We start from the raw sequence: 274,894 nt of genomic DNA on the forward strand, positions 1-274,894 counted from the left end.
TCATTAAGTATTAACTGTTCATATTTCGAATATTGTTATTGGTAAATTAATTTTGTTCACATTTATAAGCTTAAAACAAAAGAGTAATACCTTAAAACGCGTTAAGTATTGTCATTTTATTTGAATACGAAAAAGGATGTTCAAAAATAAGAAAACATTCAACTTAGTCTTTTCAAGTTACACAGATAAATTTCAATACAAAAAGAAAAACAATGTAAGAAACATAATATAAAATTTGGTGAGGCAAAAAATATTTTCAAAAACTTCGAAAGGGTTTGAATATTAAGTTAGTTTAATATTTTTAACAATACATTTCGTATACACAAATATAATTCATATATGGAGATTATAATTTGTGAGTCTATTCACAGTATATGTTCATACTACTTTCATACTATTTATTTGAAGATATAATATATTTATTGACTAAACTTCACTATTGTCTTAGTTGTTATTACTGAGAAATTTATAATTTCTGACTGATAACACAAAAACACTGACTAAAAATGTTTTTCATATATTTTCCTTATTCTAGGACAATAATTTCTGAATGATTTTAAACTTTCGTTTTATTTATTTCTTATACAAATTAATAATTTCTGAACATAATGTATTTATTATATATATTTATTATTTGTGTTCATACCGTTTCATATAGTATAACATATAATATTTAGTGTTAAGAATTCATGATTTTCATAATTTTTATTATTATAAAATTAATAATTTCTGACTGCTATGAAACTTTTGCTTTATATATTTCGTTTGCTAAGCTAATAATTTGTGAATGACTAACCTTTGGCTTATTTATTCTTTCAGAAATTTCTGAATGCTATACACTTTTTCGTCTGTTTTTATAATTTTTTTTATTTTGGCTATTACTTAAATTTTAGTATTCACACAAGTCGTCTATTTTTAACTTTTTGTATTTATAGCATAACTGGCTTTTTATAATCCAAATAAGTCGGAAGTTATTCGAGTCGTGAAGTGTCCTATAAAACAATAACAAATACATTTTCTTTGATTTCAATTTCAAAAGTTTTAAGACTACTCGTTTACAAGTTCTGCTTGCTTTTAATTGTCTTCCTGGCATGAAAGAAAATGCACCGAGTGTGTAAACTGAAGTTGGCAATTAAAAAGCGCCTGGGATAAAAGCTGAAGTGGAAAAGCGCTTAATGTGATATGCGAATCAACAAAACAAACACAGACACACGCTGCAAAAGAAATCGCTTCGATTCGGCTATGCAATGAAAACAAACAAACAAAAAAACCAAACACGAACCAGTTTCCAATGCGAAATTTACATAATGTGCTTCAAATGGGCAGCAGGTAAATATAAATCTCCCGACAGGTCAACAGCATAAACAACAACAATAAAAGCCAAAAGCAATGACAATGACAATTGTATGCGAAACTTGCGGAAAAAGGCTCAAAACTAGCCACAGTTCCCCCTTCAGTTTGCACTCCTTTAGTTGGCAGCCCAAACATGCAAAACCGAAATTGAAGTTCATGGAAAATCAATTGCATGAAAGTTGTTGCCCCGGACCAAATGAAGGGGAACTATAGTAGATCGTTGTGTTATGTCCGAATGCTATTTATGCTATTGAACTTTGCTTTATGCAAATTGAGATTTACAGTTGTTTGCAGTTGCAGTTCAGTTGATATTTTTTTTTGTTGGTAAGTAATTGCTGCAAATTTTTTAATACATATCTAAGCTGCATACAAAAATTAAAAAAAGGAAAGGCAACTCAAGCGATTTTTGTGTTGCTTCCTTTACACTCACTTTGTGGCTTGTTTGATGTTAGTACTTGTTGTGCCTTTTGCCTTTTTGCCTTTGCCTTTGCCTCTGCCTGTATCAATGGCAAACACTTTGCAACTGCCACGCTCTGCTCTGTGTAGTGTTTGAAGTGCACTTCCACAGAGATGTCTCGAAAGTTGCCTGTCAGTTTTGTGCTGCAGAGATTCTGAGATTTAGTTGACAGCGCAAACCAAAAGCGACCTTAATTGTGTGTGTGTATAACATATGCATAGTATGTATAATTTGTTACTAAATTTGGCAAATTAGTTCAGCTGTAATGCGATGAAGCAATCCTGCCAACTCCAACATCAAACTCCTTCTTTGTACGCCTCCTCCAAGCCAGACTTTGTTGCTGTTGTTGTTGGTCGACTTTTGGCGCTTTTGTTCAACAATAATTGCAAATTGTGCCGCACTCTTATGAGCACCCCGCCACCCCTCCTTGCGCATGGTCGTGCTCTCCTACTAAGCTCCTATGCTCCCCATTCAATAAGCCACCACCTCACACAGTTAGTTAACAACAAAAGGGCATGATGCCGCAGTTTGTGTTTTGAGCCACGAAAAAAAAACAAAAATACAGGCCGGCAGTCGCTTGTAACCACAAATTAGTTTGAACACCATAAAAAGCTGGCAACAAAACTGCAACAATGCAGCAACACCAACAACACATAAAACAAGTAAGAAAGCTTAAGTCGAGTGTGCTCGACTGTGAGATACCCGCTACCCATTTTGAATATGAGCAAAACAATATACCACAAAATTACAAGAATATAGCAATTACTATATTTGGTATATTGATATACTATAGTACTACATGCAAAATATACCATAAGATACGAAAGTGTTTCTTAAATAACTTCTACAATTTTTATCTGATCTTAACCGTCGAATTCTTGTACATATAGTAATAATAATGTCTTTATAATTCCTGAAAATATAAAGACATTATTATTACTGTATGTACAAAAATTCGGCTCTTAATTTAAAATTACTCTTTTTATTGACCTGCGTTTAAACACAACAAATGCTGCTGAAAAAGAATTATACCTTTATCTATTATAGTCTCTGAGATCCAATATTTCTTACGGACAGACGCACATGGCCATATCAACTCGGCTGTTGACACTGATTAAGAAATATTATACTTTATAGGGTCTTAGAAGTCTCCCTCTGTCTGTTACATACATTTCCTGCCGGCACAAAGTTATAATACCCTTCTACTCTATGTGTAGCGGGTATGAATACGAAAAAAAACCAAAACCAGCAGCAACATTAAAGCCTTGCAAAATTTCGCAAAAAAAAAAAAAGGAAAATGAAAATGAAAATCCATGGCAATAATCAGTAAAACCCGTCTAACGACGCGTCGGCTGGAAAATCAGTTTTACTTGTTGATTTTTTCAATGTTGATAGCAAAAGTGACGCATCATCATCGTCATATGGGAAGCTCATTGTTGTTGTTCTTAATGCTCATGAGTCAATAGCACACACACAATCTCATAGTATCTACAAGTGATTTTGCAATATTGAAAACGTGCCGAGACAATCTCTTTAAAAGGGTCTTGATCGTGTGTACTGCGATGTATCTAATGGATACGTGTATCTTAAGAATCGCCAAAGATGTTTGCATAATACAACACGAACAACAACAGCAACAACAACAGCGGCAGCAGCTACGAATAATCAAATAAATAAACAACAATAATACAAATAGAGCCATCAAGCAAATGGATTTCAAAGGCGCTTTAACCGCTTTTTGCCATCATTTAGGCGCTTGGCTCTCTGCTCGACAAAGTTTCATTAAACGAAATCTGTTTTTTTGTGGATTCATTTTGTTTACATTTTCATATTTGTTGTTACAAAAAAACCAAAACCGCAAATGGAGTTCAAGAGAGTTTGCGTTAAGTATAAAATGCGATTTATTTGTGGTTTATTTCTCACATTTTTGAGTTTTTTGTTTTCCGATTTCACACAAAAGTCGAGAGCCAGAGCTCTGCCTCGATTAGCGTTTCATTTCGGGATCAGCACGTGGCTAATTCATTTTCTGGCAAACGGAAATGCTAGCCGTAATTGTTAACAAATTACTTTAAATGGCCCATAATGAAATGCAATTAGCTATACGATATTCCAGCTAAAATATTTGTTAATTAGTATTAAAGTGATGGAACTATGCAAACTATTAGCGGAACTATAATTCCAAAGAACTTGTTTTAATCGCACGATGCTATGAAATCAATGTATAATGACTTTAGCTAAGATTCAGATGGTTTATGCAAGTTTATTGTTGCTTTTCAAATTGCTAATAATACAATGATAATAATAGCTATTGTCCAAACTATTTGTTGTAATTGTAGATACATTTGTATTAATATTAAGTGCTAGTCATTACAGAAGACCTTTGAGTGTTTAGTGTAATTTCAATTTTATTTCGCTGCTCATAATAAATTTTGTTATAGCTTCATAAAATTGTTGGTAAATTGAACTGTTACTAAATTTATTGTAAAAATGTACAGCACAAGTTATTAAAGTAATACTAAAATAATATGTTTATTTTATTGTCATATCGATGACTTCATAAACCACCAGATAATCGGTAATTAAAAGTTAATCTGGCTCAGCACTTCTAAGCACAAGCAATTAACCTGTTTGAAACAATTAAAACTCTAAAAATAGATAAAAATCAAATAATAATTTTATATGACAAGAAACTGCTGCAGCTGTCTGATATTAATTTGCTTGGATGACATTTGGTGTATATTGTATTCTGTGGTATATTTTAAATATATTAGTATTTTTGCTATATTAATTTGTTATATTTTAATAATGCTTTGAAACTTATAAGTAATTTTAATATACTAATTTCATATATTACCGCTTTAATATTTGTTGGTAGATTAATTGGATATATTTTAACGCCGCTTTGATACTTATAAGTATTTTTAGTATATTCATTTCATATATTTTAATACTACTTTCACAGCTTTTAAGGCTTTCTACCTTTTTTCTTTTATACTTTTCTTCATCATTTCGCTTCACTCTCGATTTTTCCATTACATAACCTGTTCATGGCCCTTCTCAATTTCTCATAGCCAATGGCAAACATAACTTTGATTGTGCTCTACTTATTAATCCGTGAATATATTTTTTTTTTGGTTTTTTGATTTTGGTAATTTCGTGAGGCACAGATGTGAGCCCAATAGTTCACATACCACCCATCAAACATTTCTTAGCCAAGAAAAATGAGGCTTAAATTATTGGCCTGGCATTTAACATGACAGCCACATTAAATTGTCCACTTTGGCAACCTGTGCCGGCTCCATATACGAATGTATCTGTGTTTCTGTGCGCACAAACACACATTGGTTTATAGAGAAGTTGGCTGCCGGCGTTGCTATAATTGAGGTTTGGCGGCGCTGACACAGCCCCGTCCCCACCTTGGACCGTCTTGGCCCGGCATAGCCGGAGGCTTTAAGCATCTGGGCGAGCGCTCTCTTAAGGAAATGCTGCCACAGACGGCTAGTCAAGATTTAAAAGATTTTAATTGTCACTTTCGTTGGCTTTTTTCAGTCACCAGGCGAAATTTCAAAAATGTTAATACAAAATTAATGCGCTCAAAAAATAAATGAGCATTGTGCAAGCGACTCTCGTATATTTATTTATAGGTGTTGATGTTGGCGTTTGGCATTGCAAATGCAGCTCGTAATTCAATTGACATAGTGCATCCACTTATCATGCGATTTAATGTAAGTTTTATGCAAAACCTAAGAGACGTCTTAGAATCCGAGTCTCAATTAGGAATCACTGGGACCAGTTACAGCTTAGCCTTGAGCCAGTTTAATCCGGCACTAAGAAGATGACGTCGGAGCTGGCTAAGTAAACCAGCTAATCCATTGCATTGAGCAATGATTTTGAATGGATTAGCTGAATGCCCGCAACTGGAATTCGCTGTTGAATCACAATCCGGACCGGTTGCATTTATGCACAACTGTTACTAAAGTTATTAACGTCGAATTCAAATCGAATTCATTTACTAATTAGTCAAGTGTTAAATGAAACGATTTGCTCGATTTATGCTGTATCCAGTTGCGCCACAATGGATCTATTACTACATTAAGCTGGCGTTAATCAAGCAAAACATGTGTATAATGAGTCGTATACGTGATAAAAACCAAACGCGATCATAAAATGGGGGTGTGTGACATTAATGACATTCTTTACTCTGAAAGTGCTGAAAGTAAAAAAAGTTCAATAAACTGTTTATACAGTTATCGGCCCAGAAGTCGACTTTAAGATTTTCATAAAGTAAACAGCCTCAAGGTATGTTAATATATTTTTTATTCAAATAAAACTTTAAACTTTAGTTTGTTTACAATCCCCTTAAAAGCTTTTGAGTAACCCGTAATAAGCTCTTCATATAATATATGCAAGCTTATTCGAAAAGCTTAACGCTTTCGATCTTGATCATAAAGCTTTTTGATCTTGGTTCAATTGGTCAGCGGAAACAGCCGGAAGAAAGCTTTCAATGGCCAATTAAGATACACAAATGGGCCAGTCAAACAGTTCATCAGCAACAAAAAAACGAGACTCACTTATATAAGAAAACAGTTGCAAATTTGTTGACCATAAAAAAGTTGTTGCTGGCTGCAGCACAGAGCGAGAAGAGCGGAAATCTTCAACCACGCTAACTTTTTAACTATTGTCATTTATTTCAATACACAAATTCAATGTTCGGCTTAAATGTAACCGCGCTCAATTGGCCATGAATTATTGCAGCAATAACGAAATAAAAAATGCTTAAGAAATATTCAAATAAATTACATTTCAATCGTTTAAATAATAGCAATATACTTGATCAAGTGCAAATTACGCCGCCAACGTTGAAGTCAAGTCTGTAAGGTGGGAACTGTTGCATCTGCTGCCATTTGAGCGAAGAGCCCACATCACTTTGTAAAATTATGGAACGGTTTTATGCATAATTACGTATCGCTCGTAAATGCTATTTGCCGGCAAGATCATTAAAAACTGCGTTAAAAATTAGTTCCCAGACTGCAGCAAATAAAAGTATAAAGTATAAACAGTAAATCTTTATGGGGTTGATAAAAAGCGAAAGGTTACCCTTATGCAAGACATCTTCCATTTGATTCCTATGCCATTTTTTATTTCCATAATGAACTAAATTTTATTAGAAAAGCATTATAATTTTTTTCTCTTATAAAAGTAATCTTTCATCTGTTTCCTACACCATTTTCATCTCAACAAATACAAAAATTATACTAGAAAAACATCATTATCTTCTATTACTCATAAAAGTCATTTTCCATATGTTTCCTACATGTTTATTAAAAAACATCATTATTTTTTTTGTCACTTATTAAAGTTTTTTTTCATCTGTTAATATAGGACATTTTACTTTCCATAAATAACCAAATTTTCTTAGAAAATCGTCATTACTCTTTGTTACTTATAAGAGTCATATTTCATCAGATTTCCATATCACATATCATTTTTGAAAAGTCTTCTTTCATCTGTTTCTTATACCATTTTCATTTCCATAAATGCCAAAATTGTACCAGAAAAACATCATTATATTTTTGTCACTTATAAAATGTTGTTGAAACTTTATTTTACAGAAAAATTCACAACTTAAATTAGCATCCATATCATTATTATCTTACTCAGCTTCAGTGTGTCATTTGTCATATGTGTGTCTGTGTGTTTGTGTGTGTGTGTGTGGGTCAGCATGTTGACAGTATGTGTGGATCTCAAAACGAAAATGTTTAGCAACCATACAACTGCTTAAAGGGTCGACATAAATACTCCAAGCTAGAGTTGTATTTTGTTTTTGTCATTTCTTCTATACAAACTAAATTGCGCTTAGCTTAGCCGAGATGCTTAATAGTGAGATGTCGCATAGGGACTCGCATAGTGGCCATAGTGTCCGGCATCGTATTGTGGCACATATTCGTACTGAGCCTGGTTGTAGTAGCCATCATCGTAATCGTAGTGAATGGGCGCGGCAGCGGGGGCATAATGCTTGTTGACTTAAAGTACAAAATGACCAGTAAATATTATCAGAGATTTGTTTTCAATTGTTGTAAATGAAATGATTCAGCAGCTGGTAACGGTTTGTTTTGTAAATTGGCTCAAGAGATTTTTCTCTTTCGGATTGTCACGAATTTGTAACGAGCAAAGTCAATTGGTCACAGGTGTTGTTGTTTTTGCGCTAGTTTGTTGTGGAACTTCCTTTTCATCTCAATGCTTTTTTTTTTTGTGCATGCAAATTTAAGCAAGCCGAAGTTCGTTGCCTAAGTCTTTTGTTTGGGCATTCGGCAAAAGTTTTGTGTGGGTGCGTTTGCTGTGCGATTCTTAATTATGAAAATGGTAGACAACGATTAAAATGATTTTCACATGCAGTCACAACAACAATCACAACAACAATTCCCAGCAACAGTTGCGACATTGAGAAAAGATGTTGGCTTGAGGTTAAAAACTGAAAATGGGCAACACAATTTTCCGCACAGCATTTTTTTTTTTGCGTTTTGTTGCTGGAAAAGCGGCAACTCAATGCGCTGCTGCCGCTGCTGCTGCAATATGGCATAATTAGTGTGGGAAAAAAGGTTTGGAAAATGATGTTATATGAGTGAGAGGCAAATGCACAACAAAAACCAAAAAAAAAAGAAGTGTTAAACAAAAAACTTGAACTAATCTCGACTGCATCAGCGAACTCATGACATAATTAACAGTTGCGTGGGCGTGTGGTGCATTGCGATTAGTCAACAAAATGCAGTCTTAAGAAATGTTACACATTTCACGATGCGATGATTCAGTTTAGTCGCCTCACTGCGCTCACTGCACACACACACTCACAGCTAATTGCCATGCAAAACGGGGAAGGAAAGGAATTACACAACACTCAAAGCAGGGCAGGGCAATAGCTAAATGATAATTATGTATTATAATAGAAATATGGTAAACATGTGCATAACTAGACGACAGAGAATTCAATGCTGATTCAGTAGGCTGCATAATAATCATCTGCCTCCGCTGCAATTGTTGTCTGCTGTTGCTGCTGCACAGTAGCCAGCACAAAGATGTCATCGTATTCGTCGTCTGGCCGCAATTTGCGATATTGATTGTTAAAATAGTTGGCGTGACGCCTGAACAGCTTGAGCATGCGATACGTGTTCATGCCTAGAAAAATGCAATAACAAGAACAACAACGGCAAATGCACCAAAAAATATGTCAGACAAAGTGTCTACAATTAACTAACTGTTACCAACAACAAACAACCACAAACTATCTGGAGGTGCATGAGGGCTGCTAAATAGTAAATCAGGGAGTGCGAATCCATTTCAGCTAAATCACAATAAGATATTTGAACTTCTCACTCACCATAAGGCGCTGGGGAAGCGACCACCACAGGAGCAGCCACAGGAGCCACATGCGGTTCATAGTGGGTCAGAATGGGCTTGTGGGCCACAATTGGTTTGGTGACCAGCGATTGGGCGTGCACAGTGGGGCCAGACTTGGTGACAACCGCATTGAAGCCATGAATGGGATCAGCCGTGTAGTCCACAGTGCGAATGGAGCCATCGGGTTCGACCAGCGAATATTGACCTGCGAAGAAAGCAAATTGTTGGGGGAAAAAGAGTAAGTTAGTAAGAAATATATAAAAGTTTTTGAGTTCGTATTTACCCTTGACAACATCACCATCGCGAGTTTCATGCTGGGATTTCACATCGCCAGTCGTATGATCTGCCACACCGTAGTTGAAGGCATATTTGGGATGATCCTTTTTTGACAAAACCAAAAACGAGAGCGTAAAAAATATTAAAAATAATAAACACACAAGTTTCACTTTCAGTTTTCTTTGAATTCACTTTTTGTTTAGTGTTCGTTGGCACACTCAAAATTGTAACAGCCACTCACATAGTAATCCACAGCGTATCCTGGCCGCGCCACAGCAACACTGGCGAACAGAGCCATCGAAAGGATAACAAAGCACATGAAATTTGCCATTTCGTGTAAGATTTTTATACTCGTTTTACGATATATATATTTTTGTATGGAATTTGATAATTCGCTAAAATTGAAAAACAAAACACACAAAAATTCAAAATTCAGTTAGAGCACTTTTATGAAGACACAGTTTTTGAATTGTATTTACTTTTAGTACTGCAACGGCAAGAGATACAAACAACGCCAAGTTCACCGGAATACTGTGGCTATTCTAGTTTCGAGTTTCCATTTAAATAAGCGCGAAATGTGCGAAAACAGCCGAAGCAGCGGCAGTGGCAGCGGCAGCAAGACACAGTCACTCAACTGAGTCGATGCCGACGATGACGACGTCGCCGTCGACGTCGTGGTGAGCACAGCGAGAGAGAGAGAGAGACGCCGATTTTGCTGTGCGGTGCGAAATGAGGGGGGAGGCCATGTGAATGAAGTTGCAGCATGGATTGGATTGGGATGTTGCTACACTAACCCCGTTGAATGGGGTCTGGGTATGGAAGCAGTGCAGCAAATTGGCGACAGATTTCCAGAGCTGTCTATGCATTGTGTTTTCGATCCCCACATAATGAAGTCATCCAACACGATGGCAATCACTTTTGTTTTTGTTAGAATTGTGGCTGGTATTAATCATAGCTTAATCATTAATTTCCTTTTCATAACGAAAGACTTAGGCAACGAACTGCAGCGTCATAATTATTTTTGCCCTGGACTATAACAAATAGTATGCAATAAAATGTAATTTATTTTAACAACTTAATTCTAACGCAAATCGCTGACAATAAAATATAGTATCTCTTGTACCTTAAACGAAAATCGGGTCAAGTTGTAACCAACAAAAAAAAAAACAACAAAAACAATTGCCGCAATTGTTGTAGCCTTAACAAAAAGCCCTAGTTATTTGGCACATGCGAAATTCTCAGTGATCTGATCTGAATGAAAACCAACAACAGAACCGAAACAGACTTCTTGAAGTTCGTATTAAGCCCCTCAATCTCCCCCCTTCTTGCTAGTTAATTCTTGTCGTGCTCTGAAGGTCAAGCGCGGCAGCAAAGTTCAAACGCAGTTCCATTCTAGGCAGCGAATAAAAGCAAAAGCGGCGCAAAAAAAAGAATATGACACCAGCAATTTAAACTAATTTATATTTTTCTTATAACTATAACTATAACTTGTTATGGTCAAGTTTTTTAGTTGCTCAATAATCAATAATGAATTAGCATCGCGTCACTTTTTAATAAGACTCAATTGACCAGAGTTGAAGACTTAAAAAAAAAAGATTATTACCACAGAAAAGGACTTTGTAATAGAAAGGTTTATCATAAAAGTTTTGTTGTCTGTATTTTGTTGATGTATTTATTATAATTACTAACATTTCATGCTGCATTTTTCATTGTCATCTCTGGCTGTTAAACGGCTGTATTCCCACGCATATTGTGCGCTAAATATATTGAACTAATTAATCCAAAGGTGAATGTTAGTTAACTCCCAAAGAACATTTTATACTCTTGTTGAAAAGATAAACATCTGCACAATAATTATTTAAAAAGCACCTTTGACTCACTTTTGATTTAACTAGCTTGTAAATTAATTTAACTCAAAATTTGCAATATCAAATTAGAAATGTTTGTAAAAATTTTTAAATATTATTTTTTAATTTTCAAAGATAGCTTAGACTATCATTTTAATTAATAGATTGTAAATTATTTAAATGTAAAAATTGTAGCACCTAAATGTTTATTCACTTTTATTAATCTTAACATTAACAAAGCTAGCTATCATTTTAATTAATAGATTGTAAATTAATTGAACGTAAAAATTGCAGTATCTAAATGTTTACTTCGCTTTTATTAATCATAACCAAAGCTAGAGAACTCTAAGTTAGAGTATCTCTCTTTTAATTTGCTATTAACTAAGTGGTTAATTGGACTAGGTACAAAGATAGCAGCTGTTTGTGGTAAGAAACAAATGATATGCATGTGAATTTAGCACAAATTGTTGAACTACTCATGAGTAATTTGTCGTTATGAAGTACAATCGAGTGAGAAAGAAAGAGCAACGTTATTAAAATCAAAGAAACCGATCAAGAATATATATGCTATTTAGCGAGTGATTTATGGTTTCACAGATCAACAAAAAAACAGTGGAAAAAAGCTATTCAAAGAGTAATAAGATCGCTGAGACAATTTCAGTTGGAGTCTAAAGTTTTGCTCATCCTTGAACCACGACGAGAACGTGCCAATTGAGGTTGGCAGCTAACAAACTTATTAGAAATATTGACAAACCGCAAGAGTCACAGCAATAACAACAAAAACAATTTGCGCTCAAGTTAATAATATGCGCTAATTTATGCCCAGGTCAACATTCGAGCCAGCTGCCCATTTTCACATAATTAAAAAAGCGAGGGGCGTACTAAAGACTCTAATTAGAGTGAATTTCATACGCGGAGAAGTGCGCGAATAGCCAACGAAATAATATTTCGTTAATTTTCTTTTGGCAAACAACCTTCAGCACTTGCATACAATTGTCTCCCATCGCTGTCGCTGCCTCCGTCTAAGGTTTTAGTTTTTTGCGGTTTGGCGGCAGTCGAAAGACAAAAAAGTACAACTAAATACTAGATTAAGTCAATTTGCATGTTTGTGCTCGCCGCCAAAGCGATTGGCCACGCAGACATGCTAACTTCAAGTCCAATTCTCGAGTCTCTCTCTCTCTATCTCGCTCTTATTTTTGGTTGGGAAAAATCCGTAAAACGATTGTCGGCATTTTCCGAAGGTTTTCCATATGCAGCAGCAGCAGCTTGACAGAATTTTTGTAGGTAAGCTAAACTTGTGCGTGCCTTGCAGCAAAATGTTTTTGCCCCTTCGTTTCTTCCTCTATGCTGACTATTAAAGTACAATAAACATAACTAAGCATCTGTATAAAATGTGACGTACACGCTAATGTCTAGAATAAATTTTGAAATTCACATATTCATATATTTTTTTTATGTTAAATGTGGCGTGGCAGTTGAATTTTGTGACTTTACGATGGAGCGTGTGGCATGTGGGAGTGGAATTTCCATTATGTTTTGCCAAAAATAATGTGAAACATTAATTTGAAAGAGCTCTAAAATAAAATTAAGTAGATCGTTAAAATATGAAATATATTTGATAGCCGCTGATGGGAATACAAATAAAAACTAATTTTAACAAATTCACAAAAAATGAATTGATAAATCTGTTTGTTTAAATTTTGAATAACAATGAAAAATGATAGTAAAAAAATCGCAGCATAGTTTTATTTGAATATGTTGAAAATAAATTCAAAACGAATGAATATAAAAATCTTTTGATAAACAACAAAAATAATAAAGGAATAACTCTTATTATTACACAAATAAATTTAAGCAAAATCAAAATAAAATTTGTTAAATCTAATTTGTAAAGGAATAACTTATATTTTTAACCTATTCATTAGAATCAAATTTTAACAAATTAAAAAAAAAATAATATGGAAAAATCTATTCATCAATTTATAAGAAAAAATAAATGCACTGTCGGAGTTTCTTAAAAATAGTTTTAAGGAAGATTTTTATTTTTAGATTTGCTACAAATAAGTAGTAAATTTCATTTAAATAAATTGTAGACAAAATGATTATATATATTGATGTGCTTATTTTAAATTATAATAAGAAAAAAAGGAAATGATTTACCATATTTTTACAATATTTCAATAAAATCAGAAAATAAAAATAAGAAAAATAAATGAAAATGATTGAGATAAAAATACTGAAATAAAAATCATAGAAATGTTAAACCTGAGTGCATAAATATAAATTTCTTAAACTATAAATTAATCATATTATTTAGTTGATCTGATAATTGCATCACTTCAGAAATGTTTTCACATTAAAATCAACAAGTCGCGCCCTCTTCGCTGTCCTCCATTCGCTGCTCGATTCTGACAATGCAATTGAAAATGTGCCAACGCCCCGTGAAGACGCAAATTTGAGTCAAATGAAGATTGAACCCGGCCAAGGCAGCACGAATTGAAGCGAGCTCTATTTTTTGGGCAATGATGACGACTTTGACTTGGTTTACTTTTAGACGCTGTCATAGCTGGGCCAGGTTGGTCACCTAATTTGAGCTTATTTACACAAAAACACAAACTAATTTGACAATGGACAGTGGGCAATGGGCAATAAGCATTTGCTTGAGGTAAATTGTCGCTTGCAACATGCGGCGAAGGTGACTTCAAGGTGCGAATGTTGCAAGTGGAGTGTAGCGTAGAGAGTTGTGGCAGTGGAAAGTGAGTGTCTGTGTCTTTGTGGTGTGGGTGGGCATCATTGTTGTCGCTTAGTTGGACATGGCTGAGTGCCTCAGCCACTGCCGCATCTTCAGTGTTCGGGCCAATTGACTGACCATTGTTAACAAGAGTTTGTAACGCGCCATGAAAATGACCCGTGGCAAATGTGGTCGCTGTAATAAAATGCAAATTAATGGCTTCCAGTTCCAAAGAGAAGCTGCTATAAATTTTCAGTTTGTTTGCTGCAGCTTCAACCGAGCGAAGAAGCGAGCGAGAGAGAGAGAGAGAGAGAGATGGAAGTGAATTCTCGCACCTTTTGGGCCAATTTGTTGCAGGCAGCTGAGCTGAGCTGATGTTGCTACCACCATGACTTGCCGCCATGCATCAAATTAACCCCCAAATAATCCAGTTAGCTTTGTTATATAATTGACGCTGACAGGCAGCATGCATAACTACTCAACTACGTTGAGATGATTATGCCAAAGTCATGATATCTTGCAGCCCCTTCATCAACTGCTCCTCTGTTGAAATGTTTATTTATGCGCAGCAAAATGCAAATCGCTTATAACTCTAATTATGTCTGCCCAGTTGATCACTTGGTCGGTTGGGCAGTTAGCCAGTTGTTCGCTTTACTTGTTGTCCAGCATTAGTTAATTATTAATGACATTTTTCAATTACGCAGACAGGCAGCGACATTTACATGGCACATTGGTGTGATTTCGCTTTACGACTGAAAAGGTTTTATTAAAAGTAAATTGAAATTATCATTTAGTATTTTTTGAAGACGAGCAAAAATTGCAATTAAAGTAAATAAGAAAAGAATATACATTAGCTGCTAAGGAGTGTACTCAACTGAGTGATACTCTCTTCCCAAATTCAATTAAAATATACTAGATTGTCAACCAAAGCTACCTAGACTAAATGACCCATATAGAATGCCTTTTTAATTAACTTTTATATCACATTTTTAAATAAGATAAATAAAAGTTTTGACTCTTAAAGCAAGTTTCATGATTTATAATGCTTTCATAACCAAACGTCGTACTTTCCATTTATTAATTTTCTTCATAGATTTGTATTTGAATTTTAAAAATATATAATGTTATATATTTGTTTACTGTTATTATTATTTAATTATAAATATCATAATGTATATGTAGTTTTTATTGAAAATGCTTCCCTACAACAATGCTCCAATAATTCATTAAATTCAATTAAAGTTCTAACCACTGTGCAGCTGACAATTGCGACGCATCACCGTAATCCAGTAAGAAGTCACGGCGTTTCAGTAGCGCCATGCATTTGATTATCTATAAATTGTATTAGCGGCTCGAGCTGGCGATGCATATCTACGGAATGTATGTATCTTAATGTTGTTCTACAGCAAACGAAAATGAAACCGAAGCAGAGCAAGTGTTGAACAGGGGGGAGGGAGATCGATCGATACGAAGTTATTCGTACTTGAATGTCAACATGTTGATTCAATTCACCAAGTGCAAGCAAAAACAAAAAGTCGTTAGTAACTGTCATTTATTGATGAAGAAGATTGCCAGTCGACTACGACAAAGTTTCATATACATACATATAATACATATTGCTGATATTTTGCTATCATTGAAATGTGGATGTGGAAAAGGTTATTGGAGCAATGAGTAAATGAGTATCTTTAGCTACTCGGTTTCTTGCCAGTCACCGGGGCAGACATTGAGCTGATTTGAACGTGAGTATTTCGGCCAACACGTATACGTAGAGTGTGTTTGGGGCATTTGAAGATTTTCGCCAGCCAGCGGAACTTCCTTCCGGCATTTCCTAGCTTAGAGTGAGACGTGCATAATGGAAACCTCAACCCAAGTAAACAGATGACCTTAACTGTTAAAGAACCCGGCCACAGGGCAGCTGTGCTTAGTCTAACCAAGAAATGTCCAACTTAAGTCTCTGACTAGGCGCTGTCTAATTAATGGAGTGCACGTAAAATGTTTAAAGTATTTTTCTTCTTTTCGTATTTTGCTTTACTTCTTTGTATTGTTTCATATTTTTCTTCTTTTTTTTTTGGCGCACATTTAAACGCTTCGCTGATTTTTTTCGATTTTCTGGCTATGATAAATTTGTCTGTGCGCCACATTTGAGGCGTCTTCTACGTTTTTGTCTTCTCTAAGTTGTATCTTCACGTTGCGACCATTAAGAGATCAATATGCATATGTATATATCGCTTTCTTGTTGTTTGTTTTTCTTTTTGTTTTGTTTTGTTGTTGCTTCTTTTGGCAGTTCACACATTAAAGTGACGGAAGTAACAAGATTTGTTGCACGACGGAAGCGACTTCACTCCATAATGTTTATGTTTATAACTGATTATTTTACATGAGCCCCATACGCCCACAACAACTTGTGACCACATTGGCTACCAATCGGCAGGAGAGATAATTGGAGCAGGCTTCCGTCAATTTGTGGTCGCCAGGGATTGTTATCGACACAGTCTGGAAGTGGCAATGAAAGATGAGAGCTTTTACCGCATTAAGCAGATGATTGAATGCAGATGCATCGGAAGTGGCTGAGACCCGAGACTGTCTTTGACCTTGGGACTGAGTTGGCCACAAAGTCTGTCTACAAAAATTTTTCATTTTTATTTGATTTAGTTAAACGTCTTGACAAACTTAGAGATATTATTCTAATTCAATTGAAACATTATAATCAATAAAATAAACTTATTCAAGCCAAGCAAAAATGTTTCTTTTTACTAAAGTCCAAACAAAATTTTCCTCTCACAGCTCAAAAAAACTGTTCAGCATTTAACATATTTATCTACTTATAACTCCAGCTCTTATATTCTCACTAAACATATTAGCAGTGCTAACAAAATTGTATAACTCGTTTCAGTTTAAGCCGCTTTTTGCAGCTCAAAAGTATATTTCGTTAAAGCCATTAGTTTGTCAGCCCAAAAGTATACAAACAGCTAATGAGAAATCTAACGCCATCTAACAATCATTTTAATAAATTTGCTTTACTTATAGTTGCAATGTTTTAAACCAAAACTATTGAAGAATTGGAAAATATTATTTAAAATAATTTAAAAAGCATTTAACTACTTTTGACATAATCATAAATTACTAATAAGAGCTATGGCAAATTACTTAATATTTTGCAAGCCATTTTAATTGAGCTCAAACTAAATTGGGCTTACAATTAAGACATTTCGAAGTGCGTTATGAGCATGAGTTAATATTTAATTGACTTAACTGAGCTTGAAATAAATATATATGCTTTAAATATAATTAATTTTCAACTACACTTCAAATTATATTACAAATTTTGCAAGCACATTAAAAATTAATGGAATGTTTGCGCTTCGCATTATTTAATATTCCACATTGCGAAAGATTTACTTATTATTATCTGGGATTATCTGAATATGAAGCTGGATTCGTATAGAAAACTTTCGATCTGGTTTATACATTGTGATTATTTCCGTTGACCCTCATTAGCAATTTACTACTCAATATCACTCATACGCACCTGTGTCCACACATTCACTTTTCTGTCTAAGAAATTAACGCCAATATCTTGAACAATCTATTCCTGAATTAAATCTATTTTAAAAGTAATTGCGTCACAAGCTGAATCATGACAATTCCTACTTTCAAAAATGGAAAATTAGTTAATTACTATTCTATTATTATATGCTAATACTGTCTGCAATGCCCTGGAAACATTTTCTAAAGACTAAAGGTTATAATAGAATAAAATATTAATTCTTAACAATGCTCAATGACAACAAGTAGTCTTCAACGGATCTTGGACAGCCTTGATTGCGCAACTGGCACTATAGATAATAATACTTCTGCTTCTTTTTAATGTCTACACCTGCTTGATTCTACCTTCACCTTTCAGCTGCCCACCCACAAATTAGCTAACCCATAATTGTCAATCAATATGCGCGGTCATGAGCATTGCATTGGCTAACTAACAATTTACATAACTTAACTTAGTGTTAGCCATGTTAGTTTGTTTCTGATTCTGATCACAAAATGTAAACCATAATTAAAGTAAATGATTGCCAATTAAAGTCGATTGAAAGCGCTTAAAGTAAGCGTAAATAGAAAATCGCTGTCATCGTTGACAGTCGAATCAAGTGGCGAGATGTGAGAGTATGGCATAAAAATATATAAACAATAGTATAAAACTAGTTTATGCGATGATTTAATAGAAATCCCAGATTTCATTAAGAGTCATAGATTGTAAACGAAATAGTCGAGAGTTGAAAAATTAATCAGTTGAGGTTTTGTAGAACTAGAGAAGACTTTAAATGGTGTATAGAAAAGTAAGATTATTTTAAAGATTGTTGATATTAATAAATTATTTTCAAAAGTTTATAGATATTAATATACTATGAAAGGAAATAAGAAATAGTTGGAATAGTTGGTATACAAATAAAAGTATTAGTAAAAGTTAATAGATCAACTGATTAGTAAATCCTGTTAACTTCAAGAGTTTGCAAAAAGTAAAAGATGCGTATTTTGATTTTTGTAATTCACTACATTTTATATTTATAGCATTTTGTCGCAGTTTCAATTAACTTAAAAATTAAACAGAAATTATGAGACATGTTACAAATTATAAATTCCCAATTTATATTTGTGTAATGTATATTCCATTCTGTAATCCTTTATAGCTTCTTCATCGTCATCTTGATCTTCAGTTATGATCCTCAGCAGATTCATCTTTCATTTCGTGGGTGTGGCATTGTGTTGATGGGCGTTCATAGTAGTATATACAAAAATTAGATGATTCGATGTATAAATTACAAAAGAGAGTGAGAGAGTTGCATGAAAGCTGCATGTGTGTGAGAGTGATTGAGTGATTGATTGGTTGATTGGTTGATTGAGTGGGTGAGACAGAGACAAGGCGAATGAGCAAGAGTGATGACAAATGCTGAAGAGGTGTTTCATGTTGTGGCACTGCTCCCGATCTGACGCTGTTCTGTTCTTGATTATTTACAAAGTGTGAGTGACTTGAGTATTTTGCAGGCTTCAGCTTCAAACTTCATCAGGAGTCAATGGGTTTCGTAAAAAAACGTTGTCGTCGCGTGCTTAATAAATATGAAAAGGTTCGGGTGATTGTGGTTTGAGGATTGGGCGTTTGTCCGGGTTAGATCCTTCGGTGTTGTTGTTGTTGTTCCTTAGTAGTGGGCAACATGCGCGTGAGCGTTGTGGGTGGCATAACCGTAGGCAGGCACGGCGGCGGCATGATGCGCCAGAGAGCCAGCATAGGGGACAGCTGGAGCAGCGGACACATGGTGGGCAATAGCGGGAGCTGAGTGAGCAATGGCCAGAGGAGCAGCATGGGCAACGGCCAGAGGAGCGGCGTGGGCGACAATTGCGGGTGCGGGAGCGTGGTGGACGGTGGGGGCGCTCTTGTGGACGACGGCATTGAAACCGTTGTGATCATCGGCGGTGTACTCAACGGTGCGCACCGAACCATCGGGCTCAACCAGAGAGTAGGAGCCCTTGACAACATCGCCATCGCGCACCTCATGCTGTGACTTCACATCACCAGTGTGGGAGTCAGCGACACCGTAGTTGTAGTGGTACTTGGGATACGCCTGTCGAACAAAGAAGCATAGAACAACAACAGTCAGATTGCGATTGCGATTGCATGTTGCACGCCACACAAAAGTGGCCGCAATATGCTAATGGACTCGATGCGGCCGACAGTTGTGAGAAAAATCTCATCAAAATGTCACGAGGGTCACACACTTACATGGTAGTCCAGACCCTCATCGTGGTGGCCATGGCCGGCATAGGCGAGAGCGGGGCCAGAGGCGTATAGAGCGGGACCGCCATGCAGGACACCGGCGGAGGCAGCGCTCAGGACAGCCAAGCAGATCAAAGACTGTGTTGCAAAAAAGTGTAGAATTAGGCACAAAACAATTTATGAAATTAGACACAGTTTTATGTTGCACTAGATCAGGGATCACTGTACTGTATGTGGCACTCACTTTGAAGAAAGCCATTGCTATGGTTTATTTAGAGTTTTTTGGGGGTTTGTTGGTTGTAAGACGCGTGTGTGCGATACGTTGAGCTGAATTCAACTGATAACTAGAACCAAGAAGGAAGCCGCTTTTATATACAAAGACAACGCCCGAGTTGATGGCGCTGCGAAGCCGAAGCCGAAGCCAAAAGACACGATTAGCGAGCCGAACGCAAGGTAAGCTAACGAGCGAACGGTCAACGGCAATGGCAACAACAACGGCAGACGACAACACCAACAATCACAATTGCCATTTGCAAGTGAAGCCCAAGAAGTTGACGCACCAACAACAACTGCTGCTGTAACAACAACAAACACAACCATGTTGCGATGCTGTTGACGCGATGCCGACGCCGACGTTGACGTTGACGCCAACGCCAACTGTACGGCAATTATTTTATGCCTTTTAGAAAACGAGAGTGAAGTTCAGTTAGTTTAAAGTAAATGGACTGCGCATTGTTGTTGCTCTCGCTGTCGCCGCTGCTGCTGCTGCTGTTGTTACAGTTGTTGCTGCTGCGGTTTATGTCTCCGCTTTGCTTTTCAAATGGAAATTAACTCAAATTACTCATTTTCGTGGGCTAAGTGCAGGCGAATGTTATGAATATTCATACATACAGCCATAATATTTGATTAAATTAAATATACAAAAACGTTTAAGTATTTTTGTAAGTATTACAATTTTTAATTTACTAAATTATATTTTATTATAATTGAAATAACTAACTTGTAATAGAATTTCATAAATAATAAACGAGTTTTTAAATATGAATATGCATAATTATGTAATATATTCTAGAAAATATAAAAAGTATTAAATGTACATAACAAAAATAAAAATATTACCAATATCAATTTATACTACAGATACATTTTTGCTACTAAGTTACTAAGTATCTAACATTTGTCTATTTTGGCAATGATATTAATCAATAACAAACAATTATTATGCTATGTACATTTATATCAAACGTCATTGCAATTCTACTTTGGTTTCCTAGAAATAACAGACAATTAATATTCATTTATGAAAAATAGATATAAAAAAATCATGATCAAGCTGAATCTATGAAAAATCGCAAATTTACTGATTTTCCATCAGCTATCACGATTTAATTGGTATGACCTCTCCAAAGCTGCTCCCTCGCACAATACAAATAAGAATAAGAGTAAAAATGGTTAAATCTTCCGACTTTTAAATACACTATGGAAATGTTGTTCAACAAAAAATAGTAAAAGTCGATGAAATAAAATATTCTTATATTAGCTATAATATAATTTCATAAAATCTGTAAATTTGCACATCTAATTGGGTGGCCAAATAAATAAATCTCACTTAAATTGAGCTATATACATATATCATAGCTAGGAAGAGATCAGTTTATTTGTCTTCTAAATAATTTGAACAAACATTGTTTTTAACTTATAGAACATATAATATTTAAAAAAGAATCTATAAAAATCAGTTTGAGATTTACCAATGGAATTTCCAAATATATGCATATATATATATTTTTTAATGTTTGGATCGTAAACAGTCGGAATCTTTATCAACCTTTACTTTCTCGAGACATTTTTTAGTCAGTAATTATAAAAATTAACAATCTTTTACCCACAATATTTCTAAACATTTAAAATATTGTAAAACTCTACTTCCTCATAAAATTTTCTATTCTATCTTCTTATGTAGTGCATATACCTTTTGTAAATAAATGAAAACCATTTCGCAGCACGAACAAAATTAGCAATAAATATTGTTTATACATATTTCTACTAAAACAATGGCTTCTATAAGTACATTTTGGTGGGCGGAGGTGTTTCCTCTCATAATGTAACTCAGATTGCATGCGCTTAATGCAATTGTTGTTGCTGGGATTGCGAACTTTTGTCTGTGTTCTTGTGGCGACTCCACCTTTTGCTCCTCCTGCCACGCACAGCACAGACTCACATGATTCATTTCATTTTGTGGCACACTCGAACATTTTTAATTGCCTTGTAGGCCGTTTTGCCTATTAACGAAAGAGCTCTTGCGCAAATGAGCCATAAAGATGCAGGTTGTACATGGCTCTGCAGCATGCAACAGCGGAACTGGGCGCCACAAATGCCCAATTTTTTCTTGGTTTTGGTTTAATCTTTTCGAGGAGGGCAGACATGAACAAGTACTGGTTGGACTACTCGAATTTGTAGGCGCCCTGGCTCCATAATCATTACCATAACCATTACCAGGCGTCATTTTGCCATTTGTCTTTGTTTTATGGCATATTTTTGGCTGTCGGTGTAACTATATGTGTTTTTTTTATTTTGTTATTTTGTACTTGCCCCGATTTGGCTCATTTAATAAATTGTCTCGAATTAGTGGCCAAGACGGGGGGCTGCTCTGCTTGGCTGGCCAGCGTGTACTTACAAAATTGAAGTAATCATCTCAAGGTTAGCACGACAACAACGAGACAACTCCAACGACAATACAAAAACGTAAAAAAAAGCGAAAAACCAAAAACAACAACAACAGCAACATGTAACGGATCACTAACAGCCAAAGCAAAACATCTAAAGGCAACAACTATTTGCTGTTAACTCTAGTTGCAACAGCTGCGCACTGCGCATTGAGTATTCGGAGTCACAGCAAGGTAATAAGAACAGCAACAACAGCAACAACAACAACGATTTGGATATCTGCAGGCTGCCTGAATTAGAGCACGATCTGATTACGTCTTTTGTTTACCAAATGACGCAGACACACTGTGCACACTGTGGCCAATTAATTGAATTTTAGTCAGCCATAGAAAATGCACATTGATAATCGCAGTTTTTCCCATTTTGATTGATGACTGCGCCTCCCCCATATATGGAATGTATTTGCTTTGATTATGGGTTGGTCGCGTGAATGTGTAAAAAAGTGCATGACGAATCATTAATAAATAAATAAATAAATATGCTTGACTTGCATGCGATTACTGATATTATTTAGACATTTCAATCTTTTATATTTCAGAGCAGTTTTTTTTATTAATTTTATTGCGAAACTATAACGAATTCCAAATTTGGTCTTATAAAGGGCAAAAATTATAAACTGACATTTAGCCGACATCGATTTTAATGCCCTTCAAAATTCTGTTAACTTAAAGAAGGAATATACTATAAATTTAAAAGTTGCATGTTCAGAACTCATACGGCAAAGGCAAATACATTTAGATACAACAAACATTATTTTTAATATTAATTAATGTTGTCAAAAGTACTTCAAAGTATTTTTTATAAAATAAGAATTTATTTCATTGTTTAAATCACCCCTATAATCTTTCAGCTAGGATTAGGAACTTCTACATTTCTATATTTTTTGTTATTTCAAGTCTATAAGTGATTTTTCTGATCACTATTGATTTTCTTCTATATATATAATTTAAACTTGATATCCTGTGTACTTAGATTATTTCCAATATTAGCTAACATAGTTAAAAATACTTCTAAATAATTTTTATATAATTACAATTTAATTTAAATCATCTTCTTTCATCTGCGATTAAAAACAAATTATATATTTACTTTATTTATAGTCACTATTAATTGTTTAATGCTTTAATACTATTTTAAATATACATAAAATTCATATTAGATGACTTTTCATTATTTACTAACAAAGTATTTCTAAGTATATATAATTCAACCTGTTTCATTTATTTAAATCAGCTTATAAAGTATTTCAGGTATGATAAGCCCTTATAAATTTTATATTTTTGTTTCTTAAAGTCAACAAATGCTTTCTCTAATCACTGTTGATTTTCTTAGACCAAAAAACTTTGTTAAATATATATAAAAGTGACATGATGACGCATTAGTTCACGCCAAGAAAAGTTCTGTACACAATCTAATATAACATGGAAACAGAATCTTCTCTTGCTGAAAGGCCTTGTCGACTCATATTAGAATTGTGTTTTGTGTGAGTGTGCTTACTCTCTAGGATCTAAGTACAACTTAAGGTTGTTTACATTTACACACACACACACAACCACTGTGGCTGGCGATTTGGTAGTTTTTGGCCAGACAGACAGACAGACAGCGATGACAATTACAAATTTTGTGCAAACTTTTGCCGTTTACGACAACATTGTTGTTGTTGTTGTTGATGTTGATGTTGTCCGTCCGTCCGAGTGTTTTGTTATTATAGTTTTGCCATATTGCTCGTTTCCTTTGCATTTAATTATGCAGCAATTGCTGTTGAGTATTGCAACGTAGCGTCATAGTCGAAGTTGCAGTCGAAGTCGCACTCATTTTGCATTAGATCCGGCCAACATTTATGACCAGGGCTAGAAGTCCAGTTGAGAATGAACAGCAGCAGCAACCAACCGGATTCGAAGAAACGCCCAAACTGTAGTAATCCATTCGCCTGACTGCCTCTAACCATAGCATAAACTTTAATCGTCTCTACAACGCAAACGCAGTTCGAGTTGTTGTCTAAGTTGCAGTGTCTGAGTCGAAGTTAGAGATGGAGTTGGAGTTGGACACTTGAAGCTTGGGCATATTTCTAGTTGCGGGTGCTTGAGCTTAACAATTGTTGACGTATTTCGCGCGATTGCATGGCAAGGTAAGTCGCCACAGCTTCAGCTTCAGCTTCAGCTCCAGCTTCAGCTTGTGGCGAGTCTCAGCGTCAGCAATCTCCATAAGCTTGCCCACATGCGAGAGGTCCAAAAGAGACTCAACTTGATACCGAGTACTCGCAAAAATTTGTTGCAATTAAAGCAATTTGTGTGCGTTGCTGTTGTTGTTGTTGCCGTTGCTGTTGCTGTTGCTGTTGTCGCTGCTGTTGTTGATTGAGTGGCAAACTTTTTGTTTTGTAATGTATGCAATAGGCTGAGCAGAAACAAGTTCGTTGCCAGAGTCTTTCGTTCTGCATTTGCCAGAAAAATGCATTTGCGCAATACCAACGAAACGGATCTGTTTCCCAATTCAAAATCAATTCAACCGCCGGACATTAAGCTATAATTTCAATTAATTATTCATAATAATAATTAGCATAGTATTGCAGCCAAGCCGAAATTCAAAAGAAATCCGCAACAAAAAAAAATGCCACAACAAATTTCAAAAGCTTTCAATTGAACTCAAGTAAGACATAAAAATTACTACTCACATTATGACTGAGTACAAAAAAAGTGTTAATAAATAAAATCCAAATGCAGCGGTAGCATTTAAATTAAATTAATTTAACTGCGCGCTGACCTTGAATTGTGGTTAAAAAAGTAATCACAGATATGAGGAAAAGATAACAAAGAAAACAAGTAAGAAAGCTACACTTGAGTGTGCTCGACTGCGAGATACCCGCTGTCCATTGTGAATAAAACATTGCGGTATTTATTTTGAAATATATCAATATTAATTTGAAATTCAAAAATACAAAAAATATACTAAAGTCTATATTTGGTATATTGATATGGTACTACATTCAAAATATACTGCACAGTATTCCAGATTGTCAGCCAAATCAACTAAGAGACGGATAGACAGACAGACAGATCATAGTATATCGTCTCGGATGTTGACGCTGATCGAGAATATAATTTATTAGATCGTTAGATGCTTTCTCATTTCCTAGAGACGCAAAGTTAAAATACCCTTCTACTTTATGGATAGCGGGTATAAAAAGAAATCTAAGATATGAAAAAAAAAACCAAAAAAATGCTTTTAATTGATTTTCAATTTATGGTAGTAAAGTGCATGTCATAGTTATCCCAGAATTTGGTTATCTTGGCAACGATTTCCCGCCACCTTGAGCTGCTCCATTAGCTTCATCCGATCGATCCGACCCACTTTCTGGCGCAAAGTGCATTCAGCCACAAGGTCGAATGCCACTGATTGAATGTTATTGTTGTGGGCAAGCTTTTCTTTGCATTTGGGTTGATTTGAATTTGGTTTTTTTTTTTATTTTTGGTTGTTTGCCTTTTCTGACAGCTTAATGTCAAAGTCGTTGCTTTTTCAGTGGGCGTTTTGGGCTTATCAAAAGAGAGCTAAGGCGCGGGGCAGTAAACTAAACATAATCTGGGCAATTATGTCGCAGTAGATCACGAAGCGAAGTCCATTGTTTTCGGGTTTTGGATCGGGAGATCGTCAAGTGGCCTTGGCTGCTGACGTGCTTAGAATGGGGCGACAGACGCCAAAGCAAAAAGCAAATACAACTTGGAAACGGGGCAGAGCGAGAGTCAAAGCCGCCCCATTGGATCGCCTCACAATGACGACTTACAATTTGTGTTGTTACGGTCTCGATCTTTTCGCAATGCATTCACTAGCCCAAGTGGGCGTGGCTGTTGCAGCTTTACAAAATTTCCGCTTTGGATCGAATTCGTTTCATTATTGTTTTTTTTTTTCTTTTTCTTTTTTGATATGCTTTTGTAATTGTTGGCATTGCTATTGTTGTTGCTGTTGTTGTTGTGCATTGTTCTGGTTTTGAAAATTGTGGCTTAGTCTGCTGATTTATTGGCTCTCGATAATGTCTATGTCTGGTCGGGGTCTGCTCTGGTCTGTGCAATGCTTTGACCATTGTTAGACCTGCTGCCACACAATGGCATGTCGATAGATCTCTCTCTCTCTCTCTATCTCTCTCCCTTTTTATGATTGTCTATCGCATTGCCATATCCGGCTTAGAATCATTGTGACTACAAGTTAATCCTGCACCGTGTTATGAATGCAAAACTCGTGTTGCAAGCAAACCGCACAAACAGCATGAGATATGTGTAAGTGGCATTTGCCGCTTCTTATGATCTGTGACACCCTCAGCCCACGTCCTCGTTTGGTTTGGTGTCGTTAACCGCACCGCAATTGTTGCCAATCGCTCGACAAAAAAAAAACAACAACAAATTACACAACTGACATGTGGCTATGCAGCAGCCGTAATCAAAGATTGAGGGCTCTGGCTCAACTCTTGGGTTTACTTTGTTGCTGCTGCTGCTGCTGCTGCTGCTCAGTGGTGTGGGTGTCAACGCCTTGGCTTGCCTTGCCGCCGGAGAGCGCGTGTTTCTATCGCCATCATCAACAGCAGGGCCGCACTCAACTAAATTTAATTTGCAGCAACAGCAACAGCAACAACATGTTAGTTCATAAATCGCCTCTTGGCTTATCAGCCAGCTACACGTTTGAGGTGGTCCCGCAGGCGATGGCGACGTCATCAACATGACGCTGTCTGGCCTGAGTCAAGAGTAGCTCGTTGGAGAACTACACTTAAAGACACTTAGACAATGGATATATAATTGCTTTAAGCTATAAGAAGACAATAATGTCAATCTAAATTAAATACTCAGTACAATTTTTAGAACAAAATATGATGGTACTAAATAAATACCATTTCGATCTAGAATTTTTTTTTTCATCCATCAATTTTCTTACTTTGAAGACGAATTCGTCTTAATAACTTTAACGCTGCAATAAATTTCGAAATGCGAGCAAAATTCTTAACCAAGAATTACGCATCTTAAATGAAGTCTAATCTACTCTTCTATAATTGATTCTTAAATAAGGTAATGTGTAGTGCTTTATAACCTATAACAATAAAAATGAAAATATGGTATTCGAGAAATTTGTTAATCTAGGAAAAATGAAATTCTAAGAAATGATTAATTCCTGATATTTTCTGTAATTGAAGCTTCCAATTAAGGAAGAGATCGTTCTTAAAAGAATTCAAATCAAGAATCAAAATTTAATTGAAAATTCTTTAATGTAGAATTTTGAGTTACGTTGAACTTTCGACTGCGCAAATTCTTAATATAAGAACGAAAGTACTATATGTTTCTCTCAGTGTATACAATAACACTCATTTGAGGACCTACTGTAAAAATTCTTTTAAGCTCTTTTTTAAGGCAAATATAAATGCACTTGTTGAATTTAGTTTTTAACATTTTAAACTAAAAGTAAGTTAATAAAATGGATTTTTTTTAAATTTTAGTATTTGATTAAATTTAATATTTTCAAATTTATGAAAAATAATAGTTGTATAAATATATTTTTCAAATAGAACCTTTAGTTTGCTTTGTTAAGATCAATGCTGCTTGTGTCAACAGAAATGAAAAGCAGCAGGCAAACTGAGGCAGTAGACGTCTTCATCTACATATTTTAAACCTCAAAAGCAGTATAAGCTTAATAAAGTCTGAGCTACCAAAATTAGTGACAATGTGGTTCAAAAGTTGTTAGATCAAAATATTTCACAATCTTACTTCATTTTAAATAAATTATTTGTTTTTCTTATCCGTTGTTTTGTTTATTATTATTGTGCTTTAATTGATTTTTTCCCTTCATTAAGAAATAAACCAAATCGTTCAATTTTATCGCTTTGACGATGACAACTGCAGAGCACTTTCCACACAATTTCTATCCAATCCAGCTGTTAATGTGAGCAATTACAAGCTCGGACTCGACGGACAGCACGTTTATCAAGTTGAATTACCATCCACTTGAGACTCACACACAAAATGTCAATTTGAATTTGTGTTGGCATTACCAAAGTTTTAATTACCATATCTGTAACAGTGTGAGTATGTGTGTCTTTTGGTCACAACTTGTTGCCGGCAACAAAATGATGGTTAATTGTTATTTTTTTGCATACTCTGGACAAGAAAAAAATTGGAGCTAAAGTCGACAGCCGCATGCAGGCATTGCATTGGAAATGCCTTTCGAGTCGGGGCTGCCTTTTGATTAGACGGCCGAGAGAAGCCTTACATAATAATCTAGTTAACAAATTGTGTCATGCAGAGCAACCAAATGGCCAAAACTGACGGTTGCCGCTTAGCTGGATGCCGATGTCGATGCCAAAAGCCTGTGTGGCGGAGTCAGAGCAGCAGCTGCCTTAGCAACTGGGGCGGGCACTTTCGAAAGTGCTGTGGCTGGCAGCCAGATCAAGACACAGAATACGAGCATATATATATATATATATATAAATATATTTATATTTGAATAGAAATGACTTGCATAACAGAAACAGAGTCGATATGAACTGCTTGTGTCGCACACAACTGCGAGGGTGTTGCCCCGCGCACACTATAAAAAAGTCATTAAATATTTAAAAATAAATAATCCAAATGGGCAATCTACAATTTATGCACATTTTCCTGGGCGCTCACGAGTTTTTGCCACATTTGCGCCGCTGGCTGCACCGCAGCAAATGTCCAAGCCCCAATCTCCGCTGCAGTAATAAAGCCAAACATTTTGGCCAAAATGCTTTAATATGACAGAGCATGCAAGCGTCAAGCCAAAGAATTGAAGAGTCTAAACTAAAACAATAAAAAACATAATGAACAGTCTGAGGCGCAAGTTGAATACCCTTTACAAAGCTTTAAAGATTTTACAAATATTTCAATATCAGTAAAAAGTATAGTATAAAATGTTTGATAAATATTTTTATATTTTATAGTATGTAAAGCATAAAGTATTTAAGCTTATCAATTCAAGTATTTAATAAGAAGTATTTGCAGGTATCAAAATTTACAAAAATATATTTGGTAACTAACTAAAAATTAGAATTATGAAATTTATATAAAAGTGATAGGAATGTTTATTTCCATTTTACTTTTAAAAAGTTCACTTTTCACACGCACATCTTACATACACGTAGTTTCACCTCTTGCCACAGCGAACTTAAGCATGCCACTTCACAAAGTGTAAGAAAAACAATCATGAAACATTTTAGTTGTTTTTAAGTTTGATCATTCCCTGCATTGCCCGTAGTAACTAGTTCAATTTGGGTGTGGTTAGGGTAGGAAAAACTGAAAACTAAAAAAGAAAACGCTAAAGAGAAAAAAACCTGCGCGGCAAATGAGTGAATGAAAATGAAAATGAAAACTGGGCGAGCAAGTTGAGGACTGTTGTTGAGACTGAGACGTCGGCTCCGAAGTGGAGCGCGTTGGTATTATCCAATGCAATTGTGGGTTAGTGGGTGAATGTGCATTTGAGCTAAGTGTGCACATTACAATAGATACGAGTACTCGTAAGTTGTGGTCGGAGGTGGTTTGTTGCTATGGCCGATGCAACATAGCAATTGCATTGTCTGCCTGATGGCTGAGCAAACAAAAGACTGAGTAAACAAACCCGACTCAAGACGTAAGTATGCAAGCATATACATAACATATACTATGCAAAGATAATCTCTTCAAATTTAAATCTTTTATATTTGAAAGCTGCTTTTCGCTTTTTTTTTCTCTTCTTCTAGGAATTTGATTATTGGCTGCCCGAAGGGTCGATGTGTTGTGTTAATGGCTTTTTAAACGGAATGAGGAAGTTGATTTCATTGATTTGAAGACTAATTTAAATTGGCTTTTTTTGTAGTTTGTGCTTAACTAATTCTAGCGCCTAATATATCATTAATTACAGCAAACAATGAACTCATTCATACACACGAACACACACCTCAATCGACAATTCAATTTTAATATTCGATTCATGCACGTTTTCAAGGCGTTGGCCCAAAATTGCCCCTAAAGCTAACAAACAAAAAAAAAATATGATTCCGACATTGCGCTGCAGTTCTAACTTATAATTTGGGTTCCACTTTCAGTTTTAATATTAAAATTAAATTAATTTTGAGCAAACGTTTGGCAGTGTGAGAAACTTGGGAACTTAAAAGAAACCATTTGCCGCACTTCATAGACAGCTGCATGATTAATGAGCGCGATGAATGTGTGTGGTTAAGTGTCGGCAGAGCAGTGTAACTAATGACTCAATTCGAGCTGGAGTAATGGCAAGAAAGAAGCGCATTAATTGGCGCAAAATGTTGTCATAATAAGTTCACTCGCTTTTGCAATTGCAACGCACGTAATTAGTTCATTTGCCCATAACGAGCGACAGCAAAAACAACGAGATGACAACAGCAACGACAACAACAACAACAACAACACTGTGTCCCGCTGTGAAAAATCATAGTGTGGAAAAGATAGTCACAAATTGTGTCAAGGTCAACGCAGCTGTGGCATAAAGTTGGCATTTTGCATACCATATATTTTGTTGTTTAGTTGTTGTTGCCTTCAAAATCTCATCACATACAAAAGACTTAGGCAACGAACTTGTTTTGCTCGACCATTAGAATTGACATGCGGTAAGATACGAATGCGAATGTGAGTTCAAATATTATGTATGACTATGTTCAGCTACACAATGAGTACATTAGCTTGGACTTTCAGATGTCTACATTTCTTATCATTGTTTCATGACTAAGTTTGAAATTTCAATATTAAAATTTAAGCGCAAAAATAAAATAAATATATAACAAATAAATAACAACAGAATGTAAGTTAGAGTAACACTTAGTCGACATCATAACCACACAAATCTATGACCAGTTGCAATAAACATTTGTCCAGCATTGCTGACATTTTCAACACAAATTGCCCACAACAAATCAAAACCAAACCAAACCAAACGAAACGAGTTACGCACGCTTACGCATGATTCCGTTATGAATGGATTGCAATGGCTTGAGTTGTGGAGCCTGCGTGGCAACGTCGCATTTTGTCATTCACTAAATTGGCTGTCAAGGCAATTGCAAACTCGACACGCGTTTGGACAAAACGCAAACTGCGTGCAGCTAGCAACTGGCAACCTGCAACGAGTTTCAGTTATGTGTGGCAATGTCACATGTGCGTAGTTCAAGTTGAAGTTGAAATCAACTTGTGCGTCAAGTGTAATTTATGTGCTAATTAGCGTAAGGTGTGCCTTTTTTTGTCTCCGACTTTTATAATCCCGGAAAATTGAGTAATTGCTGTTATTATTTCCGTGTTGAATAAAAACTTAAAGAACAATTTTATCATTTTATATTGCAGCAAACTAATGCAAATGAGTTTGTTGGATATAAGTAACTTAACATAAGCACGGAACATTTTCTATGCTTGCTGATTGAGATATTTCCTATAGTCACTTTTTTTGTTACAATCAATAATAACTATAGTTTTTATGATCCCTGGTAATTCTGGTATATTTGGTTTTTATGGTATATTTTGAATGTAGTAGTCTATTAATATACCAAATTTAGAGATTTAAGTATTTTTATGTGTCGTAATTTGATATAATTTCGTATATTTTTGCTTGTGATATATTTTGAAGGTATGTAATTGTATATATTTATACCAAATGAATCGATTTTAGTTTTTTTTTTTAGTATATTCATTTTATATATTTTATGAATTTAGCTTTTATTGAAACTGGGTATACACACTACCCATACTACACACTACCCTATAATAAGGTACTAATAACGAGATCAGATCTTTTCTCGTATATTAATTTCGATCAACTAACGTAGAAGAAAAAATAACTGCTAACTTTCTACATTGCAACAATCTTCCCTCTTGAAACTCCCAATATATTTAAAACTATGTATCTAGAAACCTAAGGCGCAGAATATAAAACACTTCAGTTCTTAACAACATACATTGCATTTTTCCAAGTCTTTTATTTTGCCAGCAATAAATCTTGCAGTTTCAATATATCCATCAGATAACAAATAAACGAAGCTAAATTATTCCGCCCAGTGGCTAATCACATATGTACATACATATACCTTTATGTCAATTAGGTATAATTGCATATGAATTAAGTTCATTACGGGTTACAGGGTATTTACATCATTTTAGTGCACTAAATTGCCAACTGCAGAGAAAGAAAGACATCAAATGGCAATTGTACGCTACAAGCAACCACACTCCAAATAGCCTATTCCATATGCCATAAGCTCGCAAGCACATGCACTAATGGCCTTGTCAATGCCGTTCCATGCCTTGAGAATTTACATTCACAACAACAACAACAGCAACAACAACAACAACGAGAAGCAAACACCTTTGCAAGACAATACAAAAAAATCGGGCATATTTGGTGCAGTAGCAACCACACCAAAAAAAGAGCGAAACAATTGCAATTGTTTGTCGTGGTTGCCGCAGTTGCTTGTGCATTTTCATTGTGTGTTGCATGTGAATCAAGCAAGGGATTGGAGCTGCAATGCGACGTTGCATATGAGAAATGGCCTCTGCAATTTGTGCTAAGATTTCAATTTATTTATAACAATTTCAAAGTATTAATTAATGCTCAGCCAATTTGTTAACGTAACGCGGCAAAGTGTGAGGTTCGCTTTATTTTTCTTTGCTAAGTGTATATCTTAATTGGTCTTTTTGAAAGTTCCATTAGGTGGCGAGTTTAACAACTGAATTAACTCAATTAACTGCTCATTTATCTGACTCGCAAATATTTATTATTTGTTTCATTGTTTACTTTTACTTTCGTCGAGCTCAACGCCTCAATATAATTTGTTTCCAATGTGCTAAGCTGACCTTGACTTTAAAGCCAATCATTTGAGATCCGACAGCTACTTTAAAGTATTTTCGCTTAATTAACTTAGCTTCAAATTAAATTACACGGTCTCTGGCAATGGCATGTAAAGTATTTCATTTTTCCGAAATTATAAATCTTTTTGTAAATCGGTTAGGGTCGTCGTCTCAAGAGCGCTTAGTAGCGCGTGAAAAATTCCAAATTTGACAGGTGAATAAGTAAAAAGATTAATTGCTTACGAAAATGTATTTAAAAGCGCTGTATGAGACGGCATTGCTGGTGGTATTTCAACCAAGAAAATTAATTATTAAATTTTCATAAGGTGCAAAATTTATTTAAATAAATAAGTTGTCAGAATGTGGCTATTAGCCAGATTTTATTTAAATTATTTTTATTTTATTTTTAATGCAATGAAGTATTACAATGACAAATATCAAATTGCTATGTAAGTTTTATTATTTTATGTACGCTTTAAAATAAATACAAATTAAATTATTGTGAAAGTCTTGTTATCATTTTCCTCATTTCGAATTTTTTCCTTTCAGTATTTAATAATAAGAAGAATACAAATGTTTAACACAGCTATTTTAAAATCCATTTCTTTTTTAATCGAAAAATTGACTACAATTCGCAAATATTACTTTATTTTAATTCAAATATAATCAACGAGTCATGCTCGATGCATTGCCGACAGTTCAAGTTACACAATTGCTTTTGCTCGAATGCCGCAGCTGCCATAAAATTTCGCTATATCAATCAATTGTTACAGAGATTCGTGGGAAACTTGGCAAAACGAGAGTGAGTACAATTACCGATCGACTTATTAAGATCATAATTCTAGAGATCGCAAACAATTTGTCGCAATATGTTAAGCAAAGGCAGCGAACGATCAGCTCTAATTACGATTCGATTTGCATTCAATTCAAGAATTACAAACTGAGCGACAACACGAGACGACTTTACGACTCGTACTTGCATGAATCACTTGGACAGACATCAGACGAAGCTGGCCAAGTGGCTGTTAGCTGTTAGCTTTTAGCTGTTAGCTGTTCTAAGCTTTGCTCGTAAATGGTAATTGCAAAGCCGTTTGACGAAGCCACCAAATTGGTTACCGTATACGAAACGCGTTAACGGAGCATAAATGTGAAGCACTGCCGAAGGTCACGACGAGTGGCAATCGTTCGGTCAACTCAACGTCAGCAGCCAAGAGGCGTGGCCGGTCAACAGATCCGACTTAGAGCATGGCAAAGCATTTTCGATTTTCCCACAAACTTGCATTGGAGGCGCGTTTGGGCGTTATGACTGTTGGCCAACTGTCTTGAGCTCTGGTGTTGAGTTGAGTTGAGTTCAGCGCTTGCTTTGCACTTTTTTATGACTAACGGCGCCGCCGTGACATTATACGAGCTGTACGATCGATTTCAATATACATATAAAGTATTTCATATCCTGTAGTGTTGGTTCCGCAAACAGTGGCTATTAATGCAGCACTCAACTGCAACAAATTGCAGTGGCACTTGGCCTTTTAGCTCTTTCATGTTCAGCTTAGATTGTGTCTTAGAACTTTGATATGGAGGCGTTAACTAAACTAATTTAAACACGCTGACTTTTTAGCCAAAATAACAGACAATGAATTAGAAAACCAAGGACACACAAAATCCATTTTTAACTTACATTTTAAAAAGTCAAAGATCACTGAAGATTGACAATAAAAGATATAACAAAAATAAATAACTAAAATAAACATGCAAATGCCAACGCTTTCAATGAAGCCTAAAAGTAAGCTTTGCTTTTCAATTTTTCAGTTGGCTTATTTAACTGTGAATACTTTTTGGCAGCTCGCAACAATGTTGCAGTTGTATACACTGAAATACATTTTTGTTAAAGTTGTCTAAAACAGAGTGGAATACTTAACTTTAAAGGGAAGTCATTATAGGAACTACTCGCTTAACTCACTCAAAATGGCCACCATTTTTATGAATCGATACGCTTATTCAGTTGACTGCATAAAAACTTTCATGACATATCGATAATCGATAAGTAAAAGTTATCGCAACAGAGGTGAAGCACTCTTTCGAAGTTAGAAAGAAAATTGATTCAAAGCTATTTCGTGTGAGTGACATGTAAAACTTTATCTGGACTTCGTGCATTCAAAATCTTTCAAATTCAAATTCGGAATTTAATCGTTGTCATTTTGATCTAGTCTGTAAAAATATGACATCCAGTTAATCTATTTTTCAGATACATAAAGATTTCCTGAATGTTAGCAAAAATTACATCTACAATTTGTACATTTTTTTTTGTAAAATTTCAATAATTATTGTTTTTTTAAACTGTACAATTTATTTAGCTACGAAAGCAGTTGAAACAAAAGACAGCTATAAATAGTACGACAATTTTTTGTTCCCGCAATATTATCGTATAAATAAATAAAACACATGTATTTTAAGTTGAAGTTATGATTTTTTTAATGCATAAATTTATTTCCCAAATCAAATAAGTAAAATATTCATTTAGAAAATTAAAAAAATTACACATTCTTGCTGTTTTGTTATTAAATGAATGAATTGTCAAACTCCTCAATAGAAAACCACAAATTCCCAATTGAAATGAAATAAAATTTGCATTTTGTTCACGAAACATAAACATCTATATTTTATTTTGTAGTTTTTCAATAAATATGCCGTAATAATGTTAAGCACTTAATAAATAGCAACATTTTTTGTTGTTGTTTGTCAAACGTCATTTAAAACTAAATACTAGTGGAATAATGCGTATAATATGTAGTTTCTAATAATTGTACAGCTATAAGTAAAAGTAACAGAGGGAAATACTTGTTCATATGCTTTGTGTATGTGAGTGTGTGCGTGTGAGAGGGAGAGTGTGTGCAATTGTATATATGTGCGTGTGTGTGTGAATTGCTGTACATGCAGTTTGCATAAGGAGGGAAAGAACAAACGCGCGAGAGAGAGGGAGATAGCTAGATACATATGTCATAGGGGATATTAATAGATAAATACATTATTATATAGTTATAGCATTATGCGAGTTCTTCAAGTGCGAACTCTTTTGGTATCTTTCTAAACAATAAACAATACTTGGCTTGCGTATAATTAACAATTCTGGAATTTCAGCATTTCTGTTCCTTGTAAATATTTATGCATTTATTTTACTTTTGGCCTTTGTTTTTTCTCTTATTTTTTTGTGTGTTTTTCTTCTTCTTTTTTTGGCTATATATTTTCTGTTATGTTTTTAGTAGGGCACAAAGGAGCCGGCATTGCGTTTGCGTCCCATGTTGCAGATCTTAAAGTGGCACGGCGACATATCTGCAATGGATTCAAAATATGCAATGAATAAAATTGTGCAATTGCATTAAAGTTTAAGTCACATGCTCGACTTACATTGTCTACGAACTAGAGATTTGCGAAATCAAAACAAATTGCCACATGCAAAATTAAAAATGAAATTCAATCAGTATTGCAAATTATTAATATTTTTCATATTCCACTCACATTGAACATTCTTCTTGATGTTGTGCTGCTTGGCTTGAATGCCCAGCTTGACATTCTCGCTCTGCTTCTTGGCGGGCATGGCAGCCATGTCATCGATCACATTGTAACGCAACTGATCATCGCCATCGCCCGATTCGCTCAATCTGTGCAGACGCGCCACCAGCCTCGAACCCAGCTGAGCACGTTCATTGCTCTCCTCCAGATTGTTGTTGTTGTTGTTATTGGTGGGCAGCAGAACGTCATCCTCGTAGTCCGCAGTTAGCAGCAAATCGCGCAACGATGGCCACTTGTTGACAAAACTATTGAATGACGGCAATTGTTTGTGCTGTTGTCGCTGCTGTTGCTGCTGCTGTTGCTGCTGTTGTTGTTGTTGTTGTTGTTGAGGTGTAGGAGCAACAGTTAGCAAAGTGCATGAGTAAGAGAGGTAAACAGTCAGACTTACCAATTGCTCGCCATAGAACAAGTTGTCCTCGTTAGCTGGCCCAGAGTTGAGCAGCTCGTTGTAGAACAACTGCGTTGGCACTGCGCCCACTGTGGGGCGTGGCAGTGCATGTCCGGGCGACAAAAGCGCAATTGACAGCAGCACAATGGAAATGGTCAGCTGATGGCCGATAGAGCTGCCTCCGCATGTTGTTGAGCGTGACGCTAAATTCTTCATCATCATCAACATCAAGTTGCCAACTGCGAAATACAGCGAAAAAAAACAAAAATTGTTTCAATACGGTTGCCTAGGTGTGGGAATGTGTGCGTGTGTGTGTGAGAGAGTTTGTTGTCAACTTTGGCAAAGACAATTAACCAGAAGCCAGAACCAAACCCACATTCCCCCCTCAACAAAAAATGAACACACACACACAACTTGAAGCGGGAGTCGAAAGTCAACGCTTACGCAAAAAGGGTTTCCTATTACACTTTCATACGAATCAAACAAAGTTGCCAAGTTAAAATATGCGTCAAATGTTTTTTTTTTTTGTTTGTTGTCCCGCCAAAGTTGCGAGTACTTTTTTCTACCCTTAACGGGTTTCATCTCAAGGTGTTTGGTATTTCAATAAAGTCACGTTGCATTCGCTATGATCTTCGCGTTCCACTTTCTCGCTTTGACTAAGAATATCATAAACTGCTTTGAAGCCCGCCCCCTGAAAAGTGAAGAAGCCACACTCACACTCACATGCCAGGCACTCAATCTCTCAGTCAGTCATTCACTCAGTTAGCTAATCTACGCTGGGTCAACTTTTTATTTAAAGGGGAATGAGGCGTTCAACGTGATATCAAACTCAATGCGGAGTGTGCGCGCGTCCGTGACGCGGTCTCCGAATGGCTTAATTGCCATTTATGAAATATTAATGCCTAATTATGCTCTCAACTCTGACGCCAGCTCGAACTGTCCTCAACTGTGGGTAAGGCCAGGACAAGCAGGCACTAAAAAAATGTCGTGTCATTTGTTGACTGCACAAAATTCATAAAGTTGCCACAATTTTATCAACATAAAGTGCTCAATCTAATGAAAAGTAATTTCAAAGCTGACAAGCAACAGTTGAAGCTCTTTAGCCAATTTCTTAAAATTATCATCATTCATTTAGTAATGAAAATAGTGCACAGAAAAGAGAAAAGTCATATATGATTTATATTGCCTTTGGCATATTTCAGTATTGGTTTTGTACAATAATTTGGTATATTTTATGAATAATACCAAATAATATTGAGCACACTCGACTGTAGCTTCCTTTCTTTCTTGATTTGTGATGTTATCTTCTTGATTAAATTTTCAGATTTTACCATTCTTAAAACAAGAAAATAATCTTGAATATCAAGAATGTTTAATATTATATTTTGATCTTGCTTTTAGAATTTACCTTCATGGTTCAATTTTGCAAACTTAATTCAAGATTTCATTCTTGATTTTAGCACGTTTTTTTTCTGTGCACTTATCAACTTTTTACTTTTAACTGGGAGATTCCTTAAAAGCTTCATAGTATTTATCGACGCCTTATCAAGTGACACTTGATATATTATGTGTGCATTATTAATGAAACCCAATCAAGCTGATTAACATTTCTATTTATTGCCCGATTCTCAGCTGGCAACATGCAATAAAATCATTAAATAATTCACATAATCATTTTTTTGTTTCAATTTCTTTTCATTTTCATTGCTTTCAAGTTTTAACGGCCTGTTCAAGTGCAGGCAGCGATAAACTTTTTGGTGACATTTGCATTGACTTACACGCTCTACGTTTTGTTTTCTATAATTAATGTTTAATGTGCGATCGCCGCAATCGTGGCAAACGCATTTTTATGCCTCTCTCAACTGATAATGCGTCGATTGTCGTGGCTAATTTTTTTACCACCCAAACACACGCGAAGTATTCTATATATATATAGATTGTCAGTCATTTTGAGATTCATTTCAGTTTTATTTGAAAATCCAAGTCAAGGCCTAACGCGTACAAGTTTCATTGAACTCTCACACTCTTCCCTGGGTTTGCTAAATGTACAAACGTTTCGCCCATTAAAACTATATAACTATCAACTAAATTAAAGGGTGGGCGTAACACCTGTCAAATTTATTTGACAGCCGCCAACTATTATCCGAAATTCACCAGAGGAGATTATTATTGCTTTACTGACTTCTAATTAAACTATGGCATTTGTAAAAAGTCAAACTTTATTCTCATTCAATGAGTCAATAATCCAAGTTCGAAGCTTTTAGCAGAAATCGCCGAGAATTTTCCCAACATCTTATTGACGTCACCAAGAATTCAAATATATTCCCAAATTCCTCTGCTCAAAAAAAAAAAACACTAAAAAAATTCCATGAAGAAAACAACAAATAAAAATTAAAAAAAAACATAAAGAACGCTCCCCTCGCAGGGGGGATTCTTTTGACGCATTATAAATTTATGCTCAAATATTATCGCAAAATAAATAAATTTCAAATAACAATTTAGTTCTATGGGGTATATAATATAATCTAATTAAATTTATTTTTATTAGTAAACAAGCTACAAATTGAATTATGTATTTTAAGTGTGCTATTAATATTTGTTTTGAAAATGGTAAATGTGAAATTATTTTTATTTAGAATAATATTCATATTTATGAATTGAATTCCCCCCCCTTAAAATCGAGGTATTATCAAGTCGAATCTTCTCATTGGCACTTCGATTGTAAAACTTGTTGTTTTTATTTGCTATATAATAATAAAGTGCGTCATCAACGTTAGAAAAAAAATCACGCAATCAAAGAAATTGAATTCTTATCATGGCAAAAGTAGCATCTTATGACACGCCCTCTTTTTTTTTGTGTGTGTTTTAAATGGCTATCATATAAATTTGAAATTACTCGATTAGATTCGTATATTTTGTGTGCTGGGGGCATCGAGCGGAACTAACCCCAAGCTAAAAGCTATCTCTAAAGACGACGCAATAAATACTTTTGCCTGACCTCAATACGTTAATTTCACGTATCACGAGACTTGTGAATCGGTTCTGTTCATTGATCAATCGCCAGTGAATACTCGTTAATACGAGTATAACATAAATACTAGTCCAACAAAGTGCAATTTCGCGTTCAATGCGACGCTGATAAGACGACTATGTTAATTTCAACGAAATATAATTCGAATTTTCAGCGCCAATAACGTATCAAGAAATTGTGTGTGTATTAAAATTGAGAATTTATTACTATAAAAATCGCACAGCCGCTTCTTTTTTTTTTGTGTGTACTGCTGATGATAAGGCAACAATGTTATAAAAATAAAATAAATAAACATTATCAAAGAACATTATAATTGAGCTTGGCGCCATTCGCATGACCCACGATTGAGTGAATTATTGTGTGAGTTAAAGAGCGAATAAATGCGAATCGAATGACTCGATAGAAATTTAATAACTACACTAAACATGCAAATTATTTGCCTAATTCGATGAAAATGTTTTATGCGAATATTAAGTATACGCAGTACTTAAAACACTTGCACTTAAGCAAGCATCAAGTATACGCATTACGTATACGCCAAGTAAAATAACACTTACCTTTCAGAAAGATTATGTAGGTGACACAAAACACGAATTTAGTGTTATTTATTTGCAATTTTGAAACTATGCAATTGACTTGTCTTTATTCATGCACAATAATTTGAATTGTTTTCAGAGTTTTCACAAAGTAATGTTCATTAATTGGGTCTATGAGCTATTCGCTTGACTAATTCTTAACCGTTAGGTGTGACACTGCAGAATAAACGCAAATCCGTTGTGAACATTTGTTTATATAGGCGTTGACAGCGTTTTGGGGCAACAACACGAGTAACAACAACAACAAAAAGGGTAAATCAACAGGTACAGTTAGCACAACTAACAACCGAGAGCAGAGACGATAGCGACGATGTTGACGATGACGACCACGACGACAACGACAACGACGACACTTGTGACTTCGGCATGTCAAGTGGGCGGGCGTCAGTTTCTAATGGGTGGGCGTGGGCGTGTGGGCGTCTAGAATGGCCGTGCTCAGTTGCAGTTGAAAGTTCTGTCACTTAATCTTTTACTTTTCACTTTTTTACGACTAATATGCGCGCGTAATCGAAATATGAGCAACTCTGCGTTATAAGTGTTCAGTATGAGTTTTTTTGAGAGGGGGGCTACAAACAAATTTCAAAAATTTGAGGAGACTTTTGAGTGGACTGGACGCGTTCTCGTGCGATTGCAAACTAAACGCGACTTTCGCTTTAAGAAACTGACACGAAAAATACTAAAACAACACCGATCGTGGTATTCTCGATGAAACTGAAAATAATGAAAAGTCGGTCTCGGTCTCGGTCTCGGTCCCGATCCCGGTCTCAGACCTTCGGAATGAATCTTTGTCGTGCCACACTTTTTGACAAATCGTCCGATAAAGCTGAGATTTATGGCTTAGCAGGCGAGGAATACCGCAATGTTTTAGAATACGCTACACAGCTGAAGGCATATTAGATGCAAGCATAAGTTTGCTTATAACAAAATATTCAAAGACAAAAGTTTTGTAAAATTCAAAAATTTAAACTAAAGTATTTTGGTGTCTTTAATTTCTGTTTCCAAGAGCCTTCTTAATCTGATGATGAATTTGCCACCAGCATAAAGTTCATTAACATTGACCAAGGTACTTTTGGACAATCTATGCTCAGGTCTATATTTGAGCTATACCCCAATTTATAGTTCAATAAACCCGCTTTGAGCTCACTACAAATTTGCGAAAGTTAATTGGGTCAATGTCGAACGGATGTGGAAATTTAATGAGACTTTTGCATTACCAATACTCGAAACAATTATGAACTTGAATGTCAAGAAGGGTGCTCACACAAAAAAAAAAAAAAAAAAAAAACCAAACTTTATGACATGCTCTTATCTATAACATAACATAATAACTATTGTTTAAGATTCAGTAGCTAAATTAAGATGTGCAAACAAGTGTGTTGCCAAAATTAGAATGGAAATTTACATATTTGCATTATCATTCACATTCGTTTACATTCTCATGGCGATAAGAAGTGATCATTATCTTTGAGAAGAACAAAATTAATTTGCGGCGCAACTTTTGAAAATTACTAATTAAAAGATGTGATGAAATGTCATTCATAAATAACATCACTTATGATGGAACATTCTTTTTGCAAATGTTAGACGATTTATAATTAAATTCGTTCGTCTTGCAATAATCTCATCTAGATCGTCTGCCTTTCATTGGATCTAATTAATACCAATTAAACTGACACAGCATTTTAATCATTGACCAAAGAGCTTTTGGGAATTTTTAATCTGACACGCTCAGTACGTGGCTTTTTGGATTTTTCCTTTTTTTTTGCGACTCCGAAAATATCGGATGATAATCCCACCTACGCTTTATTTTGAGTACATTGCCGGTAAATGAATTTTGATAGTTACATCAGCCCGAACGCTGGGGAGATAAGCAAACTCGAGGGTATCTCGTCAGTTATGCGATAAGACATTTTGGACACACGAACCCTTATGACATGCAAATAAAATATTAAATACCAAACATATCAGCACTAATTGACACTTATTAAAAAGAATAGCAGCGACGAGACGTAGACATTGACATTTCATGCCGGAACAATTGCTCACACGTGCTGCTTGTACCGGCCAATTATCAGAAGCAATCACAAAATCACGAGACTTTCTGCTGTCATTTAAACAAATTGAGCATTTCGAAATGCAGGCAAAGCGTGACTCACATGGCTGTAACTTTTTGTTACTCGATAGCAAACAATTAATATGTAATAAATGGATATAATTTGTTGATGGGGGAAACAATAATAAATATTAATTTGAATCTAAGCGCTCATTGGTTACAAAACAGAAATGATTTTCCAACACTACCCTGATGCATCAATATAAACATACTCGATTTGGCACTGTTAATAACAGTGGGGCTAAGTAACAGTTGCTGAATTATTGTGGAAATCTTTGGTAATTATGATTCTCATTTATTTTTTTTCCCAAAAAATTCCCAAAAAAATTGAATTTGTATATCTATTAGGCTGACAACAGTGTCTGCTGTTAATATTTACGTTACATATCTTTTTGGGGGCCTGCTGTTAATAACAGTGCAGTGTATTGTTATGCTAACATCTGTCTGTTAAACGATAGTCTTCTTCTTTTTCGGCTGTTCAGCTGGGGATATTACAAAAAAAAAGAACGAAAAGGGGGGAAGAAAATTGAAAATACGAAAATCATCATGGCTACATCGACGCTGCAGCTGGAATTTTCGCAAGCAATGGCCGATTTCAAGAAGATGTTCCCCGACATTGACCGCGAAGTGATTGAGGCTGTGCTGCGCGCTAATTTGGGCGCCGTGGATCAAACAATCGACCAACTGCTTGCGATGTCAACTGACAACCAGGTATGTATGTGTGTGTGTGCGTGAGTGTACGTTTGTTTGTGTATACTAACAGCCCAACTAACACTAACACTATAATAACTAACTAACCAATGTGAATAGAACGAAAAACTGCGCAATGAACTGGATGCTAATGTCTCACCACAACAGAGTCTCATCAATCTAAACGATCCGGACAAGGAGCTGCGACGCAATCAGCAGCAACAGCAGCAGCTCATTGACACCACAGATGGCGTCGCCAGCAATACGACAGAGAGTAGCGCTGCAGCAGCCACAGCCGGTCACACATTGCTCAGCACTGCAAACACAGCGTCGCCGCATCACAATACGGGCGCCTCGCCCAAGCAACGTCCGCTGGGCGCCTCGAATAAATTGAATGCCAGCGGCAGCTTGAACAACACGCCCACCAAGCGCAGTAACAACAGCAGCACCAACAACACAAATCGACGCTGGAATCCACCGATCTTGGGTGTGTTACCAGCTGGATTTTTGCGAATTACTCCAGCAGCTGGACAACAGGATTTTGAGCTGCCAGATGAGCAGTTTGCTCTAATGCTGCAGAATGAAGAGTTTATGAATCAGTTGCGATGGAATCAGGACTTTATGAATGCGCTGGAAAAGGAGCAAAGTGGCAAATCGAAAGGCGAGGATGATGCACCGTTCCAGGAGAGGCTGAAGAATATGGGCAAAATGTCGCGCAAGAAATTCCTACAAATGGCGCGTGTCTTCACCTGGCAGCGGAATAAAAAGGTGACCACTGCCAAGCAAATTGATTCATTGCCATTGCGTGAAGAGCCCAGCGACGATGAAGATCATCACCATCATCATCATCAGCAGCAGCATCAACAACAGCAGCAGCAGCAACAGAGCCAAGAACAGCATTCACAACAACAGAGCCAAGTCCAACAGCAGCAACAGGGTCAATTGCAGTTGCGAAAGTAAAGACCAGGAGCCTTGTGTCGAGGGTTCCTTTTGTTTGTTATCTTATAAACATACTTATACTTATCCTTATCTTATTATCTCATTGGGCCATAAAAAGCACATACGTCAAGGTCGCTCTGATTACTCAGATGTATGCGTAAACTCGCAGCTAACAAACGTAATCTCCTCCTCCCCCTCTCACAAAACAAAAAGAACCGTAGTAATCTCAATGCAACAAGAAATAATAATTACTATATGTGTTATATATGATTCTAGTTCAAAAAATGTCACCTAATAACCTAAAGTGCAATTTCCCCCCACACTCCCAGTGCAATATTATAATGTGAATATTTTATATACATATATATATTTTTATTGTTTTATTTTTTTTTTGTCCATATTTTACTTATTTTTACCTTCAATTTTCGTTGTTGCCAAATTAGCATATAATTAAGTTTTATTGATATACTACTATTATATTTTTAAATGGCAGCTTTTTTGTCAAAAAGAAGACGTAATGTTGGACTGATATGAAATGCGTTAATTAATACAATTAAAAGCATCACAGCAAATGAAAATGATAATGATCTAATGATCTGGCATGAAACGATATGACATACACAATATAAAAAATGTATATCTAGAGCACTTGCTAAACTCAAAAATGAAAACTAGTCATTAAATAAACGTCAAAACAATTTATGTACAGTAATCAAGGTAAATATTTGTGCTACTATCTCCCCATTTGATTCAATATCATGCCTCATACTGACCGATTCTTAGCAGTTTTTAAAGTCCATATATAGTATATACATAGATAATTCGTATAATATCCGCCTACGCTTTGTTGGCTTCAACTCTCAACACGTCGTCGTAAATCTGCAGATATAAACTTGATAATGTCCATATCAACTGTTGATATTACCAGATACCAGATATATAGTATGGACATATATATACCATCCATATCTTTGGTGGCTAAGCATTAAAACAAAACAAAAACATGCAACTATTTGATTGTAATTGTACTTGTACTTGTATTATAAACCATATTTGAAAAACTATTATATTATATTCATATTCCAAGTATAAAATACAGATAAATATTAAAAAAAAAAAAAAACAGAATGCCACGTCGTATTCATTATCTCTGCTAATCTTGAGCTACGTCTGCGAATGTCACGCTTGTTTTTCGTTTTTTCCCGTGTCGGGAAGTAACGAGAGAAGAGCACGTAAAAAGATTAAAGATATCCAAGAATTGAAAAAATTTTTGATTCTTACATGAATTTATTTAATTTTTATTTTGTTTTTGCTTTTAAATTTTTTTTGTTTTTTTATTTTTTATAAACATAATACATTTATTATGGATACACGTTGGTTTTTATGTGTGTGTGTGTGTTGCTTTTTGACTTTGATTTAAGGGCATATTGGTTACTTGTTACCTGTTACAGTACTATTATGAATTGTATATTCCTTCTTTTTTTTAGATTTTATTTATTTTTTTCTTTTTTGTAAATTTACTTCGTTTTGGATTGACACTTGACGACGAATCTTGTGTTTCATACTATAATTTATTTGTTGGGATTTGTGGTTTCGTTTTTTATTTTTATTTATTTTTTGTATTTTTTTAATAACAGGATTTAAATCGTTTTACATGCAACAATTGCAATTGCAATCAAAATTCAACTTTGCTTTGTTATCTCTACTGAATGATTTCCTTGCCTTTCTCTTCTCCATCGCTCTCGCGATTCTCTCTCTCTTGGCTGTGTTGTCCTCTCAATCTTCCTCTCTTTGTGTATTGGTTATTGTTTAATTATAAATGTTGCATGCTCTCAGAGCATGCCGGAGTGTCTGTGTATTTATGTTTGTTGTGTGTTTTGTGTTTGAATGTACGTTGTATGTGTGTGTTTTGGGTGTATGATTTGATGCAATGTGCAATTTTTGTTTTCTCCTTATTTTTTGTTTGTTTTGTTTGTTTGTTACTTTACTTACACAGAAATTGATCATTTTTAAACAATTATTTGTAAATTTGTTTTAAACTAATTACTAAAAATGGATTTTCTGGTTTGTTTGCAACATTTTGACATCTCATTTGCATACAATATTTTTATAAAATATGTGATTTTTTTTTCTTTTTTATGTTTTTTTTTTTGCATTTTTCTTTTTGTTTCTTTCAAGTTTTCTTTAAGTGATTTTAGGCATACAATTGAATTTAGATTTACGTTTAGCTTAATTTGATTCTTGTTTTATTTGTATTTTGTATTGTTTTTAACTTTCTCTTGCATTTGTTTTTGTTGGTTTATTTTTTGTTTGAAGAGCAACGACAATTGTTTTTATTATTATTTGTTTTAATGTATTTATGGTTTTTCTATGAAGATAAATTGTATAATTATTGTGTGTATAATATGTATTTGTTGTGTGTAATGTGTGTGTGTGTGTGTTTGTATATGTTGTATATAATCGAAAAGAATTTGAAAGAAAAAAATAAATACGAATGTTTTGTTGTTTAGTTTACGAATGTTTCCATCATTTTTTGTTTGTTGCGTGTATTGCAAAGATTTTGTTTTTTTAAAAAACGGCTCAAAAACGAACGACAAATATAATTGTATAATAATTAATTGTTAATCAGCAAAAAATAGCATAGTAATAATAATAATAATAGTAGTAGTAGTAGTAATCGTATGTAGTAATAATTACAAAAACTTTGCACAGTTAAAAACATTGTCATTGTTAATTAAATATTTTTCATCCATTCTTTGCTATTTATAATCGTTTGTAAAATTTGTTAATCATTTTCCTGGTTATTGCAAATTTTCCGACAATCTTTCAATCTTATTTCCTGGAAAGGGAGGGAGGCTGTCTGTGTATGCTTTGTTACCATTTTTTACTCATTACATGTTATTTGTTTTTCTTTTTTTACTCATCTTTTGTTTTCTATTCTTTTCTTTTTTATTAATGTTTTTTTTTTTGTATTATTTGGAAGTCTTATAGCAGAACACATAGGGACTTTTTCGGTTTCTTTTGTTTCTTTTCGGGTGACTTCTTATTGATCTGCCGGACCAAATCGTAGAAAATATCATTAACATTCACTTTGGCTTTGGCTGAGGTCTCCATGAAGGCGCAATTGAATTGATTGGCCAAACTCTTGCCCAAATCCTTGCCAACGACGCGCTCCTCCTCGAGATCGCATTTGTTGCCGACCAGCACCATGGGCACATCATCCGTATCCTTAACGCGCAATATTTGCTCTCGCAGATCCTGCAGATCATTGAATGTTGATTGCGCCGTTATTGAATAAACGAGAACAAATCCCTGTCCATTCTTCATATAGAGATCTCGCATCGCTGTAAACTGTTCCGTGCCGGCGGTATCCAAAATTTCAAGCATACACTGCTGACCGTCCACTTCCACCTGTTTGCGATAGCTGTCCTCGATGGTTGGATCGTATTTCTCCACGAAAATGCATTGCACAAATTGCACAGTTAGCGCCGATTTGCCGACGCCGCCGCTGCCCAATACAACGATTTTGTATTCACGCATTTTGTGGGCGACGCTTTATATATGTACGTGTATGTGTGCGTGTGAGTGCGTTTGGGTCTGTGAGAGACAGTGTATGCGTGTGTGAGTGTGTGTGTGTTGCGGGAATATTTTAAAAACAGGCGCAGGTAGTTAGAATCGTAGGCGGGCGACGAGGTGGTTCAGTTGTTGTTATTGTTGCTGCTGTTGTTGTGCAAATGTTTATTTAAAACGCGACAACGTTCTCTCTCTTCTCTCTGTCGCTCTCACAAAAAAAGTCACTAGTTTTAGGCGTTGTTCGACGATTGCTTTTGGGTTGCAGTTGCAGTTCTTGCAGAAAGCTTTTGTTGCTGGTGTTATTTGTTGTACGTCGTGTACTGTTCTTTGTTATTGATGATAACCTTTGTGCCAACAAACAACTACTGTAGCTGTATGTGTGCGTCTCTCTGGCCTGAGCTCTCTCTGTTTCTCTCTGAATTTCTCCGCTCAGGTAGCAAAAAAGGTGCAAGCGTGCGTTCCTCTTTTTCGTATTTTACTTTTTTTAGGTTGTCGTCAAAAATTGTTGCTTTCGTTCTTTCGGTGTGTGGCGATAAATAAAAATGTACTGCCCTGCCGCCTCTTCCGCGACACTCACTCTCTCTCACTCGCTCGCTCTCTCTGCTGACTACGACAACAACTTCCGTTTTACATACAATTGATATCTGTTGTTGTTGCTGCTGTGTTGCCGTGCAACAATGATTGCAGAGTCTGCTGAGTACTCAGAGTACGCACTGTGGAATGTAAAGAAAGCAATAGATGTATTTTTAAATTAGATTTCTTGCTTCACTATAATTCGTTTTTTGGTTTGTATTTTATTATTTTTTTTGGTATGCTGTGTGCTTGTGCTGATGCGTGTGCTTTTAGGAATTTACTGCACTCAATTTGTAGTTCTTTCTAGTTTTTTTTTGTAATAATGAACTCGAAAGTGTTCTTGCTCGCTCACACGCTCGCTCGCTCAGCACAAATTCGCTCTACCCTCAACATTTTATGATTCATTTTTAGAGTTGTCATGTAGACTGACTGGACTGATTGAACTGTTGAGCCACCACACAACAAAAACAATGAGCACACTTGTAGCATGCACATACTATAGGCAATTTTTCATACATTTGTTAAATGAAAAAAACACAAATTTATTGTCAGCGAATGAATGCACACAAGTTCTACGGAATAAAGTATTTTTGGAAATAAACTCTTCAGTACGTAGGGGCAGGGGAGGCACAGCACCCGCATGTCACGCGCACACGGCAACTCTATTCGGAGTTTTACCTTGTTTGATGCGCACAAAAAACTGTTGTTGTCTGTGCAGATTTTCACACGATTTGCGCGTTCGTTTGTATGGATGTTTGTATGCGTGTGCAAGATAAAATGCCACAACTCGCGAAATGTGCAATATTTTATTGATAACAATATTTAATTCTAAGGGGGAAGCAGATAACTTTTTTTCGGCTTAGGCGCTTCTCTTGCTAGCTCGCTCTCACGCTCTACAATGCAGTGTGACCTCACTTAAATATTAAAATATACTAATATGCGTCCAGACTATGTACGAAAAATGTCAATCCTTAACCACTACATGGTTACACCTTTATGTTAAGATATGTGAACATTTACGATAGGATTCCCTTCAAATATGAGCGAGTCTTGTACATTTGTTAATATTAAAAAACCAATATCATAGAAAAATTTTTACTAATCGTGTGACACCTTGCACCATAATAAGCTGCCACACAGCTCGAGTGATTTATTTCCAGTGTTGCCACACCGAGTGCAGTGCCATTCGATAAATACCCTAGATAAAAGAAACGTTTTTTTGAATTGTGGCTCGTGACGGAATCTCAACTGTTTTTATTAACAACAAAAACAAAACTAAGGCTAACTAAAATTTCGTACAAGTAAAAAAGAAAAGAAGCAAGCTTAACGAATCTTCGTGACCATGCCAGCAGCAATCGTGACACCAGCCACCCGTAACATTACACGCCCAAGTTCCTTAAAGTCCGAATAGCGTTCAATGCAAATCGGTCGAGACGTCTCTACCTCGACGAGAGCGCACGAATTGTTGCCCAGGCAACGTGGCTTCTTCTTGACCACCTCGCCGGTGCTCTTGTGTATGGATGCCGTCAATTTACACACCACAGCCGGCTCGATGAGCGATTGATGATGCAATAGCACCGGATAACCCATCGTGATCGGCACCTTCACATTGAAAACGATGATACGACACTGGAAGCGCGTTGTCACCGGTATTGGCAACTGTGGATCACAAATGATGCAACCGACCGTAATGTTATTGATGTCCACCCCAGCGAGTGTTACAGAGATCTGATCGCCGGCAAAAACGCTTGTTTGCGTCAATTCATCCATGGTGAGCGCTTTCACTTGCGCCTGCTCCCGACTCGCTCCTACCAGCACCTTGTCATTCAGGCACAGCACGCCTGTCTCAATGCGTCCAGAGATGCAGAAACCCGATCCGGTGCCCTTATAAATGTCCGACACAGACATGCGCAAGGGTCGATCAATGGCACGCTCTGGCACCTTGAAGTGTTCAATAACATCCAGAAGGTGGGAACCGCTGTACCACGACTTCAATGCCGGCTCCTGGGCGCGTTTGGTGAGATTCTCGCCCGTCAATCCCGAACATGGAGTGAAGCTAACGTCCGACTCCTTGAAACCGGCTTGCTTGAGGAACGCTTTTAGCTTGTGTACAATCTCCTGAAAGCGTTCTTCCGACCAGCCGACAGTGTCAAGTTTGTTAATGACCACGCCCAGCTGATTAACGCCCAGCGAACGCACCAATATTGCATGCTCTCGCGTCTGACCGCCCAACTCAAATCCCGACTCGAACTCGCCACGTGTGGCATCCACAACAAGCAGCGCGACATCCGCTTGTGTTGCTCCCGATATCATGTTGGGTATAAAGTCCTTGTGCCCCGGAGCATCCAGCAACGTGACAATTTTAGTCGCTGTCTCAATACGCGACTGTCCCACGTCCATGGTGATGCCACGTGCCCGCTCCTCACCTGTCTCGTCCAGGACCCAGGCGTACATGAAACTCTGCTTGCCCAGCTTCTTCGATTCTTGCTCGTGCTTATGCATCACACGCTGCGATACGTTACCAGTATCGTATAGCAGATGCCCCATCAACGTGCTCTTCCCCGCATCCACATGGCCAATGACAATCATATGAATGTGACTCTTTTGTGTGGATCGCTCCAGCGAATACAATTGTTGGGCATTGCGCTGTGCCTGATCCTTGGAGATCTTAAAGCTGGCGTTGATGGCTGAGCTGCGAGTTGCCTCATCGCCGCCATCGACAGGAGTATTCCGACCGGAAACAACAGGCGAGGCGGGCGCTTTGGGCGATGCAATGTCAAAGCCACGACGCGCGTCCTTTTGGGCAGCCAGCGTAATCTTGGTGGGCGTCGGCTTGGGCGTGGTTGTAATCAGTGCAGTTTTTGGTGCCGTTATTTTGAGTTTTTGTGGTCGTTTCTCTAGCTCTTTCTCCTTCTCCTTTTTATTCGTCTCGTCGTTGAGAATCTCATCGAGTATTTGTTGTATGTTGTAGTCAAAACGCATCGAGGTTTCTACAATGCGACGCTCGGACACCGCATCGCCGACCACGCTGCGCACCTCGTCCACACAGGAGCTGAGCTTCGCCTGCTCCATTTCATCGAGTTCGGGCATTTGGAAACTTTCGGAATCGCGTCGTGCCTTCTGATACGCCTCATCATCGTCATCCTCGGCCTCTGCCTCCTCCTCGATGTTTTTGTTTTTGCTGATGAAAGCCGACATACTTTGTTGGCCACGAGCTCGATCATAGAGCCATTGTTGATCTGTCGGCGAAACGCAATCGTCGTCAACGGAATGGCCGTAGACATCGTCATAGCCGTCGTACTCATCGTTGTAGTCCATGCCGCGTACTATTCTGTGACGCGACATTTTGATGCGTTTCCTTTATATTTTACCGGTTTTTAAATATATTTCACAATTCGTAAAAAAACGAAATGCACAATGTGTTGTTGTTGAATTTCACAAACGAACGCAGCACTTGCCTGTAAGCTAGAGGTGAACAAACACCGATAACAAAATTGACGTAAAGTATTTTTAGTATTATACCAAACATAATACATAAACCCTAAGAATTGTCATCTAGTTTCACTTCAATTGAATAAAATTACCAAAAAAAGGCGTATTATTTCAAATATATACGACTAGAACATTTTTTCGATCCATTTCAAACCACCCATGAAATTTTTATACAAATTTTTGTTAATTTGTATTAACCATTTTTTTTTTGATTAGTGCTTTATGTCTCTCGATATGTAACATATCTTACTACTTTTCTGTATTGTTATATAAAAATTATTGCTTAGTTTATGCTGTGACGGTTTTCAAAATTTTTATTATTATTTTAAAACCATCGATGTAACATCGATAATGTTGTAAATTATCGGTGCTCTTAGATTTTCAATACTTTTGTTTCCATCCCTTCTGAATTTATTGAGCGTATTATGTTATCTGTCTGTTAATTAGAGGTCGTGATTGTGCCCATATCGACAGCTGTTGGAGTCTCATGTTTCGTTTTTAGGGCGAACTAATCGCGCAATAAACCAAAATAGTTCCATCACAATATAAACAAATTGAACGAGAAATGTGATTTAGATAAAAATGAAAAACACGTATGCTGTGTGTAAATGCTTGCAGGAAAGTTGTGTCCACCGCTGTTAAGTAGCAGTACAAGCAAATGTTAAATGCTTTGGTTACGCTGTTAGCACTGCTGTTAAAACGGAAATAAATGCGTGGTGTGTGTTGTTGTCTTTGTGTCGCGTTTAATTTTATTAAGAAGCAAAACCAACCACTAAAAATTGCTACGAAGTAATCAAGAAAAAAATAAAAGGTTAACAACACTCGGCGATAAATGCATGCGTCGTAATCACTGAGCGCTCGATTTTCTTCGAGTATTTTTGTCAACTCAAAACGTAGACACAACCTACATACAGTTTAAATAACAGCAACAACAACTACAACGAAAGAAAACAGAACAGCAACAACACAACACAACAGTATGTACAACAACAGCGCAAGGGGCTTCTCCATACACGACGCATTCGAGGAGGAGGAAGAGGAGGCGATACGCGTCTATGGCTCCACAGTGATATCAACGCCAATGCGCGGTGGCGTTAGCGGCAGTGCAAAACAAGGTCGCTCCACCGAAGATGTTTCCATACGCATACAGGATCCAAAGTAAGTGCAAAACAAAATGAAAAACTAGTTCGCTCGCCAATCTCCTTGCGATTTCCTCCCAACTGGTTCTCTGGGTTTTTGCGCGTGGGCAGCAGCTGGTTGACAGTTCTTGTTATGGTTGTTGACACCATTACAGTATGTCTTTGTGATCTATCAGTAACAAGGAAATGTGAAACTGCGTTCTAAATTCTGTTTTTGTTATCTGTCCCTCTCGCTCTTTTAAAACAAGAGTTCATTTAAATAAGTGAACTAAATTGGCACTTGCAATGCACAAACTATGTGTGGAACCTGTTTTAAAACGAGCTGCAAATGAGTCACTCTCATCAAGCAGCCGGTATTAAGTATTTTTAGTTGTCTTACTCAAAAGACAATAATGGCCAATAAAAACTTCCTTACATGTTTATTATTGTGCTCATATATATGTATGCTAAAATGTGAATGATACAGATGGCCACACTGTCAATGGCATGCTAAATATACATACATATGTATATGATGCACCAACTCTTGCAGCTGGCTGGCCACACTGTCAATGGCCCTTTTACCTTTCGTGTGTGTGTGTGACTTCCCCATTTCCTTCTTTCTTTTGGCTGCGTTGCCGGAAGCGTTTGTCGGACATTTGCATAAATTGGCTGGCACTCTCTTCGTCTCAGTTTAGGTTGGCTGCTAACTGGACGCCAAAAGGCGCGTGCGTGCTGCTTTTTCATTCATTCATTCATACATAAATAAATTTACAATTACTCTTTTGCTCTTCTATTCGCGTTTCCATTGGTTGCCAGCCATCATCATTATGCATGCATGGCGTGCCACAAGGCAAACAAAATAACAACTACATATGTACATACATATAACTCTTGCAGCCAGCATACGACGTAATTATGGAGATTAAGGCAGACGGCGTCGTCTATCTGTCCAGCGTCCGACATGCATCCATCCTAATTTGGCATTCAATTGTAAAATCGTTGCGCATACGTTTCGTCATTCCTTGAAGAATTTGCACGACACCCAACACCTAGCATTAGTGTGAGTGTGTGTGTATGTGGCCTTCGGTTGCGGTCGCAGCACAGTTGCACTTGTGCGGCTTCGCTGAAATCGAGTAATCGCGATTACTCACACACACTCATTCACAAAATATACTGTGTGTGTGTGTAAATGCGGCTGAAGCGTCTCTTTTCAATAGCCACAACACAACTGATAAGCAGATTGAAATTAATAATTTCATTGTGATTTTTTACCCTAAGTTCACAAGGTTATTATTGTGCACATAAGAAAAAGATTAAAGGAGACTTAAAGTATATAACATTATAAAGTCGTTAAATGTTAATGTCGTTAAATGTATTTTACCCAAATATTTGACTTTGTTTTAATTTATATACAATCACAATGAGCGTACAATATTAGGACTGCGCCGATAAATTGAAAAATTTATCAGTTGTTGGGGGTTCAACTGAAAATTTTTATTATTTATATTTTTGTTAAGTCGATAAGCGACCAATATTTTTTGCGATTAACTGAACATATACCAAAAGAAAAAAAAAATCGGATGCTTCACAAATAATGTAATAATGCCAGATATGTAATATGGTTCGTGTCTTCGATAAGCACCGGTTGAAATACACACTGTGGTGTGTATCTTAATTTACCTTAACCGAAGATTCAAGCAGTAATAGCTTAATTCTCGGACCAATTTGATTTTATTATTTATTTTGTATATTTATTTTTATAGATACACATTTATATTTTAATGTGTCTCGGTTATAGTCATGACCATTACGAACTGGTAGAACTCTGAGACTATAGAGCCTAGATCCCAAATTTCGTAAATGTACTTTCGATCCTCGCTTACTCTTCCTGATTACCAACAAAAATGTAGAATTAGTTGTCCTGGAAATTATTTTGGAAATATTCTTTTTCTAAAAATATATTAAGTATATTCCTCAATTTGATCGCACTCAACTATAAAATAAATTCCTCATTTGAATGATTATTCACTTTATTTGTTTGCCACATTTGTTTTTAAGGGCTACAACAAGTATGCGGAAGACACAACGTCAAGGGACAGTGACTCGCTAATACAGGAATATGGCAATCTGCCAACGGAGGAGACAAACACATACTGCTGGCGGCATCCGAAGGTGCGGGAGAATTGGCGCACTGTCCTTGCCGCCTTTACGCTGCTGGTGGTGGGCACCGGTCTGTTTGTGATGGGAACGTTTGCCATCGCCGATCCACACAATACATCACAGGGTGTTGTATTTTTTGTTGCTGGACTAATTTGCTTTATACCGGGCGCCTATCATGTCGTCTACATTTGGCTGGCGGCTAAAGGATATCGAGGGTTTGACTTTTATCACCTGCCACTGTTTACATAAGCAGTCGGGAAGATGCAAATCGCATTGTCGCATTGGTAGATCCAATTCAAACCTGTCGTGTCGTGTCTGTGTCTGTCTATATACATAATTATATATTTATATATATTTACCAACTGATTTTCAATCTCGAAAAGTGTCCCTCTTTATTATTTTGTTGATTTCAATACGCAATTCGAATACTAGCAATAATGTATGTATGTTTGTAATTTTTTATACAATTATTTTTGTTGTAATTACTATATATACTCGATAGAAAGCGTTTGGTATACCCTCAAAAGTGCAAAAGATACGTATGATAAACAAAAAAACCAAAACAAAACATTCGAAATTTATTTAAAATATAATAACAAAAACATAACGAAAGACTTTGTATATGATGCTAAATGTTGGGCGCGCGTTAGTGTTAATAAATAAACCACTTAAATTGTAATTTATTGAAATTTAATTGCACCAAAAAAAGGCAACAAAACAAAAAAAAACTTCAACAAAATCGAAGAAAGCTAACGAAATGTTTTACGATTTTCGAACACGAATCTATATAAATAAAAGTGTAAAACTAAAAAGGATTATTCATAAATCTATGTATATGATTAGGAAGCGTTCGTTCGATAAGGACGCGCCTTAAATACTTAGTATATAGAGATACAGATAATCTTATTTAACAAATTGTAATGAGAATTCTTTAAAGGAACTACTTATTGAAAACAAAAAAATAAAACCAAAAGAGAAATCTATTAGTAATGTAAGTGAAAAGCGCTGCTATTGCAATATATACGTTTTTTTATAGCTCTAAAAGCAATGCGCTATCTTTTTTCTAACCCTAAATAACCCTACCCGTCCTGTAATGAAATTATACACTCAATTCGCACAGTCATCCACATCAAACCACATCAATACAAGAACACATCTCATCACCTAGATGATGAAACCAAACTGATGATTAAATTATATTTTTTATTCCGCCGTTTAGTTTTTAACTCGCTATTTTTTTAAGTACACTGAATATGGTTGTATGTAAAAACAAAAAAAAAACTCAAAAAAATAAACTCATTTTAATGATACACCAAATGTTGATAAATTCAAAATTGCCTATACTCGAAATTTATGTGCTAAGGAGCTTTTTGCTTTGACTTTTGTAAGTAAATTCCTTTATTGTTGGTTTTTGTTTTTAATACAAATTAAACTTTTTTGAACTTTTTCGTTGATTGTTTTTATTTCACAAATATTGATATTGTATTGAAATTAACAAGCAGTTGAAATTTTTTTTCGGAAACCCATTAATTTTATTTGTTGTGATTATTTTAAGGCGGTTCTAAAGCCTGCCGGACCTTGCCTAACAAACCATCTATCTAGCTTATATAAAGGTAATTTAGTTTTTAAAGAATCCACAAGGGGTGATTCTTCACTTTTGCTTGTTTCGTTTAATTTATAGTTTGCAGCTTATTCATTATCATGGACCGGTAACTTCTACATGTGATAATACCTTGGGGGGCTTTGCTATTCACACTTTAGTTCGCACACGCCAACAACGATAAGTAAATGAAAGATATTTTATCTATGGTCATGGTTTATTGAACGTTATTTTTCATTTTGTCAGCACATATCTTGAAAGTTATTTAATTATATTTATGTATGTATTTGTTTATACCATATTTATATATCTTGAACTTATCGCATTACCATTCTCACTTTCATTCATCATGAAATCGCATTGGCACTCGATGAATAATAGATTGATCGATTTCGAGACTTAGTTTTACTTAGTGATTGATTGGCAGAGAACAGAAATTAAATGACAAATCAAATATTGCTCAAAAATATGAAAAGACATTTAAGGTATGAAATACACATATAATTTATACTGTATGATTATATAGATATTGTGCGTATATATATAATATATTTCAATATTTTTATTTCGAATTAAACGTTGCTCGTCGATGGAATGATTGATGAATGATGATTGATCGTTAAGCTTTAAATGTGGTGGTTAGTCAAGTAAGCTGAGTGAAATAAAATGCATACAATTAACTAACAAACTAGTCGCCTTTTATATTTAGAGTACATAAATACCCGGGTTTCCGGGTGTATAAATGGGTATGACAACGGAAAAGGAATATCACAATAATTTTTTATTTTTTATACTATTCCTCTATCTAGTTATTTATACTGCTTATCTTCTTCACAATGTGGCAAAGATACTTTTGTATATTCTACGAAAACTGCTAAAAAGGAAAAGTATATTTCTTCACCTAATTATACCGGGTATCGCAGCGTCAAACACTCGAAACTATTAGACAACTTCCAGTCAGTTCTTGTTGCTGGGAAGACAAATTGTCACCAGGCATCGACCAAACATCGACAGCTCCCGAACCATGTCTGTGGGGCGGTCGAGCCTGGCAACAACAACAACAACAACGACGAGAACGGCAACGGCACAGTGTGGCGCCAATGGAACTGACAGCACTCTGGGATAAGCATAACCATAACCGCAACAGGAGGTGGTAAGGGACTTGGCTACATACTGCTCGCTGCATATATCCCCAAGTTCATTAGACTTTGATGGCCGCCTCATTGCGTCTGCAATGAGGAGTTGAGGGCATAAAGCGTTCAACGGCACGAAATGGAAAGTTTCCGATTTCTTGTTGTTGTGTTTGCGAGTGTGTGTGTGTGTGTGCGTTTTGCACATCAATCCGTTTTAGCCCCCTTGCCTGTAGTGAAGAAGCCAAATCCAAAGCCATAGCCAAAGTCTAAAAATAAGCAACGCAATCGAAGCCAGCAGAGATGTATGAACCCGAGGCGGAATCGGACGAGGATTGCGAAGTCTACTGTAAGTATGCTTAGCACTCGAGTCGCACTCGAGTTTTATTAGTGGCCGACTGACATGTCGCTTATGTTGGATTACGCAGTCCTCAAGCCCGTCAACGAGTACAACATTGTGGACAAGATCAAGGAGGCCAACAAGGAGCTCTTCGCTCTGGATGCGGACGATGACGGCGATGCAAATGATGCTAAGGATGCAACGACTGCGGCCAGCAGCCGCAAGGTAACTTTTGCTCTCAATCTGGAGAACTATGAGCCGACATCGCAGCAAGAAACCCAGCTGCCCAGTCCACCAGATGAGCTATTGCAGCAGCTGGCGCAGCTGAAGCTCAAGCCAAATCACGAACGTTTTGCGCCAATTGCCGAGGAGCCAGCCAAAGAGCAGGAGAAGACCGCTGAGCTACAGCTACAAGAGTCGCAGTTGCATGAACAGCAGATAGAAGTGGAGCCAGAGGAGGAGGACGATGAAATATGCGAAGAAATTTTGGAATTAACCGAAGTGGAAGTCAGCAGCAGCAGCGCTACCAAAGGCGAACAGATGCCGGCAACTGTGTCCACTGCCAACATGGACTACGAGGATGATGTGGCCGACGAAAACGATGACGACGATTTTTCGGGCGTGGATGAGGATGATTTGACGGCAGCACCCGAAACGCTGGCCAACGAGACACAGAAGCGTCGCATAAGTCGCCAGAATACATTTGATTGCAATTACGAGCCGACCGAAGGCGAGTCGGATCAACGCAGTCTGACCAATTTGCTGACCGAATCCGATTGCGAGGAGGATGAACGTGCCGTGAACGAGGCGCGCTTGAAATTGCGTGAAGCCTACAAGAGTCTATACAAAACGCTGGATACTAATGGCCAGGCACAACTCAATCGATTGACATCGAGTGGCAATGAAGCCGCCGATGTGGACGATGATGATGATCTGTCCATTATTGCCGCCAACTATATACCCGATGACTTTGAATTGAACGAACGTAGCATTTATTACAAGAAGGACGATGAAACGCACCAGAACCAACAGCCACAGCAGCAGCAACTGCGAACAACATCGCCGATTAGTAGCAACACCATTAGCAGCACCAGCACTAAAACATTCTTCAATTCCCGCCGCTTTAGCTTTCGGCGACGTGCTCGCGCCACGCCCAGTGTCTCGTCCAGCAGCACAACAGCAGCGCCAGAGATCAAGATGAACTATAAGATCTGCTGTGAGCATCGACATGCGTTGCAGGACAAGCTGCCCAAGTACACGGGCTACATGTCCGAGTACGGTTTGAGTGCCAAGCAGTTGCAGCAACGCGATCAACAGCTGCGACGTAAGCAACGCTTCAGCATGGAACAAACGTTGAATCGCAACGAGCATGAGCTGAAGAAGATGCAGGACAATGAGCGTGCCTTTACCACCTGGCTGAAGAACAAGATGCGCTATCCCATCAACAAGACACGCAACATGTTCGATACGACACGAAGGAGAGCAAGTGTGGCTGCCGTCAACAGTCCCAATCCGCACCAGAAACATCAGAGACAGCATTCGCAGCAAGAGCAAGCGGTGAATCGACGTCGCGACAGCATTGAGGTGCATCCATATAGGCATCTGTTGGGCAGTTGGAATAAGTAGATATATATAAATATATATATGTAACATATATATGCATTGCGCACTTACAAGGCTAGTTTATTACATACAAAATAGAAATCGTATTAGAATTATTTGCAATTTGTAATACAACTTTTTCAAAATGAATGCTGGAGAAGAGAAGCCATTTTAAAAGGAATTGGGTGAAATACAGTTTCTCAACGGTGAATCAACATCAAAGTATATCCAGACATTTGCAGTGTGTATATTGGGTACGAATTTGTGTGTTTGTGTTGGTGTGTGTATGTGTGTGTTTGGTTCGAGGATTACAATGTCAGAATTTACAAAATGGAGATATCGTAGACACGAATTAACCTAAGGTTAAGGTATACTGTATTTCTTCTCTGTTCTGTATTTATTATATGGTGCAGATGTATGTGTGTATATATATGTGTGTGTGTGGGTTGCTGTGCTATTGTGTGTCCTACAACTAATGGTGTGTGTGTCCTTCTTAGTGTCGCGACTTCTTCGATTTGTTGTGTCCATTGTCTCGACTGTCGTCGCGCGAACGCTTGCGATCCTTATCCTTGCTGTTGCTCTTGTGACCCGATGACGAGGAGGAATGATGCTTGTCGCGATTATGATACTTATCCTTGGACGATTTCGATGGGCTACAACAAAAGAAAAACCAAACACAATTCAGAGTTAATCAATTTAAATCAATTCAATTCGGTGCGAATTTCGATTGAGAATGCAAAATTATTTGCAACACGCAAGCGAGAGGGAAATGTGCAAGAAACAAAACAACAAATTTTGAGCAGAATTTCGAGCAAAATTTATGAAGTATTCTTCATGGCAAAAAAAAAAAAAAAAATAAGATATTAATTGATTAGTAAACGTTTCAGCAGAGCATTGAAAACAAACGAAGTCTTTTCGTTTTATCACAAAAAGTGTGAAGGAAAGATGGGAAACTCTGGGAAAATTTAGAAACTTGAAACTATATTTATATATACACAACCTTAGTAAAAATTAAAGGAAGAAAGTTTAGAAAACGAAAGATTGATTTCAAAAGTGCTTTGAAACCGTAGATTAATTAATAGAGGGAAATCTTTTTGAAAAAGTCAGAAAACAGTTAAAAAAATGTTCATTTATAGGAACCGCATTAAATATCGTTTTCCGATATTCAGAATGTCGTAAAAGTTAAAGCTAAGCTCTGTTAATTTTTGTTAAATAATTGAAAACGGAAAAATAACTTCATAAATATCAAATCAATATTTTCAATATATCATTTGCCAATTTTTTTAGTTCAAATAATTGTGATTGTATGTGAGTGTATGGATATTTTAAGGTTGTGAGTGAGTGTGTGTAAATTCATGGTGTGAGCAGTGTGTGTGAATACGTTAACAAACCTAGATGAGCTGCCATGTTTGGAGCTGGAGGATTTTAAATGTGAAGAAGAGGAGGAATTCGACTTATGCTTTTTACTGTGCGACGATCGCTGCTCCTCACGCTCGCGACGACTGTTTGTGTGTGTTGTGCGTGATTCGGAATAGTTTTATATTGAATAAATAAATAGAAGAGAGGATTTGATTTGTTTACAAATTTGATAAATACACTCTGTAGACATTAAACTTTTACTAGGCTCTTAACAATCAATTGCAATTTGCGCATACCTGTGCTTGGAGCTCTTGCCATGTTTCTTTGACTCGAATTTGCCGTTGCGCTTGTCATCGGTGTTATAATCATTGTTGCGATCCTCTTCAGCGGCCTCGCGCTCCAGATCGGACCAATCCTTGCCCGACTCCTCATCGGATCCCAGTTCTGTTATAAAAAGTATAAAATCAAATTAAGAATTCAACAAACAGTTGTCGCAACATACCGTCGCTGTCATCGCTTTCGTCCTCGGAAGCCTCCGAGTATTCGGAATCATCTTCGTCGGTCTCATCATCCGTTTCGGCATCTGTAGGATTGTAGGCTTCATCCTCTTCTGATTCGGCCGATTCATTGTCGGCTTCACTGCCCGATTCGGGATCCAAAAATGTCCAGCCGCCTTGATCAAAGAAGCCCTCTGGATCATCAACAATGGTCTTCATGATCTTCTGCCAATTGAGCGATTGAACGCCCTCCGAGTAGCGAATGTCGCAGGAACTGCAAGCGGGGAGAAAACACAAAACATTAAAAATAAAAGTTCCAATTGAGTTATTTAATTTATCTTACTTGAGCCACTCCTTAACGTGATCCAGCATGTTCATGGGAATGGCATTGACCATGGCAACCTTTTTGTTGTACTCCTTGAACACAAAGATCATGTCAAAGTTACGCAAATGGAACTGCACACGCTCAAAATGCACCAGCTCCACATCGTCCAGCGTAATCACAAATGGTGGCCACTCCGTCAGATTGACCAGCGAACCTGATGTTGGCTGCAAAGTGACTGTGCTGCGGAAAGGTGCGCCCGGAAAGCCCAGCTCACGGAACGGAGTATCAAACTCGACCAGTGCCTTGGTCATGCCTTCAACCTTCTCGCAGAAACTCTTGAACGCCGTCTTAAGCTTGTGGCGCAACTCACGTTCCGCCTGCTCGGCGGCCAAATCATCACGATCGTGCATATGCTGATGCTTGCCCAGATCCGTGGTGATCTCGCCCACCTCCGTGTAGAACTGCACATCCACATGCTTCTTTTTGCCAAACATGATCGCGTACTTCAGATGGAAATGCAGCAGTATAATCATTTCACCATCGCATGGTTGAAAGAATGCGCTCTTGATGTTGTTGTACAGTATGTCGACTTTGTCGCCACGCACCGAGATGTAACGGAAGCCATTGGTGTGTGCCTCCAAGCTGCCCGTCATCCGCTTGGTGACAATGTTGGGACGTATGTACAGATCCTTCAGCTTGGGATTGCCCTTGTTTTGCGAAAGTATCAGCGTATCCTGTTTGACCAAATCCTCCTTTTCACGCTCTTCTGCCTCGCGGGTCTTGAAGCGCTTTTGCACCTCTTTGATCAGCCGAAAAGCATTGTTCAGATTTGAAGAAGCAGCCGCAATCTCGCCGTGCTCCTTTACATTGGAGCTACGATACGTGCTGTAATTGTAAACGAAATTTTTTTAATATTCATGTTCATAATACTAGCTTAAATCATAATTCGAAAAGAATTTTAACTAGTTTAAACTGAAGAATGTTCCAAATACCAAAAAGATATATGTCGATAATTGCAAACTAAACTTTTACGTTAAAAAATCAATTAATTGCAATTGAAATTATTTTTGGGTATGATTTCGTTTTAGTTTAACATAATTGCAATTATCGTATAGCGATGCAAATGCTATCTTGGATCTTTAAAACTTACACTTCCTTGACAAAGGTCGCCTCCGGCTGTGGATAGAGACCGCCCTCGTTGCGTCCCATTGTGGCGCCGGGATGAAAGAAATTGATGCGCAGATACGTGTATTCGCCTTCAACAGATTGCGAAATGTTCTTGATGGTGGATATGTGGAATGGCACCTGAATGCCAAACACTGGCATAATGACCGTCTCATACTTTTTGTCCACATACAATTTGAGCTCCTTAACTTCGGGTTCGCGTGGAATTTGGCTCATCGATTTGTAGGAGACGGTGTTCTTGCGTACCTTTTCCACCTCCTTGGAATTACCCTGTTTAGCCAGACGTTCCTTGGCACGTTCGTTGAGCGCTTGCGCCAGCTCACGTTGATGTTCCTTGCGCTTCTCTTCGGTGTTGATCTCATTGCGCAATTTTGATTCGAGCACAGCATTTCGTTTGCTGCGACCCAAGATCTCGGTGCTTTGATCTGGTTTGGTTGCCTTTTTATCATCCACATCCTCCTCCTCGTCGTCGTCATCCTTGATGAAGATGCCAACGTTCTTGATCTTCTTCTTGGATGGCGTCATCACGCTAGCCGGTCCCTGGTCACCAACGAGCACTGTATCGCCAATAAAGAGCGCATAGGTTTTGCCCTCTTTGTCGGCTGCATCGGCATTGGTTAAATTCGAGATGCCAACATGCAGATTGAAGACCATATTCTTTTTGATCAGCGCCTGGCATTTGGGGCCGATGACAATGGAATTCTCGCGAAACTCCAGACCCATGGCAAAGCCAAAGCTCTTGGTCAAATTGTCCACCATGCTGGGTTTCTCCTTTTTCACATAGGCGAGCGTTGTGTCATAGACTTCGCATAGTTTTGCATTCGGCACAAGTAACTTGAGTATTTCTTCCTGTACGTTTACCAGAAACGTGTAGTTCTCCTGCATGGTCTCGGTGGGATTCACCAGAAATGTGCGCGAAATGTTCGAACAGTAGGATTTGTAACGAGCGCCCAGTGAGCAGACGATAACACCAAAATGCAAATGATTTTTATCGGCTGCCGCCGAGAATTTTAAGCTATATGCGCCGCCCGACTGAATGATTGGTGGGTAGGCCATATCAAGTAGACGTGGATCCAGACCGCTAGTGTATTTCTTTTCGGTTATAGCTGTTTCGCAGCCATCCGCTAATTTTGTGTGCTTCACTTTCTATTAACAGTTGGGATTAATAATAATTGATGCTTTGTATACAATTGTTTTACTTACCCGATCAGAGTCGATAATGTCCATGATTTCATCTTTCAAATACTTGTTGAATATGTCCATGGACACCAATGAGGCTTTGCGTATATTATTAATCTCGGACTCATCCTTGGGGCACATCAAGTACGCAATTATGGTGCTAATGTCCACGTGCTCAAACTTGGCGCCTGTCAGCATCTTCTTCCAAGCTTCGCTAAATTCTCCCGGGAATGCGTCCTTCGTAAAGACGCCTAACCTTTTGCCCTTCTTCGAGTTCTGTATGGTCTTGATGAGCTTATCAAAGTTAGCATTATCCTTGTCGGTCTACAAAATGAATTTAAAATTAGCTTGTTTTGCAGTGGTTGAATGTTTGATTGTCGTTATACTTACGCGATCGCGTACAAGCAACTTTATTTCCGGCACGCCCTCTTCGCTAATATTTTGCGCCTGTTTGAGGAACTCAATCTTCTTTTTGCTGGTGAGGAAATAGATGGCATCCGAGGCAAAGATCGAGATGGTATCCGTCAACTCGTAGCCCAGCAGCCAAAGCTGTAAAGCCATTGATTTGGAGTAGACAACATCCTCATCTACGCCCACCACGCTCATGATGCAGTCCAGATTACTAAGCGCATCATCGTGACCAGTGCTCGGCGCCTGACAAGGAAAAGTAGATGTAAATAAAATATAAAAAAAATGCCGCATCTCACGCTTTCTAACCTAATTCGCAACCGATTTGTTTTTATTTGTATTTTTTTTTTTCTGTTCGGTGTAATTTCACAACATTTGCTAATTAAAGTTTATCTAAAGTACGGTGGCCCATCGAAACACAACGTGGAAGCGAGCTTGTTGGCCCATTGTATTTGGTGTCCCCGGCAAGAGAATTTGCGGCAAAGTTAACAAAGTTCGACTTACCTTCCATTCAGTATATAGGCGTTTTATTCGACGCACAAATGATTCTTTATCTAGAACGAAGCTCGACATTGTGCCGCTCTTTGAAACTTAATGCGTATTAGAATCGAAAAACAAATGTCTGTCTTACTGCAATAATTTAACACATTTATTATAGCGCAAATTCCGCCAGACACTATGTCGAGCGTTTTGCAAAAAAATGCGCGGCGACAGACGCGTGGACATTCACACGTCAACGTTCGACTAGTGATACCAAAACATCGTGTTGTTATCGATACTTACGAGCACTTGGTACTGATGATCGATATATAAACATCGACTGCTTAAATGACAGAAGAAATTTTGATTTTTTCGATTATAATCAAAATATTTTTTAAATATAGACACTTTTTGTAAAGTTAATAGACAATCGAAGCTTTGCATTTGTATGCTATATTTACTATGAATATACATTTTCATAATAAAAATCTAACATATTTTTACATAGGTAAAAAAATAGAGGTCAACATTTTTCGGTATATACATATTTTTTTAGTTCGAGGTGCTTATCTGGATACCAAAACTGAGTTCACCATACCATAACAAACAAGCCCGCCAAGATATGAAAACTATTCTGCTGCTTTGATCATTATCGAGCTTACAAGAGGCGGACCGTATCCCTTTAAATCTTTCGTAATCTATAGGGTTACTCACAGTCAAGCGCATACCACTTGTATGTTTTGTTTCTGCAGAATTATTGAAAATGTGATTTGTATACCTTTTTGACCTTAAACAAGGCGATTGCAAAATGCAATACAAATCTAATACACTAATAATTCCGATTGCCTTTTGCGGGAATTCCCCTATAAATAAAGATATGGGTCGGCTCAGCTGCTGAGCTTAGCAAATTATCAAACCCATACAAACGACTGATAAGGGCTATATAAGGCGATCGCTGATGAATATATTTAGTAAAAGCAATAATGTCTTCGAAAGTGATTGTTCTGTTACTTTTTGTACTGTCTATTAGAGGAGGAGACACTTTGATCAGCGGAGTAGAGAACAGAAAACACATTTCACGGCTAAATGATCAGGACCCGTTGGTTGGTGAATGTATCTCATTGACAACAGATGATAATCATAGTCTACAGAAGATAATACGAGCGATAGTCAATGGAGAGTGGCATCGTGTCCAATTGGTGCTGCATCTGGCAAGTGAGTCATGTACCTTGGAAATGAAACGCGGTGTATATGAGGCTTTGTGGCTAGAGTGGCAGCAGGATAAACACATATACGATCCCCTTAAAATACTTGATTTTTATAAGCAACTCGAGAATGAGTCGAATGTGCCGAAAACCTTAATGGAAAAAATCTATCAGGCTTTCATCGCTCGCTTCGCTCAATTGCTATCAGCGCCCTTCCACACCGACAGTCACGCTAGCGATTTCCCTCAGGTCACCAAACTCCTTTCAAAACTAAAAGAAAGTCCACAAAAATACACTCGCGACATATTTGAAACTCTGTTTGACGATGTGCTTTCTTTGGAATCCTCACTGAGTGTGGCACAACGACTGGGCAATTTCAACGCCAGCTTAGAGCAATTGGCCATGGCCAACTTGCAATTTGTTTATCGTTCCGAGGTCTTGGTTAATTCGAGTGCTCATGCTGTGTTGCTGGACAATCTACGCCAGTTAATGAAGCAACCGGCTTTTTATCTACAAGTGGGGAGCTCTCTAATTTCTAAAGTGATAAAATTGCTGCCTTCGGAAATTAATTTGTTATTCATCGCTGAGAGGTTGTGCTTGCGAAAAGCGGACAACATGGAATATCTTTGTGAGTGCTTTGGTCCCTCCGATATATGCACCAATCAACTATACAATGAAAAGTCATCTCTCGGGGTACAACGCAAAATCAATGGCGCCAACAATAGTACACTGTTTGCCTTCCACAATCCACACTGGAATAACCGTTATTTAGGAATGCACTCGGTCAAAGGGCAGAAAAGAGTTAATAAGAACCTGTGCAGTCAGCGCGACATCTACTGGTGGTATGTGGAGCCGGTGCAAGACGGCGTGGCAATCTACGACGCTGCCACATCCAGCTTCGTGATCTGCGGCGGCGATCCAGCGCAATGGAATGACTATTACAAATATGCATACACTCGCCGTGCAGAGGATTTTGATGAGCATCGCAAGGATTGCACCTGGATTATCGAGGATTGCAGGAAATAATTAAATATTCAAATAATAGTAATATTATGACATACATATATTATATACACACATATAGTTCAAGGTACTCACTTTCGGAGTTGCTCTTCCCGAAAGTGTTTAGTTCAGCATTTCAATTGTATAACATTTTTAAAATAAATTGTTGATCAACGAACATTTGATTAAGATCGGTTACTAAACTTGGCATATCAGATGGCTTTTTTGTGGGTTGTGTTTTGAATTCACCTCGGTTCAGCAGCGTGACAACTGGTTTGGCGGTAATAGGAACCAATAATAAGACAAGAAATATAACAATAAGAGTAAACATGTTAAACTACATCATATCTGCCGATAATACAAAAATATAATTATAAAAATAAAAAAAATCTATTCTCACAAGGGGCAAATGTAACATATATTGAAAAAATACTAGAAAAACAGTTTTAGTGTGTGCAGGGCATAAGCTGCAGTATTTTAAGCACGATTCACGAACTCATCTCTAATGTTTTGGGCGTAAATAACAAACAGCTGATGCGGCACATCTGATATTTTTGTTTGTTTTATGTGCTTTGGAAAATGAGCGAATTTCTGTCGGAAAATAATGCCTGCGGTCAAAATTTGCTTAATATCGTTTCAGTGGGCAACTCAATAGTTGCTGAAATACTGCGACTAAAGGAGTACGTGCCCAGCATATACAGGTAATAAGAAGTGCGCCGATAAAAACGAACTGCTTGCAAATTGTCTTAAAATTGCAGATTGGAAAACGCAGGCGATAGGCAAAAATATGGCGATATAATATTGGATTTTAGCTACTTCAAAGTGGCCGAGGCGCATGAAAAGAAAATAGAGCAGAGTGCCGTGAGTATAATGTGCAACAATTGTTAAGACATTTAATTAATTTCAACTTCTTTAAAGGATCTAAGCGATTTGGACTTGGAGACCCGCACAAATCACTTGCAGCTTATCACTCGCTTCTATTTAGCTTTCCAGAGTGTGCATCATTATGCCACCGATTTGCAGCAGTTCATCGAAGAGTTAAACAGTGGCTACTACATACAACAGACGCTAGAGACTGTGCTCCAAGATGAGGAGGGAAAGCAATTGCTAGTGAGTACCATGTGAAAAAAGTCATACTTTTTATAACTGGTTGCTATAGGGTGAAAGGGGTATATTAATAGGGTATAAATAATCTTTAACCTCCTATATTGATCCCAAAATATTGTATGTTATACTAATAACATTTTATAGGTGTATTTTTTTTTCGTTTTAATACACATGACTATGCCTACAAGTTTCATATAAACAATATTGAACTAACATATTTTTATTAATTTGATTTTAGCAGATTTATATTAAATATTGTACTTAATTATAAAACTGGCATAAAGAGTAATGGCTGCTGGGGCACTTGTTAAATTATAAACTAAAAGCAATATTGTGAAATTTTAAACTTTACACTTTCTAATAATCGAATTCTAATAATTATGTCATAATTCTGCAAAATTGTCATAAACAACGAAGAATGGATTTCCACCTTCTCATTTATCCTTTTTTCTTGCAGTGCGAATCGCTCTATTTGTACGGCGTTATTTTGCTTGTGCTGGACTTTCATATACCCGGCGATGTACGTGAACGTCTCCTGATTGCCTACTATCGCTATAGTGGAGGCGATGCCACGCCCAGTGGCGATGAGAGCAACATACATGACGTTTGCCTGCTTCTACGCTCCACGGGCTATGTGCAAATTGCAGTCGGAGCTGCTCGAGTTGCCACTAATCAAGGTGCTGCAGGGACTGAGCTCAAATATCCAGAGACATATTTTGCACGCTTCAAGTTTGATGGGAACTTTATAGACTTGGTGTTGGCTCGCCTGCGTTGCGATGATATCTACAATCAATTGGCCATCTATCCGCATCCAATGCATCGTACCACAGCGCTCTCCACACAGGCGGCCATGCTTTATGTTTGTCTCTATTTCTCGCCCCAAGTGCTGCACACGCAAGGCGCCCAAATGCGTGAGATTGTGGACAAGTTCTTCAGTGACAATTGGACGTTGTCCATTTATATGGGGATCACGGTCAATTTGATTGATGCCTGGTCGCATTTCAAAGCCGCCAGCAGTGCGATTGCCAATGTGGTGACCTCGGTGGCCATTAAAACGTTGTGTCAACAGCAGCGCGAACAAATGCAAAAAACACTGCAAAAGACGCAGGAAATTGTGCGCGATGGCGTCTTGGATGAAGCCTTTGTGCTGGAGCATGCCAACCAGATCATTGTGCTGATGCGACAAGCGAATGTGCTGTTGCGTTGGCATTGTCTTCACACCAGTCCAGCGGTGTTTGTGATCTCGCCCAGTGGACAACAGGCAGCTGGGCAAGTGCATCAATTGCTGTTGCAGCAACTGCAGTTCGAGCAAAGCAAACTCTACAATCTGCTGCTCAATTGCGGACAACTCGAGTTGACTGTCCGTGAGTTGCTGGCGGAGTTGCAGTGCGATCGAGAGGCACGTTGGAGCCGCAATCGCGAGGAGGCAATGCAGTATCTGCGTGAGCTAAGCGAAGCATTTGCGGGCACACGTCCGTTGACCAAGATTGAGGCGAATCCACAGCTGCAACAATGGTTTGCCCAGGTGGCACAGCGTCTGCACAAACTGGACATTGGCAAGCCACAGAAGGCAGGTCGCCTTATCATTCAGGTGATGCAGGCGCTGGATGAGGTGCAGGAGTATCACAATCTGCATGCCAATATGCTTGTAAAGCAGCAGCTGCAGGAGACGCGGGATCTATTGAATCGCATGGCACAGGTGAGCTTCAAACTCTGAAATGTATTTTATAGGTCTTCACACTCAAATGTTGCTTTCTCCTACTGGTTTTTTGTGCAGCTTATCAACCTGAAGGAAGACATTGAGATTCACATACAGATGATCAGCGATTTTAGCTATGCTTGGCAAATTCTGCAACGCGATTTCACTGCCATCATGCAGGATAACATCAAGCGACAGCCTCGCGCTGTTATTGGCATCCGAGCGGTATTCCTTAAACTGGCCAGCACACTGGAGGTGCCACTCATGCGCATCAATCAGGCCAAAAGCGAGGATCTGGTGTCGGTATCGAACTATTATAGCACAGAGTTGGCAAACTTTTTGCGGCGCGTTCTCCAAATTGTACCCGAAACAATGTTCAGCATTTTGTCCAGAATCATACAGCTGTTGACCAATGTGATCAAAGAGTTTCCCACTCGCCTGGAGAAGGAAAAGTTGCGCGAATATGCGCAATTCGAGGAACGATCCAAGGTCGCCCAATGGACCAACTCCATAGCGGTTTTTACCAAGGGCATACTCATGATGAAGACCACTTTGGTCGGCGTCATCGAGCTGGATCCCAAGCAGCTGCTGGAGGATGGCATACGCAAAGAGCTGGTCAATCATCTGGCTAATGCCTACAATTTAGGCTTGATATTCATACCGGAAAAGGGCAAGACATGTGGACAATTGCTGCAGGCAAAACTGCAGGCGCTGGCCAAGACCATCGAGGGATATCGACGATCTTTCGAGTATATCGAGGACTATTTGCGTGTGCAGGGATTGCGCATATTGCTGGAGGAATCACAGCGCATCATCAACTACAATGTGGAGAAGGAATGCAATTGCTTTCTGCGCAACAAAGTCCAGGAGTGGCAATCGCACTTTCAATCCCAGACCATACCCATTCCCAACTTTCTGCCACTCCAAGGTGATCCCAGCAAGTCAAACAATTTCATTGGACGTCTCGCCCATGAGCTGCTGCGATGCACGGAACCGCGTCAAACCATCTATTTGGATCTGAAGTGCAGCTGGTACGATAAGCGACCACCACATGCTGAACTCCTCGCCGGCTCCAGTTTCTTTAGTGTGCTGCGCGAGGCAATGGCACCAGCTGGCCTGGTTGGACTGGAACGTCTTTATGCTCACATGTTGGCCGATGAGCTGAAGCGTAATTTGGACAAGTTGCAAAAGAATCTAACTGCAGATCGCATGTGGTGCGATGCATTGGCTCAAATGACCAAAGAGCTAGAATCCCGAGACTTTCCCGGCGAGCTGGCCAAACAGCCCATCAAGTATTATCAGAGCTATACGCAGCGTTGGTTAAAGGTGTGGCCCACTCTGTTGGATTGGATGCTGTCGTTGGGCCAGAAGCAGCTACTGCGCCAGCATATTGCCAGCGAGCTGAGCTTCAGCAGCAAATGCGATGCCAAACTGCTGGAGAACACCACAGACACATTAAATCGGTGAGTTACGAGACTAATTTTAGATCAGTTCGATTTCGTGAAACGTTTTAAAGTGGTTTGGATTCCAATTTTGGATACTCTTCCATTATGCAGTTTTTTCTTAATTGATACTAAATATGATTCGACTGTTTTCAATATTTTGAAAACTCATATTTCCCATGATCATTTTTTAAAATTATTATTTCTTTTTTGTATTTTTAATTGATTTCTGAAAACGAGACAATGTTTCCTTAAAACAGAATCATTTTCTTCATTAGTACTTTGCCTTTCGTATCTTATGATTAAATACTCTTTAATTTAATGCATCTTCTACTGTAAATGATGCATGTATATTGTTTAAGATGTTTGGCACACGCACTTTGCCTACGGATATCGAAAAAACACAAATAGCAAGCGAATTGTTAAATCAAAAGCCTCGATTATTAACTATAAATTCAATATTTTGAATGCGATAAAAAAAAAATAAAAACTTTGAAAAAAAAACTTCTTCTTGATTCATGGACGAGCAATTAAATTCCGTCCAACTTTGATAACCTCTTCTTGGCTTTAACTTTAATGTACTTCGATAATTCAAATCTTTTATATAAGCTTTTATGAAAGATAAGAGTTTACCCAATGAGCTCGACTGCGAAAGACCCACTTCCCATTTTCAATGAATGCGAAATATTCCGGTACGAAATTAATGTACTGAAAAATACAAAAATATACTGAAGCTTATTGTATTTGGAATATCAACTTACTATTACATCCTAGAATACAAGACATATAAGATTGTAGATATAGAAAAATCGTGACTGTAATTTTAAAAATTCGCTTGCTCGATTTTCTTTTTTATACCCCATCTTCGACCTTGTACAGTATATATATATTTGCCATGTCAGTCTTACTTTCCATATGAACTCTGGGTAGCGAGTATCTCACAGTCGAGCACACTCGAAAGTAGCTTTCTTACTTGTTTTCGATTTGCAGGGACCAAAGTGTAACAATAACAAGTGCTGTCTATCTCTTATAATGCGATACAGTGTTTCATTCAGCTATAAAAGGCGAAGGCTTTTCGAAATCAAGAGCAAAAACCACAATGTCGTTGGAAGTCGTTATTCTGTTGATTCTCGGACTGTCATCAGGAGTAAGAGCTACTGCTATTACTGGCGCGGTGCTAGCAAGGCAACAAGACGATGCTGCCACGCAGGTTGAGTGTCCCTCATTCACCTCAGCGAACAGTCCTCTCAGCCTCGAGTCCATTGTACGTGCCATAGTCGATGGCGACTGGCAGCGTCATCGTTTGGTGCTGCAATTGGTGAAAGAAGCACGCACTTTGGAGCTGAGACGTTCCATTTACGAGACATTGTGGCTGGAGTGGAAGCAGACCAAAAAAAACAACGATCCGATCAAATTACTGGACTTATATGAGCAACTCAAGCTGCAGTCTGATATTCCGGCAGATTTTCAACAAATGGTCTATCAAACTTTCATATCCCGCAGCGCTCATCTGCTTTCCGCACCTCTTCACGCTAAAAGTCGCTGCACTGATTTCCCTTTGGTCACCACTCTGCTGCAGCTCTTAACGCAAAGTCCACAGAATTTCACGAGTGCTATATTCGAAGCCGTGTTTGAGAAGGTGCTCACATTCGAAACCCCATTGAGTGTGGCCCAACGTCTTGGCAATTTCAACGCTAGTTTGACACAATTAGCCACGCTCAACCTTCAGCTGATGAATCGCACTGAAGTCCAGTTGAATTCGAGTGCCCATGCTGCGTTGTTGGACAATCTTCGCCAGTTGGTGAAGCAATGGACCTTTAGCGAGGAAGTGGAGCACTCTCTGTATATCCAAGTGTACCAACAGTTGAGCTCTAGAATTTTATCCATCGCCCAAAAAGTAGGCTTGCACTTGGTGAACAATACCGAAGATTTCCTATGTGAGTGCGAAGACGGTTTCAAAATGTGCATCCGAAATATTGATCACCCAACGGCGGCTTTCAATATGCAGCACACACACAGTGAAGCCAACAACAGAACACACTTCTCCTTCCTAAATCCGTATCGAAATCGTAATTTAGTTATAGGCAACGGACAAGCGGAAGTGACCCAGAACGTGTACAGTCGGGAAAATGTCTACTGGTGGCATGTGGTCCATGTGGTGAAAAATGGCATAGCAATCTACGATAGTCAAACTTCCAGCCGGGTGATTTGTGGTGGAGATCGAAGGCAATCGGAGGGCAATCAACATTATGCATATCGCGACGAATGCACATGGATTATCGCAGATTGCAATGATTTGTAATTAACAATAAAGCAAATGTTAACATTTTATTGAGCACATAATATATATCAATTTACTTAAGGAAGCAAATACTAATGGATTTTAGTACCGTATTCTCATTCTACATTTTAGTAGTTATAGGATATTATATACTACTACAATTGTTATCTTATGTTATCTACTGTTTCATCCATAAGGCACAAAGAAACAATGAGAAAGCGAGTGGGTCTGAAAGATCGAGAATTAACCTGATTAAAATAAAGCACTTTATTAGCAGACTCTTTTAATAACCTGCTTTAACTCTTGGGCTGTCGCCTTTATCATTAGGCTTTATCTCAATGTAAATTTTTAAGTAGATATGGAGAAGCTCTAAATGTAAAATTGAAAAAGTACGTCTATTGAAGAAATCAATTTCTTTTGCTTGCAGCGCTTTAATGCTCGAATTGTCGAGCAACACCAAGCTGTGCGATGAGCAGGGCGTGATGATGCTCACCGAACTGCAGGAGATACTCCAATACACGGGCAATTATGAGCCACTGGAGCAGATCTTTTTGACCACCAAAAATACGCACAACATGTCCTTGTTTCTGTTCCTCTTCAGCATTGCGCACGTTGGTCGCTTGCAGCATTCAAAGAACACCGGCAGTCTGCTGCCCAAATCCTCCAAGGATGCCATCGATTGTGTACCGCTTATAATGGGATTGTTGACCATACTCCAGCAGTTCCACAAGAATGTCAAAATGCTCTACATCTCTTACATGTGCCAGTATGTGGTGACCGTGGCCGAGGCGCAGTTCACGTAAGTAATTTTCTCTTGTGAAATTTGATATAAACTGACAAACATCTTCTTTGGCATAGCGATAAGGAAATGCTGGGATCGGAGGTGGTCACCATGCTGCACTTTCTGCAGGCATTTGTGCGTCTGGCGCATTTGCCACTGAGTGTCCTGGAGCAGCGTATTCCCAATATGATACTAAGCGAGTTCGATTATCTCTCCACGCCTGTCAAGTGAAACTTGTAAAAAAATAAATAAAATAAATTGCTTTTTAAATAGGAAAATACAAATTTGTATTATTTTAAGTTAAATAAATAAATTGTTATAAGCGAAGTAGATTTCCGTCTTTACAGTGATAAAAATGATATCTATTATAATAAAAATATTAGTAAATAAAATAGTACTCATTATAATTCGATCATAATGCGCTCTAACGTTTACTTTACAACTACTGAGCACACAATTTACGAAAATAATTGTATTTAAGAAATTCTGTAATTTAAGTTGAAGTAAAAAGAAATTTTAGAAAACTTTTTAAAGTGCTTTGCAAATGTTACGATTTTTGGTTACCAAAATATTGTGACAAATAATTATTATTATTAGAGCTTTCTTTTTTAAACACTACTAGAATTCCTTCCTTACACAAGAGATAGTTTTTTAAATGTTTTCATCGGCTGCTTTAAATCATTTTGCCCACTCTTTAGAAAAAACGAAAAGATCAATTGATTATTAAATATTTAAATAATATACAGACAAGCTTTAATTTGTGTAAAATAAATTTGGATACATTATTAATGAATAGACATAAATTATATGGCCAATTGCTTGAAGATTCATGAACTTATTTTATTGCTTCAATTGTTGCCAAACTTTGGTTTAAGCCAATAAAGAGAAATTGCGTTAGTGCCAAATGAATTGCACATTCGAATAACAGTTGGCAGTTGGATTAGATAATCTTTGCGGCTGCCGTGCTTATGTGATAACGGTGGGTGCATTGCGTCCAGTGAACTTGGGTAGCTCTGAAATTTCCAGAGCAATATCGATGAGGGGCTTCAACATGACGCTGGCCTGTCCCAGAACATTCTCCTTCTCATAGGAGTCGATGTACAAACTGAAATAGAAAGTGTACATTACTAACTAACTATCCAAATCGTATACGCAAATAATGTGTATTTACCGCACGGTAGCGCCAGAGCTTCCAGTGCCACTGAGACGCATCACAATGCGACTGCCATCATCGAAGACAATGCGCAATCCCTGCTTTGTGGCCACGGACTTGTCCACGGGATCCGTGTAGCTAAAGTTATCCGCCTGCTTCACCTTATAGCTTTTGCCGCTGCTCGAGTAGTTCTTGCCCACAAACTCGGCTGCCGTAATGTTCTTCTCCATGGTGGCCATCATCTCGTTGCAGGGTTCCAGATCGCACTCTTCGTAGTCGTAATGTGTGAAATAGTTACGGCCATAGACGGACCAATGCTGCTTCAGAATATCCTCAATGCTTTTGCCCGTGTGCTGCATCACTGAGATCCATGCCAGCACCGCCCAAATGCCATCCTTTTCACGTATGTGATTGGAGCCGGTGCCAAAGCTTTCCTCGCCGCACAAACAAAGACGGCCGGCGTCCATGAGATTGCCAAAGTATTTCCAGCCGGTGGGCATACCGGAAAAGGGCAAGACATGTGGACAATTGCTGCAGGCAAAACTGCAGGCGCTGGCCAAGACCATCGAGGGATATCGACGGTCTTTCGAGTATATCGAAGACTATTTGCGTGTGCAGGGATTGCACATATTACTGGAGGAATCACAGCGCATCATCAACTACAATGTGGAGAAAGAATGCAATTCCTTTCTGCGCAACAAAGTCCAGGAGTGGCAATCGCACTTTCAATCCCAGACCATACCCATTCCCAACTTTCTGCCACTGCAAGGTGATCCCAGCAAGTCAAACAATTTCATTGGACGTCTCGCCCATGAGCTGCTGCGCTGCACTGAACCGCGCCAAACCATCTATTTGGATCTGAAGTGCAGCTGGTACGATAAGCGACCACCACATGCTGAACTCCTTGCTGGCTCAAGTTTCTTCAGTGTGCTGCGCGAGGCAATGGCACCAGCTGGCCTGGTTGGACTGGAACGTCTTTATGCTCACATGTTGGCCGATGGCTGAAACGTAATTTGGACAAGTTGCAAAAGAATCTAACTGCAGATCGCATGTGGTGCGATGCATTGGCTCAAATGACCAAAGAGCTAGAATCCCGAGACTTTCCCGGCGAGCTGGCCAAACAGCCCATCAAGTATTATCAGAGCTATACGCAGCGTTGGTTAAAGGTGTGGCCCACTCTGTTGGATTGGATGCTGTCGTTGGGCCAGAAGCAGCTACTGCGTCAGCATATTGCCAGTGAGCTTCAGTAGCAAATGCGATGCCAAGCTGTTGGAGAACACCACAGACACATTAAATCGGTGAGTTATAGTTTTAGATCCGTCCGATTTCGTGAAACGTTTTAAGTACCACTGCAACCAAGGTTTGGATTCCAGATACTCTTCAATTATGCAGTTTTTTTCTTAATTGATACTAAATATGATTCGACTGTTTTCAATATTTTGAAAACTCATATTTCCCATGATCATTTTTTAAAATTATTATTTTTTTTTTTTGTATTTTTAATTGATTTCTGAAAACGAGATAATGTTTCCTTAAAACAGAATCATTTTCTTCATTAGTACTTTGCCTTTCGTATTTTATGATTAAATACTCTTTAATTTAATGCATCTTCTACTGTAAATGATGCCTGTATGTTGTTTTAGATGTTTGGCACACGCACTTTGCCTACGGATGTCGAAAAAAACACAAATAGCAAGCGAATTGTTAAAACTAAAGCCTCGATTAGTAATGGAAAATAAAAACATTGAATTTATTCAAAAAATAATTTCAACGATTAATGTGATTCATGGGCTAGCAACTAAAGCTGCCAAATGTAGAATTGGAATGAAGCTTTAATGATAACCTCTTCTTGGCTTTAACTTTAATATACTTTGATAATTCAAATGGTTTATATAATCTGTTATGCGACTGGGAAATACCCGCTTCCCATTTTCAACGAATGCGAAATATTCCGGTACCAAATTAATGTATCGAAAAAAACAAAAATATGCCGAAGGTTATTGTATTTGGTATATCAACTTACTATTCCATCCTAGAGTACAAGACATCTAAGGTTGTAGATATAGCAAAATCGTGACTGTTGTTCTAAAAATTCGCTTGCTCCATTTTCTTTTTTTTATACCCAATACCCATAAAATGAAGTATATATGTAATAACTTTGTCCCTGCAGAAAATGTATGTAGCAGGCATACCTTATAAAGTATATGTATATTAGCCATGTCCGTCTCTCTTTCCAAATGAACACCTAGATCTCAGAGAATATAAAAGATAGAGATTTCATTTTTTCAACAGCACTTATTATTCTTAACCACTTACGGAAAAAGATTGAATCATAATTTAAATATAATAATACCTAAAGTATTTATGACTTATAATGCTTCGAAATTCTAATGCGATCAGATATTGTATATGGTATATTTTGCATATAGTACTATATCGATATACCAAATATATCCTTCGGTATATTGCACTATTTCTCAGTATATTATTTCGGTATATTTTAAAACATTGCAAAACATTGTTTTATTGAAAATGGGTAGCGAGTATTTCACAGTCGAGCACACTCGAAAGTAGCTTTCTTGTTTTCGATTTGCAGAGGCGGAACAAGTGCTGTCTATCTTTTATAATGTGATACAGCGATTCATTCAGCTATAAAAGGCGAAGGCTTTGCGAAATCAAAAGCAAAAAACCACAATGGCATTGGAAGTCGTTATTCTGTTGATTCTCGGACTATCATCAGGAGTAAGAGCTACTGCTATTACTGGCGCGGTGCTGGCAAGGCAACAAGACGATGCTGCCACGCAGGTTGAGTGTCCCTCATTCACCTCAGCGAACAGTCCTCTCAGCCTCGAGTCCATTGTACGTGCCATAGTTGATGGCGACTGGCAGCGTCATCGTTTGGTGCTGCAATTGGTGAAAGAAGCACGCACTTTGGAGCTGAAACGTTCCATTTACGAGACATTGTGGCTGGAGTGGAAGCAGACCAAAAAAAACAACGATCCGATCAAATTACTGGACTTATATGAGCAACTCAAGCTGCAGTCTGATATTCCGGCAGATTTTCAACAAATGGTCTATCAAACTTTCATATCCCGCAGCGCTCATCTGCTTTCCGCACCTCTTCACGCTAAAAGCTGCACTGATTTCCCTTTGGTCACCACTCTGCTGCAGCTCTTAACGCAAAGTCCACAGAATCTCACGAGTGCTATATTCGAAGCCGTGTTTGAGAAGGTGCTCACATTCGAAACCCCATTGAGTGTGGCCCAACGTCTTGGCAATTTCAACGCTAGTTTGACACAATTAGCCACGCTCAACCTTCAGGTGATGAATCGCACTGAAGTCCAGTTGAATTCGAGTGCCCATGCTGTGTTGTTGGACAATCTTCGCCAGTTGGTGAAGCAACGGACCTTTAGCGAGGAGGTAGAGCACTCTCTGTATCTCCAAGTGTACCAACAGTTGAGCTCTAGTATTTTATCCACCGCCCAAAAAGTATGCTTGCACTTGGTGAACAATACCGAAGATTTTCTATGTGAGTGCCAAGACGGTTTAAAAATGTGCATCCAAAATATTGATCACCCAACTGCGGCTTTCAAGGTGCAGCGCACACACAGTGAAGCCAACAACAGAACACACTTCTCCTTCGTAAGTCCGTATCGAAATCGTAATTTAGTTATAAAAGGCAACGAACAAGCGGAAGTGACCCAGAACGTGTACAGTCAGGACAATGACTACTGGTGGCATGTGGTCCAGGTGAAAGATGGCATAGCAATCTACGATGCTCAAACTTCCAGCCGGGTGATTTGTGGTGGAGATCGAAGGCAATGGACGGATCAACATTATGCATATACTCGACGTGCCGAGGATTTTGACGCCCATCGCGATGAATGCACATGGATTATCGTAGATTGCAGTGATTTGTAATTAACAATAAAGCAAATGTTAACATTTTATTGAGCACATAATATATATCAATTTACTTAAGGAAGCAAATACTAATGGATTTTAGTACCGTATTCTCATTCTACATTTTAGTAGTTATAGGATATTATATACTACTACAATTGTTATCTTATGTTATCTATTGTTTCATCCATAAGGCACAAAGAAACAATGAGAAAACGAGTGGGTCTGAAAGATCGAGAATTAACCAGATTAAAATTAAGCACTTTATTAGCAGACTCTTTTAATAACTCTTGGGCTGTCGCCTTCATCACTAAGCTTTATCACAATGTAAATTTTTAAGTTGATCTGGAGAAGTTCTAAATGTAAAATTGAAAACAATACTTAGTACGCCTATTGAAGAAATCAATTTCTTTTGCTTGCAGCGCTTTAATGCTCGAATTGTCGAGCAACACCAAGCTGTGCGTTGAGCAGGGCGTGATGATGCTCACCGAACTGCAGGAGATACTCCAATACACGGGCAACTATGAGCCACTGGAGCAGATATTTTTGACCACCAAAAATACGCACAACATGTCGTTGTTTCTGTTCCTCTTCAGCATTGCGCACGTTGGTCGCCTGCAGCATTCAAAGAACACGGGCAGTCTGCTGCCCAAATCCTCCAAGGATGCCATCGATTGTGTACCGCTTATAATGGGATTGTTGACCATACTCCAGCAGTTCCACAAGAATGTCAAAATGCTCTACATCTCTTACATGTGCCAGTATGTAGTGACCGTGGCCGAGGCGCAGTTAACGTAAGTAATTTTCTCTTGTGAAATTTGATATAAACTGACAAATGTATTGTGCATCTTCTTTGGCTTAGCGACAAGGAAATGCTGGGATCGGAGGTGGTCACCATGCTGCACTTTCTCCAGGCATTTGTGCGTCTGGCGCATTTGCCACTGAGTGTCCTGGAGCAGCGTATTCCCAATATGATACTAAGCGAGTTCGATTATCTCTCCACGCCTGTCAAGTGAAACTTGTAAAAAAAATAAATAAAATAAATTGCTTTTTAAATAGGAAAATACAAATTTGTATTATTTTAAGTTAAATAAATAAATTGTTATAAGCGAAGTAGATTTCCGTCTTTACAGTGATAAAAATGATATCTATTATAATAAAAATATTAGTAAATAAAATAGTACTCATTATAATTCGATCATAATGCGCTCTAACGTTTACTTTACAACTACTGAGCACACAATTTACGAAAATAATTGTATTTAAGAAATTCTGTAATTTAAATCTCATAAGTTGAAGTAAAAAGAAATTTTAGAAAACTTTTTAAAGTGCTTTGCAAATGTTACGATTTTTGGTTACCAAAATATTGTGACAAATAATTATTATTATTAGAGCTTTCTTTTTTAAACACTACTAGAATTCCTTCCTTACACAAGAGATAGTTTTTTAAATGTTTTCATCGGCTGCTTTAAATCATTTTGCCCACTCTTTAGAAAAAAACGAAAAGATCAATTGATTATTAAATATTTAAATAATATACAGACAAGCTTTAATTTGTGTAAAATAAATTTGGATACATTATTAATGAATAGACATAAATTAAATGGCCAATTGCTTGAAGATTCATGAACCTATTTTATTGCTTCAATTGTTGCCAAACTTTGGTTTAAGCCAATAAAGAGAAATTGCGTTAGTGCCAAATGAATTGCACATTCGAATAACAGTTGGCAGTTGGATTAGATAATCTTTGCGGCTGCCGTGCTTATGTGATAACGGTGGGTGCATTGCGTCCAGTGAACTTGGGCAGCTCTGGAATTTCCAGAGCAATATCGATGAGGGGCTTCAACATGACGCTGGCCTGTCCCAACACATTCTCCTTCTCATAGGAGTCGATGTCGATGTAGTTCTTGCCCACAAATTCGGCTGCGGTAATGTTCTTCTCCATGGTGGCCATCATCTCGTTGCAGGGTTCCAGATCGCACTCTTCGTAGTCGTAACGTGTGAAATAGTTACGGCCATAGACGGACCAATGCTGCTTCAGAATATCCTCAATGCTTTTGCCCGTGTGCTGCATCACTGAGATCCATGCCAACACCGCCCAAATGCCGTCCTTTTCACGTATGTGATTTGAGCCGGTGCCAAAGCTTTCCTCGCCGCACAGACAGAGACGACCGGCGTCCATGAGATTGCCAAAGTATTTCCAGGCGGTGGGCACCTCGAAGACCTCTTTGCCCAGCTTCTTGCCAACCAGATCCACAGCAGAGGCGGTGGGCATGCTGCGAGCGAATCCCTGCACGCCATTCTTTTGGAAATACGGTATGGCCTCCAAGTAGTGGGCAATGACAGCCAACGAATCGCTGGGGGTGACAAAGAACGCCTTGCTGCCAATGATCATGTTGCGATCACCGTCACCATCGAAGGCAGCACCAATATCATAATCTCCCTCTCATGCGAATCAATCAGGCCAGAGTTGGCAAACTTTTTGCGGCGCGTTCTTCAAATTGTGCCCGAAACAATGTTCAGCATTTTGGCCAGAATCATACAGCTGTTGACCAATGTGATCAAAGAGTTTCCCACACGCCTGGAGAAGGAAAAGTTGCGCGAATATGCGCAATTCGAGGAACGATCCAAGGTCGCTCAATGGACCAACTCCATAGCGGTCTTTACCAAGGGCATACTCATGATGAAGACCACTTTGGTCGGCGTCATCGAGCTGGATCCCAAGCAGCTGCTGGAGGATGGCATACGCAAAGAGCTGGTCAATCATCTGGCTAATGCCTACAATTTGGGCTTGATATTCATACCGGAAAAGGGCAAGACATGTGGACAATTCCTGCAGGCAAAACTGCAGACGCTGGCCAAGACCATCGAGGGATATCGACGATCTTTCGAGTATATCGAGGACTATTTGCGTGTGCAGGGATTGCGCATATTGCTGGAGGAATCACAGCGCATCATCAACTACAATGTGGAGAAAGAATGCAATTCCTTTCTGCGCAACAAAGTCCAGGAGTGGCAATCGCACTTTCAATCCCAGACCATACCCATTCCCAACTTTCTGCCACTGCAAGGTGATCCCAGCAAGTCAAACAATTTCATTGGACGTCTCGCCCATGAGCTGCTGCGCTGCACTGAACCGCGCCAAACCATCTATTTGGATCTGAAATGCAGCTGGTACGATAAGCGACCACCACATGCTGAACTCCTTGCTGGCTCAAGTTTCTTCAGTGTGCTGCGCGAGGCAATGGCACCAGCTGGCCTGGTTGGACTGGAAAGTCTTTATGCTCACATGTTGGCCGATGGCTGAAACGTAATTTGGACAAGTTGCAAAAGAATCTAACTGCAGATCGCATGTGGTGCGATGCATTGGCTCAAATGACCAAAGAGCTAGAATCCCGAGACTTTCCCGGCGAGCTGGCCAAACAGCCCATCAAGTATTATCAGAGCTATACGCAGCGTTGGTTAAAGGTGTGGCCCACTCTGTTGGATTGGATGCTGTCGTTGGGCCAGAAGCAGCTACTGCGTCAGCATATTGCCAGTGAGCTTCAGCAGCAAATGCGATGCCAAGCTGCTGGAGAACACCACAGACACATTAAATCGGTGAGTTACGAGACTAATTTTAGATCAGTTCGATTTCGTGAAACGTTTTAAAGTGGTTTGGATTCCAATTTTGGATACTCTTCCATTATGCAGTTTTTTCTTAATTGATACTAAATATGATTCGACTGTTTTCAATATTTTGAAAACTCATATTTCCCATGATCATTTTTTAAAATTATTATTTCTTTTTTGTATTTTTAATTGATTTCTGAAAACGAGATAATGTTTCCTTAAAACAGAATAATTTTATTCATTAGTAATTTGCCTTTCGTATCATAAATATGATTAAATAATGTTTTATTTAATGCATCTTCTTCTGTAAATGATGCCTGTATGTTGTTTTAGATGTTTGGCACACGCACTTTGCCTACGGATGTCGAAAAAACACAAATATGTAGCAAGCGAATTATTAAAACTAAAGCCTCGATTATTAACTATAAATTCAATTTTTTGAATGCGATAAAAAAAAATAAAAACTTTGAAAATTCAAATTTCTTGAATAAATATTCAAGAAATAATTTTGCACGATCAATTTGATTCATGGGCGAGCAACTAAAGCTGCCAAATGTAAAATTGGAATGAAATGCATTTCCGTCCAACTTTGATAACCTCTTCTCGGCTTTAACTTTAATGTACTTCGATAATTCAAATCTTTTATATAAGCTTTTATGAAAGATAAAAGTTTACCCAATGAGCTCGACTGCGAAGTACCCGCTTCCTATTTTCAATAAATGCGAAATATTCCGGTACCAAATTAATGTACCGAAAAATACAAAAATGTGCTGAAGCTTATTGTATTTGAAATATCAACTTACTATTACATCCTAGAGTACAAGATATATAAGGTTGTAGATATAGAAAAATCGTGACTGTAATTTTAAAAATTCGCTTGCTAGATTTTATTTTTTATACCCCATCTTCGACCTTGTACAGTATATATATATTAGCCATGTCAGTCTTACTTTCCATATGAACTCTGGGTAGCGAGTATCTCACAGTCGAGCACACTCGAAAGTAGCTTTCTTACTTGTTTTCGATTTGCAGGGACGGAAGTGTAACAATAACAAGTGCTGTCTATCTCTTATAATGCGATACAGTGTTTCATTCAGCTATAAAAGGCGAAGGCTTTGCGAAATCAAGAGCAAAAACCACAATGACGTTGGAAGTCGTTATTCTGTTGATTCTCGGACTGTCATCAGGAGTAAGAGCTACTGCTATTACTGGCGCGGTGCTGGCAAGGCAACAAGACGATGCTGCCACGCAGGTTGAGTGTCCCTCATTCACCTCAGCGAACAGTCCTCTCAGCCTCGAGTCCATTGTACGTGCCATAGTCGATGGCGACTGGCAGCGTCATCGTTTGGTGCTGCAATTGGTGAAAGAAGCACGCACTTTGGAGCTGAAACGTTCCATTTACGAGACATTGTGGCTGGAGTGGAAGCAGACCAAAAAAAACAACGATCCGATCAAATTACTGGACTTATATGAGCAACTCAAGCTGCAGTCTGATATTCCGGCAGATTTTCAACAAATGGTCTATCAAACTTTCATATCCCGCAGCGCTCATCTGCTTTCCGCACCTCTTCACGCTAAAAGTCGCTGCACTGATTTCCCTTTGGTCACCACTCTGCTGCAGCTCTTAAAGCAAAGTCCACAGAATCTCACGAGTGCTATATTCGACGCCGTGTTTGACAAAGTGCTCACATTCGAAACCCCATTAAGTGTGGCCCAACGTCTTGGCAATTTCAACGCTAGTTTGACACAATTAGCCACGCTCAATTTTAAGATGATGAGTCGCATTGAAGTACAGTTGAATTCGAGTGCCCATGCTGTGTTGTTGGACAATCTTCGCCAGTTGGTGAAGCAATGGACCTTTAGCGAGTAAGTGGAGCACTCTCTGTATATCCAAGTGTACCAACAGTTGAGCTCTAGAATTTTATCCACCGCCCAAAAAGTAGGCTTGCACTTGGTGAACAATACCGAAGATTTCCTATGTGAGTGCGAAGACGGTTTCAAAATGTGCATCCGAAATATTGATCACCCAACGGCGGCTTTCAATGTGCAGACACAGACGCACACACAGTGAAGCCAACAACAGAACACACTTCTCCTTCGTAAGTCCGTATCGAAATCGTAATTTAGTTATAAAAGGCAACGAACAAGCGGAAGTGACCCAGAACGTGTACAGTCAGGACAATGACTACTGGTGGCATGTGGTCCAGGTGAAAGATGGCATAGCAATCTACGATGCTCAAACTTCCAGCCGGGTGATTTGTGGTGGAGATCGAAGGCAATGGACGGATCAACATTATGCATATACTCGACGTGCCGAGGATTTTGACGCCCATCGCGATGAATGCACATGGATTATCGTAGATTGCAGTGATTTGTAATTAACAATAAAGCAAATGTTAACATTTTATTGAGCACATAATATATATCAATTTACTTAAGGAAGCAAATACTAATGGATTTTAGTACCGTATTCTCATTCTACATTTTAGTAGTTATAGGATATTATATACTACTACAATTGTTATCTTATGTTATCTATTGTTTCATCCATAAGGCACAAAGAAACAATGAGAAAGCGAGTGGGTCTGAAAGATCGAGAATTAACCAGATTAAAATTAAGCACTTTATTAGCAGACTCTTTTAATAACCTGCTTTAACTCTTGGGCTGTCGCCTTTATCATTAAGCTTTATCTCAATGTAAATTTTTAAGTAGATCTGGAGAAGTTCTAAATGTAAAATTGAAAACAATACTTAGTACGCCTACTGAAGAAATCAATCTCTTTTGCTTGCAGCGCTTTAATGCTTGAGTTGTCGAGCAACACCAAGCTGTGCGATGAGCAGGGCGTGATGATGCTCACCGAACTGCAGGAGATACATGGGCAACTATGAGCCACTGGGGCAGATCTTTTTGACCACCAAAAATACGCACTACATGTCCTTGTTTCTGTTCCTCTTCAGCATTGCGCACGTTGGTCGCTTGCAGCATTCAAAGAACACGGGCAGTCTGCTGCCCAAATCCTCCAAGGATGCCATCGATTGTGTACCGCTTATAATGGGATTGTTGACCATACTCCAGCAGTTCCACAAGAATGTCAAAATGCTCTACATCTCTTACATGTGCCAGTATGTAGTGACCGTGGCCGAGGCGCAGTTAACGTAAGTAATTTACTCTGAATAAATTTGATATAAACTGAAAATTGTATTGTGCATCTTCTTTGGCATAGCGATAAGGAAATGCTGGGATCGGAGGTGGTCACCATGCTGCACTTTCTCCAGGCATTTGTGCGTCTGGCGCATTTGCCACTGAGTGTCCTGGAGCAGCGTATTCCCAATATGATACTAAGCGAGTTCGATTATCTCTCCACGCCTGTCAAGTGAAACTTGTAAAAAAATAAATAAAATAAATTGCTTTTTAAATAGGAAAATACAAATTTGTATTATTTTAAGTTAAATAAATAAATTGTTATAAGCGAAGTAGATTTCCGTCTTTACAGTGATAAAAATGATATCTATTATAATAAAAATATTAGTAAATAAAATAGTACTCATTATAATTCGATCATAATGCGCTCTAACGTTTACTTTACAACTACTGAGCACACAATTTACGAAAATAATTATATTTAAGAAATTCTGTAATTTAAATCTCATAAGTTGAAGTAAAAAGAAATTTTAGAAAACTTTTAAAGTGCTTTGCAAATGTTACGATTTTTGGTTACCAAAATATTGTGACAAATAATTATTATTATTAGAGCTTTCTTTTTTAAACACTACTAGAATTCCTTCCTTACACAAGAGATAGTTTTTTAAATGTTTTCATCGGCTGCTTTAAATCATTTTGCCCACTCTTTAGAAAAAACGAAAAGATCAATTGATTATTAAATATTTAAATAATATACAGACAAGCTTTAATATGTGTAAAATAAATTTGGATACATTATTAATGAATAGACATAAATTAAATGGCCAATTGCTTGAAGATTCATGAACCTATTTTATTGCTTCAATTGTTGCCAAACTTTGGTTTAAGCCAATAAAGAGAAATTGCGTTAGTGCCAAATGAATTGCACATTCGAATAACAGTTGGCAGTTGGATTAGATAATCTTTGCGGCTGCCGTGCTTATGTGATAACGGTGGGTGCATTGCGTCCAGTGAACTTGGGTAGCTCTGAAATTTCCAGAGCAATATCGATGAGGGGCTTCAACATGACGCTGGCCTGTCCCAGAACATTCTCCTTCTCATAGGAGTCGATGTACAAACTGAAATAGAAAGTGTACATTACTAACTAACTATCCAAATCGTATACGCAAATAATGTGTATTTACCGCACGGTAGCGCCAGAGCTTCCAGTGCCACTGAGACGCATCACAATGCGACTGCCATCATCGAAGACAATGCGCAATCCCTGCTTTGTGGCCACGGACTTGTCCACGGGATCCGTGTAGCTAAAGTTATCCGCCTGCTTCACCTTATAGCTTTTGCCGCTGCTCGAGTAGTTCTTGCCCACAAACTCGGCTGCGGTAATGTTCTTCTCCATGGTGGCCATCATCTCGTTGCAGGGTTCCAGATCGCACTCTTCGTAGTCGTAACGTGTGAAATAGTTACGGCCATAGACGGACCAATGCTGCTTCAGAATATCCTCAATGCTTTTGCCCGTGTGCTGCATCACTGAGATCCATGCCAACACCGCCCAAATGCCGTCCTTTTCACGTATGTGATTGGAGCCGGTGCCAAAGCTTTCCTCGCCGCACAAACAAAGACGGCCGGCGTCCATGAGATTGCCAAAGTATTTCCAGCCGGTGGGCACCTCGAAGACCTCTTTGCCCAGCTTCTTGCCAACCAGATCCACAGCAGAGGCGGTAGGCATGCTGCGAGCGAATCCCTGCACGCCATTCTTTTGGAAATACGGTATGGCCTCCAAGTAGTGGGCAATGACAGCCAACGAATCGCTGGGGGTGACAAAGAACGCCTTGCTGCCAATGATCATGTTGCGATCACCGTCACCATCGAAGGCAGCACCAATATCATAATCTCCCTGGGCCACCGTATCGACCAGATCCTTGGCATACGTCAGATTTGGATCGGGATGCAGTCCACCGAAATCGGGCAGTGGTGTTGTGTGCACCACAGATGCCTCCGATGCTCCCAAACGATTCAAAAAGATCTCACGCACATAAGCGCCAGTGACGCCATTCATGGCATCAATGCGCATCTTCAATGGCTTGCCCGTCGACTTGCCGCTAACAAAGTCGCGCAGCTTGGCGAAATCAAAAATCTCCTCCATGTGACGCACATAGTTCGCCACCGAATCAATGACTTCGACCACAAATGGTTTGCCAGCCACATCGTAGGTGCTTACGCCCACCTTGGAGATGTCAATCTGCAGGCCACGCACCAGTTTGTAATCCTTGATGGCCGTTGACAGCTGATAAATGTTGTTGGTGAAGGCATCGGGAGCTGGACCGCCATTTTCGCAGTTGAACTTGATGCCGAAATCATTTTCGGGACCACCAGGATTATGCGATGCTGTCAACACAATGCCACCTAAGTGGAGAAATACAAATATTTCAATTAATTATTAAAAATTCTCTTCAATTAAAATCAATTGTAAGAAATGTTAGTGGTTAGTGGTTTCTGCTCAAGGGTCAAATATTTGTTGTTCAATAACTTTTGATCGTAATCATTTGGACCGAGAATTTTTTTTTAAATATCGTAATAAATATTTGAAATTTTAATGCTTTTCGCTCATGTTAATGCTTTCTTAAGTTTAAAATAAAAGTTCATAATGATTCAAAATAATGATCCTTTGTTCATATAAAAAACTCAAATGTAAATTATAAGTGCAAGAGAGAATAAACATTCTTAAGTTTGACTTGATTTTACTGATTACGTTCTGCGTCTATCAGCTTTAAAGGGTAAATAATCTTTCTCACTTTTTGATTTTTAGTATGGTATTCCGAAGTATTAGGTCGGTCATTGGAAAATTCGCTTTTCGATTTTTAAATTTATTCAGCTGCGCACAGCAAAATTGGGCACTTTAAGGCACATATTATAGTATACTCTACGTTACTATAACTCCCAGATTGTGAAATTTAAACGATGACCTTGACAGCTGACCAAAGACTTGTAACGTATTATTAAATATGTATGTACATACATGTATGTATGTAGTACATGTTTTCTAGATGGTTATCAGTTATTGCCCTGCCACGGGGATTACATGAGGGACAGTGTTGTATAACGACACCAAAGCTTACCCAGCGCACTGTTGTGACGTATGAGGCTGGAGACAGCTGGCGTCGATAGAATTCCATTTTGTCCGACCAGCAGCTTGGCAACACCATTTGCAGCCGCAATGCGAACGATGAGTTCGGCTGCCTCCTTGCAATAGTAGCGTCCATCACCACCCACAACCAAAGTGGAGCCAGCCAGAGCAGCACCATTGGCATCCAGAATGCATTGCACAAAGTTTTCCGTGTAGTTGGGTTGAGTAAACACTTTTACCTGAAATTGCAAAGTGTAGGATCAGTGAGACTCTACGGAGATCAAACAAATGTTGTAAGCTCGCACTTTTTTGCGTAATCCGCTTGTGCCAGGCTTTTGGCCCTCGTAAGGTTTGGTTGCCACGATTTCCACGCTCAAAGACATGTTTTCCAGCTGCTGCTTTAATTTCGACTGCGTGCGAAGTATTTGTGTATGCGTGTGATGAATAGCAAAACTCAACTGCTGTCTGGTCTTGCTGGTGATAAGCATATAGATTCGGCTGTAACGATTCCGATTAGCGCTATCATGTCGGGTGCGTGCAAAACGAGTTGTCCCAATTATCAATTTTTAATCCAACTGTTGAAATTGCCTTATCATTATTATTTGCAGGGGTTCAATATAATAACAGTTTATTTATTTATCTACAGTTTCGCAATTTCATTGTTGTGTTGCATGTCCGAACGCAAAGATGGCATGCGCTTTGTGTAGGGTGACAATGTCATTCAAGGGCATTCACTGCTACCGGCAAAACGATTCCCACCCACACTGCATTAGACAGTATCATTGACTACCATCCTGCAGTAATGCATACGTAAATATGATAAAGATTAAATGCGATATACTTTATCAAAGCTGCAAATAAACATTTACAAATTGAGCGCGCAAAACATAAAATACACTTTTGTTATTGTTTTGGTGTATGCCAGCTGTGCAAATAGAGTTGCCGCTGCTATCACCAATTATCGATAACAAAGGTATTCAAACTGTGCGAATGTTCATAATTTACAAAGTAATATTTTGTTACTAATATGCTCAAAGCATAAATTTGTTGATGTTTTTTTTTGCTGGCTGACAGCTACTGTTTCTCTATAATCGGTAACAATGACAATTAAACTGTGCCCATAAGATGGCAAAACAAAATTACACAAAGTGTAATTTTTAATACTTCAAAGTTAATTGGAGCCATTTTCTTTTTATAGATAATTTTAAAGTTGGCGCTCAACTTTCTTGCGCATGGAATTTTTCTAAGGTTTTATCCAGCACTGTTGTATATTTTAAAGAAATTAGTGCATTTCGAAATGAAAACTGCGGTCACCCTGCGCACGAAGTTTGACAGCCGACAGTTTACACGTCACGAAGTAGCCACGAGAAAGCGACCGCCGCAGTCAGTTGTGTTTAGTTAGTTTTGTTTAAATTGCTCGCAAATTAAGTAACGAAAAATCATGTAAGTTAATAAATAAATAAAATGCAAAGTTATAGCAGTGCTTACAAAGTATTTTCAGACTAGTTTTATGTTAAGATTCATCATAAAAGAGGCAAAGAAAATGGACCGCTTTCATTTTTAAACTGCTTCTTCTAACCTTCCACGTCAACAAAAAAAGTGAAACGTTTTATTTTTCTGAATTTCTTATAGCATGTTGAGGAAAACGTTAGCGTTGTGCGCTCTCTTCGCTGTGCTCAGCGTCTGCTTGTCCGAGGACGAGACGCGCGCCCGTCTCCTCGTCTCCAAGCAGATCCTCAACAAATATCTAGTCGAGAAGAGCGATCTTCTTGTGCGGTACACAATCTTCAATGTGGGCAACGGGGCGGCGACTCAAGTGCAGCTGGTCGACAACGGTTTCCATCCTGATGCCTTTGAGGTTGTTGGTGGCCAACCGGCGGCAACTGTTGAACGCATTGCACCACAAACCAATTTCACACACGTGCTTGTCGTGCGTCCGAAGGCATTTGGTTACTTCAACTTCACTGCTGCCGAAGTGTCTTACAAACCAGTCGAGGAAGCCGAAACAGTAAGCTATCTAGTATATCACTCTGTACGATTTGTCTTTAATCTATTCTCTCTTTTGTGGCAGCTACAATTGGCCATCAGCTCGGAGCCGGGAGAGGGTGGCATTGTCAATCTGAATGAGTACAACAAACGTTTCTCGTCGCATTTCTTTGATTGGGTGGCATTTGCCATAATGACGCTGCCATCGCTGGCCATTCCCCTCATCCTGTGGCACTCATCAAAGAGCAAATATGAACGTCATGGCAAGAACAAGAAGCATTAGAAGTCTTTTTCTCTTGGGACATAACACCATATTCAACAGAGATTCAACAAAATTCCGTGCAACATCAGATTGCTCTTTCATATTCATACACATTTGACATTGTAGAAGCAAAGTATGGCGTTAAATCGTTTTAGATTTGATACGAAGACGCATCCCATGTCTTTAGACTGCTTTTCTAAATAAATAAAATTCAAATCACATTCTAATATTTCTACTAATCATTTATTATTACGACAACAAATACTTGCGGCCAAAGATATCCGACTTCTTTTCAAACATTGCCGACTTTATGGGCGTATTTATCTTATAGAACGCATTCATCGAATGCTTTATATATGTGTCGTACATTTCATTAAAGAAGTTCTTGATTCCCTCATCGTTCTTATTGTCGTGCACTATAATAAAGCGTATCTGGGATGCGGTGATAAAGGCGGACACAAACCATTGATTGAATCGATCTATTGACTTGAGCTGCATGTTTGCTGTCTTCCATTTGTGCTCATCGACAAGATCTAAAGCTGCGTGAGCTATAAATTGACTGAGATGTCTCTGATCCTCTTTCTGTAAATACAAATAGTGAGCTGTCTATTGCCTTTGTTGTCACTGTGTTTACTCACGCGCTGTTCTTTGTTTGCCGTGCTGAATTCTCTCTCGTATATGGGATTATCATTGTGGCCCACTATTACAAAATAATAAGTGGACATTTTGCCTAGATTGTCGTCTGTAAGGAAATAAACAATATGAGGATGATTTATCCACAGCTGATTCAACGCTCTTAGAGGTGGATACACCACGATAATATTATCGATATATCGATGTTGTTTGCGTTAGGCAAAAGTTGTTAGCTTTACATTTTCCAACGTTTGCTTTCAAAAGTAATTCAAATAAATTGTACTTTTTGTTTTAGTGAGTCTGACTTTGGATTGCCCATACCAACTATTGAATGGAATCCTGGCCATTTGTGGGAACAGCGTATTTGCCCTTCACAATACGGAAGTATTCTCATTTGTGCTCTTTTCAACACTGTTCAATGTTTGTGTACAAGCTGAACAGCTGAGTAGCCGAGGCGTAATAAACATATGTGCATATACATATGTATGTGTGTTTGTATTTTTCGCTTTTGTTGGCTGCCAGTAAATCAAATTTTGAGTAAATAGCTGCTGCTGTTATTCGCATTCCAAGTTCGAATGTGTGTGTGACAGGAGATCAGACGAGCAGCGTGCTGCTGCTGCTCTATAGGTGGTTACATAATGGCAGCAGCGGCATTGCGCCTGGGCGGCGAATTTGCAACGATCACGTTTGGTAAATTACCTAAATTTGGTATTTGGCAGCTTCGCAATTTGAGCAGCGACCTAACGACTGCGTTGCGTCCCTTTTACTTTGCTGTCCATCCGGATCTCTTCGGTCAGCATCCCGAGCAGCGACAGACGAACGAGAACTCATTGAAGCTGCTGAGTGCCCATCTGGAAGCGCTCTATCATCACACATATCCCAATGAGGATACTAAGGTGCTCAAGTTCTATGTGCGCGAGAGCACAAACGCCCACAAACGAGACTCGTTCAAGCTGGTGCAGATACGTATGGATAGAAGCACACGAGATCCCCAGAGATTCATACAGAATCTGCTGGAGTCGTGCAATCTATCGACGGATTACATCAAGACCGTCAAGCCAAGGTCAAAGCCAAAGATGAATTCAACGCCAGTTAGCGACAGTGTGGCCAATCAACCCAGTCACGACTATCACTACAACACAGAGTTTGCCGAATTCGAGCAGCGAGTGAAGAACGTAGGTCGTCTCCATAAAAGCACTACACTTGTATTTACAACTGAATCTCTTTTAGGAAGCTGTTGGGCGTCGTCCAGAACTGTCCGTCTGGCTGGCCGAGAACGCAGAGAAGGCACGTCAACGTGCCAAGGAGACCGCCCAGCTTGAAGCCGAGATTGATAAGCTGAAAGATGTGCTTGTGAAGGATCTAGAGTTGAGTGATGCCCGCTACGAGTGCGGCTGGAATATTGAGCATTATCGTGGCTGCCTAAAGTCACTCCAACGTCTCGCACAGACTCATCGCGGCGAGCTGAGCTCACTGCGGAATCGCGTTGTGGTCTTTGCTCCCTTCACGGGCATCAGCCTAGAGGGGCATGTGATGCTCTTCACCGGCGACGTGCAGAGTAATTGGCTGGACTTTATCAAAAACATTCCACAGCACGACAGCTACCTCAACGTGGTGCCATTGTATGAATTGGCACTCTCCCAAGTGCTGCGTGGCATTCAGATCGGGCGACGCAAGTTTATGCCCAAGACTCAAGCACGCGGTTATGCCAACTATCTGATGAAGGTGACGACATCGCTCAATGATTTTCTCAGCAAACAGGCCTATCCCACGGCTTGGCCTCTAAGACTCGATGGGTTCACAATCGTTGTTGAATCAGAGGCGGGGCCATTGATGGTCAGTCCTACGGGACAATTCATCACACCCGCCACCTGTCCCGGTGCCATTCTCGTTGATTTCATCACGCAAAACATGAAACTGGCCGAAGACCGAATGGGCAAATATGCGACGGACAAGTATCTGGAACAAAATCTTATCGAGCAGTGCACTCGAGAGCTTAAGCTGCAGGCATTGACCAAAGATGATGCGGTCACGCCGGACAAAATGATATCCGCACTGAGGGATCTGCGTCGCTGTCGGCCACAACATTTCGAGCAGCTCAAGCTGCACATCTCCCATTACTACTCGGTACTCACAGATGGCATCGTTTGTATACCCTGGGATTTTATGCAAAAGTAGCTTCAATTCTCCGCTCATCTTTTTGCCTTGTGCCTTGTGAATAATCATCGACAATAAGCCAAAAACACTTAACACGTTAGCTAAGATTGCAATTGGGACAGTCGTTAGTATATACATACATATGTGTGCCAGAAACAAATGCCCCCAAATCCTTCATTAAATAAATTGTTCATGTGTATGTTCACATTCAAATATTATTTTTACGTTCAGTAATAATTATTTATTGCTGCAATCCTCGATGATCCAGGTGCATTCGCTGAGATGCGCATCTAAATCTTTTGCATGGCGTGTGTATGCATGATAGTCCCACTGCGCTGGATTGCCGGAACACAACACCGAACTGGATGTGGCAGCATCAAAGATTGCCATTCCACCTCTCACCGGAACCACACGCCACCAGTAGATGTTGCTTTTACTGTACACGTTCTTGGTGTCTTTTGATTGAATGCTAATGGACGAATCTATTACTAAATAGCGATTATCCCAGTACGGGCTTTGGAAGGCAAACTGAGTTTCATCGCTGGCATTACGCAGCACCCTGAAACTCGCTATTTCATAGTTTCGTTCAAGAGTGCACATTATGTTGGAGGAATCGCATTCATAAATGTAATCGTTGTTCGTATTGTGCAAGCACACCTTTTGGGTGGTCTCAAGAGTAAAGTAATTGGAAACCGAAATACGCAGAGTTTGCTCCACTTCTCGGGAAATTTTCTCTTGCTTCGACAGCTGACGAAGATTCTCCAACAAGATCGGGAACGCACTCGAATTGAAATCGCCTTTGATGCGGTTCAGCAACTGCAAGTTGGCCATAGTCAATTGGGTGATGCTAGCCTTGAAATTGCCTAGACGTTGAGCCACATTAAGTAAGGACTCCATAGAGAGCACATCGTCAAACAGAATCTCGAGTATGTCCTCCGTATAATTGCTTGGACTTCGCGCTAAACCCTGAAGCAGCGAGTTGGCCAGCGGGAAACTGGCATTTTGACTGTCGGTGTGGAGAGGCATCGAAAGTATCTGAGTGCTGCGGATGACGAAGGTCACATAGATGTTTTTAAGTAAGGCTGGCGAAACATTTGGTTGACGATTGAGTTGGTCATAGAAATCGAGTATTTTAAGGGGATCGTAGATGTGTTTCTCCTTCTGCCACTCTAGCCACAAAGCCTCGTAGATGTCGTGCTTCATTTGCAAAGTGCAAGCTTCGTCTGCCATTTGGTACACTAATTCGACACGATCCCAGTTCCCATTGAGTATGGCACGTATAATGTTCTCCAGACTAACAGGACTGCCAGCTGTGGTGAATGATGTACATGACGGACCAGAGGCAGTCAGGCGCGCAAGGTAGTTTCGGTTGTTTCCGTCGAGCGACAAAGAGTCTGCTTCTCTTGAATACAGTCCGAGAAGCAGCAGAAGAATGACTATTAATGACATTATTGCTTTTACTGCCGATGCAACTCAGAGCTCTCTTTATATAGCTCATTCTTATGTACATCATGACAATATATATGAATATATGTATATATTTTCCTGATAGTCGGTTATCAACGCTGAGCTGAATTCAAGCTGAATTTGCAAAGTCTTTATAATACTCGTACATACATTTATTATCTGCAATAATTAAAATAAAATGGAAAAATATTCTCTACAAATGTTGGGCAATACAATCATTAGCATCTATTTGGTAAGACTTGAACGTTCGTTGTATTATACAAAAACATATTTATACCCGCTAGCCAAGGGGTAACTTTGTGTGTGGAAATGTATGTAATAGGCAGAAGGAGGTATCTCGGACCCCATAAAGTATATAAAGTATTCTTGATCAGCGTCTATACGTCTGTATGAACATGTAGATCTCAGAGATTATAAGAGATAAAGATACATTTTTTTCCAACAACACTTATTAAGTTTGCAAGCAGATGAATTTTGTTTCAAATATTTGCCCCACCGACATCTGAACCAAATAAGAAGCGTAGTTTTGGAGTTTGTTGTAAATACAATAATAATTATGATTTGCGATCAAATAATAATTTTAGAAGTTATTTAAGGAAAACGTTTGTATGTGCGAAGGGTCTTAATTGCTTTGGCTGACAATCGGGTATATTTTGCACTCTATGGTATATTTTGAATGAAGTACTTTTAAACTATATTTTGGAATTTGTGGTATATTGATTTGGTATATTTTAAAATAAATACTGCACAGTAGCTTTCTTGTTAGTTTGTTTTGAAAATGAAATGGAGTTTAAGTATTATTCTTAACAGTTTCTTCAGTGTTGTTGTTGCTCCCAATTTATTTATCTTTTTTTTTTAATATTTTAGCAATATTTTATTATACCGTTACTAACTTTTCATCTTTATGGCTATTATTAAGGAATATGAAAATAATAGCTTAAAATGAAATTAGTGGTGTGAAACTTGATCAGAAAATCACAACAAAGTGCAATTAAGTTAGAAGCCTGTTGCAGTAATTTATTTACATCTGCACCATATACACATGAGAGCGGGCTGATAAGTACTTCTTCTCTCTGTGTATACTGATAGGGTTGCTTAAAGCATATAAGGAAATATGTATATGTACATTTGTGTACTTATACATATACTTTACTGATTATATGGGTTTGCTAAACTGCGCCTTCAACGTGAGATGCATCTGGAATTGCATCATGTTCGAAAGCTATAGTAGAGTGCAATTCTCGTACACCCATTTGTAATGCTTTCTACACACTTATTGACAATTATATCTCTATCTATTAAAGTCTCAGAGATTTTGTGTTTCGTACGGACAGAAAGATAATCAAACGGTCAGACAAACGGACATGGCTTTATCGTCTAGTTTGTTGAAACTGATCAAGAATATGTATACTTAATGGGGTAGGAGACTCTTAATTCTACCTGTCACATACATTTCATACAAGCACATAGTTATAATACCCTTTTAGGCTATACGTATCATATATGTATGTAAGTAGCGGGTGTAATTAAAATGTAGTAATGCCGTTTGCAAAAATTTGATTTCAGAATACTACTCTTACCGTTTCGATTCCAAGAACTAAGTTGCGATGATATAACAAGATTATTTAATCATATACATATAATATATACAACATTGTTGCGATCAAGAGCATGCATTCGTAACAATCTATAATCAGGTATTCCCCCAAATCGTCCCATTAATAAATCTTTACTGGCGAATTTCCATTCATATATTTTTACATGTATTCAATACTAATTATTTATCGCTACAGTCCTCAATGATCCAAGTGCATTCCTTGCGATAGGCATCAAAGTTTCCTGCATGGCGCGTGTATGCATAATGTTCATTGCCCTCCCACTGCGCTGGATCGCCGCCACAGATCACCGAGCCGTCTGTGGCAGCATCGTAGATTGCCACGCCGTCTTGCACCGACATCACATGCCACCAGTAAATGCCATCTAAACTGTACACGTTCTTGACGACACTATTGTCGGTTGCTTGGATATGGGATGCCATTATTAGATATTGATTGCTCGACTTCGGGTTTTGAAATGCAATGGTAGAACTGTTTTTGACGTCACGTTGAACCTTGAAGAGCATCTTCTGAGAGTCTCGTTCCATGGTGCACATCGAGGATGAATTTGGGCAATTGTAGAGGTAAATGTTGCTGCTGTTCGCACTGCGCAGACAAACCTTCTCGGCGGTGTTGAGCACACGATCACTAGAAGGCAATTGGACGTATGCCTGTTCACGCAGCGACTGCTCCACTTCCATTTCAAATGTCGGATGTTTCATCAGCTTACGAAGATTCTCCTGCACAGTTTTGTGCGCATTCGAATTGAACTGGACTTCGGTACGATTAAGAAATTGCAAATTGGCCATGGTCAATTGGGTTAGGCTCGCGTTGAAACTGCCCAAATTCTGCGCAACACTCAGCGGGGATTGCAAAGCGAGCACAGCTTCAAATAGCTCATCAAATATGTCGTGCACATAATTCGATGGCCTCTTGCTCAGTTCATGCATTAGCGTAGTGATAAGCGGGAAATTTGCACTGTGGTTGTCGGTGTGGAAGGGCGCCGAGAGAAGTTGAACCATGCGTGAGAGGAACGATTGATAGACCCTGAGCAGCAAAACTGACGGCACATTCGGCTGATGCTCAAGCTGCTCATAGAAAGCCAGTATCTTGAAGGGATCATAGATCTGTTTCGTATACTGCAGTTCCTGCCACAACGACTCGTAGATAGCGTGTTGCGTGTCCAATTCGTATGTCTTATTCGCCAACTGCAGCACAAATTCGACACTCTTCCATTCACCATTGAATATGGCACGTATAATCGAAGTCATGCGCAAGGAACTGTTAGTTGGGGAGTCTGGGGGGAATTTCGATCTGCGGTGGACCGGAGTCTCCTAGTCGGGCAAGCAGAGTGCTACTCCCTCCTCCGATGGACAAAGCGTCTCCCCCTCTTGACGACAATCCAATAAGCAACAGTAGAGTGACTATTAAAGACATTCTTGGTTTTACTGCCGTTGCAACTTAGAGCTCTCCTTATATAGCTCATTCTTATGTACATCATAAAAAAAAAATGTATATATGTATGTATATATATTTTCCTGATAATCGGACTCTACTATCAACGCTCAGCAGAACGAAGCTGAGCTTGCAAAATATTTGTAATACATACATTTCTTATCTGCAACAAAGTATACAGTAAATAAAGAAAGGAATACATGCGAAAATATAAAAATTAAATGGAATAATATTCACTACAAAATTGTGGGTAATACAATGTTTTCCATGCATTTAGTGGGATTTTGCTTTTCAGTTATAGTTGTTCGGTATTGTGATTGTGATTTGTTTGTTCAACCAATTTAATAGTTGTTAAAATTGCATAAACATTTAATTTTGACATCAGGATGAGAGGATTTTTTTGAATTATATTACATATGGAACCTATTTTTTGGCAGGAATTCACAGGAACATGATTGAAAATAAATAATTTTCCTAAGACGATTTATAAATATTCATTTTTGTTATAAACCATTTTTTATGTCGTTCAGTTTAAATAGATATAAATTAAGTACATATAACATATATTTTATTCAACTCTCGCGTAACACGCGATTTTTCAGAAACTGAAAATATATACAGCCCATATACATATAGCTTTATTATATTTGCCAAAATAATATTGTGACAAGAATTTGTGATTTTTTTGTTTATTCCTATACCTCTATAACTTGTTTGCATACAGGAAATGTTAGTAACAGGCAAAAGGAGACATCTCTGATCCCATAAAGTTTCTGTATGTATATATTTATTATATAAAAATACCAAATATACCATTTGGTATATTTTTGTGTGTTTTAGGTATATTTAAAGAATAATAACAGATTGTTTGGATCTTACTCAGAACGGGTAGCGAGCACACTCGACTGTATTTTTATACCCGCTACCCATAGGGTAGAAGGGTATTATAACTTTGTGCCGGCAGGAAATGTATGTAACAGGTAGAAGGAGGCATCTCCGACCCTATAAAGTATATATATTCTTGATCAGCGTCAACAGCCGAGACGATATAGCCATGTCCGTCTGTCCGTCTGTCCGTCCGTCCGTATGAACACCTAGATCTCAGAGACTATAAGAGATAGAGCTATAATTTTTTTTTCGACAGCATTTGTTATGTTTGCACGCAGATCAAGTTTGTTTCAAATTTTTGCCACGCCCACTTCCGCCCCCGCAAATCAAAAAAAAAAATCGAATAACAAACCCAATTTAAAAGCTAGAGTTGCGAATTTTGGTATATACAATAATTACTATAGTAGTTATGAAAAATTTTGTTGCGATCAGATAAAAATTGTGGAAGTTATTAAAGAAATACTTTTGTATGGGCAAAAACGCCTACTTACTATGGGTCTTAGTTGCTTTGGCCGACAATCTGGCACATTGTGCCGTATATGGTATATTTTGAATGGTGTACTATATCGATATACCAAAAATACCATTTGGTATATTTTAGTATTTTTTTTAGTATTTTCGGTATATTTTGAAAATGATACCACAATATTTTGCCTTTATTAAAAATGGGTAGCGGGTATCTCACAGTCGAGCACACTCGACTGTAACTTTCTTACTTGTTTTTACTTGTTTTGGCATAGGTTTGAGATTAATATCGGATTTTAAACAAAATTGCAATGATTTAGTTTAATTTAAATAGTGATCTCCTAGAAGAAAATCACAACAAAATTAAATATTGTGAGCTGCCTTATGAAGTCAATTATTCATGTAACATTTATGTTCCTATTTAAATATGTGTTCAGTAAATTGATTATTGAGTTGTTCATATCATAATCTTCACTATCGAGATATTTTATTGAGAAATGTATAGAATTTACTTTAAAAACGAACTTGTTATCCAAACGATGTGGATCCGAAGCATACTATACATTGAAAATATTATTTAAAATAAAGGGGCTTGGACAAACTTTTAATATAACTTTAGTTATTAAAACTTTGTGAAACTTGCTAAATTGAGTTTATGCTGTTATTCTTCATTTTTACTTTAGAACTCTTCGAATTCTCTAAAATCATTGCCTAGAATTTATAAAGAATAAATAATATAAATAAAACAGAAGAAAATTTTGAATTTGCTTGTGTGATTATGATTTTATGCGTGACGAAAGTCAGAGTCGTGAACATCCACTCAATTTTGGTCGCCACTATAAATGTATATTTAGGCTACATCGCTGCAATCCTCTAGACTCCAGGTGCACTCCCTGCGATTAGCTTCAAATTCGAGAGCGTGACGCGTATAAACATGACGCTCCACGCCATCCCAATGCGCAGAATTGCCGCCACAAAGCACAGAACCCGATGTGGCAGCATCGTAGAGTGCCACCCCGCCTTGGACCTGTAACACATGCCACCAGTAGATTGTTTCATTGCTGTAAACGTTCTTCTTGATGGCATTGGCATTCGCATTGACGGTGGTTTGGTCGTTGGACTGCATCAGTATATATCGATTGCGCCAATAAGCGCTGTAGAAGGCAAACTGCAAGCTATTATTGGCGCCACCATGGCCACGCTGCACATAGTATGCTGCCTTCTTGGGATCTCGTGGATTAGTGCAGATCAAATAGGTCTGCGGACACTCGTAGACATATGCATTCTCGTTGGTCACATTGCGCAGACACACCTTCTGGGCAGTGTAGAGGACACGCTCATTCGGTGGCAGCTGGGCATAGACTTCGATTCGCAGCGAGCGTTCCACTTCTTGGCCAAAGTTGGGCTGCTCCAGCAACTGGCGTAGATTTAGCTGCAAAGCTGTTTGTGCAGTCGAATCCAACTGCAATTCGTTGCGCTTCAGCAGCTGCAAGTTGGCCACAGTCAATTGGGTTAAGCTGGCAGTGTAGTTGCCCAGCCGCTGCACCACACTCAGACTGGATTCCAAAGCGAGGACAGCATCGAATAACGCTTCGAGTATGTCACGTATGTAGTCCAATGTGCTCAGTGTGAGACGCTGCAGCAGTGTGGTGACCAACGGGAAATTTGCACTGCGACTGTTGGTGTGAAAGGGTGCCGACAGCAACTGAGCGCTGCGGGAGACGAAGCTCACATAGACCTTTTGAAGCAATGCGGGCGGTACGTTCGTCTGATGTTCGAGTTGTTCGTAGAAATCGAGTATCTTGAGGGGATCGTAGATTTGTTTCGTCTGCTGCAATTCCAGCCACAATGCCTCGTAGATGGCATGCTTTAGCTCCAAGGTGCGTGCCTCATTGGCCAGCTGGAGCACTAGGCGACCACGCTCCCAGTCGCCATTGACCTCGGCACGTATGATGGACTCCAGGCTAAGTGGACTGACTGCGGTTGTCAATGGCGCCGAATCTCCGGAGAGCACATCGATGTGCAGCAGCACATCCAATGCCGGAGCCGTGGCATTTAGGATGGCGAGGAGTTTGCTGTTGCTTGTGCCGACAGCAACGGAGTCGCCACCTCGCAGACTCATTCCAAGTAGCGGCAGCAGTAGCAGAAGTTTTAAATGCGTTGCCATCGTTGCATTAACTGTGGATTCAGTTCATCGTTCGCTTTATAAAGCCCATTTTTTTTATTATTCGTAGTTTAATCGGATATTTGCATTGGCAATATCAATGCACAGCAAATAAAAACAATTTAATTGTTTGTAATGTAATCATTTTGATTACGATGTGCAGTGCACTATAAAAATTGAACCCAATTTCAAAAGCAAACAATGTGGCGTCCTCTGGTGTATGCGTGACAAACACTTTTTGCTTAAGAACCAGAAACTTGCAGGTACTCTCAATAGATGGCGCTTGCAAATTATTTTTTTAATGGATAATCGAAAATACAAAACTTTCAATTTGATCGTTAAAGAATTGTTTCAAAACCAAGAAACGAATTAGAATTTTTATCGTAATATTTTATAAGCTCTATAGGATCCATGAATATCATAAATAGGTACTTCTCCAATAAAGTAAAGTTGACTTTCATGATAAAATACAAGTCTATCGACTCTTATTTTGAGATGTGTTCCAGGTGCTGCTTAAGGAATTCTTATAATTCAAGTAAACAATTTCATTGGTATTTTCAGCCTATCACAGGTACAATATTCGACTCCGGATTAGAATTTCTTGAATATTTGGCTAAAATGGTTAGTTAACTAGCCAACTTTATTTGATTTGCTTTATGTGATTGTTGTATTGAAGATACATATTCGTTAGCAGAATGTAGTTCTCGGGGAGTCACTGAATCAATAACACAGAAATTGTGGTTATATATAGATTATTAATAGCTGCAATCTTCGATGATCCAAGTGCATTCGTCTCGATGGGCATCAAAATCCTCTGCGAGCACAACGTATGCATAATGTAGATTTCCCGACCAATGCGCTGGGTCGCCGCCACAGATCATCGAAGTCGATGTGGCAGCATCGTAGATTGCCACGCCGTCTTGCACCGGCATCACATGCAACCAGTAGATATTGCTCGAGCTGTACACGTTTCCGTCGGTCCAGAGTTCTAAATACCGATCATCCCAATATGGATTCTGGAAGGCAAACTGTGTTCTATTGTTGGCATCATTATGTTGGCGTTTAACCACGAAAGACGCATATTCTTGGTTTCGCGTTTTGGTGCACATATTCGAGGGACCTGAGCACTCATAAAGGTATTCGTTGTCGTTGTTTGCCTTACGCAAGCACACTTTCTGGGCGATGAAGAGCAAACCAATTTCAGACGGAAGCAGTCGGTACACCTTAAGCAATAATGAGTAATCCTCTTCAAATGTGAAATCCAATCGATTGATCAACTGACGGAGATTGTCCATTAAGATTGTGCTAGCACTCGAATTGATGCGAACCTCACTGCGATTCAGCAATTGCAAGTTTGCCATTGTCAATTGTGTGATGCTAGCGTTGAAGATGTCCAGACGTTGAGCCACACTCAGTGGGGATTCCAACGTCAGTACAGCATCAAACAGAGTCTCCAATATGTCACGTGTGTAACTTTGTGGGCTTTGACTCAGTTGTAAGAGTAGCTTTGTAACCAATGGAAATTCGGTATTTGGGCTGTCGATGTGAAAGGGCATCGAGAGCAGTTGGGCGATGCGAGAGACGAAAGTCTGATAAACCTTTTGCAGTAATGTTGTCGGCACATTCGACTGATTATTGAGTTGGTTATAAAAATCGAGTATCTTGAAGGGATCGTAGACATGTTTATCCTGCTGCCACTCTAGCCACAAAGTCTCGTAGATATCGTGCTTCAATTCCAAAGTACATGCTTCATTCGCCATTCGATGCACCAATTCAACACGCTCCCATTCGCCATTGACTATGGCACGTATAACTGACTCTAGCTTAAGCTGATTGCCAACTCTTGGCATTGAGGTACATTCATCAATCAGTGGATCCTGGTCACTTAAGCGTGCAATATATTTGCGATTCTCTTCGCCGCTGTATAAAGAGTTTGTTTCTCTGAGAAACAGTCCGAGAAGCAATAGAAGAGACACTTTCGATGACATGGTTGCTTTTACTGTTGCCTCAGCTTAGGGTTCACCACTTTTATATAACACATTCAGTTCATTGCAAGGGAGCCTTATCAGTCTGATACTACAATATATATATCTTGAATTTTGTGTGAAATATGATAAATAGTTTTGCATTCTGGTAAATGTCTGTTGGTGGTCAGCGGTCACTGAATATTACAAGAATAATAAGCAAATTGATAAGACCCTCTCCAATTAAGCTGGCATTACACTCAGAAAAAAATTAAGTACTTTCGTTCTTAGATCAAAAAGCTATTCTTAATCAAGTATGAAATTCTACAAAGGAGAACTTTTTTAAATTTGTTAATTTAAAAGCTTTCGGATCTATTTCAGCCGGGTATTACAATTCTTTTAAGAACAATAAATTTTGGTTTGCTATAGAATTTTTCTTATTTATATTATAGTTTTTTTTTTATTTTTATATTTTTACCTGTTATTTTTTAAGCTTATTATTCATAAGCTTTTATTCTTGCAGCCTGCAGAATTTGTATTATCTATACTTACTATGCTATCAATGAGAGTTCTAGACTTTAGGTAAGTTTTTTTCATTTTTATTTTTAAGAACTGAATCATACTGATTTTGATCAGAATTTAAATTTTATGCATACAAGATCGTAATAGTCATAATTTAAAATACATAAACCTTGATTTAAAAAATTGCGTTTTAATTTAAAAATTTTTATTCACTGCTATAATTTTATAAATGCGAGAAAATTTAATAATGCATCGTACCAGTAAAATTTTAGATCCAAACGGGAGAAGAATTATGTTTTGTAGAACTATTGTACTGCAAGTATTATGATTCAATTCAATTCATTTCAAATACAATGCAGCCCAATATCTTAGTTTTGATCGTGTATGTGTTCTCAATTATTTATTGCTGCAATCCTCGATGTTCCAGGTGCATTCTTCGCGATGTGCATCAAAATCTACTGCACGGCGTGTGTATGCATAACGATTTGTTCCAGCCCATTGCGATGGATCGCCGGCACACAACACCGAACTGGATGTGGCAGCATCGTAGATTGCCACGCCACCCTTTACCAGAGCCGCATGCCACCAGTAGGAGGAGCCCCGACCGTCGACATTCCTAGTCGCTTCTGTCTGTACTTTGATGGTCGAGTCTATGGCTAAATAGCGATTACTCCAAAACGGGCTTTGGAAGGCAAATTGTGTTTCATTGTTGGCGTCACCAAGTTTCAGTTGCACCGTGAAGACCGCTCTTGCATAGTCTTGATCGTGGATGCACATAAAGTACCCGGAGAGGCACTCAAATAAGTATACGTTCTCGTTGTTTGCTTTACTGAAGCACACTTTCTTACTTCTGTACAGCAAACTGATGCTTGTATTGAACAGGTTGTAAACTTCGATGCGCATAGAGTTGTCCACTTCATAGTTAAATATCGGTTGGATCATCAACTGGCTAAGATTCTCCAGAACGGTTATATATGCACTTGAATTGAATTCGACTTCGATGCGATTCAGTAGCTGCAAGTTTGCCATAGTCAATTGGGTGATACTTGCGTTGAAATTGCCCAGACGTTGAGCCACACTCAGTGGGGATTCCAAAGTCAGCACAGAGTCAAACAGAGTCTCGAGTATGTCACGAACGTAACTCTGTGGGCTTTGTCTCAAATGTGAAAGCAGCCTGGTCACCTGTGGAAATTCGGCACTTTGACTATCGGTGTGGAAGGGTGCCGATATTAACTGAGCACTACGTGCGACGAAGGTTTGATATACATTTTCGAGTAAGGCTGTCGACACATTCGACTCGTTGTTAAGTTGCTCATAGAAATCGAGTATCTTGAAGGGATCGTAGATTTGTTTATCCTGTTGCCACTCTAGCCACAAAGTTTTGTAGATGGCGTGGCTCAGTTCCAAGGTGCATGCTTCGTTCGCCATTTGCAGCACAAACTGGATCCGTTCCCAATCATCGTTAACAACGGCATGTATAACTGACTTCAGGTTGAGTTGATTGCCACCTGTTGGCATTAAGGTACATTCATCAATTAGAGGATCCGCCACATTGGAGTCATTTAACTTTGCGATGAATTTCCTGTTATCTGCTCCGCCCGGCAAACTTTCTCCGCCTCTAAGAAGCAGTCCAAGAAGCAGCAGAAGAACGACTTCCGTTGACATTTTTACCTTTACTGTTGATTTTGCTTAGCGATCGTTTCGCCTTATATAGTCTTTATCTGATTTGTTCTTAGCATTCTTGGGTCCAGCAGGTGTTGTTTCATATGATGATGTTATGTTATAAACTTAAGCTCGTACGGATTCTTTGCTTAATAAACTAATCTCATGATTCGAAATTATATATGAATATGTTTGCATCTAGTTGAGAACTTTTGATACCCTATGCTATATCTGAGTAGAGAGCAAAATATTTTAAGAAATATGTCCCTAGTTCTTACCAACTTTATTTCAAAGAGTTTTTTAAATAGTTTTTGTGACTTTCCACATTCCCCTGTTTATAATACTCTTTGAGAATTTCAATGGGTACAGCGTGCAAATCTTATATGCAAATCCTATGCATAACATAAGTCTATTGTACAATTATTATCTACACAGAGCGAAAAAATTAAAGACAAGTCAAACTCCGTTAATTATAGTTGCAATGAGATAATCCCTTATCTTCAATATATGTTTAATTAAGACTTAGGTTGACTGATATAATGACGTGTTAGCAAACATCACAGTAATTAGAGCTGAATAGGATTTATTAAAATTTCTAAGAAAAGTATAAAGTATAGCAGAAATATAACATATATATATATCAGCAAAGATTAGATTCTATAGATATGAACATCTGACATATTGTTAATACAATAGATGCAGATGAATTTGAATCTAGAAAGTGGAACAAACTTAATAATCCTAATGATCTTTCGAAATGCGATTCCGATCGGATAAATTTTCTTATAGATAGTTGTATACTTATATATTTGTGTATTTATACTATATACCATTTATTCTACATATCGAAGGAAAACAATTCGTTTACTGTTTTCTGTTGAACAAACAAAAGTTTTGTACTGTGCATAAAAGGTTAACTACAATCAAATGCTCGACTATGTAGCACAGTCACATTTTATAAGGTTGATAAATATAATTAAACAATATAAGAAAATACCATATTGCAAAATGAACATCAGCTGCTGCAACCAACTATATACCGGTGAAATATGTACGTCACCACTGTCAGAAATTAAATTAGTGAATTGTTTATATATTTTTCCATTTATTTGCGCCACAATAAAATACATGCCGTAGGTCAAATTCCAGTAAGAGTGAGATTAGCATACATATGTACATGAAACAGAAACAACTTTTTCTTTGCAACAAGACGATGGTTATTATGAGATAAAAATGTTTAATAAGTAAGAAAGAAATGTGAATAATATAGCTTTGAAACAAAGATGTGAATGCAAGGGTAATCATTTCGTATTTGTAATACCCGCTATTTATAGAAGTATATGGATATTAGCGGTAAATGGGTATTGCAACTCAAGGTATTAAAAACTTAAGGTATAGATTTTAAGTACATTCTATCTTATAATATGAATGAGAGCATATGTTGTCTATAGATATATAAAATAAAGCGTTTGGTATATTTCACTAGATTTTCAGTATATTAATTTTGTATATTTAAGTGCTTTTCCCATATATTTATATAGTATCTCTTAACGGTAATATCGCTTTGTATTTTTTTGCTTTTATTAAAATTGAGTAGCGGGTATCTCACGACTGTGCTTACTTTTATGTGTTGATCTGTTTTCTGCACTCAGCATTCACATTATAAAGTACATTTTTATGAATCACAATTTGTTATTATCAGTTATTATCATTGTTTACATGACCCGGTTGGGTGACCCTCTAGTTGATTATGAACATTCTGAGTAAAAATAGAATTAGCAAGGCTTTGCTTTCATTGTTTTCATTATTCAGCTTTACATTTATTATAAAAACAAAAAAATTATATTTCTCTGGTGCTTTAACATTTATTTGCCATCATCGAAAGACATCTCAAATTAAATAAAGAACAGATTAATTTCGTGATCACATAAAGTAATAACAAACTTGACACATTCATTCACAATGCTGATTTAAATAGCTTTTGTATTGACTCTACTTGAACAGAAATGAATATACATATTAATATTTTGTTTTTATTAATATTATTGTTTATTGCTGCAATCCTCTACGATCCAAGTGCACTCCTCACGATGGGCATCGAAGTCTTTTGCCTCGAGCGTGTATGCAAAATGGTTTTCTTTATTCCACAGTGTTGAATTGCCGCCACAGATCAAGGAGTCGGATGTGGCAGCATCGTGGAGTGCCACGCCCTCCTGCACCTGTTTCACGTGCCACAAGTCGATTTGGTCTCGACCGTACAAGTTCCTGGTGACTTCCGTTTGTTCTATTGCCAGCGAGTGATTAAGAAAATGGGTACTCAGAAAAGCAAACTGTGTCCTGTTCTTAGCATCAATTTGCTTGCGCTGCACTTCGAAGGATGCTCGTTCGTAGTTTCGTTCACGGGTGCACATATTGGTCGGACCTTGACACTCATAAAGGTAATCGTTGTTGTTGTTCGCCTTGTGCAAACACACCTTCTGCGCTGTGTACAGCAAACCAATACCGGACGGCAGAAATCCGTATAATTTAAGACGCAGGGAGTACTCCACCTCCTCAACAAAATCTGGATGGATCGCCAAATGTTGAAGATTTTCTAGCACCGCTGCTTGCGCACTCGAATTTGACTGGATCTCGGTGCGATTAAGCAGCTGAATGTTGATCGTGGCTAATTGCGACAAACTGGCATTGTACTTGCCCAATTCCTTCAGACGTTCAGCCAAACTCAGAGGGGATGTCTTAGCAAGCTCCTTGTTGAACACCGCCTCGAATACATCATTCATATAATTCGGTGAAATTTGCGACAAAAATAGTAGCTCTTCGGCGACCTTCGAGCAATCGGTTGAGTCACGGCCGACGTTGAGTGCTGAAGTGGCGTATGAACTGCTATCGGCGATGAATTTCTGATAAACAAGTTCCTTATAATCTGGCGGATTATTCGACTGCTTCTCATAGTATTCCAGAATATATCTGGGCTCATAGAGCGCATAATATCTCTTACATTCCTTCCACAGAATCTCGTAGATGGCGTGCTTCAGCTCCGGAACTCGAACAGCGTTTCCTAATTCCAGTATTAAGCCAATATTCTGCTCAAAATCATCATTTAATATAGCATTTGTAATAGAGTCCAGATTGAGAGGACTGCCTTCAATAGTAGTAGACAATAAGGCACACTCAAGCTTCTTCAGATCAGAGTTTTTGAGCTTTGGAAGCACTTTGCTGATGTTTGTCCCGCTTGACAACTTGTCACCTCGTCCTAGAGATAGTCCAAGAATCAGCAACAGAACGACTCGCGATGCCATTGCGATTTAAACTGTCGCCTGAGCTCAGCACTAATCAAATTAGAAGACTATTTCCGTTTAGGTTTTATCAGTTAGGGTCAATTTTGAAGTGACATTGTAGAGGCAAGATGGCATTTAATTATTTCCATAATTCGTTTTATTTGTTGTGATTTAGTTTCACTTGGAATTTTGTGCTTCTTGCCGGGTGTGCGTTGAAAATTAAAGAGTATTTATTTGTCAAAGTGAGAAGATAATGATAAGCATGTGTTTGGGTTTGACTAATAATTATCAATTTTTGTGTTGTTGTTATTTTGTTGAAGTAGATTTTTTCACGTCAAACAAGTGTATATTTAATATATTATTTTGTCAAAATTGCTTATTGCAATCAAGTGCTCGACTATGGAGCACAGTTAACTGTAGTTATACTTGCTACCCGTCGGGTAGAAGCGTCCCTGCAGTTCTGAGCGCTAGTTCGTTCCCTGCAGTTCTGAGCGCTAGTTCGTTGCTGGTGAAATAAGCGCTTACCAGGAGCCAGTCACTACTTACAAAGTGGCGTCTAGCCATGCGTTTCTTAATTTCCGTTTTTGTATGAAATGTCCGCAAATAGGGTCAATCGCCACCGCCTCGATTACCACGAACTAGTGAAATAGTGCAACATATTAGGGTCAGTAAAATAAGTGCTTACATTAGACCCCATGGAACGGCCGGTAAAATAAGTGCTTACATGGGACCCCATGGAACGGCCGGTAAAATAAGTGCTTACATGGGACCCCATTGAAGGGTCAGTAAAATAAGTGCTTACATCGGACCCCATGTAGGGGTCGGCCATTATAAATTAAAAAAAAATTTACAATTACAATTACAGTTTTTATTTAATTTTAATTTTTCTTTATTTTAATAAGACGGATACTTTTATTACTTTAAGGCAACTTGAGTTTTAAAATATCGTTTTTTTTGGAGCTGCAAGGCCTTTCTCAACTGGTCCTCAGTTATTGAATCTGGAAATAAAGGATTAAAAAGTCTTAAAAGATTAAAGTGGATAATGATTTTTAAATAATTATCTTTTAAAATACTCACCGATCATAACACCAAAGAAATTGTCTTCTTTTTTAGGCCGCATTCCCCTGTCATAATTTCTATAACGTAGATTTTCTGTCATAATTTCCACTTCCTCTTCTTTAGGCACATTGTCGCTTTCCACTGTAGAACTATGCATTATACTAACTGCTTGATATTCTTTTATTATCTGTTTATTTAATATTTTACACATTAAACATATAATGCATACATAAATTATTTTTTAAGTAACTCACCTAATAATTGATCGCGGATCCGCTTTGCACTTCTCAACTCAAATGCTTGCAATAATTTCATCATCTAGGAAACACAGCTGCGTTTGAGTAAAAGAGTAGCACAAAATAAAACAAAGACGCGTAAACAAACAGCGATGTAAAGCATAATCGAAGTTTTCTCTTTAAACTTGTGTATACTTTTTCCACAAAATAACAAAAACAAAAGCGATGCTTGCCGTTATTTTGTACTTATGCTTTAATGCGCATATATTTATTAACTAGGTGGTTCGACGTTCGATTACTATAGGGTTAATCTAGTAAGTACCCAGGTAGTGATCGACGAGGTAAGCACTTATCCAGGGCCAATCGCAAATTCGAGTCGACTAGGTGGTTCGACGTTCGATTACTATAGGGTCACTTTAGTAAGTACCCATGTAGTGATCGGCGAGGTAAGCACTTACCCAGGGCAATCGACACCTCCAGAACTGCAGGGTTGCTGGTGAAATAAGCGCTTACCAGGAGCCAGTCACTACTTACAAAGTGGCGTCTAGCCATGCGTTTCTTAATTTCCGTTTTTGTATGAAATGTCCGCAAATAGGGTCAATCGCCACCGCCTCGATTACCACGAACTAGTGAAATAGTGCAACATATTAGGGTCAGTAAAATAAGTGCTTACATTAGACCCCATGGAACGGCCGGTAAAATAAGTGCTTACATGGGACCCCATGGAACGGCCGGTAAAATAAGTGCTTACATGGGACCCCATTGAAGGGTCAGTAAAATAAGTGCTTACATCGGACCCCATGTAGGGGTCGGCCATTATAAATTAAAAAAAAATTTACAATTACAATTACAGTTTTTATTTAATTTTAATTTTTCTTTATTTTAATAAGACGGATACTTTTATTACTTTAAGGCAACTTGAGTTTTAAAATATCGTTTTTTTTGAGCTGCAAGGCCTTTCTCAACTGGTCCTCAGTTATTGAATCTGGAAATAAAGGATTAAAAGTCTTAAAAGATTAAAGTGGATAATGATTTTAAATAATTATCTTTTAAAATACTCACCGATCATAACACCAAAGAAATTGTCTTCTTTTTAGGCCGCATTCCCTGTCATAATTTCTATAACGTAGATTTTCTGTCATAATTTCCACTTCCTCTTCTTTAGGCACATTGTCGCTTTCCACTGTAGAACTATGCATTATACTAACTGCTTGATATTCTTTTATTATCTGTTTATTTAATATTTTACACATTAAACATATAATGCATACATAAATTATTTTTTTAAGTAACTCACCTAATAATTGATCGCGGATCCGCTTTGCACTTCTCAACTCAAATGCTTGCAATAATTTCATCATCTAGGAAACACAGCTGCGTTTGAGTAAAAGAGTAGCACAAAATAAAACAAAGACGCGTAAACAAACAGCGATGTAAAGCATAATCGAAGTTTTCTCTTTAAACTTGTGTATACTTTTTCCACAAAATAACAAAAAACAAAAGCGATGCTTGCCGTTATTTTGTACTTATGCTTTAATGCGCATATATTTATTAACTAGGTGGTTCGACGTTCGATTACTATAGGGTTAATCTAGTAAGTACCCAGGTAGTGATCGACGAGGTAAGCACTTATCCAGGGCCAATCGCAAATTCGAGTCGACTAGGTGGTTCGACGTTCGATTACTATAGGGTCACTTTAGTAAGTACCCATGTAGTGATCGGCGAGGTAAGCACTTACCCAGGGCAATCGACACCTCCAGAACTGCAGGGGTATTATAACGTTGTGCCTACAGAAAATATATGGAGCAGGCAGAAGAAGGCATCTCCGACTATATAAACTATATATATTCTTGATCAGCGTCAATAGCCGAGACGATCTGCCATGTCTGTGTGTCCGTCTAGATTTTATTAAAGATCTAAGTTCCTTTGTCTGTCAATCTGCTATATTTTGCACTCTATATTTTTATATTTTGAATGTAGTACTGTATCAATATTCCTAATTGTATCTTAAAGTCGATCATATACGACTATGCTTTCTTACGCCTGTTAATCTGTTTTGGCCTCAGAATTTACATTATAAAGCAAATTTTTATAAGGCAAAGTTTGCTGTTATCAGCGTAGTTTTTACGTGACGCTGATGGGTGAAGCCTAAATTGATTATAAACATTCTGCGTAAAAATAGAATTAACCATGCTTTGCTTTCACAATCATATTTCATTTTTTTTTTTTAAAAACTCAATGTCATATTTCTCTGAGGCGTTAAAATTTATCTGGCAGCATCGGAAGACTTCTCAGATCAAACAGATTAATCTCATAAAAAATATAGAGTTATAGTAAATTTCAAACATGCAATCACAATGCTGACAGTTTTTATATTGACACTCGACAAGAGCTAGAACTTTTGCTAAACTAAAATGAATGCATTAACATTTTTTATTTATTCTCTAATATTTATTAGTGCAATCCTCTACGATCCAACTGCATTCTTCACGATAGGCAGCTATGTATTTTGCCTCGAGCGTGTGTGCAAAATGGTTTCCTCTTTTCCATTGTTTTGAATCGCCGCCGCAGACTAAGGACTCGGATGTGGCAGCATCTTGGAGTGCCACGCCCTCCTGCACCGGTATCACATGAAACCAGTTGATTTTGTTTCGACCATACACGTTCGTTGTGAATTTCGTTTGCTCCGTTGTTATTGCTAAGCAGCGATTGAGAAAATGGGTACTCAGAAAAGCAAACTGTGTCCTGTTCTTAGCATCAATTTGCTTACGCTGCACTTCGAAGGATGCTCGTTCGTAGTTTCGTTCACGGGTGCACATATTGGTCGGACCTTGACACTCATAAAGGTATTCGTTGTTGTTGTTCGCCTTGTGCAAACACACCTTCTGCGCTGTGTACAGCAAACTAATACCGGACGGCAGACATCCGTATAATTTAAGACGCAGGGAGTACTCCACTTCCTCAACAAAATCTGGATGGATCGCCAACTGTTGAAGATTTTCCAGCACCGCTGCTTGCGCACTCGAATTTGACTTGATTTCGATGCGATTAAGCAGCTGAATGTTAATCAAGGCCAATTGCGACAAAGTGGCACCGTAGTTGTCAAATTTCCCAAGACGTTCAGCCAAAACCAGAGGAGATGTTGTAGCGAGCACCTTGTTGAACACCGCCTCGAATACATCAGTCGTATAATTCTGTGGACTGTGTTGCAAACATTCTATCGTTTCGATGATCGTTTCGGTGATCGTTTCCATTTCGAAATCGTACTTTTTTTTGGCGTAAAGCCGTAAAGACACATATGAAGTGCAATCTTCAATAAATTTCTGATAAACAAACTTCTTATAATCTGGCGTAATATCCAAGCTTTGCTTTAAGTTTTCATAGTATTCCAGAATATCTTTGGGATGATAAAACCCTAATTTTCCATGCCATATTTTCCAATATTTCCATAATTCCTCGTAGATGGCATTCTTCAGTTCCGAAGTCTGAACGGCGTTTCCTAATTCCAAAACTGGGCCAATATTCTTATAGTTGTAATTTGCTATAGTTCGAATTATAAGGTCCAGAGGGAGAGGACTATCCTCAGCAATAGTAGTCAATAAGGCACTCTCAAGATCAGAGCCTTGGGGCCTTGGAAGCACTTCACTAATATTTGTGCCGCTCGACAAGTTGTCTCCCCGTCCTAGAGATAGCCCAAGAATCAGCAACAGAACGACTCGCGATGTCATTGCGTTTTAAACTGTCGTCTCAGCTCAGCACTCATCACATTATAAGACTATTTTCGTTAAGGTTTTATCAGTTAGGGTCAATTTTGAAGTGACATTGTAGGGGCATATAATTTTTTATTTTTAATTAGTTTTATTTGTCGTGCTTTAGCTTCACTCAGAATTTTGTGATTTTGACGCGTGTGAGTTGAAAATTAAAGAGCATTTATTTGACGTCAGAAGATTTATGATGACTATATGTTTGAAATTTGTATTTCTCTTATTGTAAATACATTTGTAGAGTGGAAAGTAGCAGCAGTAGAATTCTTTTAAGTCGTTCTATAAAGACAATTTGTATATAGATTTTTAAATATAAATTCAATCTGATTGTACACATGGCAAATAGTTTATTTTGCAAATATGTTCCTTGTTATTTCAACAACAAAAATTGAACCCAAAGTTATTCAGCGAAAACATGACGCCATCTGGCGTATGTGTGGCCTACTAGTGCTTATCAACTAACAATCGGCGTGAGTTGTTCAACAGATGGCGCTAGCAAGTTTCGTCCGTTATATGGCGATTTCAAATATATATTATATATTTATTTGCCTTCGCCAAATAACGGACGAAACTTGCTAGCGCCATCTGAATTTTATGCAATTATATGCGATATGAAATTAATATAAATATATTTATGCAAAGCATATGTTGCTATTTAAGTGCAAAATAAGTGTAACTATTCAGAAAAAAATAGAGCGTATACTTAATATTTATGTTTGGTCAGTTAGTCACGTTCTTAATCAACTGTAATGTATTAAACTAAATTTATTTCATACAAATCAAATACAAATCAGTGTAATTCAATTAATTAATTAATTAAACTCCAAATTTGATCGTTAGACATTTCTGTTTATTAGGCCAAAATGGCAACGAAATTACTTAGAATTAATATCACAAGGTTGGACAAAGCACTTAATCACTACAAATCGAACTAACTGAAATGCAAAAAACTATAATTACTAACGCAGCTAAAACATACAAGTCGTCTACAATTTGGTGGAGTTGCGAGATTGAATCGATCTGCGCAAAATGCTCGAGCGCAGTTCACCGCGCGTGGATGCATTGAGGGAGGCTCCCGTTTGGGTGCCACGCACAAAAGCCTGGGAACGCACTTCTTCGACATCAGCGTTGCACTTGTCGTCCTCCTCGTCTAACTGCTTGGCTAGACAGGGGAAATCCCAGATGCTCTGACCACGTCCGAACTCCTCGCCATCGTTCAACGTCTGCGGCAGATCGTGATGCAGTGTCTCCGGCAACAGCAGGGCCAACAGTCCGCCAATAATGCCCAAGAGTCCCAAAATAATCAATGGCAGTGCCGGCGATATGTTGGCCAAATAGACCACAAATGGCGCTATAATGCTGGCCACATAGCCCATAATATGTATGAAGGCCACACCCTGAGCCCGCACCACAGTGGGCAATATCTCGGCGGCATACTGCAGACCAATGTTGTAGCTGATGTTCACAAAGAAGCGACCCATGATGGCCAGGGCCGCTGAGTAGACGCCAACGGGCACCACAGTGGCCAGCAGACTAAAGATGCCGCTGGCAACCATCGAGCCGCAGGCAAGCCAACGACGACCGAAGCGATCGAGGGTAACCGTAAGCAACGTATCAGCTGGTAGCTCAGTAAAACTGGCCACGGTAAACGTGAAGAAGATGTCCAGACCCAGGGAGCCCACGTTACGCACATGGCCATCGAAGACGAGAGATATGGCCATCCAGATGACAATGAGCAACAAGGTGGTGCGACGCAAGCGCGGCGACTTGAATAGATCCAACACCGAATAGCTGGCATTCTGTGCCTGTTCCTGATCTCGCATCCGTTTGCAGCTGTCGCCAAAGTGCTGATACGTCTGCAGCGGTACTTGGCGTCCATTGCGTTTCTCCAACTTCTTCAGTATGCCAATGGCTTTATCTACCTTGCCCTGGGAGACCAGCCAACGTGCCGACTCGGGCACAACAAAGGGCGTCAAGACGGCCAACAAAAGCGGTGCCGAGGTAACAATCGTGAGCAGTTTCCAATCGGCCAAGTAGTAGGCAATCCATGGCAAGATGCAAGCGGCGCCCGTAAAGAAGATGGCAATGGACATGTTGGCAACAAAAGTGCGATACTTGGGTCCCACATACTCCAGCACTAAGAACAAGAGAGAGAGAGAGAGAGAAAGAGAGAGGGAGTTGATTATGCATTCAAGGTGAAGTGCAACGAGTTTCACTTACCCAATATGTACATCATGGTGAAGCAATTGTCAAAAGCGAATCCCACAAAAAAACGCATGATGGCAAATTGCCAAAAGTTGTTAACAAATGCCGTTGCCACGCCCGCCACCAGACCCATCATATTGCAGCTGATCAGCGCTGGAATGCGGCCAAATCGATCCGCCACCCAGCCAAAGAGTAAGCCACCGACAATGGCACCCAAAAAGAATATGGATTGGGCATACGTGGGCAATGCGGCATCATCGCACACCCAATTCTGTTCCGTGGCCACCGTGGAGTAAGGTATCTCGGTGAAGTTGTATGACCAACCATTGCGGCATTTGACTTGCGGCCATTTGGGATCAGCCATAATACGTCCCTGGGCGAGAACTTCCGTATAGTTGACATCGTACATGTAGCAATTGTTGTACTCTCCCTTCACCATGGGTATCGAGAGTGCCAGTCTGTGGGAGTTAAGAAAGGTGCCACAATTGTTAGTTTGGTGGTTTTCAATGTTATTCATTATTTTTGTTATTGTTTTTGTGCTTATAGAGTCATTAACACATCGAGGGTCACAGCCACAACCCCAAAAAGACCTGGGACAGCATAATAATCTCATGATCTTGACAAAATCCGCTGTCTGCAATTGTCTACGTGTGGCAAGCACAATATTCACACTCGCATTCGACTCAACTCGCAACTCGTATTCATGTGTCTAAATTATATAAAGCCATGCAAGATTGATGGCTGCACACCACACACCGCACACTCCGCACTCTCCCAGTCAGTGACTAACGATTGATCTGTCATGCGGGAAACGCGCCAAGTTTCATTCGGTTAAATTGCCAATTTTATGACGGATTTAACATTAAACACTACAATAAGCTCTGATCAATGGATTTACCCTAAAGTAAAGGTAAAGTCGTTAAAGTTTGATAGCTAAAAAGGTCTTTAAATAACATTCATATGAATTATTTAATAAAAAAAACGTGTTTCAATAAAGAAGTATTTTTGCACTTAGTTTCTATAATTAAAGATAATTCTTTTAAGTTCATATATTACTTGTAAGTTTAAAATTTATATTCTGAATTAAATTCTGTCAGTTTTACATTCTTGATTTAAAATAAATTTTTAGATTTTAAAAATTCCCAATATTTTTTCAAAAAATATTCAGGTTTTAAGCTTGATTGAAGATATTATTCTTAATTTATTTTCTTCAACTGAAGCTGATCATACTAATGATTATTATACCATCGAGTTAACTCTTTAATTTCATAATATATTTCATCAATTTTCAGTTGCGTCTACTTATCTGTGTCAAGCCTATCGAGCTGCTTGACACTTTTGACATTAGCAATGATTAGTTCGATTGACACCTGATAATCTTCTGTAAATAATATACACACGTGTTGTACCTCAAACTAATTTATTTGTAGTGCTAAAAGTTAATTAAAGAAATTGTCTAAATACTAGGAATTTGTGTACTCGTCTAACTGATCAACAATAAAGATTGCTGCTAGTTTGATTATTTGTGTAATTAGTCTTGCCAGTTAGAATATCATGATTGATTTAAATTTAGATTGGCCTGCAGGAATAATAAACATTTCTTTGCGAACTTATATATGTATGTATTTAGCAAGTTATTCAATCTTTTAGAGATTTTCCCACAAAATGTTTTCATATTTAAGTGTGCACCTTTCACAAAATAATTTTTAATTGATCTAAATGCTAGCTAAATTTACTTTTACTGCCAATGAATCAAGTGTAACTCTTATACAGTATAAGACTTTCTTTCGTTGCTCATGTAATAAATAGAAGAGCATTTGAATTGCAGCTTGCAATTTCTCTTTGGCTCTCTCTAAGTTTTTGGATGCGGTAAGTTTTGAGTCGTGTTTGGCGTCGCCACACAACATTAGTTAGTCAGCCAGTTAGTTAGTTAGTCAGTCAGTCAGTCAGTCCGTTATTTAGTAGGTATTTACTGTGGCTACCACGATTATTTCACTTGTGCGTTGCTGTTGTTGTGGCTGCTGTCGCAACATGCGCTGCTAATTAGACGCCCCTTGCTGTTGCCCACTTGGAGTCGGCGTTGGACGACTGGCTGCTTATCTAACTGCCACTGCCACTGCCACTGTATTTGAATTTGCCTTCGCATTGAGTACCCAACCACACAGCTCCTCACTCCTCACTCCTCTCTCTCTCTCGAAAAAGATTCGTAAGGTTCTTTGCCTTATTAAGCCGACCAAGTCTGACTAACAAAAACCAAAAATGAAAAAAAAAATGCAAAAACATGAATAAAACCAATCATGGCGCAAGGTTAGTCGGCATTCTAAGCCATTCTGAGCACTTAGACGAGTTAATGACTTTGGTCAGAACACTCGAATTTTGTTTCGTTCATTCGTTTTCGTTTTCATTTTAATTTAGTTTCAATTCAAACCAAACACGTTTGCTATGTGTAATTTGGCTAAGAATTGGCAGCCTTTGCATAGAATACATAGAAATCGCATTTCAAATCACTCAAAGTGTTTTTTTTTGCAGTTTCTGTTTAAGTTTTAAACTGTGGTAACTGCCCAGTTAGGGCACGCAACCCAAAAACCGGTCGATTTCAAGGCAATAAATTCAATAATTGTCGACCAAAGTCAATCGAACATAAAATAGTGCAAGTTGAAATAATCGATCACTGTTTGTTTGCCTTTGTGAAAGTCATGCGAATCGCTTGGCTTCAACAAGTATACGCACCGTGTGCGATTTCCGGCTGAAAAGTTGACAATTACAGTGAAAGGGGTGGGGGGCAGTTACATTGAGATATTTGGAAGTAATGTGAACGCTTTTAATTAGAACAACTTTTACAGCATTTAAAGGCTAACTATCGAATAATTTTTAATTGCTAACAATCACTGCAAAAATGATTTTCAATATCACATCATATCTATTATATTTATCTGTATCTAATTGATTCTGGCTTGAAAAAACAATGCTTAAATTAACGTATTTGGCAAAAATTGTATGCAACATTTTAAAACAGTTTCAACTTAATAATCAGCTAAAGTCGGATTAGTTAACTGTACAATACGAGTTTTATAATATCATTAAATCGAAAATAAACTTATTGATTAAAACTGAATATCACATCTCTTTCATTTCTTTGAATTCAAAGTTCGTAAGCAAAACAAAAAAAAATTCCATGTTTCAACTACGTAAAAGTCTTCCTCAATAACAAATCAGACTTAGCATTTTGGGCAAATGCAAAAATAAAAGCTTCAAAACGAGCTAAAATTATCAACGCTTGATTTGCTTTCAATTGTTTTTGTATTTTTTTTTTGTATTCTGAAGACATTCTAATTTTAGAAAAGATAATAATAGAATAGCAACCTTCGCCATGGATTTTGTACTTTAACCAAGTTCTTGGCTTCGTTCGTTCCTAAGTTCTTTAACTAAATTCAAGGTCGATACTAGTGATAGACATTATAATTCCCATCATCATCGTAATAATAATAATAATAACAATTTTATTCAGAAAGAATATGATGTTTCCTCAACACTTAACGGTTTCCATAGTAAATTAAAATTGATTAGCGAGTCAAAATGCTACTGCCCATTCATAAAGCATCATAAAGATTATCATAACTATAAAAACAAAAAAAAAGAAACAAAAGCAAACAAAATCAGCATAAAATGCACATCAAATTATGCTCATTCGCTTCTAATGGGATGCAAACGACATTCCGAACTAACCGAAAGTGTTGTGCTTGAATGTTATAGTCAGGTATATTAACTACTGTAGTAATTAACGCGTCGTATATCAACTTTTATAAAGCCATTACGTTGGATAAGCCCCCCACACACATATACACATAGAGACAGACAGACAAAGTCACATTCGCAAGTCGGTTACGTGAATTTGCGAATCGCGGAGTTGTCGTAGATTTTTGTCGCTGTTTTTTTTTTTTTTTTTTTTACCAAATTTTCACCTTGACGGGAAAACCCGCTGGGTTAGGACTTTGTTGAATCACGAATTCATTCAGATTTCGTTTAGTTAGAATTCGTTTGTGTAACTCACCTGGCTTCCACATCTAGGGCATCCAGTTCGGGGACATGACACCAATGCTGTTCGGGTATGAGCGTGAGAAAGATTTGCGAAAAGTACACAAAGGCCACAAAGAACGAGAACGGTATCATGAGCAGAAAAAGTATCTTTTGTGCACGTCCAAATTCCCCAATCATTGGCAGAATGTCATCGAAATCGATGGTTGGCGCTGTGTGTGCATCTGGCTGATCAAGTGCCTTTTTATTGGATAGATGCAGTTGCAGTTCCTTGGTGTTGCCACCGCTGCGACGACGCGGCAAATTGTCAGTAGCAACAGTAGCAACAGTATCTGCACCACCTCCGCCCGCTCCATGTGGCTGCTCTTCGTGATTATATGCTTCATTGACGAAGTATGCTTGCTTGGCCTGACCTTCCATGTTTCTAGTAGTAGTAGTAGTAGCAGTTGTAGTCACAGTAGACACAGTAGTTGTTTTTTTTTCCTTTTTGATATCGACCTTGCCGTATCTATGTCACTTGTCGAGTTGTGCAGCTTGTTGAAGCTTTTTGCAAAAGAAATTCACTTGGCCGAACACTATTTGATTCACACAAAAATATGCCAAACACGAGAGCTGCTGACGGCGCACGCGCGCGTTTCCGTTTATGTTCTTCAACTGAACTGAGCACGCGCGCCGGATGCCGTTTTTATATCAACCCCGAGTCAAGTGAAGTCGAGCTCAGCTCAGCTCAGCTGAGCCAGTAAGCCACTCAGTCAGGTTGACAAGCGATCGAGCTTCGTTAAGAACAAGAAATTTACCGATGTCGATGTCGGTGTCGGTGGCGATGCCGCTGCTGCTGCTGCTGCCACAGCCGGCAGCGAAAGTTCAAAACGCACACAGCTGGCTCAGCTGTTCAGCTTTTCTCGCACAGCTGGCAAACCGGTTTTGTCGCACCGAATCCATTGCGATTCATTTTCGATCGCATCGATCCTAATGGTCATTGCGGCCAGAGCAGTCGCATCACCCGCAAGTGTCGCTGGCTGTTGGCATCTTCTTTAGATTATTTTTAGGTTTTTTTTTTGCGAGGCTGACCAAACGACGACGCTCCCAGATCGGAAGAGGCCGGTGTGCACGTGAATCATGCCGCAACAATGAACTGCGCCAAATGGCCAAAAAAAATTAGCATAAAAGACGGCAAAAAAAAAAAAAACTTTGCGACTCTAAAACGTCAGAATGACCATTCATATTTTGCTGATACGAGCAATGCAATTATAACAGCAAATACCGGGGAATAAACCTCCCCCGATTTTCCCCTCCTTAGTTGTTCGTCCTGAGTCACACGCACTCACGCCCTGAACCCAGCCTCAATAAAATCCCCTCAGAATACCTTTCTTTTTTTTTTTGTTTTTGTATGAAATTTATGAATTTTTGTTGTTGTTGGGTTGCATTTGCCCCCGGTTTTGAAATGTGTGTTTTTGAGATACAGATTGAGAGATTCTTACAGGTCTCCGACGGTTCGGTACGGTTGCATAATTAGTGGTATCTGGAATGTGATATCTGTTATTTGTGCGAATTAATAAGCGACTGCTTAAGCTTTATTCAAAAACATGTTCTCATTATACCCTGTAACTTATGTGTGTATGGCCTCAGGAACGGGTATGTAAGGGTAACAGGCAAGAGGCGCGACTGTGTGTGTCCGCCTATAAAATGCATATATTATGAAACGACTGCACAGCTGCCTCCATTTTACCTTTTAAGGGGCTTGTCTTGAAGACCAAGCTAACGACAAAAGGAGGCAGGATTGCCAAACTTAAAAATAAAACGATCCATTGGCGTATACTTGCCTGTCATTTAGCACTTTAGCACATTTCGGAAAGTTTCATTGGGATTGGATAATAAAAAACGTTCGAATTTGAAAGATGAAATACACTGAGAACTGAGCTAAGTGGGTATAAAATACTATTTGTCTGGATCTAACTTATTTATGATTTCAGTTTTTAACTTATATAAAAAATGCTTATTAAAATATGTATGTTTATTTTACAATGTTAAATATCTAGTGCTTGGAATGGAATCTTTTACTCTTAAACATTTTCATTTAAACAAATAAGTACATTCCCAACACGATCTATAAATATATATAGAAGTGATCTTTTCAGTAAAGCTTCCTCTTCCTTCCCTGTTATTCGTTTAGGATATCTCATACTCAAGCGAGCTCAACTGCCGCATTCTGCACTTGTTACAAGTGCGAAAGTTGTTGTTAAAACAGTTAAACGCGTCTAAAATCCAGTTTAGTCTGGCTAGTTTCAGCTTTAACTTTAGCTTAAGTTTGAGTTTCAATTGTTGAATTACTGTTTGCTTTTGTTTTTGGTTTTGTTTTTGTTTTTTGTGTTGAATTATATTTTAATTTAGTTACAATTCGCTTGTTTGCTACGCATTTAATGTTTTAATTAGCGCCGTTTGCAGCTAACTCAAGGACAATGGCATTCGATGTCGGTCTCTCGACTGAGTTCATAGCACCCCGCACTTGAATTTGATGGAGAACAAGTTGAAGTTGTGTGTGTGATCTATTCAGATCTAAATAGCATCGTATGGCTAATTATTTTTGATTTGCCTTTATTTCGCATGTTTCCCTGCCACCAGTTGGCAGGTGTCATTTGATATATTTGTCCAGATCTGATTTTAGAAAGTGCATAACATATTACGTATACGTATGTGCGTACGTTTATTTCACCAGATCGCGCAAAGCTACAGCTAATTGATGGGCAAACATGTCACAGCTTATTGTTGCCCAGGAACAGAGCTTTATTATATCTTAACTCAAAAAGCACACGATTATACGAGTTAACACTCGTTTATTTAAATGGTTTATACGTCTTAAGTATTAACAAGTTAATCGTATTTTGTCAATAAATATAATAACACAATGCGTACTGATACTTAGTATGTATATAAATTAATAAAAACATGATTCAATGCGCAGATGTACAAATGCACATCAATTGAAAAATGATTCATAAGGCTTATTATGCTCTTGAGATATTTATCTTTATTCATAAAATGTATTTATAAATATGTGAAATGCTTAAGGAATGCGTAAACTTCAGAAATTGTTAAGAAATGTAAAAATTAATTTAAAGTAACACAAATTATATAAGTCACCATTTAGTTCCAAATTACAATAATTATATAAATCTAAGAAAGCATTGATATAATAAATTAAAGCACACTTCAATGAAAACGGTTCCAATCTTTTTCTTATCTCAATCTTTAGTTTCTCAATATTTACTATTACAGAAAAAATGTTTTTATGAAATCTCATTGGACTTTCTTTCTTTTTGATTAAATAATAGTTTCTTTTAATTTTGTATATACTTTTCATTTAAGAATAAATAAATAAGTAAATATGTAGATATGAAAAACCTTCCATCATAAATGACATTATTATTGCATTTAATAAACTGAAATAAAATAAAAAATATTTTATTTTAAATTTTTAAAATTTAAACTGTTGATTTGAGAAGCAACTTTTCACAAAAGATAATAAAATGATGATTAAACTTGACCTACACAATAAATTGCAATAGAAATCATTCGAGTCACTCAATTTTAATCAGTTCCGAATCCGAAATCTTGTTCAACACTCTTAACAATTATCAGTTGAAAAATCTGGCCAATCGTAGAGCATTTCAAGTTCGTTTTGATTGCTGTTTGATTAACGGCTTTTGTTTCTGTGCACTTAGATTGATGTAACCTTCAATTGAACAAACAAATACTTTTCGTATTAAAACCATTTCCGTTTTAATTCTTGGTTTTCTGCTTGTAGTTTATGAAGTATTATTATTTAATACCCAAGAGCATAAATATGCATAATAGCGTTTTTTCTCAACCAGTTTAACAGTTGCTGTTTGCGGGAGGAGGGGCAAAAACAAAAAGTGTTTAATTAAAAGTCAATTTGAAATTGGAATTGGGTGTGAGGAAGTGAGTGCACATAATGATCATTACTGTAGACATAGTCATCACTGGAACGAATTTAATCAATCGAAATGTACTGCGATAAGAGCAAATTCTATTTCAAGACGAATCAGAAATAAACTCAACAATATTTGCAGTTCTTATCTAACCTTTGATCGCGTTAATCTCGAAGATTAAGTTGATGTTTAGCTTTAATTTAGTGAAATCTAATGAATGAAAAACAACAGCTGAAATGGAAAATCTGTGAAAAAAACAAAATGATCTTACGATGAATTGTGAAATACTCATTTATTTAGCACAATATTTATTTTTTCTTTACTTTTGTTGTTGTTACTGTTGAAATGTTTAAAGATGTCGCCAAACTAATTAGAGCTTTCGGCTGAACAATATTGATTTAATCTATTTACATTGGAAATTTACCATTTAGGTATAGCTGTGTTCGCTTTACGATATGGATTATCCCTGAATCATAATGGAAATGCCAAGCACGCGCCTAGATCTAAATTGTACTTGTCACTATCATTGGTCAAAGATTATACTACTTAGTAGTCTGAGCTGTGGCAGGACTATCACCAAATTGTAAATCAATTGTGGTTTCTAGCCATGATAACCCTGATAAGCGGCAAAGCGCTTTAGCGATAGTCCAAGATATATGACACCCTCGATTTTGTAGGTGACTTGCCTATAAAAGTGTGTCCAAGTTGGACAAGTTGAATCAGTTGAAAGTCAACATGAAATTCGCCTGTGCAACCGTGCTCCTGCTGGCCGCCGTTATTGGCGCCCAAGCCTCCGTCGACTGGCAGTCGGTCAAGTCGATGGACATTGAGGTCGATGTGCCCATCTCCCATCGTGCTGGTGCCCCGTCGGGACGCATCACCCGCGGCGAGACCGCCGGACGCAATCAGTTCCCCTACCAGGCGGGTCTGTTGCTCTACGTTGCTGGAGGCGCTGCTTGGTGCGGTGGCTCCTTGATCAGTGATCGTTATGTGCTCACCGCTGCCCATTGCACGGACAGTCTGACCACCGGTGTGGATGTCTATTTGGGTGCCTGGGATCGTACCGATGGCAGCGAGGACGGACAACAGATCATCTTTGTGGAGACAAAGAATGTGTTTGTTCACGACGCTTGGGATGCTTCGCTGCTCCGCAACGATATCTCGCTGATCAAGCTGCCCGTGCCCATTGAGTTCAATGAGCACATTCAGCCCATCAAGCTACCCGCCAAGTCCAACGCCTACAACACCTATGCCGGCCAACAGGGTATTGCCTCCGGTTGGGGCAAGATCAGTGACTGTAAGTGATCAGTGTAAGCCACGTAATAGTTTTTCATTTGGATTTGCTACAACTTCCCATTTGCAGCTGCCACCAGTGCCACCGATATCCTGCAATACATCAGTGTGCCCATCATGAACAACTCCGGCTGCTCGCCCTGGTTTGGCGGTGTCGTCTATGAGACCAACATCTGCATCAAGACCACCGGAGGCACTTCCACCTGCAACGGCGACTCTGGCGGTCCCTTGGTGTCGGCCGAGACTGGTGAGCTGATTGGTGCCACATCCTTTGGCATTGCTCTCGGCTGTGAGGTTGGCTGGCCCGGTGTCTTCACCCGTGTCACCTCCTACTTGGACTGGATCGAGGAGATCAGCGGCGTGACCAACAGTGGATTCTAAATGCCAAAATGATCGTTTGCTTTTAACTTACAAAATAAATGTTTATTGAAGCTACAAGAAATAATAATCGGATTCCGATTTGGTTTTCGATTTTGATTTGGATTTTGTATGGGGACGTCGTGAGCTTGCGATGGCAAAGGACACATCATCCTCGTTGCTCTCATCCGATTGCGGCAGCGGACGATGCACGTCCAGTTCATCGGGTAGATCATCGTCACTATCGTGAAATTCTGAATGATCAAACTGCTGGGTTTTGCGATTGTGTCGCTCCTTGGCATAGTTCTTCACATACTGATCGAAGAAAATGGCCTCCGTGGTGTCCTGATGCGAATGCACGCCCGTCTCATCGCTAATCCAGTCCAGATACGATGCCACCTTGGTGAATGCAGCCGGATAGCCACGATCGCAGCCATAGATGCTGCCAAACGACGTGATGCCCACCAGCACACGTTTCTTGGAGTGCTTACGCTGCAAGACGAGCGGACCACCCGAATCCCCATTGCATGTGGAGCGTGCATTGCGTCCGCTGGTGCAGATATTTGTGCCGCGAAACGATAATGGGAAGTTGCGCTTGCAGGTGCGATCGTCGATGATCTGCAGTTGCACGTAGCGCAGCACATTGCTGATCGCATGCACCCCAGTGGCATAGCGACCCCAACCGGACGCAATGCCCAGCTTATTCTTAAAGCTGCGATACTCGTAGTGACGCTTCGGCAACTGTATGGGATGAATGCGTTCTGCAACGGGGAAATTTCATTAGTTGTAGCCACATTGTGAGACACTTTAACACTCACCATTGAAGCTGACCGCGTGTGGCAGACGTATGAGTGCAATGTCATCCTTCAGTCGCTTGGGATTCCATGTGGGATAGATGTGAAAGTTGCTGCTGGGCACCATTAGACGCACCTGACCCGACTCCTTGGCGTTCTTGATCTCGTTGGCGCCCAGAAAAACCAAGGCGCGCTTAGCCCTGCCATCAGAAGAAAATAAACCAAGTGGGGAGAGTTTTAAAGTCTTATGTTAAATATACAAGGAATAAGGAATGATCAGTCAGCCAAAATGTCTAGCTATATTTTATTTTACTTCAAATATTTTAACTATATTAAATATTAATGAACAATCCTTGCCTAATCAAAATTTGTATTAGAAAGTAAATTGTTTGCCTTCATTTTCTTTTATTGTATGTTAATTATATTTAATACATATAGTAATTACTATTATCTGCATTATATAATAATATATAATCATAAATTGAAGACTCTTTATGTATCAATAGAGCAATGCCGGCGTTTCAACTGAAATATAAATTCGAGTGGTAGCGTTTTTTGTGGCACCTTTTGATTCAAAATTTTGAAGAACAATTGGGAAAATTATTGACAAAAATAATAATTAATATTAACAGATCACGATAACTTATAAAATCCTAGTCTGATCCCTACAGGAACCCAATCAGTAAGTCAAGGCTCAAATATTAAAAAATTTAACAACATTAAAATGAATTCATTAGCATCAGATAATCTTAACGTTTCTTTTCAATAAAATTATAATTTAATTATTATTATTATATTATGCCATTTAATTATCTTTTTTACTCAGACATAGTATAAAATAAATATTACTATTAAAATTTTGGAATTAACTGCGACTATTTAGGTCTTCAAGTATTCCCGACAAAGTAAGATGGAAAAAACACCCCTTCAACAAGATGATGGAAACTTACATGTCCACGCAATGTGCCGCAGTGAGCACATGCTGATCGGAGATGAGGGAGCCACCGCACCAATAGAGACCCTTGGGACGCTGCAGCAGCATGCCCACCTGGTAGGGGAAGCAGTGTGGATTGCCGACATCGCCGCCAAAGATGCGATCCATAGCCATGGCGCCCTCAGGCAGCATGCTGTCGAGCAGCGGTGTTGTCTCTAGGTTCAACACAAGTGGTTCGCGTTCATCGGCCGATGGCAAATTATCGCTATCGCCGCTGTTATCGGCTGCACTGTCGATGCCGCTGCTGCTGCTGCTAATGCGACTGTCGTCATTGGTGGCGCTCATTTCCGCGTCCAGTTCGGCGGACAGTGATGTGGTTGGTGTCTGTGACAAGGCCATGCCAAACGGGCCCGGATACATGGACACTAGATACATTGGCTTAACCTGTTGCCAGTCCAGCGCCGCTGCTGCGCCGCCGACTTGCAGCAGCAGCAGCGCTGTTAGTTTGGCAATAATTGCAACAATTGCTGATTGTAAACACATTTGCATTTGCGTTGCCTTTTATTGTTGTTTCTGGCAGCGGCTGGTGCACGCATTTAATATTTAATTCCAATTTAATTGACCTGCACTCTGCACCTTGCTCTCTCTCTCTCTTTCACGATGTTTGCTTCCCCGTTTTATTGGATATTTTGTTGGTTCACTTGGCCACTTTTAATTTCGAGTTTCCCGTTTTGTTTTGAAAAGCCGTTACGTACTCCACTCGCCACTTGCGCGCACCCCTCACACCCCCTCAACACTAGCACTTTATCTTGCGCGTAATATTTTGCCTTTTGTTTTTTTTCTGTGTTTTTTGCTTGCAACTTTCATGCGGAGTTGGGACTTGTGAGGTTTTCGGTCAGCGTCTCGCTTCCAACTGTGGCCTCGCGCGCATGTTGCAAGCATTTTTATAAACTCTCTTGCTACCATTTCTTTGCAACCGCTTTAATTATTTCGTCTATTTTGCTGCATTAATTTGACTGCGCAGTCAGCGCCGACGTCAACGACGACTGCGCATACTTTCGCAGTCAGCGCGCAATTGCATTTGATTTGCGTTCGTCGCCATCGTTATCGAATTCGCCTCTTTCAATTTGCATTCGCTGCGAATGTAAGTTTTCGCCTGCCACCCGCACACCTACATCAACTTCTGCATTTCTCATGCCCTTAGATGACGTTTGCATACATATGTGTGTGTAAAGTGGTGTCGCCATCTTTTTTTAAATTCGCTTTTCAAGCTCTGTTTCGCCTTTGCACCCGCAATATTGTTACCCCGGCGCTTTGACAACCTTTGTCGCATTTTTCGCTGCATTTGGCATTCAGTCGAAAATGTGCCGTGCCCTTAGACGCCGCACACCGGTCGGGTCGAATTTCTCTATGACAACGTGTGCGTGTTTGTGTTCGTTGTGTTAGTGTATAAATCTTAACAAGCGTCGCTATCGCCGTTAACGCTGCGGTTGACGCCGCGCTCTTGTTGTTGTTTTTACCATTTAAATATGAAAAGCAAGCGAAGCTGTAACTCTAGTTACTTATCCCCTACTTGCTTTGGTGCTATTACATCACGTGTAGATGTATGTGTGCGAGAGTGTGTGTTGTGGGCAATGCGCAGCATGCGGCAAAATGCTTTCATTGAGAAAAAGCTACAATGTTGTTGTTGCTTTTATTGTCGGCGAAACAACAAAAATATTACACGATACATTTGTCTTTTGCATTTTTTTCATACTCACATCTAAATTAATACCGCAAATAGCGATTACATGTATAATATGAGTTGACAACAACAGTGGGCGAATTTATAAGCAGTCCTCAAGCACGACAAGTAATAGGGCTTAAGTTGCCAGAGCTGCCCATAGTGCGGCGGCAAACAAGATGGCAGCTCCACGTGTAGTTTGAAGGTTATTGCCAGGGCATTTTTGACATGAGGAAGCGAGACGGAGTTCGAGTCGCAAGACAATTTTGATTGCATGTCGCCATTTGGAGTATTCTTAGCAGGAAATCAAATGTGCATTTCGATAACTTGTTGCATGTATTTCTAATTAAATTAATTCGTTAAAAATAACATTAATTTGGTGTTGAAAGTATTTCTTGGCATTGTTTTCGCCTATTTAGGAAATTGCGGCTTACTTTGTCTGCCTAGCGAAGCAAATAAATCAAATCGTCTCGCGATCGGTGATATGTTCGAATGTAATGAGGCTACAATAACAATAACAAAATACAATCAGCGCCAACGCCAGCAAATAGCAGCAACAACAATAACAGTAACAGTAACAGTAGCTAGTGGTGTCGATTATGCAAATGTTTCTGCGGCTAGTGTTTATTTGTGTTTTTTTTTTGCTTTTTGTTCAATGGATTTAAAATACTCTTACCCGGCTGACTTGACAATTTATTTGTACGGTTGCAGCACAAGCTAAGGTAAGTGTTGAACCTTTAATACAGATGTTCTTTTGCTGTTAATCGTTACCGTTCTAACTGACAGGGTGGTTCTAAGCAACAGGGTCGCTGCGTTAGTCTTAACAGTGGCGTATAAAATAAGTTGTACGCTTGGTTATATGTTGATATGTCAGGGAGTTAATTCGTCGTTGTTGTGCATTATGAAGTGCAAACAAAATGTTGCTTTCTTGATTTGTTTTCCAACTGTGTTTCGTGCTGTGCGTCGATATTTAATGCATAATCGGGAATTATGATTACCACTCTTGCATGTTGTACGTACTCATATATATTTAATAATAATAATAAGCACATACATTATCTTTTTTTTTGTATATTATTGCACTTGTTAATGCATTTGCCGTTATCCAATTTAGCACCACGATCGTACTATTTACCAATTGATTGGTATTAGTAAAGCGATTGTATTAAAATATGGTTGTGTTTTCTATTTATTTATTTATTTGTTTGCTTTACTTTTGCGGCAGTGAAAACAATGAGTAGAGCATTTTCACGCATTTCCCTATTTGGTAAGATGATAATTTATTACAACTATGGTTTCATACAATTCTACCCCAATTTTTCTTTGCATAGGAATCGTTTCTCAGAATTGTATTCTTGCTTAATTTAATGATAAATGATATACTACGATTAATTGGGTCGCTACGCAAAATGATTAAATTATTTTCATGCTCCACAGCACTTCCTATATCTCAATATGTATTGGGTTATTGGGTATTATAAATAAATCTTATATAAAACATTACATTACATTGGTATCAGTACATTTGACCAACATTCCCAAGAAAACGTGGGACATCAATGTGGTTGGTTGGTCAGCTTAACTATTCTTGTGGCTACTCGAAGACCGCTGATGGCGTGGAAAGCGGCGGCAGTTGCATGTCGTCCATGAATGTGATGGCAGCAGCTGATCCAGAGGCAGCAGTGGCAGTCTTGCTGCCGCTTGCCCCATCCACATCGACATCCTCCTGCTCCTCCTCCTCAAACATGGCGCTGTCGAGACTTTTGTTGAGACGATCATGGAACTCGGTCATTGAGATCTTCTTGAGGGCAAAGCGTTTGCCAAACGTCTTCTTCACCTTCAAGCGTCGCTTCTTGATCAGATTCTTGTTCTTGTGCAGACCATCGTTGAACGAGATGGCGCGACGTAGTTTTCTCGATCCGAACTTCACCAGACGCACTTGGCTGGTTATGGCGCCACATTCCTCACTATCGTCCTCGGCATCGGCGGCATTCTCATCACTCGGCTCCTCGAAGATCGTCTCTAAATTGGCGGGCGTAAACTTCTTCATTCGCTTGCTAGTGTAGATCTTCTCGATGCTCTTCAAAGTCTGTTCGTTGGTGTGCAGCGTTTCCCGTCGCTTCTTTTTTGCTGGCTTCATGATGGCGCTGCATACACGATTGAAATTGTCCTTGGCGATGCGAGCAGGCATCCGACGTCGCGAGACCCCACCACGTTGCTGACCGCGTTGGCTGCAACAGCTGCTGCTGCTGTCGCTTTCATCGTTGTCCTCGCCTCGACTTAGCTGTGAATCGATCTCATCCGATTGATCTGTGTCGCCGCTTTCCGACTCCAACATGGCATCGGGCGGCGAGGAGACAGTGTGGCCAGGCATTGGCTTAAAATTCCAAGTAAAGTTATTGGGTGCAGAACTGCATAAAATAAATTAAATAAAAACAAATTGCAACTTGCAGTGTGTGCTTTGACTTTTCTTTCGCTTACCGATTTTCTGTCAACACAACCTCCTTGGGCTGAAAGCTGATTTTGGCAAAATTGTGAACAATGTTTTCCATTATTCAATGTCTAACATTCTGTTGTTATTGTTTCAGATTTAATTTTCGTTTGTGCTAGCCACTTTGCGCTTGTTATTTACACTTTTTCTTACAAAAATAAGAAGAAGAGCTTAACACTGAGCCAAAATGTTGTTTAACATAACGATAACTCCATTAACATTGGCGAATTGGCAATCGTAACAGTTGATACTTATTTCGATTTCTGAAAGCTACTGCGAATAAATACATTTTCAAATAAAAGAAGTCTCTTTTGAAATATTCATTGCTACAATTCCAGAATTAATAAAAAGACGGTAACTCCTTTACTTCTGTCTATTTTCATATACCAAAAAATAGGCTAAATATGCAATAATGCATATTTAAAAATAAATATTATGTTAAATGTATAAATTGCATTCAACATTTTAGTATATTTTGAAGTAAAAAGACGCGTAAACTCGAATAGGTTGTTACTTCAAAGTTTTTCTTAAATTAGTGCCGGCAATATATTGTTAGACTTCTAAAGAATCCTTCTATCACCTACATACTTTCGTTTGCGGGATCGAAAATGACAAACTAATATTCTTGTATACGTTTGGAGGTAGCCCACCTGGTACATGCAAAAATCTTATACCAAAAAGTGTATTTTTAATATTTGATGGTCTCACTCTTACTTTCTGTTAACTTAAAAATTGCATGTTAACTAATTATCGATTGCTGCATCATCGATAAGTTTACAGTGTCAAATGCAATGTTCATTTAATTTCCTATAGGTGGCGCTCAAGTAGCCGTTACGTTTAAATTCGTTTTGAAGACCTCATATTATTTTTATTGAGTTTATTTCAATAAACTATAATTCACTGTCATTTAATCATTTGGTAAATGCTAATTTCAGTTTCAGTATAAACTTTTTGTTTTGCGAAGAGGAGAAATATATTAAGTCTTATTATTGAAAATTAGTGACATTTAATTTGACCTTTGATGGCCTACTTTATGTATTATTCGTGATATATGTATATGTAATTGAAACTTTAATAGGAAAACAAATTCGTGTTGCGAATTTTCGAGAAAAATTTAATTAACAAATCTTTGGACTTGCCTATTAGAATTTAAAATATTTCTTGATTGTTTGCTGGTGAGCTTCGATTAGTAGACGAATCTGTGCTCTTCAGATACGCTATGGAGTGGGTACAAAAAAATAAGAAAATAAGATAATCAAGAAAATTGATTGGTGGCTTATCTACTTATATTTTTATTTCTATCGTGTGTATTAATAACTGCATTTCTATCAATAAATGATATGATATGAATTTACTATAAAAACTGTAAACTCGAATCAAATTCATTCGAGTTAATCGTAAAACATGAAAGTGTTCGTTGTATTGGCCTTGGCGCTTGCCGCCGTCTCTGCGGAGGTATTGGAGCAAGAATACCCCAAGGACTTCCCCAAGTCCACTAAGATCCAAGGACGCATTACCAATGGCTATCCAGCCTACGAGGGTAAGGCCCCCTACACCGTCGGTCTGAGCTTCAATAATGCCTGGTGGTGCGGTGGCTCCATCATTGCTCACGACTGGGTGCTGACTGCTGCTCATTGCACCAACGGTGCCGGCTCTGTGACCATCTTCTACGGTGCCACCTGGCGTACCAACGCCCAGTTCACCCACTCGGTTGGCAGCGGTAACTTCATCCAGAACCACAACTGGCCAAATGTGAATGGCAACGATATCGCTTTGATCCGCACTCCCCATGTCGATTTCTGGAGCATGGTTAACAAGGTTGAGTTGCCCAGCTACAACGATCGTTACAACATGTATGATAACTGGTGGGCTGTTGCCTGCGGTTGGGGTGGCACCTATGATGGTTCTTCTCTACCCGATTGGCTGCAGTGCGTCGATCTGCAGATCATTAGCAATGGACAGTGCTCTCAGACCTATGGCAGCCTTCCCGATGGTATTCTCTGTGTTGCTACTCCCGATGGCAAGTCCACTTGCTCTGGCGACTCTGGTGGCCCATTGGTGCTCCACGACGGCGCCAAACTTGTTGGTGTTACCTCCTTCGGCAGCAGTGCTGGTTGCCAATCTGGCGCTCCAGCTGGTTTCACTCGTGTCACCGCTCATCTGGATTGGATTCGCGACAACTCTGGTGTTGCTTACTATTAAACATTCTATCAAAAATAAATAAACGACATGCATACAAAGTTATAAATAGCTCTATTGATTTCAGCTAGAAAACATTCTTAGATACCCGCTACACATAGGGTAGAAGGGTAAATTAACAGGAAATGTTAGGGTAACAGATAGTAGGAGGCATCTTCATCTGTCTGACCTAGATCTCAGAGACTATAAGAGATAGAGAAATAATTCTTATTGACAGCAATTGTTATTTTTGAGTCGCAATTCTTGGTTGTACAATATAATAACGGATAATAACTGTAGATAGCTACAGTTTAGTGAACTTGATTGTGATACCCACTACAAATATTTAAAGAAACCAAACGGTATTATTTTTAAAGTGTGCCAAATTAATATATTGCGGAGTTTTAAAATATACTGAAGTTTATATTTGGTAAATTTACATACTATTTATTACACTTAAAATATTTCATGGAATATCAAATATGCTAGATTATCAACCAAAGCAGTTAAGAATCGACTGCAGCAGCCGTTTTTTTTTTGGCAATATAAAAATATTTCTTAAATAAATAAATAACTTCCACAATTTTTATTTGATCGCAAGCAAATTTTGAGGAATCATTAAAACAGACAGACGGTCCGACGGACATGGTATATGTTTGTCGTCTGGGCTGGTGATGCTGATCCTAAGTGTGACACTATTTACAGTGAAAAAGCAGCACTACTTCTTCCAGCAGAACTGCGATCGGCTAGCTGCATTTCTCATGTGTATTCTTGCTCTTCTTGCTCGTGTTGGTGGCGAAGCTTGTTAAGTGACAGCCAAAATTATAAGTGTTCGCTTCGCAAGGAAACTTAATCCATATATTCGAAGTACTTTACTAATTTAAGAAAGATTTTTTTGACCGTTTGGTGAAAATCTACGTAGTGAAGATGAGGACGGCAAAAGAATTACACCGAGCTGGGAGAAACAGTCAAAGCCAAGTCCCTTCCATTTCAGAAGTGAGCGCATTGAGTTCGCGAGACTCAACATCCGGTCAAGAGCAGCACACTGCACAAACATCGGCGGCCAATTTGACGTTTCCATCGACAGTCTCAACATCCAGTCTAGAGCAGCAGACTTCAGGCAAATACGCGAGGTTGACGACGACGAATTATTAATTCTAAATGCTGTGAATGGGACACGATAGCCTCAAGTCCAACCAGTTCCTAAGCCTCGCCAATTCCTAAGCGTCGCCGTCGTCCCGGCGAGATTACTATACTCTCGCATAGTGGTGTGAAAGTAATTAAGTAATTAGTAAAGAGCCTAAGAACACAAGAACAATAGGTGTCAAATTTAAAGTAAAAAGTGCGCTAACATTTGAAGACAGACATCTTGTTCTTAAGATGCAATATTCATCTTTTATTGAGGAATAGTTGAAGCTGGACAATATGTCGCGTGTAAAACCTTTAAGCCTAGCAAGCATTTCCTGCCACACCACTGCGTACTAAAGGCCGATAGTACGACAACAAAGCTTCGAGTTGTCTTCGATGGATTCTTTAAATGATGGCTGGCCGTCTTTCAAGGGACCGAAGATTTTACATCATAATACCCGGAAGACGTACTAACCGAAAGGAGCAAAACAAATTTTTGTTTTGTTTTATTTTTTTTTTAGTTTTTTAAAACAAATAAATTATTGAATCAAAACAAACAAAATTTATACATTTAATTCAATAGCATGGTTGTTCCATAATAAATCGTATACCTCCATGTTCCTTAGCATAAGCTAAGGCGTCAGCTAAAACTAACAGAGAATAGTGAGTATGTAGGAAACTTCGTGTCGCTACTAGACACACAAGCAAGAGTGCCGATCACTGATAAATGCCTACTTTTCTAAGTTTATGTTTAAGTCAAGTTTGATACTTAAATTTGTTGGCATTATTTCGCTGTATTTTTTTTTTATAAGCGGAGTCGTTATAACCGAATTATACTGTACTTCTTCGTGGCGCTAACAATTGATATATAGAAAATGTATCGATGTGTGCGCATGGCTTTATCAGATAGCTATATCAAAAGGCTTCGTCAAGAAATAAAGTTCAATCGCTTCTTTTTCGCGGTCGGCTAACCAATTAAACCCTTCCTTACGATACACGTAATCCTATTATATTGCCTCGACGGCATCCCATTATAAAAGCAATCATAAAAGCAATCTTCGCATTGGAGCTAGGCCTTATTAGCAAAAATTTGTTTGCAATATTGGCCAATTGGTGGACTACGAACTGTGTCAAGGCATCGGAGACCACTGTGCTCAAACCGAGTATGGCCAGCCTTTCGAAGGAACGTCTTCTAAATTCTCGCGCCTTTGCAATTTGCGGAGGTGCCTACTGCGGGCCGTTGTACTACAAATCCGAAGTTCGTAATTGAACCTTAATCAAATGTTTCATTAGCGTATTCATCTGCTTTGCTTGTAAGGTTTATCTTGAGTTGATGAACGATTTAACAACTGGCGCCTTTCTGGTAGCGCTAAAAAGATTTGAATCGCTTCGCGGGAGGCCGAATCAGATTTGGTCCAATAATGTGACTAATTTTGTCGGGCCAAAAATGAATTACAGGATGTCAGGAAACTTCTCCTCAGAGATCCTCATAAGTTGACTTCTTATGAGGAATGTTTGTATAATGAATAACGTCGAGTGGAAGTTCATTCCTCCTCGTTCCCCGCATTTTGACGGATTGGGGGAAGCAGCATTCAAGAGCGGAAAGCACCATCTATATCGCTCTGTTGTCCGTTCTCAATTTTGATGAGCCTCGCACGCTGGTTGGCCAAATATCGACCCATTTCTGTCGATTTCTGAAAATCCTGACGATTTCGATGTGTTGACTCGCGCTCATTTACTATTTGGTGGTTCTCCAACCGTGATTCTCCAGCCCGACCTAAGTAAGTTGAACTATAATCGGTTGGATATCTGGCAAGTGTCACTCAGCGGCGAAGGGTCTTCTGGGCTCGATGGCGGGAGGAGTATCTGACTCTTCTCCAGCAAAGATGTAAGTTGCTTACTCTTAAGCGTAGACTGCAAGTAAATGACGTGGTGTTGGTCAAGGACGAATTTTTGCCTCCACTTCGTTGGACGCTAGCCCGTGTCATCACGCTTATCCATGGGACGTCGAGTTTCGAGATTGCTGATTTGAAGACGTCGTGTGGTAGCACCTGGAGAGCCATAAACAAACTATGTCTACTGCCCCTGAGGGATGATGTTCCAAAGGCGGGAGTATGTCGGGAGTAGCAAACAGATAATGTTAATGTAATGCTGTGACAGCGTCTGCTACCAGCGCTGCATCTGCCGGCAGCACTCCATGCTCTCTGACACTTTTAACGTTCGCTTCCATTTTAACCGGCTGATTACACTTTCCACTTGTATTCTTGCTTTTATTAAAATCGTGTTGGTGACGAGGCTTGATAATTGTTCAAGTGAGAGCCAAAATTAACTTTAAATTTGAATTTTCGTGTTTCATTTTTTATAAACAATAATTGAATGCGTGAAAGCTTAAAAAAGCTTAGTAGCCCAATAGGTGGCCATATCTTATTTACTTAAGGAACTGTGCCCCTAATCAACTATTCAGGCGGTTATCTAAGATGTTGGTTGAAAGTGCTTTGCCAGTTGGTTAAAATAAATAAATTGCAAATATCTGAAGAGCCAAGATATGATAGAAAAATGGTATAAATTCGCGCCTGTTACAACGAACAGTCAACAATCGTGTATTCAACATGAAGGCATTCATAGTTCTTGCTTTGGCCATCGCTGCCGTCTCTGCTGAGGTGGCCGAACAGGTCCACCCCAAGGATATGCCACAATCCCTGAAGCTCGAGGGACGCATTACCAATGGCTACCCAGCCTACGAGGGCAAGGCCCCCTACGCTGTTGGCCTGAGCTTCAACGGTTGGTGGTGCGGTGGCTCCATCATTGCTCACGACTGGGTGCTGACTGCTGCTCACTGCACCAACGGTGCCAGCTCTGTGACCATCTACTACGGTGCTACCTGGCGTACCAACGCCCAGTTCACCCACTCGGTCGGCAGCGGCAACTTCATCCAGAACGGCAACTGGCCCAACCAGAACGGCAACGATATCGCTTTGATCCGCACTCCCCACGTCGACTTCTGGAGCATGGTCAACAAGGTTGAGCTGCCCAGCTACAACGATCGCTACAACATGTACGATGGCTGGTGGGCTGTCGCCTGCGGCTGGGGTCTTACCTCTGATGGCGGTTCCCAACCCGACTGGTTGCAGTGCGTTGACTTGCAGATCATTAGCGTTGGACAATGCTCTCAGACCTATGGCAGCCTTCCCGATGGTATTCTCTGTGTTGCTACTCCCGATGGTAAGTCCACTTGCTCTGGCGACTCTGGTGGCCCATTGGTGCTCCACGACGGCGGCAAACTTGTTGGTGTTACCTCCTTCGGCAGCAGTGCTGGTTGCCAATCTGGCGCTCCAGCTGGCTTCACTCGTGTCACCAACCAGCTCGACTGGATTCGCGACAACTCTGGTGTTGCTTACTATTAGACTTTCTAACAAAAATAAATGAACGATATGCATTAATATTATATAAATTGCATTTTATTTTATTTTATTAATTTAATTTTATCATATTAAATCTAGTATTTAATACTACATTTAAATAGAGAAGAGAGTACTGGCGGCTTGGGCCTTCGACTCGTTTTATTTTATTATATTACTTTATCGAATTATCTTATTATTATTATTCTCTCTCTAAAGGTAGGTAATCTATGTAACAGGCATAAGGAGGCATCTCCGACCCAATAAATTATATATATTCCTAATCAGCGTTAACAGACGAGACAATCTAGCCATGTCCGTCTGTTCGTATGAACACCTAGATCTCAGAGACTATAAGAGATAGAGCTATAATTCTCGCCAGCATTTGTTATGTTTGCACGCAGATCAAGTTTGTTTCAAATTTTTACCACGCCCACTTCCGCACCCGAAAATCGACAAATATCAAATTCCTGATAGTTTGCGATTAGATAAAAATTGTCAAAGTTAATTAAGAAATACTTTTGTATGGACTAAAACGGCTACTTACTAGAGGTCTTAGTTGCTTTGCCTGACAAACCTGGTATATTTCGCACTCTATGGTATATTTTGAATGTGCTACTAAATCGATATACCAAATATACCATGTGACATATTTGTAGTATTTTATAGTATATTTTGATATAGTTTGAGAATAATATCGCAATATTTTGCATTTACCGGGTATCTCACAGTCGAACACACTCGACTTTCTTACTTGTTAATACTTCAAAACAAAAAAATGTATTGCTGTATGTAATTTTTTAAATAAATCCAAATATTTGCAAACTATAAAATATATATTTTAATTTGTTATATCTCAAGAATCTTTAAAGTTTTATTTCTTCAAATGTTGGCATATAAAATGGCAAAGAATATCATATCGGCAAACACTATGGCAATTTGAATAATAAATAAATATCTCCAATTTGATTTAAAGTGATAATAATTATTAAAACAAGTAATAAAACCGCCTAAGATTTTATTGCAATAGGCCTTCCCTTTCTATTGAACCACCCAAAATATTCATAATTCGAATGCAATGTTTTTTTTTCTGCATTTGCATTTTTGTTTTGTTTTCTTAATTATGATAAGTTTTTTCAACAGCAGTTGGATTTTTGGCATGAGATAATATTACTTAGTTGACGACATTTGAAACTAAGCTAGCACCAAATACTATATCTGCATCGATGTAATGAACTTTAATATGAAGTTTGGCAGAAAGCCATTAAGATTCTTCTTCTCTATATATAGAATCCGATTCGTATTCACTTCATTTTAATGAGATTCGTCCATTCGAGTATGGAATCAATAGGTGGCCATATCTTGTTTACTTAAGGGACTTGTGCCGCTAATCAACTGTTCAGGCGGTTATCTAAGTTAGTTGGTTGAAAGTGTTTTGATAGTTGGTTGAAATTAATGTTTGCCAAATATCTGAAGAGCCAAGATACGATAGAGAAATGGTATAAATTCACACCTGTTACAACGGACAGTCAGCAATCGTGTGTTCAACATGAAGGTATTCATAATTCTCGCTTTGGCCATCGCTGCCGTCTCTGCTGAGGTGGCCGACCAGGTCCACCCCAAGGATCTGCCCAAATCCCTTAAAATCGAGGGACGCATTACGAACGGCTACCCAGCCTACGAGGGCAAGGCACCCTACACCGTCGGCCTGAGCTTCAACAATGCCTGGTGGTGCGGTGGCTCCATCATTGCTCACGACTGGGTGCTGACTGCTGCTCACTGCACCAACGGTGCCGGCTCCGTCACCATCTTCTATGGTGCCACCTGGCGTACCAACGCCCAGTTCACCCACTCGGTTGGCAGCGGCAACATCATCCAGAACCACAACTGGCCCAACGATAACGGCAACGACATCGCTTTGATCCGTACTCCTCATGTGGACTTCTGGAGCATGGTTAACAAGGTCGAGCTGCCCAGCTACAACGACCGATACAACATGTACGATGGCTGGTGGGCTGTTGCCTGCGGCTGGGGTGGCACCTATGATGGCTCTCCTCTGCCCGATTGGTTGCAGTGTGTCGATCTGCAGATCATCAGCAACAACCAGTGCTCCCAAGTCTATGGATACCAACCCGATGGTATTCTCTGCGTTGCCACTCCTGATGGCAAGTCTACTTGCCAGGGTGACTCCGGTGGCCCATTGGTGCTCCACGACGGCAACAAACTGGTTGGTGTTACCTCCTGGGTGTCTGGCTCTGGCTGCCAATCTGGCGCTCCATCTGGTTTCACTCGTGTTACCGCTCACCTTGACTGGATTCGCGACAACTCCGGCGTCGCTTACTACTAAGCATTAATTTTAAATTAAATATAATATCATTGAACAATATTTTTATTGATTGCCATTGCGTCTGCCTTCGTTTGATAGGACTATCTATAGATAGATTCTAGACGAATCTAAAGCTACTTCTATATATAGCTGTAGACTTTAGAGTCGAGACATCTATACTACCTGGACATCGATGCTATCAGCAATTCTTTATCAGTTTAGTAGAGACTTTGATTTACCATGCCTCCCGTGGGACTTTTTATGAATGAGTGCCTGAAATGAGTAAAAATGAGGTGGCAAGCTGACTATAGTAAATTCGCATTTTATGCCCCCCTAATACCCCTAACGCAAACAAACTTTCGTTTAAAAAAAGATTAGATTACTACCTCAAGTGAATTGAACTTTCGAGTGGCCGATCATAAAATTCGATAAGATTATGTGAGAGGAAGAAGCCACAAATATCATATGCTGATCGGATGCACTGAACTTTTAAATATGTTTGCTTATCTACCTATCTGTCGCACCCTTTCTTGATGTTCGTTATTGACACTCAATTTTTAATTTCATCTACGTTATATTTATGATAGGAAGTTTAGAGATTGTACGTAAAATGTAAATGTTATAGAACCGTGTTTATTTATAAACATTTTAAAATACAGTCGTGAAACTATAATAAAAGAAATTTTAAATTATCTAAATTGTTCTTAAAAAAAGAAATAGTCTTTAACTTATGAGATATTTCAAGAGTTGCAGCAAATGGGAATCAGAATCGCAGATCCTGCGACAGTCTTGTCACAAGATATTTTCAAGAAAAGTGCTGTAATATCGTATTGCACAATGAACTTTACAATATTTATAGTTGAACTTTCAAAAACAAGTAAGAAAGCTACAGTCGAGTGTGCTTGACTGTGACATACCCCCTACGCATTTTGAATAAACGCAAAATATTGCGATGTAATTCTTAAAATATACCAAAATAATGTACTACAAAATACTAAAAATATAATTTTTGGTATATTGATATAGTACCCCATTAAAAACATACCATGGAGTGCAAAGTATACCAGATTGGCAGTCAAAGCAACAAAGACTTAGTCGTAAGTAGGCGTTTTTGCCCATACAAAAGAGTTTCTTTAATAACTTCGATCATTTTTATCCGAAAGCAACCAAATTTTCAGGAATCACAAGTACTATAGCTATTATTGTATATAACTAGCTTTAAAATTACGCTTGTTATTCGATTTTTATCGATTTGCGGAGGCGAAAGTGGGCCTGGCAAAAATTTTAAACAAACGTGATCTGCGTTGAAACATAACAAATGCTGTCGAAAAAAATGAATAGCTCTATTTCTTATAGTCTCTGAGATCTATGTTAGGTGTTCATACGGACAGACGGACTCCCGGATACGGCTAGGTCTCGGCTATTGACCCTGATCAAGAATACATATATCAACTTTATAGGGTCGGAGATGCCTTCTTATGCCTGTTACATACATTTCCTGCCGGTATAATGTTATAATACCCTATCTCACAGCCGAGTACACTCGACTGTAGCTTTCTTACTTGTTATTGTATGCACCAAAAATATAAATTAAAATTAACTGACTCCGAGGATATAAAAATTGCATAATACTTCAACATATCTCAGCGACGTTTATTCACATTACATAACTTACCGGTGACATGATGCATTCAAGATGACCCGTGGTTGAGGCTGTAACGTCACACATGCGCAAGTAGTGATCAATTGATAAGCTTTATATACATAAATATGTATGTTACTTGCTCACTGATTCTTTGTGGATGGAACGTGTAAGATGTAGTTTAAACACAAACTCATTTTGATAATCGTTAATTTTATGTTGTCTTGTAGGTGATCACAACGACATCCGGTCCCCTACTTATATGTTTAGAGTATTGAGTACTACTGCATTTTGATAAGATGCCCATCATCACCTGTGAAACTGTCTAATACAATATTATTTTCAAATACACATACAATATTATTTCAAATACAATAATGTTTTCAAGACAACTTCAAATGATTATACCCCTATATTGCACTTTGGCAATTTGTAGTACTGATAGGAACAGATAGGAAATTTTCCAAAATATTTTGGCCAATTTAGAAACTTCCGCTACTATGTTCGTAAAGTGTGTCCCATTAGTTTATCTTAGCTTTGATTGCACTATGGATTACACAAACATATTTGTGGTTCTGTTTTGTATAAAAGGGGTGTGGTTCCGATTTTTTGTATCAGTTGTTGCTTTCACTTCAACATGAAGACTTTCATCGTATTGGCCCTGGCTATCGCAGCAGTTGCTGCCGAAACCATTGAGCAGGTGCATCCCAAGGATCTGCCACAATCTCAAAAGATCGAGGGACGCATTACCAACGGCTACCCAGCCTACGAGGGCAAGGCTCCCTACACTGTTGGCCTGAGCTTCAACGGTTGGTGGTGCGGTGGTTCCATCATTGCTCACGACTGGGTGCTGACTGCTGCTCACTGTACCAACGGTGCCAGCTCTGTGACCATCTACTACGGTGCCACCTGGCGTACCAACGCCCAGTTCACCCACTCGGTCGGCAGCGGCAACTTCATCCAGAACGGCAACTACCCCAGTCAGAGCGGCAACGATATCGCTTTGATCCGCACTCCCCATGTCGACTTCTGGAGCATGGTCAACAAGGTTGAGCTGCCCAGCTACAACGATCGTTACAACATGTATGATAACTGGTGGGCTGTTGCCTGCGGTTGGGGTGGCACCTATGATGGCTCTCCTATGCCCGATTGGTTGCAGTGCGTCGATCTGCAGATCATTAACAACGACCAGTGCTCCCAGGTCTATGGACACCAACCCGAAGGAATTCTCTGTGTTGCCACTCCCGATGGCAAGTCTACCTGTAGTGGCGACTCTGGTGGCCCATTGGTGCTCCACGATGGCGCCAAGCTGGTTGGTGTTGCTTCCTGGGTATCTAGTGCTGGTTGTCAATCTGGCCATCCATCTGGTTTCACTCGTGTTACCGCTAAACTGGATTGGATCCGCGACAACTCAGGTGTCGCTTACTACTAAGCATTGGCTTTAAAATATATCGCAAATATTATTTTGTTGTCTTTCTATTTGCTTTTCTATGATAGGTTTATTCAATTTTCAGAAGAGTCTGAAACGACTTTCATCAATAGGTATGACTCTTTTTTTCACCTTACCGCTGATGTTATCTTCAATTCTCCATCAGTTACTGTTGGACATTTTATGAATGAGTGCTTGAAATGAGTACAAATTTAAGGTAAATCCTGATTTTTTTTGTTTGAATTAAAAATATCCCCAGCGTAGTCAAAGTTGTGTATAAAATACTAAATAGATAAGATTAGCAACTGAAGCAAATGGAACTTTCGAGCCCCCGATCATATAATTCCCTAATTTTTTGTGATAAGAAGAACCCACAAAATCATGTTGGTTTGTAATCAACTAACAACTAAGAGGTTGATTTCTGAATTTATTTCTTTTATTTTTACTTTTCATTAATTTAATTCATCACTTCTCAAATTCACATACAGGTTGAAATAAATAAATAAAAAATAATAAATAATAATAAAAGTAAACCAATAACAAATTTGCGATCCTCTCAACGAGTTTCAAAATGACGCTTACTCTCTCTAAAAATAATCCGATCATAAGATGTTAAATTACATTGATCACATTGACAGATCAAAACAGTAGACAAAAAGGATATTTTGTGTTGTCTTTAAATTGCTCAACTGGTCCAGAAGTGCAGTGACTTGAAACTAGTTATCCGGAAAAATATCTTTGATAATTGGTAAACATGATTATTTAATCAACTCTTGGAGGCTGATAAAAACTGTGACTTCGAAAAACTTACAAAAAAAAAAAACTCTTTGTTGCTGACATTATTATTATCACCTTTTAAGAAAATGAATAAGATATTGTACATTTATGGTTGTCAATAGGAAATTCAATATTTCGTCTTGCCTCTTGATGCTAATATATTTTGTTCTCAATGGTAAGACCTTTTTACGATTTTTCAAAAGACAACAGGAATAAATAGAAAAAAATTAGGAGAAATTAAGATTACGATATAATTTTCAAATATACTTTTGAAAGGTTAAAGTTTAAGAAGGATAGAATAATGAATAAACAAACAAATCTCATGTATTTTTGAATTAATTATTTTTATGCTTTATTCGCAAAAATATCCGGTCACCTTTGTTCCATGCTTAAAAGATATCAATGATCAGGAACCGGATGTGTTTATAACTGATTGGCACAGCACGTTCAGAGTATTGAGTACTTCTAAGTACTTCAGTACTTCTGTATAGCAAATAAATGCAAATCATCATCTATCTTATCACGAAAAATATTTGCCAAGAAATAGAATCGTGATATACAGCTAAGTAAATAAAACTATTTTAAAGTCAACTCCAGCACACGCTTGATCATGAAAGATGATTTCGTTATGGAAATTCCCACAATTTTATGGATTTTTGTGTTGTAATTGTAAGCAAACATTGGCATTAGAAAACATGTGAGAAAGCTATAGTCGAGTGTGCCCGACTGTAAAATACCATATTTTCCATAAAACATACCATATACATCTATACCAAAAAGTTATTTGGTATAATAACACAAAACACCAGATTCTTAAACAAAACAATAAGATTCCGACTGCTGAAGCAGGTTTTATTATATAAAATTAGTTCGTTAGTTAAATATTATAACTAATTAGTTAACCCAATTTTCAGGAAAGAATATAATTTTCAATATGTCTATTTAAAACCTCATGCTCGAAATAATGCTCGCTTTTTTTCAATTATAAATAATCATAAGTATTCGAGTGCATTATCTGAAAGCATTCTCATACGCCTCTCATTTCTATTTTAATTGGCCGGGGGGCATTTAAATAGATTTTTTCGATTACTAATGAGTTTATCTTAGTTGCGATTGCACCCATGCATTTGCACAAATATATTTGTAGCTCTGATTAGTATAAAAGGGGTGTGGTTCTGATTTATTGCTATCAGTTGTTGCTTCAAACTTCAACATGAAGACTTTCATCGTATTGGCCCTAGCTATTGCAGCAGTTGCTGCTGAATCCTTTGAACAGGTGCATCCCAAGGATCTGCCACAATCCCTGAAGCTCGAGGGACGCATTACCAACGGCTACCCAGCCTACGAGGGCAAGGCTCCCTACACTGTTGGCCTGAGCTTCAACGGTTGGTGGTGCGGTGGTTCCATCATTGCTCACGACTGGGTGCTGACTGCTGCTCACTGCACCAACGGTGCCAGCTCTGTGACCATCTACTACGGTGCCACCTGGCGTACCAACGCCCAGTTCACCCACTCGGTTGGCAGCGGCAACTTCATCCAGAACCACAACTGGCCCAATGTGAATGGCAACGATATCGCTTTGATCCGTACCCCCCATGTCGACTTCTGGAGCATGGTCAACAAGGTTGAGCTGCCCAGCTACAACGATCGTTACAACATGTATGATAACTGGTGGGCTGTTGCCTGCGGTTGGGGTGGCACCTATGATGGCTCTCCTCTGCCCGATTGGTTGCAGTGCGTCGATCTGCAGATCATCAGCAATGAACAGTGCTCCCAGGTCTATGGAACCCAACCCGAAGGAATTCTTTGTGTTGCCACTCCCGATGGCAAGTCTACTTGCCAGGGTGACTCTGGTGGCCCACTGGTGCTCCACGATGGTGCTAAGCTGGTTGGTGTTACTTCCTGGGTATCTGGTGCTGGTTGCCAATCTGGCCATCCATCTGGTTTCACTCGTGTCACCGCTCATCTGGATTGGATTCGCGACAATTCCGGCGTCGCTTACTATTAAGCATTGGCTTTGAAATATATTATCCTTTGACTGAACCGAATATTATTTGTTTGTTTTTGTATTTGTTATTCCATGATAGCACTACATTTTTTTCATACGCGTTTGAAACAATTCCATCGATAAAAATGACATCTGTTTAACCTTGCCGGCGGTGTTATCTACAATTTTTTATTAGTATACTAAAGACTCTGATTTATCTTGGCTATTGTCGAACTTTTTATGAATGAGTGCTTGAAACGAATTGAAATTAGGTGGTAAATCCGGTTTGGTACAATAAAAAATACCCCCAACATAGTTAAACTTTTGTATGAAATATAGATTAGATTGGCAGTCAAGTAAATTGAACTTTCGAGTACTATATCATAAAATTTGATAAGATTATGTGAAAATCTTCAAAATTCTCTCACCGATCGGATGCACTGTATTCATTTAAGGATGTTTACTATATAATGCCCAAATAGAACAAAATGATCTTCGACAGCGTCGCATAATTGAAGACCCTATGTCTAACATAGAAGCGGATGTGGTTATAAATAATTGGCAAAGTACGTTCAGAGCATTAAGTATCTAAAGAAATTTCAAATCATCATTTATCTTATCATGAAAAAGATTTGAAACTACCAAAAACTATAAACGTGATATCTAAGAAAATAAATTAAAGTATTTCCAAGTCAAATTGTTATTCTCGATTTCATAATTGCGACATTATCATGAAATTTCTTGAAATTATTGTAAACAATTATCAATTAACAGTAATAAATAAAAAAAATGAGTCATTTGTGCAAATTTATAATTTATAATGATGATAGGGAAAGGTTAAGGAAATCTCCAAATAGTTTTCTGAAAATTAAAAGTTTGTAATTAATATATTAATTTAATTTGTATACCAATTATTCATAGGATTCATAAATGCCCTTCCTACTCGGTAAGGATATATACTCTTGACCGTCAACCTAATCGATGTCTATATGTGTATATTTAACATAATATGGTATTTTTTTAACATAAAATTAACCTTTGACATATTATCACTATACTTTAGTATATTTTTAAATATGATATCTCAGTCGAGTCATTTAAAGCTTTTTTATGTGTTTTCTGTACTGTTTGCAAATTGGTATTATTATACTAGAATATAACAATTATATGTTATGAAACTTATACAAATTGTATTATTATATAATAATATAACAATTATATACTTATTCTTATTAACTTATACTTATACTTATTCAAATGTTGACCTACTGTTTTAATAAAGCTGCAATGTTCACTTAAATAACTAATGCAACACACCATGAGAAGTCATGAGTATTCGTGTGCATTATACGAGGGAACTCACAGACTACTTTGATTACTTTCTAAGTGCACCTTGAAGAATTAATTAATTTCTTTAAATGAGCATGAATATATACATTATTTTGCTATCTATTCCTTTCTTTTAATTAATTATTTTATCTCAGCGCTGATTGCCCCCATGCAAAGATATTTATAGGATTGAGAATAGTATAAAAGGAGTGACGATTTGATTTATTGCCATCAGTTGTTGCTTTAAACATCAACATGAAGACTTTCATCGTATTGGCCCTGGCTATCGCAGCAGTTGCTGCCGAAACCATTGAGCAGGTGCATCCCAAGGATCTGCCACAATCCCTGAAGCTCGAGGGACGCATTACCAACGGCTACCCAGCCTACGAGGGCAAGGCTCCCTACACTGTTGGCCTGAGCTTCAACGGTTGGTGGTGCGGTGGTTCCATCATTGCTCACGACTGGGTGCTGACTGCTGCTCACTGCACCAACGGTGCCAGCTCTGTGACCATCTACTACGGTGCCACCTGGCGTACCAACGCCCAGTTCACCCACTCGGTTGGCAGCGGCAACTTCATCCAGAACCACAACTGGCCCAACCAGAACGGCAACGATATCGCTTTGATCCGTACCCCCCATGTCGACTTCTGGAGCATGGTCAACAAGGTTGAGTTGCCCAGCTACAACGATCGCTACAACATGTACGACAACTGGTGGGCTGTCGCTTGCGGCTGGGGCATCACCTCCGATGGCGGTTCCCAACCCGACTGGTTGCAGTGCGTCGATTTGCAGATCATCAGCAACAGCCAATGCTCCCAGACCTATGGCAACCAACCCGATGGCATTCTCTGCGTTTCTACCCCCGGCGGCAAGTCCACCTGCTCTGGCGACTCTGGTGGCCCATTGGTGCTCCACGACGGCGGCAAACTTGTTGGTGTTACCTCCTGGGTATCTGGCGCTGGCTGCACTGCTGGTCATCCTTCTGGATTCACCCGTGTCACCAACCAACTCGACTGGATCCGCGACAACTCTGGTGTTGCTTACTATTAGGCGCTTGCTGGAATTACCGAAAATATATTAAAGAAGCATTTAGAGAGAAATGTAATAAGGACTATTAACATATTTTTGGTTTTGTGTTTATCTTGTATATTGACAAGAATCAATTTATACACTCGCTATCCATAGGACAGGAGGTATTATAATTGTATACAAAGAGGGAATTTGTATCAGGCAGAAGGACTTATATTTTGTACTCTATAGAATCTTTTAAATGTATTACTATATCTTTAGTAAGTAGGCGTTTTTGCCCATACAAAAGAATTTCTTTAATAACTTCGACAATTTTTATCTGATCGCAACCAAATTTTCAGGAATCATAACTACTATAGTTGTTATTGTATGTACCAAAATTCGTAACTCTATCTTTAAAATTACACTTGTTATTTGATTTTTTTGATTTGCGGGGGCGGAAGTGGGCGTGGCAAAAATTTGAAACAAACTTGATCTGCGTGAAAACATAACAAATGCTGTCGAAAAAAAATTATAGCTCTATCACTTATAGTCTCTGAGATCTAGGTGTTCATACGGACGGACGGACAGACACACAGACGGACAGACACACAGACACACAGACGGACAGACGGACATGGCTAGATCGTCTCGGCTGTTGACTCTGATCAAGAATATATATACTTTATAGGGTCGGAGATGCCTCCTTCTACCTGTTACATACATTTCCTGTCGGCACAAAGTTATAATACCCTTCTACCCTATGGGTAGCGGGTATAAAAAGGAGCTGCGACAATCTTGTCACCAGATACATTCAAGAAAAGTGCTGTAATATCGTATTGCACAATGAACTTTACAATATTTATAGTTGAACTTTCAAAAACAAGTAAGAAAGCTACAGTCGAGTGTGCTCGACTGTGACAAACCCCCTACGCATTTTGAATAAAAGCAAAATATTGCGATGTAATTCTTAAAATATACCAAAATAATGTACTACAAAATACTAAAAATATAAAAATTTAATTTTTGGTATATTGATATAGTACCCCATTAAAAACATACCATGGAGTGCAAAGTATACCAGATTGGCAGTCAAAGCAACAAAGACTTAGTCGTAAGTAGGCGTTTTTGCCCATACAAAAGAGTTTCTTTAATAACTTCGATCATTTTTATCCGATCGCAACCAAATTTTCAGGAATCACAAGTACTATAGCTATTATTGTATATACCTAGCTTTAAAATTACGCTTGTTATTCGATTTTTATCGATTTGCGGAGGCGAAAGTGGGCCTGGCAAAAATTTTAAACAAACGTGATCTGCGTTGAAACATAACAAATGCTGTCGAAAAAAATGAATAGCTCTATTTCTTATAGTCTCTGAGATCTATGTTAGGTGTTCATACGGACAGACGGACACCCGGATACGGCTAGGCCTCGGCTATTGACCCTGATCAAGAATATATCAACTTTAAAGGGTCGGAGATGCCTTCTTATGCCTGTTACATACATTTCCTGCCGGTATAATGTTATAATACCCTATCTCACAGCCGAGTACACTCGACTGTAGCTTTCTTACTTGTTATTATATGCACCAAAAATATAAATTAAAATTAACTGACTCCGAGGATATAAAAATTGCACAATACTTCAACATATCTCAGCGACGTTTATTCACATTACATAACTTACCGGTGACATGATGCATTCAAGATGACCCGTGGTTGAGGCTGTAACGTCACACATACGCAAGAAGTGATCAATTGATAAGCTTTATATACATAAATATGTACTTGCTCACTGATTCTTTGTGGATGGAACGTGATGAAGATGTAGTTTAAACACAAACTCATTTTGATAATCGTCAATTTTATGTTGTCTTGTAGGTGATCACAACGACATCCGGTCACCTACTTATATGTTTAGAGTATTGAGTACTACTGCATTTTGATAACATCACCTGTGAAACTGTCTAATACAATATTATTTTCAAATACACATACAATATTATTTCAAATACAATAATGTTTTCAAGACAACTTCAAATGATTATACCCCTATATTGCACTTTGGCAATTTGTAGTACTGATAGGAACAGATAGGAAATTTTCCAAAATATTTTGGCCAATTTAGAAACTTCCGCTACTATGTTCGTAAAGTGTGTCCCATTAGTTTATCTTAGCTTTGATTGCACTATGGATTACACAAACATATTTGTGGTTCTGTTTTGTATAAAAAGGGGTGTGGTACCGATTTTTTTTTATCAGTTGTTGCTTTCACTTCAACATGAAGACTTTCATCGTATTGGCCCTGGCTATCGCAGCAGTTGCTGCCGAAACCATTGAGCAGGTGCATCCCAAGGATCTGCCACAATCTCAAAAGATCGAGGGACGCATTACCAACGGCTACCCAGCCTACGAGGGCAAGGCTCCCTACACTGTTGGCCTGAGCTTCAACGGTTGGTGGTGCGGTGGTTCCATCATTGCTCACGACTGGGTGCTGACTGCTGCTCACTGTACCAACGGTGCCAGCTCTGTGACCATCTACTACGGTGCCACCTGGCGTACCAACGCCCAGTTCACCCACTCGGTCGGCAGCGGCAACTTCATCCAGAACGGCAACTACCCCAGTCAGAGCGGCAACGATATCGCTTTGATCCGCACTCCCCATGTCGACTTCTGGAGCATGGTCAACAAGGTTGAGCTGCCCAGCTACAACGATCGCTACAACATGTATGATAACTGGTGGGCTGTTGCCTGCGGTTGGGGTGGCACCTATGATGGCTCTCCTATGCCCGATTGGTTGCAGTGCGTCGATCTGCAGATCATTAACAACGACCAGTGCTCCCAGGTCTATGGACACCAACCCGAAGGAATTCTCTGTGTTGCCACTCCCGATGGCAAGTCTACCTGTAGTGGCGACTCTGGTGGCCCATTGGTGCTCCACGATGGTGCCAAGCTGGTTGGTGTTGCTTCCTGGGTATCTAGTGCTGGTTGTCAATCTGGCCATCCATCTGGTTTCACTCGTGTTACCGCTCAGCTGGATTGGATTCGCGACAACTCAGGTGTCGCTTACTACTAAGCATTGGCTTTAAAATATATCGCAAATATTATTTTGTTGTCTTTCTATTTGCTTTTCTATGATAGGTTTATTCAATTTTCAGAAGAGTCTGAAACGACTTTCATCAATAGGTATGACTCTTTTTTCACCTTACCCCTGATGTTATCTTCAATTCTCCATCAGTTACTGTTGGACATTTTATGAATGAGTGCTTGAAATGAGTACAAATTTAAGGTAAATCCTGATTTTTTTTGTTTGAATTAAAAATATCCCCAGCGTAGTCAAAGTTGTGTATAAAATACTAAATAGATAAGATTAGCAACTGAAGCAAATGGAACTTTCGAGCCCCGATCATATAATTCCTAATTTTTGTGATAAGAAGAACCCACAAAATCATGTTGGTTTGTAATCAACTAACAACTAAGAGGTTCATTTCTGAATTTATTTCTTTTATTTTTACTTTTCATTAATTTAATTCATCACTTCTCAAATTCACATACAGGTTGAAATAAATAAATAAAAATAATAAATAATAATAAAAGTAAACCAATAACAAATTTGCGATCCTCTCAACGAGTTTCAAAATGACGCTTACTCTCTCTAAAAATAATCCGATCATAAGATGTTAAATTACATTGATCACATTGACAGATCAAAACAGTAGACAAAAAGGATATTTTGTGTTGTCTTTAAATTGCTCAACTGGTCCAGAAGTGCAGTGACTTGAAACTAGTTATCCGGAAAAATATCTTTGATAATTGGTAAACATGATTATTTAATCAACTCTTGGAGGCTGATAAAAACTGTGACTTCGAAAAACTTACAAAAAAAACTCTTTGTTGCTGACATTATTATTATCACCTTTTAAGAAAATGAATAAGATATTGTACATTTATGGTTGTCAATAGGAAATTCAATATTTCGTCTTGCCTCTTGATGCTAATATATTTTGTTCTCAATGGTAAGACCTTTTACGATTTTTCAAAAGACAACAGGAATAAATAGAAAAAATTAGGAGAAATTAAGATTACGATATAATTTTCAAATATACTTTTGAAAGGTTAAAGTTTAAGAAGGATAGAATAATGAATAAACAAACAAATCTCATGTATTTTTGAATTAATTATTTTTATGCTTTATTCGCAAAAATATCCGGTCACCTTTGTTCCATGCTTAAAAGATATCAATGATCAGGAACCGGATGTGTTTATAACTGATTGGCACAGCACGTTCAGAGTATTGAGTACTTCTAAGTACTTCAGTACTTCTGTATAGCAAATAAATGCAAATCATCATCTATCTTATCACGAAAAATATTTGCCAAGAAATAGAATCGTGATATACAGCTAAGTAAATAAAACTATTTTAAAGTCAACTCCAGCACACGCTTGATCATGAGTGATGATTTCGTTATGGAAATTCCCACAATTTTATGGATTTTTGTGTTGTAATTGTAAGCAAACATTGGCATTACAAAACCTGTGAGAAAGCTATAGTCCAGTGTACCCGACTGTAAAATACCATATTTTCCATAAAACATACCATATACATCTTTACCAAAAAGTTATTTGGTATAATAACACACCAGATTCTTAACCAAAACAATAAGATTCCGACTGCTGAAGCAGGTTTTGTTATATAAAATTAGTTCGTTAGTTAAATATTTTAACTAATTAGTTAACCCAATTTTCAGGAAAGAATGTATGTCTATTTAAAACCTCATGCTCGAAATAATGCTCGCTTTTTTTCAATTATAAATAATCATAAGTATTCGAGTGCACTATCTGAAAGCATTCTCATACGCCTCTCATTTCTATTTTAATTGGCCGGGGGGCATTTAAATTGATTTTTTTCGATTACTAATGAGTTTATCTTAGTTGCGATTGCACCCATGCATTTGCACAAATATATTTGTAGCTCTGATTAGTATAAAAGGGGTGTGGTTCTGATTTATTGCTATCAGTTGTTGCTTCAAACTTCAACATGAAGACTTTCATCGTATTGGCCCTAGCTATTGCAGCAGTTGCTGCTGAATCCTTTGAACAGGTTCATCCCAAGGATCTGCCACCATCCCTGAAGCTCGAGGGACGCATTACCAACGGCTACCCAGCCTACGAGGGCAAGGCTCCCTACACTGTTGGCCTGAGCTTCAACGGTTGGTGGTGCGGTGGTTCCATCATTGCTCACGACTGGGTGCTGACTGCTGCTCACTGTACCAACGGTGCCAGCTCTGTGACCATCTACTACGGTGCCACCTGGCGTACCAACGCCCAGTTCACCCACTCGGTCGGCAGCGGCAACTTCATCCAGAACCACAACTGGCCCAATGTGAATGGCAACGATATCGCTTTGATCCGTACCCCCCATGTCGACTTCTGGAGCATGGTCAACAAGGTTGAGCTGCCCAGCTACAACGATCGCTACAACATGTACGACAACTGGTGGGCTGTTGCCTGCGGCTGGGGTGGCACCTATGATGGCTCTCCTCTGCCCGATTGGTTGCAGTGCGTCGATCTGCAGATCATCAGCAATGAACAGTGCTCTCAGGTCTATGGAACCCAACCCGAAGGAATTCTTTGTGTTGCCACTCCCGATGGCAAGTCTACTTGCCAGGGTGACTCTGGTGGCCCACTGGTGCTCCACGATGGTGCTAAGCTGGTTGGTGTTACTTCCTGGGTATCTGGTGCTGGTTGCCAATCTGGCCATCCATCTGGTTTCACTCGTGTCACCGCTCATCTGGATTGGATTCGCGACAATTCCGGCGTCGCTTACTATTAAGCATTGGCTTTGAAATATATTATCATTTGACTGAAACGAATATTATTTGTTTGTCTTTGTATTTGTTATTCCATGATAGCACTACATTTTTTTCATACGCGTTTGAAACAATTCCATCGACAGGAATGACATCTGTTTAACCTTGCCGGCGGTGTTATCTACAATTTTTTATTAGTATACTAAAGACTCTGATTTATCTTGGCTATTGTCCAACTTTTTATGAATGAGTGCTTGAAACGAATTGAAATTAGGTGGTAAATCCGGTTTGGTACAATAAAAAATACCCCCAACATAGTTAAACTTTTGTATGAAATATAGATTAGATTGGCAGTCAAGTAAATTAAACCTTCGAGTACTCGATCATAAAATTCGATAAGATTATGTGAAAATCTTCAAAATTCTCTCACCGATCGGATGCACTGTATTCATTTAAGGATGTTTACTATATAATGCCCAAATAGAACAAAATGATCTTCGACAGCGTCGCATAATTGAAGACCCTATGTCTAACATAGAAGCGGATGTGGTTATAAATAATTGGCAAAGTACGTTCAGAGCATTAAGTATCTAAAGTCAGCATAGCAAAGAAATTTCAAATCATCTTATCATGAAAAAGATTTGAAACTACCAAAAACTATAAACGTGATATCTAAGAAAATAAATTAAAGTATTTCCAAGTTAAATAGTTATTCTCGATTTGATAATTGCGACATTATCATGAAATTTCTTGAAATTATTGTAAACAAACTATATCAATTAACAGTAATAAATAAAAAAAAATGAGTCATTTGTGCAAATTTATAATTTATAATGATGATAGGGAAAGGTTAAGGAAATCTCCAAATAGTTTTCTGAAAATTAAAAGTCTGTAATTAATATATTTATTTAAGTTGTAGGATTCATAAATGCACTTCCTACTCGGTAAGGATATATATTCTTGACCGTCAACCTAATCGATGTCTATATGTGTATATTTAACATAATATGGTATTTTTTTAACATAAAATTAACCTTTGACATATTATCACTATACTTTAGTATATTTTTAATATGATATCTCAGTCGAGTCATTTAAAGCTTTTTTATGTGTTTTCTGTACTGTTTGCAAATTGGTATTATTATACTAGAATATAACAATTATATGTTATGAAACTTATACAAATTGTATTATTATATAATAATATAACAATTATATACTTATTCTTATTCACTTATACTTATACTTATTCAAATGTTGACCTAATGTTTTATAAAGCTGCAATGTTCACTTAAATAACTAATGCAACACACCATGAGAAGTCATGAGTATTCGTGTGCATTATACGAGGGAACTCACAGACTACTTTGATTACTTTCTAAGTGCACCTTGAAGAATTAATTAATTTCTTTAAATGAGCATGAATATATACATTATTTTGCTATCTATTCCTTTCTTTTAATTAATTATTTTATCTCAGCGCTGATTGCCCCCATGCAAAGATATTTATAGGATTGAGAATAGTATAAAAGGAGTGGCGATTTGATTTATTGCCATCAGTTGTTGCTTTAAACATCAACATGAAGACTTTCATCGTATTGGCCCTGGCTATCGCAGCAGTTGCTGCCGAAACCATTGAGCAGGTGCATCCCAAGGATCTGCCACAATCCCTGAAGCTCGAGGGACGCATTACCAACGGCTACCCAGCCTACGAGGGCAAGGCTCCCTACACTGTTGGCCTGAGCTTCAACGGTTGGTGGTGCGGTGGTTCCATCATTGCTCACGACTGGGTGCTGACTGCTGCTCACTGCACCAACGGTGCCAGCTCTGTGACCATCTACTACGGTGCCACCTGGCGTACCAACGCCCAGTTCACCCACTCGGTTGGCAGCGGCAACTTCATCCAGAACCACAACTGGCCCAACCAGAACGGCAACGATATCGCTTTGATCCGTACCCCCCATGTCGACTTCTGGAGCATGGTCAACAAGGTTGAGCTGCCCAGCTACAACGATCGCTACAACATGTACGACAACTGGTGGGCTGTCGCTTGCGGCTGGGGCATCACCTCCGATGGCGGTTCCCAACCCGACTGGTTGCAGTGCGTCGATTTGCAGATCATCAGCAACAGCCAATGCTCCCAGACCTATGGCAACCAACCCGATGGCATTCTCTGCGTTTCTACCCCCGGCGGCAAGTCCACCTGCTCTGGCGACTCTGGTGGCCCATTGGTGCTCCACGATGGCGGAAAACTTGTTGGTGTTACTTCCTGGGTATCTGGCGCTGGCTGCACCGCTGGTCATCCTTCTGGATTCACCCGTGTCACCAACCAACTCGACTGGATCCGCGACAACTCTGGTGTTGCTTACTATTAGGCTCTTGCTGGAATTACCGAAAATATATTAAAGAAGCATTTAGAGAGAAATGTAATAAGGACTATTAACATATTTTTGGTTTTGTGCTTATCTTGTATATTCACAAGAATCAATTTATACATTCGCTATCCATAGGACAGGAGGTATTATAATTGTATACAAAGAGGGAATTTGTATCAGGCCGAAAGACTTATATTTTGTACTCTATAGAATCTTTTAAATGTATTACTATATCTTTATATATGGCTAGTATCTTAGAGATTATCACACTTCACTGTAACTTACTTTGGAAGTGCTAAACAAGTCTATAGATTTCACTGCCTTTTCAGTGCTAGATTTTATTTATTATACTAACTTCTCAATTTAGCAATGGTCTATGTTAGTGATTCAACGTTTCAATTTTCAACACTTTTGTTAGTAAAATTAACATCTGTGATCATAAATATTTTACTATCAAAATCAAGTCACTTTTATAGTGTGAACTATTAGAGGCATAGTCTCCAGGGCGGAAGTGGGCGTGGAAAAAAATTTGAAACAAACTTGATCTGCGTGCAAACATAACAAATGCTGTCGAAAAAAGAATTATAGCTCTATCGCTTATAGTCTCTAAGATCCGGTGTTTCATAAGGACGGACGGACAGACACACAGACGGACATGGCTAGATCGTCTCGGCTGTTGACGCTGATCAAGAATATATATACTTTATAGGGTCGGAGATGCCTCGTTCAACCTGTTACAGACATTTCCTGCCGGCACAAAGTTATAATACCCTTCTACCCTATGGGTAGCGGGTATAAAAATCGAACAACAAGCGTAATTTTAAAGCTAGAGGTCTGAGTTGCTTTGGCTGACAATCTGGTATATTGTGCCGTCTATGGTATATTTTGAATGCGGTACTATATCGATATACCAAATATACCATTTGGTATATTTTTAGTATTTTTGCACTATATTCGGTAAATTTTGAGCAAAATAGCGCAAAATATATTTCTTTTATTCAAAATGGGTAGCGGGTATCTCACAGTCGAGTACACTCGACAGTAGCTTTCTTACTTGTTAGTGTGTCGGCGTTGCCAGAACAGTCATTACATGTTGTTACTGTATGGTCACGGATCGAGTCGGAAATTAAATGTAATATGTACTGAAAAGGATTTCTTTTTAGCAGATGTAAGGGACGATTCATTCAAAAGTTAAAATTTGCAAACTGAATTTCAATACTTTGCTCCCATATTGCCCAGATAGTTCTAAAGTACTAGAACAATTTTTATACCCGCTACCCATAGGGTAGAAGGATATTATAACAGGAAATATATGTAACAGGTAGAAGGAGGCATATCCGACCCTATAAAGTATATATATTCTTGATCATCGTCAACAGCCGAGACGATCTAGTCATGTCCGTCTGTGTGTCTGTGTGTCTGTCCGTCTGTCCGTATGAACACCTAGATCTCAGAGACTATAAGAGATAGAGCTATAATTTTTTTTCGACTGCATTTGTTATGTTTGCACGCAGATCAAGTTTGTTTCAAATTTTTGCCACGCCCACTTCCGCCCCCGCAAATTAAAAAAATCGAATAGCAAGCGTAATTTCAAAGGTAGAGATGCGAATTTCGGTGTATACAATAATAACTATAGTAGTTATAATTCCTAAATTGGTTGCGATCCGATAAAAATTTTGGAAGTTATTAAAGAAATTCTTTTGTATGGGCAAATATGCCTACTTACTAGGGGTCTGAGTTGCTTAGGCTGACAATCTGGTATATTGTGCCGTCTAAGGTATATTTTGAATGCGGTACTACACCGATATAGCACATATACCATTTGGTATATTTTTAGTTATTTTGCAGTATATTTGGTATGTTTTGAGAATCATACCGCAAAATATATTGCTCTTATTTAAAATGGGTAGCGGGTATCTCACAGTCGAGTACACTCGACTGTATCTTTTTTTTTACTTGTTACGAATAAGCCACATATTTTATTCTAAATTTTTGTGCCTTCCAACTCCTCTTGATAGAAAATTCCACTTTGTGAGTGTTTTTAGGGGACTTGCGAAGTTCAATTACTGTTCTGTGAATCCCTTAAATGTTCTATAAGCTAAACTTATTATTGCAATGTAAGTGATTACAATTGGAGTGAAAGGATTAAAAAATTATTTTTTAAATGCATTTGTTTTTTATTGAATAAGAATTTAGTAGGAGATTCCAGTGTTGTCCCGGATCCAATCCAAGTAACCAGTGACACGAGTGAAACCGGCGGGGTAACCAGCTGTGCATCCATACCCATGAGCGAAGGATGTGACGCCAACAATGCGGCTGCCGTCGTGTGTAACCAATGGACCACCAGAGTCACCACCGCAAGTGGACTTGCCACCAGATGTGCTGACGCAGATGGTGTTATCGATAACATAGCCACCGCCGTAAATGTTGCGGCATTCGTCGTTGCTGATGATCTGGACATCGATACAGTTGAGGTAGTTGTGCATGCCACTGTCATTTGAGATGGCGCCCCAGCCGGAAGCAACAGCCCACCAGCCGTTGTAGTCGTTGTAGCGATCGTTGTAGCTGGGCAGCTCAACCTTGTTCACCAAGCTCCAGAAGTCCACATGAGGTGTGCGGATGAGGGCAATGTCATTGTTCAACTGATCGTTGTAGTTGGGATGACGGATTTGATCGTTTCCACTGACCCAGTGAGTGTACTGAGCCTCGTGACGGAAGCTGGCACCATAATAGATGGTCACACCGGAACCATCACTAATGCAATGTCCGGCAGTCATCACCCAGGTGTTTCCAATGATGGAACCACCACACCACCAGCCACCGTCGAAGCTAAGACCAACAATGTAGGGGACCTTACCCTCATAAGCTGGATACCCATTGGTAATGCGACCATCAATGCTGTGGGTCTTGGGCATATCCATAACCTTAACAGGTTTGGTGATGCCGGTGGGCACAGCGTTGGCTACGGCCACCGCAAGGACTAGGAACACGAACAGTTTCATTTTTGAAGAGAAACTCATAACATTTTGAAATTTCCCTTTGCTTTTATACATTTAAAAATCTTATCTCAGATTAATAAATTTTCCATCGTAATCACGGCTCATAAATTTTCTTTGTGTTTTACTAGGTTCTATACAGGTCTAATTTAATTAGAGAGACAATGAGACTTAAAGGGGCTCGTCCAGTAGGTCGAATTTCAAATATAGATATATAAATATATATGTATATTCAGAAAATGAGTATTTAGAAAAAAATCGACTGTAACATATGTTAATCCCACTTCAATTAAACACTTTTTATACCCGCTACCCATAGAAGGTAGAAGGGTATTAATACTTTGTGCCGGCAGGAAATGTATGTAACAGGTAGAAGGAGGCATCTCCGACCCTAAAAGGATATATATTCTTGATCAGGATCAACAGCCGAGTCGATCTAGCCATGTCCGTCTGTGTGTCTGTCCGTCTGTCCGTATGAACACCTAGATATCAGAAACTATAAGAGATAGAGCTACAATTTTTTTTAGACAGGATTTGTTATGTTTGCACGCAGATTAAGTTTGTTTCATGATGATAGATTTGATTATTTATTTATTTATTATATTATATATTTTTTAACTTTTTTGTATGAGTACCTGAGTCCAGCACTGTCGAATAATCCTACGTGTTTGCTGGTTCTTGTTACAGGTTATAAGTGTTTACCTAATTTATTCATAAAGTGGCAATATTTACTTGAACAACCTGGCAACACATCATGAGAAGCTATGAACAGACAACTTTCATTACTTTAGAAGAGCCCCTTGAAGTACTGATTAGTATTTTTAAAACGGGCATGAATACTCGTAAATTTATTAATTTGCTATCTATTCCTTTCGTGCGGCAACTAATTATTTTATCGCGGCTCTGATTTTACCTAAGTATATTCACAACTATACTTGAGATTAAGAATAGTATAAAAGGGGTATGGGTTTGATTTATTGCTATCAGTTGTCGCTTTAACTTCAACATGAAGACCTTTATTGTTTTAGCCCTGGCTATCGCAGCAGTTGCTGCCGAAACCATTGAGCAGGTGCATCCCAAGGATCTGCCACAATCCCTGAAGCTCGAGGGACGCATTACCAACGGCTACCCAGCCTACGAGGGCAAGGCTCCCTACACTGTTGGCCTGAGCTTCAACGGTTGGTGGTGCGGTGGTTCCATCATTGCTCACGACTGGGTGCTGACTGCTGCTCACTGCACCAACGGTGCCAGCTCTGTGACCATCTACTACGGTGCCACCTGGCGTACCAACGCCCAGTTCACCCACTCCGTTGGCAGCGGCAACTTCATCCAGAACCACAACTGGCCCAACAACAATGGCAACGATATCGCTTTAATCCGCACTCCCCATGTCGACTTCTGGAGCATGGTCAACAAGGTTGAGCTGCCCAGCTACAACGATCGCTACAACATGTACGATGGCTGGTGGGCTGTTGCCTGCGGCTGGGGCATCACCTCCGATGGCGGTTCCCAACCCGACTGGATGCAGTGCGTCGACTTGCAGATCATTAGCAACAGCCAATGCTCTCAGACCTATGGCAACCAACCCGATGGCATTCTCTGCGTTTCCACTCCCGGCGGCAAGTCCACCTGCTCTGGCGACTCTGGTGGCCCATTGGTGCTCCACGACGGCGGCAAACTTGTTGGTGTTACTTCCTGGGTATCTGGCGCTGGCTGCACCGCTGGTCTTCCATCTGGATTCACCCGTGTCACCAACCAACTCGACTGGATCCGTGACAACTCTGGTGTTGCTTACTATTAGGCTATTACTTGATATATTAAAAACGAATAAAATGAGCATTTCGAAAGAGATGTAATAACGAATAATATATTTCTGCCTCCATTTATTGTTTCGTATTAAGATAATTTAATTCAAATTTAATCAATATTTTTATCTCTGCCGAGAATGTGTGCTGCTGAATTCAATTAGAATTAACAGATTCCTGATTTGGCAATAGTTTGTCATAGAGATTCTACGTTTCAATTTTCAAAACTTTTGTTGGTAAAAGAACCTCTGCGATCATAAATATTTTATTACCAAAATCAAGTCACTTTTATAGCGTGAATTATTAGAGGCATAGCCACTTTAGATAATGTCTACAATGATTTGATACACGGATTTGTATAAAAGCACGAAAAGGTCTGCTAGGAAATCAAGTTGTACATCCAGCATGAAGGTGTTCATTACTCTATTGGCTTTGGCTGTTGCCTCTGCCTCGGCTTACGAGGAGGTGATCCACAACAAGGATATCACCAAGGTGAACAAGATCGAGGGTCGCATTACCAACGGATACCCAGCCTACGAGGGAAAGGCTCCCTACACCGTCGGTCTCGGCTTCAGCGGTGGCTGGTGGTGCGGTGGTTCCATCATCTCCAACACCTGGGTCCTTACTGCTGAGCACTGCACTGGCAGCGCCGACTCCGTCACCGTCTACTTCGGTGCCACATGGCGCACCAACGCCCAGTACACCCACTGGGTTAGCCGCAACGACATGATCAACCACAACTCAGCTGATATCGCCCTGATCCGCATTCCCCATGTGGACTTCTGGCACATGGTCAACAAGGTTGAGCTGCCCAGCTACAACGATCGTTACAACGACTACAACGGATGGTGGGCTGTTGCGTGCGGCTGGGGTGGTACCTATGATGGCTCTCCTCTGCCCGATTGGTTGCAGTGCGTCGACTTGCAGGTCATCCACAACTCTGAGTGCGCCCAGACCTATGGCGGTCTTATTCAGGACAACATCATCTGTGTGAGAACTCCCGACGGAAAGTCCACCTGCGGTGGTGACTCTGGTGGTCCTCTGGTTTCCCACGACGGCAACAAACTTATTGGTGTTACCAACTGGGTGTCTGCTGCTGGCTGCCAATCTGGTCATCCATCTGGCTTCCAGCGTGTCACTTACCATTTGGACTGGATCCGTGACCATACTGGCATTGCTTATTAAATAGCCATAGCTTCATTAATAATAAACAAAAAATATCATTTTAAATAGAAAATAATTTTGTAGAGCATTACCATAGTGAACATACAAAATTCGGGAAGAACCTCATATGGTTGGGTCTAGACTCTAGACATCAAGATTATGAAGCAGGTCTTATCAAAAATTGTAAGGAAAAATCTCGCAGCATTTGTGAATGAGTTTAGAACATGAATATGAGTAAATCTTCGATAAGTGCAATCTGAAATTCTCCCTGTACAGTTAAAATATATGAAGCTCAGAAGCTTTAAATATCATTTTAGTTAATGAACTGAAGATTAGATTATAACCTCAAGTGAGTCGAACGTTAAAGTGGTTGATCAAAGTGTACTGTAGGATTTGTGGAGTAGTCCTGAGTTACAATATGTATGTGAAGTCTGGGACTACTGGTTGCTGGCAACGTTAAAATTTGCAAACCGAATTTCAATACTAATTTCAAAGTACTAGAACAATTTTTAAGAATAAGTCATATATTTTATTCTAAATTTTTGTGCCTTCCAACTCCTATTGATGGAAAATTCCACTTTGTGAGTGTTTTTAGGGGACTTGCGAAGTTTAATTACTGTTCTGTGTATACCTTAAACGTTCTATAAGCTAAACTTATTATTGAAGTGTAAGTGATTACAATTGGAGTGAAAGGATTAAAAAATTATTTTTTAAATGCATTTGTTTTTATTGAATAAGAATTTAGTAGGAGATGCCAGTGTTGTCACGAATCCAATCCAAGTAACCAGTGACACGAGTGAAACCGGCGGGGTAACCAGCTGTGCATCCATCCCCATGACCGAAGGATGTGATGCCAACAATGCGGCTGCCGTCGTGTGTAACCAATGGACCACCAGAGTCACCACCGCAAGTGGACTTGCCACCAGATGTGCTGATGCAGATGGTGTTGTCGATAACAGTGCCACCGCCGTAAATGTTGCGGCATTCGTCGTTGCTGATGATCTGGACATCGACACAGTTGAGGTAGTTGTGCATGCCACTGTCGGTTGAGATGGCGCCCCAGCCGGAAGCAACAGCCCACCAGCCGTTGTAGTCGTTGTAGCGATCGTTGTAGCTGGGCAGCTCAACCTTGTTCACCAAGCTCCAGAAGTCCACATGAGGTGTGCGGATGAGGGCAATGTCATTGTTCAACTGGTTGTTGTAGTTGGGGTGACGGATTTGATCGTTTCCACTGACCCAGTGAGTGTACTGTGCCTCGTGACGGAAGCTGGCACCATAATAGATGGTCACACCGGAACCATCATTAATGCAATGTCCGGCAGTCATCACCCAGGTGTTTCCAATGATTGAACCACCGCACCACCAGCCACCGTCAAAGCCAAGACCAACAATGTAGGGGACCTTACCCTCATAAGCTGGATACCCATTGGTAATGCGACCATCAATGCTGTGGGTCTTGGGCATATCCATAACCTTAACAGGTTTGCTGATGCCGGTGGGCACAGCGTTGGCTACGGCCACCGCAAGGACTAGGAACACGAACAGTTTCATTTTTGAAGAGAAACTCATAACATTTTGAAATTTCTATTTGCTTTTATACATTTTCAAATCTTATCACAGATTAATAAATTTTCCATTGTAATCACGGCTCATAAATTTTCTTTGGGTTTTACTAGGTTCTAGACAGGTCTAATCTAATTAGTGAGACAATGAGTCTCGAAGGGGCTCGTCTAATAGGTCGAATTTCAAATATAGAAATATAAATATATAAGTATGTTCAGAAAATAAGTATTAAAAAAAAAAAAAATCGACTGTATGATTTAATTTCAATTAAACACTTTTTTTTTCTTAAATCTGTATAATTTTTTTTATAACTATTTCCTACGTTTATTGCGAAACTAACTAAATATACACATTTTGAATTGTTATGTCCGTTAATTGATCTATCAGAAAAAGCTACGAATCTATTTAAAATGATAATTCATCTCGATTGTTCTACTCATATTAACAATTAAGCGTATTTCATATTTTGTGGATCCACAGGACCTTCCTACAAGGTTCCTTGTATAACATATATATATATATATATATATATAGTATATTAATATATAATATATAGTATTGTAAGAATTTACACATAATATGATTTATTGTTAGTATTTTTTTTGTTTTAAGGTATAACTTGTCAAGCTGCCAATAAGATAGCAGAACACCTGTTAAATAATAAAATTTACAAATTTAAAATAAATAAATAAATAAATTATTTTGTGGGTTTCAATTTTTTTAGGGATATGTATTTTGAAATTTGAATAGTTTCCGCTAATGGTTTATAATCAAAGCAATAAGTATGAACTTTGTGAATGTGTATGAATAGCAATATGTAAGTTACTATGGTTGACAAAAAGACAGTAAATACTATATTTTGAATAATTTGGTATATTTTGACCATTCATATACTGATTATAAGCTGGTTTATTGTTAGATTATTTTATTGTATTTTTGATGTGGGAATGATATTATATGATTTTAATCAAGCTATAGATTTTATTATATTATATATTTTATAGTATATATTTTTCGAATAATCCTACTTGTTTGCTGGTTCTTGTTACAGGTTATATTTGTTTACCTAATGGCCTAAACCTGGTAACACATCATGAGAAGCTATGAGTAGTCGTGTGCATTATTTCATTACTTTAGAAGTGCCCCTTGAAGTACTGATTAGGATTTTTAAAATGGGCGTGAATACTCGTAAATTTATTAATTTGCTATCTATTCTTTTCGTGCGGCAACTAATTATTTTATCGCGGCTCTGATTTTACCTAAGTATATTCACAACTATACTTGAGATTAAGAATAGTATAAAAGGGGTATGGGTTTGATTTATTGCTATCAGTTGTCGCCTTAACTTCAACATGAAGACGTTTATTGTTTTGGCCCTGGCTATCGCAGCAGTTGCTGCCGAAACCATTGAGCAGGTGCATCCCAAGGATCTGCCACAATCCCTGAAGCTCGAGGGACGCATTACCAACGGCTACCCAGCCTACGAGGGCAAGGCTCCCTACACTGTTGGCCTGAGCTTCAACGGTTGGTGGTGCGGTGGTTCCATCATTGCTCACGACTGGGTGCTGACTGCTGCTCACTGCACCAACGGTGCCAGCTCTGTGACCATCTACTACGGTGCCACCTGGCGTACCAACGCCCAGTTCACCCACTCGGTTGGCAGCGGCAACTTCATCCAGAACCACAACTGGCCCAACAACAATGGCAACGATATCGCTTTGATCCGCACTCCCCATGTCGACTTCTGGAGCATGGTCAACAAGGTTGAGCTGCCCAGCTACAACGATCGCTACAACATGTACGATGGCTGGTGGGCTGTTGCCTGCGGCTGGGGCATCACCTCCGATGGCGGTTCCCAACCCGACTGGATGCAGTGCGTCGACTTGCAGATCATTAGCAACAGCCAATGCTCTCAGACCTATGGCAACCAACCCGATGGCATTCTCTGCGTTTCCACTCCCGGCGGCAAGTCCACCTGCTCTGGCGACTCTGGTGGCCCATTGGTGCTCCACGACGGCGGCAAACTTGTTGGTGTTACTTCCTGGGTATCTGGCGCTGGCTGCACCGCTGGTCTTCCATCTGGATTCACCCGTGTCACCAACCAACTCGACTGGATCCGTGACAACTCTGGTGTTGCTTACTATTAGGCTATTACTTGATATATTAAAAACGAATAAAATGAGCATTTCGAAAGAGATGTAATAACGAATAATATATTTCTGCCTCCATTTATTGTTTCGTATTAAGATAATTTAATTCAAATTTAATCAATATTTTTATCTCTGCCGAGAATGTGTGCTGCTGAATTCAATTAGAATTAACAGATTCCTGATTTGGCAATAGTTTGTCATAGAGATTCTACGTTTCAATTTTCAAAACTTTTGTTGGTAAAAAGAACCTCTGCGATCATAAATATTTTATTACCAAAATCAAGTCACTTTTATAGCGTGAATTATTAGAGGCATAGCCACTTTAGATAATGTCTACAATGATTTGATACACGGATTTGTATAAAAGCACGAAAAGGTCTGCTAGGAAATCAAGTTGTACATCCAGCATGAAGGTGTTCATTACTCTATTGGCTTTGGCTGTTGCCTCTGCCTCGGCTTACGAGGAGGTGATCCACAACAAGGATATCACCAAGGTGAACAAGATCGAGGGTCGCATTACCAACGGATACCCAGCCTACGAGGGAAAGGCTCCCTACACCGTCGGTCTCGGCTTCAGCGGTGGCTGGTGGTGCGGTGGTTCCATCATCTCCAACACCTGGGTCCTTACTGCTGAGCACTGCACTGGCAGCGCCGACTCCGTCACCGTCTACTTCGGTGCCACATGGCGCACCAACGCCCAGTACACCCACTGGGTTAGCCGCAACGACATGATCAACCACAACTCAGCTGATATCGCCCTGATCCGCATTCCCCATGTGGACTTCTGGCACATGGTCAACAAGGTTGAGCTGCCCAGCTACAACGATCGTTACAACGACTACAACGGATGGTGGGCTGTTGCGTGCGGCTGGGGTGGTACCTATGATGGCTCTCCTCTGCCCGATTGGTTGCAGTGCGTCGACTTGCAGGTCATCCACAACTCTGAGTGCGCCCAGACCTATGGCGGTCTTATTCAGGACAACATCATCTGTGTGAGAACTCCCGACGGAAAGTCCACCTGCGGTGGTGACTCTGGTGGTCCTCTGGTTTCCCACGACGGCAACAAACTTATTGGTGTTACCAACTGGGTGTCTGCTGCTGGCTGCCAATCTGGTCATCCATCTGGCTTCCAGCGTGTCACTTACCATTTGGACTGGATCCGTGACCATACTGGCATCGCTTACTAGATGACTAAATGGCTTCAATAATAATAAACAACACATATAATGTTAAAAAGAAATTATTTTTTTTTAGAGCATTGTCATATGTTAGTGTATTCAGAATTTCGGGAAGAAGCTTATAAAACATTCCCATTGAACTTTGAGAGACCTTGAGACTTCTTATTCGCAGAAGTTGCGTGTAGACTCTAGACATAAAGATTGTGCAGTATGTCTTATCAAAAAGTTTAGGAAAAAATATCGCGGTTTTTGTGAATGAGTTTAAAACAAGAATATGAGTAAATCTTTTTCTAGTGCAATCGGTAATATACCCTGCAGAAATAAAATTTAGTTTATAAGCTATAATTATCAGTTCAGGTATTGAATTGAAGATAAGATAACGAACTCAAATGTATAAAACTTTGAAGTGGACATGATAATTACAATAAAATTTGTTTTTAAGGTACACAACAAAAATATCTGGGATAAACACGGAGAAATTAATCGGAACACGTCTGAGCTTGCAGAAGTAATTTTAAAGTAAGAAGTAAGAAACGTACAGTCGAGTTTGTCTGACTGTGCGATACCCGTTATAGGTTTTCAATAAAATTAATTTATCATTTAATGTAATTTGATATATTTATATACTACTATTTTCAAAATATAGAAAAGAGTATAAAAGGTTAAAATTAAGTTCCGGCAGCAGCAGACGTTTTTTGACATACAAAATTATTTCTTCAATAACTTGTAAGATTTTGTGATGGCAACCAAACTTTCAGGAATCAGATTGTAGGTTGTAGTTATTAATGTATGATGCGTGGCTCCAGCTTTAAAATTTCACATGACTTTTCGATTAGCGGGTGCGAAAGTGGGACTGGCAAAAATCATCTGAGCTGATAATCAAGAATATATATATTTTTTATGAGGTCGAAATAGGAAACCTAAGTATTTTAATAATTATGTTCTGCGAAAGGCTAATTAATTGTTTCAACAGTTATGTGCATCTCTATACCTCATGATGGAAGATTCCACTTTATGAGTGCATTTTAAAGAAGACTTTTGAACTTCGATTACTATTCGATGATCCACTTAAAGGCTTTTCATATCAGCTATACTTATTATTGGAGTGGAAGTGATTTCAATTGAAGTGCAAGGATTAGTAGAATTTTGTTTTTGAAATGCTTTTAGTTTTTATTTAGATATAATTTAGTAGGAGATGCCAGTGTTATCACGGATCCAATCCAAGTAACCAGTGACACGAGTGAAACCGGCGGGTTGACCAGCAGTGCAGCCATCCCAATGACCGAAGGATGTGATGCCAACAATGCGGCTGCCGTCGTGTGTAACCAATGGACCACCAGAGTCACCGTTGCAAGTGCCTTTGCCACCGGAGGTGTTGATGCAGATGGTGTTATCGATGACATAGCCACCGCCGAAAACGTTGCGGCATTCGTCGTTGCTGATGATCTGGACATCGACACAGTTGAGGTAGTTGTGCATGCCACTGCCATTTGAGATGGCGCCCCAGCCGGAAGCAACAGCCCACCAGCCGTTGTAGTCGTTGTAGCGATCGTTGTAGCTGGGCAGCTCAACCTTGTTCACCAAGCTCCAGAAGTCCACATGAGGTGTGCGGATGAGGGCAATATCGTTGTTCAACTGATCGTTGTAGTTGGGATGACGGATTTGATCGTTTCCACTGACCCAGTGAGTGTACTGTGCCTCGTGACGGAAGCTGGCACCGTAGTAGATTCTCACACCGGAGCCATCATTAATGCAATGTCCAGCAGTCAGCACCCAGGTGTTTCCAATGATGGAACCACCGCACCACCAGCCACCGTCGAAGCTAAGACCAACAATGTAGGGGACCTTACCCTCATAGGCAGGATACCCATTGGTAATACGACCATCAATGGTGGGGGTCTTCGGCATGTCCATAACCTTAAGAGGTTTGTTGATGCCGGTGGGCACAGCGTTGGCTGCGGCCAGCGCAAAGGCTAAGAACACGAACAGTTTCATTTTCGAAGAGAAACTCATAACATTTTGAAATTTCCCTTTGCTTTTATTCTTTTTCAAAATCTAATCATATTATTTTAATCGCGGCTCATAAATTTTCTTCTAGTTTTATTTGAGTCTATTTAGTTATAATCTAATAAATGGTTCGGTGAGTCCCAAAGAGGGCTTGTCTAGTAGGTCGAATTTCAAAATATTACGCAGCTCCTTCGACGATTTTGACAATAAAAACATGTAAGAAAGCTACAGTCGAGTGTACTCGGCTGTGAGATACCCGCTACCCAATTTGATTAAAAACTATGTATTTTGGGGTATTATTCTCAAAATATACCGAATATACTGGAAATATACTAAAAATATACCAAATGGTATATTTGGTATATCGATATAGTACACCATTCAAAATATACCATAGACGGCACAATGTACCAGATTGTCGGCCAAAGCAATTAAGACCCCTAGTAATAAGTAGGCGTTTTTGCCCATATAAAAGTATTTCTTTAATAACTTCCACAATTTTTATCTGATCGCAACCAAATTTTCAGGAATCATAACTACTATAGTAGTTATTGTAAATTCGTAACTCTAGCTTTAAAATTAGACTTGTTATTCGTTTTATTTGATTTTCGGGGGCGGAAGTGAGCGTGGCAAAAATTTTAAACAAACTTGATCTGCGTGCAAACATAACAAATGCAGTCGAAAAAAATTATAGCTCTATCTCTTATAGTCTCTGAGATCTAGGTGTTCATACGGACAGACGGACAGACATACAGACAGACAGACACACAGACGGACATGGCTAGATCGTCTCGGCTGTTGACGCTGATCAAGAATATATATACTTTATAGGGTCGGAGATGCCTCCTTCTACCTGTTACATACATTTCCTCTCGGCACAAAGTTATAATTCCCTTCTACCCTATGGGTAGCGGGTATATTGAATATCATTGCTTGAGTGTTAATTATTCTATCGGATGAACTAAGATTCTATATTAATATTATATCAATAATAATTTGATGGGTTTTTGTCGGACATATTTGTTGTTACAATTTACTAAGGGTATCTTGAATTTATTTATGTCTCCGCTAATGGAATATCAACAAAGTAATAAATATAATCGTTTACAGATATTGCATTGCGCATCAACAGGATGTATAATCGGCATCACATTGTAAATCTGCCTAAAGTCTGGGCACTATTTTAACTATTGGCACCCTGATATTTTGGCAGCTTACTGATAATAGTCATATAAATAAAAAATACTGTATCTATTGCCCTTTTCATTCATTATCTTTTTCTAGCATAATCTTTAAGACCGGATGCGGTTATTACTGATGAACAAAGCGCTCAGGTCGAAAAAGCTTCGGTCGTATATTGATATTGATGCCAAATCATTGGCTATCTTATCATTTAAATGTACTCAGCTTACCAAAGCTTTATGATCGTGTTATCTGTGCAAATAAATTAAAGTATTTAACCAAGTCATCAAACAAAGTGCCACACGCTACTTTGAATGATAACACATGAGTACTGAGTAAGAATATGAGCAGAAGGCGGTCGATGTACAGACTTCTCGATATTATTATCGTTATCGATATATTCAACTTCATTTGAATGTATCGAACAAAAATGCTTATCTCTCGCTTATTGTAAATATGAAAGAGAAGCATTGTCAAAGGAAATTATAAATTTTGATAAAGTCAAGCAACTTAGTGTGCAGCCACAAAAAAAATGCCAATCATGCTATGCTTAGGGTGTTTCTAATAATAGGGATTTCTGTTTATTGGGAGGTTATTAAGTATTTGATTAAAATACATATAATCTAAATACATTGTATTGAAAAAGGGATTACATTGTCTAATTATATTGTTTCTAATTAAACTTTTCCAGACATACTACAAACTAAAGTGTCTACTACACGCTTCTGAAATACAATTTGGTTTTCAATTACCTATTCTATTATCAATGGTCGTTCATAGACCACTTTCATTACGTGTTTGAGTACCCTTTATTGATTGATCAGCTTCTATGGGTGTGACTATGAGCATTAACGTATGTGTATGCATAGACGTTATGCTTTTTTATATCTCTTCCCTTTTTGATTACTAATTGGTTTATCTCGGCTACGATAACCTTTAAGCATAAGCCCACATATACTTTTGACATTGAGAAAAAGTATAAAAGAGTAGTGATTTTGATTTATGGTTATAAGTTTTTGCTTCAACTTCAACATGAAGACTTTCATCGTATTAGCCCTGGCTATCGCAGCAGTTGCTGCCGAAACCATTGAGCAGGTGCATCCCAAGGATCTGCCACAATCCCTGAAGCTCGAGGGACGCATTACCAACGGCTACCCAGCCTACGAGGGCAAGGCTCCCTACACTGTTGGCCTGAGCTTCAACGGTTGGTGGTGCGGTGGTTCCATCATTGCTCACGACTGGGTGCTGACTGCTGCTCACTGCACCAACGGTGCCAGCTCTGTGACCATCTACTACGGTGCCACCTGGCGTACCAACGCCCAGTTCACCCACTCGGTTGGCAGCGGCAACTTCATCCAGAACCACAACTGGCCCAACAACAATGGCAACGATATCGCTTTGATCCGCACTCCCCATGTCGACTTCTGGAGCATGGTCAACAAGGTTGAGCTGCCCAGCTACAACGATCGCTACAACATGTACGATGGCTGGTGGGCTGTTGCCTGCGGCTGGGGTCTTACTTCTGATGGCGGTTCCCAACCCGACTGGATGCAGTGCGTCGACTTGCAGATCATTAGCAACAGCCAATGCTCTCAGACCTATGGCAACCAACCCGATGGCATTCTCTGCGTTTCCACTCCCGGCGGCAAGTCCACCTGCTCTGGCGACTCTGGTGGCCCATTGGTGCTCCACGACGGCGGCAAACTTGTTGGTGTTACTTCCTGGGTATCTGGCGCTGGCTGCACCGCTGGTCTTCCATCTGGATTCACCCGTGTCACCAACCAACTTGACTGGATCCGTGACAACTCTGGTGTTGCTTACTATTAAGCTATTTCTTGAGTCTTCTACAACTTTAAAAAGAAAAACATATATCAAATAAGTATCTCGAGAGAGATGTTATTACGATATGTCTAGTTACCTTTTTCATTTAAATAATTATAATATTATTGATTATAATTACAATAAAGAAGAAATAGGATTTATACAGGAAAAAACAATATATATGATATATTTATTTGTTTCTTATAAGTAAAGAAGACTTAGTTTAAGAAATTTGTCTTCGCAAGGGCTGATCTTTTTACTATTAATTTGCAAATGAACTGACAGCTTTAGGAAGATGGCAGTAGTAAAGAAAACAAAAAAAGCTGAAGCCGAGGGATGTTTTTAAGTAAATATTTCCAGTAATAAGCATTAAGACGGCGTGTCAAGGAACATATACGAATATATGTATATTGCATTTTCTGGGCATTGCTGTTTACTCATTCTCATATAGTATCTTCAGTATTTAAATAGTCAAATCTTTATTTTATTAAAATGAACTATTACGGTCATATACTTTCTATTATCAAATTGATAAATCCAATTCTATACGGCGCATTATTTATTGTTAGGCGACTCGTTTACTTCAAGATAATGTTTACAATGTCTCACAATTGGTATAAAAGCGCAAACTAATTCCCCTCAACCAACAAGTTCTACATCCAGCATGAAGGTGTTCATAACTATCTTGGCTTTGGCCATTGCCTCTGCATCTGGCGCCGCGGTGCCCTCCGCTGTGGAGAAAGCCGTTAACCTGAAGGATATTTCCGGCCGTATTACCAACGGATACCCAGCCTATGAGGGCAAGGCTCCCTACACTGTCGGTCTGGGCTTCAGCGGTGGTTGGTGGTGCGGTGGTTCCATCATCTCCAACACCTGGGTCCTTACTGCTGAGCACTGCACCAGCAGCGCTGAGTCCGTCACCGTCTACTTCGGTGCCACATGGCGCACCAACGCCCAGTACACTCACTGGGTTAGCCGCAATGACATCATCAACCATGGATCCGCCGATATCGCTTTGATCCGCATTCCCCATGTCGATTTCTGGCACATGGTCAACAAGGTTGAGCTGCCCAGCTACAACGATCGCTACAACGACTACAACGGATGGTGGGCTGTTGCCTGCGGCTGGGGTGGCACCTATGATGGCTCTCCTCTGCCCGATTGGTTGCAGTGCGTCGACTTGCAGGTTATTTCCAACAACGAGTGCGCTCAGACCTACGGCACTGGCACCGTTAGGGATAACATCATCTGTGTGAGGACTCCCGATGGCAAGTCCACTTGCAACGGTGACTCTGGCGGTCCATTGGTTTCCCACGATGGCAACAAATTGATTGGTGTTACCAACTTCGGTACTTCCTCCTGCACATCTGGAGCCCCAGCTGGTTTCCAACGTGTCACCTACCACTTGGACTGGATCCGTGACCACACTGGCATTTCTTACTAATAAGCTTTAGCTTCAATAAAAATATAGTACATTTACAAAAAATTGATTTGTTTTTTCTATGGGCTAGAGTTATTGGTCGAACTGTTATACAGCACTTAGGTTGCTTAAACGCTGCAATTTGAAAACCTGCGACATCTAGCTCTTACTTCTTGGTGTGCTTGTTATTAGTTTATTGTTATTAGTTTATTGTTATTAGTTTATTATTATTAAAATAATTATAAAAATGTATTTCTAGATAAAAAATAAAAGTAAAACAAATACTTATGTTTTGTTATTTGTCTTTAGTGATTTTGTATTCTTGTGTAAAATTTTCAGCCTTCCACTGTATCCTCTCGCGATTTTTATTAACAAACCTGTAAGGTTTTTTCAGTGTTTCGAGAAACAAATATAATTTGAATTAAAATTAAATTTTGAAAAGAAAAACAATATATAAAAATATTTCATATATGTAATGGCAATTTCAAAAGAATTCCTGAGAGCATCTACGGATAGAGTTGAACCCCGGGTCTGCGATCTACCCTAGTCAATATTGAGCAGTAGAATACTGAAACTAAAATTATATTTGAAAAGTTCAATTTGTTATTAGGATTCGAGCCGGATTTCCCGCAGACTATTGCTGATTGTAGCTTAATTTGTATTTAATATGTGAATATAGATAGTTAAAATGTTATTATTTATTCGTCGCTTGAATTTAATATTGACTTTACACTGCAGTCTTAGGAAGGTTTTACCAATACTTTGTCTTTGTCACTAAGAATGCACTGACACAGTTTTCTATTAATGGCATTGAATTAGCCTGATAAAATCAATAATGAGGAGTGGACTTTGTCTTATTTGAAAATTGTTAACACATAACTCAATACAGATTATAGTGTTTACAGCACTCTTAATTGTCTATCTTCCACTTGTCAATTCTTTGTTTTATTAAATTGAACTTTGCGATTATAAATCCAATTTTATCGCATTCAATAAACCACTTGTGTATGGTAAATAATTTATTAGGTCATTGCTCATTTACTTCAAGATAAGGTTAACAATGTTTTGCATTTGGTATAAAAGCGCAAACTTATTCCCCTCAATCAACAAGTTGTACATCCAGCATGAAGGTGTTCATAACTATCTTGGCTTTGGCTATTGCCTCTGCATCTGGCGCCGCGGTGCCCTCCGCTGTGGAGAAAGCCGTTAACTTAAAGGATATTTCCGGCCGTATTACCAACGGATACCCAGCCTACGAAGGCAAGGCTCCCTACACTGTCGGTCTGGGCTTCAGCGGTGGTTGGTGGTGCGGTGGTTCCATCATCTCCAACACCTGGGTCCTTACTGCTGAGCACTGCACCAGCAGCGCTGAGTCCGTCACAGTCTACTTCGGTGCCACATGGCGCACCAACGCCCAGTACACTCACTGGGTTAGCCGCAATGACATCATCAACCATGGATCCGCCGATATCGCTTTGATCCGCATTCCCCATGTCGATTTCTGGCATATGGTCAACAAGGTTGAGCTGCCCAGCTACAACGATCGCTACAACGACTACAACGGATGGTGGGCTGTTGCCTGCGGCTGGGGTGGCACCTATGATGGCTCTCCTCTGCCCGACTGGCTCCAGTGCGTCGACTTGCAGGTTATTTCCAACAACGAGTGCGCTCAGACCTACGGCACTGGCACCGTTAGGGATAACATCATCTGTGTGAGGACTCCCGATGGCAAGTCCACTTGCAACGGTGACTCTGGCGGTCCACTGGTTTCCCACGATGGCAACAAATTGATTGGTGTTACCAACTTCGGTACTTCCTCCTGCACATCTGGAGCCCCAGCTGGTTTCCAACGTGTCACCTACCACTTGGACTGGATCCGTGACCACACTGGCATTTCTTACTAATAAGCTTTAGCTTCAATAAAAACTTAGTTGATTCAAAATTATATGTTTATTATGATTTGGGAAATTAATGTGTTCGGGATAATGCTGGATTTTTTGTTTTCCTCATTTATTATTTAATTTTATTGACAAAAATAAAGATTCATATATAAATGCAAAATGCAATTATTAATCCTGAAATCATTTAAATATCGATTTTTAAATAATTTCTTTATCCCCTCAACAAATTACAAGGAAATATAAATGAAAATATTAATGAAATTTGTACTTTCTCATCTATTTAAAGAAAGATAAACAAAACTGTAAAGTCCAACTTCTTGATTTTTTTATAGGCAACATTTTGTGTAAGTGCGAAATGAATATGCAAAATCTGAAGTTTACGATCCATTATTTATACATTCAAAAGGATTTGTATATCGTCCCTATGTATCTGAATCATGCCTCAGAGCTCTACTAAAATTTCCTTTAAATTGGAACGGTGCGGGCTTTATACTGTTTTTTTTTTTAATGAAAAATGTGGCAGCACTCTGCCTTAAATATCGATTACTATCGATAGAACCTTTTATCTAATGTACGCAAACGAAAATAAAGCGATTTGCATTGTGAATGGCAAACAAAATTCAAAAAGGTGGCATTGGTTCTTCAAAAACACCTTTTGCGATATGTGGCAACAATTAATTACTTTATTAAAGAGAAAAATTTCCTAATTGCACAGTAACAAACATTACGGCCAAATTAAAAAAAAATTATTGATCTTCTGTTAATTGTTAAAACTATATAAACATATTAAATAATGAAGCAATATTATGTATTCATATACATGAATATGAGTGCTGCTCATGACTTCATTCTGACTTCACCGAGATCGTTAACCTTTCTTAAAATTGTCGAACGCCCATTATTTTAAAAAAATTCACATTTGTATGCATGTATATTAGTTTCTAATTGCAAATAACATAGATTTGAAAAAACAGCCTAGCTCTTATGGATTTTAGCGGAATAACTATTAAAATATTTTTTATTGAAATTCCCATAAACATAGTCTAGTGGCATGCAGTATCTGTGGTTATATCGAAAATTGGCACGTACATATGTACATTGTACGTAATTTCATTTATACATAGGCCAATGGGGACATTGATAAACTGGCCCTAATTCTGTCAAGTTTTGCTTCAATCAATTAAGATTTTGTTTATCATCTTACTAAGATCTACAGCAACTCTAAAATCTTCGAATTGAAGATATATAGTAATTCACACACCAAAGTTTTGATGTTGAAGATCAAAACTTTGAGTTAAAAAGAGTCCCGCTCATCCTGAAGCTGGAATGTCATCAGCTCGGTTGGGTAAATAAAACTCTTAGGAAAATTAACTGACTAAATAAAATGCATTTTGTTTTTCAATTCATATGCTTTTTTAATTTCTCGTAAGTTGTTATAGCTTTTTAGTAAGAAATGCCAGTGTGCTCACGGATCCAGTCCAAGTGGTAGGTGACACGCTGGAAGCCAGAAGGATGGCCAGATTGGCAGCCAGCAGCAGACACCCAGTTGGTAACACCGATAAGCTTGTTGCCGTCGTGGGAAACCAGAGGACCACCAGAGTCACCACCGCAGGTGGACTTGCCATCGGGAGTCCTCACACAGATGATGCTGTCGGTAACAGTGCCAGTGCCGTAGGTCTGAGCGCACTCGCTGTTAGAAATAACCTGCAAGTCTACGCACTGAAGCCAGTCGGGCAGAGGAGAGCCATCATAGGTGCCACCCCAGCCGCAAGCAACAGCCCACCAATTGTTGTAGTCGTTGTAGCGATCGTTGTAGCTAGGCAGCTCAACCTTGTTGACCATGCTCCAGAAGTCCACATGAGGGATGCGGATCAGAGAAATATCCTTTGATCCGTGGTTGATCATGTCGTTGCGGCTAACGTAGTGAGTGTACTGGGCATTGGTACGCCATGTGGCACCGAAGTAGACGGTGACGGCCTCGGCGCTGCCAGTGCAGTGCTCAGCAGTAAGGACCCAAGTGTTGGAGATGATGGAACCACCGCACCACCAGCCACCGCTGAAGCCGAGACCGACAGTGTAGGGAGCCTTGCCCTCGTAGGCTGGGTAGCCGTTGGTAATGCGACCCTCGATCTTGTTCACCTTGGTGATATCCTTGTTGTGGATCACCTCCTCGTAAGCCGAGGCAGAGGCAACAGCCAAAGCCAGTAGAGTAATAAACACCTTCATGTTGTAGACAACTTGTGTATTTCTGAGCCGTTGGCCAAGTTTTTATACTATTTCTGGTTGCAAAAAGTTGCAAATACTTTAGTCTTATCGCGTAATTTGGAAGGAACATAAATATTTTATTGGTTCAATAAAACTATCTGATTAATGTGATTTAGGTCGTTAGAAACTATCTTACTCTTTCGTATATACGTGCCGATAGAAATTGTTTTTATCTTCAAAATTTGATTTACAGTTTGTTTTGTTTTGCATTTCAAATCCAATGCTGCTCTGCAATAGGCTCAAAACACTAAAAACGGAAGACTTTACTTATTGGTAGCTTTTATTTTAATGGATCACTATAAACTTTCAAAAATTATAAATTTTACAAAAATAAATAATCAATCAAAAAGTATGGGTTTAAAAAATGAAGAGCAGTTTTTCAGTAATAAGTCTATCTAAACAACCAGTTAGGCAATTAGACAATTTTAGAATACTATTTATACCCATTACCAATACGGTATGGTAACTTTGTGCCTCCATAAAATGTTTGTAACAGGCAAAGGAAGGTATCTCTCACCATAAAAAGTATACATGTATATACTTGATCAGCGTCAACAGCCGATAATGCGATGTCCGTCCGTCCGGCTGTAGGTCCGTTCGCATGAAAACCTCGATCTCAGAAACTATAAGAGATAGAAATTTAATTTTTGTTCGACAGCATGTTTGCACGCAGGTCAAGTTTGTTTCAAATGTTCGCCATGCCCACTTCCGCCGCCTCATATTGATAAAATCGAATAATTATGTGGTACTACTTCAATACAACAAATATAGCCCTAAGTATATTTTTAGTATTTTTGCGGTTCAGTAATTTCGTATATTTTAAATTTAATATCGCATTGTTTTGCTTTCATTTAAAATGGGGAAAGCTGGTATCTCAAACTCAAATGTAGCTGTCTTACTTGTTTTATTGCATTGTTTATGTTTATACAATTTTTTAAACAATTAAAAATAAATGTCTATCATGTGTTGTCGACTGTGATGGATGTGCTACCCATTTCCAATAAAAATAAAACAGTTGTGCTCTATTGTTAAAATATACCAAAGTAGTATAGCGCAAAAATACCTCTGTAATATACATAAATACTATTACCCTTAGGATATACCAAAGAGTACCAAATAAACCAGATTGTCAACCAAGGTAATTAAGTCCCGCCAACAGTAGCCGGCGTCGGACATACAAAAAATTATTGCTTAAGTTACATGTTCGATTTTTATCTGATTGCAACAAAGGGAGCCATATAACATATAGTAGTAGTAGTAGTATATCCCTCAACAGAGACAACAATGATGATGAAATAGCCTCTGTTTATCTGCTTTTAAAGATTATGAAATAGCATTATCCACATAATATTCAGATATCTGAGATTCGATAAATCTATAATCTGAGAAATATAGAAGCTACTACTTTTAACCAGGTTCCATCTTTTTGATATCGAACAAATCGGATAATGATGGTAACTTTCAAGCTTGCGAGAATTTTGGTGTAGTAGTCTAAATTATTCCTAAAAATTTAGTAAGAATTTTATAGTGTTAAAATCCTGTGCAAGGTATGGCTTATGGTATTTTTAATTGTATATTTTAATATAACTAGAAAGTATGGTAAAAGTAGGAAAGTACTTTTGGGTAATTGTTGGTCGAATTGCCGGTAGCCGATAGCTTTTCAGGACATCAAGGTACTTAAAGCTAGGACATTTTCCTACGGCTCGGCAACATCATTGCAATCGTAGCTGAATAAATCTTGTGAACTGAACAAATAAAATTAATTTTGTTTTTCAATTCATATTTTTTTTTTAATTTCTCGTAAGTTGTTATAGCTTTTTAGTAAGAAATGCCAGTGTGCTCACGGATCCAGTCCAAGTGGTAGGTGACACGCTGGAAGCCAGAAGGATGGCCAGATTGGCAGCCAGCAGCAGACACCCAGTTGGTAACACCGATAAGCTTGTTGCCGTCGTGGGAAACCAGAGGACCACCAGAGTCACCACCGCAGGTGGACTTGCCATCGGGAGTCCTCACACAGATGATGCTGTCGGTAACAGTGCCAGTGCCGTAGGTCTGAGCGCACTCGCTGTTGGAAATAACCTGCAAGTCGACGCACTGGAGCCAGTCGGGTAGAGGAGAACCATCATAGGTGCCACCCCAGCCGCAGGCAACAGCCCACCAATTGTTGTAGTCGTTGTAGCGATCGTTGTAGCTGGGCAGCTCAACCTTGTTGACCATGCTCCAGAAGTCCACATGAGGGATGCGGATCAGAGAAATATCCTTTGATCCGTGGTTGATCATGTCGTTGCGGCTAACATAGTGAGTGTACTGGGCATTGGTGCGCCACGTGGCACCGAAGTAGACGGTGACAGCTTCGGCGCTGCCAGTGCAGTGCTCAGCAGTAAGGACCCAGGTGTTGGAGATGATGGAACCACCGCACCACCAGCCACCGCTGAAGCCGAGACCGACAGTGTAGGGAGCCTTGCCCTCGTAGGCTGGGTAGCCGTTGGTAATGCGACCCTCGATCTTGTTCACCTTGGTGATATCCTTGTTGTGGATCACCTCCTCGTAAGCCGAGGCAGAGGCAACAGCCAAAGCCAATAGAGTAATGAATACCTTCATGTTGTAGACAACTTGTGCATTTCTGAACCGTTGGCCAAGTTTTTATACTATTTCTGGTTGCAAGAAGTTACAGATACATTCGCCTTATCGCGAAATTTGGAAAGCACATAAATATTCTACGACTTCAATAAAACTTTCAAGATTTTTGTGATTTAGGCCAGTAGAAATTATCTTGCTTTTTCATATACTCGTACTGATAGAATTTTTTTATCTACATTATTTTATTTACAATATGTTTATGTTTGCAGTTTAAATCGATGGCTTTTCCGCAATGGCTTGCACATACCCTAAAAAATATACAATTATTGTTAATTGATTACTTTTATTACGATAGACCACTGTGCACATTTCAGAAAAATTAAGTTATAAAAAAATGAAAATTACCATCAATTATGTTAAATTAAAAAAGAAAGAGTGTGCTATCACAAAAAAACCAAAACAACTATGAAAGCCACAGTCGAGTAACCACGACTATGGGAGCCGCGCTATCCATTTTGAATTGAAGCAAATAACCCACTGTTTATTAATATCAAAATATATTAAAATTAATATACCATGAAATACTCAAATATACCAAATGTTATATTTGTCATATTGATATAGTAATTCATTCAAAATATACCATGGAGTGCACAAAATACCAGATTGTCAGCTAATGATACTACCCCCCGTAGTTTTCATCCATACAAAAGTATTTTTTCTAACATTTTTTATCTGATCGCAATGAAATTTTCAGAAATTTTCATAAAGACTATAGTTATAATTGTATGTACCAAGATCAACTCTGTCTTCAAAATTACGTTTGTTTTTCGATTTTGTCGATTTGCGGAGCCGGAATTGGGGTATTCCAAAAATTGGAAACAAACTTGATCTGCGTGAAACATAACAACATAGCTGTATCTCTTATAGTCTCTGAGATCTCGGTGATCTTAGGGGCAGACGGACAGACAGACAGTCGGACATGGCTATGTTATATCGTCTCGGATGTCAACGCTGATGAAGAATATATGTATATAAACCTGCCAGTTTCATACTTTTCCTGGAGTCGCAAACCTATAATACCCTTCTACCATATAAGAAGCGAGTATAAAGAGTCGTTAAATTTAATATTATTATTATTTCTCACTTTGGTTTTGCTAACAAAATATGAATCCCTGAATAGTTTATAATGAACGAAATTTAATCATTTATTTTCATTTTATTTGCTTTATTAATATTTTTCGAGTTATCATAGCTTCTTAGTAAGAAATGCCAGTGTGCTCACGGATCCAGTCCAAGTGGTAGGTGACACGCTGGAAGCCAGAAGGATGGCCAGATTGGCAGCCAGCAGCAGACACCCAGTTGGTAACACCGATAAGCTTGTTGCCGTCGTGGGAAACCAGAGGACCACCAGAGTCACCACCGCAGGTGGACTTGCCATCGGGAGTCCTCACACAGATGATGCTGTCGGTAACAGTGCCAGTGCCGTAGGTCTGAGCGCACTCGCTGTTGGAAATAACCTGCAAGTCGACGCACTGGAGCCAGTCGGGTAGAGGAGAACCATCATAGGTGCCACCCCAGCCGCAGGCAACAGCCCACCAATTGTTGTAGTCGTTGTAGCGATCGTTGTAGCTGGGCAGCTCAACCTTGTTGACCATGCTCCAGAAGTCCACATGAGGGATGCGGATCAGAGAAATATCCTTTGATCCGTGGTTGATCATGTCGTTGCGGCTAACATAGTGAGTGTACTGGGCATTGGTGCGCCACGTGGCACCGAAGTAGACGGTGACAGCTTCGGCGCTGCCAGTGCAGTGCTCAGCAGTAAGGACCCAGGTGTTGGAGATGATGGAACCACCGCACCACCAGCCACCGCTGAAGCCGAGACCGACAGTGTAGGGAGCCTTTCCCTCGTAGGCTGGGTATCCGTTGGTAATGCGACCCTCGATCTTGTTCACCTTGGTGATATCCTTGTTGTGGATCACCTCCTCGTAAGCCGAGGCAGAGGCAACAGCCAAAGCCAGTAGAGTAATGAATACCTTCATGTTGTAGACAAATTGTGCTTTTCTGGATCGTTGACATAGTTTTTATACTTTTTTTATTGCAAAAACGTAAGCCTTATCAGATAGCTTGGAAAGCGAATAAATATTGGTTGACTTCAATAAAACTTTCATAGATTATTGTGATTTAGGCCATTAAAAATTATTTTCGCATTTCGTATGTATGTACGTGCTGATAGGAATTTGATTATCTATAAAATTTGATTTACAATTTGTTTACTTCTGCAATTCAAATGGAACGCTGCTCAGCATTGGCTTTAACATACCCTATAGGAAGACTGTTTTTGTTGATCGGATACTAATATTGCCATGAACACCAAAAAACCCTTTTGAAATATTATATTATTATTATATTTGATTGAACAAATAATGTGGCTTATTACTTCAAGTTTCGGCATCCTGATCGGTTTTCTTTCCTCCAGGAAGAGAAATTATTTGATCATATTTTAATTCAAAAATGCATTTCAAGAAAAAAATCTACACAAGTTGAATATATCGTTTTTTAATAAAACTTCAAAATATTTCTGACACAGGAATTTTGATATTATTAATCCACATTAAGTCATTTTGTAGTCTATACCACACACGAAGTAGTCGATTGATTATCGTTACTAATTTTGTTAAATATGTTATAATAAGTTGTCGGAGAATATTTACAATATGCTTCTTCTTCGATAATGAATCCCCGATAATGGGATAGTATAAAAGCGCGCTGGAAATAATACAAAAACTAAGTTGTGCTAGAAACATGAAACTGTTCATAGCTGTCTTGGCTTTAGCCATTGGTGTCGCTACCGCGGCTCCTCAAGCGGCAATAGCTCATCCCAAGGATCTGGCAAAGGTCAGCAAGGTGGAAGGACGCATTACCAATGGGTATCCAACCTAAGGTATGGCCCCGTATACGGTTGGTCTGAGCTTAGTAACGAACGGTGCCTACTCGTGGTGCGGTGGTTCAATCATCGCCCACACCTGGGTCATCACTGCGGAGCATTGTACCAGGAACGTGGATAATGTGAATGTGCATTTCGGTGCTACGTGGCGCACAGAAGCTCAGTTCACTCATTGGGTTGGCCGCAACGACATTATCAATCACGACTACGATGACATTGCCTTGATCCGCATTCCCCACGTCGATTTCTGGCACATGGTCAACAAGATTGAGCTGCCGAGCTTCAATGAGCGCTACAATGACTACAACGGTTGGTGGGCATTCGCCTGTGGCTGGGGAAAGACCTATGACACCAGTGGATTGCCCGACTGGATGCAGTGCGTCGACTTACAGGTTATGCCCAACAGCGAGTGTGAACAAACTTATGGATCTAACACTGTGCGCAGCAACATTTTGTGTGTGAGAACACCTGAAGGCAAATCGACCTGCAGCGGCGACTCTGGTGGCCCCTTGGTGGCTCACGAGGGCAAGAAATTGATCGGTGTTACTAACTGGGTCTCCTCTGCCGGCTGCCAGTCTGGACATCCTTCTGGCTTCCAGCGTATCACCTACCATCTCGACTGGATTCGCGATCTTACTGGCGTTGCCTACTACTAAGATCTATGGAATTGATCCTGTATCTAAAAATAAAAATGATTTTGATTAAATGCTGCTCGTATCTATAATTTTCTATAATCAAATAAGCAACGAGATTCAGGAACTCCCGAAGAAATGAAGACCAAGAACCGACCTAAAAGAACCGCCTCATTTTTTTTTTGTGTTTTTATTGTATTTATTATATATATCGCTTTGCATATTTGTTTCAATGAACTATATGTATATGTTTTAAATAGAAAATTGAATATTTTCACCATAATAATTTAGAAACATAAATTAAAAAGAAAAGTTAACTCTGCATTGCAAGATTTCTTGCTTTGCATTTGGTGTTCTCTCAATGGAAGTTATTTCGGAAATAACACTGAACTGTGACAAATTATAAATATAAGTGCAAAAAGTTATAATCAATATTATTTACTGATTCTATTCTTATTTCTGATGTAGCTCCAGTTGAGAGAGGCATTTAGATATCATCTGGACTGAGGATAATTAATGAATTTATCTAAAAAATAAGTTATATTTTATTTTAGTGTTATTCTATTTATAGTCCAGGGATTAATCCATTCACTTCTCTTTAAATAAAATTCCCTGTTTGTAATTATTACATTTCAAAGAGCTACTTAAAAAAGTTGATATACCCTTTGCTACATGGGGGTTACTGAGTAATTTACTTTGGAGAGCTAGGTCACGTTGGATAGATAAGAAAGAAAGTGGTTTGCACTTAACAATTCGTTTTGAGGTTAAATGCAAAACTTAAGAGGCCCTTGGCGATTTCTTATCTTTATTTTTTTATTGATACAAATAATTATTTATGGTGAATTGATTTTTTTTTGCAAGCAATGCTATCTTTCAAGAGTGACACAGGTTTTAAATGGGGGCAACTAATTCTAATTTATTTTTAATGCATAATAAATGCATTTACCATTGCGTTTAATCTTTGGAAGAGAACGTTCTTCAGAAAGAAATATTTATAATTGAACTTAGAGCGTCCAAAAATAAAATAAATAAATCATTTATATTTAAAGATAATTTGATTAAGTTGCCTACTTGATGAAGGGGTATAAAAGCTTTTTCGATTTGCTAAGTTTGTGCAAGTTGCAACTGTAACATGAAGGTGTTTATAACAATTTTGGCTTTGGCTGTCGCCGCTGCTTCGGCAGCTCCCTCCACGGGCATGGTCCATCCCAAGGATCTGACCACAACCAAGAAGGGAATCGAAGGTCGTATCACCAATGGCTATCCAGCCTACGAGGGCAAGGCTCCCTACACTGTTGGTCTGGGCTTCAGCGGCAACGGTGGTGGCTGGTGGTGCGGTGGTTCCATCATTGGCAACACCTGGGTGCTCACCGCTGAGCACTGCTCGGGTAGCGCTGAGTCTGTCACCGTCTACTTCGGTGCCACATGGCGCACCAACGCCCAGTACACTCACTGGGTTAGCCGCAACGACATGATCAACCACAACTCCGCCGATATTGCTTTGATCCGCATTCCCCATGTTGACTTCTGGAGCATGGTCAACAAGGTTGAGCTGCCCAGCTACAACGATCGCTACAACGACTACACCAATTGGTGGGCTGTTGCCTGCGGATGGGGTGGCACCTATGATGGTTCTCCTCTGCCCGACTGGCTCCAGTGCGCCGACTTGCAGATCATCAGCAACAGTGAGTGTGCCAACTACTACGGAACCGGACTTATCCAGGACAAGATTATCTGCATTCGCGTTGTTGACGGCAAGGGCACATGCAGTGGTGACTCAGGTGGCCCATTGGTCACACACGACGGCAACAAACTGGTTGGTGTTACCAACTTTGTGCCTGCTGCTGGTTGCCAATCTGGTGGTCCAGCTGGATTCGCCCGTGTCACTTACCACTTGGACTGGATCCGTGACAACACTGGCATTTCCTACTAGAAATTTCCATCGGAAATTCAAATTGAATAAATAAACAACAAAAAAAAAAAACAGTGTTTTACGAGTTTCATTCTTTAAAGGTTAATATAGCATATTCCAAATTAGACGCGCATATAAAGAGATACGATATTAAAACAAATATGAAAGCTACAGTCGAGTGTACTCGACTGTGAGATACCCGCTACCCATTTTGAATAAAAGCAATATATTTTGCGGTATTATTCTCCAAATATACCAAATACACTGTCAAAATACTAAAAATATGCCAAATGACATATGCGGTATATCGATATAGTACTGCATTCAAAATATACCATAGACGGCACAATATAATAGATTGTCGGCCAAAGCATCTAAGACCCCTAGTAAGTAGGCGTTTTTGCCCATACAAAAGTATTTCTTTAATAACTTCCACAATTTATCTGATCGCAATCAAATTTTCAGGAATCATAACTACTATTGTTTTTATTGTATATACCAAAATTCGGATATCTAGCTTTAAAATTACGCTTGTTATTCGATTTTTTTGATTTGCGAGGGCGGACGTGGGCGTGGCAAAAATTTGAAACAAACTTGATCTGCGTGCAAGATCAGAGATCAGAGACTCTTATAGTCTCTGAGATCTAGGTGTTCATACGGACAGACGGACGGACGGACAGACGGACATGGCTATATCGTCTCGGCTGTTGACGCTGATCAAGAATATATATACTTTCTAGGGTCGGAGATGCCTCCTTCTACCTGTTACATACATTTCCTGCCGGCACAAAGTTATAATACCCTTCATCATCTTTACTGAGGATAATTAAGGAATTTATCTAAAAAATACCATAAGTTACATTTTTATTTTAGTGTTATTATATTAAAAGTCCAAGATAGTGAAACAAATCGATTCACTTCTCTTTAAATAAAATGCCCTGCTTGTAATTGTAGCATTTCAAAAAGTTGATATACCCTTGGGTTCTTTTCGGAGGGTACTGAGTAATTTACTTCGGAGTGCTAGATCACGTTGAATAGATAAGAAAGAAAGTGGTTTACACTTAACAATTCGTTTTGAGGTTAAATGCAAAATTTAAGAGGCTCTTGGCGATTTCTTATCTTTAATTTTTTATTGATACAAATAATTATTTATGGTGAATTGATTTTTTTTTGCAAGCAATGCTATCTTTCAAGAGTGACGCAGGTTTTAAATGGGGGCAACTAATTCTAATTTATTTTTAATCCAAGTTAAACATAAGATATATGTTTAGATGCTGCTTAAGGAATGAAGAATTTTGAAATACTACATATTTATTAAGTTTCTTCAATATGTTTTATCAAAGTAAATGCATTTACCATTGCGTTTAATCTTTGGAAGAGAACGTTCATCAGAAAGAAATATTTACAATCGAACTTAGAGCGTGTACAGATAAAATAAATAAATCAATAATATTTAAAAATAATTTGATTAAGTTGCTTACTTGTTGAAAGGGTATAAAAGTTCTTGCTTTTTGCTAAGTTTGTACAAGTTGCAACTGTAACATGAAGGTGTTTATAACAATTTTGGCTTTGGCTGTCGCCGCTGCTTCGGCAGCTCCCTCCACGGGCATGGTCCATCCCAAGGATCTGACCACAACCAAGAAGGGAATCGAAGGACGTATCACCAACGGCTATGCAGCCTACGAGGGCAAAGCTCCCTACACTGTTGGTCTGGGCTTCAGCGGCAACGGTGGTGGTTGGTGGTGCGGTGGTTCCATCATTGGCAACACCTGGGTGCTCACCGCTGAGCACTGCTCGGGTAGCGCTGAGTCTGTCACCGTATACTTCGGTGCCACATGGCGCACCAACGCCCAGTACACTCACTGGGTTAGCCGCAACGACATGATCAACCACAACTCCGCCGATATCGCTTTGATCCGCATTCCCCATGTCGACTTCTGGAGCATGGTCAACAAGGTTGAGCTGCCTAGCTATAACGATCGCTACAACGACTACACCAATTGGTGGGCTGTTGCCTGCGGCTGGGGTCTTACCTCTGATGGCGGTTCCCAACCCGACTGGATGCAGTGCGCCGACTTGCAGATCATCAGCAACAGTGAGTGCGCCAACTACTACGGAACCGGACTCATCCAGGACAAGATTATCTGCATTCGCGTTGTTGACGGCAAGGGCACTTGCAGTGGTGACTCTGGTGGCCCATTGGTCACACACGACGGCAACAAACTGGTTGGTGTTACCAACTTTGTGCCTGCTGCTGGTTGCCAATCTGGTGGTCCAGCTGGATTCGCCCGTGTCACTTACCACTTGGACTGGATCCGTGACAACACTGGCATTTCCTACTAGAAATTTCCATCGGAAATTCAAATTGAATAAATAACAAAAAAAAAAAACAGTGTTTTACGTGTTTCATTCTTTAAAGCTTAATATAGCATATTCCAAATTAGACGCGAATATAAAGAGATACGATATTAAATAAAGTAGTATTAGCGTATAATTTGCCCTCTATGTTATATTTTAGTAGTGTAATACTATATAGTAAATACGTAATTCGTATTTAAGTATTTTTACGGTACCGCACTGATTTGTTTTTGTTTAAAATAGCGTATCTTACAATTACAACTGCAATTATTCATCTGCAATGGTGTTCGCTGCTTTCCGCATATAACATATTTTTCAATGCAAAAAGTATTCTCTTATGTTTAATACAGGTTTCATTGATTTGAAAAAATTGAAGAACATGATTTCTTTTCCCATTTCTACTAGCAATTATATACATACATGACCATTGTGTAGTTTAGATAGTTTTAACTGTTTTCTTTATTCGGCGAGATGTAAAATTTGCTAGCATACTTTTCAGCGTCGAAGTATTGAATTTCGTTATCTAAACAAGTTACTATAAAAGCTTTTTTACCTATGAAAGTTGAACTCCAAACCGTGAGAGATTATGAGGAGTTATTGTTGGGTGAAGCAGTTAATTTACGTCAAAGACGATATCATTTATCTTTTATTTCTAAAATGATTTTATGTAAGACACAATAAGGCGAGGAATTCTTACCCTGAGTTACAGAGGGCAGCAGTCGGCACCCAAGAGTTGCCAAAGATGGAACCACCGCAGAACCAGCTACCGCCGGAGCTGCTGAAGCTAAGAGCCACCTGGTAGGGGAACTGACCCTCGGAGGCAGTAAATCCGTTGGTGATGCGACACTCAATCTGGGCGACAACGGGCAGGTCACGAGAATGCACTGGGGCACCCTATGGCATAATGCCAGCGGAGACGGAGGAAAAGCCAGGACAAGAACTACGAGCACTTTCTTGTTGATCGTTTGACGTAAAACGAATGATACACGACTGTGGCTGGGGAAATACAAATGACACCAGTCGATTGCCTAACTGGATGCAGCGCCTCGACGTGCAGGTTTTGCCCAACAGCGAGTGTGAGCAAACTTATGGATTTAACACTGTGTGCAGCAAATTTCTGTGTGAGAACACCCGAAGGCTCTTGGTGGCTCACGAGGGCAAAAAATTGATCGGTGTTACTTACTGGGCCTCCTCTGCCGGCTGCCAGTCTGGACATTCATCTGGTTGCCAGCGTATCACCTACCATCTCGACTGGATTCGCATACTACTAAGATGTATTGAATTGATCCTGTATCTAAAAATAAAAAAAATGATTTTGATTAAATGCTGTTCGTATCTATAATTTTCTATAATCAAATAAGCTAAGAGATTCAGAAACCTCACTTTTTTTTTGTGTTTTTATTATATTTATTATATATATCGCTTTGCATATTTGTTTCAATAAACTATATGTATATGTTTTAAATAGAATATTGAATATTTTCACCATAATAATTTAGAAAAATAAATTAAAAAGGAAAAAGTTAACCTTGCATTGCAAGATTTCTTGCTTTGCATTAGATGTTCTCTCAATGGGAGTTATTTCGGAAATAACACTGAACTGTGACAAATTATAAATATAAGTGCAAAAAGTTATAATCAATCTTATTTACTGAATCTATTCTTATTTCTGATGTAGCTTCAGTTCAGAGAGCCATTTAGATATCATCTGGACTGAGGACAATTAATGAATTTATCTAAAAAATAAGTTACATTTTTATTTTAGTGATATTCTTATTTCTGAAGTTTCTCCAGTTAAGAAAGGCATTTAGATATTTTCTGACTGAGGATAATTAAGGAATTTATCTAAAAATAAGCTGCATTTTTATTTTAGTGTTATTGTATTTAAAGTGCACGGATAGGGGAAAAAATCGATTAACTTCTCTTTAAAAAAAATGTCCGGCTTGTAATTGTAGCATTTCAAAAAGTTGATATACCCTTGGGTTGTTTTCGGAGGGTACTGAATAATTTACTTTGGAGAGCTAGGTCACGTTGAATAGATAAGAAAGAAAGTGGTTTACACTTAACAAATCGGTTTGATGTTAAATGCAAAACTTAAGAGGCCTTTGGCGATTTCTTATCTTAAACTTTTTATTGATACAAATATTTATTAATTTAAAATTTTTTTTTTTTGTTGGTATGCAATCCCATTATTGGAGAATGCAATTTATAATGCAGATTAAAAATGCAGGCAACTAATTCTAATTTATCTTTAATTAAAGTTGTGTATAAGATATATGTTTAGATGCTGCTTAAAGAAAAGAAAAATGTTAGATTTTGAAACACTTATGTTATTATTCAAGTATTTAATGTTTTTCTTCAACATGTTTTATCATTCAAAGTAAATTCATGGCAACTAAACTGATTTTACTTGTACTTAATATATAATTTCAATATGTAAATTTATTATTTTCTAGTTCGTAATAAAGTTAAAAAGTAAAATCAGCAAGTATGTTTACCATTGCGTTTAATCTTTTTTCTTCAGAATGAAATATTACTTTGAGCTTGTAAAGATAACATAAATAAATCATTCACTTAAAGATAATTTGATTAAGGTGCCTACTTGTTGAAAGGGTATAAAAGCTCTTGCTTTTTGCTAAGTTTGTACAAGTTGCAACTGTAACATGAAGGTGTTTATAACAATTTTGGCTTTGGCTGTCGCCGCTGCTTCGGCAGCTCCCTCCACGGGCATGGTCCATCCCAAGGATCTGACCACAACCAAGAAGGGAATCGAAGGTCGTATCACCAATGGCTATCCAGCCTACGAGGGCAAGGCTCCCTACACTGTTGGTCTGGGCTTCAGCGGCAACGGTGGTGGCTGGTGGTGCGGTGGTTCCATCATTGGCAACACCTGGGTGCTCACCGCTGAGCACTGCTCGGGTAGCGCTGAGTCTGTCACCGTCTACTTCGGTGCCACATGGCGCACCAACGCCCAGTACACTCACTGGGTTAGCCGCAACGACATGATCAACCACAACTCCGCCGATATTGCTTTGATCCGCATTCCCCATGTCGACTTCTGGAGCATGGTCAACAAGGTTGAGCTGCCCAGCTACAACGATCGCTACAACGACTACAACGGAGCATGGGCTGTTGCCTGCGGATGGGGTGGCACCTATGATGGCTCTCCTCTGCCCGACTGGCTCCAGTGCGCCGACTTGCAGATCATCAGCAACAGTGAGTGCGCCAACTACTACGGAACCGGACTCATCCAGGACAAGATTATCTGCATTCGCGTTGTCGACGGCAAGGGCACATGCCAGGGTGACTCTGGTGGCCCATTGGTCACACACGACGGCAACAAACTGGTTGGTGTTACCAACTTTGTGCCTGCTGCTGGTTGCCAATCTGGTGGTCCAGCTGGATTCGCCCGTGTCACTTACCACTTGGACTGGATCCGTGACAACACCGGCATTTCCTACTAAAAATTTCCAATGGAAATACAATTAATAAATTCAAATTGAATAAATAACAAAAAACAGCAGTTTTATACTTGTTTCATTGTTTAAAAATTAATATAGAATATTCCAATTAGACGCGAAAATGAAGAGATACAGTATTAAAAATCTTTTGCAAAGTAAATGAGAATACTTCGCAATAGCTACTACTATAAATTCTATCATATCTAAAAGCCACTGCAAAAAGATGTGGATTATAAATTGCAATGATTGTTGCTTAATTATCAAGAAATTCGGTTTTATTATTATGTTTGAATGATTGGCTCATACTTATTTTACTTATTATATGTTTTCTAACTAAATTCAATCAAAACATGTAACAAAAAAAAAAACAAGCAACAAATTACATTACAAATAATTTAAAAAAATAATAAATACTAAAGATTTTTAATATTATTAAAAATAAATCATTATCGGTGATGACAATCATAACAAGTAGGAAAGCTTCAGTCGGGAGTGCTCGACTGTGATATAACCGCTACCCATTTTCAATAAAAAATTACAGTATTAATATTAAACAAGTAAGAAAGTTACAGTCGAGTGTGCTCGACTGTGAGATACCCGCTACCCATTTTTAGTAAGGGCAAAATATTGCGGTATTATTTTCAAAATATACCGAAAATACTAAAAAATACTAATAATATACCAAATGGTATGTTTGCTATATCAATATAGTACCGCATTCAAAATATACCATAGACGGCTCAATATACCAGATTGTCAGCCAAAGCAACTAAGACCCTTAGTAAATAGGCGTTTTTGCCCATACAAAAGTATTTCTTTAAAAACTTCCACAATTTTTATCTGATCGCAACCAAATTTTCAGGAATCATAACTACTATAATTATTATTGTATATACCAAAATTCGTAACTTTAGCTTTAAAATTACGCTTGGTATTCGATGTTTTTGATTTGCGGGGGCGGAAGTAGGGCGTGGCAAAAATTTGAAACAAACTTGATCTGCGTGCAAACATAACAAATGCTGTAGAAAACAAATTATAGCTCTATCTCTTACAGTCTCTGAGATCTAGGTGTTCATACGGACAGACGGACAGACACACAGACGGACAGACGGACATGGCTAGATCGTCTCGGCTGTTGACGCTGATCAAGAATATATATACTTTATATATATATATACTATATAGGGTTAGAGATGCCTCCTTCTACTTGTTACATACATTTCCTGTCGGCACAAAGTTATAATACCCTTCTACCCTATGGGTAGCGGGTATAAATATAACAAATAAATATAGCAAAAAATCCTACAAATATACTCGTATATTTATACACTTATACCCGCTACCCATAGGGTAGAAGGGTATTATAACTTTGTGCCGGCATGAAATGCATGTAACAGGCATAAGGAGGCATCTCTAACCCTATAAAATATATATATATTCTTGATCAGCGTCAACCGCCGAGGCGATCTAGCCATGTCCGTTTGTCCGTCTGTGGGTCTGTGTGTCTGTCCGTCTGTCCGTATGAAGACCTAGATCTCAGAGACTATAAGAGATAGAGCTTTAATTTTCGACAACATTTGTTATGTTTGCACGCAAATAAAGTTTGTTTCAAATTTTTGTCACGCCCACTTCCGCCCCCGCAAATTGACAAAACTCGAATAACAAACGTAATTTTGAAGCTAGATCTCGAATTTTAATACATTCAATAATACCTACTCTATTTATGATTCCAAAAATTTGGTTGCGCTCAGACAGAAATTGTCGAAGTTAACAATGAAATCCCTTTTTATGATAAAATTGACCCACTTACTAGAGTGGTTAGTTGCTTTGGTTGACAGTCTCGCATATTTTTCGCTCTATGGTATATTTTGAATGTAGTACAACATCAATATATTAAATATACCATTCGGTATATTTTTGCTATTTTTGTGGAATACTTTAGATATAATTTAAGAATAATGCCGCGCTGGTTTGCTTTTATTCAAAATGGGTACGGGTATATCCCAGTCGAGCACACTCGACAATAGCTTTCTTACTTGTATTATTATTATAGTATTATATCTGGTATATTTTGCCTTCTATGATATATTTTGAGTGTAGTATGGTATCAATATACCAAATATTGACCTTGGTATATTTGAAGTACTTTTGTGGTACATTAATTCGGTATATTTTAAAATTAATACCGCACTGTGCTTTTATTCAAAATGAGAAGCAGGTATTTCGCCGTCGAGTATACTTCAATGAAGTTTCCTTACTTCCATTTTATTTCAAATCACAACTGTAATCATTATATACAGTTTTTACTATAGCTGATAATGTTAGGCACTTGCCCTAATCAAAAGTAAATTGTAGATAACAGCTCAGTCTGTCATCGTAGCTGTAAATATTTAAAGTTAAATCCATTGTCCGGTCATCACGGATGTTAGCAGCATAGGATTCTGAAATAATTCTTAATGTCATTTAAGATTGTCGAGTATTTTGTGATTTCATAATAAATATAAGATTAATTCATACTTCATTACTGTATTAAATATAAATAAGCTATCCTTCATTACTATATATTACACTACTATATTAAAATTCATGAAGAGTTAGTATTTTACGATTGAGTGAGTGAGATTTTCATGTTGTTTTATAATATATGCTTTTGGCTATTCGTTTATAAATGAGTTTGACTTTTAAAAGCTTTATAACAAACGTTCCCGTCTTCGGCCCACGGAAGAGAATGTTCTTTAGAATGAAATATTTACAATTGAACTTAGAGCTTGTAAAGATAACATAAATAAATCATTCACTTAAAGATAATTTGATTAAGGTGCCTACTTGTTGAAAGGGTATAAAAGCTCTTGCTTTTTGCTAAGTTTGTACAAGTTGCAACTCTAACATGAAGGTGTTTATAACAATTTTGGCTTTGGCTGTCGCCGCTGCTTCGGCAGCTCCCTCCACGGGCATGGTCCATCCCAAGGATCTGACCACAACCAAGAAGGGAATCGAAGGTCGTATCACCAATGGCTATCCAGCCTACGAGGGCAAGGCTCCCTACACTGTTGGTCTGGGCTTCAGCGGCAACGGTGGTGGCTGGTGGTGCGGTGGTTCCATCATTGGCAACACCTGGGTGCTCACCGCTGAGCACTGCTCGGGTAGCGCTGAGTCTGTCACCGTCTACTTCGGTGCCACATGGCGCACCAACGCCCAGTACACTCACTGGGTTAGCCGCAACGACATGATCAACCACAACTCCGCCGATATTGCTTTGATCCGCATTCCCCATGTCGACTTCTGGAGCATGGTCAACAAGGTTGAGCTGCCCAGCTACAACGATCGCTACAACGACTACAACGGAGCATGGGCTGTTGCCTGCGGATGGGGTGGCACCTATGATGGCTCTCCTCTGCCCGACTGGCTCCAGTGCGCCGACTTGCAGATCATCAGCAACAGTGAGTGCGCCAACTACTACGGAACCGGACTCATTCAGGACAAGATTATCTGCATTCGCGTTGTCGACGGCAAGGGCACATGCCAGGGTGACTCTGGTGGCCCATTGGTCACACACGACGGCAACAAACTGGTTGGTGTTACCAACTTTGTGCCTGCTGCTGGTTGCCAATCTGGTGGTCCAGCTGGATTCGCCCGTGTCACTTACCACTTGGACTGGATCCGTGACAACACTGGCATTTCCTACTAAAAATTTCCAATGGAAATACAATTTATAAATTCAAATTGAATAAATAACATATATAATAGCATTTATTTACATGTTTAATTTTTGAAAGGTTAATATATCAGGAATGAATTAAATTGAATTAAAAATCGTTGGTAAAGTAAGCATATGTACTTCAGCTACTTCTGGAAGTGATCTTGATAAGTACTGGTAAAGTATCTAAGTATCTCTATACCTAATTATTATGACGAAAAATACTAAAAATATACAGGTATATTTATATATTTTTATTATTATATCTAGTATATTTTTCGCACTATGGTATATTTTGAGTGTAGTACAGTATTAATATACCAAATAAATCCTTTGGTATATGTTTAGTATTGTTGCGGTACATTAATTTGGTATAATTTAAAATTAATACCGCACTGTGTTGTTTTTATTCAAAATGGGTAGCAAGTATATCACAGTCGAGCACACTCTACTGAAGCTTTCTTACTTGTATTTTATTATATTTAAATCGCAACTGTATTTATTATTTACAGTTTTTCCTATAACTGATAATGTTAGGCACTTGCCCTCATTGAAACTAAAGTCTAGACAGCAGTTCAGTCTGTCATCGTAGCCATCATAATTAAAGTTAAGTCCAATGTTCGGTCAGCACGGGTGTTCGCGGCATATGAAATTGACGAGTATTTTGTGACTTCGTAATAAAAATAAGATTAATTCATACTTCGATACTATATTCAATATAAATACTGAGTGAGATTTTCATGTTTTTTAACTATATATACTTTTGGGAATTCGTTTATAAATGATTTTGACTTTTAAAAACTTTATAACTAGCGCACTAAGGTCCAGCCGACTACTTTTCTTGACATTAATAGATTTTTTTAAAGTTAATATATTATCGAGGTTTTAATCGCATTCTACAAGAAACAGACTGACCATCTGACTGACTGCATTGTGTAGCGTCCGCGAAGTGCAGTTTCCCACATATTATTTTTTAAGGCATGAAAAAGTTCACAAGAAATGAGCGTCGCACAAAAAGTATTTCCTTCCGCTTAATATGGGATTCACTGAATTGCAAAAATTGAAGAACTTAATTTCTTTTCCCATTTCTACCAACAAATATCTATACATGACCATTGTGCAATTTAGTTCGTTTTAACTTTTTTCTTTCAATCGCAGTATATGTTTTGGGGTCTTAATATAATTCGGCGTGATGTAGAATTTGTTAGCATACTTTTCAGCGAAGTGTTGTCTTCGTTATCTAAACGAGTTACTCGAAAAGCTTTACTATCTATGAAAGTTGAACTTCAAAACTGTGAAAGATTATGAGGACTTATTGTTTGGTGAAGCAGTTAATATATGTCAAAGACGATAGCATTCATCTTTTATTTGTTAAATGATCAATTAAATAATTAGTTTAAATTGAATTTAATTTAAATCACTTTAATATATTAAAGCTCTAAAAACTTTACGATAAAATGAAAGAATATATATTTTGTAGTATGCAGTTTATTTAGAGTTACATTTTCGTTGAAAGTGCTTTAGTAGGAAATGCCGGAGTTGGTCTTGATCCAGTCCAAGTAGCTGGTCACACGGGTGAAGCCGGATGGCAGACCCGACTGGCAGCCAGAGCTGGACACGAAAGAGGTAACACCAATCAGCAGACCGTTGCTGGACAGAACCAATGGGCCGCCAGAGTCACCAGAGCAGGTAGATTGCTTGTTGGGGGTGGCAATGCAGATAACCTTGCTGGAGGCAACAGTGCTGCCGTAGGTGGCTTGGCAGGTGGCAACGGAAACAACATCGAAGGTCTGGTACTGCAGAGTGCTGGTCACACCGGAAGCTGAGTCAGAGGTCTTGCCCCAACCGGAGGCGATGGCCTTCTGGCCGGCGTAGGTGGAGTAGCTGCTGGCAATAGAGGGCAACACAACCTTGTTGATGTAGGTGGTGAAGGAGACAGCGGATGTCTGGATCAGGGAAATATCGTTGGCCAAGGTGTTGGAGTTGTAGCTGGTGTGCTGCTTGAAGCTGCTGCTGCTGACAGTCAGGCTAAGCTTGGGGCTGGTGCGAACAGTAGATCCATAGGCAATGTTCACAGAGGAAGCACTGGAAACGAAAGAAGCCAGATTATTTGATGTGAGACACAACAAGGCGAGGAAATCTTACCCAGAGGTACAGTGGGCAGCAGTGAGCACCCAGGAGTTGCCAATGATGGAACCACCGCAGAACCAGCTACCGCCGGAGCTGCTGAAGCTAAGAGCCACCTGGTAGGGGAACTGACCCTCGGAGGCAGTCAATCCGTTGGTGATGCGACCCTCAATCTGGGCGACAGCGGGCAAGTCACGAGGATGCACGGGGGCACCCTGTGGCATAACGCCAGCGGAGACGGAGGCAATAGCCAGAGCAAGAACTACGAGCACTTTCATGTTGATCGTTTGCCGTAAAACGAATGATACTCCACTGTCCATTCTGGCCATTTATATAGTGACCAAGGGGCGCGTTATCAGTTCTAAAATGCTAGAGATAAAAGTGTCATTCATTGTTACCCTTTGCTCCGCCTTTCCCTTTGTGCCATGTTACCAATTAAATAGTTAAACATTTAACTAAGCTGAACGCGTGCTGGGTGAAGTGAAAGAATGCTATTGCTCTGATTGTTGTGCTTAAGATCGTATTAGATTACACGTTAAGAGTCGCCATATATCAGCACTGGCCGATAACCAATAATTTTGTGAATGCGGGAAATTTTCTACATTAGGATCAGAAGAGTGATTTATTAAAGCATTGATTTGCTGATGCTTCAATTTTGTTAATTATGTGATTTGTAAATTTTTGTAATTCCAAAAATTCGTAATCGTCTGTACGTTCGCTATCAGTTTATCAAATTAATCAATGAAATTTTGTTGTTATAGCTTTAAATAAATTATCACAAGTCATGATATTTTTAAAATAATGCGTTAATATCAGTACTTGAAAGAAAAAATGACCACAAACTTGATAACAAGGCGCAAATCAAATATATAAACAAGCACATAATTTATATAATTGATAATGAGAATGGCGTCATGATAATTATTTTGTGTCTCTCATATTATCGATTTGAGTTTTATTTTTAATTATTTACCATTTATTGCTCCAGAAATAGCATTTTAAATAACAAATATTTTGATTTCTTAATTAAAAACATGGCACCGCAAATTTCATTTCACAGCAAGTTCATATGGCTCTCTTTCCTCACTTGAAAAGTTTTTGCACATTGCAGACGTTATCAATAAAAATTATAGCATACTTTTTGGTTTCGTATCAGGCAGTATTTCAATCAAATTGCTTTATGTGACACATACTTTTATGCGTGTTATTTTCAAAAGTCAATATTAGGACACAACATTGATGAAAATCTGTACGTCAATAAATACAGGAAAAGTATACATTACGATTTTAAAGGTTTAATATTTACATAGCCTAACGTTCTTTTTGCTTATTATATACAAACACTAATAGGGTAGTAATATATAGATGAACATCGCCAAATCGTGTTCACGAATTTGTCTGAGTCACGCGAGGAATTTAAAAAACAAATAAAAAAGGTACAGTCGAGTGTGCTCGACTTTGAGATACACGCTACTCATTTCGAATAAAGCCAAAACAGTGTGGATTATTCTTAAAATATACCAAATTATTATAAGACAAAAATACTAAAAATATACCGAATATATATTTGGTATATTGATATAGTACTACATTAAAAATATATCATATAGAACAAAATATACCAGATTGTCAGCCAAAGTTACTAAGACTTCTAGTAAGTATGCGTTTTTCCCCATACAACAGTATTTCTTAAATAACTTCTATTATATTAGATAATATATTAAATATTATTTACGCTTATTATTGAATTTTTGTCGATTTGCGGGGATGGAAGTGGGTGTGGCTCCTTCTGCCTGTTACTCACTTGACTATGCTGTTACATATAAAATATAATTATAATAAGGTTAGGACAAAAAAAGATGATTTCATTGTACAAATGGTTAAGGGACCTGACGCACTTCCCAAATAAGATAATTATTCAATTTTAAAATTGGTATTGGAAACTTAAAGCTTTGTTAAAAATACGAATCAAAGTATACAAAATAATATTTTTGATTTTACTAATATTATCTTTTAACTTATTTTTCATTAAGGTTAACTTTTTCGTATCGGTCAATAAGCTAAAGGTTTTATGTTTTCACAATTCAATTTTTAATATAATTGAGTTTTGTTTATTTAATGATAATAAAATCCAAGCAAAGACAAAGATAATAAAATCAAAGCAAAGACAATTTATGTTTTCAAATAGTGCAATTTATTTGTGGAGTTTATTGACGAATATCGTTGGAAGTGCATTTACTTGGAAACGCCAGAGTTTTCCAAGATCCAGTCCAAGTAGCTGGTCACACGGGTGAAACCAGCTGGGGCACCAGACTCGCAACCAGCGCTGGACACGAAGGAGGTGACACCGATGAGCACCTTGCTGGAAGCCAGAACCAATGGGCCACCAGAGTCACCGTTGCAGGTGGAGGTCTTGTTGGGGGTGGCAATGCAGATGACCTTGGAGGTGGCGATCAATGAGCCGTAGGTGCTCTGGCAGGTAGCGACGGAAACAACATCGAAGGTCTCGTACTGCAGAGTGTTGGCAACACTGGTGGCAGCGTCGGAGGTCTTGCCCCAGCCGGAAGCGATGGCCTTCTCACCGGCATAGGTGGAGTAGCTGCTGGCAATAGCGGGCAAAGCAACCTTGTTGATGTCCGAGGTGAAGGCAACGGATGGGGTCTTGATCAGGGAGATATCGTTTCTCAACACAACGGAGTTGTAGCTGGCGTGCTGAATGAAGTTGGAGCTGGCAACGGTCTGGGTGAGCTTGGCGCTGGTGCGGACGGTGGCACCGTAGTAGATGGTCACAGAGGAGGCACTGCACAAAATATTGAAGCATTAAGAGGATGATGATTGCAAGTTGAGTAATGTTTTTCTGCTTACCCGCTGGTGCAGTGAGCAGCAGTCAGAACCCAGGCGTTGTCAATGATGGAACCACCGCACCACCAGCTGCCGCTGGTGCTGGCGAAGCTAAGTCCGACCTGGTAGGGGAACTGACCAGCGGAGGCAGTCAATCCGTTGGTGATGCGACCCTGGATGGAGGGGACAGCGGGCAAGTCACGGGGATGCACGGGGGCACCCTGTGGCAAGACACCAGCGGAGACGGAGGCAATAGCCAGAGCGAGAACTACGAGCACTTTCATGTTGATCGTTTGCCGTATAACGAATAATTTTCCACTGACCATTCTGACAATTTATATACTTCGAAAATGGCCTTATCAGCAGTTAAAAGTTCGAGTTTATCAATGGAAGCTTTTGGTTTTCCAAGTACTAACGATCCCTTTTCGTCTACTCTCCTTCCGGCGCTTGAGTATCACAGTCTGCATAATGGCCAGAATGAAATCCATATCAGGCACTGTTGCAAAGATAAGCCAGCAGCAATTAAGTGCTCTCAAGAACTGAGAGTGCCGCTGAACTCGGAACGTGGACACTTGAGTGATATGAACTGATTGCTATTTATGATCGCAATTGACTGCATAATGTTCGTTAGACGACTAATGACCAGTTTCGTGGAGGTGGCTTTCCCACAAAATATTATGGTGAATTTACCCTCTCCAAAATTGGGTATTACCACTTTTTGGCAGCTGGCAAAAGTTGCAACTCACCGATAAACTATCTTCATTTTGCACTGCGAAAGTTTAATATTATTATATTTTCATCAAAGCTTTCGTTACTCTAAGTTCACCCAAATTTTGTTTTTATGTATACGGACTTTGCACTAGTTTATGCGCATTTAAATTCGATAACTAATATAATCTAGTTGTTTATCTATTACATTACTTAGCGCTTTAGGCAAATTCCTTGATATTATTGTCCATTTTAATTTTAGAAATTCGTGAAATTCTTATCGAAATTGATAAACAAATGAACATATTAGTATTAAATGCGAATGGATTTCGTTATCTCCATTGAACTTTAGCTATGGCGAGATTTGATATTTTTAGCTGAAATTGAACAATTCATTGGTGGATTGGAAAAAACATCTTAAGAAATCACATAAAACCTAAGAAAGGAGTCAATAAATTAAGAAGTACTACATAGATTGAATGAACTCATATTATTCGATTAGGTGAAATGCGCCGTAATGATAATTGATTGTGGTCTTTATTATCGCTGGAGTGCGTTGATGAAATTTATGTGTACTCGCCACGGAGTCAAGTGTTTGGACTTTCCCGTAGCGATTAGCCATATCATGTTCTTAAGAAATACTCGTACATTCTCGTATTCCTAGTATGCGATGTGTTGTCCCAAATGTTGCAAGGTCATTACATAAAACTAGACACTGGGGCGCTGGTAAGTTGAATCTGGAAAATTGAAATCAAATCACTTTACGTGCTGGGCATGCAAACATATCAAACGGGACGACACATCTCAAGGCTCGAAGCTGGAAGCTCGATGGCTGGCAGCATTAGCACATAAAAACAATTCATTGCCTGTGATGCTGACACATGTAAGTAAGTTGTAGAGCAGAATCCATTCTGGGTCATAAATGCTGGGCACATTGCGTTCGAGCAGGTTGTGTGCGTGAGCTGCCTAAATTCAAATCGTTGGCGACCAAAAGGACATTGTGTCACATTTGCTGATGATCATCTAGAGATTGGCTTTAAGACACTTGCAGCTTAGTTGGCTTGTTAAACCCATTTTGATGAAGACTATTTAGGCATTTTGCGCGTATTTTATGGCTACGCCTTACAATTTCCTTTTGCAGTTTCCTCTGTCTGATTACAATGAATTACTGTGCTTTTTGTTCTTCAACATTCTCCGACTTGCTTTTGACTCAAAAGAAACTAATTTTCTTGAATTATTTGCCTTCATTATTGCAGCTTTAAGTGATGTCAGTCCAGGACTTTAAATTGCCAGCCAGCATTTTCTATATTACGTATACGTAATGCGCTTACAGCTCATTCAGTCACACGCACATACACGCTTATTAGACGCATATCCTGCAGCAATGGAAGACCTAACAACAATGTCCAGTTCATGCTCAAGTATCCTTGCCTTCTGTGTCTGCCGCTCAAGTTGATATATAAGTGTGCGCTACAAGTATGTATTGTGTGTGTGTGCGTATGTGTGTGTATGTGTGTGGGGCATTCGAAGTGTCCCCCAGCAGCGAGCTCGAGCTCCTTTGACGACGACAAACAAGATTGCAGCAATAAAATTTCGACAAGTGAACAACAAATGATAAACGAAGCAGCACACGATAAAAAGAGCAGAGCAGCAAACAGAAAGCAAGACGAGCGAGAGAGAGGCAGAGAGAGGGAGAGAGCGGGCAGGAGAAAGTAAGGAAAAGCAAGGCAGTGGCGCACTCGAAATGCTGCTGTAAGGACCAAGGAGCAGCTCAGCCTCAGCCTGCCACTCGAAAGGCAACCTAATGTGAGCCGCATCGATTACACTCGCTCTTTCTCTCTGGACACAACATTCCACTCATGCTGTGGATGTTTTTTGGCTGCTTTTTCATTACATTTATTTGCTGTCGTTGCCCATTGTTGTTGTCAAATAGAAAACTTTGCACAGTTGCGTTAAATTGTCATCGTGAAATGACCGTCGTCTATCGTCTGCTGTTTGTCGTTTGGCCTTCTTTCGTTGGCCTGTCTGTGGTCGGCGGGCAGTTTGAGCTGCTTTGAGCTTGTTGACCAAAATTAATGACAACTGTCTGGCACAGCTGACCTGGCCGAGCATTCCTTGATGACTTATCACATTGCCACTTGAAGCTAGTTCCATTTCCGGCTATAATTCAAAATTGTTAGACGCCTTCTTGCTTGTCAAGGCCAGTCGTCTCATTAATCATTACAACGGGTCGTATGAGTAATGCATTTATCAATGTTCCTTCGGCTGCTGCTGCCCGTGATGTTTGCTTGCGACAATGATGATGAGCACTCTCTCTCAGGTTGTGCCATACCCAACCAAAAAACATATTGCCGACGCCTTGCCTCAAGATGTTCACTGGCGTAAAATGCATTTTTAAAACTTTTTCAACAGCAATTTGTTGCCACACATGATTTACGCACACACTTAACGACCCGCACACTGCAGTAACTACAGCTACTGTGCACATACATACACACATAGTGCACATAAGTGTGTGTGAGTTAAGCCTTGTGACATGCAGTTGCCTGCAACAACTGGTCAAAAACTTTGTGTCGCAATTTTCAACTCGGTTTTTAATGCATTCCGTATTGAAAAAGTTTTATTGGCACAGCTGCTTGTCGAACTTGCAGCGCCTACCTGAGCGCAATTTTCATTAGCTCAACTTGTCAATATAATCCACTAGCAGCTAACATATGTCCCATATATGTAGTGAAAGTTCTAAAGGTCGTAAGAAGTGCACAATAAAATCAAAACTTTTATGCATTATATTATTAAGATTTAAAAAATGTGGCAAAACGTTTTATTAAAATTCTTTTAAAGTTGACGATAAATATTGCGCATATTAACTCGAATTTATGATTGACGATCTTTCAATTTTCACTTGCCAGCCTTAGTCAGCTTTTCTCTTTGAGGCACATTACACATACGCCCTGCTGTCAGTTGTTGGGTTTTTGGCAGCAAAGCGGCTTTGAATAACTGCCAATATATTTATAAACATATGTATATATATTTTTTTTGACACAAATCCGAGGCACAGACGACAAACACAAGTGGCTGGCATTAAATTTTATGCGCCGGGATCAAACTATGTAATATTTCGCATAGATATCAATGCCTTGGCACTGCGACTGTCAGCCCAAATATTTGAGTTTCCCTTTTTGTTGAATTTCTTTTTTTGTGTTTGCTATCAATAAGCAAATAGCGCTGACTTTTTGCATATGAAAAAGTTTTTTTGAATATAAATAAAAATATATAAAATACCAAGCATACAAACAAATCCCTTTCAATAGGTTGACTGCCATTCGGCTGCCGATTTTTATTGTGCTCGAGGTTTTCTGTTTCTGGTTTTCTTTGCTTGTTTTGTATTCCATTTTTTTTTTTTTTTTGTCTAGTCGACAATTGGATTTTGGGAAGCGCCTTGGCATGTCTAGGCGAAATTGAGGGATTTACTCGCATCGATTGCCAGGAATAGCGAGACAAATACGTGTCCCAGTCTCAGCTTATTGGCGCATGCAAAATGATTGCCACTGGGCGCGTATCGATAGCTTGCTTACTTCCTTGTTTCTCGTTGAATGCAGAAGATGCTGAACGAGCTACTGAAATTGCAGTCTGCTACTGTCTGGGTCTTTTGTGCAATGCAAATAGGTAATATTAAATATTATCAAAGAGCAGCTTAATGCACTTCTCGAGCATTTTATTATACGTCTCTGAAATGTAAAGCCTTTGTTACAACTTTATTAAAAACAACAGCAAAATCCAAAAACGAGTATGAACAGCAGTGGCTCACTCGTAAAATGAAATACTACTACTCATCAAATTTTAGCATGCAAATATAGTATGTGAACATTTTCTTCCTTTTTTCTGTTGTGTGTTGGTTGGTAGGAAAATGCTTTATGGCTTATGAACATTTTGTTTGCCAATATTTTGCTTGTTTTTTGCTGCTCTGCTTGTGTGATGCTTTTGTTGTAATTTCGGTTTATTGTTTTCTATATATTTTTCTGCTTGAACGCACTAAAAGCTACTCGAATGCCAGTCAGCCAAACAGTTGGGTATCCCACCTGCTGCTTACTCTCCGTTTACCCCCTTGCCTTCGTCAACACTCTACACTCTTCTTCGATTCTACTCTCGGCTCTACCCTATTCTATTTCTCTTCCTCGACGTGGCATTTGTTTGCTTTATGTCTTTATTTTGTGCTCTGCCAAGAGGAGGGAGAATTTGAGAGGCAACATGTATTATTTTTTCTCTTGAGCGATGGCTGCCATTCGACTGTGTAATGGTATTGCCTCCGAGTGTCTTTGCATATGTATTCGAGTGTGTGCGAGTGTGTGTGGGAGTGTGTGTGCTTTCTACTTGATACGCTCTCTTGTCAGTGGCAACTTTTTAATACTTATAACGAAAAGGTTTCAATTATTTTGTGCAAGTTGTGCCAAGTTATCAATATAGCGAGTCGCACTCGTATGCCAAGCTAAAATATATGACTCTGCTTTATTATTATATAGTCCTGTGTCTGAGCACTTAAGCCATTAACTTTTGCTGTCAATCAATTGTCGCATGCCAGGAAAAACAAAGCAAAACAAAACAAAACAAAAACACGAAACACAGAAACAAAAGAATCAGAGCATGACAAGACTTTTTTGGGAAGAAAAAGAAAAATTAAACCAGAATCGTAAGGAAGAAAAAAAATACTCAAAGCGGCTGAATTAGTTGGCAATTTTAGTACTTTTATGACACTATAAAATTCGCTATTGTTAAGAATTATTTCGCTTTGAAAAGTTGCCACATCTGCTAGGCAATTGTCATTAGTTTGTGTACTCAGAGTTTCAGCTTCGACGCCTTTTAATTTGAGCTGTTCGACCTTTAATTCTGGTGACTGGCCTGGAATGGGCTTTAAGCCTCGAGCAATATGAGTATACCCCATCAAAGGCAAAAGGTATTGCCACTCAAGCGGCAGAAAAGCAAAACAAAAAAATAGAAAGAAGAAAATACCGAAACCATCAACAAAAGTCTTTGTCTTTTGTGTGAACTGTTGGGGAAAAAGCGGCGAACTTTGCCGTCAAGTCATTGTTGTAGAAGTTGAAGTGGGCATGGACATGGACATGGATTCGGGTGAGTTCGGGTGCAAAGAGTCGAGAGTCGGGATGCCAGGATCTGTCTGGCTGCCTGTCTGTCTGTCAGCCAACCAGGCAGCTTCCATCGTCATCGTCGACATCGTCGCCGCAGACAAGTCAAGCCAAAGTGTTGTTTGGATTTCATTATACAATTATCTTGTTACCAGAAATAATGGTGTCGAGCCGGGCAACATGCCAAAAACATTCAATGAGCCTGAGTGTGTGTTGGTGTCAGTTAGTTTCCAACTCACTTACAAACACATGTGTATGTGTGTGTGTGTATGTGGCTGCCTTTGTGCGAGTGTTTCAGCCGGAAGCTGTGCGCGTTGGCAAAAGCAGGAAGTCATTAGCCCAAAAAAAAAAGAAGAAAGAGAAAAAAAAGTGCTGTGCAATGGGGTAAAGTCGGAATAATGCGATAAATAAATGAAAATGTTTGAGTTAAATGAATTAAGTGTACGATACTCTAAGCACATGTGTGTGACGCGGGTGTGCGTGTGTGTGTGTTTGTGTTTGTGTTTGTATGTTTCGCCAGGCTGAGGACTTTGTTAGAAACACTTTCTGTGTTGGCTGTCAGCGCAAGTGACAGCCCGTTAAATATACATAGAACTTGAGAGTAAGTGCTCTCTCTCTCTCTCTCTCTCTCTCTCTCTTTGCTGCTTATACTTAATTGTGTGGTAGCTAATTACACAGACATCACTCAAAGTGTCACAGGCAAAAAGTCATGGCAATGACTTTTGTAAGTTGACTAAAACTGCAAACTACAAACTTGATCAACTTGCTGGCAATAGTTTTGCCTCGTCATAGTCGAACGTAATGCTTGATTTCTAAGCGTCGAGTTGCTTTATATATGTATATAGATAAGACAGACAAACAGTCTGCCTAAAGTTGCCACTCATGGCGCATCAATATCATTATCATAATCATTATTATTGGGTGATGTGTTAAAACACTCTGTGACTTAATGTCTGCGCAGTGGCATTGCAAAAAGGGGATGCAAACTTTTTGCATTACCTTTGATACAAATAATCCCTTAGCCTGCCAGCCTCTGCAGCCAATTAGCCAATACCCACTTGTAACTTTTATGCGTAGTAGTGTGTGTGAGTGTGAGTGTGAGTGTGTATAATTTGCTGTCCTTGCAACTTTCATCTCACTCTTACTTGTAGCATGATAGCTGGGACTTTTTTTTTGTGTGTGTCTGTTTCAACTTAATTAATTATGTAGCCGACTAGTTGCCCATCCAAAAATCGTTAATTAACTTGATTGCTTTGAATCGACTGCGATTTGTTAGTCAGCATTGCATTGACTCTTCAGTCAGAAAGTTTTCACCCACACACACGCAGTCAAACATGTGTGTGTGTGTGGCAGAGACTGGTGCTCGTATAATTGATGAGCTGCCTCTTTGTTAATTGATTTTGCTGTGCGGCAACAACTTTATATACACCGACCGACAAGTACTACATATACATATCGAAACCAAATTGGTTTTATTAGCTGGCAAGCAATTGGCTAAATAATTGATTGGTTACAGCATTACAAACAAATTTTTGGGTCAACTTTGCTGACCCCAATCCTTATGCCTTTCCCACAGGTGACGAGCTTAATGCAGGCATAAATATAAATGTAAAATAGACCGAAACAATTGTGAATTTCGTTATATACGATGTGAGACTTGTCAACTGACCCCATAGCCACAAAATGTCACCAGAAATGTCGAAATGGCACGTGTTCAATGAACCAAGTTTTGTGGGCCAAGAAGAAACCGAAACGAAGCGAAGCGAAGACCAAAAGAAGCGCAAGCAATTCAATCAGAACTGCAAACAGGAAACTGGCAAAATTGCAATTGCAACTGAATTTGTGACTAGCCAAAGAGGAATTTAAATAAAAAACTTTTGCAATAAACGCTTCCAGCCCACGCGTGGTATGAGTAACCCATTTAGACAGTGAGACAACTAAGAAGAGAGATAGAGAAAAAGAGAGGCAGAGAGCGAGAGAGAAAGCGACATGCATGTCAAGTTGCCTGCTTTGACATTTTAACTAACTTTTCACACACACAAAGAACTATGCTTCGCACACACAGTTGTATTGTAACTTTTTGGATATGTGCGATATTTTGTCATATCTAAGCCACAAAATACGAGTGCAACTTTTTGCTGCTGTCATAAATTTGCGCAATGCAAACATTTATCAGCATGGCCGGTCCCGCACTCAGTTAGCAGCGCTCTGCATTTTGATATTTAAAGTTATTACACTTGAAGAAAAAGCGCAAGTAATTCGTCACTATATTTCTTATTTCCTATTTCATAAATACTTAACCAATTGAAAGCTTTGACTTTGACTGATTGCACATCATTGGCTTTGATTAAAAGTTAATTATTTACTTTTGTGCTCTTAGATAAGTTTGTAGTGTTCGCTAAATTTGTTCAGTAATATTATTTTTAGCACGTGTTTTTCGATTAACTATTCTGATTGAGAATTTTGTTGACTTTCAGCTGCTAGCCTGTGAAATTATATTTTATCTTTTGTTTACACAATTCAAATTATTTCTATAATTATGAACTCATTATTCATATTTTTATAATTTATTAGACATATTATTGATTGATGGTTTACTTGTGAATATGATTAATAGTTCGAACATTAGCAAATTTAAGTTCTCAATGGGTAACCAAACTGTCTTTACTTCTCATTTAAGTGTGACTGCCTGCTGGACTACCTAAATGATTCTTCAAAGCTGGCTTAAAAAATGGATATTTACTGTGTTTTTTGTGAGTTTTTTCTGAGTGCACTTTCGCATCCACTTTCAAGCTCAGCTGCTGCTGCCTTTTGCCGCTTTTACTGACTGACTTTGCGAGTTTTTGTCGTTGGCCGTCGTTGAGTAAATGCTTTCTATTCAAACCGCAGCCAGAGCAGCAGCAACAGCAACAACAGCAGCAGCAGCATATGTGTGTGTCTGGAGTGCCTTCCATTTCATTCCATGCCATATAACGAGTAGCCAAACCAAATATGGTGAGTGTGCGGCCAAGCACTTCATTGTTGGACAACATTTTCTTTGCATATTCATGTGCGCGCCTTTTGTGCACTTGCATGAGATTGTAAAATTTGAATATTTATTTCGCTTTTATTCTTATGATTTTTATGAATTTTACACTGCTGCAAAGTCATCTTAAATTCGAGGGGACTTTCGGCTGTGCAAAACTTTGCTGTAAATTAAAAAAGGAAAAAAAAAAAAATAATATAAACTGAAAACACTCATAAAATTGAGGGGGAGAACAAAAAAACTTTAGCCATTATTTAAATGCGTTGTAATAATTTAAATGTTGACATATTGTCAGCCAACCACGCCCACTTTCACTTGCTAACAACTTTTTCTGTGTTCTCTGTTGATTTCTTTTCTTTTTTTTTTTTGTTGTTGATGTTTTCTTTTATTGCGTCGCCGCGTAAATTTAATGAATTTTAATGAAAACTTATGTGCGTTGCGCATGTGTTGCCGCTGCTTGAGACAGCTGCTGCCAATCTTTCCTTTTTCCTCTGTCCTCTCCCCATTCTACGCTTCCCTCATTTACATGCTAAAACACTTGCAATTGTCGAATAATGTCAATTTAAACTTTTGATGTGCGCGACGCCATTTTCTTGCCTATTGAAACACATTTGTTTGGCTTGGTATGTAGGTACACTGAAAAGAATTCCAGCTTCACACAGCTTAAATATGATGTTATTAAAATAGTGCTACATTAAAAACCAATTATCAAAACTAAGAACAGCAATCTAGAAAATACCAAGCACTCAAAAGAATGTCTAAAATACAAAATTTCGCTTATAAAAGTTCTAAACCAATCAAACAATTTTTGTTTATAGTTGGTAGAACTATCGTGAACTATTTTATATTCAAACGCAGCTAGATTTGGGGAAAAGTATTTCGTAAGTAGAGTGTTAAACTAATAAGTACTACTAAATAACTGAATGCTAATCAGTAGTATACCAAATGTAGCCATCGGTTTGTATATTTTCAGGTATATTTTAAGAATAATACTGCTCTATTTGTATCTCACTATGCGCTCGAGTTTTCCTACTTGTTCAATCTTATGATAAGATTTGTGGTCTTGGCACTCATTAATAAGAACTTGGTATTTTAATAAATCAGATCTACTAGTTTTCAGCTTTTTATATTAATATGCTTTAGTAATAAGAGCGAAATCTTGATTTAAGAATTCTTGAGATCAGTATAGAAAGAAGTAAAACACCAGATCGAATTTCGTTAGAAGCTTTTTTTTATTTTATATGTGCGTTTGAAGTTCCTGGTCTTTAGTAGGAGATGCCAGTGTTGGACTTGATCCAGTCCAAGTAGCTGGTAGTACGGGTGAAGGCAGCTGGGTAGCCCTTCTCGCAACCAGCAGCAGCACCGAAAGAGGTAAGACCAACCTGGACGTTGTTGCTCTTAAGGACCAATGGGCCACCGGAGTCACCGTTGCAGGTGGACTTGCCGTTGGTGGTGGACACACAGATGTTGGAGGAGGTGACAATGGAGGTGCCGTAGGTGGCAGCGCAGACGGTGTTGGTGATGACGGTCAAGTCGACGTACTGCAGGTTGGTGGCAACGCTGCTAGAAGAGTCGCTGGTGCGGCCCCAGCCGGAGGCGACGACAGTCTCACCGGCATAGGTGGAGTAGGAAGAGGCAACGGAGGGGAGGGTAACTGGCTGGATCTTGGTGGTGTAGGCAACGGCGGGGATCTTGATCAGGGAGATATCGTTCTTCAGGTTGCTGCTGTTCCAGCCAGAGTGGATGATGATTTGGCTAGAGGCAACGGTGGATGAAACCTCGGGGGAGGTACGAACGGTAGCGCCCAAGTAGACGGTCACAGACGAAATACTACAATTGGGGAAAGAAAGTAAGTAAGTACACAGAAACACTTTTGGGTTTAGGTGTTTAGTTTTCGAAGCTTACCCATCGGTACAGTGAGCAGCGGTCAACACCCACTGGGTGCCAATCAGAGAACCACCGCACCAGGCAGAGGAGAGAGCGCTCACACGCAGGGAAAGACCGACCTGGTAGGGGAATTGGCCGACGGCAGCGGTAGATCCACCGGTGATGCGACCCTCAATGCTGTCCTGGACAGGCATCACACGGTCGCGGTGCACCAGCTCAGACTCGGGGAAAGCCGAAGCGGCCACGGCCAGCGTAAGGATGATCAGGAACTTCATGTTGATTAGTTTAGTAGTCAACTGTGTGCTTAACCAACGGAACGCCGGCTCTTTTATACCAGAAACGGACTGCATTGCCGACGTAATACAGGTGTGATAAGATAGAGCTGTCGACTCTTGGCACACGTCACTAGCCTGGTCACGACGTCCAAGACAATGTCAACGTTCCAGCCCACAGTCTTATCACATATCAATGAAACAGTTTTGAACACTTCTCGAAGGTGATATCAAACGAGATACGAGTAAGTTTGGCACGCAGCTGCGGCGACAATCTTATTGAAATCCATCAGCTTTCAAATTGATTTATTTCTTATGAGTTTCTAAATTTAACGAATTATGTTTTTGTTTACAAACACTTGTGCGTTTTTTTCTGCTTATGTTATTTACTTTCGTTAATCCGATAGGATATTTGGGGGCTTGCGAGTCTTTGCGAATTATTGAAATTAAGCTAAGCATAGTTTGTTTTGCTCTCCACATGATATACGAAAGTAAGTTGCATTAAATGGTCTTAGTTTTCATATTTCTTCTATCTGTGTATCTTATCATTGGAGACATTGAGCTGTCAGTTCCGTTGCGGTTCCCAAGATCAACTTACAATCGCAACCTAGATCTATGTGCTAAGTAAATGCATTATTGGCCTTCAACTGTCATTGTTTGCGGCGTCTCTTCCTTGGACAGATTTCGCAATCATGAGACTGATAATTATTTATAATAATATTTTCGATTGATATTGCCATTGGTATTTGTTGTTGCATTTGATTTATTATTAAACTCGCCGAGAGCTCGCCGGCAAAACTGACCGCAAAAAGTTGTTTGGTCATTTGGTATTTGTGTATTTATCAACACTCGCCGCGTGATTGCGACGATTGTCGATGTGGATTTTGCTGTGGGCACAACAAAAACTGGCCACAAAACTGCGGTTAATCGCCTATTCAAAATGCTCAATTAAAGCCGATTAGTCGATTGCCCAGCTCAAATTTCCCTTCTCCAACAAATTTAATTGACATTTTTTCTTTATTTTGTTTTTGGCATTTTTATAGAGTCTTTTCCCAAACATATCGATTACAATTTCGATTTCATTGTTTTTATTGTTATTTATTAGCTACAATTTCCATTTGGGGACCATAAAAAGGGCAACCCCGAAAAATACAAGAGAAAGCAAAAGTTGAGAGTTTCGCATTCGGTTTTATTGCGAGTGTCGTTTTAATTGGTTTTATTGTCGTGCCCAGGACGTGTTTCTGGCACCTGGTCGTTGGCTATATTGTTAAGCAATTAATGGCCAACAATTAGGCGTTAATTGCATTTAGTTGACTGTCGACTGTTGACTGTCGACGATGCCCGCTTCATCCATAATCCACTCCAAATAGGCAGTTATCCTCGTGTACACGGTGGGCGCATCCACTTCGCACCCGTTGGCGCTGCCAAACGAGGTTATCCCTATCAAATAGCTGACATTGCGCCACCGATACACCAGCGGACCCCCCGAGTCCCCTTGACAGGCGCCACGTCCGCCCCCGCCATCGGTGCAAATGTGACGCCGAGCATTGACCAAGCCGGGCAGGAAGAGGCAAATGCAACGCTGCTGCTCCAGCACTTTGACACTCGCATACTGCAGTCCATCGACTTGATCCGGTGTGCGTGCGGTGGCATTCAGCTCGTCGTCTGTCGTGGCGCCCCAGCCCGATGTGATGACTAATTGACCCTGCAACAGTGGCTGTTGCATGAACTGGCGAGCCAGCGCAATGGGTTGCACCCGCTCACTGGGCGTGACTTCATGTGGTAGACGTATCAGAGCCAGATCATGATAGCCCCCAAATCCCAGATAGCCTGGATACACATTAAAGTTACTGTGCGACACTTCGAATGTTGCCTCTGCTGCCGTGGCATTCGCATATGTTGTGGCACCCAAAAAGAGCTTGCCACCTGCCGCATTCGTCAGGCAATGGCCTGCGGTCAGCACAAATTGCAGAGTTATAAGTACGCCGCCACATTGTCGCAAGCTGCCGTTGTTTAGCTGGAGCAGCAATGCAACTTGATAGGGAAATTGTCCCGGCTCGGCGACTTCTCTACGAGCGATGCGTGTGCTGATGCCAGCTGAAAGCTCGTAAGTCACACACTGACGTTGCCACTGCTCATAGCCCAGCTGCCAGCGCTGTGCATCGAGTTCCTCCGACTCCTCTTCAACCGTCTCCTCTTGAGTGCTCCACGCGTGCGCCTGCTGAATGCATGCAGCAACGGAAAGCAAAGCGAACGGAACTAGACACGTTAAGCTGGCCATCTCGTAGATCCAATCGACAGTGCTGAGTGGGCTCTTCACTCGAGTAGTTTGTTGTTTTTATAGCCCGGCACGTGTCTCTCGCTTCACTCCCCCCCTCCACGCTGTTAATTGAATTTCGCCAAGCAGCTGTGCTGTTTGGCATTCAATTTCCACAGTTTCATGTAATTGCCGCACGTTTTGGCGATTATGTTGCTTAGGCCTTCGTCTACCGAAGTTAGGGAGACTTCTCCCAACTCCCAGCTGTAATTTCTGTTTGAGCATCTTGTCTTGACTGCAGTTTCCTTAATTGCAATACACAAACTGAAGTCGGTTCATTCAATTTCGAAGCCTTCTTATCAATGCTGTGTTTTCCACTCGTTTAATATTTGTTTTATTTCACTTACAGACTATGCTTTTAGCATTCTATTTAATTAATAGTTTTTGCGATTTGCGGTGTACTTATCAATGGATTTGAAGAGCTTTTACAATGCCTTCGTTCCTGGTATCATTGAGTAAATTGTGAGTAATTTGATAACGGCGCAAGTGATATCAGAAAACACTTGCAAAAACAATCAACAACATGTTTTATTTATTTTTTGGTTTTGCGCGCCAATCGTTAACGAGACAAATTGTCGGCGTACAGAGATTTTTGTGCGATTGAGGCGTGTACAGTCATGTCTGCCTAAAATAAAGCTGATTAAAAAAATAGTTGATGGAATTGTAAGTAGATAATAACTAAGGCAGTCGATGGAATTTAGCTACTCATAACAAGAGCAACTTTTATTGGCAAGTTTAATTAGAGTTGAAGAACAAGTTAAACTTTTAACTATATTTCTAATTTATATATATTTTATAATTTTATAAACATTTTCTTAAATATTTTTTTAAAAAGAAAGACAATTGCATCTTATTTTGTCAGATGACCCAAGCAATTTGAGTTTGTCAAGCTAAGAACATAATGCAGAGTTTTCAATTTTCAAATTCAGATTAGGAATAGTTAAACTTTAAATATAAATATAAATAATAATTATGTTTTATAAATTTACGATTTATATACATTCGTTAAAATATATGTATTGACAAGAAGACAAGTGTATGTAATTTTGTTGGATGCGCTGATCAATTAAATCTTGCAGAGCTAAGAACTAAATGCAGATAACTTAATTTTCTAATATAAAATATGTTAAACTACAAAAATGTATGAACTATTAAAATTTAAGTATTTTCATATGTCATAAGTATTTTCCCAGATTTTGCCCATACTTAAAAAATTATGAGCTTTGTTATTTATGTATGTTGTCTGATGCCTTAAGCTAATTTAAGAACTAAATACAAAATTTCAAACATTGATGGAGAATATATTATTTTATTGTTTTTAGTATAATGTAGTCTCAATTGAATATAATAATTTAAGTATTATTAAATAACCAAGGTTTGAACTTTTTTTCCAAAATCGCAGGCGAATCGCAAGCGAATCGCAGGCGAATCGCAGGCGAATCGCAGTCGAATCGCAGGCGAATTGCAGGCGAATCGCAGGCGAATCGCAGGCGAATCGCAGGCGAATCGCAGACGAATCGCAGGCGAATCGCAGGCGAATCGCAAGCAAATCGCAGGCGAATCGCAAGCAAATCGCAGGCGAATCGCAAGCGAATCGCAAGCGAATCGCAAGCGAATCGCAGGCGAATCGCAGACGATTCGCAGACGAATCGCAGGCGAATCGCAGGCGAATCGCAGACGAATCGCAGACGAATCGCAGACGAATCGCAAGCGAATCGCAGGCGAATCGCAAGCGAATTGCAAGCGAATCGCAGGCGAATCGCAGGCGAATCGCAGGCGAATCGCAAGCGAATTGCAGGCGAATCGCAGGCGAATCGCAAGCGAATCGCAGACGAATTGCAAGCGAATCGCAGACGAATCGCAGGCGAATCGCAGGCGAATCGCAAGCGAATCGCAGCCGAATCGCAGGCGAATCGCAGGCGAATCGCAAGCGAATTGCAGGCGAATCGCAGGCGAATCGCAAGCGAATCGCAGGCGAATCGCAAGCGAATCGCAAGCGAATCGCAGGCGAATCGCAAGCGAATCGCAAGCGAATCGCAGGCGAATCGCAGGCGAATCGCAGACGAATCGCAGGCGAATCGCAGGCGAATCGCAGACGAATCGCAAGCGAATCGCAGGCGAATCGCAAGCGAATCGCAAGCGAATCGCAGGCGAATCGCAAGCGAATTGCAGGCGAATCGCAAGCGAATTGCAGGCGAATCGCAAGCGAATCGCAGGCGAATCGCAGACGAATCGCAGGCGAATCGCAGACGAATCGCAGGCGAATCGCAGACGAATCGCAGGCGAATCGCAGACGAATCGCAGGCGAATCGCAAGCGAATCGCAGGCGAATCGCAGACGAATCGCAAGCGAATCGCAGGCGAATCGCAAGCGAATCGCAAGCGAATTGCAAGCGAATCGCAGACGAATCGCAGGCGAATCGCAGGCGAATCGCAACCGAATCGCAGGCGAATCGCAAGCGAATTGCACGCGAATAGCAGGCGAATCGCAGGCGAATCGCAGACGAATCGCAGGCGAATCGCAGACGAATCGCAGGCGAATCGCAGACGAATCGCAGACGAATCGCAGGCGAATCGCAAGCGAATCGCAAGCGAATCGCAGGCGAATCGCAAGCGAATTGCAGGCGAATCGCAAGCGAATCGCAGGCGAATCGCAGACGAATCGCAGGCGAATCGCAGACGAATCGCAGGCGAATCGCAAGCGAATCGCAGGCGAATCGCAGACGAATCGGAAGCGAATCGCAGGCGAATCGCAAGCGAATCGCAAGCGAATTGCAAGCGAATCGCAACCGAATCGCAGACGAATCGCAAGCGAATCGCAGGCGAATCGCAGGCGAATCGCAGACGAATCGCAAGCGAATCGCAGGCGAATCGCAAGCGAATCGCAAGCGAATTGCAAGCGAATCGCAGACGAATCGCAGGCGAATCGCAGACGAATCGCAGGCGAATCGCAACCGAATCGCAGACGAATCGCAAGCGAATCGCAGGCGAATCGCAAGCGAATCGCAAGCGAATTGCAAGCGAATCGCAGACGAATCGCAGGCGAATCGCAGACGAATCGCAGGCGAATCGCAACCGAATCGCAGGCGAATCGCAGACGAATCGCAGGCGAATCGCAAGCGAATCGCAAGCGAATCGCAGGCGAATCGCAAGCGAATCGCAGGCGAATCGCAGACGAATCGCAGACGAATCGCAGGCGAATCGCAGACGAATCGCAGGCGAATCGCAGACGAATCGCAGACGAATCGCAGACGAATCGCAGGCGAATCGCAAGCGAATCGCAGGCGAATCGCAGACGAATCGCAGGCGAATCGCAGACGAATCGCAGGCGAATCGCAGGCGAATCGCAAGCGAATCGCAGGCGAATCGCAAGCGAATCGCAGGCGAATCGCAGGCGAATCGCAGACGAATCGCAGGTGAATCGCAGGCGAATCGCAAGCGAATCGCATGCGAATCGCAGACGAATCGCAGGCGAATCGCAAGCGAATCGCAGGCGAATTGCAGGCGAATCGCAAGCGAATCACAGACGAATCGCAAGCGAATCGCAGGCGAATCGCAAGCGAATCGCAAGCGAATCGCAGGCGAATCGCAAGCGAATTGCAGGCGAATCGCAAGCGAATTGCAGGCGAATCGCAAGCGAATTGCACGCGAATAGCAGGCGAATCGCAGGCGAATCGCAGACGAATCGCAGGCGAATCGCAGGCGAATCGCAGACGAATCGCAGGCGAATCGCAGACGAATCGCAAGCGAATCGCAGGCGAATCGCAAGCGAATCGCAAGCGAATCGCAGGCGAATCGCAAGCGAATTGCAGGCGAATCGCAAGCGAATCGCAGGCGAATCGCAAGCGAATCGCAGGCGAATCGCAGACGAATCGCAGGCGAATCGCAGACGAATCGCAGGCGAATCGCAAGCGAATCGCAGGCGAATCGCAGACGAATCGCAAGCGAATCGCAGGCGAATCGCAAGCGAATCGCAAGCGAATTGCAAGCGAATCGCAGACGAATCGCAGGCGAATCGCAGACGAATCGCAGGCGAATCGCAACCGAATCGCAGGCGAATCGCAAGCGAATTGCAGACGAATCGCAGGCGAATCGCAGACGAATCGCAAGCGAATCGCAGGCGAATCGCAAGCGAATCGCAGGCGAATCGCATGCGAATCGCAAGCGAATCGCAGACGAATCGCAGGCGAATCGCAGACGAATCGCAGGCGAATCGCAGACGAATCGCAGACGAATCGCAGACGAATCGCAGACGAATCGCAGGCGAATCGCAAGCGAATCGCAGGCGAATCGCAGACGAATCGCAGGCGAATCGCAGACGAATCGCAAGCGAATCGCAGGCGAATCGCAGACGAATCGCAAGCGAATCGCAGGCGAATCGCAGACGAATCGCAGGCGAATCGCAGACGAATCGCAAGCGAATCGCAGGCGAATCGCAAGCGAATCGCAGGCGAATCGCAGACGAATCGCAGACGAATCGCAAGCGAATCGCAGACGAATCGCAGGCGAATCGCAGGCGAATCGCAAGCGAATCGCAGGCGAATCGCAGACGAATCGCAGGTGAATCGCAGGCGAATCGCAAGCGAATCGCATGCGAATCGCAGACGAATCGCAGACGAATCGCAAGCGAATCGCAGGCGAATCGCAAGCGAATCGCAGACGAATCGCATGCGAATCGCAAGCGAATTGCAGGCGAATCGCAGACGAATCGCATGCGAATCGCAAGCGAATCGCAGACGAATCGCAGGCGAATCGCAAGCGAATCGCATGCGAATCGCAGACGAATCGCAGACGAATCGCAGACGAATCGCAAGCGAATCGCAGACGAATCGCAGACGAATCGCAGGCGAATCGCAGGCGAATCGCAGACGAATCGCAGACGAATCGCAGACGAATCGCAGGCGAATCGCAAGCGAATCGCAGACGAATCGCAGGCGAATCGCAAGCGAATCGCAGGCGAATCGTAGGCGAATCGCAAGCGAATCGCATGCGAATCGCAGACGAATCGCAGACGAATCGCAAGCGAATCGCAGGCGAATCGCAAGCGAATCGCAGACGAATCGCATGCGAATCGCAAGCGAATTGCAGGCGAATCGCAGACGAATCGCATGCGAATCGCAAGCGAATCGCAGACGAATCGCAGGCGAATCGCAAGCGAATCGCATGCGAATCGCAGACGAATCGCAGACGAATCGCAGACGAATCGCAAGCGAATCGCAGACGAATCGCAGACGAATCGCAGGCGAATCGCAGGCGAATCGCAGACGAATCGCAGACGAATCGCAGACGAATCGCAGACGAATCGCAGGCGAATCGCAAGCGAATCGCAGACGAATCGCAGGCGAATCGCAAGCGAATCGCAGGCGAATCGCATGCGAATCGCAGACGAATCGCAGACGAATCGCAAGCGAATCGCAGGCGAATCGCAAGCGAATCGCAGACGAATCGCATGCGAATCGCAGGCGAATCGCATGCGAATCGCAGACGAATCGCAGACGAATCGCAAGCGAATCGCAGGCGAATCGCAAGCGAATCGCAGACGAATCGCATGCGAATCGCAAGCGAATTGCAGGCGAATCGCAGACGAATCGCATGCGAATCGCAAGCGAATCGCATGCGAATCGCAGACGAATCGCAGACGAATCGCAAGCGAATCGCAGGCGAATCGCAAGCGAATCGCAGACGAATCGCATGCGAATCGCAAGCGAATTGCAGGCGAATCGCAGACGAATCGCATGCGAATCGCAAGCGAATCGCAGACGAATCGCAGGCGAATCGCAAGCGAATCGCATGCGAATCGCAGACGAATCGCAGACGAATCGCAGACGAATCGCAAGCGAATCGCAGACGAATCGCAGACGAATCGCAGACGAATCGCAAGCGAATCGCAGGCGAATCGCAGGCGAATCGCAGACGAATCGCAGACGAATCGCATGCGAATCGCAAGCGAATCGCAGGCGAATCGCAGACGAATCGCAGGCGAATCGCAAGCGAATCGCAGACGAATCGCAGACGAATCGCAGGCGAATCGCAAGCGAATCGCAGACGAATCGCAGGCGAATCGCAGACGAATCGCAGGCGAATCGCAGGCGAATCGCAAGCGAATCGCAAGCGAATCGCAGGCGAATCGCAAGCGAATCGCAGACGAATCGCAGGCGAATCGCAAGCGAATCGCAGGCGAATTGCAGGCGAATCGCAGACGAATCGCATGCGAATCGCAAGCGAATCGCAGACGAATCGCAGGCGAATCGCAGGCGAATCGCAGACGAATCGCAGGCGAATCGCAGACGAATCGCAGGCGAATCGCAGACGAATCGCAGGCGAATCGCAGGCGAATCGCAGGCGAATCGCAAGCGAATCGCAGACGAATCGCAGGCGAATCGCAAGCGAATCGCAGGCGAATTGCAGGCGAATCGCAGAATCGCAAGCGAATCGCAAGCGAATCGCAGGCGAATCGCAGATGAATCGCAGGCGAATCGCAGACGAATCGCAGGCGAACTGCGATTTATTCGCGCGCGATTCGCTCGCCATTTATTCGCATTATTATTTAAATGATTTTTGAAAGAAAGTTCATATGCAAAAACCTTACTTCAATTATTATATTCAAATATTTTAAAAATATAACATAAGTTGTGTTCAAGGTTTGAACTTTTTTTCAAAAATCGCAGGCGAATCGCGCGCGAATGAATGGCGGGGCGAGAAAATGTTTGAAAACACAACTTATGTTATATTTTTAAAATATTTGAATATAATAATTGAAGTATTATTAAATAATCAAGGTTTCAACTTTTTTCAAAAATCGCAGCGAATGGAGAATTTTCACTTATTATTTAGCTTAGAGTATTGTGAATCAAACTTTTGATAGATGTGTTAAATTGATAGAAAATTTAGGATTATTACCAGTCATTCAAAAAATCTTTTATATATATTCACAAATTTTGGAAATATTTCTTGAAAAGCAATTTTGCATCGCTAGAAATTTCTCACATATTCAGCAACTTGTTTTCCTACTCTCTACTCGAGTCAACATTATTAGATTTCATCTGTTTGGCAGTAGCTCTCGATGCTGTTATTGCCGATGCTGTTGCTATTGCTGTTATTGTTGTTGCTGCTGCTGCTGCTGTTGTTGTAGCTACTATTGTAGTCAACATTGCGTTGCTACTTGAAGCTTAGCTTTACTTCGACCCCGCCTCTGTTTTTATGTTTATGCGGAAATCTGCAGAAATTGTGTCAATATCAATAAAATTAGATTAGTATCGACGGCAGCCCCCAAACAAGCAAAGTGCGTCGCAGGCAGCAGCATCCTCATTCCCATTTCCACACTCCCGAAGGCTGTGTGAATGTTCGAAGCACATCCACATCCGTTATATTGTGTGTGCGTGTGTGTGTGTGGAGCAGGGTTCGCACATCCGGTTTTTGGGCTGCCTACGATGGGAAATTGTCTGTGTGTGACAAATGCTTAAATGCCCTGAAATTGTTGCAACCCAAAAAATGTGTGAGCGAAGGCAAAGTTTCACTCAGTTAAAACATGCGCCACACTTAATCTCAGTTAATTTTCTTAATGGAAAAGTTTTCACGGATTTTCCTTCCATTCACATTTTTTTGCTTTTCTTCTTTGGTTTCTTTCTTTTCGCTTTTCTTTCGGTTGTTGTCGTGTTGCCACATCAATTTTTCGTCCATTCTGCTCTGTGGCATTTGTCGCCTGTACCACATTTGTAGGCTCAAACCCAAAATGCCCCCTTTTGCCCCCTCCTTGCCTGGCTGCTGCAACCCCGCACGCAAATGGCCAGCCCTTGAAATTACTTTTGGGTCCTTTTTATTTTGCGTTTGGCGGGAGGTTGTGGAATTTCAAGACCCTCTACAGATAATTTTCATAATGCGAAAATTAGAAAACTTTGGCACAAAAGTTTTTCGCTATTGGTTTTAAATTTTTATTGGCAAACGAAGAGGTGGGGTGCGGGAGGGGGAGTCGCTATTTCCCGCCAGCGATTTTCATTTTCTTTAAAGCTGTTTTCCTATTGATTTCCCATTCAACAACATTTACGTGCCATTATCGCATCGCTTACAAAAGCCGGAGCCGATACCCCAAAGCGACTCCATTTCCAAATGCTTCTCGACTGCCGCTTTGTTTTTCCGCTTTCCCACCCCCTGCCGCAATCAGTTTTCCCCCCACACTCTGTCGTCCGACAATGACGTAATCTTTTATATAAACAGAGCCGCGCTCCAACACTTTTCACACGGCTGTCCAAGCTGTAGCTGTAGCTGTAGAAGCACTGACAGAAATAGCACTCAATCCTCTGCCTCGTCGTTCTACTAGAAGCAAAACATTGTGCCATTTCCTCCGCTTCCTTCACTTCACTTCCTGCTCCGGCGATGTGAACTGGCAACGAATCACGTGACGAATGATTGAGTGCACTTCTGTGTGCGCTTTTTCACTTAAAAATGTGCGATTTCAATCACTAAAAAGCAAAAGGTACACATCGGAAAATCGAATCAGCCATGGCTGACTGATGTCTTCCCCTACGCCATCCCCGTTTGATTTCCAAAATGTCGTTAACCACCACAAGGTGAGCTGTGAGCGAAAAGTAAACGGGGCGAAACAAAAAAACAAAAGCAAAAACATGGCCAAAAACGGAAGTTGGTAATAAATGTTAAAACAAGTTATGTGCAAAATGTCCGCAACACGTGACAGGACAATGTTCTAAAAAAAATCGAGAAAGTAAGCATAGCTCAAGAAAAATGAAAATATGTATAAAAGTGTAGTCCACATTTATGCCTGAATTGCGGAGGAGAGGCTGGCGTTCAACATTCCGTGCATCAAAATGCCGCGCCACTTAACAAATCCCAAGTTGTCGTTGCGTGCCACGTGACTGGAATAGTCAGCGGCAGAGTCAGAGCAGCGTCGTGTCATGGCCACGTCGAGAAACAATAGCTTTGCTTTGGCCAGTTGGAATTCTTTTTTTTTTGGTGGGGGGGTTCGTCTGTTGCTTTATGGCCAAAGCACCGAGGGAATGGGAATGGCAGTGAGAATGTTGTTGGCCGGGAAAACGCTTTCACGCACGCTCGCTTTGGAAGCGTTGCGTCGCCTGGCGACCTGCCGCGCTTAATTTCCGCTTGTAATGGACGCACGATAAATCTTGGCAAGCGTTTCCGTTTTGCCCACGAAACCCACGAAACCTCGAGAATCTCTCCAGCTGCACGCAATCGAAATACATCTTTTGTTTGAGCTTCTTGTTGCTTACACCTGAGCGATATACCCAAGGTCCATTCAGGCTTTTCAATTTGCCTCCACGTTTCGGCTGAACTCGAAACTGTAGCTAAAGTTGTGGCATATTAAACGTGCTAAGTTCGGTCATCGGGATGGGGAAGAGGAAGGAACAGTATCTTGCCTTAAAATTAGCAGCATAATTAGAAAACTTGGCCTATGGCTGTTAAATAAACTTTAAAGTGCTGTGTGCTGACTTAAAAGTCACTGAAAGGCAGCTTTCTATTGCCCTTAATAATAATGAAATATTACTAGAATATTACTAGTTGATATGCCAGCTTTTCTTGAATGTAGCAGCATTATAATGAAGAAAGTTTTGTTAAATGCATGTGTGGCGAGGTATAATTTGTAACCAAAAGTGTATGTAAGGTATTAAATATTTCTTTCAAAACGTAACATTTTCCAAAAGGCATCTCAATTTGTAATACTTGGCGTATACTTAATACTTCTGAAAGTGTATACAAACTATTGACTATTTCTGACAAGCTGATATGTGATCTTTCCTTCATATTAGGAGCATTATAATAAGGAAACTTCTCCTAGATTAGTTAAACTACGTGTACTTCATATATCTGGTATGCAAAGTATTTTATATTTCTATGATTACCTTTCGTAACTTTATTCTTAACAAGAGATGTAAGCATAATATTATATATTTATTCGTTCTTTTTTATACTCATGTTAGGAACATAATAAGGAAACTTTTCCTATATATGTTAAACTACGTATACTTAACATTTTATTTTATATTTCTATGATTACCTTTGGTAACCTGGCATATACTTAAAGAACAGATGTAAGCATATCATTATATATTTATTTCTTTTGATGTTCTTTTAATTGATATTTCTGAACAAAAAATGTATGCAAAGTATTTCGCTTTCCGAGTCCATATGTGAGTTCTTCGCTCTTTCGCATTCTCTTTACATCCGCCTATCTCTGCTATGTGCTTGCTCTAGCTATGGCCATAATTTAAAATCGTAAATCCCTTTAACTTGCCACCGCAATGTGCCAATTGCCAGGACCATTTTTATTGTCGCCTCGTTAGTCAGAGAGTCGGGACAACTATTACCAAATCCCCGACTGATGGTCCTTCCTCGCTCTGTCTCTACCTCCGCCTCTGTCTCCGACTCCGACTCCATCTCCAATTCCATCTCCATTCAGTTTCCGTGCGTGTCGCCTAAGCCGGCGATAAGGTGTGCACATTCCAGGCAACCCCTTCGTTGCCGCATCTTCTTGCCCCAGTCGGTGGTACGTGCCTTTCTTTGGCTCGGCGATAAATTGCTATTGGTTGGCTGTGGGGCCAAAGGTAAAGCTGCTAATTTATTAGCTGAAGCGGCAAACAAAACGCCAGAAAAACATAAATAAACGTATGGGTTTCGGGTGGCAGGGCTGCAGTTCGAATCAGTTGGCAGTCTGGCCATAACATTCTTGAAATTGAGCAAATCTGGCAACCCCAAAACGTTCTCTGTCTCCATCTCTCTTCCTCGCTTTGTCTGTTGGCTAGTTGGCTTTAATGCGAAGCCTGGCGAATATGTGTGAAAGTGGCATATAAATTTCAATGGTCAAAATGCTCGCTAAGCTGCACCTTTGTGTGTGGAGTATCAAGCCTAGTCTAGAGGGAGAGCATGCCAGAAAGAGAGTGAGAGAGAGAGAGAGAGAGAGCGAGAGAGTGTGGCAACAATGGGACAACAGCCACGCATATTCAATAATGTCCTCGCTTTCAACTTTTATGCTTTGTAAATGCAAAATCTGCACGGCACACTAAGCGAATAAATGCGAGTAAAAGGGGAGAGAGAGAGAGCATAAATAGAGTGTGTGAGAGAGAGGGAGAGCAACACATATTTTACAATGTTGCCAAAGCCATGGACTAAAGTTCTTGTGAACAATAGAAAAACGAATTAAACAAAAAGCCAGGCGGGCTGTTTGAATGTGTGTCTATATGTGTGTGTGGCCCAACCAACAACAACAACAATATGCAGGAAATAGCAGCAACAACAACAACGAGAACGACAACATTATCAACAATGGGCCACGCCATGAGCAGCTGCAACAATGGCGAAAGGCAGAAATGAATGCGGCTGCGAGAGTGTACATTTCTATAGTATGCGCGTGTGTGTATGTGTGCGTATACTTAATATGGATGTGTGTGTGTTAAGACGACAGTCAGTGCTGCCTTAACTGGCTTTTGTTGGCCCCCATTTCATGGTGTTGTTATTGTTGCTGTTGTTGCCTGGCATCTGCATAGCATTTGCTGCTTTGTCACTCGCATTGTTGTTGCATTAGCAACTGTAGTGCATTAATACCACAAACTGTGTGCGAATGCATTGCATATGAATGTAGCTTACAGTTCTTTTAACAGTTTTGCAAGCTAACAACTCAGTCGAGGTTGCAACATGATCTTTGTTGCTCTTCTACCAAAAGGTAAAGCTGTATTAGCTCAACTGTTGATGTGTTGATTTAAGATAATATATTTATTCACTTAAATATGTGATATATTCTAGCTAAAAGTTATGAAAGAAGTGTTATGTAAGTGTGTAAGTGTATTCCATCATGAATCTTAGTAATCTTAAGGAAATAAGCTAACTGACGAGCTGTGACAAATGTGCAACCTATGAATTGGTAGATTACCATGTGCACCTGTCATGATGGCTCAATCTCTCGGTGCCCAGCACAAAGGATCAGAATTAAGCATCTCTTAAACTAGAGCGAATAAATCGCAATGGCAGCGGCGCGAATAAACCGCGTGATGTTTTCCGCGACAAAATCGCAAGTGTGTTCACACCTCGGCGAATTTATTCGCGGTTTACATTAGTGCACTTGTGAATGACAACAAATGACAGCCATAAAAAAAGGCATTGCGCATAAACAACTAAACGTATAGCGTCACATGTGATAATTTTAAATTAATATTTTTTCAATAAAAGTAAGTGATTATAACTTGAAAACTTCTTCTCGTATTATATTATTATAATTATATTGTATCAAAAGCCCAAAATTTAGTAATTTAACAAAGGCAAAAATTGAACACATGCATCACATGTGAATTCATCAGCGCAGAACATGAGCAAATTTCTGCAATCAAATCTTATCAATCTTGGCGGCAAGCGAAAAAAGCGCTGCATGCGCGGTTGCGGAAAAAAACGCTGCAAATTCGCCGTCAAATAGAATTCGCTCCGCTTTGGTGTGCATACGTTCATAAGACGCAATGTAATTATATATTCGCTCCGCTGCCGCTGCGATTTATTCGGTCTGGTGTGAGAAATGCTTTAAGCGTCGATCAGCGCCCTTATGAAGCAACACAATGAAGAGCCCACTATGTTGGCAATACCAAAAATCTTGGGAAATATTGGTGTTAACAAATTAACAAAGATTTCTAACCAGCCGTTGAAGTTTTTTCGATTAATCGCAGGATTTAAAACTTTTTTGTACTCCTGAGCCGAAGATCTCAACAAAAATATATATGAATTGCATTCTTGTTGCACCTGTATAATTCTGCTTTATCGAATGATTTTTTTCATCTATGCAATTATGATGCTATAAGTGAATCGTGACTTGAATGGTTTTTTATAAGATAACTGCAAACGCATTTCAAAGTGGTTAGAATCCATCGATACAGCAGTATACTGCTTGCAAACTGCTTGGTTCACGCGTGTCTTTGTGGTAAGCAGGGCGAGTTGTTCACTTTTGCTGAGGTATAACAATATTATTTTTAGCATTTCTTTAAAAGGAAATCTAACTTCCGTATCAACTTAAAAGCCGTTGTAGCATTAAGCTTCTTATTAACATATTTATAATTACATGTTGTTTCAAATTACGTTAAATTTTAAGCATTTATCTTTGCACTTTGAAAGAAATAATGACCAAATATTTCTGTTCTTCATCAACATATTAAGCGATTTCATTTTATTACAATTTTTTTCAATTTCCGTTAATTAGACATCGGTTTATGCTGGGATAGGTGCATTGTATGAGGGCTACAGCTGGATCTATTCCAGGCCAGTGTGACTACGTATCCAGTCCAGATAACTGCTAACTCGACTAAAGCCACTTAGTACACCTGGATGTAGAAAAGAAGCTACACCAACGAGTTTGGAATCATCACGTGTGACCAATGGACCCCCAGAGTCGCCAACACCGACAAATGGACCGATGCAAATTATGGTGTCCGATGGTTCATAAACGATATTCCAGCAATTCATTTTGCTGTGAATCTGCACTTCGACAAACTGTAGATCATCCTGAACTCTACCATGTTCATTTTTGCCCCATCCACTGGCTACGGCCACCGCTCCTTCGTAGTCATTATCGCGATCGGCAAGCGACACTTTATTAATCAACTCCGAGTACTCCACACGAGGTGTGCGAATGAGGGCAATATCATTTGCGAGATTTCTATTATTATAGTTTTCGTGCTCAATAATGTTATCCGAATAGACCACATGGCTTAATTCACTATTCCAACGTTTTGTTGTACCATAGAAGATTTTAACCCAATCGGCGTTGTGTGTGCAATGAGCGGCAGTCAAAATCCATGTATGATCAATGATGGATCCACCACATAAATAACTTTCATTGGCTCTACGTATGTGCAACGAAACAATGTATGGGAATTGTCCTTTATGGGCATCATTTCCGTATTGGATGCGTTGCTGGATATCGATATTTTGAGTTCCACCAAGCGGAAGCTTAGCTCCAAGTGACAGGGCAAATGTCACAGATAGAAAGACGATCAGAACTTGCATGGTTAGCGAATTGTTTGTCTTTTGCTCCCGAACTCTTGCCTTATATATTCAATGATTTTCAATTAGGTTACATCACAGTTTAAAAATTTAAATAAAGATACGAACACTAATTAAGTCTTATCTAGGTAAACCCATAAATATTTGTTGATGGACATATTGATGGCTGCCGGAGTTATCTTTGCAAATACCCTAAAAACCAAGCCGCCTTGCAAAACTCTTCGCTCTCTTAAATCGTTTTCCTCTCTTCTCTATTCTATTAGTTACGAAGTAGCCACATACAATGTTCTTGTACTCGTTTCCCAATAATAGAAGAGTTTTACAAAATTGTACGAACAGCGAATGTATATAACAGGCGAAAGTACGCATCTCCGATCCCATAAGGCTACACATTTCTAATATATCCAAAACATGGCGGCAATTTTCTTAAAATATATTCCAAAGTATATCAAAAGCTTTATTTTGTATATTTATAATATTTAAAATAAAATAAGCCATATATACATAATATACCAAATAGTCAGCCAAAGCAACTCGTTTTTTTGCAATATACTTCTATAATTTTTGTCTCGTTGCGATATGTATATGTACTGTAGATATTAATGTATGAGTCATGACTGTAGCTTTAAAATTACTCTTTATATTCGTTTTGTTTTTATTTGTTGGGACGAATATAGTCTCTTATAGCCTTTGAGATCTATGCGTTCCTGCGACGCACAGACAAACAGACTGTTGATACAAACCGATAATATACATATATATTTTATAAGGTCAAGTCATCTCTGGCCTTCTGGCTGTTACATTGTTATAATACCCAATGGGTAGCAGGTTTTTTTTTATATATTCTTTATTTATTTACAATCTATATATCTAAAGATAATAAGTAATGGGTAGCAGGTAGAAAAAAAAATGTATTCAGCACGCTATTTTAAAAAATAATGACCACAATCTTTTGCTCTTCATCAACATTTTTATTTCTATTACAAATTTTGCACATGCAGTTCCTTATGCATAATTTTATGCTGAATGCAGTATATAAGGGATAGTTCTGGATCTATTTAAGGACAATGTGATCTCGAATCCAGTTTAGATAAGCGCTAACCCGAGTAAAGCAAGTGTAATACCCTTCGATTGCAAAAGAGGTAACACCAATGAGTTTCGGAGCATCACGAGTCACCAGTGGACCACCAGAGTCGCCTTCCCCCGTGGGAACTCCATCCGAGTTTCTGCCACAGATAATGGTATCCGATAGTTCTCCAACAAATTCCAACCACAACTTTTTGCTGTAAATCTGCAAGCCGACAAAAAGTAGATCTTCCTGAGGTATACCATACTCATTTTTGCCCCATCCACTGGCTACAGCCCAAGCTCCTTCGAAGTCATTATCAAGATCGGCAACCGACACTTTATTAACCAACTCGGAGTACTCCACATGAGGTGTCCGAATGAGGGCAATATCATTCACGCCCGTATCATGATCGAAGTGCTCGTGCTGAATAATGTTGTCGGAACCAACTTCATGGCTAAATTCACCCTGCACATTTTTCGTTGAACCATAGAAGATTTTAATCCAATCGGCGTTGTGTGTGCAATGAGCGGCAGTTAAAATCCAGTTGTGATCAATGATGGAGCCACCACATCTAGAAATTCTAAGGTCCTTACTGATTGCCAACGAAACGATGTATGGGAATTGTCCTTTATGAGCAATTTTTCCCTTCTGGATGCGTTGGTGGATATTAAGATGTTGGGTTCCACTAAGCGGAAGTTTAGCCCCAAGTGACAGAGCAATTATCACAAACAGAAAGACGAGGAGAACTTGCATGGTTAGCAAATTGTCTGTCTTTTGCTCCCGAACTCTTGCCTTATATACGAGGGTGGGCTGATAAATAGTCGGCCTAACAAAGAAAAAATTTTTTTTAAAAATTTGTAAATATTTTATTCGATTAGTGTTTTCTATTAGCTGATTACTGTGAAAGTTTCATGCGGGTTTATCAACACCGGCGGGACTTTTAGCGCATTCACTTTTGCATTGTCGTCAACATGAATAAAATTGAATATCGTGCTATCATAAGATTTCTGTTTTTAAAAGAGAAATCCAACGACGATATTGAAAATGAGTTAGACAAAGTTTATAAGGATTCAGCTCCATCGTTTTCAACAATAAAATATTGGGACTGCTGAATTTAAACGCTGGCGGACAAGCATTTTTGACGATGATCGCCCGGGTCGTCCTAGAGAGGTGACAACACCAGAAATTGTGGATAAAGTCCATGGAATGATATTGGATGATCGCCGAATCAAGCTGCGAGAGATTGCAAATGCTCTAAACATTTCTCGGGAATGCGTTGGAAACATTTTACACGAATTTTTACACATGAGAAAGCTTTCGTCAAGATGGTTGCCGCGATTGCTCACAATGGAAAATAAGCGCAACCGCTTGCACATTGCGAAGGAGAGTTTGGCATTGATTATCGCAAACAAACACCAATTTTTTCGTCGTTTTGTGACTGTTGACGAAACCTGGATTCATCACCATACACCAGAGAGTAAGGAACAGTCAAAGCAATGGATTTCAACTGGAGAAACGGCACCGAAAAAGGCAAAGATCGGTTTGTCGGCCAACAAGGTGATGGCAACGGTTTTCTGGGATGCCCGAGGTGTAATTCATGTGGATTATCTGAAAAAAGGCAGAACAATTACGGGAGAATACTATTCCAATCTCTTGGGACGATTTGATTCGGAGCTGAAGAAAAATAGCCGCACATGGCGAAGAAAAAAGTTTTGTTTCACCAGGACAATGCTCCCGCTCACAAGAGCGTTGTCGCAATGTCGAAATTGTGTGAATTGCACTACGAAATTCTACCCCATCCACCCTATTCTCCAGATTTAGCACCCTGTGACTATTATTTATTTCCAAAAATTAAAAAAATTACTTGGGGGTAAGAAATTTCATTCAAATGAACAGGTAATCTGTGAAACAAACGCCTATTTTGAGGACCTGGACAAATCATATTTTATGGAATTTATTGGGAAACTGGAGGATCGGTGGTCCAAGTGCATACGTCTAAAAAGAGATTATGTTGAGAAATAAAAAAGCAAAATTTAAAAAAAAACGTATTTTCTTTGTAAGGCCGACTATTTATCAGCCCACCCTCGTATTCCAAGATTTTTAATTAAAGTTCGTCACTACTTAGGAAGTGCAATAAAGATTAGAATGCAAATTTAATGTTATCTTGGTATTCTCATAAAGAATTGGGTTGATGGACTTATTAAGTTATCTGTGTAAATCCCTGCAAAATCGACGCAGCCTTATAAAGCTCTTCGCTCTCTTAATGTGTTTTTCTCTCTTTTCTATTCTATTCCTAACGAAGCTTCAAACTTTACGGTGGATAGATAATGTGTACGTCACAATGACAATGTTTTAATACTCGTATTTATAAAATTGTAACAAGCAGAAAGTGTATACTTTGTTGCATTGGCATTATTTTGTTTGGCGAATAGAAAATATATTTAACAGGCAGAAGAAGTCATCTGACCCTGGTGATCGAACATCATCGAATCCAATCAGCATCAAGCATGTTGAGTTAAATCTGCTCGTTTGGCGCCGAAAATCGAACCAATCTGCAAAAAAAAAGCGAGCATTTACGAACGAACTTGAAACGCGTTGGAATGCTTGAAATATTTGTTCGCCATCAAATCGTGTTAATCCGAGCAGCGGTTCTACATGTTTGGAAAAACTTTGATCACAAGTAGAACGAGCAAGTATCGAAGGCACTGCTTGCTTTGAGGGAGCCTGTGCAGAAAGCAGTGGGGATTGTATATGATAATAAATGTTTGCTTTAACAAAATGCAAAACTTATTGCTCTTGATTATATCACGTTGACAGTGGGGAACAAATTGCTTAATAAGTTTGTGCCTCCAGCAAATGTATGTAACTGGTAAAAGGAGTCATCTTCTTGGTTAGCTTCATAAGCGAGACAATATAGACATGTCCGCATGACTGTGTGTACCTCTATAGTATATAGATCTGAGAAAAATAGATTGTATAAATCTGATCAAAAAAGCCAAAGAACAAATTTAAATAGAAGCACTGGAATCGTTCTTCCAAAGACCAATATTTATTCCTAAACATTTTTTACTGTGTATTTTACAAGATCCAAATTCTATGTATTTACATATATCTTGCATTGAAAAATGTATAAAGCTTTTACTCAGTTGAAATTTTGAAACAAATAATGACCAGACTTCGTGCACTGTATGAGGGCAACCTTTGTAGCTATTCTAGGCCAGTGTGACTACGAATCCAGTCCAGATATGCGCTAACCCGAGTGAAGCCACTTAAATCCGAGTCTATAAAAGAAGATAGACCAACGAGTTTGGAATCATCACGTGTTACCAATGGACCACCAGAGTCGCCAAGTCGGATATTTGGGCCGACGCAGATATTGGTGTCCGATGGTTTCTTAATAAAATTCCAGCAGTTCTTCTTGCTGTTAATCTGCAAGTCGATAAACTGTAGATTTTCCTGTAGTATATAACTCTCATTTTTACCCCATCCACTGGCTACAGCCCAGGATCCTTCGTAGTCATTATCGCGATCGGCAAGCGAACTCTTGCCTTATATATTCAATAATTTTCAATCAGGTTACCTCACAGTTTAGGTATTAAAAGTTCAGAATGCTCATTAAGTGTTATCTAGGTATTCTCATAAAGAATATGGTTTATGGACTCATTGATAGCTGGCGGAGTTATTTTTGTAAATATCCGAAATGAACGTAGCTGTATCACTTTCGAGCATGTTGATTTGAACTTTCAAACACAAAAATATTCGAGCGTTTAAAAAAAAAATTGTATAATTATGCAATAACAAAGTATTATCAATTACGTCGCTGGTGCAAAGCAGTGCATTTCTGGGAACTGCTTCTTTTGCGTGAGGCTATGCGATAAGCAGTGCGAGGAAAATATATGTTAACATCTGTATATGGACATTTCCAGGATCGCAGACGTGACATTTCTACAGTCTTTAAACGTATTTATTTCCTCAAAAATCTACATTCTCAAAACTCTTTTTAATTGCTTAACTCATTAATGAAAGCTTTATTTATAAGAGACTAGCATTAAGGATTGTCGTTTTAGAGAAAATTAATGAAAAACCCTGCACTGGGAACGTGACGAAAAACAGAAATTACATGTGACTTCATCTTCAAAAATTGTTTAAGTCAGCAAATGTGGCTAGTACATTATAGGATAATACTTTTAAATCATAATAAAGTTGTGTAGTTTTTTATTAGTAGGCACTATTATGAAGTATTGTTATTGATTTATTTGTTTTACAAATTTTATAAATATTTGTTGTTCCCGAGCGTGAAATTTTTATCATCAACATAGTTATTGAGAATTTGTAATTTTACACTCTTCGTAAGCAAAAGGATTAGGATAATAAGATATAGAACGATATATTCCTTAATAAGGATATTATAATACAATACAGATCTGGCAATACTAAATTGCGTAAATGTAATACTCAACAAGCAATAAAGCGTCAAACCTAAGTAGAAACAATGCTCGGATTCGGTTCTATCACCAATATTTAAAAAACTGTGTTTTTTATATTTTTTATATATTTAAACTGTATTTATTATATTTCATAAAATAATTAAAAAGAGCTTCTTTCAGCTCATTATTTTGAATGAAATAATAAGAAGATACTTTAGCTGTTTATCAACATGCTTTACGATTCCATTTTATTAATAATTTTTCACATTCAATTAATTAGACATCACTTTATCCTGGGTTTGGTGCACTGTATGAAAGCTTCATCTATTGTAGGCCAGTGTGACTACGAATCCAGTCCAGGTAAGCGCTAACCCGAGTGAAGCCACTTAGTTCACCTACAAAAGAGCTGACACCAACCAGTTTGGGATCATCGCGTGTGACCAATGGACCCCCAGAGTCGCCTTCACCGACAAATGGACCGACGCAGATGATTGTGTCCGATGGTTTATAAATGTAATTCCAGCAGTTCATTTTGCTGTGAATCTGCAAGTCGATGAACTGTAGATTTTCCTGTGGTCTACCATATTCATTTTTGCCCCATCCACTGGCTACAGCCCACGCTCCTACGTAGTTATTATCGCGATCGGCAAGCGACACTTTATTAACCAACTCCGAGTACTCCACACGAGGTGTGCGAATAAGGGCAATATCATTCACGCCTGTGTCATGATCGAAGTGCTCGTGCTCAATAATGTTATCGGAACCAACTTCATGGCTAAGTTCACCCTGCTCATATTTTGTTGAACCATAGAAGATTTTAACCCAATCGGAGTTGTGCGTGCAATGAGCGGCAGTCAAAATCCAGGTGTGATCAATGATGGAGCCACCACATCTAAAACGTTCATTGCCCTCACCTATGACCAACGAAACAATATATGGGAATTGTCCTATATGGGCATCTTTTCCCTTGTGGATGCGTTGGTGGATATTAAGATGTTGGGTTCCACTAAGCGGAAGCTTAGCCCCAAGTGACAGAGCAATTATCACAGACAGAAGGACGAGTAGAACTTGCATGGTTAGCGAATTGTCTGTCTTTGGCTTACGAACTCTTGCCTTATATATTCAGTTGTTTTCAATTTTCAACGCGTCACAATTTAGGAATTACAATAAATATTAATAATTATTATCTAGCCTCATAAAGAATTTGATTCATGGACTTATTGATAGCTGGCGGATTTATCTTTGTAAATGAATGGAGCTGTATCGCTTTCGAGCATGTTGAGTCGAACTTGGAAACGCAAAAATAAACGAGCGTTTACGAACAAGTTTGATACAAGCAGTAATAATGTGAACTGATTGTTGGAAATAATATTGAGTCAAAACTAACAGGAATTACTTGTATACATGTTAGAAGAGAGTTTTATTACGAAGAGTACGAGAAAGCAACGAGCTTCATTGAAAATGTTGTGCTCGTTGTCGCTCTCTTGATATGCACTGACGTAAAAATTGTGCAATAACAAAGTATTAGCAGTTGCGCCGCTGCAGCGGCTGGTGCAATGCAGTGCATTGCTGGTGCACTGCTTCTTTTGCGTGAGGCTATGCGATAAGCAGTGCAAGTTAAAAATAAGGCAACATCTGTATATGAGCATCAGTGTTGCCAACTTGGCTATTTTCTAGCCAGATTTGGCTATTTTGCATGACCTAAAACTAGAAACCACTCAATTTTGCTAGAGCCTGTTATGTTGGCTATTTCACAAAAAAAATTTGCTATTTTTTAGCTATTTTAAATTATTTGTAATATTTGATTATATGTATTTATTTAAAGTTGACTAAAAAAAAAGTGGACCTTCAAATTTAATATTCGGAAGTCGTATATTGGCAATAGAGACGTTGTTTGTGGCTATCGATATGTACACACCACGTTTACCGCCCAGCGTGACCGAATTGTGTATTTTAAATACTAAAATATTATTTACCCCTTTGTAGCTTTTGGGTTCTTGGTATTTTCTCAACATCGTTTCGCGCTCGCAATGCTACCATCTCTACATTCAAATTCACTGATTATTGTGTTTGTGCGGAAGTTTCTTAAAATGTATAAACAAAAAGTTCGCGATGCTTGGTTGGAGGATCCCCAACTTAAGGACTGTATTGCAAAAGATTTAACTAACAAATTAAAAGCATTTTGCAAATATTGCAAATGCACATTAAATGCAAAGTTGTGGGACTTGAAATCGCCCGTTGAAACTAAAAAAACACGAGGCAAACCTTGAAGTACGGCGAGGTAACCAAACAATAGAGTTTCTCAAACCTCTACAGAGACATCCTCAAAGGAATATGCTCTCTGCTTGTTTGTGGCTCAACACTGTTTAATTAGTCCGGTTGACCACCTTAATAATTTGTGCGCGCAAATCTTTAAAGAAAGCCAGTTAAAAATTCATCGAATGTCATGCACTTTGACAGTCATAAAAAATGTGCTGTCGCCACATTTTCAGGAATGTCTGCAAAACGACATTGCAAAACAAAATTTAGCTTATTGATTGATGAATCGACAGATATAAGCTTTACAAAAATACTTAGTGAGCTTTCCGCATTTTTCTAATATATTGGTTCCGAAGAGGTGGAAATTGGGCAAGCTTTAAACAATTAGCTTATCGAAGAAGAATCATTAAAAAATCAACACTGAATGTACAAAAATATAAGATTTTGTCATTGAAAACTAACGGCTATTTTAATTTACTATTTTTAAAGAAATCTTGCTATTTTTGGCTATTTTTTTATGCTTTCACTGCTATAAACGACCACTAAGAGTTGGCAACACTGATGAGCATTTCCTGGATCGCGGACGTGATATTCTTACGGTCTTTAAACGTACAAATTTCGTCAAAAATATACATTCTCAAAACTCTTTTTAATTGTTTAACTCATTAAAGAGAGCATTTTTTATGAGAGACTAGTTTTGAAGATTGTCTAATTAGAGAAAATTATTGAAAAACACTGCATCAAGAACGTGACGAAAAACGGAAATTACATTTGACTTCATCATCAACAATTGTGTAAGACAGCAAATGTGGCTAGTAAATTCTAGGACAATACTTTTAAATCATAATAATGTAGTGTTTTCTATTAGTATGCACTATTATAAAGTATTGTTATTGATTTATTTATTTTACAAATTGTATAAATATTTGTTACGTGACGTCCCGAACGTGAAATTTTCATCATCAACATAGTTATTGTGAAATTGTAATTTTTCACATTTTCAAAGCAAAGGATTAGAAGAAGAAGATATAGAATGATATATTCCTTTATAAGTAGATTATAATACAATATGGATCTGACAATACTATGTTAAATTTTGTAAATGTAATACTCAACAAGCAATAAAGCGCTAAACCTAAGCAGAAACAAAGCTCGGATTCGGTTCTAGCACCAATAATTAAACAACTGCATTTTTTTATAATCAATGTATTCATATTTTGCATTGAATAATTATAAAAAGCTATTTTCAGCTTAATATTTTGAAAGAAATAATAAAAAAAAAAAAACTTTTGCTCTTTACCAACATGCTTTGCGATTTCATTTTATTAATAATTTTTCTCAAACAATTAATTCGACATCAGTTTAAGATGGGCTGAGTGTATTGTAAAATGATATCTGGATCTATCTATCCAGTGTGACTACGAATCCAGTCCAGATAAGCGCTATCTCGAGTAAAGCCACTTAGACGCGAGTCTATAAAGGAGGCTACAGCAACGAGTTTGGAACCATCACGAGTGAGCAATGGACCCCCCAGAGTCGCCACTCTTGTTAGCTGGACCGACGCAGATATTGGTGCTTCTCATAGACTACATGCCTAAAGTCATTATTCAACAGTTTCATTGAACCATAGTATATTTTAACATACTCTGCGTTGTGTGTGCAATGAGCGGCAGTCAAAATCCAATTGTGATCAATAATGGAGCCACAACATCCAGAAATTTTATGCTCCCTACTGATGGCTATTAAAACAATGTATGGGAATTGTCCTTTATGGGCCTTTATTCCCTCGTAGATGTGTTGCTGGATATCAAAATATTTGGTTCCATCCAATATATTTGTAAATACATTAAAAAAACAGAGCTGCATAACTTTTGAGCATGTTAAGTCAAACTTTCGATCGAACGATTATGCAAAAGCAAGCAAGCGATTAGAACGAGTTTAATGTTATGTTATGTTTAATATACATGTGGATAGTACATTCTAAGTGGTATAGTTTCCTTTTAGTAAACCCTATTATGAAGTACAATTATAAATTTTATAAATTTTTGTTACGTGACATCGTCAAACGTGCAAATGAGATGTAAATAATATGTGAATTTGTTTTTTTATTCCCCATATTGCGGGCAAAGGATCAAGAGAATGGATATAGAGTTATATATTCCATAACAAAGAGATTATTATAAAAAATAGATCTGAAAAAATTTACTTAAATCCAACCTAATCAAGCCAAAGCCTTGCTTTGTTTCTAACACCATTCATTTTTTGAATATATTTTTCTCTGTATTTCTATCTTAAAAAAAGCTTTAATCAGCTCAGTATTTTGAATGAAATAATGACCACATACGTTTGCTCTTTATCAACATACTTAGCGATTTCATTTTATTACAACATTTTATCATCGTTTTATACAGGATTTAGTGCATTGTACATCTTGATTTATTGTAGGCCAGTGTGATTACGAATCCAGTCTAGATAACTGCTAACTCGACTAAAGCCACCTAGTCGACCTGGATCTAGAAAAGAAGCTACACCAACGAGTTTGGGATCTTCGCGTGTGACCAATGGACCCCCGGAGTCGCCTCTACCGACAAATGGACCGACGCAGATCATGGTGTCCGATGGTTCCCTACCGAAATTCCAGCAGTTCTTTTTGCTGTTAATCTGTAAGTCGATAAACTGTAGATTTTCCTGTTCTATACCATATTCATTTTGGCCCCATCCACTGGCTACAGCCGCCGCTCCTTCGTAGTCATTATCGCGATCGGCAAGCGACACTTTATTAATCAACTCCGAGTACTCCACACGAGGTGTGCGAATGAGAGCAATATCATTCACGTGAGTTCTATTATCATAGTGCTCGTGCTCAATAATGTTTTCGGAACCAACTACATGGCTAAATTCACCCTGCTTATATTTTGTTGAACCATAGAAGATTTCAACCCACTTAGAGTTGTGCGTGCAATGAGCGGCAGTCAAAATCCAGTTGTGATCAATGATGGTACCCCCACATCCAGAAATTCGATGCACCTTACCGATGGTCATCGAAACAATGTATGGGAATTGTCCTTTATGGGCATAATTTCCGTTTTGGATGCGTTGCTGGATATCGATATTTTGAGTTCCACCGAGCGGAAGCTTAGCCCCAAGTGACAGGGCAAATGTCACAGATAGAAAGACGAATAGTACTTGCATGGTTAGCGAATTGTATGTCTTTGGCTCACGAACTCTTGCCTTATATATTCAATGATTTTCAATTAAGTTACGTCAATTTAGGAAAAGTTCAGAATGCTAATTAAGTATTATCAAGGTATCCTCATAAAGAATTGAGTTGATGGACTTATTGATACCTCGAGGAGTTATCTTTGTAAATACCCTAAAGTAACGGAGCTGAATCACTTTCGAACATGTTGAGTCAAAATTGCAGTCGAACGATTCTGCAAAAGCAAACGAGCGTTTACGAACGAGTTTGATGATCAGTAGTGAGTAAATTATTTGCTTAGCATAATGTCGAACTGCCATTAGACATGTTTGAAATGAGTTTGATCACAACGAGCACGAGCAAGCAACGAGTTTGATTCAAAATATTATGCTCCTGACAGCTCTCTGATTTCACCGAAAACTATGCAATAATAAGTAGCGTCCCTCTGGCAAAGCAGTGCACTGCTGTTACACTGCTTCATTTGCGCGAGGTTATTCGGCAAGCAGTGCACTTTGTGCACTTATATGTATGTGTGTGTTCGTTTAAAAGAAAGTTTTACTTCATTATATAATATATCAAAAATTACAAAAATAAACATTCGAATGCACGCAAAGTGAAAATAAATTTTTGTCTTGATAAAAGTTTATTATGGGAAAATTTTAGATTCTAAGATAATCACAATAAATAAGGGTCTTTGAATGCTATATAAATCGAATTCGCTTTCGGGGCAAAGAGCTTAGACTGATCAAATCAAAAGATTTCGAGAAATTTAAAAATATTATGAATATAACTTTATAATGCGTTTTATTTGATTCATGAATATTGCGTTGTTGATTTTGAATTACAATTTCATCTTTTTTTCGCACCTTTTTTCTAAAGGACTATAAAAGAGCATATAGAGTAAGATATCCCATATCAAATAAATTATAATTCAATTTAGATCTGATAAATCTAAAGTCTCTAAATCTAACCAAAATAAATCAGAGACAGGCCAAATCTAACTCAAAACTCTACCTTGCATTTCACCAATAAAGTTACGCTTGTTATTCGGTTTTTGTTGATTTGTGGGGGCGGATCTGCGTGCAAGCATAACAAATGCTGTCGAAAAAAATATAGCTCTATCTCTTATAGTCTAGTCTGGCGATCTAGGTGTTCATACGGACAGACGGACAGACAGATAGATGGACATGGCTAGATCGTCTCGGCTGTTGTCTCTGATCAAGAATATATATACTTTATAGGGTCGGAGATGCCTTCTCTACTTGGTACTCCACTACCTATTATATACATTTCCTGTCTGCACAAAGTTATTCTACCCTATGGGTATATTCAATGTATTTAAATCTTGCGTAAAATAATTAAAATGTGAACATTTTGAAAGAAATAATGACAATGCTCTTTTTTAACATGCTTTACGATTTCATTTTATTAATAATTTTTTACATGCAATTAATTAGACATCATTTTATGATGGGTTTGGGATTCATCTGGATCTATTCTAGGCCAGTGTGGTTACGAATCCAGTCCAGATAACTGCTAACTCGACTAAAGCCACCAAGCCGACCTGGGTCTAGAAAAGAGGTTACACCAACGAGTTTGGGATCATCGCGTGTGACCAATGGACCCCCAGAGTCGCCACCACCGACAAATGGACCGACGCAGATGATGGTGTCCGATGGTTCATAAACGGCATTCCAGCAGTTCTTTTTTGCTGTTAATCTGTAAGTCGATGAACTGTAGATTTTCCTGTTCTATACCATATTCATTTTGGCCCCATCCACTGGCTACGGCCACCGCTCCTACGTAGTCATTATCGCGATCGGCAAGCGACACTTTATTAACCAACTCCGAGTACTCCACACGAGGTGTGCGAATGAGGGCAATATCATATGCGAGATTTCGACTATTATAGTTTTCGTGCTCAATAATGTTATCAGAACTGACAACATGACTAATTTCACTCTTCCATTTTTCCGTTGTACCATAGAAGATTTGAACCCAAACGGCGTTGTGTGTGCAATGAGCGGCAGTCAAAATCCAGTTGTTATCAATGATGGTACCCCCACATCCATAAATTCTATCCACCGTACGGATGGCCAACGAAACAATGTATGGAAATTGTCCTTTATGGGCATCTTTTCCCTTCTGGATGCGTTGCTGGATATTCAAATTTTGAGATTCTCCGAGCGGAAGCTTAGCCCCATGTGACAGGGCAAATGTCACAGATAGAAAGACGATCAGAACTTGCATGGTTAGCGAATTGTATGTCTTTGGCTCACGAACTCTTGCCTTATATATTCAATGATTTTCAATTAAGTTACGTCAATTTAGGGAAAGTTCAGAATGCTAATTAAGTATTATCAAGGTGTCCTCATAAAGAATTGAGTTGATGGACTTATTGATATATTGCAGAGTTATCTTTGTAAATACCCTAAAATAACGGAGCTGAATCACTTTCAAACATGTTTATTCAAACTTGCAGTCGAATCTGCATTCGAACGAGTTTGATGCGATTAGTAGTGGGAAAATTATTTGTTTGAGACATGTTTGAAACGAGTTTGATCGTAGCGAGCACGGCCAAGCAACGAGTTTGATTAAAAATATATTGTGCTGGTGACCGCGCTCTGATTTTACCGAAAGCTATGCAATAATACAGTATTAACAGTAGCGTCGCTCGAGCAAAGCAGCCCTGCAGAACTGGAGGTGTCGATTGGCCATGGCTAAGTGCTTACCTCGCCGATCACTACATGGGTACTTACTAATGTGACCCTATAGTAAACGAACGTCGAACCACCTAATTAATAAATGTATGCGTATTAAAGCATAAGTACAAAATAACGGCAAGCATCGCTTTTGTTTTTGTTATTTTTGTTCACTAGTGAACTGCTGATGCCCTGCTTTCTTTTACTCAAGGCTATTCGGCAAGCAGTGCGAGTTGTGCACTCACATTTGTTCGATTAAAAGAAAGATTTACTTTAGTATTCAACAACAATTAAAAAAAAACATTATGACATTCGAAAGCATTTAAAGTGAAAATAAATAAATAAAAGTTTATTCTGGGCGAGTATTAGATTCCAAGACATTCACAAAATATTAGTCTTTAAATGCTACATAAATCGAATTCGCTTTCGGGGAAAAGTGTTAAAAACTGATCTAATCAAAACCTTTGGGAATATATTATTTCGCGAAATTGTAAAATGTTATGCATAGATACAACTTTAAAATGCTTTTTATTTGATTAATGAATATTGCGTTGTTGATTTTTAATTACAATTTAATCTTTTTTTCACTTTTATCTAAAGGTTTATAAAAGAGCATATAGAGTAAGATATTCCATAACAAATAAATTATAAATCAATTTAGATCTGATAAATCTAAAGTCTCTAAATCTAACCAAAAAAACCATATACAGGCCAAATCTAACTCAAAACGCTGCCTTGCATTTCACCAATAAATTCAAACACCAATAATTTTTTAAATATTATTTTACTGTGTATTTGACATACTTATATATACATATATAATACATATATACCATATTATATGTATTTATATCTTGTACTTAATAATCAAAACAAGATTTATTCAGCTTGGAATTTTGAAACAAATAATGACCAGGTACTTTTGCTCTTCATCAACATACTTTGCAATTTTCTTTTATTACAAATTATTCACATGCAATTAATTAGACATCACATTATGCTGGGTTCAGTGTATTGTATAAAGGTATATGGATCTATTCTAGGCCAGTGTGACTACGAATCCAGTCCAGATAAGCGCTAACTCGAGTAAAGTATGTGGAAACACCCATCCCTCCTAAAGAGGTAACACCAATAAGTTTGGGATCATCACGAGTGACCAAAGGACCGCCAGAGTCACCAACACCGCAGGATTTCCCATCCGAAGTTATGCTATTGATAATGGTGTTCGAACTTTTTCCGTTAATCTGCAAGCCGACAAAATGTAGACTCTTTGAAGTTGAATTATGCGTAATTAGGCCCCATCCACTGGCTACGGCCCACGCTCCTTCATAGTCATTACTACGATCGGCAAGCGACACTTTATTAATCAACTCCGAGTACTCCACACGAGGTGTGCGAATGAGGGCAATATCATTCACGGCCGTTAAATTATTATAGTCTTCGTGCTCAATAATGTTATCGGGACTGACAACATGACTAATTTCACTCTTCCATTTTTCCGTTGTACCATAGAAGATTTGAACCCAATCGGCGTTGTGTGTGCAATGAGCGGCAGTCAAAATCCAGTTGTGATCAATGATGGAGCCACCACATACATTACTATGATTGCCCTTACGTATGAGCAACGAAACAATGTATGGGAATTGTCCTTTATGGGCAATTTCTCCCCCGAAGATGCGTTGCTGGAAATCGAAATTTTGGGTTCCACCGAGCGGAAGCTTAGCCCCATGTGACAGGGCACATGTCACAGATAGAAAGACGAGTAGAACTTGCATGGTTAGCGAATTGTATGTCTTTGGCTCACGAACTCTTGCCTTATATATTCAATGATTTTCAATTAGGTTACGTCACAGTTGAGGAGTCAAAATGCTAATTAGGTATTATCTAGGTATCCTCATAAAGAATTGATGGACTTAATGATGGCTGGCGAAGTTATCTTTGTAAATACATTTAAAGAACTCAGCTTTATCACTTTCGAACATGTTGAGTCAACCTTGGGATCGAACGATTCTGCAAAAGCAAATGAGTGCGCTTTCGAACTAGTTTGACGCGATCGATAATGAGTGAGTGAGTATTGTGCTCGTGGCCGCTCACTGATTTCACCGAAGTCAAAGTCAAAGCTCTACAACAATAAAGTATTATCATGAGAGGCGCTCTGACAAAGCAGTGCACTGCTGTGACACTGCTTGTTTGGCGCGAGACTACGCCAGTGTTGCCAGAGTCGCTTTTTTCCCGTCAAAACTGGCTTTTTTTCAAATACCATTTACTTGAAAAAATTGCAAACAGCGGGCAGCGGGAATTCTGGCTTTTTTTTACTTAAATGATTTTTTTATACCCGCTACCCATAGGGTATGTAGAAGGGTATTATAACTTTGTGGCGGCAGGAAATGTATGTAACAGGTAGAAGGAGGCATCTCCGACCCTATAAAGTATATATATTCGTGATCAGCGTCAACAGCCGAGACGATATAGCCATATCCGTCTGTGTGTCTGTCCGTCTGTCCGTATGAAACACTGGATCTCAGAGACTATAAGAGATAGAGCTATAATTTTTTTTCGACAGCATTTGTTATGTTTGCACGCAGATCAAGTTTGTTTCAAATTTTTGCCCCGCCCACTTCCGCCCCCGCAAATCAAAAAAATCGAATAACAAGCGTAAATGTAAAGCTAGAGTTGGTATATACAATAATTACTATAGTAGTTATGATTCCTGAAAATTTGGTTGCGATCAGATAAAAATTGTGGAAGTTATTAAAGAAATACTTTTGTATGGGGAAAAACGCCTACTTACTAGGGGTCTGAGTTGCTTTGGGTGACAATCTGGTACATTGTGTCGTCTATGGTATATTTTGAATGGTGTGCTGTATCGATATACCAAACATACCATTTGGTATATTTTTAGTATTTTTAGTATATTCGGTATATTTTGAAAATAATACCGCAATATTTTGCCCTTATTAAAAATGGGTAGCGGGTATCTCACAGTCGAGTACACTCGACTGTAGCTTTGTCACTTGTTACTCTTAAAAAGAGAGCTGAACTCAATATTTTGAAACAAATAATGGCAAGATATTTTTTCTCTTTATCAACATTCATTGCGATTTAATTTTATTACAACACTTTCTCATCGTTTTATACAGAGTTTAGTGCATTGTACCTCTTGATTTATTGTATGCCAGTGTGATTACGAATCCAGTCCAGATAACTGCTAACTCGACTAAAGCCACCTAGTCGACCTGGGTCTAGAAAAGAGGCTACACCAACGAGTTTAGGATCATCACGTGTGACCAATGGACCCCCAGAGTCGCCACCACCGACAAATGGACCGACGCAGATGATGGTGTCCGATGGATCATCAACGAAATTCCAGCAGTTATTTTTGCTGTGAATCTGCAAGTCGATGAACTGTAGATTTTCCTGTGGTATACCATATTCATTTTTGCCCCATCCACTGGCTACACCCCACGCTCCTTCGTAGTCATTATCGCGATCGGCAAGCGACACTTTATTAATCAACTCCGAGTACTCCACACGAGGTGTGCGAATAAGGGCAATATCATTTACGTGAGTCGTAGTCATATCATAGTTTTCGTGCTCAATAATGTTATCGAATCCGATAACATGACTAATTTCACCCTGCCTTTTTTTCGTTGAACCATAGAAGATTTGAACCCACTCGGCGTTGCGTGTGCAGTGAGCGGCAGTCAAAATCCAGTTGTGATCAATGATGGAGCCACCACATCCATAAATTCCATCCACCCTTTTGATGGCCAACGAAACAATGTATGGGAATTGTCCTTTATGGGCATCTTTTCCCTTTTGGATGCGTTGCTGAATATCGAAATTTTGGGTTCCACCGAGCGGAAGCTTAGCCCCATGTGACAGGGCACATGTCACAGATAGAAAGACGAGTAGAACTTGCATGGTTAGCGAATTGTATGTCTTTGGCTCACGAACTCTTGCCTTATATATTCAAAGATTGTCAATTAAGTTACATGAATTTAGGGAAAGTTCAGAATTCTAATTAAGTATTATCAAGGTATCCTCATAAAGAATTGAGTTGATGGACTTATTGATACCTCGTCGAGTTATCTTTGTAAATACCCTAAAATAACGGAGCTGAATCACTTTCAAACATGTTGAGTCAAAATTGCAGTCTTACGATTCTGCAAAAGCAAACGAGCGTTTACGAACGAGTTTGATGCGATCAGTAGTGAGTAAATTATTTGCTTAAAATAATGACGAACTTCCATTATACATGTTTGAAATGAGTTTGATCACAGCGAGCACGAGCAAGCAACGAGTTTGAATGAAAATATTATGCTCCTGACTGTTTTCTGATTTCACCGAAAACTATGCAATAATAAAGTAGCGTCCCTCTGGCAAAGCAGTGCACTGCTGTTACACTGCTTCATTTGCGCGAGGTTATTCGGCAAGCAGTGCATTTTGTGCACTTATATGTATGTGTGTGTTCGTTTAAAAGAAAGTTTTACTTCATTCGTATGCACGCAAAGTGCAAATAAATTTTTGTCTTGATAAATTTTATATTTTAAGATAATCACAATAAATTAGGCTCTTTGAATGCTATATAAATCGAATTCGCTTTCGGGGCAAAGAGCTTAGACACTGATCTTATCAAAGATTTGGGAATATATTATTTCGAGAAATTTTAAAATATTATGCATATAACTTTATAATGCGTTTTATTTGATTCAAGAATATTGCGTTGTTGATTTAATCTTTTTCACACCTTTTGTCTAAAGGACTATAAAAGAGCATATAGAGTAAGATATCCCATAACAAACTAGAGAGATCTAGGCGTTCGTACGGACAGACAGACATGTCTAGATGGTCTCGGCTGTTGATTGTGATCAACAATATACTTTATAGGGTCGGGAATGCCTCTTCTACCTGTTACTCCTCTACCTGTTATATACATTTCCTGTCTGCACAAAGCTATAATACCCTTCTACCCTATGGGTAGCGGGTATAAAAATAAGTGAAGGTTATTCCTAAAACTTTAGATTAGCACTATTTGTAGAGCTAAGATTGATTTTAGGAACTTTTTCTGTTTTACGACAAAATATATAAATTCCTTCATATTTTGGGTTTGCGTGCGAATTTGTTAATTTTTGCAATTATCAGAACAGAAAACAAAACAGAAAAAAAGTCCCAAAACCATTCTTAGCTCTAATTAAAGTACTAGGTAGAGCTATAAGAATAACATTTTTTTATTTTTAAAATTGTTTCAGGGTATGGTTTTTTTTCCTTCACTTTAAAGATCGCACGCGACATTTGTCAGAGAATTATCCATATACCATGTTCTATGTATTTATATCTTGCACTGAATAATCAAAACTAGATTTATTCAGCTCGGAATTTTGAAAAAAAAATAATAACCAGCTACTATTGCTCTTCATCAACATACTTCGCGATTTTATTTTATTACAAATTATTCACATGCAATTAATTAGACATCACTTTATGCTGGGTTTAGTGTATTGTATAACGGTATCTGGATCTATTCTAGGCCAGTGTGACTACGAATCCAGTCCAGATATGCGCTAACTCGAGTAAAGGAAGTGGAAACACCTGGTTGTCCTTTTGAGGTAACACCAATAAGTTTAGGATCATCTTGAGTGACCAAGGGACCACCAGAGTCACCACGGCCGCAGGATTTGCCATCCGAAATTGTGCTACGTATAATGGTGTTCGAACTCTTTCCGTCAATCTGCAAGCCGACAAACTGTAGCTTTGAATTATTCTCAATTTCGCCCCATCCACTGGCTACAGCCCACGATCCTTCGTAGTCATTATCACGATCGGCAAGTGACACTTTATTAACCAACTCCGAGTACTCCACACGAGGTGTGCGAATGAGGGCAATATCATTCAAGAGCGTGAAATCATTGTAAAGTTCGTGCTCAATAATGTTATCGGGTCTGACAACATTACTAATTTCACTCTTCCATTCTTCCGTTGTACCATAGAAGATTTGAACCCCCTCGGCGTTGTGTGTGCAATGAGCGGCAGTCAAAATCCAGTTGTTATCAATGATGGAGCCTCCACATGTAAACATTCCATCCACCCTTTTGATGGCCAACGAAACAATGTATGGGAATTGTCCTTTATGGGCAATTTCTCCCCCATAGATGCGTTGCTGGATATTAAGATTTTGGGTTCCACCGAGCGGAAGCTTAGCTCCAAGTGACAGGGCAAATGTCACAGATAGAAAGACGAGTAGAACTTGCATGGTAAGCGAATTGTCTGTCTTTGGCTAAAGAACACTTCCCTTATATATTCAATTTTTCAATTAGGTTACGTCACAGTTGAGGAGTCAAAATGCTAATTAAGTATTACCTAGGTATCCTCATAAAGAATTGAATTTATGAACTTAATGAAGGCTGGCGAAGTTATCTTTGTAAATACCTTTAAGAACATAGCTTTATCACTTTCGAACATGTTGCGTCAAACTTGCGATCGAACGATTCTGCAAAAGCAAATGAGTGCGCTTTCGAACTAGTTTGACGCGTTCGATAATGAGTGAGTGAGTATTGTGCTCGTGGCCGCTCACTGATTTCACCGAAGTCAAAGTCAAAGCTCTACAATAATAAAGTATTATCATGAGAGGCGCTCTGCACTGCTGTGACACTGCTGTGACACTGCTTGTTTGGCGCGAGTCTACGCTAAAGGCAGTGCAGGAATGTTAATTTCAGCATAAGCTCAAAATTCATCAAAATATTCAGATTCTTACTAATATATTTATAATTATATATTGCATATACTTATATCTGACATTGAATAATTAATTATAAATTAACTCACCTGGGTATTTTCAAAGAAATAATGACCAGATACTTTTGCTCTTCATCAACATATTTTGCGATATCATTTTATTACAAATTTTGTACATCCAATTAATAATATATCGCTTTAGTGCTAGGTTTGGTGCACTGTATGAGAGCATTACGTGCATTTATTCTAGGCCAGTGTGCTCACGAATCCAATCCAGATTAGCGCTAACTCGACTGAATCCAGCTGGAAGAATTTCGTCAGCTTCGAGTGAAAAAGAACTGACACCAACGAGCTTGGGATCGTCATGGGTGACCAGTGGACCGCCAGAGTCGCCGCTGCCAATGGTTTTGCCTTCCGATGTACTGACACAGAGAATGTTATCCGATTCACGACCAATTGCATCCCAGCAATCCTTTTTGCTCTTTATCTGTAAGTCGGCAAACTGCAGATTCTCTGGTGTTGCACTATTGTCATAGGTTTCTCCCCAGCCACTGGCTACGGCCCACGCTCCTTCGTAGTCATTATCGCGATCGGCAAGCGACACTTTGTTAACCAACTCGGAGTAATCCACATGCGGTGTACGAATGAGGGCCAAATCATTCTCGAGCGTGTCATCATCGTAGTGCTCATGCTCAATAATGTTATCGGTATTGACTTCATGGCTAAATTCACCTTGAGCAACTTTCGTTGAACCATAGAAGATTTTAATCGATTTGGCCTTGTGTGTGCAATGAGCGGCAGTCAAAATCCAGGTGTGATCAATAATGGAGCCACCACACAAGGCACCATTATCATCGCTCAGGCTGATGCTCAACGACACAATGTATGGAAATTGTCCTTTCTGGGCATCTTCTCCCTTATAAATGCGTTGCTGTATATTGAAATTTTTGGTTCCACCGAACGGAAGTTTACCACCAAGTGATAGAGAAATTGTCACTGATAGAAGGATGAACAGAACTTGCATGGTTAGAGAATTGTCTGACTTTGAGCTGAAGAACTCTTGCCCTATATATAGATGTTTTTAATTGCGTCGCATCACAGTTTAGGAGTTACAATAAAATGTAGAATGCTAATTAGGTATTATCTGGGTACACTCATAAAGAATTGGGTTGATGGAGTTCTCTTTCTGAATACCTTAAAAGAGCAGAGCAGCCTTATATAAAGCACTTTGCTCTCTCTCTTCAAGTGTTTTCACTCTGTGACACAGACTGCACAAATGTGTTGTTGCATTTGCATTTGCATTGTTTTGCTTTGCTTTCAGAACTCGCTCTCTCTGACTTTTGTTTGGCACTCATAGTTGATCGAACTGGCGTGTTTGCAAAAGTGTTTGCGAAACTTTCAAGTGCAATTGCTGGGAAAAGTTAATGGAAAATGCGAATACGAATGCGAATGCGAATACGGCGGCAATTGGCGTCATGCTTTTGCCAGGCGGCTGGCATATCACTTGAAAAATGTTGAATTTTGGTCAATAGCATGCAATTTGGGTTAGGCAAACAAGTCAACAGCAACGTGGCCCGGTTCGTGCCTTGCCCCCCGGCTTGGCAAACATTGCGGCATAATCAGCATGAATGGAGATGGGCTGGGAAGAAGGGAGCGAAGAGAGAGAGAGAGAGAGAGAGACGAGGTAGACACATTGTGCACATCTTTGTCTGCAGCATGCGATTGACCCGCGGGGAGGACGTTGCCAAAACTCTGTCAATTGGCCAAAAATGCCACAAAAACATATTTGGCAACGCCAGAATCGCAGCTGCAGTTGCCGTTACAGTTGAGTGGGGTTGTGGGATGGCATCGAGTACGAGTTGAAGCTACCAATATACCACAAACGGCTCCTGGGTCAATGTTGATTTTGGACATGAGGCGATGTCCGAGCTGTGCCAGTCAGGGCCATAAAATCAGACAGTCAATGAGCCAAATGGCCAAATAGCTGTTATTGTTATTGCCGCAGCCTGGCAAATTAATGAGGTGTCCTATTGGCCAGCCATGCATAATCATCGCACCCACCAAACGGCGCCCACTGCAGTTGCAGTTTTGTAATTGACCATGTCAGCAGTCGACAGCACTGCAATTTTGTTCAGATTTGGCAACTGGCTTTAAGCAGCTCTTTAAGCAGACGGAGCTGAGCGAATGCCAGCCAAGATTAGCATTTGCCGTTTATTTTCTTTGCTTTTATTCTTGTGACAGTCCAACATTTCCCCAGACAATATTTGCATGAAAACTGTTACTGCCACTTAAGCATATCCTTGCCAAAAAACTTCCTTTACATGCGCGCGACACAACATAACAGAAAAAACAGAAAAAAAAAACTTGGCTAGTTGTTGGTTTTTATTGTTTTTTCCTTTTCCTTTTGCGTTTTCTCCTTTTCAGTTTATTTTTTACTTGGCATTGTTGTAGTTTTAATGACAGCCACCGAACAACGAGCAGCACTCAAAATTGTCGCCTTAATGTCAACGAAAGCGTCGCGACGCCTCAAAGTATGCAACTTTTTTCGTTTCTTTTTTAATTTTTTTGGGTTGAGCCCGTGAAAAGTTTTCATTTTTATGCCCAAGCAAGTTAAGCGACAATGTTGAAATGCTTAATGTCAGCACAGGTCTGTGGCTAGCAGCTAATGTTGGATTTAACAGAATTATAGCAAAAATGTTGTGACACTTTTTTTTGGGTGTGTGATTTGGTAAGGGAAAAAAAGATTACATTAAAATAGATATGCTTTGGGTTTGCTTTTTTTCATTCAGCTTGGGGCGTTTAGATCCATTTAAATAAAAGTTACCAAAGTTGTTGCGTCTCGTTTACCTCGCAGTCATAAAACACTCAGCACTCATACGCCATGTGTTACGCAGTAAAAAAGAGAAAAAACTTTCAAGACAGTGACAGACAGCTGGGAAACCCAAACCCCAACAAAAACCAATGCGCAGCCAAACATTTTTAATTAGCCTAATGAAAAAGTTCAAATGTTGAAAAAATTTCGCAATATTCCAAGCTTTTGCTGCTGAGGGGACAACAAAAAGACAAAAGACGACTGACAAATGAGGAGAAAGCAGCGCCAAATAAGCGAGCAATAATTTTCGCCATTGTTCGCTCGCAGCTGCAGCGCGCTAAGCGAGTTGAGAAATGAGAGTCGCGATGTCACAAACAAAGAAATGCGACAACGCGAATCGCGAGGAATGAAAATGAGTAAAAGGCAACGCGATGATGTTGGTAAATAATACAAAAATATGAAAGACGTTGCAACTGGATGGAGTCTGTTCTCTCCTCTCTTCGCGCGGCTCAATGGCTTTTGGTTTCTGCCGACTACTTTATTTGCCATTGTCCTTTGTCCTTAGTCCTTGGTTCTTGGTCCTGCGGCCGATCGGCCATGAAAGCAAATAGCGCTCATTAAGCAAATGACATTTGGCGAGGCGAGTGGGGAGCCAGAATGCAGAATGTTCAATTAAAAAACTTTTCATTTTGTCGAATGGGCGACGCAGAGAGTGCCGCATACTTACGACATACATAAGTACACACATACACACACACATCAGAGTATACAGACTCACGTACATAAACCACTTAAGAATTATAAGGCGCGGCTTGGTTTCATTTCGTTTCGAGGAAGTAGGCAATGGCTCATAATTGATTTTCAACATTTGTGTGTGGATGTTGTTTTTGTTTGCGTTGTTGTTATTTCTTTGGCCACTTTGGCTTATTAAATATTTAATGGCAAATTGTCAGAAACAGCCAAAGTGAATGACAGGCTCTCACTCTCTCTGTCTCCCTCTCTCTCCCTCTCGGGTTTTGCTTGTGGCAATAATTGACAAATAAAGTGAATTGACAGCAAAAAGTTTTGTAAAAGTCTCGACGAGTTTTCTGTCTCTCTTATGAATACTTTAGGCTGCTTAGCGGCGCGATTCGAGCTGTCCAACTGCCAATTCTCCAATTATTTAAATGTTTTTTTGCTGTTCTCTTCTGTTTTCTGATTTTTTTTTTTCGCTGGGCTTCTTTTTCTTTTCATTTTATTTACGCACGCATTCGTGTGTACCGAGCCCGATAATTGCAACAAAGCAAAAACTTTTCACAGAACATGAAAGCAAAACCAAAAAGCAAAAAAGTAGACAACACTTTGACACCAACAAGTAGTCGAACTCCAGGGAACGAGAGAAAAAGAACGAGAGATTCACAGGAACAAAAGAATTGGAAAATAAAAAAAAACAGAGAAAAGAAAGAGAAAGAGTCGCCGCCGGCTAAAAACTTGTTCCATGTTGCCATCGAAAAGATTTGCCACAACTTTTGCGACGACTGTGCAAGAAAAAGTGTTTCGGTCGAGGCTGCAATTAAAAAAGGGATTACGTGGCTGGTCAGACTTTGATTTGGCTGAGACTGTTGCTTCCTTTTGCTCCTCTTGCTTCTGCTTTTCGATTAAAAGTTGAGCAAATTAAAATTGTATAATGACGGTGATTAGGCCAACAACGGACTGCAAATTGCCCAGCTTCAATTGTACAATAGATGATTCTTCATTTGTTTGCAACTTTTGCAAGTGGAGATGCGACTTCAAAGAAATTGCTTTCTTGCTCTAAAGGACAATAAACTTTATTGGTTTGGTATAATGGAAAAGATTCGTTTCATTGAAAAAAGCTTTCCAATAATAATGCTAAGAATAAAATAAATAAATAAAAATATTCATAAAATAAATGTTGAGTAATTAAAGAAATAAAGAATATAATTACGAAGTACATCACAGAGTATAATAATAAGATAAAGTACATTACTGAAAATTTCATTTACTAGAGACTACTTAAAAATACATATACATATATATAAAAAAATGAAAGTTTTCTTTGACCATTAAAAAAAACAGAAATAATTTTAAAGTTATTTTAAAAAATATGAATATTTACTTTTCCCATTTTACCTTCTTTAACAAAATCGAAAAAACAGAAATCATTTTAAAATTAATTGTAAAGCGAGTTTGGATTGTGGCGTGGATATTAATATAAATGTGAATCAGAATCTGACTCTGAAATTGTGTCGCACTTACTCGGAAAAACGGCCAACATAATTAACGTGTGAAAAATGTTTTGGTTTCGCAGCTGCAGTGCGGAAAATTTGCATAATGAGAAATTGATTATTATGATGTCAATTATATAAATGTATATAAAAAAAAAGTGAAGCTCATTGTTGTTTTTGTATATAAATTAAATAACTTTATTTACTCAATTATGTTAGGGTAGTGAATTATTTACATATTTAGGTTGTAGGTTGTTTTTATGCGCTTTTGTTTATCTTAATTTAAAATATGCAATTTATGCTTAGTACATTTATTTACGCTTAACAATTGAAGCAGCAACAACATTTAACATATAATTTTTAATACATAATATTCATATATAGATTTTAATTAATTTAATTATATATTTTTGTTTACTTTCAGGGCCAATGGGAAATCTATGAAAACAAATGAAGTAAGTTTAGAACCTCAATTTATTTAAACGAAATTTGGAATTTTGCTTGCTAATTTTTCTGTGCTCATTTTCACATTGTTTCAACCCCTTCAATGTTTTCATTTCACATTTGTGGACTCTTATTTCTGGCCAAAAGAGAAAGGAAACTAAACTAGAATTATTTTCACCATTTATCAGCTAGGCGTTTCATTTGCAGTTTTCGTGTTCGTTTGTGTTTTAGAGTGTGCGTGTATGTGTGTGTGTGTGTGTGTGTGTTGTGTTTGTGTTCTTCTTTATAGAGTATCACATTTTTGTTATCGAATATTGAAGCAAAATCATTTTGCTCTCTTATGCTTAATGCCTAAATGCAATTTGTTTGCTACAATTATATAGTACGTGGATCCTTGAGATCCTCATTTAAAATACATGCTACTGCTCCGCCTCAAGATTCTTGGCACGCAAATACTTGAGCAGCATCTGCAGCGAATCATAGGTATCAAAGTCATCCAGATTGCGTCGCGATGAGGACATATTTGCCGGCCTGGGCATGGCCAGGGGTACGGGCAGCAGTTCCGGCATCACTGAATGGTGGGTTATCAGCGCCTTCAAGCTGGAGAACTCCTTGCGAAAGCCCTAAACAGTAGTTGATATTTAAGATTAAACGGTAAGTAAGAAGAATACCGCTACATATTTTCAATATAATCATATTCTAAAAATATACCAAATCAATGTAGCGATATATACTACTACATTTAAAATGTACCATACAGTGTCATATAAAAGTATTTATTAACAAATTTCTACAATTTTTATCTGATTAATGCAGTAGAATATGTGATATGCGACTTAAAGGTATGACCAGAGTTATGCTGTGTTTGGTAGATACTAGTTCTGGTAGAATGAGGTCTTAGTTTGGGAACTAAGGCTCTCTGTGGGTCTGGTCACTCTTTTGTTCTCGCTCTCTCTTGATTTAAGTGTGTAGTGAGGCTAACACGTGTGTTAATTAAAAGAGAGAAGAGATAATTATGAACAAAGGCTGCGAAGCCTCGCTGCATTCGCCAGAATTAAGTACTGGACTCTGAGAATGATGTTCGGTTTTCGCCAGATATACCAAAATCGTGCTAGCTTTAAAGTTACGCTTACTAATTGTTTTTTGACGACTTGCAGGGGCGGAAGAGAACTCCGTGCAAAAAAAAGAGGTGCTGTCGAAACGTTTTATATCTAACTCATACAGTCTCTGAGACCTTGCTGTTTATACAGACGGACAAACAAACATGGCTACATCGTCGCGTCTGATCAAGTATATATAATATACATATACTTTATACGTTCGAAGATGTCTCCTTCTGCCTATTACGATTACATTTGCTGTGGCACTGTGGCATCGGGCATAAAAACTCAGTTTTCTCTTCAGTATCTTACCTTGATCTTGTAGCCACGCGGCGAGCGTAGAATAATGTAGTTGGCTATGTTGGGACCCGGCGGTGATGGAACACGCAGAGTGAGCGCATAGCAACCGGGCTTGGAGCTGCTCTTGCGTACGAGAAAGGCGCCCGGACTCTTGCTCTGTAGCACCTCGACGGCAATGTCACGTGAGATGCCCGCCTGATACCAGCAGGCATCCTTGAGTTCCGCATCCGCCTCCTCCTCGCTGGTGTGCGTATTCGCCAAGCTGCTGCTGCGCTGATTGGCCGCCAAGCTAGCTGCAGCAGCTGCCGCCGCATTGTTCATCCGCAGGCGATTGGCAAAGATCTTGGGACTCGAGTTTGCTGTGATTTAGAAAATTAGCAACGGAATTGATATCTAGGGATGATTGCTTACCGCTGCTGGTTTCGCGCAGATAACGCTTCTTCAGATTGAACTCGCTGTTGTCGTTGAGATTCACATTGTCGAGCATGGGAATCGCAGTCAAGGATTGGCGGCACGAATCGCCAAACTTGCTGTCTATGTACGAGTCCTCGTTGATGTAGCCATTCGAGTAGATGGGCTGAGTGTCGTCGCCCTTGAGTTCAACTCCACTCAGGGGGCGTAACACTGCCCACAAGGGGGCGTGACTCCTCATTGTGACGCAGCAGACCCATGGTCAGGCGCTTAACCTGCGGGTGAAAAAACGGGAGAAGCTTTAAGACTTAACACGGTCGCTTAAAGGGATCAACGAATAAGGCAGCGGGCGTTCAAGTGGCAACAAAATTAACTACAATTTAAACACCTTGTAAGTCCCGCTCACAGACGAGGGAGGAGATGAACTCAGAAAAAAGAGAACAAAAAAATACGAAAAGGAATTTATTACCAAAAACCGCAACTAGACAAAAAGCTTGGCAAAACGAGCAGTCGAATAAAAAAAAAAGAGAGAAAAGTTTTTTTGTACGCCTGCACTTAAACAGGAAGCGGATGCTTGGACTAGGAATTACGAACGTAACTGGTGAGCAAAGGAGAAGGGGTGGTGAAAAGGAGTACTGAAGTGGCTGGGCCCCAAAGAAAAGGCAGGCAGTCGGGCAGGCCATAAAAGGCGCATAAATTGCTGGCACAGACGCAAACGCAGACGCAGTCGCAGTCGCAGTCGCTGTCGACATTGCAGCCAAACGCAATGCACGCGACCAACCGACGGACGCTAAAAATGTTGCAAGCCATCCGATGCGGCGGATGCGGAAGTGGCGTGCTAAGCGGAAATGTGCCGCAGGACTAACAGCAGCAGCACGAGAAAAACGTAAAATAAGAGCGAAATAAAAGAAGCGAACTATGTGGGCATAAAGGAAACTGAGAGCAAGGCGGCGATAATTCAGCTGCACTTGTGCGCGCATGTTGAGATCGTGTTCAACGCTGTCCTCCATCGTCTCCATCTTACTGATTCCTCTTCTTCTTCTTCTTCTTTTTTTTTGAGGTCAGTGGCTTTGAAAAGTCTGTCTGTGCTGTGCACAATGGCTGCTGCTGCCTGCTGCCTGCGAGCCAGAAACTAGACTACAGTTCAGTTCCCCAGCTATGCGAATGTGTGTGTGTGAGAGTTTTGGCATAATTTAAGGCGACATTGACAATGAGACGATGAGGTGGCTGAGCTGTAGCCAGCCAAGCTTTCATTTGCTGGCTGGTTTTGCTCTGCCTTTGCCTACCTTACTTTACCTGGCGAGCGGCTGACAGCAATTGTTTGCTCATTGCTGCATAATTTAACAGCGCGCACGCTGCATACTTTTAGGCTGCTTAAGCAAACATTGTTTGCATATTTCACGGCGCATTGCACAGTGATTTGGCTGGCAGTCAAGCTCATTTTTCCACACACACAACACACACAATCTCCATACTTCGCACACAATACTATAGGTGTGCTTTACAGCTTCAAGTTTGTCGATGAATTCATGTATACATTATGCATTTCGTAACGCAACATGGACCCTTTTTGCATACCAATTTTTTCCAGCTTTTTTGCCACAATTTTCGACTAAACTGTTTAAGATTCTTTTGCAAATTTAATTAACTTTAAATGTATCTCAAAATGAAACCCAGAATGTTTTGCTTGTAATGTTCTCAAAGGTCATGTTGTTTATTTATGTTCTTACTAGGACGCTTCTAACTTGTTTAACTTCTGTTACAAATTACAGGCAGCAAAATAAGCTATACATGAAAGGTAAATTACGTTGTATAGTTATTTTTAACTTGTTTAATTTCTGTTACGTATTTACTACAAATTACAGGCAGTTAAATAAGCTATACATGAAAGGTAAATTAGTTATTTTTTCCATTCCCAAAGGAAAAATCTAATCATTGAAAAGGTTTCTGTGCTTTGTTATAAAATATCAATTACTCAATTGAGCCATAATATCTTTTAAGCTAGCCAAAGGCCAAAGCAGCCAACGCTAGTAAATTTACTGTAGGCTATAAATTAATTTGTAATCTATGCTTTAATATTAAATACAATACATTTTTATAGCTCTAAAAGCATATATTATACAAATAAAAGAAATAAATTACATAGGAATTTAACAAATAAGTTTAATTTAGGATATAAACGGAAATAATAATTAAATAACTTCTTTATAAAGCTTCAAGAACAAGAAATGTTCCATACAAATAAATGAAACCTTTCAACGTTTTATATATTCTCCTTATTTTTATATTTCTATTTAGTCTCATAAAATATGTTTAACATGACGAAAAAAAATGATAGTTTAAATGATGTCTTTAAAAAGCTTAAAAAAAAAGATACATTTTTTATGCAAACAAAAGAAAACGCTAATAATAAGAGTGATGCGAATTCAATGTTTTACAATAATGAAATTATTCTATTTGAAAATATATATTGTGCTTCTCGGTGCACTTTGCTATCAGTTATAATTTTAAAAATAACAAACGTAATCATTCACGGCAGGTCGCAGTCAAAGCATGTTTGCCCAGAGCAGCAGAGCACGGAGCCACAGTAGCATATCAAATTCAAATGAAATGCAGAGCAGAGCAGAGCAGACACACAAATAGAAAGGAAGGCAGGTGGTTCAGGTGTGTTTGCCGAAGCATAGTCTACTTTTCGGTGCTTATTCTTTTTTGCCAGGCGAACTCTGTTTGTTTTAGGGGTTGTGCCAGGTTCGAAACTCCAACTCCAACTCTGACTCTGACTGTGGGTGTGTCTGCGGCTGCATATTACTTTATTACTTTGCTGAGCTTGTCAGACACATTTGCTGTTTTATTTTTTTGTGATATTTTGATGGCATTTGAAATTGAATTTTGCTTTTCATTAGATTGTCCACAGTGATGTTTGCATTTTTCTGCATAACATTCTACATTTTTGCAATTTGCTGGTCATGAGTAAAGAGCGTGCGTGTGTGTGTGTGTTTGGGGCAGACTAATTGCCTCCGTTGGCTTAATGAAGTGCCTGGCAGCCCGGACATTGGCATCAGCTGTTGCCAAGAAGGCGCCACGTGCAACAGCAACGGCAGCAATGAATGTGGCCGAAAAGCATTTTCCCTGCAAAGCATTTATGCAAATTTAATAAACTGCTTTACTCGTCGAACGTAGAACGTAGAACGGAAGGGAACGAGGAAAACGAAACAACCCGTCAGCAGTGCGGTGGCAAGTTGGCCACGTTTAAATCGGGGCAACAGATTGGAGCGCTTGGCTTTGCTTTTGGGCGTGGAAGGCGTGTCTGCGTGCGGCCCACAAAATATTATTTATGGCATTTGAGTCGAAAAATATTATTTGGGCACCAGCATGATACACGATGAGTAGGCGTGACGCTTGCCCCGGCCACATGTGGCTGCCTGTCACTCAATGCCAGCCACACACACATACATTCAGACACACACACACACACGCATACAGGAAGCTGCAGGACGTATGCAGGACGAGTATATTTGGTTGCCAGAGCAGAGCACTGCTGCTGGGCTTGTTGTTGCAGTTGCTAAACAAACATTTAGCGGCACCGAGTCAACACAGCAGCAGCATCGATGCATCAACGCCAGCAACAGGAAGAACTCGAGATCAGCCCCATCGACAGACAGCGCGTTATTTCCGGCACAGTCTCGCTCTCTCTCTCTCTCTCTCTCTCTTTCTATAGATGTGTGTGTGTCTTGTTATGCGGGCAAAGTGCATAATGTGGCATCGCATTTGTCTTTGGCTCGGTCGCATGTGCTGCTGCTTCTGCTTCTGCTGCTGCTTTATTTTGCTTATCTGAAATTGAATCAGGCAGCCAAGCAGACGACACTGCGCTGCCAACTTTGCCGTCGGGCACAATTAGGGTGCCTTTGCTTCACTCACTGCCCTCCCTCTTTCTCCTCCCTCAAGTCCCCTACAACATGTCCCACTACAACTCGACTCGTACTTTATGCTCTGGGCCAAAAATTAATTTGCTTATCGCGCTGCAGCCGCACCCTGCTGCTGCTGCCACTGCCGCAAAATGATGTTATTGACAGGCAGTCGGTTTCAGTATTGAAAAACTATGTAAAACAGCAGGCGGAGGCAGAGGCAGAGGCGTGAGCCATACTGCTGCCACGTGGCGTATGCGTGTTATGTTTATAGCAAAATTGATTTATTGACAAAACAAAAAACGGCAGGCGAACCGAAAAAATATGAAAAATGCCAAAGCAAAGCATAAGAGCTGCCGGGAATTGAGTAAAAGCGTTCTCAACCCTTTTCGACATATGGTTTAGTTTCGCTCTTCTGCTGTGTTTTTGTTTTTCCTTTCGATCGCATGTCCTTGGCATTTTGCATTTACATCGCCTTTTTTTGTTGTTCTTGTTGTTGTTGTGTGGAACTGACAATATTTATGGCTTGCCATTAGAGGCAACTGATTGGTTTTCGCTTTCATTTTTAGCGCTGTAGGAATTTCAATTTTGTCGAGTGTTTCGTTTCGTTTCGATTTGCTTCATTGAGTTGTAGTGTGACATGGCCTTGGAATTTGAGTTGCTGTTGGTGTTGGTGTTGCTGTTGCCGCCTGTATGATTGCACTTTTGCTCCATTTAAGGGCCATTAGTTCAAAACGTAATCATCATAATGCGCCCCAGCAGCAATCCGGCCATAAATAAGACAAACACATTACGCATACGCCGTGTGCACACAGCATCAAGCATCAAGCACCGAGCAGCACCCAAAAGTCTTTCTCACATAGAGAGAGTTTCTCATATGAATAAACTCGCACGTACTTATCGCATAGACTATGCTCGACTGCGCACAGCTGCCTCGCTCAAGCTCTAGCTTCAGCTCTACTCCTATATCTATCTACATATGTATAGTATGTGCTCCCGCCGCTGTCTGTATGAATATTTAAGGCGTAAAATTTATGAAAACAACGTGCCTCAACTCAAAGTCGAAGACCGCGTTCCAACTACGAGTAAAAGGCCAAAGTTGTTGTGTGCAATGCCACAACTTTTCGGGTCCTTTGCTGCTGCTCATACACGTGACAAAAAATGACAAAACATTTGATAAACATTGCACAGATGTGAAACAGTTCGACATCTCCCTCTCTACTATCTCACATTCTCAGTAAGTCTTCTCTCTACGTGTTATGACAATAGCCTAAGAAGCTGCGAGACGGAGAACTATAACAAAAGGCAACAGCTTATCTATGGCACACTAAACTTTGAATACCCTTGCAGCGTTTTCCTTACACAAATAGTTTCTCTTGCTTTTGTGCTTCTCACAAGCTTAAATAGTTGCTTGTTGTGCGTCGAATAATTGTCAAAGTTGTGTTTAGAAGCGCGACAGACTCGCAAAACTTTAAACTACTTTTGACTATGAATCATTGACTGCAAAAGTAAATGTTGACATTAAAAGATAATACCATTCGCTGGGTTAAACTTTGTTTGAAATTCAGCATTTTATAGATTATTTGAATAGTTAATTTTTGTCCACAGATACGAATAGTTAAGTTTGGGATTCAATTTCTTACTGAATTACAATTCTCAAATTAAATATTACACTTTTAAAGCTTATTTATATCACAATTTAATTTCAAATATACGTTTGCATATTCCATTTGAATTCACTTGAAACTTTTTTGACTATAAGTTATTGACTGCAAAAGTAAATGTTGGCATTAAATGATAATATTATTTTCTGGTTTAAACATGCTTTGATTGTAAACTATTATTGGAATAATAATTAAGAATTGAATAAAATATGAATGCCAGAACTAAATATTATACTTTTAAACCATGCACAGAATAATTTTTGTATTTGAGAGCTTTTTCATTTTCCATTTTTTTACATTAATAACTCATTTCTATAAAGTTTGTAAGCTATTCAATCTATATTTAATTACTCTCTGTATTTATATCATTTTATAACTTCCAATATACCTATACCATATCGCAACTAATAGTCGCAATGCCCCAAGCCCGACGAACTTAGTGTATACAAATGGCATCAAATGGTCTGTAAGTCTGCCAGGGTGTTGGGGCCACCGCTCAGAAGCAATTCATTTGGGGTGTGTCTAAACTTGCTACAAGTTTTTTTTTTGCTTCCGGTTTGTCGAGAATTGCGTGCAAAAGGCAAAAGTTTGCAATAAGTGAGAAAAAAGCAGTAGCAAAAAGAATCGAAGACGAAGTCGAAGTCGCCCTAAAACGAAAGGTTTTGCTGAAGCTTAGGCGAGGATTTTGAAGTCCTCTGGGCACACATTTCATTTGGCCAATAATTCATAAGCAGCGTCAAATGCAGCAGAATAAACAAAACAAAACAAAATGTGGAATTCATAAATTTGAAATATTTGCGCAAAAATTGTCGATGACAAAAAGCAATAAATGGCCGCAGTTTGCGCACCCTTATCAAAGTATAACATATCAAATATGCAATGGGGGTGCTGAGCTTTAATCTGCTTGTAACGAAAGGGAAATAGATTGGAAATTCTTAAGGTTTCCCGAAAAAAGTTTCTTAACGAGGTTTCTCTTACCAGTGGCGGCTTGTCCGTCAAGCGCTTGCAATTGTTCAGCTCTGTGGGTGAGTTGTCCTCATCGGAACTGGGCGTTTGTGCCACCTTCTCGTTGTCATTGCAGCTGTAGGGATTGTGATGGGGTTAACATTTAAATATCTGGTCAGATTGTTTGTGTGTTTTGGGTGTCAAATCGAAGTGTGTATTTTGTGTGCTTCTCAGTGTCACAGAATGAACATGAATCAAGCGTTTACAAGGGGGAAAGCCAAGCGGCATGCTCACTACAATGCTTTTACTCACTTGAGATTCGCCTGGCTGAACAGCTGCAGTGGACGACGTCGCCCCAAGGTGGCGGGCGATGAAGGTGTTGCTGGTCTGCTGCGCGTCAAATTTGATCTTGTCATGGCTGTTGTTGTTGTTGTTCTGCCATTGCCCAAAGATTGCTGTTGCTGCTGTTGGCGACTGTTGCAGGAGGAGGAACGAAAGCGAGCGCCGGTTATAACAGCAGCCAGATTGGCAGCAATGCGATTGTCGAAGCGATTGAAATACGAGTTAGAGTTTGAATTCGAATTCGAGTTTGAATTCGAGTTTGAATTGTCAGCGGTTGGTGATGAGTTGTTGCTGCTGCTGGCACTTCCATTGCTGTTGCCGGTGGCAATTGCTGTTGCCACTGTTGCTGTTGTTGTCACTGTGGCTGCCGCTGAGCTCTTGTCGTAATCCAAATTATTGTTGGTTATCATTGCGGCGGCTTCACTTCGCCTCGCTTTTGGGCATTAACTTTTGCAGTGTTTTTGAATTATGTGCGCATATAAAAACGCTGCGGGCGGCTTTTGTCGCACTGCGTGTGATCCCCGCCAGGACGAGCAACAGCAATCGGAGTTGGAGTTGGTGTTGGCGATGGCGATGGCGATGGAGATGGCGTTGGAGATGGAGATGGAGATGGAGCACATCCACCCGCTGCCTTTATTAAATTCTCTGCTATTGTGCTGCTGAGGGGGATGGATGCCAGGACTAACCGCAGGGGTCGCTCGCTACTTCAGCAAACTGCAGGCGACGAGGTTAAGGAGCAGGGGCAGGAGAAGGAGAAGGAACAGGACATGGAGGAGGACAACGACGTAGATTTAAACACAGAATTAATTCAAGCGGAAATTGGCAAAAGCAAAAAAAAAACAAGAGAAAATAAAGCAAAGGCAAAACAAAATCGAAAGCGTGAAGCATAAACAAAAAATGGAATGGGTCAGCAGAGAGGGGAAAAGCGGGAAGATGGTTGCATAAAACGCAAAATAGAAAGCGAAAATGAAAACGCATATGAAAATGTTTTATTTTTTTTTTGGAGGGGGGAGAAGCCACAAAAATGCACATAAATAGCAGCGACAAACAATAAGGGGAACACAACAGGAAAAGAGGGGGGTACAAAAGGGGCGTTGGTCAGGGGAAGGCGCAGCATGTGACGTCACGTTGTAAAGCGCATAAATAGCAGGATTTTGCGGGTTGTTCATGACGATGATGATGATGATTGTTTGTTGTTGTTGTATTTGTTGTTTATTGTTGTTGTTAATATGATTTTGTGGGTGGTTGGTTGTTGGTGAACATATACAAAACATGTTTGGGGAGAAACATTTGAATTTCGTTTTTAGTTTTGTTTCGGTTCGTTTTTGTTTGCCAATTTCACAGTTGAACATTTTTGCCAATTAGTTGCCAATTTTGATGCCATTTGTAATTGTTGTTGTTGTTTTGGTTGTTGTTGTTGTTGTTGTTGTTATTGCCAATTTGAGTTCGATTTCAGTTATAGTTGGATTTTGATTGTGTATGCAGTCCAAAATTTCATGTAAATAAAGAGTTCAGAGCAAAAAGAATGGATATAACTTGTGAACTGTGATATGTGTGTTTCCTATTTGATAAAAAACTTTTGCTGTCCTTTTTTTATTTTGCATTACAACTTTTGATTATTTAATGCGATTGAGAGAGTTCGCTGTAAAAGCATTTTCTGCCTTTGGCGTTTTTTGTAGCATACTTTTTAGGGTCAGCGCAATGAAAGTGAAATGCAAATGGCAAATGAATTACATTCATGCCAGGCACAGCTGCAGCTTTATTGTGTTTGTGTTTTTTTGGTTAATACTCACGCTGCTTCGATGGCAACCAAACTTTTCATTTGGCCACGTTTATAGAGCTGGCTGAATATGCGCTGCAAAAGAGAGAAACAGAGAGAATGAAACTAAAGTTAGACTGAGTTAAATTGTAATTAAAATTGACTTTAAAGCGAGGCCATAAGCGACAGCCATTCAAGTGTGGAAATGCGTGTATATGTGTGTGTCTGTGTGTGTGGCAATCATTAGACGCCCATAGTCAACACCTCATTAGGCGACTAATCAAGCGTGTGCTGGGCAAGAAATAACAACGAGTTCACAGACACAGCCATAGCCATAGCCACAGATTAAAGAGGCAGGCAGGCAAACCTAAAGCAAATCAACACAACAAGCAATAGCAACCGACGACATTGCCTAAGATCAGACCAAGAAGCTGCCACCCAAGCGGTGCAGTCGTGCGTTGGCCAAACGAAGTAAACAACATGGACGAGCTTCAGAGCTCTAGAGCCATGGTCATGACTATGGCTTTGGCTTTGGCTTTGGCTGTGGCTGTGGCGCAAATAAAACGCACAGATTAAAGGATGCCCGGGTGAAATGTCTTCTTAATTACTTCGCAATGAACAGCACTGAGCGAGGGAACGGGAAACGGGGAACGAGATGAAAGGACGAGGCGACGAGTGAAGTTGCGGCGCGCCAATGGGGGTTGAGCTGCAGTGCCAGTAATTGAGAAGTCGACGACGGAGCTGGGATTCAGTTACGAATTGGGATTGGAAATGGGAATGGGAATGGGATTGAGATTGGGTTGGGCAAGCGAGCCAAGCAATGTCTCAGCGTGGACCGCAGCGCCATGTTGGCAACGCACTTTAAGCGGAAGTAATTTAATTAATTACAAATGAAACGGAAACACGGCGAAAGCAAACGAAAGAGTCCTGTGTCTGCTTTGTTTGCTTATGTGTGTGTGTGCGTATGTGCGTAGAGCATGTCAAATTTAAGCATAATTTAGACGGCAACTGAAGCCCGTATATAGAATCCACTTGACGCGTTTCTAAAAATACTTTGCCGGCAGTGCAATTAAAATTTTTCCTATGCTCATACCGCAAACTATTAGGACAGTGTACACACAGAGAGAGGAAGAGAGAGGGAAAGAAGAAGCGACGCATTAAGCACAGCTCATTTGCATTGCGGTTTTAATTGCCAGGCAACCCCGACAGTCGGGCAAGAGGAAGAGAAAAGCTCTGTTGGCCCGGCAAGGCTTACAAGGATAATGAAAACAATTTAACGACTCTCTCGACGATTCACTGGGGCGACCGTCGACTCCTGACCAAAAATACTCTCTGGCCATGCCCAAAAAAAAAAAGCGTTGAACGTTGAGCGCTTAAACAAATAGAAAACCTTTTTCATTTGCCATTTTGCCAGCCTTTCTCTTCATTTGCTTTTATTCTTTTGCCTTGTTTGTTGTTGTTTGAGTTTTGCGTGTCTGCGCAAAATATTTTCAGATATATATTTTTGACATTTTAATGAAAATATTTTGCGTAACATTTCGAACCGTCAAAAGGCAAACGGTGAACGATGGCTGATGAATACCTCGCTTCGAGTTGGGATCCCTTTCGTTTGGCTTAATATTGTTTTAACGAAGTGGATTTGCAGCTGGAAAGGACAGCTCACACCCAGAGAGCAGAGAGAGAGAGAGAGCAGACGACCAGAGATGAGCATTTTTAAGCTACGCTGATGGGCAGTAATTAAATGCTTGACATGCCGTTCGGTGTGAGTCTCCTTTTGGCTGAAGTGGATTAGCACCGGACTCTGAGAGGATTGTTCACTGGCACTGGGACTGGGACTGGCTCTGGAGGTCTGGAGGTAAATTAACGCTGATGTTGGCATTATAATTATGGCATGTAGTTAAGGCGATTCCTCTCACAACCAAAGAGCAAGAGCGACCGAAATGTTCGTGACAGGTTGATAAGTTAAAAGTTGCCAGCAACAGAAGCGCGCAACACGAAAAATCAAAATGTTAACAATTAAATTTAACTGCTAAGGGGTTAAGCAAAAGTAATTAAGCACATTATTGTTGATACATTAAGTGGACACTATTTATGCCCGTCCACGCACACGAACACTTTCATATTAATTACGTATATAAATAGTTATTGTTTCGGCCATTAACACGTTGACTCAACCTGTGGCCAAGCTGCGAGCTATTTGAGTTGAAAAGCAATTTACACTGGACTACAGAATTGAATTGAATTAAAAAAAATGTTTGCTAGACAATTAGATACTCACTACATATTTTTAATAAATATATTTGGTATATCGATGTACTTTTAAATTCAAAATATACCGCAGAGAACAAAATATACTATTATGCTTGCTATATAGGATACTATTACATTTAAAATCTACCACTACTCATAACAACAAACAAATTTCCGGCAACAGCAAAAGGTTTTGCTATATGCTATATTAAATAACTTGCACAATTTGTATTTATTTATTGATTTAATGCATTTCTTCCATCATTCTTATTTCATTAAATCTCTTGGTAGTACTTAATACCATTAAATGTAAGCACACTCATTATGGTAATCAGTCATTGTTGCTGCTTTCGTTGCCTTCGTAAGTAAAAACGAAAATATAAATATGGATTTTCATATGGCATTGGCTTGGACATAAAAATCGCACATTAAATATAAAATAACAACTCATTTGGCTAAGTGAGTGAGCGATGGTAACAACATTGCGTAATAAAATCAACAGTCTAAACAAAAACATTAACAACAACATTTGCCTGCATAAAGCAAACAGACAATCTTGTTGCTTGTTTTTATTGTTATGCTTGTTGTGTGTGAGTACGAGTGTGTGTGTGTGTGTGTGTGTGTGTGACGCTGTTGCTGCTGCAGAATGAAGTAAACAAACGACAGGCAAGCGAATTTTGGCAGCCAAATTAAAACAAATCAAAATCATATGAGCATTTTCAAGTGATTGCCGCCGAGGCCGCTTCCGAGGCCGACAACAGTGAAACTTTGCCTCGCGAATCCTGTTGGCGGGCAAACATAAACAAGCAATTTAACAGGCACTCCCACACAAGCATACGAACACACACACGCATACACTCACGCATGGCGATAAAAAGGCAGCGAGGAGGAGGCTGCAGCAGCGAGAGAAAAGGAGAGTAAGAGAGACTTGAAGAGGCGTCAGGCAGTTGGCAAACAAACGAAGCGTTCAAGCGCAAAAAGCCAACGCAACGTAAAGCAGCAAAATAATAAGACGAAAGAAAAAAACTGAAAATAAAAAGTGGAGAAAAATCGAGGAAAAACGCAAGAAAAGCGGGCAGGCCAAAACAACCAAAACGTTTTATGTGCCACTGCACATGTGTCTGTGCCTGTCTGTGAGCAGCTGCTAACGTGTGTGTATGTGTGAATGTGGCACACACAGCCACCGCAGCTGCGCGCAGATTTCTCGCACATGCTTTAAAGTATGCCGCAACTTTTTGTTAATGAAATTTTAATCAAGCTGTAACCGAGTGCCAAAGAGTTGCGCCACATTTTGCATAACACATATTTTAGCGCCAGATGTGTAAACTTTTTCTCTGTGTGTGTTCGCTTTCGTTTCATCTTGCTTGAGAGAGCTGGCAAACGGGCAAAGCTCAAATAGCCGGCAGCTTCATTAGCAGCTGCCGACAACGCTGCGTATGCGTAATAATTTATTTAAAATGCAATTCGTTTATGCCAGGCATTAATCATGGCCCAAGGACGCGGTATCACGTACCACACGCAGCGAGATACTCAAGGAAAGTGTGAGAGAGAGAGAGAGAGCGAGAGAGCGAGTGTGAGAGGGAGAGCAAGCGCGAGCGAGCAAAAAAGCTGCATTTATTAACAATTTATGTCATAAATAAAATTGAAAAACATTCATAATGTCAATGGAGGAGGAGAACGATGGCGGAAGTTTTTGGCGACGTGAGTGCATGTTGATGGCGCTCTAAGAGACCTTAGAGATACAACAGAGATAGAGAGAGTACGAGAGAAAGACATAAATCGCTCGGCGCCCAAAATTAGGCAACAAATTTACATGCAAAACGAGCACGACACGCAGGTAAATCACCAAGAAAAACAATAAGTACAACAGCAGAACGGAAACAAAGCGAACCCCAAAATGACAAACATTAAAAACTCGAACTCGAATGGAAAAGCAAAGGCTCGAAGGCAGCGGCAGCACTTCCTGGCACCAGGAACTCCAAGAAAAAAAAACACTTTTGCTTTTACAAGCGCGTTTTCGACTGCGCCTTTTGTTCAGTTATTTAACATATTTCTTGTAGCAACGCCTTTGACTACAGAGAAAGAGAGAGAGAGAGTGAATAATGTGCACTTCTCACGGCAAATAATTATTTTCGCTTAGCGGCTAACAAAACGGCCAACTGGCATGCGATTTTTAGGCCATTTGACTGGCTGCAGTTTGCTGTTTTTCCTTTTTTTTTGGCTCTCTTATCGTCTGTCCCAAAAAAAAAAGAAACACTTTTGGGAGCTCCCCCGTAATTTGGCTCACTTCCCGCCTTCAGTTCATTATGTGCAATTTTTTCTGTTATTTTGAATTTTTTTGTAATTTTTTGAAAATTGTTTAGCTTTAGGGCTGAAACGGAAATGCCACCACGTCGAGGATTGAGTTGGAGGGTGATTCTTTATTTCATTTTACAGTACTCTTTATTTTTTGGGGTCTAAAAGCAACCCCAGCAAAAGGTGTCGAGTCGTACAAAATTAGAAAACGGGCGCAAAAAAACTGTGCTGTGAGCTGTTGTTTTAAATGTTTTAAATATGCGCAAAGCAAACAGCAAACAAGTTGAAAGCACAAAAATTTCACAACAAAAGAATTTTAATTAGTTTCGTTTTATTTTTATTCTCTTCGCTTTTTTCTGCTACAATTAAGCAAACGTTGCTCGTTATGATTGCTCTTTGTCAATAATAAACAAAACAATTATACTCTTTGCTTATGCACGAAAATAGCTGACAGCGCTGATGCTTTTCAAAAGAGAAATTGTAGAAAAATGTATACACTAGGGAGACTTTTTCAGATCCATTTAAATCTATTCTTATTCCAAAGCCTACTTTGAAAAATTTTTATTTAATTTAAAGAGTGAATAATAAGTCAGTTAAGAGAATGCAGTAATTCTTTAAAAAGTTTTCTATAGATTCCAACTTTGTGGTGCAACTTTAAAGTGAAATTTAAATTCTTACACAAATATTTGGAGTCCCAACACAACGGCAGATGAAAAGAATTGTGTCGGGCAGGAAACATGCAAACTATTGATTAAAAGTTGTGTAATTTTATGGCCCCCCATAAAATTTGTCTCAGGCAACAAAATAGAATATCGAAGCCAGCAGGGAGCAGGACACACAGAGCTGAAATGGACTCAAACGCTCATCGACTGAAACGGAATTGACTAAAGAAAAACCGAAAAAGTTGCCATAGATTTCTTGGCTGGCAAATTTAAAACGACAAGGCACAAAGTAAAACTATTTTATATGCGACGACAGCAACAAAATAATGTGACTACCTTTTGGGTTATGCTGGAGGCAAGCTGCGGAGATAGACGAAGAGACAGAGTCCAGCTCGTGTGTCTGGGTGGAACTCCCATGCCGTCTCCCATTACCCCAAGCAATAAATGTTCGAATCAATTGAAGCGTTTTACTAAAGCCTCACACCTCCAGCCACACACACACACACACACACAAAAGGAAAGCCGCAATATACATACAAATACGACATAGATCGACAGCAGGAATAAGTAGATTCCTGGGCAGCTTAAGGCTGCGATTTGCTATGCGCAAAAAAAAAGAAGCAAAATCGATAAGGGATGCCCAAACAGAAAAAAAGAAGTAACGTAACGAAAATGTCAACTAATTTTGAATGTCGAGCAAGTGCAAGAAGAACTTGGCTTATACGCAGTGCGACCGCAAACTGCGATGACGACGGCGGCTTGTCCCATATTTGAGACTAGCATTCGTTCGACGTTGTCGAGAAGCAATAAAACGCAATTCGGTCATAAAAATAGTCGAACGTCGAACCGAATGAATGCCAGGGACAAAAAGAGCTAGCTGCCCTGCCAGACTGGCCCAAACAACTGCCCCTGGGCTGTCGTCGTCGTCGTGTCCTGCGCCTTGGTCGTCTGGCATGGCAAATTGCGAATTTTGCATATTGCCAGTAGCTGCTGCTGCCGTCGTCCCTTTGCAGCTGTTTCAACGACTTCCTCTCTTTCTCTCTCCCTCTTTGTAGCATTTATTCTGGCTCTCTCCTGGCTGGGCCCTCCATTAGTCATTTGGCTACGGCCACCGCTTTGGCGTGTCGCCACTTTGCAGGATGAATGACCCCAGCACAGTTGCTTTTGCTGTTGTTGCCTCCCTTTTATTTTTGCCAAAGGCGAAAGGCAACTGCCCGCAAGCTCGTTGCGGAAATTGCACACACATCGCACACACCAAACCATTTTCGCAGCAGCGATTGCTCCTTTTCCTTCTCTTTTTTTTCTCTTGTCGCGCATTTCCCACACCTAACAAATCATGAAAGTCAAAGCTTACGATAGCCTATAGTTAACTGTTAACTTAATAACAAAGTGCACTTTGTTCGCCAATTCTGTAGTAGTCAAATCACAGTCACAGGCACTATCATGAAGTATGTTAATTTCTAAATTGCAGCAATTTGTAGTGCGAAATTTAGGTGGGGATTAGGCTAGTATTAACTTGCTATTTTTATTGCCATTTTTGATTGCTAGCTGTGGCAACAACAATTAAGTTATATATTTGTATTTATATGCTCCTAAAGTATGACTTTCATTTTCTTTAACTTTTTTTTTTGTATTGCACTACAATTTATTTAAATTCATAAAAATAAAATGTATACTTCTGTTGCTTTTTGAAGCTTATAGTTGAAAACTTTAGTGGCATGTGAGAAGTGCTTTTGAATAGGTAATTTATTTTACAATTCCACTTCATTCAAATTATATTCAAAACATTCGTATTTTAAAACATTTTCTTTATCGTTCGTATTGTAAAACAAATTATTAAAATTCGTAACAATACATTTAAAACTTCTTTGACTATTTTCCGCTTATAGTTGAATTTTTTAGTGGAGCGAGAGAGCTTCTTTTCAGAAGGTAATTTGTTTTCATTTCAACAACATTATAAATAAATTACCTTAATAAGAGCACTTGTATTTTGTCCAAGAGAATGTAATCTTAATTGTTAGGCAATTTTAATATTCATAATGATACATTTTAAACTTATTTTACTGTTGGAGTGTGAGAAGTTCTTTTCAAGAGATAGTTTTATTTCATTGCAACAAAATTATAAATATATAAATCTATTGAAGACAGTCGTATTTCATCTTTATGTATTTAAGAGCAATTCGTTTTAATTACTAACAAATTTCCATAACGTTTTTATTACTTGAGGTCATAATGCCAATATTGATTTGGCTAATATAATTTCAATATGAGTTTCCCCATTAGCCCTTTAAAAGGTAAAATGAGCTTAAACAGTCACAAAGACTTTGTGGGTTAAACCAGCATTTGAGTGAGTTTAAACTCAACCCACGTTTGCCCTCATTGTTAAACACACAGAGAGTGGCCCCAATCTTTACCATTGTCAGTGGTTCAGGCTTAAATTAAATATTATTTTTAATGCCCGGGCGCATTAACAAAACGGTGCGCTCAGCTGAAGCTCATTGGCTTGTGAAATATTTAAAAATAACTTTTGCAAAATATGCATATAGTAGCCATTACTGTCTGCTTCGGTAATGTATCGTTACTATCTCATTTTCCTCTTTTTTTGTTGCAATGTTGTATTTTATGCATTTCACGTTTAATTGATTTTTGCATTCGAGTGCATCAAAGATTCATGCATGTGCAATTAATGCCATTTGCAAACTGCACACTGACACGTCTCTCTGCCCTCCATTGATCATTAATAATTTATGCAAATTGAAGGACAATTGATATATGTATAATTTAAATACTGATTAAGATAATTTTTTATGCATTTATTAAATACGAGGTATTTGTCTTAAGAAATGTGAATATGTATTAAAACAGCACTCACTATATACATATGTATGTATGTACATAAGAACAGCTCGCAGTCATTTAACAAACGCTTCAACACGCGGCAGCAACTCGTTAACAAATTCAACGCAACGCAGCACAAAACAAAATAACGCCTACCCCTGCCAGTGCTGCCCATCATTTCACATGTAGGTCAAACTGGCAACAGCACAAAAAGCGTTGCATACCTTCAGGCTGTCAATTTATTTCTCGCGCTTGGCACATTTCGCCCGCCTGC

General features: G+C 39.2%; 69 protein-coding genes, 1 long non-coding RNA gene and 1 pseudogene across 74 annotated transcripts; 32 read left to right on the plus strand and 39 right to left on the minus strand.

Moving 5' to 3' along the window:
- Positions 1 to 5,099: 5,099 nt before the first annotated feature.
- On the plus strand, positions 5,100 to 6,609 carry LOC133842483 (uncharacterized). The gene is made up of 2 exons (XR_009894404.1): positions 5,100 to 6,109; positions 6,177 to 6,609. It is a non-coding gene; the product is annotated as an uncharacterized LOC133842483 (long non-coding RNA).
- Positions 6,610 to 7,384: 775 nt separating this feature from the next.
- Positions 7,385 to 10,033, minus strand: LOC133842839 (larval cuticle protein A2B). Its single transcript, XM_062276101.1, has 5 exons — positions 9,961 to 10,033; positions 9,723 to 9,876; positions 9,489 to 9,585; positions 9,186 to 9,410; positions 7,385 to 7,833 (listed from the first exon to the last, which is right to left on the minus strand). Exons 2-5 carry the CDS (start codon positions 9,810 to 9,812, stop codon positions 7,685 to 7,687), a joined length of 561 nt encoding a protein of 186 aa, XP_062132085.1. The 5' UTR covers positions 9,813 to 9,876; positions 9,961 to 10,033; the 3' UTR covers positions 7,385 to 7,684.
- An 8,557-nt stretch (positions 10,034 to 18,590) lies between these two features.
- LOC133842838 (cuticle protein 7) lies at positions 18,591 to 20,202 on the minus strand. Its single transcript, XM_062276100.1, has 3 exons — positions 20,074 to 20,202; positions 19,836 to 19,967; positions 18,591 to 19,677 (listed from the first exon to the last, which is right to left on the minus strand). The coding sequence occupies exons 1-3, from the start codon at positions 20,086 to 20,088 to the stop codon at positions 19,255 to 19,257; spliced, it is 570 nt and encodes a 189-aa protein (XP_062132084.1). The 5' UTR covers positions 20,089 to 20,202; the 3' UTR covers positions 18,591 to 19,254.
- Positions 20,203 to 36,028: 15,826 nt separating this feature from the next.
- Positions 36,029 to 41,650, minus strand: LOC133844830 (uncharacterized). Of its 3 annotated transcripts, none has more exons than XM_062279098.1 (4): positions 40,932 to 41,650; positions 37,344 to 37,582; positions 36,902 to 37,256; positions 36,029 to 36,715 (listed from the first exon to the last, which is right to left on the minus strand). In XM_062279098.1, the coding sequence occupies exons 2-4, from the start codon at positions 37,569 to 37,571 to the stop codon at positions 36,642 to 36,644; spliced, it is 657 nt and encodes a 218-aa protein (XP_062135082.1). In that variant the 5' UTR covers positions 37,572 to 37,582; positions 40,932 to 41,650; the 3' UTR covers positions 36,029 to 36,641. The 3 variants fall into 3 exon arrangements, with proteins under 3 accessions (XP_062135082.1, XP_062135080.1, XP_062135081.1); XM_062279096.1 differs by having other exon boundaries at positions 36,030 to 36,715; positions 36,902 to 37,252; positions 37,334 to 37,582; positions 40,932 to 41,649; XM_062279097.1 differs by having other exon boundaries at positions 36,031 to 36,715; positions 36,902 to 37,259; positions 40,932 to 41,610.
- A 1,888-nt stretch (positions 41,651 to 43,538) lies between these two features.
- LOC133843920 (CUE domain-containing protein 1) lies at positions 43,539 to 47,797 on the plus strand. 2 transcript variants are annotated; one of them, XM_062277688.1, is made up of 2 exons: positions 43,539 to 43,794; positions 43,894 to 47,797. In XM_062277688.1, exons 1-2 carry the CDS (start codon positions 43,630 to 43,632, stop codon positions 44,731 to 44,733), a joined length of 1,005 nt encoding a protein of 334 aa, XP_062133672.1. In that variant the 5' UTR covers positions 43,539 to 43,629; the 3' UTR covers positions 44,734 to 47,797. The 2 variants fall into 2 exon arrangements, with proteins under 2 accessions (XP_062133672.1, XP_062133673.1); XM_062277689.1 differs by having other exon boundaries at positions 43,543 to 43,794; positions 43,942 to 47,797.
- On the minus strand, positions 47,611 to 48,263 carry LOC133843921 (ras-related protein Rap1). Its single transcript, XM_062277690.1, has one exon. The coding sequence runs from the start codon at positions 48,250 to 48,252 to the stop codon at positions 47,698 to 47,700; it is 555 nt and encodes a 184-aa protein (XP_062133674.1). The 5' UTR covers positions 48,253 to 48,263; the 3' UTR covers positions 47,611 to 47,697.
- A 422-nt stretch (positions 48,264 to 48,685) lies between these two features.
- Positions 48,686 to 52,327, minus strand: LOC133843918 (protein HBS1). Its single transcript, XM_062277686.1, has 2 exons — positions 49,537 to 52,327; positions 48,686 to 48,998 (listed from the first exon to the last, which is right to left on the minus strand). The coding sequence occupies exon 1, from the start codon at positions 52,201 to 52,203 to the stop codon at positions 50,182 to 50,184; it is 2,022 nt and encodes a 673-aa protein (XP_062133670.1). The 5' UTR covers positions 52,204 to 52,327; the 3' UTR covers positions 48,686 to 48,998; positions 49,537 to 50,181.
- A 301-nt stretch (positions 52,328 to 52,628) lies between these two features.
- On the plus strand, positions 52,629 to 55,989 carry LOC133843922 (transmembrane protein 134). Its single transcript, XM_062277691.1, is given in 2 exon segments — positions 52,629 to 53,512; positions 55,530 to 55,989. Coding segments are annotated over 2 exon segments (534 nt in total). The 5' UTR covers positions 52,629 to 53,329; the 3' UTR covers positions 55,881 to 55,989.
- Positions 55,990 to 58,600: 2,611 nt separating this feature from the next.
- LOC133843919 (uncharacterized) lies at positions 58,601 to 60,351 on the plus strand. Its single transcript, XM_062277687.1, has 2 exons — positions 58,601 to 58,710; positions 58,790 to 60,351. Exons 1-2 carry the CDS (start codon positions 58,665 to 58,667, stop codon positions 60,325 to 60,327), a joined length of 1,584 nt encoding a protein of 527 aa, XP_062133671.1. The 5' UTR covers positions 58,601 to 58,664; the 3' UTR covers positions 60,328 to 60,351.
- Positions 60,349 to 66,012, minus strand: LOC133843917 (FACT complex subunit spt16). Of its 2 annotated transcripts, XM_062277683.1 has the most exons (9): positions 65,761 to 66,012; positions 65,239 to 65,502; positions 64,873 to 65,172; positions 63,635 to 64,815; positions 62,503 to 63,369; positions 62,165 to 62,433; positions 61,959 to 62,106; positions 61,695 to 61,805; positions 60,349 to 60,956 (listed from the first exon to the last, which is right to left on the minus strand). In XM_062277683.1, exons 1-9 carry the CDS (start codon positions 65,827 to 65,829, stop codon positions 60,797 to 60,799), a joined length of 3,369 nt encoding a protein of 1,122 aa, XP_062133667.1. In that variant the 5' UTR covers positions 65,830 to 66,012; the 3' UTR covers positions 60,349 to 60,796. The 2 variants fall into 2 exon arrangements, with proteins under 2 accessions (XP_062133667.1, XP_062133669.1); XM_062277685.1 differs by lacking the exon at positions 61,695 to 61,805 and having other exon boundaries at positions 65,761 to 66,008.
- A 959-nt stretch (positions 66,013 to 66,971) lies between these two features.
- Positions 66,972 to 67,967, plus strand: LOC133840061 (uncharacterized). Its single transcript, XM_062271717.1, has one exon. The coding sequence runs from the start codon at positions 66,972 to 66,974 to the stop codon at positions 67,965 to 67,967; it is 996 nt and encodes a 331-aa protein (XP_062127701.1).
- Positions 67,968 to 68,422: 455 nt separating this feature from the next.
- LOC133844769 (WASH complex subunit homolog 5) lies at positions 68,423 to 75,537 on the plus strand. The gene is made up of 7 exons (XM_062279019.1): positions 68,423 to 68,644; positions 68,702 to 68,804; positions 68,862 to 69,053; positions 69,508 to 70,749; positions 70,828 to 72,212; positions 74,900 to 75,271; positions 75,331 to 75,537. Exons 1-7 carry the CDS (start codon positions 68,523 to 68,525, stop codon positions 75,482 to 75,484), a joined length of 3,570 nt encoding a protein of 1,189 aa, XP_062135003.1. The 5' UTR covers positions 68,423 to 68,522; the 3' UTR covers positions 75,485 to 75,537.
- Positions 75,538 to 75,969: 432 nt separating this feature from the next.
- Positions 75,970 to 82,749, minus strand: LOC133844775 (phosphoglucomutase-like; the record flags this gene model as incomplete). The annotated part of the gene is made up of 3 exons (XM_062279026.1): positions 75,970 to 76,358; positions 76,425 to 76,609; positions 82,225 to 82,749. Coding segments are annotated over 3 exons (849 nt in total), but the record flags the coding sequence as incomplete, so codon positions are not given.
- An 868-nt stretch (positions 82,750 to 83,617) lies between these two features.
- Positions 83,618 to 87,411, plus strand: LOC133844773 (WASH complex subunit homolog 5-like). Its single transcript, XM_062279024.1, has 3 exons — positions 83,618 to 83,909; positions 86,714 to 87,077; positions 87,146 to 87,411. Exons 2-3 carry the CDS (start codon positions 86,797 to 86,799, stop codon positions 87,297 to 87,299), a joined length of 435 nt encoding a protein of 144 aa, XP_062135008.1. The 5' UTR covers positions 83,618 to 83,909; positions 86,714 to 86,796; the 3' UTR covers positions 87,300 to 87,411.
- Positions 85,063 to 85,791, plus strand: LOC133840062 (uncharacterized). Its single transcript, XM_062271718.1, has one exon. The coding sequence runs from the start codon at positions 85,063 to 85,065 to the stop codon at positions 85,789 to 85,791; it is 729 nt and encodes a 242-aa protein (XP_062127702.1).
- A 426-nt stretch (positions 87,412 to 87,837) lies between the features above and the next one.
- Positions 87,838 to 90,650, minus strand: LOC133844770 (phosphoglucomutase). Its single transcript, XM_062279020.1, has 4 exons — positions 90,493 to 90,650; positions 90,180 to 90,426; positions 88,248 to 89,466; positions 87,838 to 88,181 (listed from the first exon to the last, which is right to left on the minus strand). The coding sequence occupies exons 1-4, from the start codon at positions 90,568 to 90,570 to the stop codon at positions 88,043 to 88,045; spliced, it is 1,683 nt and encodes a 560-aa protein (XP_062135004.1). The 5' UTR covers positions 90,571 to 90,650; the 3' UTR covers positions 87,838 to 88,042.
- An 819-nt stretch (positions 90,651 to 91,469) lies between these two features.
- LOC133844772 (translocon-associated protein subunit beta) lies at positions 91,470 to 92,662 on the plus strand. Its single transcript, XM_062279022.1, has 3 exons — positions 91,470 to 91,630; positions 91,820 to 92,195; positions 92,259 to 92,662. The coding sequence occupies exons 2-3, from the start codon at positions 91,821 to 91,823 to the stop codon at positions 92,454 to 92,456; spliced, it is 573 nt and encodes a 190-aa protein (XP_062135006.1). The 5' UTR covers positions 91,470 to 91,630; position 91,820; the 3' UTR covers positions 92,457 to 92,662.
- On the minus strand, positions 92,657 to 93,319 carry LOC133844774 (probable trafficking protein particle complex subunit 2). Its single transcript, XM_062279025.1, has 2 exons — positions 93,074 to 93,319; positions 92,657 to 93,017 (listed from the first exon to the last, which is right to left on the minus strand). The coding sequence occupies exons 1-2, from the start codon at positions 93,158 to 93,160 to the stop codon at positions 92,685 to 92,687; spliced, it is 420 nt and encodes a 139-aa protein (XP_062135009.1). The 5' UTR covers positions 93,161 to 93,319; the 3' UTR covers positions 92,657 to 92,684.
- A 210-nt stretch (positions 93,320 to 93,529) lies between these two features.
- On the plus strand, positions 93,530 to 95,393 carry LOC133844771 (T-cell activation inhibitor, mitochondrial). Its single transcript, XM_062279021.1, has 2 exons — positions 93,530 to 94,243; positions 94,299 to 95,393. The coding sequence occupies exons 1-2, from the start codon at positions 93,707 to 93,709 to the stop codon at positions 95,244 to 95,246; spliced, it is 1,485 nt and encodes a 494-aa protein (XP_062135005.1). The 5' UTR covers positions 93,530 to 93,706; the 3' UTR covers positions 95,247 to 95,393.
- A 69-nt stretch (positions 95,394 to 95,462) lies between these two features.
- LOC133840063 (uncharacterized) lies at positions 95,463 to 96,674 on the minus strand. Its single transcript, XM_062271719.1, has one exon. The coding sequence runs from the start codon at positions 96,672 to 96,674 to the stop codon at positions 95,463 to 95,465; it is 1,212 nt and encodes a 403-aa protein (XP_062127703.1).
- A 1,795-nt stretch (positions 96,675 to 98,469) lies between these two features.
- On the minus strand, positions 98,470 to 99,558 carry LOC133840064 (uncharacterized). Its single transcript, XM_062271720.1, has one exon. It carries the CDS (start codon positions 99,556 to 99,558, stop codon positions 98,470 to 98,472), a length of 1,089 nt encoding a protein of 362 aa, XP_062127704.1.
- Positions 99,559 to 101,686: 2,128 nt separating this feature from the next.
- On the minus strand, positions 101,687 to 103,268 carry LOC133842954 (uncharacterized). The gene has a single exon (XM_062276268.1). The coding sequence runs from the start codon at positions 103,260 to 103,262 to the stop codon at positions 101,946 to 101,948; it is 1,317 nt and encodes a 438-aa protein (XP_062132252.1). The 5' UTR covers positions 103,263 to 103,268; the 3' UTR covers positions 101,687 to 101,945.
- Positions 103,269 to 104,014: 746 nt separating this feature from the next.
- On the minus strand, positions 104,015 to 105,247 carry LOC133840065 (uncharacterized). Its single transcript, XM_062271721.1, has one exon. It carries the CDS (start codon positions 105,245 to 105,247, stop codon positions 104,015 to 104,017), a length of 1,233 nt encoding a protein of 410 aa, XP_062127705.1.
- An 894-nt stretch (positions 105,248 to 106,141) lies between these two features.
- Positions 106,142 to 107,410, minus strand: LOC133840066 (uncharacterized). The gene has a single exon (XM_062271722.1). It carries the CDS (start codon positions 107,408 to 107,410, stop codon positions 106,142 to 106,144), a length of 1,269 nt encoding a protein of 422 aa, XP_062127706.1.
- A 2,039-nt stretch (positions 107,411 to 109,449) lies between these two features.
- Positions 109,450 to 110,706, minus strand: LOC133840067 (uncharacterized). The gene has a single exon (XM_062271724.1). It carries the CDS (start codon positions 110,704 to 110,706, stop codon positions 109,450 to 109,452), a length of 1,257 nt encoding a protein of 418 aa, XP_062127708.1.
- Positions 110,707 to 114,424: 3,718 nt separating this feature from the next.
- Positions 114,425 to 115,234, minus strand: LOC133840068 (uncharacterized). Its single transcript, XM_062271725.1, has one exon. The coding sequence runs from the start codon at positions 115,232 to 115,234 to the stop codon at positions 114,425 to 114,427; it is 810 nt and encodes a 269-aa protein (XP_062127709.1).
- A 1,321-nt stretch (positions 115,235 to 116,555) lies between these two features.
- LOC133842171 (organic cation transporter protein) lies at positions 116,556 to 122,648 on the minus strand. Its single transcript, XM_062275161.1, has 3 exons — positions 122,001 to 122,648; positions 117,965 to 118,407; positions 116,556 to 117,881 (listed from the first exon to the last, which is right to left on the minus strand). Exons 1-3 carry the CDS (start codon positions 122,402 to 122,404, stop codon positions 116,731 to 116,733), a joined length of 1,998 nt encoding a protein of 665 aa, XP_062131145.1. The 5' UTR covers positions 122,405 to 122,648; the 3' UTR covers positions 116,556 to 116,730.
- Positions 122,649 to 126,638: 3,990 nt separating this feature from the next.
- On the plus strand, positions 126,639 to 127,675 carry LOC133842173 (brachyurin). The gene is made up of 2 exons (XM_062275163.1): positions 126,639 to 127,231; positions 127,298 to 127,675. Exons 1-2 carry the CDS (start codon positions 126,670 to 126,672, stop codon positions 127,606 to 127,608), a joined length of 873 nt encoding a protein of 290 aa, XP_062131147.1. The 5' UTR covers positions 126,639 to 126,669; the 3' UTR covers positions 127,609 to 127,675.
- Positions 127,372 to 130,410, minus strand: LOC133842172 (chymotrypsin BI). Its single transcript, XM_062275162.1, has 3 exons — positions 129,329 to 130,410; positions 128,403 to 128,578; positions 127,372 to 128,345 (listed from the first exon to the last, which is right to left on the minus strand). The coding sequence occupies exons 1-3, from the start codon at positions 129,859 to 129,861 to the stop codon at positions 127,660 to 127,662; spliced, it is 1,395 nt and encodes a 464-aa protein (XP_062131146.1). The 5' UTR covers positions 129,862 to 130,410; the 3' UTR covers positions 127,372 to 127,659.
- A 1,940-nt stretch (positions 130,411 to 132,350) lies between these two features.
- Positions 132,351 to 133,696, minus strand: LOC133843317 (protein tantalus). The gene is made up of 2 exons (XM_062276819.1): positions 133,517 to 133,696; positions 132,351 to 133,446 (listed from the first exon to the last, which is right to left on the minus strand). Exons 1-2 carry the CDS (start codon positions 133,585 to 133,587, stop codon positions 132,630 to 132,632), a joined length of 888 nt encoding a protein of 295 aa, XP_062132803.1. The 5' UTR covers positions 133,588 to 133,696; the 3' UTR covers positions 132,351 to 132,629.
- A 1,230-nt stretch (positions 133,697 to 134,926) lies between these two features.
- LOC133841742 (serine protease 1-like) lies at positions 134,927 to 135,766 on the plus strand. Its single transcript, XM_062274432.1, has one exon. It carries the CDS (start codon positions 134,931 to 134,933, stop codon positions 135,726 to 135,728), a length of 798 nt encoding a protein of 265 aa, XP_062130416.1. The 5' UTR covers positions 134,927 to 134,930; the 3' UTR covers positions 135,729 to 135,766.
- Positions 135,767 to 139,412: 3,646 nt separating this feature from the next.
- Positions 139,413 to 140,272, plus strand: LOC133844405 (serine protease 1-like). Its single transcript, XM_062278363.1, has one exon. It carries the CDS (start codon positions 139,442 to 139,444, stop codon positions 140,234 to 140,236), a length of 795 nt encoding a protein of 264 aa, XP_062134347.1. The 5' UTR covers positions 139,413 to 139,441; the 3' UTR covers positions 140,237 to 140,272.
- A 1,478-nt stretch (positions 140,273 to 141,750) lies between these two features.
- LOC133844401 (serine protease 1-like) lies at positions 141,751 to 142,616 on the plus strand. Its single transcript, XM_062278353.1, has one exon. The coding sequence runs from the start codon at positions 141,780 to 141,782 to the stop codon at positions 142,575 to 142,577; it is 798 nt and encodes a 265-aa protein (XP_062134337.1). The 5' UTR covers positions 141,751 to 141,779; the 3' UTR covers positions 142,578 to 142,616.
- A 2,203-nt stretch (positions 142,617 to 144,819) lies between these two features.
- LOC133842326 (serine protease 1-like) lies at positions 144,820 to 145,661 on the plus strand. Its single transcript, XM_062275375.1, has one exon. It carries the CDS (start codon positions 144,836 to 144,838, stop codon positions 145,628 to 145,630), a length of 795 nt encoding a protein of 264 aa, XP_062131359.1. The 5' UTR covers positions 144,820 to 144,835; the 3' UTR covers positions 145,631 to 145,661.
- A 1,941-nt stretch (positions 145,662 to 147,602) lies between these two features.
- On the plus strand, positions 147,603 to 148,446 carry LOC133845046 (serine protease 1-like). The gene has a single exon (XM_062279381.1). It carries the CDS (start codon positions 147,618 to 147,620, stop codon positions 148,410 to 148,412), a length of 795 nt encoding a protein of 264 aa, XP_062135365.1. The 5' UTR covers positions 147,603 to 147,617; the 3' UTR covers positions 148,413 to 148,446.
- A 1,499-nt stretch (positions 148,447 to 149,945) lies between these two features.
- Positions 149,946 to 150,828, plus strand: LOC133844872 (serine protease 1-like). The gene has a single exon (XM_062279147.1). The coding sequence runs from the start codon at positions 149,976 to 149,978 to the stop codon at positions 150,768 to 150,770; it is 795 nt and encodes a 264-aa protein (XP_062135131.1). The 5' UTR covers positions 149,946 to 149,975; the 3' UTR covers positions 150,771 to 150,828.
- A 2,172-nt stretch (positions 150,829 to 153,000) lies between these two features.
- Positions 153,001 to 153,836, plus strand: LOC133842409 (serine protease 1-like). The gene has a single exon (XM_062275479.1). It carries the CDS (start codon positions 153,011 to 153,013, stop codon positions 153,803 to 153,805), a length of 795 nt encoding a protein of 264 aa, XP_062131463.1. The 5' UTR covers positions 153,001 to 153,010; the 3' UTR covers positions 153,806 to 153,836.
- Positions 153,837 to 155,734: 1,898 nt separating this feature from the next.
- Positions 155,735 to 156,602, plus strand: LOC133842146 (serine protease 1-like). The gene has a single exon (XM_062275122.1). The coding sequence runs from the start codon at positions 155,768 to 155,770 to the stop codon at positions 156,560 to 156,562; it is 795 nt and encodes a 264-aa protein (XP_062131106.1). The 5' UTR covers positions 155,735 to 155,767; the 3' UTR covers positions 156,563 to 156,602.
- Positions 156,603 to 158,089: 1,487 nt separating this feature from the next.
- Positions 158,090 to 158,972, plus strand: LOC133844920 (serine protease 1-like). The gene has a single exon (XM_062279215.1). It carries the CDS (start codon positions 158,120 to 158,122, stop codon positions 158,912 to 158,914), a length of 795 nt encoding a protein of 264 aa, XP_062135199.1. The 5' UTR covers positions 158,090 to 158,119; the 3' UTR covers positions 158,915 to 158,972.
- Positions 158,973 to 161,073: 2,101 nt separating this feature from the next.
- On the minus strand, positions 161,074 to 161,946 carry LOC133841865 (serine protease 1-like). Its single transcript, XM_062274646.1, has one exon. The coding sequence runs from the start codon at positions 161,932 to 161,934 to the stop codon at positions 161,107 to 161,109; it is 828 nt and encodes a 275-aa protein (XP_062130630.1). The 5' UTR covers positions 161,935 to 161,946; the 3' UTR covers positions 161,074 to 161,106.
- A 938-nt stretch (positions 161,947 to 162,884) lies between these two features.
- On the plus strand, positions 162,885 to 163,778 carry LOC133844493 (serine protease 1-like). The gene has a single exon (XM_062278514.1). It carries the CDS (start codon positions 162,917 to 162,919, stop codon positions 163,709 to 163,711), a length of 795 nt encoding a protein of 264 aa, XP_062134498.1. The 5' UTR covers positions 162,885 to 162,916; the 3' UTR covers positions 163,712 to 163,778.
- A 316-nt stretch (positions 163,779 to 164,094) lies between these two features.
- LOC133844424 (serine protease 1-like) lies at positions 164,095 to 164,919 on the plus strand. The gene has a single exon (XM_062278396.1). It carries the CDS (start codon positions 164,121 to 164,123, stop codon positions 164,898 to 164,900), a length of 780 nt encoding a protein of 259 aa, XP_062134380.1. The 5' UTR covers positions 164,095 to 164,120; the 3' UTR covers positions 164,901 to 164,919.
- Positions 164,920 to 165,582: 663 nt separating this feature from the next.
- On the minus strand, positions 165,583 to 166,458 carry LOC133844623 (serine protease 1-like). The gene has a single exon (XM_062278702.1). The coding sequence runs from the start codon at positions 166,446 to 166,448 to the stop codon at positions 165,621 to 165,623; it is 828 nt and encodes a 275-aa protein (XP_062134686.1). The 5' UTR covers positions 166,449 to 166,458; the 3' UTR covers positions 165,583 to 165,620.
- A 1,308-nt stretch (positions 166,459 to 167,766) lies between these two features.
- On the plus strand, positions 167,767 to 168,656 carry LOC133843315 (serine protease 1-like). Its single transcript, XM_062276817.1, has one exon. The coding sequence runs from the start codon at positions 167,795 to 167,797 to the stop codon at positions 168,587 to 168,589; it is 795 nt and encodes a 264-aa protein (XP_062132801.1). The 5' UTR covers positions 167,767 to 167,794; the 3' UTR covers positions 168,590 to 168,656.
- Positions 168,657 to 168,973: 317 nt separating this feature from the next.
- LOC133843316 (serine protease 1-like) lies at positions 168,974 to 169,832 on the plus strand. The gene has a single exon (XM_062276818.1). The coding sequence runs from the start codon at positions 169,000 to 169,002 to the stop codon at positions 169,777 to 169,779; it is 780 nt and encodes a 259-aa protein (XP_062132802.1). The 5' UTR covers positions 168,974 to 168,999; the 3' UTR covers positions 169,780 to 169,832.
- Positions 169,833 to 170,914: 1,082 nt separating this feature from the next.
- On the minus strand, positions 170,915 to 171,784 carry LOC133841517 (serine protease 1-like). The gene has a single exon (XM_062274065.1). It carries the CDS (start codon positions 171,781 to 171,783, stop codon positions 170,956 to 170,958), a length of 828 nt encoding a protein of 275 aa, XP_062130049.1. The 5' UTR covers position 171,784; the 3' UTR covers positions 170,915 to 170,955.
- Positions 171,785 to 173,976: 2,192 nt separating this feature from the next.
- LOC133841519 (serine protease 1-like) lies at positions 173,977 to 174,888 on the plus strand. The gene has a single exon (XM_062274066.1). The coding sequence runs from the start codon at positions 173,992 to 173,994 to the stop codon at positions 174,784 to 174,786; it is 795 nt and encodes a 264-aa protein (XP_062130050.1). The 5' UTR covers positions 173,977 to 173,991; the 3' UTR covers positions 174,787 to 174,888.
- Positions 174,889 to 175,415: 527 nt separating this feature from the next.
- On the plus strand, positions 175,416 to 176,266 carry LOC133841522 (serine protease 1-like). The gene has a single exon (XM_062274070.1). It carries the CDS (start codon positions 175,445 to 175,447, stop codon positions 176,222 to 176,224), a length of 780 nt encoding a protein of 259 aa, XP_062130054.1. The 5' UTR covers positions 175,416 to 175,444; the 3' UTR covers positions 176,225 to 176,266.
- Positions 176,267 to 177,309: 1,043 nt separating this feature from the next.
- LOC133841521 (serine protease 1-like) lies at positions 177,310 to 178,142 on the plus strand. The gene has a single exon (XM_062274068.1). It carries the CDS (start codon positions 177,325 to 177,327, stop codon positions 178,102 to 178,104), a length of 780 nt encoding a protein of 259 aa, XP_062130052.1. The 5' UTR covers positions 177,310 to 177,324; the 3' UTR covers positions 178,105 to 178,142.
- Positions 178,143 to 179,490: 1,348 nt separating this feature from the next.
- LOC133841520 (serine protease 1-like) lies at positions 179,491 to 180,353 on the minus strand. The gene has a single exon (XM_062274067.1). It carries the CDS (start codon positions 180,325 to 180,327, stop codon positions 179,545 to 179,547), a length of 783 nt encoding a protein of 260 aa, XP_062130051.1. The 5' UTR covers positions 180,328 to 180,353; the 3' UTR covers positions 179,491 to 179,544.
- Positions 180,354 to 182,129: 1,776 nt separating this feature from the next.
- On the minus strand, positions 182,130 to 182,982 carry LOC133844010 (serine protease 1-like). Its single transcript, XM_062277790.1, has one exon. It carries the CDS (start codon positions 182,965 to 182,967, stop codon positions 182,185 to 182,187), a length of 783 nt encoding a protein of 260 aa, XP_062133774.1. The 5' UTR covers positions 182,968 to 182,982; the 3' UTR covers positions 182,130 to 182,184.
- Positions 182,983 to 184,153: 1,171 nt separating this feature from the next.
- LOC133842408 (serine protease 1-like) lies at positions 184,154 to 185,003 on the minus strand. The gene has a single exon (XM_062275478.1). The coding sequence runs from the start codon at positions 184,986 to 184,988 to the stop codon at positions 184,206 to 184,208; it is 783 nt and encodes a 260-aa protein (XP_062131462.1). The 5' UTR covers positions 184,989 to 185,003; the 3' UTR covers positions 184,154 to 184,205.
- A 725-nt stretch (positions 185,004 to 185,728) lies between these two features.
- Positions 185,729 to 186,599, plus strand: LOC133842407 (serine protease 1-like; annotated as a pseudogene).
- Positions 186,600 to 187,626: 1,027 nt separating this feature from the next.
- LOC133842405 (serine protease 1-like) lies at positions 187,627 to 188,509 on the plus strand. Its single transcript, XM_062275475.1, has one exon. It carries the CDS (start codon positions 187,658 to 187,660, stop codon positions 188,456 to 188,458), a length of 801 nt encoding a protein of 266 aa, XP_062131459.1. The 5' UTR covers positions 187,627 to 187,657; the 3' UTR covers positions 188,459 to 188,509.
- Positions 188,510 to 189,949: 1,440 nt separating this feature from the next.
- Positions 189,950 to 190,830, plus strand: LOC133842406 (serine protease 1-like). Its single transcript, XM_062275476.1, has one exon. It carries the CDS (start codon positions 189,980 to 189,982, stop codon positions 190,778 to 190,780), a length of 801 nt encoding a protein of 266 aa, XP_062131460.1. The 5' UTR covers positions 189,950 to 189,979; the 3' UTR covers positions 190,781 to 190,830.
- Positions 190,831 to 193,427: 2,597 nt separating this feature from the next.
- Positions 193,428 to 194,319, plus strand: LOC133843613 (serine protease 1-like). The gene has a single exon (XM_062277243.1). The coding sequence runs from the start codon at positions 193,459 to 193,461 to the stop codon at positions 194,257 to 194,259; it is 801 nt and encodes a 266-aa protein (XP_062133227.1). The 5' UTR covers positions 193,428 to 193,458; the 3' UTR covers positions 194,260 to 194,319.
- A 2,818-nt stretch (positions 194,320 to 197,137) lies between these two features.
- Positions 197,138 to 198,005, plus strand: LOC133843742 (serine protease 1-like). The gene has a single exon (XM_062277409.1). It carries the CDS (start codon positions 197,144 to 197,146, stop codon positions 197,942 to 197,944), a length of 801 nt encoding a protein of 266 aa, XP_062133393.1. The 5' UTR covers positions 197,138 to 197,143; the 3' UTR covers positions 197,945 to 198,005.
- Positions 198,006 to 199,425: 1,420 nt separating this feature from the next.
- Positions 199,426 to 200,415, minus strand: LOC133844041 (serine protease 1-like). The gene is made up of 2 exons (XM_062277857.1): positions 200,099 to 200,415; positions 199,426 to 200,038 (listed from the first exon to the last, which is right to left on the minus strand). Exons 1-2 carry the CDS (start codon positions 200,407 to 200,409, stop codon positions 199,474 to 199,476), a joined length of 876 nt encoding a protein of 291 aa, XP_062133841.1. The 5' UTR covers positions 200,410 to 200,415; the 3' UTR covers positions 199,426 to 199,473.
- A 1,811-nt stretch (positions 200,416 to 202,226) lies between these two features.
- LOC133842311 (serine protease 1-like) lies at positions 202,227 to 203,240 on the minus strand. The gene is made up of 2 exons (XM_062275362.1): positions 202,946 to 203,240; positions 202,227 to 202,880 (listed from the first exon to the last, which is right to left on the minus strand). Exons 1-2 carry the CDS (start codon positions 203,203 to 203,205, stop codon positions 202,316 to 202,318), a joined length of 825 nt encoding a protein of 274 aa, XP_062131346.1. The 5' UTR covers positions 203,206 to 203,240; the 3' UTR covers positions 202,227 to 202,315.
- A 9,768-nt stretch (positions 203,241 to 213,008) lies between these two features.
- Positions 213,009 to 213,988, minus strand: LOC133842332 (serine protease 1-like). Its single transcript, XM_062275381.1, has 2 exons — positions 213,701 to 213,988; positions 213,009 to 213,625 (listed from the first exon to the last, which is right to left on the minus strand). The coding sequence occupies exons 1-2, from the start codon at positions 213,955 to 213,957 to the stop codon at positions 213,061 to 213,063; spliced, it is 822 nt and encodes a 273-aa protein (XP_062131365.1). The 5' UTR covers positions 213,958 to 213,988; the 3' UTR covers positions 213,009 to 213,060.
- LOC133842331 (brachyurin) lies at positions 213,833 to 216,983 on the minus strand. The gene has a single exon (XM_062275380.1). The coding sequence runs from the start codon at positions 216,233 to 216,235 to the stop codon at positions 215,261 to 215,263; it is 975 nt and encodes a 324-aa protein (XP_062131364.1). The 5' UTR covers positions 216,236 to 216,983; the 3' UTR covers positions 213,833 to 215,260.
- Positions 216,984 to 229,405: 12,422 nt separating this feature from the next.
- On the minus strand, positions 229,406 to 230,309 carry LOC133844434 (serine protease 1-like). The gene has a single exon (XM_062278417.1). The coding sequence runs from the start codon at positions 230,278 to 230,280 to the stop codon at positions 229,525 to 229,527; it is 756 nt and encodes a 251-aa protein (XP_062134401.1). The 5' UTR covers positions 230,281 to 230,309; the 3' UTR covers positions 229,406 to 229,524.
- Positions 230,310 to 231,331: 1,022 nt separating this feature from the next.
- LOC133840069 (serine protease 1-like) lies at positions 231,332 to 232,099 on the minus strand. Its single transcript, XM_062271726.1, has one exon. It carries the CDS (start codon positions 232,097 to 232,099, stop codon positions 231,332 to 231,334), a length of 768 nt encoding a protein of 255 aa, XP_062127710.1.
- Positions 232,100 to 235,986: 3,887 nt separating this feature from the next.
- Positions 235,987 to 236,866, minus strand: LOC133842814 (serine protease 1-like). The gene has a single exon (XM_062276069.1). The coding sequence runs from the start codon at positions 236,845 to 236,847 to the stop codon at positions 236,098 to 236,100; it is 750 nt and encodes a 249-aa protein (XP_062132053.1). The 5' UTR covers positions 236,848 to 236,866; the 3' UTR covers positions 235,987 to 236,097.
- Positions 236,867 to 240,468: 3,602 nt separating this feature from the next.
- Positions 240,469 to 241,224, minus strand: LOC133840070 (serine protease 1-like). Its single transcript, XM_062271727.1, has one exon. The coding sequence runs from the start codon at positions 241,222 to 241,224 to the stop codon at positions 240,469 to 240,471; it is 756 nt and encodes a 251-aa protein (XP_062127711.1).
- A 1,687-nt stretch (positions 241,225 to 242,911) lies between these two features.
- On the minus strand, positions 242,912 to 243,481 carry LOC133840072 (serine protease 1-like). The gene has a single exon (XM_062271728.1). The coding sequence runs from the start codon at positions 243,479 to 243,481 to the stop codon at positions 242,912 to 242,914; it is 570 nt and encodes a 189-aa protein (XP_062127712.1).
- A 1,486-nt stretch (positions 243,482 to 244,967) lies between these two features.
- LOC133840073 (serine protease 1-like) lies at positions 244,968 to 245,708 on the minus strand. The gene has a single exon (XM_062271729.1). It carries the CDS (start codon positions 245,706 to 245,708, stop codon positions 244,968 to 244,970), a length of 741 nt encoding a protein of 246 aa, XP_062127713.1.
- A 1,390-nt stretch (positions 245,709 to 247,098) lies between these two features.
- LOC133840074 (serine protease 1-like) lies at positions 247,099 to 247,857 on the minus strand. The gene has a single exon (XM_062271730.1). It carries the CDS (start codon positions 247,855 to 247,857, stop codon positions 247,099 to 247,101), a length of 759 nt encoding a protein of 252 aa, XP_062127714.1.
- A 1,485-nt stretch (positions 247,858 to 249,342) lies between these two features.
- LOC133842314 (serine protease 1-like) lies at positions 249,343 to 250,689 on the minus strand. The gene has a single exon (XM_062275364.1). The coding sequence runs from the start codon at positions 250,184 to 250,186 to the stop codon at positions 249,455 to 249,457; it is 732 nt and encodes a 243-aa protein (XP_062131348.1). The 5' UTR covers positions 250,187 to 250,689; the 3' UTR covers positions 249,343 to 249,454.
- A 102-nt stretch (positions 250,690 to 250,791) lies between these two features.
- Positions 250,792 to 251,713, minus strand: LOC133842312 (serine protease 1-like). Its single transcript, XM_062275363.1, has one exon. The coding sequence runs from the start codon at positions 251,690 to 251,692 to the stop codon at positions 250,910 to 250,912; it is 783 nt and encodes a 260-aa protein (XP_062131347.1). The 5' UTR covers positions 251,693 to 251,713; the 3' UTR covers positions 250,792 to 250,909.
- A 4,185-nt stretch (positions 251,714 to 255,898) lies between these two features.
- LOC133840075 (EGFR adapter protein) lies at positions 255,899 to 265,259 on the minus strand (the record flags this gene model as incomplete). Its single annotated transcript, XM_062271732.1, is given in 6 exon segments — positions 255,899 to 256,772; positions 257,562 to 257,908; positions 257,961 to 258,165; positions 258,167 to 258,235; positions 264,508 to 264,610; positions 264,787 to 265,259. Coding segments are annotated over 6 exon segments (1,401 nt in total), but the record flags the coding sequence as incomplete, so codon positions are not given.
- Between the last annotated feature and the right edge of the window lie 9,635 nt (positions 265,260 to 274,894).

The sequence above is a fragment of the Drosophila sulfurigaster genome, chromosome 3 (genome assembly GCF_023558435.1).
Source record: "Drosophila sulfurigaster albostrigata strain 15112-1811.04 chromosome 3, ASM2355843v2, whole genome shotgun sequence".
Classification (NCBI taxonomy): Eukaryota; Metazoa; Arthropoda; class Insecta; order Diptera; family Drosophilidae; genus Drosophila; species Drosophila sulfurigaster.

Coding starts and splice junctions, on each gene's coding strand:
- LOC133840061 (XM_062271717.1), top strand. CDS start 66,972: ATGAAACGCGGTGTATATGAGGCTTTGTGGCTAGAGTGGCAGCAGGAT.
- LOC133841865 (XM_062274646.1), bottom strand. CDS start 161,934: ATGAGTTTCTCTTCAAAAATGAAACTGTTCGTGTTCCTAGTCCTTGCG.
- LOC133840073 (XM_062271729.1), bottom strand. CDS start 245,708: ATGCAAGTTCTACTCGTCTTTCTATCTGTGACATGTGCCCTGTCACAT.
- LOC133843742 (XM_062277409.1), top strand. CDS start 197,144: ATGAAGGTGTTTATAACAATTTTGGCTTTGGCTGTCGCCGCTGCTTCG.
- LOC133842409 (XM_062275479.1), top strand. CDS start 153,011: ATGAAGACTTTCATCGTATTGGCCCTGGCTATCGCAGCAGTTGCTGCC.
- LOC133844424 (XM_062278396.1), top strand. CDS start 164,121: ATGAAGGTGTTCATTACTCTATTGGCTTTGGCTGTTGCCTCTGCCTCG.
- LOC133841520 (XM_062274067.1), bottom strand. CDS start 180,327: ATGAAGGTGTTTATTACTCTACTGGCTTTGGCTGTTGCCTCTGCCTCG.
- LOC133840063 (XM_062271719.1), bottom strand. CDS start 96,674: ATGTCATTAATAGTCATTCTTCTGCTGCTTCTCGGACTGTATTCAAGA.
- LOC133842314 (XM_062275364.1), bottom strand. CDS start 250,186: ATGCAAGTTCTACTCGTCTTTCTATCTGTGACATTTGCCCTGTCACTT.
- LOC133842331 (XM_062275380.1), bottom strand. CDS start 216,235: ATGGCCAGCTTAACGTGTCTAGTTCCGTTCGCTTTGCTTTCCGTTGCT.
- LOC133845046 (XM_062279381.1), top strand. CDS start 147,618: ATGAAGACTTTCATCGTATTGGCCCTAGCTATTGCAGCAGTTGCTGCT.
- LOC133843918 (XM_062277686.1), bottom strand. CDS start 52,203: ATGTCGCGTCACAGAATAGTACGCGGCATGGACTACAACGATGAGTAC.
- LOC133841521 (XM_062274068.1), top strand. CDS start 177,325: ATGAAGGTGTTCATAACTATCTTGGCTTTGGCTATTGCCTCTGCATCT.
- LOC133840066 (XM_062271722.1), bottom strand. CDS start 107,410: ATGTCAACGGAAGTCGTTCTTCTGCTGCTTCTTGGACTGCTTCTTAGA.
- LOC133844920 (XM_062279215.1), top strand. CDS start 158,120: ATGAAGACTTTCATCGTATTGGCCCTGGCTATCGCAGCAGTTGCTGCC.
- LOC133843920 (XM_062277688.1), top strand. CDS start 43,630: ATGGCTACATCGACGCTGCAGCTGGAATTTTCGCAAGCAATGGCCGAT. Junction 43,795..43,893: donor CGATGTCAACTGACAACCAG/GTATGTATGTGT, acceptor CAATGTGAATAG/AACGAAAAACTGCGCAATGA.
- LOC133842332 (XM_062275381.1), bottom strand. CDS start 213,957: ATGAAGTTCCTGATCATCCTTACGCTGGCCGTGGCCGCTTCGGCTTTC. Junction 213,626..213,700: donor GCTGCTCACTGTACCGATGG/GTAAGCTTCGAA, acceptor CCCCAATTGTAG/TATTTCGTCTGTGACCGTCT.
- LOC133844771 (XM_062279021.1), top strand. CDS start 93,707: ATGGCAGCAGCGGCATTGCGCCTGGGCGGCGAATTTGCAACGATCACG. Junction 94,244..94,298: donor TCGAGCAGCGAGTGAAGAAC/GTAGGTCGTCTC, acceptor AATCTCTTTTAG/GAAGCTGTTGGGCGTCGTCC.
- LOC133844770 (XM_062279020.1), bottom strand. CDS start 90,570: ATGTCTTTGAGCGTGGAAATCGTGGCAACCAAACCTTACGAGGGCCAA. Junction 90,427..90,492: donor CAAGCGGATTACGCAAAAAA/GTGCGAGCTTAC, acceptor TTGCAATTTCAG/GTAAAAGTGTTTACTCAACC. Junction 88,182..88,247: donor AGCTCTGGCGCTACCGTGCG/GTAAATACACAT, acceptor TTTCTATTTCAG/TTTGTACATCGACTCCTATG.
- LOC133844623 (XM_062278702.1), bottom strand. CDS start 166,448: ATGAGTTTCTCTTCAAAAATGAAACTGTTCGTGTTCCTAGTCCTTGCG.
- LOC133840074 (XM_062271730.1), bottom strand. CDS start 247,857: ATGCAAGTTCTACTCGTCTTTCTATCTGTGACATGTGCCCTGTCACAT.
- LOC133841517 (XM_062274065.1), bottom strand. CDS start 171,783: ATGAGTTTCTCTTCGAAAATGAAACTGTTCGTGTTCTTAGCCTTTGCG.
- LOC133844010 (XM_062277790.1), bottom strand. CDS start 182,967: ATGAAGGTATTCATTACTCTATTGGCTTTGGCTGTTGCCTCTGCCTCG.
- LOC133840072 (XM_062271728.1), bottom strand. CDS start 243,481: ATGCAAGTTCTGATCGTCTTTCTATCTGTGACATTTGCCCTGTCACAT.
- LOC133844872 (XM_062279147.1), top strand. CDS start 149,976: ATGAAGACTTTCATCGTATTGGCCCTGGCTATCGCAGCAGTTGCTGCC.
- LOC133841742 (XM_062274432.1), top strand. CDS start 134,931: ATGAAAGTGTTCGTTGTATTGGCCTTGGCGCTTGCCGCCGTCTCTGCG.
- LOC133840067 (XM_062271724.1), bottom strand. CDS start 110,706: ATGGCATCGCGAGTCGTTCTGTTGCTGATTCTTGGACTATCTCTAGGA.
- LOC133842954 (XM_062276268.1), bottom strand. CDS start 103,262: ATGGCAACGCATTTAAAACTTCTGCTACTGCTGCCGCTACTTGGAATG.
- LOC133843919 (XM_062277687.1), top strand. CDS start 58,665: ATGTATGAACCCGAGGCGGAATCGGACGAGGATTGCGAAGTCTACT. Junction 58,711..58,789: donor CGAGGATTGCGAAGTCTACT/GTAAGTATGCTT, acceptor TGGATTACGCAG/TCCTCAAGCCCGTCAACGAG.
- LOC133840069 (XM_062271726.1), bottom strand. CDS start 232,099: ATGCAAGTTCTCCTCGTCTTTCTGTTTGTGATAATTGCTCTGTCACTT.
- LOC133840065 (XM_062271721.1), bottom strand. CDS start 105,247: ATGTCATCGAAAGTGTCTCTTCTATTGCTTCTCGGACTGTTTCTCAGA.
- LOC133843317 (XM_062276819.1), bottom strand. CDS start 133,587: ATGGAAAACATTGTTCACAATTTTGCCAAAATCAGCTTTCAGCCCAAG. Junction 133,447..133,516: donor GTTGTGTTGACAGAAAATCG/GTAAGCGAAAGA, acceptor TATTTTATGCAG/TTCTGCACCCAATAACTTTA.
- LOC133844772 (XM_062279022.1), top strand. CDS start 91,821: ATGTTGAGGAAAACGTTAGCGTTGTGCGCTCTCTTCGCTGTGCTCAGC. Junction 92,196..92,258: donor CAGTCGAGGAAGCCGAAACA/GTAAGCTATCTA, acceptor CTTTTGTGGCAG/CTACAATTGGCCATCAGCTC.
- LOC133844401 (XM_062278353.1), top strand. CDS start 141,780: ATGAAGGTATTCATAATTCTCGCTTTGGCCATCGCTGCCGTCTCTGCT.
- LOC133840064 (XM_062271720.1), bottom strand. CDS start 99,558: ATGACTTCGATTATACGTGCCATATTCAATGGTGAATGGAAGAGTGTC.
- LOC133844434 (XM_062278417.1), bottom strand. CDS start 230,280: ATGCAAGTTCTGATCGTCTTTCTATCTGTGACATTTGCCCTGTCACTT.
- LOC133842326 (XM_062275375.1), top strand. CDS start 144,836: ATGAAGACTTTCATCGTATTGGCCCTGGCTATCGCAGCAGTTGCTGCC.
- LOC133842406 (XM_062275476.1), top strand. CDS start 189,980: ATGAAGGTGTTTATAACAATTTTGGCTTTGGCTGTCGCCGCTGCTTCG.
- LOC133842405 (XM_062275475.1), top strand. CDS start 187,658: ATGAAGGTGTTTATAACAATTTTGGCTTTGGCTGTCGCCGCTGCTTCG.
- LOC133842311 (XM_062275362.1), bottom strand. CDS start 203,205: ATGAAAGTGCTCGTAGTTCTCGCTCTGGCTATTGCCTCCGTCTCCGCT. Junction 202,881..202,945: donor GCTGCTCACTGCACCAGCGG/GTAAGCAGAAAA, acceptor TATTTTGTGCAG/TGCCTCCTCTGTGACCATCT.
- LOC133844041 (XM_062277857.1), bottom strand. CDS start 200,409: ATGGCCAGAATGGACAGTGGAGTATCATTCGTTTTACGGCAAACGATC. Junction 200,039..200,098: donor GCTGCCCACTGTACCTCTGG/GTAAGATTTCCT, acceptor TTTCGTTTCCAG/TGCTTCCTCTGTGAACATTG.
- LOC133842172 (XM_062275162.1), bottom strand. CDS start 129,861: ATGCAAATGTGTTTACAATCAGCAATTGTTGCAATTATTGCCAAACTA. Junction 128,579..129,328: donor GCGGCACATTGCGTGGACAT/GTAAGTTTCCAT, acceptor TTCTGATGGCAG/GGCTAAGCGCGCCTTGGTTT. Junction 128,346..128,402: donor ACACGCGGTCAGCTTCAATG/GTGAGTGTTAAA, acceptor TCCCCGTTGCAG/AACGCATTCATCCCATACAG.
- LOC133842146 (XM_062275122.1), top strand. CDS start 155,768: ATGAAGACTTTCATCGTATTGGCCCTAGCTATTGCAGCAGTTGCTGCT.
- LOC133844830 (XM_062279096.1), bottom strand. CDS start 37,571: ATGTTGATGATGATGAAGAATTTAGCGTCACGCTCAACAACATGCGGA. Junction 37,253..37,333: donor CGAGCAATTGGTAAGTCTGA/CTGTTTACCTCT, acceptor AACAGCAGCAAC/AGCAGCAGCAACAGCAGCGA. Junction 36,716..36,901: donor CATCAAGAAGAATGTTCAAT/GTGAGTGGAATA, acceptor AATCCATTGCAG/ATATGTCGCCGTGCCACTTT.
- LOC133844769 (XM_062279019.1), top strand. CDS start 68,523: ATGAGCGAATTTCTGTCGGAAAATAATGCCTGCGGTCAAAATTTGCTT. Junction 68,805..68,861: donor AGAAAATAGAGCAGAGTGCC/GTGAGTATAATG, acceptor ACTTCTTTAAAG/GATCTAAGCGATTTGGACTT. Junction 69,054..69,507: donor AGGAGGGAAAGCAATTGCTA/GTGAGTACCATG, acceptor TTTTTCTTGCAG/TGCGAATCGCTCTATTTGTA.
- LOC133844493 (XM_062278514.1), top strand. CDS start 162,917: ATGAAGACCTTTATTGTTTTAGCCCTGGCTATCGCAGCAGTTGCTGCC.
- LOC133843315 (XM_062276817.1), top strand. CDS start 167,795: ATGAAGACGTTTATTGTTTTGGCCCTGGCTATCGCAGCAGTTGCTGCC.
- LOC133843316 (XM_062276818.1), top strand. CDS start 169,000: ATGAAGGTGTTCATTACTCTATTGGCTTTGGCTGTTGCCTCTGCCTCG.
- LOC133844405 (XM_062278363.1), top strand. CDS start 139,442: ATGAAGGCATTCATAGTTCTTGCTTTGGCCATCGCTGCCGTCTCTGCT.
- LOC133840070 (XM_062271727.1), bottom strand. CDS start 241,224: ATGCAAGTACTATTCGTCTTTCTATCTGTGACATTTGCCCTGTCACTT.
- LOC133840062 (XM_062271718.1), top strand. CDS start 85,063: ATGACGTTGGAAGTCGTTATTCTGTTGATTCTCGGACTGTCATCAGGA.
- LOC133843921 (XM_062277690.1), bottom strand. CDS start 48,252: ATGCGTGAATACAAAATCGTTGTATTGGGCAGCGGCGGCGTCGGCAAA.
- LOC133843917 (XM_062277683.1), bottom strand. CDS start 65,829: ATGTCGAGCTTCGTTCTAGATAAAGAATCATTTGTGCGTCGAATAAAA. Junction 62,107..62,164: donor CGAAAGCGATGACAGCGACG/GTATGTTGCGAC, acceptor TTTTTATAACAG/AACTGGGATCCGATGAGGAG. Junction 61,806..61,958: donor GGCAAGAGCTCCAAGCACAG/GTATGCGCAAAT, acceptor ACACACAAACAG/TCGTCGCGAGCGTGAGGAGC.
- LOC133844774 (XM_062279025.1), bottom strand. CDS start 93,160: ATGTCCACTTATTATTTTGTAATAGTGGGCCACAATGATAATCCCATA. Junction 93,018..93,073: donor CGGCAAACAAAGAACAGCGC/GTGAGTAAACAC, acceptor TTGTATTTACAG/AAAGAGGATCAGAGACATCT.
- LOC133842173 (XM_062275163.1), top strand. CDS start 126,670: ATGAAATTCGCCTGTGCAACCGTGCTCCTGCTGGCCGCCGTTATTGGC. Junction 127,232..127,297: donor TTGGGGCAAGATCAGTGACT/GTAAGTGATCAG, acceptor TCCCATTTGCAG/CTGCCACCAGTGCCACCGAT.
- LOC133842312 (XM_062275363.1), bottom strand. CDS start 251,692: ATGCAAGTTCTGTTCATCCTTCTATCAGTGACAATTTCTCTATCACTT.
- LOC133844773 (XM_062279024.1), top strand. CDS start 86,797: ATGGGCAACTATGAGCCACTGGGGCAGATCTTTTTGACCACCAAAAAT. Junction 87,078..87,145: donor GTGGCCGAGGCGCAGTTAAC/GTAAGTAATTTA, acceptor TCTTTGGCATAG/CGATAAGGAAATGCTGGGAT.
- LOC133842839 (XM_062276101.1), bottom strand. CDS start 9,812: ATGGCAAATTTCATGTGCTTTGTTATCCTTTCGATGGCTCTGTTCGCC. Junction 9,411..9,488: donor CGATGGTGATGTTGTCAAGG/GTAAATACGAAC, acceptor CTTTCTTCGCAG/GTCAATATTCGCTGGTCGAA. Junction 7,834..9,185: donor CGCTTCCCCAGCGCCTTATG/GTGAGTGAGAAG, acceptor TTGTACTTTAAG/TCAACAAGCATTATGCCCCC.
- LOC133840068 (XM_062271725.1), bottom strand. CDS start 115,234: ATGGAAACGATCACCGAAACGATCATCGAAACGATAGAATGTTTGCAA.
- LOC133842408 (XM_062275478.1), bottom strand. CDS start 184,988: ATGAAGGTATTCATTACTCTACTGGCTTTGGCTGTTGCCTCTGCCTCG.
- LOC133841522 (XM_062274070.1), top strand. CDS start 175,445: ATGAAGGTGTTCATAACTATCTTGGCTTTGGCCATTGCCTCTGCATCT.
- LOC133843613 (XM_062277243.1), top strand. CDS start 193,459: ATGAAGGTGTTTATAACAATTTTGGCTTTGGCTGTCGCCGCTGCTTCG.
- LOC133842814 (XM_062276069.1), bottom strand. CDS start 236,847: ATGCAAGTTCTACTCGTCCTTCTGTCTGTGATAATTGCTCTGTCACTT.
- LOC133842171 (XM_062275161.1), bottom strand. CDS start 122,404: ATGGAAGGTCAGGCCAAGCAAGCATACTTCGTCAATGAAGCATATAAT. Junction 118,408..122,000: donor GCCCTAGATGTGGAAGCCAG/GTGAGTTACACA, acceptor TAACTCCCACAG/ACTGGCACTCTCGATACCCA. Junction 117,882..117,964: donor CACCATGATGTACATATTGG/GTAAGTGAAACT, acceptor TCTTGTTCTTAG/TGCTGGAGTATGTGGGACCC.
- LOC133841519 (XM_062274066.1), top strand. CDS start 173,992: ATGAAGACTTTCATCGTATTAGCCCTGGCTATCGCAGCAGTTGCTGCC.
- LOC133842838 (XM_062276100.1), bottom strand. Junction 19,678..19,835: donor ATGAGGGTCTGGACTACCAT/GTAAGTGTGTGA, acceptor TTTGTTCGACAG/GCGTATCCCAAGTACCACTA.